This window comes from Arvicola amphibius, chromosome 12 (assembly GCF_903992535.2).
Source record: "Arvicola amphibius chromosome 12, mArvAmp1.2, whole genome shotgun sequence".
NCBI classification, from domain to species: Eukaryota; Metazoa; Chordata; class Mammalia; order Rodentia; family Cricetidae; genus Arvicola; species Arvicola amphibius.
In genome coordinates, this window is record NC_052058.2 from 32,996,143 (window position 1) to 33,284,500 (window position 288,358).

The 288,358-nt window shown below is 45.4% G+C and overlaps 2 protein-coding genes and 1 pseudogene across 5 annotated transcripts; 1 reads left to right on the top strand and 2 right to left on the bottom strand.

Annotated features, from left to right (window-relative positions):
- Nucleotides 1-3,829: 3,829 nt before the first annotated feature.
- Nucleotides 3,830-124,926, top strand: Arhgap22 (Rho GTPase activating protein 22). The gene is given in 22 exon segments (XM_038349245.1): nt 3,830-4,107; nt 28,428-28,627; nt 51,514-51,601; nt 99,087-99,263; nt 114,038-114,069; nt 114,071-114,116; nt 114,119-114,245; nt 116,805-116,841; nt 116,843-116,914; nt 116,916-116,939; nt 117,685-117,714; nt 117,716-117,759; nt 118,783-118,822; nt 118,824-118,856; nt 118,858-118,906; nt 120,997-121,333; nt 121,335-121,376; nt 121,378-121,574; nt 121,577-121,837; nt 121,840-121,876; nt 124,333-124,453; nt 124,455-124,926. Coding segments are annotated over 22 exon segments (2,271 nt in total). The 5' UTR covers nt 3,830-4,073; the 3' UTR covers nt 124,698-124,926.
- Nucleotides 74,173-78,480, bottom strand: LOC119827650 (annotated as a pseudogene).
- A 12,816-nt stretch (nt 124,927-137,742) lies between the features above and the next one.
- On the bottom strand, nt 137,743-211,797 carry Mapk8 (mitogen-activated protein kinase 8). 4 transcript variants are annotated; one of them, XM_038349113.1, is made up of 13 exons: nt 173,331-173,455; nt 172,368-172,488; nt 160,836-161,004; nt 159,349-159,478; nt 154,694-154,752; nt 154,449-154,587; nt 148,526-148,691; nt 145,765-145,836; nt 144,337-144,519; nt 143,038-143,162; nt 142,449-142,512; nt 139,527-139,604; nt 137,743-137,897 (listed from the first exon to the last, which is right to left on the bottom strand). In XM_038349113.1, the coding sequence occupies exons 3-13, from the start codon at nt 160,955-160,957 to the stop codon at nt 137,752-137,754; spliced, it is 1,284 nt and encodes a 427-aa protein (XP_038205041.1). In that variant the 5' UTR covers nt 160,958-161,004; nt 172,368-172,488; nt 173,331-173,455; the 3' UTR covers nt 137,743-137,751. The 4 variants fall into 4 exon arrangements, with proteins under 4 accessions (XP_038205041.1, XP_038205039.1, XP_038205042.1 ...); XM_038349111.1 differs by lacking the exons at nt 172,368-172,488; nt 173,331-173,455 and adding an exon at nt 211,666-211,797; XM_038349114.1 differs by lacking the exons at nt 172,368-172,488; nt 173,331-173,455 and adding an exon at nt 211,666-211,797 and having other exon boundaries at nt 137,743-137,902.
- Between the last annotated feature and the right edge of the window lie 76,561 nt (nt 211,798-288,358).

Genomic DNA, 288,358 nt, shown 5'->3' on the forward strand with positions numbered 1-288,358 from the left:
CCAGCTGGCTGGCTGGGAACCCCACTGGATAGGCAGCAGGAAAGGCAGAAATGATAGCCTTGAGTGACAGGCTAAGGAGCGGGCAGCGGCCTCTTCGCAGCAGGGAACAGTGGTGCTGGTGCCTGGGAGCAGGCTCTGGAGAGCCAGGTCAGCACTGTGTGCACACTGACCTCTGCAAGGACATGCTTTTATCTAAAATCCAGAAGTATGTGGAACAGGGAAGCAGGGATCCACTGTCTATGCAGCATCTTTGTGAAAATTAAAGAAAAGTTTCCCATCCCAGATGCCACTTTCAGTGCTTACTGGTCCAGCCCAAACCCAACCCTCCCACTCCCCTTTGTTTATTTTTGTGCACAGATTATGCAATAGAACCAGTGGCTCTACATGCAATGGGTTTGTTTCTCATTAGAGCTCTTTCTAGCTGGATGAAGGTTTGACACAGACACCTATCCATAAGAAGGCATCTCTCTTGGGATGGCAGCAGGCAAAGGTCACCTCGGGAGCCCTAGCCCCAGACATGTGGAGTTGTCTTCTAAGGCAGTGGGTCCTTGCCCTGGCTGCATGTAGGTGGCAATTCCACAAGCCCCAGGATGACTGTATGTGCACTGGTTAAGAAGAGCTGCACTATGGTGTGCAGGTACTCTTCTGCAAAGTCTCCAGGGTTCAGCCAAGGGAGAGAGCCACAATAGGGAGAGCACCCTGGCTCTGGGCTGACTGTTGATGTGCAGGTATTCCATCAACAGATGTGCATTTTAACAGGTGGTTCTGGAGACTTCTGTCCTTCTCAGTCCTCTCAGGCCTTTCAGTGCCTGCTCCTGAGCAGACCTTAGAAAATGCTGAAGGAACGCCGGGCGGTGGTGGCGCACGCCTTTAATCCCAGCACTCGGGAGGCAGAGGCAGGCGGATCTCTGTGAGTTCGAGGCCAGCCTGGTCTACAAGAGCTAGTTCCAGGACAGGCTCTAAAAGGCTGCAGAGAAACCCTGTCTCGAAAAACCAAAAAAAAAAAAAAAAAAAGAAAGAAAGAAAATGCTGAAGGATGTGAGGCAGGAGAGTAGCAGAGGTAAAGCAGAGCCACTGGAATTACAGTGCTGGGGTAGGGGTGGGGGTAAGGGCTGCACTGTGAAACAGGCAGAAGGAGTGGGCACTCCCAGTGTCTGCTGCCATACTGACCCTATTTCCTTTTCTTGGTATTCAACTTACACCTGGAGCAATAACACTGTTTCTTCAAATACAAGCTATTCGAAGTCTTCACATTCAACAAACCCCATAGCCTTGCTCTTGTCCCCACTGTCACCCAAAAGCTCTGGAAGGATTTGGAGGCTTCCAACATCCACTGCTGCATGGGGGGTGTACTACAGCCCCTTTGAGGTGCTGCCACGAATCCTGCATCAGAAGGACTAGGAACGGAATCCGGGGTCAGGACAAGAAAACTGAAGAGTCAGCTTGCCCTCCACCCACTGACCCCGTGGTCCCAACCAGATTAGTTCCAGCCCTCTCCAGGCTTGCTTCTGAGTCTGAACCCAGAGCCTGTGGTTTTGTTTCTCCTTCTCTAATGGTCAGCAACGCAGGCAGATGAGAGCAATGACTTCAAGTCCTCGGGAAGCAGCTGCACAGGAAGAGCTCCTGGAGGTGGTTTCTTAAGCCAAACAATCGTGAGTAGCACTAGACCCAGGCTCTGGCATTCACTGGCCCTTGGCTCAGGGGAACACTGGCCAGGCTGCATTACTCACAGATGGTTTCCGGATTGCTCAAGATGCTGTCACCGGCCACGGGACTTGCCCCGTGACCCTGGTGTCAACATGTGAGTTGTCCAGCTCCATATTCTGTCATCCTTCCTGGGTGGGCTCTGTCCTAGCCTGGTCTGGATTGTGCTTGGCCTTAAAGGAAAGGAACCATGCAATGGTGTTTCTGATCTGTCCATACGGAGTGTTGGTGTGTGTTTAGTACATGTATGTGTATTCCCATATATGTGGGTACACATGTATGTACCGGGGTATGGCGGGCAGAGGTTAACGTGGGGCATCGATCATCTCCACCTAGTATATTGAGGCAGGGTCTCTCACTTGATCCCAGAGCTTGCCAACTGGGCTAGTCTAGCTAAGCAGCTTGCTCCCAGGATCCCCTGTTTCCACCCCCTAAGTGTTAGAACTATAGACAAGCTGCCATGTCCACCCAGGATTTATATGGGCTCTAAGGATTTGGATTCTTATTCTTGTGATTCCATGGTGGCATTCTACCCACCGGGCCATCTCCCCATCCTCTGTGCACACCGTCCCCCACAGAGCATTTCATGAAGCCCTTTGGGGCTTGCAGCTAGGAGGACAAGATTAGGAAAGTGTGTGAGGGTTTGGGGAAAAGTGCTTAATGTCTCCCCCAACCGGTAGAACTAGGGCAGTTTCACAATGGTGGCGGGGGGGGGGTGGCGGGGGGAGTTAAAAGCATGGCAAGACAAGACCTCTGAAGCTAAAGCAATGTAGGGAAGGTTTCCAGAGGTGGGGTACTGTCTGTACAGAGGCACAGGTCATGGGAGAGGGGCCACATATGAAAGGGGACATACAGGGGCCTTGTATAACCTGCATGGAGGACCACAGGAGCGACAGGCATGGGACAGAGGGGAAGGAAGGAAGGCCTGGGGAAGGCTTTGGATGTCATGTCAGGATCCCTACTCCTCCATCTGAGGAGTAACCTAAGATCAGAAGAACTGGCTTGAAGCTGTATGAGCCTGCCGTGTCTATTCTTCCTCCTGTTGACTGGATGTGGGGTTTACCACATCCTGCAGACTTCCCTCTCACTCTTAGTGGTCCCCCCCAACTGAGGTTGGACTCTCCCACCTTTTCTGGATTGCTGCAGAGGTCTCCCTGCTTCTCTTGCAGCTGCTGAAGTTGATTAAGTGTCAGTGGGACATTTGAGACTCAGCGAACATGAGGTTCATAGAAATATTAAAGCGGGGGTGGGGTGGGGTGAATCACAACCTTACAAGTTCATGGGACACTCTGGAGGTGGGAGCTCTTAACCATGCAGTGGTCAGAACTGGAGTATTTTGAGAAACAGTCTTTATAGAATAGCCAGGGTATAAAAAGACCTGTGTGTAATTCAGCACTCAAGAGGATGAGGCAGAAGGATCAAAAGTTCAAAAGTTCAAAACCAGCCTAGGCTACATAGCAAGACTCTGCCCCTCCCCACCACACCTCTCCCCCTCCCCCTCAAAATGGGCAACAACAACAACTACAAAAAAAAGGCAACAGGGAGAGAGTGGAACACATGGTTGTGACTGCATTTGTACAGAATTTTTAGAGGGTTGAGGTGGGGCCCAATAAAGGGCCCAGTATGTACCCGTTAGAATTATGCTGGTCTTAGCAGAGATCTGTTACTCAACTCGGGAAGTTTTGTGAAACCTGCTCAGGCACTGGTTTCTCTCTACCACGGAGGTGGTCGATAGCCTCAGCAGGACTCTCTCTGATAGTGGAGTTGCTGAGGATGTGAGCAATGGCAGAATGCCTGCTCCTTCCAAGAAAGGCCGTGAGCTGGGATGCCTGGCCCCTTGGGCGGGCCTGGAGGGGTCTCACCACTCCCTAGTCTGAAGTAGGGCGTGCTAGCCCAGCCAACCATGGTGCTATGTGTGTCCTCCGCCCTCTTAGCCGCAGGCCGGCTGGCGCACAGATCTCTAGTGCCTGGGGACCTGTAGCCAGCTGCAGTCTCCACTGGGCTTCAGATGGCCCCACCCACCTGCCCGCCCCTGAGGCCCAAGACTCCGCCTCCTCCTTCAGGAATGGGTAGCCCGGAGAACACGATAGCCGGACGGGCCCCGCCCTGGCCAGTGATTGATTACCAAACATCACTGTGACTTTAATGGTCCGCTTGGATGGAAATTAATTCTGGAATGGATAAATAATGCATCAGGATTTATGTAGTCCAAGGAAAACCGGAGCCAGGAGCGGGAGCCGAAGGGGTGTCGCCAGTGGCCCCCGGGTCTCGAAGAAGCTAGGCATGAAGGGCCATTGGCCAAAAAGAAGAGAAAAGGGAAACGGATGGCAGCATGATCGGCCCAGCGAGTCTGGCCAGGCGGCTGCAGCATGCTGAGCCCAAAGATCAGACAGGCCAGAAGGGGTGAGTACAAATTTCTGTGGATTTCGGATTTCTGGGCACACAGCGTGTTTCCCCTGGCAAACGCGAGGACATTCAAGAAGGTGCCCTGCCCGGGTACAGGTGGGGGAAGGCATCCTAGGTCTGTGGCACCTGGGCAGTGAGTGTCTGCGTGAGCCTATGTGCCTGTAGTTCTGGTGAGATTCGGGGGGGGGGGGGGGGGGGGGGGGGGGGTGTCAGATCAGATCTGTACGATCTGACAGGGCAGTAGCTGTCTAAAGTGTGTAGGCGGTGAGCACCTCCACCCTACATTTTATGATTTACAGCCACCCTGTCGTTATGGGTAAACAGGTGGCAACTGGAGGAAAACTTTACTTTTCACTCACAGTAAAAGTTGAAATGACCCTACCAGGGTTAGCCATACCCAGGCTTCTCCAATTCAAGTCTGAGGCCAGCTTGCTGGGAGCAGCCCCACCCACACCCCCACCTCCACCCCCAGCCAACCCGGAGGCAAAGGTAGAGTGAGTCTCACGCCTGCATACCTTAAACCAGAGTAAGACCAGCAGAACTGCAATGTTGGGAAGGCGGTGGGGGCGGGGTGGGGGTAGGGAAGGTACGAAAAGTCAAATAAAGCAAGAGATTACAATCTGTAGTTCAGGACTCAGCTAGTATCCCATCAGCTAGTATCCCAGCGATGTAGCCTCCTGATCCAGCCACTAGACAGGAAAAGAGGCAGCAACTTATTGGCTAGGAGTAAGGCTACTTCTGATGAAAATACCTGTCTTTAAAGAGCAAGCAGGGTGGTGGTGGCGCACGCCTTTAACCCCAGCACTGGAAAGCAGAGACAGGCGGATCTCTGTGAGTTCAAGGCCAGCCTGGTCTACAGAGTTCTAGGATTGGCTCTAAAGCTACAGAGAAACCTCGTCCCCCCCCCCAAAAAAATAAACAAACAAACAAAAAGATGGAACAGCTTTTCAGATGACCAGCGCTTGCTAGTGCTTGGGACAACCTGCCTTCTTAGCACAGAGGATAAAGATGGGACTTGGGAGATGGGTGGGGCATGGGAGTGCTCCTTGGAGGCTGCTGTGGGGGAGGGTCGGGGCACTGGGGATCCTTGTACCTCCTCAGGGGTGCCCCATTTCTTTAGCAGATTGGAGGCACTTGGTGACTTTCCCAGTGTGTGTTCAGTGCCATCCAGACTCCCCTGTAGGTTGCTGGGATGTAGGGTAAGTGGGAGCCTAATGAGGGAGGACAGACTTGCCTGGCTCTGCTGAGAGGTGAAGGCATGGGCTAAAGATGAGCTGGGCTGGACCCCTCTCCACAAGCCATTTCCTTCTTCTGTCCGAAGACACAGCCAGTAGTCACGTGAGGCTAATGAGGACTCGGCATGTGCTGGTCCTAAGAGAAAAATACACACAGGCTTTTGATGACTCCATTAATAATTATCTGATCGCCTGCTAAAATGACAATGCTTTTGGTGGGTAAAAGAAGCATATTGTTAGAATTAATGTCTGGCTTTGAGAACAGCTTCTGGATTGGTTCCGTGACCTACATGCTCATGAGAGACCTTTTATATTTCTGTAGAATCTTGTTGGTCTGGAACGAGACCAGTGCCTCAGCAAAGGAGCCTGTCTGTGGAACCCCAAACTTCACTACTGTGTGTGTGCATGTGTATCTGTGTGTGTGTACGCGCGTGTGTGTGTCTGTGTGTGTGCGTATCTATGTGTGTATCTGTGTGTGTGTGTTTGTGTGTGCACGTGTGCGTGCGTACATGCCTGTGGAGGCAAAAGACCGACTTGGGTCTCTTCTGTTGCTCTTCATTTTATTCTTTGAGACAGAGTCTCCTACTGAACCCAGAACTCTACTGGTTAACCAGAGGTCTGCCTCTTTCCCCCACCCTCAGCACACAGACCCACACCACTGTGGCCAGCTTTGTATACGGTGTTAGGGATCTGAACTCAGATCTTGATATCTGCATGACCAGCTCTTTAGTGCCACCAAGCCACCTCCCAACCCCACCAAACCTCTTTTATATATTTGATTTCAGTGGCTTTCCATGAACAGCAGCCCTTCCTCCCTTCAGGAACAGGAATGTCTGGGGGCATCTGTTGACCGTTCTAACCAAGGGAGCTGCTGACATCCTGTAGGTAGTGGCCAATGATACTGCGGAACACCCACAGGGCCCAGGATAAGGCCTACCACCCAGAATTAGCTGATCTCAAATGCCAGCAGTGCCAAGGTTGAGGATCATGTGACAAGTTTAAGTTTCTAGTGTAGTTTTTCAGGCATTAATATAGGAATCACTCGCCTACAACACTGTCTGACCATAAGTCCTGAGAGAGACATTCGGAGACCATGAGTTACACAGAGGTTGCTATGCACAGGGTGCCAAGAGGTGCTCAAAGTGAGCTATGATTCTTGATCTGTAAGCTGAGGAATGATAGGGGACTGAGCAGGGACGGGATGACAGAGGGAGACTATGCAGCTGCCTGGAAGCAGCATCACATGTAGTTCTCCCAGTGTCATATGTATGATACGGTGTGTGTATATTTGTGTGTGTGTGGTATTTATGCGTGTATGTAGTATGTATGTATGTGTTTGTGTATGCGTGTATATATATATATATAAACCAGGTTAGACTTGCAGCATGTTAGGAAATAAACATCTGTGTCCCTCAAAGAAATTGGGCACTGGCAGATGGAAGAATTTTCATCAAAATTCTCTCCTATTTAAAACTTTCAGCTCCAGGACAAGGTCTCCATGACCACTTGAGAGCCTTCGCATTCACAAACCCCAAGCCCTGCTGTCCAGCCCCCATCTGAACTAGACGCAGGCCACGCCTATGTGAAAATATGCCCAAGTGTGTGTCACTTGGAAAAGATCAGGCTTCCTCTGTAGAAGAGTTCATAGACTCAGACCCGGACAACAGGCTCCCAGGGCTTTGTGGCCTGACTGAAAAGCACCTCCCCTGGGATATTGATACCTCCTGGGCTCCTTGGGGTCCCTTCTCAGAAGCCACATTGGCTGCTAACGTTTTGGCAAATTTCAACCAGGCCAACCCTGAAGGAGCAGGTGAAGGTACCCATGACCATGGAGGGTGCCCTTGTCATCTCTTTGTAGGGACAGGAGGAGGTGTGAGGATTAAGAATTTCCCAGAAGCCACACTGTCAGTTACCCACTGTGGAACTGTCTTAGTCTGTTGCTATAACAGAATACCTAAGGCTGTAGTGTAGAATGAAGCAAGGCAGGGATAACAAGTACAGGCACTTGCTGCCAAGCCTGGCAACCTGAGTTTAACCCCCGAAACACACATGGTGGAAAGGAAGAAGCAGTTTCCTCAAAGCCAATCACTAACCTCTACATGCACCCTTATAAAAAATAAAAATCAGTATATTTTAAAGGAGACAATGTTTAAAAGGCCATTGGACTTATAGCTTAGAAGGCTAAGAACATGGTACTAGCGTGTGCTAGGCTCCCAGTGAGAACTTCATGGCAAAAAGCAGAAGGCTGGAGTGAACGTGTGTGGAAGCAGGATGTAAGTGTCTGAGTGGAGGTGCTAGGCGCACCGTAACCTGCTTTTACCGTAGCTAACCCACTCTTTGGGAAGCACATCAATCTCTTCATTACGAGGTAGCCTCGGCAACTGTTAGCGCTCAAAACCATCACCGTTTAGAATTGTCACATGGAGAAACTGGGCTTCGCCATGTGTTTTGATAGAAACCATATCCAAATCACAGCATAAAGTAGGTCAACTGTCCTTCCTTGAGTGGATTCAATTTCCAAAAAGTTACAGGCAGATGGGACAGACAGACAGACAGACAGACAGACACACACACACACACACACACACACACACACACACACACACACACACACTGATGAAGCTCTGACCAGTAAAAGCAAGTGGTACCGTCCCTGGATCTAAGTTCCCTGGGAAGAGGGGGCACCTTTCCTGATACCCTGTCCCCAGTGGGCTCATCTCCCCTTGACCCGTGTTCCTGCTACTGCCCTGTTCCCAGGTTGGGAAAGGACGACGCAGCTCACCCTGTCTCTCTGCCAGTTTTCACCGGAGAAAAAACAGTTGCATTTACTAACCCTCCACAGCAGGACACAGGACCATGCGCTGTTTGACGCGGATAGAATAGCTATTTCTTTTCAAGATAGAAAAATAAACGCAAGGTAGGGCCCCCCTCTCCTCGGAGTTATGGGGTGGTTTCGAACAGTCGGGAGGAAGCTCGGAGACCAGGCTGCATGTTACACTTGCCACGCTTGTGTCATTCAGCTTGCACCATGGCAAGTACTAGATGCCTGCAGCGCTGGGACCAGGCCCTTCTCTGCGCAAGACGCGGGCTTGCTTCATCCCCATCCTCTAGGTCTTGTGGTTCTTGAGCTGATCCCCCTAGGATTACTGCATCTCTACAACCCTGCGGTCATGGGGCTTGTCATGATGGTTTTGACAGTCTTGATGCAGCTTCCTCGAGGCCCATGAACACCATCCCACATTAATGGTTACTGCTGTGGCCTGCCCCACCGCACAGGTCTGAAGCTTGCCTTCCAAAGCGCTCTCCTCTCTGCACATCCCACTTGTCTCAGGCTGAGTCCTCTGTAGCCATCCTTACCTCTAATCTGGTCAAAACCATCACCCCAGATGTAAATCATACCCTGTACCCTTCTCCATCCGCCCCCCCCCCTTCAACTAGGAATCCTTCAGCAGTCTCCACTGCTCTTATTAATTAAACCCACACTTCTGACAATGGCTCTGAGTGTCCCTGCACAGCCCAGCTCCCTTCCAGCCACTTCTCACACACTACGTCCCAGATACGCTGACCTTCTCCCCGTTGCTCTTTGTTCCACAAGTTCCCTCTGGACTTCCTTTTACACTCGCATGCACACATAAACACACTTCTTTGACTGCTGTTCACCCTCCAGCCCTTAGCTCCTCCCACCAGGAAAATCCTGCCCCACCCTACTCCAGTTTGGGGCCTTGCCCCATACTCTGCTCACCTTTGTTCCTCAGTCTTTCCTTCTGGTGGCAGTTACATATTTCTGAGGGTGGCTTTTAAATATGTCACCTGCACTGGACTCTAAGCTCATGAGGGTGGCGACCGTTTTTCTTTTTGAACAACATTATGTATGCCCTTGGTGCCTAGTAAGCACTCAGAATATATTTTTAAATGAATGAATAAGTAAATCAATCAATCAGTCATAGGAAGGCATTAGCTTAGGAGGCTTGGCTCTTGCCTCTGCTTTAACTCATTGAGGTTCTTAGGAAAACCTATCCTTACCTTGACCGTATGTTACAAATATTTACCCGTTCTACAATTGTTCTATTGTTGGTTGGATATTAAAGTTTTTTTTTAAATTTGAGGCGTCTGTAAGTTTTTATTTCATGTCAACAATCCTGCAATCATTTTCCTTTGGAACTTCTGCCTTTGTTTGGAATAGTTCAGAGTAAATTTGTGTCTATTGTAGCAGCTCCTTTGGAAGAAATGTACGGAGTGAGGCTGAAGTAGCTGTGGCTCACTTCCCAAGGTCTCCATGAGTGCAGAGCCCCGCTACTGCAGGGCAGCAAGAGAGCGCCTGTGGGTGGGATGGAATCTTTTCTGTGGCTTTGTTCTTGGGACTTTTCCCCCACAAGAGAGTAAACTTCTTTGTTAAATTCCCTCAATGAGGAAGGCATTTTTGCTGTAATTCTTCAATTCTTGTGGCTACACTAAAATGAAGCACCTTTGATGTCATTTTGAAAGGTATGAGAAGAAAATCATTGAGTGTCCTGAGCAAGCATGGTAGAAGTGACATTCATGTTTGTCTAATGTTTAATCCTTTGCTTGTCCTTACTCCAACCTACTTACAGACCTCTGTCAATCACCCTGCAGGCCTCCAGTGATAGGGTTACAAAATGCAATGTCTGGACAAACATTGGATGTAGGCAATTAATGCAGTGTTTAAGATTGGAAAAACATCACCTAACAGAGAATGAAGCAAATGGAAAAACATGACCAACTCCAGGAAAACAAAGAGTACTATCCAAATGGAGAAAAACAGTAATGGTATATATAGCACAGTGCTCATAGGGGCCTAGCAATCGCATGGCACTAATGCTGGGAGTTCTATATATTGATCTAATGCAACTTTCATATAATTGTATGGGAACCATGAGGAGGATTCTTGGGGGGGGGGGGGGAATCATCTTCCATAGCTAAAAAGTCAAAAAATAGCACTTAAAAAGGAAAAATTGAGACATGTCAATAAATGAATACTGTTTTAACACGAGATAACCACCGGGGGAAACTGTAGTCCTGTGTCTGCATGGCAGGGATACATCCTGAGAAATTCACCAGTAGGCGATGCCGTCATTCTGCCAACACCACATACTCACGTGCCGCTCAGTGGGCACCTAAGCTGCATGGCTCACCCTGCTTCTCCTGGGCTACAACATTATGTCACATTTTACGTACGATTGAATACAATTGTGATACGGTACTCATTTAAACTATAATAAAATATAACGTAAAAGGCAAATACCTTTGCTGTTCGGGGCTCTTACTGTGTCTGTCGTGCGGGTTGTCACGACTGGAATTGCCCTGGGTGAGTCAGTGAGTGACTGGGGAGAGCAGGCAGATGCCCAGATCACCATTGCACATCACTGGACACTAGATTTCAATGAAAAGCATTTTTCCTTCTTCGATAGTAAGTTAACGTTACCTTGCCATGACATTTTTACTTTGTAAACCTTTTAAATTTAGCCTTTTGACCCTTGTTTGACAACTTTAAACACAACCACATTCTGAAATCATACAAAAGATCCCTTGCACCCTTGTCACATGAGCTTTTTTCTGGTTTTAGTTTCTGTATACTCTAGACTTTCTCTGAAAAACTAACATACCGGGCTAGAGAGACGGTTGGCCATTAAGGACTAGATTCGCGATCAAATACTAATGCAGTTACACACACATCAGCCTATACTTCATGGGCTCACTAACATCACTGACTACCCTATTTACAAAATATTTTATACAATACATTGTACATACATGGATCTATGTACAATACATGTGCACATTGCCCTCAGAGGCCAGAAAAGGGTGCTGGATCTCTTGGAATTGTTATTACAGGTGGTTGTGAGCTGCCATGTGAGTGCTGGGAGCTGAACCCTGGTGGTCTTCTGCAAGAGCAGCAAATGCTATCTAGTTAACTGCTTTGAAAAGTAAGTTGTAGCATACTCTAAAATAATGCTTAGAAATATGGATACTAACTACACAGAGTTTTAATGATTATCAAATATTATGTTCTGTACATAGTTGTGTGTTCTATACCGTTATACAACTGATCACAAAATTGGTGTGTTAATACTGGCATCACTACAAATACATGACCAATGTGTTTTGTACAACCTTGTGACCATTACTGTGCCACTAGCTTTGACAACTTTTCATCTTTACAATAATATTATGGGACCGCGACTGCATGTATCCCCTTGTGACCAAGCTATTGTTGTGTATCACAGGACTGTTCAAAGATAAAATATGGCTTCCTCTAGAGGTGAGGACAGAAGGTGAGGAATACAGGCTCTGGAGTCATGTCCGAGGCTTGTGAGATTACTTAAGATGTTGCCAGCGAATGATAACCCAGAAGCCAGTTGACTCATCCCAGCTGACGAGGGAACTGTTCAGAATCCTAGAGGTTTCTGTTCTTAGGGCATCATGGGGTCCACAGCACCCTCTGACTGCTTATTTTGGAGTAGTGTGTCTTCACAGAATATGCCCATGGTGACCCAATGTTGCCTATGCCCACAAAGACCAAATACATTTAGGGTTTCCTAGGGGCGATCACATCCAGGCCTGAGCGCTGAGCCATAAAGAAATGTAATCAGACAGGCGATGTGGCTTCTGGCTTTGCCTGTATCTCACACAGAGAGGGGCTCGAAGACAGCAGAGGGTTTCCTAAGCCGTGCCAAAGAGGAGTGCATGGTAGCTAAGGCAGGAGTTCAAAGCAGGACCCGGAGGGCGCAACTGCTTGTTATTCCATACAGCCTTAGCTCTGACCTGGGAGCTCACTGAGCTGCTTGGGGGCTCACTCTGACTTGTTCATGCTTAGATAGCTTTCTTATATAGCCCAGGATCACCACCTACCTTGGGATGCCACTACCCACAGTGAGCTAGGTCCTCCTTAACAGTAAGTACCCACGACTATCCCCACAGACTGGCCCACAGGCCCATCTGATCTAGGCAATTCTTCAGTCCGCTTTCCTTTCGGGTGAATCTAGGCTGTGTCAGGTTAAAGCTAAGTAGGACACAGAATACAGGCCAGAGTTCAGTCAAGTGCAGAAACCTCAAAGCTGGAATCCTAAAGGAAAGAAGGGAACTCACAGGTCTCTTTCACCTGGCTGTGTCCTTACACCCAGGCCATGCCCTGGCACTGCTGCTGATAGCTAATTCTACCGTGATGACAAAGGTGTCCAAGCCTACATGTCTTCCGTTGATGTCCAGACCCTTTACCTCACACAGAGAATACACTGATTCCCAAATGTGCCTTCCAGAATTAATATGAAATTACAAAAGTGCTCAGATCATCAAAGGACTCTGGACAAACCCAGGTAATCTAATTAGAGGAGGATAAAAGCTCCCAATTTGAGGATCTTTGAATGACAGCAGCCTCAAAGTACACTGTGAATGGATTTTTAATCTGTTGTATAGGGTTGTGTTGTTTATTTCTATTTTTTATTTGTTTCTTCTGAGATTTTCTGTGAGATTTCAGTTACCTATGATCTACCATGTTTCAAATTAAATTTTAAAAAATCCAGAAGTCACCAGGTGTGGCAGTGCATGTCTTTACTCCCAGCATTGGTAGGTAGAGGTATGTGGATCTCTGTGAAATCGAGGCCCAGCCTGATCTACAAAAAGAGCCAGGGCAGTTACACAGAGCAACCTTGTCTCGAAAAACAAGACCAAACAAACAAACAAAATCCAGAAGTAAAGAATTGATGCATTTTAAATTGTGGCTGCTATCTGATTCCAGCTGCGGCTTCTGATTTCTGCTGTAGCATGGCGCAGTCTCGCAACTTCTCACTGTGCCCACCTGGGACACGAATCATCCCTCTGTCCGGTGTGTCCACTCTGGATGTACCATTTCGCCTCTAGTCACTCAGAAGACATCTTGGGTATCAGATTGGTGGCCATGGGAACACACACTTGTATTTAAGCATCCTTATTTTGTTTAATAATGACTCCAAGGCACAAGAATACTGATACTGAACAAGTTAGTATGACAGAGAAAGGCTATGTGAGAAGGTAGACGTTACTAACTTTATTATAGATATCTGTACATAAAGGAGAAAACAGAGCTTCTATAGGATTCATAGTATTGATGTTTTGAAGTATCCTCTGGGGGAATCCTAGAGCCATTCCCTGAGGATAGAGAGGCATTGATACACAATAAAACGTTTATCTTAAATGTCTCCCCATTATCTGCCATCCAGATCAACACACACTGTATTTTCCTTAACTCCAGGAAGTCCCCTCCTGTGTCCTCCCAAGGTGACTCTATTTTTATCCCCACGGAGTGTTCCTCTCTAGTCACTTTAAGTTTTGTATGCCTGGCATCATGGGCTTGACTGGCATCATGGGTGTGACCTGGCATCATGGGTACACCTGGCATTGTGGGTGTAACTGGCACCATAGGTATGGTTGGCGTCATGGGTATGACTGGCATCGTGGGTATGACTGGCATCGTGGGTATGTCTGGCATCGTGGGTATGACTGGCATCGTGGGTATGTCTGGCATCGTGGGTATGACTGGCATCGTGGGTATGCCTGGCATCGTGGGTATGCCTGGCATCGTGGGTATGTCTGGCATCGTGGGTATGCCTGGCATTGTGGGTATGCCTGGCATCGTGGGTGCAACTCCCACTGTGCACACTCCTGCACTCCATCATCTTTCTTCTTTCTTTTATGGAAAGTGGGGAACACTTGGAGGTTTGGAAGCTACTGGGTGTATCTGAGCTTTCTGCTCATGTGAAAATCTCTGACTTCACTCCTGTCACCAGCTGTAATTAAGAGAGAGAACAAGGAGCTAAGTGCTCAACGTCCTAGCACCCAGACCGTCTTGAGCTTCAATCCAGGACAGTGAAGTCCAAGCAGGTTCCTCCCAAAGCCAGCTGTGTCTGTTCTGTGACTGGTGGGGGTCATCGCCTCTCAGCAGCGGATGGTTAGGATTGGTTACTGCTTCCCAGGTCACAATGAGGGCAGATTCTAGCAGTGTTGGTCATGGGTACAAAAGTGTGTACCCTGTGCAAGCAGGCCTGCTGTCATCTACCTGGTGATGTGGAGAAATTCCAAATTTGGCTTCTGTTATATATTGGCTTCCATATTTTGGGACTGTGGGTATAGCCTTCTTAGATGGTACAGACTCAAGGAACTTCCCCAGCTGCCTGCATTTAGGGTTGGCTATGTCTTTGACAGTTCCAGCACTTTCGTTGCTTATGAAGTGATAGTAATATCTGCTGTTGGTGCTTGGTGAACTTACATGACTAGAGAGTTGGCATATCTCAGGAAGTGACTTCAGTCATGCCCTGTATGTCCTGGGAATAGGCCTTCCCTGCCCATGCCTGCTAGGTCCCATGCCAACTAGGAGCACTCTGGGATAACCAGTTCCCAAAGGTCAGAGCACTGTTCCCACTATTACTTTAAAGGAGCGGTGGTGCTTCCCATACACAGTGAAGGGTCAAAGGGCCACTATCAGAGAAGGCTTGCCCAGAGTCCTCAGCCTTGGCCTCAGCCAGGCAGCTTTGTCTTTATCTGGACGCTGTCCTGGGTACCACCTGCAGAGCTGAAAGCCACTAACCAGCTCTCCATAACCCATGCACAGTCTCTAAGGACGAGAGTATTTAAGAACGTAGGCTAAGGACATACACTCTGCTCTGTTCCCTACCTCAGCCTGTGGCCTTTGGACTGCTGCTGCCCAAGGCCCATGTACCAAGAGGGAAGGCTGCTGTTGTATCCAGGAGACAGGCACTGGAGACTCAAGCCCCTCCCCACTCTTGCATTCTTTCCAAGATATATCAGTCAGTCTGACAGGCAAAGAGATTTCTCTCCTACACAGAAGATACCAATGTCTGTAACATCATTAGCCTCTCAGGGCATAAGTACTGCCAGACGAGGGCCAGAAGGTAAACCGGGCTGGGCTTGAGGTCCCAGACAACCCGATCGCTGGCCATGACCTTGTTTGAAGAGGACAGTAATTGATTTGCAAACTAGGCCTGAACTGGCTCAGGCCTGGTCCAGGATGCTGCCTTGTCTCCCTGACCCAGGCAGCCTGGGACCATGCTCTACATCTACTGAAATCATCAGCAACCTGGGCGGTTGCTTAACCAAGGGTAGAGACTGTATTGATCGAAGCTAATGGCTTGTAGGCCAGCAGAAAATGAAATTTATAATTGCTATTGAGTCCCATCGACTCACCGACTGTAGGCTTTTGGTGAATGGGAATATGGGAGCAATCAGCACGGATGGCCCCTGGGCCAGCAGTTCCCGGACATGGTTCAGGAGAGGGGAAGGAAACTTCAAGAGGCTCGACCTGCAGAATCGGCGCTAAGCACACTGCTGCTCTCTGTGCCCTGTGCACATGCTGTCAGTTTGCTCCTTCTACGCTTGCCAGTCTAGGAGGTGACCAGTTAGCGTTTGCTCCTTTTTATGAGTGGAAGCCTGGAGCTTCTTCATTGAGCTACCGAGCTAGGAAATCCTAGAAAACTGTAGTGTTGTGTCTCCAGGCTCCTGTTGCGTCTCCAACAACACACACATCATCACCAACCTCACTGTGCCCTTGACTTCTACGTTGTATAGATAGGGGCTGTTGGTAGAAGACCAACTGAGAATCCTGATGGCAGCTCAGGAATGGTTTCTCCAAGATCAAGGTTAAGAGCCTAACCCCTGCCCCATGTCAACTCATTCTCCTGCTGGGTTATTCCCTTTGCTTTCTGGCCCTCCCTATATACTGCTTCTTCATTTCGTCCACTTATTCTGCCTCAGCCTGGGCTATGGCCTTCCTGCCTCCTCCAACTGCCTTGTTCCCCTAGCCTGACCTCGGCGTTGCCTGCTTCATGCGCCCCTTTCCTCTGTGTGTGCCGAGATACCAGCAGTGTTTGCTTCTTGCTAGCTCTGCCTGGCAGTCATCCTCCCCCAGAGTCTCCCAATGCTGAACATAGAGAAGGTCCCTAAATTCGAGGACTGGATAAATGAAAATGACGGCTGTATGCAGTTGAATCTTGGGGTGCACTTGCATGCAAGTAAAGAGAAGTCCAAGTATGCCCCAGCCTTTGTACCACACAGCCTAGCAAAAGACAGGCCAACTGAGCCAAGGAGGCTAACTTTTAAGAATGTAATCTTTTATATTGACTCTTTAAATCTTTAAAACAATCTTTATGAAAAGCCGCCAGAGTTTTCAGACTACCTCATTACTATTTTAAAAGTTAAGATTTCCATTGATGGGGTTAGAGAATAGGTTGATACATTGTTGCCTTATAGTTCTCCAGGCAGGGAAGAAGGAAAGACAGTCTTATTCTGAGGGCCCAGCTGGATCTCAAGACCTTGGGTAGATGAAGAACTCAGGGAAGAACAGATGTCCAAACAGAGCTCAGACAGAACACTAACAGTTCAAAAGGAAAAAAAAAAAACAACAGTAGAGGCTCTCAGGGCCACTGTACGATAAATCATCTGCTGCGGCAGCTCACTCCTGGGACAGCACAGGACCTCAGCAGAGCCCCTCAACCTTGCCTACAAATCGCATTAAGTTTCTAAAACATCCCATTGACCCCTCCCCAGTGCCCTTCCATTACCTCACCCCTCTCCTCCCAATCAATCTCTTGACCTCAGTGCTTACCCTTTAAATCAGCTCAGCTCTGAGATTCATCTTGCCATTTCCCCCAGCCGCTTTAAAAACTCACCGACTTTTCATAAATCACTTTCTGCTCCCCTTTTCCTCCTGCACGGTACTTCATACTCCGCCGCTGCCGCTCTGACACAGCTGCAGACACAGACACCCGCAGGCTTGCTGCAGGGCGCCCAACCCCAGCCTGTGGTCCAGAGGGCAAATGGGTCAGTGGCTGCTGCAGCTGGGCTGTCTCGAGCCTTTCCAAAGCTCCTGAAAGTTATTGAACATGTCCAGTGAGGGTCTCTAAAGTAGACCTTAAAAATAGGACTCCCGCGCAGTTCTTATTAAAGAGGTTCCCTAGCTGGTGGAGAAGTGAGGGGGGTGGGTCGGAGAACAGGACCAATTCTAGAGGAGGAATGGGACGCAAGCCATAAAAGGAGGTCTCTGCTGAAGCCTCAGGGAGCTCTGCTCTGACCAAGGGTTACCTGCTGAGGATGACATAAATTCCCAGGCACTCCTGGTTCTCCCAGTTCAGGCTAAACCAGACTCTTGCAGTCAAAGGGTGCTCTGAAACAATCTGGCCATCCTGAGAATCCTCCTGGGAATGAATTGTGTCTAATTTGAAGCCTCGTGAAAGAGATAGAGCATGAAGATCCGAAAAGGGACCCAAGAAAATCTGGGCAGGGCTGCTGCGCAACACGAGTTGAAAAGCATCTTTAACCATTCTCAGAAGAATTCCTTAGCATCAACAGTCGCCCCAGGTAAGTGACTGCTGGCCCACACGGCACACCTCCACAGGCTGAAGGACACCAGCACACCAAGGATTCACCTACAGGGAGATCCGTACAACAGGCAGTCCCTAACTGTGGTCCTTGGAAGGTCTGTAGAGAGGCCAGGCCCAGGCTTCCTTCAGCCCAGTGCCGTATGTGATGTTAGCCTGTCCCCTCCTGGTGCGGCCCACAGACAAGGACTGGGGTTTATACTCTTAGTTATGGTGCTTGTCATGGGAAAAGCTCAAACATCTCGCAAATCAGCATTATATTTGTTATTGTCTTAGACATCCTAAGGGGTTCAGCTCCCTTCCAGGCAGCTTTTACTTAAAAAGCTTCCGTATAACTTACATAAATGGTTTGAATCCATCAGTATCAGAGCTCCCTTCTTCCCCTCACACACGTGAACTGTTAGGTGGGATATGTCCCTCACAGATCCTGTTCTATACAAAAGCCTATAGCCACCAAAACCCGATTGTGATGTCTTCTGTTTGAGGCTGGTGGTTTTTCCACCCTTTTGAGGAGTTTATGTTTCCTGTAATGTGCTACAGCTTGCTTTCCTTGAGGTCCATCACAGTATTTAAACATACATCCCTCCATGTTTATCAGCCCTGTAGCCACAGATACAACCGACGCCAGGCTGAGGAAAACAGCTCTATGTGTGTTGAACGGGCATAAACTTTGTCTTATCATTGTTTCCTAAAGGATGTGCTGTGATGGCTGCTGACGTCACATTGTACCAGGTTCTATGGGTCATCTAGGAAAGAGGAAAGTATCTGGGAGGGTTGTGTAAGTCATGGATAAATACTGTCGTTTTATATGAGGGGTTTGAAATACCCATAGGGGGTGGTCCCAGAATCAGTCCCAGGTGTGACAATGTCGCAGGGAAATTGAAAGGTGGAAATGCGAGGTAAGGAGTTTGCGTATTATTGTTGACCTCGGAAAAAGGGCATTTATGGGAGAAATGGAGTTGAGCTGAGACATTGAGGAAGTCCTAATGGTGTCAAGGGAGGACACAGGACTGCAGAGGACACTGTGGTGGGGGCTGGGCTCTGAGAAGGACTGTAAAGTCATAAGGCTGGGTCCCCAGGACCCTCCTAAGCCAGCCATCGTGAAATCCTTCAGGGTTTCCAACGAGCATCTTGTTCTAACCCCCTCTCTGAAAACTCCCTGCCTGCCCACGCAAGAGATGACTACAGAATGGGAAGGCATGAGGGACAGGAAAGGACGGACAGCAGTGACTGAGGAGGGGTGGTGGGCCCAAGAATGAGGTTTCTACTGACTGAGATGGGGAGCCTATGAAACAGGTGCCGGGACAGGAAAAGACAGAATTTAACTCCCGTTTGCGATACTGGAACTGTCGGGACAATATGACATTTGATCTCAGGTTCAGAGTTGAACTGCACATGGATGGCATTTAAATCCATGAGACAGTGTAGACAGAAGTGGCATCATGTGGCTTCCAGTGAGGAAAAGGCAAGAAGGTGCTGTTGGGACGCCAGTGTAGGAAGTGCTGTCTGAGAGGGTGGGTCAGCATGACTCCAGTCGCCACCTGGCTTCAGCCCTGGCAGTCACAGACACCTATGTGTGCCCATCCTTCCCCCTCCACTCCAGCACTACTCACACAGTGGTGTTCTTCTCTCCTCCGTCTCAGACAGGCAGGAAGCCATGTCTTCCCTGTCTCCTTCTCGGGAAAGCTGGACCAGAACTAGTACGACTAGAGCGCCCCATGCTTTCTCACCAGACTGTGGAGTGTGCAGCATAGTCTGTGCCCGGCTACCCTGGCTCCAGGAAGCTCCAGGAAGTCGTGGGATAGGGTACAGTCAGGCCTGAGCACAGAGGACTGTAGGGACACAGGTGGTTGCTGGGACCTCCAAGTGGAGGGCCTGGTCACTGCTGTAAGACTGCCCTGACCCATTGACACCTCTTCCTTCTGTCACAATCTGGGATGACTTCCCACTAGCCCAGGCAAACCACCCCCAAGCCCTACCTGAGTTCAGACTCCCACGCTGGCACCTTTGGAAACTCCCTCTCTGAATCCTTCCACCCGCCCTTAGCCATGTCCTTAGCCGAAGGCATTAGATCCTTCCCCTTCTTCCTGTCCTTACAAGGAGAATTTCAGAAAGGTTTCCCTATGTTCTTTTAAGACTCACGTGTATTTGTGTGTGTTCATGCATGTGTATGTGTGTACATGTGAGTGTGGGGTGTGTGTGTGTGTGTGTGTGTGTGTGCGTATGTGTGTGTGTGTGTTTTCTGTGTGTGCTGTTGTCACATACAGGTCCTAAACCCCTCAGCCGCCCCCCCCCCATCTTCATGTTGCTCCCTCCTCTCCCACTCCCTCTCCCAGTGAGGTCCTTATTTCTCTCTATAGGGTCATTCTCGCTGCATCATCCAACAGGAAGCTAGAGGCTTTCATTGAGCTTGTCCTTCCTGCATTCTTTCAGCCTTTCCCTCGGGGCTTGAGGGGTATGCCAGCTCCCCTGCATACTGCACCGCCCCTTCCTTCCACTGTAAGAGTTCCTGGGACTCTGCTCACAGTCCCTTCTTTCTCCCTGCACAGGCTTCCTGGAGAGGTCATCAGGGCCCACAGCAGTTCCTTGAGGAGTTGGGACACTGGCCCTGAAGCCAGCAAATGCAGACTCCAGAGCAAAGTGCATGACCTGCCTGTGCTGGGACTTCAGGCGACCGTCTCAGCCTCTGCAGGCCTCAACTTGCACAAATGCAAAATGGAAGTAGTGATGAGACTTGTGTAAAAAAATAATAATAATCCAGATAGAAAAATGAAGGCCCGTGCATAGCATGTAATGTCTAAATTCATGTGAACTGCAGCTGTTGCTACTATTATAACAATTATTATTGAACACATCTTTCATAATCTATAATCTAGTATGTTGCAACCTTTCTCCAATCTTTGTCTGTCTCTATATCTCTGTCTCTGTCTCTCTGTCTCTATGCCTCTCTGTGTGTAATCTGTCTCTGTCTGTCTCTGTCTCCCTCTCTCTGTCTGTCTCTGTCTCCCTCCCTCCCTCCCTCTCTTTCTCTCTCTCTCTCATGCACGCACGCACGCACGCACGCACGCACGACACATAAAGCTCCCCATGAGAGTGCGGGATATCACCTAGCTCTGTTTCTGGTCCCCCTCACCCCCGCTTCCAGCCTACTTCCCTCTGCTCCAGGCCCCATCGTTCCTTGGACTGAAATATATCCTCTGGCCAGCTCCAGGTGCAGAGGTGACTCCAACATTCTTGTGCCCCCAGGGAGCAGCAGCTAGCTGAGCAGACAGCAATATCACACGGAAGACAGTTATTCATAGGGTGTCAAAGGTGGAGTCGAAAAGGGTGACATTGTGGAGGGCCACATGGAGGAGGCTTACCTGGGAGGGAAGATCAGACCCCTACAGTGTAATGAGCCCAGGGCAGTAAGCATACTGCAGTCACATCAGCGGCCTGGAAATCCAGATTCTAAACCATTTGCCCAGAAGTTTGGGTTGAGCAGATGTGGAGATGGGTGCCTGCCTAGGCACCCCGGGGTACATGCACATGTCATGAGATCGTTCAGCAGTCGTTAGCTGAGCAGCTGGGTCTGGTGGTAGATATGTGATCATGTTGGCTATACTGTGACTCACGGTTCAGGGCAGGAATGGGGCTGACACTGGGGACCACAGGATCATAACTGCATTTGGAAAGAGGACAAGACTGTTTCATGACAGGGTTGGTGCTTAGGCATGAGGCCAGCCAAACTAAGAATCTCAGACTGTGGCGCTTGCCAGCCTCCAACCACTGTTGCGGTCTCTGAAGACCTCAGTTTGCACATCTGCAAACAGTAAAACGTAACTTGTTAGTGGAAGAATTCAAGATTCAAGCAGAGCATTTCCTTGGCCGCTGCATAGGCCTTTGGGAAAGGCCTGTAGGTGGTGCCCAGGCAAGGATGGTTATATCTGAGTTGAGTCAGTAAGACGACTAAAAGGAAAGTGGGGGGGCACAGGGAAAAATGAGTTCAGAAAGTAACCACTCATGAAGTTGGGGGGCAGTACCTCAGCGTGTGACGTTGCGAGCTGTGGAGTCCTGGAAGAGGCACGAGGCTCAGCAGGTTTGGGAGAGTTTCACACTGAGTTTTTCATTCATGCCAAAAAGACCCAAGGCCTTCTGGGGAGCATTTGTAGATGGCTTGACACATGAGCCTCCCATTCATAAATGAGGACTCCTGATAGGAGAAGGGGAAGCTGTGACAACCTGGCAACAGTGAGAAAATCTTCCGAGAACTTCTGGGGAGTGACAGAGGGAGTTAAAGCAGGTGGTGAGTCTTGAGTACAGACTTAGCAGGAAGGCTCTTTAGAGTGGAGGGAAAAGAGCCTTCCTGGAGGGGGTGTTGAGGGGTGATGGTGTCTGAGTCACCAAGATGACAAAAGAAGAAACCATGTTTGGGGGTGTCTGACTAGAGCAAGGTTTGGAGGGGCCAATGTCTTCCAATGCGAGTGCAGAGGAGATGGGAAGCAGTTGCGTGGGTTGTCCTGGGAGAGGCCACGAGAGCAGACACCTGCTGCACACGCTGAGGTGAGGGTAGATAACAGAACACTCTGAGGTGAGGGTAGGTAGCAGAACGGACACCATGCTTGTGCTGACCTCCTTAATATCACGAGCACTGCCTGTCCTGACCTGAGGTGATTCACATTCTGGTCGCCCTTCAAAGCCTGGCCCTCTGGCTCTGTGGAGATTGTCCCTCCTCTCAGGGGCTCTGCAGAGATCTGCGGCCCCACAGTCTACACCTTCGTTTAATTTAACTTCCTTCTAACCGTCAGGAACTCCACTCAGAATCCTGCCCTGTACTTACCAGGACTCTTTGATTATGAGGGAGGGAGCACAAACCGGGAAGAGAGTCTTGGTATCCTGTTGTGAGTAGAGAGCCCCTAACTTCAGGTTACCGTCCTCCCCGGGCCACCTTGCTTTAGGGTTGTTTGCCAAGTCCAGTCAGTTCTGAAGCCTTAGCTTGTCAATACCCTCTGATTCAGGGCCTGGTTTAAATATTTACAGAACTGAATACATTGATTAAAGGAAGTGCTGAGGACAGGAACAGTGGTTATTAATAAATCATGCCAGTGGCTGTTTTTCTTGTGAGAAGCTCCATGGGTCTGATAAGCAATATATGCATGATTGATCACCTTGGGAGAAGGACCTGGGCTGGTGTGGCAGTCAACATGGGCCATGCAAGAAGAAGCCCCTGAGGAATTGCAGGGCTGGAGTTGCTCCCCGCCCCCGGGAATGTGGCTTCAGTGTGGTCTGCTTTCCATTACCTGGACCTCCCGAGAGGGCTGGTGTCTACAGCCTGACAATCAGGGAAAGCCTCTCCCTTTGTGTTGTTGACATGTCAAGGGACATACATGCCAATAACACGGGCAGCCATCACTTAATGCCTGTTTTGCTAAGCTTTGCATCCATTGGCCTGGGCCCAGGAAGCTCAGCCTTCCTGGAGAAGCCATCTGGCATCGGTAGACCCCACCCAGTGTACTCCGGAGGGCCCATCTATGCTGATTAGTCCCTGAGACTGTCAAGTCCCTGCTGCCAGCTGCCCTGCCCAGTATGCTAGAGGGAGGGAGAGAAGATGTCTGTCTGGTAGAATGAACAACTATCAGAATCTGTTGTAACAGAGTATAAAGACAGAGCTATAAATAGAGCCTGAAAACAGTCCAGAGCCTCATGTCCCACTGAAGACACCTGAGGGGCCTATTCCATCTTCTGTGGAGTATGGAAGGTTCTAAGCGCCTCCCTCCTGCAGGTGATCTGAAAAGAAGAATTCAAGAGTGGACAGTGGAGATTAAGCCAACCCACTCACAACAGAGAATCCTCACTCACTCACAGAGCCACCACCGCCTTCCGAGTCTTAGTTAAGCACATCAGGCAATCAAAACACAAAAATCCATGCATTAGATGTCTTAATCTTATTGAACTTGATTTTCAAAAAAGCTTTGGAGATGTACACATTGACATGTAGAAAAGAAATCTCAGCAATCAAAGGGGCACACATACCCTCATGTGGGCAAGGAAAGAGACCTAAGAAACTAAGACCTTCAGGCCTGTGCGTTTCCCCATCAGGAGTGATGAATAAGGTGTCTCCTGTGGGTAGTTGATCAAGCAGGGAGTCCCACTTGATCAACCATCTAGAAGAGGAGAACTAATACTGTCCTTTGAACCTCCTGAGTTCTGGAGTGTGACCCCTCAAAGTGTGATCTGCAGCACCCTTGTGTTGAAGCCCATGTGGCTCCAACATATGATAACTATTTTCCCTAATTAGACTGGAACGGAGTTGCGAGAAATAATCAGACATAACTTACAGGGTCATACTTGAAGGGCCAGCTCTCTCGTTTATTCTCCAAACAGTTTATATATCATCCCATCAATTGAGCGGGAAAATACATTAGGCTGTCTCCTAGGTAACCAGGTGAATGGCCTTTTGTCAGGTCCGCATCTACCTGTTTGCGAGTAGGTTAGCTGTCCTGTAGGCCATGAATTAGCATCTCTATAAGACATCCTCCAAATTACAAAAGGAAGGAGCACCAAACATCCTGATCAGCTTCAGCCAACACCTCTCCTCAGGTGATCTACATTAATAACAAAAGAAAATAGGAGCAGCGCATCCAGGCTGTTGTTAGGCTGAGACAGCTTGTCTGCAAAACTACGTGACCACCTCAGACCAGGCCTATGGCTCTTGTGCCATACTGAAATATGGGCCTACACTCTTAGTCATGAGGAAAGTGGTGTGCCAATCACACAGCCACACACAACTTTGAGGAAGCCGTATATAAAGGCACTTAAAGTGCCAATAGCCATAGAAAGACCTCTTCTGTTATGTGGGCCCATTGCTGGCTATTCAGACTCAGGAAACAAATTATCCGTGTAAGCATTCACCCTCCTATTCCCTTTATCACGGTTGTCATCACCATGGCTACCAGTTGATGTGCCAAGCACTCGGCAGGGCTTGGTGATCGCTCCTCTTCTGTGACAGTTTCTCCTCCTCCTCCTCCCACTTGCTCTGCAGCAGGCATTGTAAACTTATACAGTCTGGAGTTGTTGACCTGTAGACTGAAGAGATGTTCATATCAATTGTCAACTTGACAAGTTCTAGACTCACCTTGGAGACAAATCTCATGTCTGTAATGGAGTTTCTAGACTGGGTTCTTTGATGTGGGAAGACCCATTCTAAACGTTGCCAGTACCATTCCAGTGACTAGTGCCCCAGAGCTTGAACATAGAGGAAAAAGTAAGCTCAACCCCATCATCTGCCTCCTTCTGTACCTGGAGTGCAGGCGCAATGTGACAGCTGCCTCATGCTACTGTTGCCTTGGCTTCCCTTGACTGGACCCTCAAACTGTATACTAAAGTAAAACTCTTCCTTCCTTAAGTTGCTTTTGCCAAGAACTGTGCTACAGCAACAAAGAACGTAACTAATATAGAAACTTGACACCAGGAGTGAGGCTGTAATATAGAAACTTGGACTCAGAAGATACTCTGTGCGTACACTTTGATGTATTAGAACTGTTGAAGATTTGTGGGGATGTTTAAAGTTGGACTGGATGCATTTTTCGCTATGAGATAGCCATGAACCTGTGATGATGAGGGGTGAAGATTATAGCTTTAGCACGGTATCTTTGGTATCAGATCGACAAGGGGTGAGCTTTTGATGATTAATATTGATTGTCAATTGACAAGATCTAGGGGCACATAGATGTCTGTGAAGGAGTTCCTAGGTTGGGTTAAAAGGAGTGGAAAAATCCACCTTTAATCTTGGTGGCACCATTCAATGGGCTGTGGTTCTCACCTGGGTCCTACATGAAAACTGGGCTGAACACGAGCATTCATTACCTCTGCTTAGTGAGTGAGAACACAGTGTGGCTGACTGCCTCATGCCCCTGCTGCCACGCCTTCCCCACTGAATTAGTGAGGATTCTCTAGAAGAACAGAACTTACAGAATGAGTCTACATATATATAGGAAGGGGTTTATAAGAATGGCTAACAGGCTGCCGTCCAGCTACTCCAGCAATGGCTTCCTACCAGCAAAAGGTCCTAGAATCCAGGAGGTTGTACAGTCCGTGAAGTTACATGTCTCAGGTGGTCTTCAGTATACTGCAGAATCCCAAAGAAGTAAATGCTCTAATGCCAGTGAAGGCATGGACTGCGAGCAGGAGGGAGAAAAAGCAGGCAGAGAGAGCAAGCGTCCTTCCTCCAGGCCCTTTATATAGACTGACAGCAGACGGTGTGGCCCTGGTTGAAGATGGATCTTCCCACCTCAAAGATCCGACTGAGAAACGGGTTTTCTCACTGCAAATGATTTAATTAAGAAAAAAATCCCTCACAGGTGTGCCCAGCCATTTGCATTTTAGCTAATTCCAGATGAAGCTGTTAACAAATAAGAATAGTCGTTATAAGTCCACCCCGGGTCAACTTGACAATCATATCTCCTTATAACATGATTAATTTCCTAATGAAAACAGTAACCAGCTCACAGAAATGTACTATCACACATACAATTGCAAACAAATTATGTATTTAAGCAGGTCGTAATTATGCTTGACGTGATATAACTGTCCCTCACACAACCACAAATGCACTATAAATTTAGAATAGGAGTACTGTCCCTGGAGGGACATTTTGGGGTGGAGGGTTTCGAGACAAGGTTTCTCTGTATAACAGTCCTGGCTGTCCTAGAACTCACTCTGTAGACCAGGTTGGCTTCAGACTCACAGGGATTCACCTGCCTCTGCCTCCCAAGTGCTAGAATTAAAACCACCGCCTGGCCAAGAGATTTTCTTTTAGTAATCCTTTTTGTAAAACTTAAGTATGATTACCACTAATAGTCTCTCTATTGATGTTACATTACATGATCGAGAAGTCAAGGAAAGAAAACAAATATCTGTGCAAACACATTCTTAACAAAATATGTTAGAACCATGTCAGTTATAATCCTGGCTGGTTTCTGTAACTGGTGTCATGGCCCTAGCTGGTATTTATAACCACCTTTCCCTACTACCTATTCTGTATTTCCTCCATCTTCCGCAAGAACCTCCGCAGGTTTTGGCTCTTTTCCCAAAGGAGTGACCCATACCATCATTCCTTAAATATCTGTGCCCTTTGTCATCTGCCCTGGATTAAGCTGTTGTAGTTTTCCATTGACTAGTTAAGCACAGGACATGGGAGCGCCAAGAGGTGGCCTAAAAGAGCTCCTTTACTCCAGACATGATCTTTCTTACCTCCACTGGAGAGAACCAATCCAACTTGGTAGTTGCTTGGTAGTCTAGATTAACCGCCCCTCCTAACACTTATTCCTTTCTTAATCTGTTGGCCTAAGGGCATCAGAATCTCAAAGTGGCCAGGGTAAAGTCTGAGTTTCCAATTCAATGGAATGTTATGTCTCCTGGCAGGAGTGCTCCCTGTTCTGGAACCAAAACTTCTAGGCCAGCAGAATTTAAGGTCACAGGAACAGGAAGCAAAACTTTTCCTAGTGGGTCACTAGAGGTGATCGCGAGTAGAACTATTCCCTTTTCCACGCCTTGATTCCTGGTGGTGGGAGAAACAATATGTTATAATGGACGCTGATTCGAAGCATTTACTGCCGAGCCCTGCCCTAGCCCTCCAGGCTACTGTCACATAACTGGCACTGTGACTGGCTGTAACTGTGTCTTCAAAAGGCTGTTTCATTTTTCTATCAGAGCAGCTGCTTCAGGACGGTAGGAACATGGTCAGACCTGTGGATCCTATTATCAAGGGCGCACTGCCACACTTCTCTGGCTGTGACTTGAGTTTCCTGGTCTGAAGCAATACCGTGTGGACTATCATGACTGTGAATAAGGATTTCTATAAGTCCACAGGTGGTATGTGGCAGAAACATTACGTGGAGGAAAGGCATATCCATAACGAGACAGATTAATGTCTTTAAACAGTGATCAGGGTTAAGTGTGTGTTGATTCTGTATCAGGCAGCATAGGGGCCAGGCCCAGCATCCAGATGGGAGCAGGATGCAGATCCATCTGAAATACAAACACAACATGTTCATCCCTGTGCCCGGTGCTGCTGGAAGACAGCAGTGGCTGTGTTGTGGGAAGGAGCAAGGCTGTGCTGCTCTCAAGCACCCCTCCGATTTCTCTTTAGTTTTCCTTGAAAAGCACACTGTGTGGGGTCACCGTTCTCCCTTAATGTAGGAGGTCAGCGTAGGGGTGGCCGCATTCCTTGCTCAGTCAAAGCACTGCTGAGACAAGGCTGGCAAGGTCAGCACCAATGGCCAGGAGGTGGCTCTTTTGGATTCAGTCTTAGAGGTTGCATCAGACATCACCAGCAGCCAGAGCCAAGATTTTAATGGGAGAGAAATGCAAAACAAAATGTCTGCGCTAGTAGAGAATAAGGACCTTTGGTCCCTGGGGGAGATTTATCCATAAGGAATAAACCCAGAGAAGTGGAGACTTCTGGATCCCAGTGGCAGAGCAGAAACTCATGAAGGAAGGCTGTATACTTCCCTGCAAGTGCATAAATCCATGCTGCTTCTGAAGTGTTCTGGCATATGCCCCGGAAATCCAAGCGGAAAGTGGATCCAACTTGTCTTGCTATCCTGGGCCCCAAGCCTTGGTCCCGGGGTAGCCTGGGATCCAGTGGGGAGCAGATGGGGGGGCTGCAAGTCTGACCTAGATCTCGCCACGCTCACTGTGTGCTCTTGGCTTCCAGCTCGCTCCAAGAGCCTGGTGATGGGGGAACAGAACCGGAGCCCAGGGAGGCCCCTGGCCCCCCACAAGCTGGGCCCTGTACTCAAGGCCGGCTGGCTGAAGAAGCAGAGGAGCATCATGAAGAACTGGCAGCAGCGGTGGTTTGTGCTGCGTGGTGATCAACTCTTATACTACAAAGACAAAGATGAGAGCAAGCCTCAGGTAAGGCATGAAGGTCTTGCGTCCCATGGGCATTGTGCCGGGACAGCGAGGCAGGGGGAGGAATGGGGGGCTAAGCTTTGAGTATGAATGCAAGCAAGAACAGTACTCAAGTTTGTCTTACCCCTGTGCATGCTCCCATATCACAGCTTGTTTTTCCTAAAGCACACTCCCAACTTCTGAGATGAAAACGGTTCCTTTTTAACATTGGCAGAGTACATCCCCGCCTAGCTTAAGAAGCGGCCCTTCCCATCTTCCGCTCAGCGGCTTAGCGCTTCCGACAAAGACATGTGTGCACATATTTCATTCTCATTATCCAGGAAAATGGGCTCCAGACAAATCTAACCTGACACTGAAATCCGAATCCCTGTGTGACTCTACGTCTGCAGTCTCTGCCTCAAATAGGGGTATCCCTGTACTACTGGGGACCTCCCCATTTGGGTGATCCACTCAGACCAGCCTCGGTTTACTAATGGGGAAGGAGGCCTGTGGACAACCAGGTTCAGGTTTAAGCCTCCAGCATTCAGTGTGCTAAGACTGGCCCTTGGTTATAGAATTGCTGTGCAATTAGATTCCAGTATCATCCCTGTCTTGTAGGTAATATTGTTCTATTTTGCAAATAAAACCTAAGTTGAAAAAAAGAGTGACTGCCCCGAACCCTACAGGGAACATGCTAGATGGACTTCCAATACATTTCAGATCCGCTGAATTCACGACTTCGCTTTCCTCCCATGTAAAACTGGACTGATGAGATCAGGAATTCCCAGTTTGGACTAGAGCCACCTTCATCCTGTTCACTGTAGTTTGGTCCACCCTCATGAGTTTTGTCCATTTGTGCTATTACCTACGTGGCCATCTTCCTAAAGCAGTTCTACTCATTTATATATTTATTTTTACTGTAGAATTTGCATGACATAAATGGCACCATTGTATCCATTGTTAAAACATATAATTCAGTGGATTAAGCTCATTCACATTACTGTGCAATACGTTTTCATTTTGAGTGCAGATATATTTCAGAAAGGCAAGGTAACATAACTAACACAGAATAGAAACCATGAATGGAGGTAACCATTGGAATACATGAGGTGAAGCCACCAAGTGATTGACTTGTAGCCAGCTCCTTCCATCACTGCAGGCTGTGGGACGGGGCTTACCCCCAGCCCTGTTTCTACTCAAGCTAGTGTTGGGGACACGGAAAAGATACAAGCAAGCCAAACTGACACTTCTGACATTCTCAGACTATTGAACACAAGTGTGACAGAACTTGACAGCCTCCTGCACCCAAATTCACATCTTGCTTGCATGGACCATTTGGTCTTTCCCATGCTGTGGGAACCACTGAGACATGCACGGTCTCCTATATACCAAGGCCCTGTGACTTCTGGCTTTGAATGAGGGGATCTAAGTGTCCTTTCTGACTTGGAGCATTGATGGGGGTATGGCATGGCACGTGTTCTTTATCATCCCTTCTGTATTCTTTCCCCAGGGAATATAGTGGCTGTCCCACACTATCTGCAGGGATAGTTCCAGAACCCTCCATCAGTGTTCAAATCCCTGTGTACAATGATGTATTCTTCACATGTAGCCTTTGTATCCCCTCCCATAAACTTGAAACCATTCCCGGGTTGCCTATAATGCCAGGGGCAATCTAAATATAGATAGTTGTTGTACAGTATTGTCTGCAGTTCATGACAAGAAGAGACAATTTGCCCATGTTCAGTCTAGATATAACTAGAAATATTAATGATCCAGAGTAGTTCAATGCATGGGTGCAGAGGCCATGGCTGCAGACTCCTGGCTTTACCTCTTGCAAGGATTAGATGGCTCCAGTCCTGCAAGCCCAGATGTCTTGGAAGGGCCTCTGCAGAGCACTCTGGTTTGGTGTCTATGTGATCCGGCTGTGATGAGGCCATGCCCAACAGATGAAGCCACTAGCTGTTCTTTACCAGAATTTCACCATTGTACATTGGACTCCTGTTGTCACCCCCGATCGACTCAGCCTGCCATGCTTCCTTTGGAAGTTGTTCATTGTGATGTCGATTGATGCTAGGTGTTGGCAGCCCTGAGGTCCTCTCACTTGGGTGAAGATCCCTCTACTCCAGGCTCCCCCGTGCATTCCCTGCTGTATACCCTGTAGTAGACCAGGCATCCCTATCTCCAATCAGACAGCTCTAGAGCATGTCTCTCCCAGAATTTCCCATTGATGCCATCTTTTCCAGTCCTTGACAGCTTCTAGTGAGAGCAGCTAATTAAATGACAGTAACCACATCCCCATTCACTGGCCTGGATGCATAAGGGTATAGTAACCTTATCCCCACCCCAGGTCAGTGCAGGTCCTTTGTCTCCAGGGAGAATGACACATCTGTGAAAGGAGCCAACATACCCCAACAGATACCAGTCTCTGCTCGAGACTCCTCTTGTGACTTTCTGTGTCTGTGGACCCTTCCAGGGCACTGGGACATAACCGACGTTCCATAACCAACTCTGACTCCCGAAGCAGCCTTGCTGTATAAGTTCCTAATCTCAAGGCCACTATTAGTCCAATATGACATTTAGCTTCTACAGTGTGATCTCAAACTGCTGTCACAATCAAACCACAGATCCCTATCTAATTTCATGAAGTACGCGTAATAGACTAATTCTCAGTATCTGGTTCCTATAAAATACGCCTTGCTCACTGTTCACAGTGACAGCCCGGCCCAGCAGTCAGTCCCTCTCGGCAGAGAGCCTGAGCCAGCTGTTGTAATTGTCAGGAAAGGATACATCCAACCGCCTGTGATACTGCCCAGAGCTCAGATAAGCATCAGTCATAGCCCATGTCCTTGTTCCCTCTCAAAGCCTTTATCTCTTCTCCTTTGTCCCGCCTAGGCCAGGAGGGCCAGCAACTGATAGCACAGAGATGAGGCAGGTGGCTCGCATGAGCTCAGACATAAAAGGCCGAGCAGGGGTGCTTTCCAGAGCCCGACGTCTGCCCTCATCCCTTCAGCCTTCCCCAGAACATGCTCTGGGCTTTCTAGTCGGCAGACTGCAGTTTCTCCAGGGAAGGAGTCCAAGACTTTTTCATTTGTCTTTTTTGAGTTGTAATTTCAACTTCTGCTCGAAATGTTTTCTCATGGCATGAAGCTTCCTCGGGTGCTTTGGGTGGCCAGCTCTGTGGGTTTCCATTACTTGGAGATTCACTTTAGTGATCTCAGGCCTTAACCTGGGTGTCTCGTGGCACTGAGTAGCGATGGACCAGAATGGAAATGGCAAGTACAAGACAGAAAAACGGTAGCGCCAGAGAAAGAGTCCAAAGCAAGAGTAGGCGCTGACATTTTAGCTGACATAATAAACAAGAATAAACTAGAATTATCTGCTTCTTAAAAGACAGGAAGTTCGGGGAGATTGGGCCTAAAAATGAGAAGCAAAAATAAGCAAAAGAATGGGGAAAAGGAGAGGCAGTGGTGGTGCGCGCCTTAAATCCCAGGACTTGGGAGGCAGAGGCAGGTGGATATCTGTGAGTTCGAGGCTTGCATGGTCTACAAGGTGAGCTTCAGGACAGCTAGGACCCTAACACAGAGAAACCCTGTCTTGAAGAGAAAAAAAAGTATAAGGGAAGTCTACACCAGGACCTTTGAACAAAAAAAGAAGCAGACTGAGCAGGGTCCCTGAAATCAGGATCTGAGGTAGGGACACACACTTCAAAATTCCTTCCTAGTTATTGAAAAAATGAAGTAAAATCCAACCTTCTAGGTAAGGGCAGCAGATTTAGAAAATCAAATTTGACTGTTTCACCTCCTTAACACCCCTAACAAGTTACAACTATGGTCAAAGCTAAGAAGAGAGAGACAGCCTCCAATGCTGGGCAGATTAGCCAGAGGCAGCTGGTGTGTTTGACTGACCTGGATCCCAGGCAGAGCTGAGGGCTGCACAGGAGCCTGAGACTTGCAGAACAGGCCTGTCCCAACCGGCTGGAACTGGCAGCGCTGGATGTAGACTAAGAGGAGCAAAGACCAAGAGCCAAGGTTGAGAGTCAACTTCAAAAGCTGTTAGAGGATTAGGGTGGCAGCTAAGTCAGGTGCTGTGATGACCTGAGTTTAATCCCCAGCACCCACATAGAAAGCAGATGGATCCCAGGATTTGCTAGGCAGCCAGTGTAGCTGAATCAGGCAGCCAGCTCCAGGTCCAGCGAGAGACTGTCTCAAAAACATTAGATTAGAAGTGATAGAGGAGGACGCTTGGACCTCAGCTTCTAACCTGAGTATACACTCCCACACCTGTACACATGCACACACACATGTACACATGCATGTGCACATGTGCATATATACACAAGTAGATACATATGCAGAAAACACACACACACTTATTAGAGCTAAGATACTGTGATAAACCTAATGCCAACAGAATGCCAACAGATGGCTCCCTCCAGAATGGCACAGTCAGGTATAAGATTAAAAGTCTGGTCCCTGGAAAAAGTAGTGGGCAGAGCATCACTTCAGACCAAAGACCCAGCTCTCAGTGGGAGCACTATGTTCCCACATCCCAGGGTTCACTCACCCTTAGCTTTCAGGCCCTTCGGTTAGGAGCAGCTTCCTCCCTGGTCCAGAGAGGACAGTGAAGAACTTCCGGGGCTTGTGAGGGCAGTGGCCCAGGTGGAACCCATCACACTTCCAGGACTTAAGCCTCTTAGCAGTAAAGGCCAAGATGGCAGAAGAAATGCAGACGAAAACGGGAAGAGGGAGGAGGAGGAAAAGGAGGAAGGCTGGGAGAAGGAGAAGGTGTCAGCCATAGAAACAGAAATGCCAGAGGGGAGAAGCTCCATATTTAAAATTCTTTACCAGGCCTGGTAGTATAGGCCTGAATTCCTAGCTACTCTGGAGGCTACGGCCAGTGTATCACAAGTTCAAGGCCAGCATGGGCAACTTAGTGAACCCCGTTTCAAGGGGATGCAGCTCAGTGGAAGAATACTAACCAGCCTGTGCCAGGCTCTGAACTCAATCCCTAGCACATCCGAACAACAGAGAACTGTCCCTCACTTCCTCTGAGAAAGACTGCAAACCCGGAGGAGACAGAGAACAAAACCTTCCCTAAGAGGTCAGAAGTGAGCCGGGCGGTGGTGGCGCACGCCTTTAATCCCAGCACTCGGGAGGCAGAGGCAGGTGGATCTCTGTGAGTTCAAGGCCAGCCTGGTCTACAAGAGCTAGTTCCAGGACAGGCTCTAAAAAAGCTGCAGAGAAACCCTGTCTCGAAAAACCAAAAAAAAAAAAAAAAAAGAGGTCAGAAGTGAGACTTCCAACTTGGGACACCTAGAAGAGGAAAGAAATGACAAAGGCATGACAGACAAACCATCTGATCAGGTGCTCTGGAGAGAGAAAAGGGAGAGGATGTGTCCTCAGAGAAATAGTGCCATGAGCCCCACACAGGGTGGGGCTGGTGAAGCAGACAGCGCTAGGGAGGTGCAGGAAGAGGAGAGAGCGGGAGGAGGCACAGTCTTAGGTCTCAGCTGTGCTTGGAATCCTCCAGATAATGGCTAAAACGCGGTGCCAACATGCAGTAGCATAAACATGGTATTTGGGAAAAGAAAGAAAATCCCATTTAAGAGACTGAAAGTGCTGATCCTGACAGTGGCGGGGGAGGAATGAATTGCTGTCTAGTGGCATGGTGGAGGACTATTTTAATCCCTAGTAACTTTGCTCTTAGAAGTCAGTGAAATAAAACTGAAATAATTAATATGGAGTTTGAAAATACAAATAAGCTAGATTGGTAAGGCTGGGGGTGGACCTGGGAGGGAGCTGGGAGGACGGCGGACATGGGAGGGAGCTGGGAAGACAGCGGACCTGGACAGGGAAGACAGTGGACCTGGGCTGGGAGGAGAGTGGACCTGGGAGGGAGCTGGGAAGACAGCGGACATGGGATGGGAGGACAGAGGAACTGGGCTGGGAGGACAGCGGACCTGGACGGGGAGGACAGAAGACCTGGACAGGGAGGACAGCGGACCTGGACAGGGAGGACAGCAGACCTGGGAATGGGAGGACAGCGGACCTGGATGGGGAGGACAGAAGCCCTGGATGGGGAGGACAGCGGACCTGGACAGGGAGGACAGCAGACCTGGGAATGGGAGGACAGCGGACCTGGATGGGGAGGACAGCGGACCTGGGCTGGGAGGACAGCAGACCTGGACGGGGAGGACAGCGGACCTGGGCTGGGAGGACAGCGGACCTGGACGGGGAGGACAGCGGACCTGGGCTGGGAGGACAGCGGACCTGGACGGGGAGGACAGCGGACCTGGACAGGGAGGACAGCAGACCTGGGAATGGGAGGACAGCGGACCTGGATGGGGAGGACAGCGGACCTGGATGGGGAGGACAGCAGACCTGGACGGGGAGGACAGCAGACCTGGGCTGGGAGGACAGAGGACCTGGGCTGGGAGGACAGCGGACCTGGACGGGGAGGACAGTGGACCTGGGAGGGAGCTGGGAGGACAGCGGACATGGGAGGGAGCTGGGAGGATAGAGGACCTGAGAATGGGAGGACAGTGGCCACTGAGATTTCTGTGTCGTGTTATAATTTCTCACAGTGGTCTGTCCACTCACATCCACCTTTTTAATGACTTTTAACTTAACCAATAGAGAAAACAATAAAAACCAAAGAAAAGAATGGAGCAGAGCCACAGGCCTAAGTGACCTTCAGGTAATTAGAAAAGGGGTGGTTAGAGACTAGACATGTCACCGGGGCCACCAAGGGCTACGGAGTCACACAATGGCCTCTGAAGAGCAGGCCTTGACCTAATGTTGGTGCTCAGTAGTCATGGACAGTGTGTGTGTGGCAGTCCACCTCAGGGAGGGCCAAGAGGCCAGAGCGTGAGGTTAGTCACACAGAGAGCAGAAGCAGCAGCTATTAGCCAGAAATCAGGTATGGCTCCACCTGGGGGCAGGGCCTTCGTTCCGTCCCCGTGTTGGGGCATCCACTGTGGTTGAGGAGCTCACACTCCATCACCCGGGAAGTCATTCTCAGCAGCATAGGCAGGAACTGGAGGGTACAGACAGGAGGCAGGAGGGGGGGTCAGGAAGCCCTGCTTGCCCCGGAGAGAGGGCCTGTGGGTACTGGAAATAGCAGGGCAGAGTGTGAGAGGCTGTGGCATTTGAGGGACACCAGCATGGCTCAGGCAGCTGCAGGTTCTGGCCGGGACATCTGAGAAGCCATTTTCAAGCAGGCTGGGTTTCCGGTTTTTTTTTTTTTTTTTTTTTTGTCTCTTTGTTTTGTTTTCTTTCCTCTTTTCCAGGATAATCAGCGGCAGGAGGCTGAGCAGTAAGGAGCAGTAGAAAATTGATTTAAAGTTTGATTTAATTTAGCATAAAAGCCTGGCATTGAGAGAAGAAGACAAGATGGATGGGAAACGGGGCTCTGGTGGGCGTGGGCTTTAACACAGTCAGAAATCTTTAAGGAAACTAATAAACGAAACATGCCAAACTCCCACAGTGAGCAAACAAGGGGTTCATCCCACAGTGAGCAAACAAGGGGTTCATCCCAGTGAGCAAACAAGGGGTTCATTTTGTGTTGGCCAGCGCCATGGAGCCAGCCCTGGAGCGTGGCTGTATTCCCAATGGTACTCCAGTGGAGAAAATTCATTTTTCCTTTCCTAGAAGCATCAGTTGCAAATAGCTTCTTTTTAAAAATATTTATTTATTTATTATGTATATAACATTCTGTCTGTATGTATGCCCGCAGGCCAGAAGAGGGCACCAGACCCCATTACAGATGGTTGTATAATGTTGCTGGGAATTGAACTCAGGACCTTTGGAAGAGCAGGCAGTGCTCTTAACCTCTGAGCCATCTCTCCAGCCCCAGAAAATAGCTTCTTGTCCCGTGTCCACTTTCCCCTCTCAGAGCTGGAACCTCCTCTGGCTTGAGCCTGCTCAGGTCCTGTGTGTGCTGCCACAGGCTGTGTTACAAACTCATTTTAAAAGACACAGAAAAAAAAATCTTAATATTGCAATATTAATTATGTGTTAGATATAGTAAACTAAGTATACTATTCAATCGGTGTAAGAAATATTTACAAAACAGGGAACCTTATGTGGGGGTTGGGAAGGTCATCCAATTCCATAGCTTGAAAGTCATAAGGAATTTCCAAAATATAAGCAGTGTCCGGCTTCCCTGGGGCCAACATTGACCAAGCTTTTCAACAAAAAGCCATTGGGAACCCCTCCTTCCCACCTCACCTCAAAAACGGGAACATTTCAAATTCAGGTGAGGGGTGTGGGGGCATGGCATCTCACCTAGGCTGACGGGTGCCCCAAAAGCATCTAAAAGCCGGAACAACTTCAGTGAGACTGGGCTCAGCAGAGACCTTTCATCTCAGCCAAAGGCATCCACAGCAGGAGCCAGGGAGGGAGCAGTTTGCTACCTGACTCGAAGCCACTTTATACACAGCTAGCTTTCTTATGAGCCTGGGACCACCTGCTGGGACCGCCGTGGGTTGGGTCCTCCTCCATCAGTTAACAGTCAGACAGTCCCCCCCAGACACGCTTACAGACCAGTCTGACCTAGACAGTTGCTCAGCTAAGAGTCTCGTGGCTCTAGGTTGTGCCACCTCGACAGCTGAAGTTGATCAGGACACTTGCCATGGATGCCTGGTATCTGGGCTTCAGCAAAGCACCTTACCAGTGTCCCACATCTGCGGGGCGGGGGAAGGGGAGGAAACGGTAGCTTTTTGAACTTGGGCTTCCAAGTTCATTGATGAGCTTAGCCATGGTCAAACAAAATCCATCTGGAGAAAGGTAGTCCCTCAAGCCCTGCATTTTCAGCATGGCAGGAATAGGGATGCAGGAAGATGAGGAGCTTGAACTTCCACGGATCAGAGAAACAGCTCAGTACATTGCCTGGGGCAAGGAAGTCTTGGAAAGAGTGCTCTGTAAGACATTCATCCTCACAGGAAAACAGGAGCAGACTTGCTCAGCATGACCACTCTGTTCCTATGTGTGGCTTACTGGAGCAGGTGAGCACCAGTCTCTGGGGCTGACAAAGTGGCTTGGAGGGGAGGTTTAAACAGAGATGGTCTCTAAGGGCCTTTCCGACTCTCAAAGCCAAAAGGGATGCAAGAAATGAAGACCTGGATTCAGCTAAACTAGCACAATTTTCCAAAGCCACATCCTATTTAAGTCAAAACTGGGACCAGAGGAAAAGATGCTGAGCTCTGGATCTGCCAGGGCAGGCACTTTTTCCCAGAGTTCCAGTTGTTGGTGACATCATGGTCTTCAGCTGCCATCTTGTGTAGAGCATCTGAACCCTGGGCTCCATGGTAGGCCTGATGAGAATCTCAGAGGAGACAGGGTTGATAGTGGACACCGTGGGAGGCTTGGAGCTGGCAGCTTGCACAGTAGTATTTGGCAGTGAACATGACCTTGAGCTAGTTGGCTGTCAATAGGTATCTGTTAGCATGGCAGAGAAAAATTAAACTGTGGATTTTTCCTCGTTTAAAATGCCCTTGGAGACAACTTCAAATGTCTCTTTTGTAAAGAATTGCTAGACACTTATAAAAAGAGAAGTATCAGTTATTTAGGTCTAAATCTGAGAATTTATGTTTTTTTAATGAGATTCTTCTAAGTTTCCAGCCATTTATGAACCATAACTCCTGCTGTCTATACATATCAAAAGCTGAGTTCTAGTCAAGCAGGTTAAATCAAAAAAGCTGCATTTACTAAATTCAAATTGGCAACCACAGCAGCTCACTTTTAAACAAATTTTCATTAGAATAAATTTACCCTGCCTGTACCATGTCAAGGAAAAAACATAAATGAAATTGCTTTAAGACTTGTCTTAGCCAGGCAGTGACGGTGCATGACTTAATCCCAGAACACAGGAAGCAGAGGCAGGTGAATCTCTCTGAGTTTGAGGCCAACCTGGTCTACCGAGTGAGATCCAGGACAGCCAGGGCTACACAACACAGTGAAACCCTGTCTTGAAAACAAACAAACAAACAAATAAACAAATAAACTTTTCTTGCACCTTCCTGAATCTCTGGAGGCAATAGTGGCATTAACTGGTAACATAATTGTAATAATAATAATTACTATCATCAATAATTATATGCAAGTATGCTGCCACTCCTATAGGAAAGGAACTGCCACTTCTCAGCCACTTTTTCTAAAACTGACCTCTGTGAACGCTGAGTGGTGTCACATGGCTGAGGCAAGTGGAAGCAGGGGACTAGGAGTTCAAGGCTGCATAACGAGACCGCCCCAACAAAACCAATCCCCAACTTTTGTGTTTCCTCCAGTGTCCCTGATCATTCATAAAAACGAAGTGCCCTCCTTTTGGTCTGCTAATTTAATTCAGCACGGAGCTTCCAGTGCCTCTCACGGCAGATCAATCCTTTGGCTTTAAGTTGAACCCGGTTGATTTACGGTAATAGCTGGAAGGTTGTCTGGCAAATCATGGGCTTTGTCAATTACTGGGCAGAAAAGTGAATTGGATGGCATTGGGGCCGCAGGGAAGGATACCTTACTCATTGTATAGCTGAGCTTGACTTACGTTGCATTAGTGTTTAGCCATTCTTTAATGCACTGGTAGACTACTGATCAGCATAATTTAGGTGATTGGAGATGGCTTCTGTCAAGCTGATGCCTTCTCTAGGCTGCCAAGAAAAATAGGTATATTTCCTAAAGAGTATGCAGTGTTTGCACAAGTTAGAGAAGACTTCTGTCTGCCCCCACAAAAAGGCAGCAGGTGCTCTTGGCTCTAGCCAACTCATCAAGTCAGGGTGGCACAGCTGAGCCTGTGTGTCTCCAGTTAGTCTGTCTGCTAATAGTGTAGCGGCCTCCCTCTCAGCTGCCCAGTATACCCCAGGGCATCAGCATTGCTGCTGGGCTTTCCAGAAACCCTGTGGGATGGAACCATTTCCAACCAAGGAAGGGTGTGTCCCCATGGGTGCCCCATGGTGAGAGACAAAAGCAAGACAGCAGGACCAAGAGCTTCCAGCTCTGGTACCAAACCCACAGGCTGGCCTTGCAGAAATGACTGCAGAGTACAGGGGCAGAAATTAACATGGATGTCCACCTGAGTCCTACATCAGAGAAAATTCTGGAAAGCTATAGATGGCTGGCAAAGAGCCTCTCAGTTCCAAAGAAGCCCAGAGCTGATGCCTGAATGTGCTTGTTGTCTCTGAAGTCAGCTGCCTCAGTGTGATGTTGCCGCTACACACCATGGAGGGCAGGGGGGACTAGGCTAAGCCCAGTTTCCCCCAGCTCCTCTACTTGAAACACTAGGCATGTCAGGAGACAAGCACCTTCCACCTTATCCAGAGAATCAAGAAAGAAACGGAGTTGCTTCTATAATCCTAGCACCCTACATTACCCTGGCTAAGCCGTCACAGGCTGGACATTTGGTGAGGGACAGGAGATGTGTTTGTCCCATGTGTCTCTGGCCAATCTGTTCTCGGATGGAGCAATAGCATCCCCACCAACAGCATCATATTCCCCCGGGCATCAGCATCACAATAGGCCAGGGGGACATGAAGCTCCTTGGATCTATGTCAACCCTTAGCAGATTTTTTTTTTCCAATTTTCCAGTTCAAATTTTCAGGCAGTTGGGGACGTTCCTGATCATTGAAGGTGGAGCCCAGAGCCGTGCCCTGCAGACCATCAGAGTCAGACATTGTCCATTGACTCTCATCCCCAATAGCATACTGCAAATAGGTGGACCAGCCTTCTATTCTATTTTACTCCCCAATATCCAGTCCTAGGAGCAAAGTAATAATCAGTATAGCTGATGCCCTTCACTACAGAAGATGCAGTCTAAGACCCCCAGAAGTGCCTGAAACTATAATCTAAAACCCACATGCACCAAGCATTTTCCTACATGTATAAATATGTGATAAAGTTTGATTTATAAATCAAACATTGTCATAGGTTAATAGCAATAGACAATAAAGTAGAATAATTAAAGTATCATTCTATAATTCAATTTTATGCTTGGGATCATTATTAAGGAAGGGTTACTAGAGCCCAGCTATGGCGCATGCCAGTCCACCTAAGAACTAAGACAGCCACTAAGTTGCTCACAAGGAGTGTTCTGCTCAGTTTCTATCACCTTGACATAAACCTAGATATCTGGGAAGTGGGAACGTTAATTGAGAAAATGCCTCTATAAGACTGGCCTGTAAGCAAGTCTTTCGGGTGTAGCTGTGATTAGTGCTTGGTGTGCGAGGGCCCAGCTCACTGTGGGTATAGTACAGGTGGTATAGTATAGGGCAGGTTGTCCTGAGGTGTGTAAGGAAACAGGCTGAGGAAGCCATAGCAAACCAGTAGGCAATGTTCCTCCATAAGCTCTCAGCTTCACTTTCTAATTCCAGGTTCCTGACTGGAGTCCCAGCCCTGACTTCCTTCAGTGATTGGCTAAAGTGGAAGTGTAAGAGAAAGAAAGCCTCTCCTCCCCACGTTGCTTTTGGTCACGGTGTTACATCACAGCAATAGGAACCCTAACTAAGATGGGAGGGGAGAGTATACCCCACGGCTATGCTAGAAGAAGACACTAGTCACATGCTGCCTGGAGTTTGAGAGTTCATCCAGCTATTTAATTTAATCCCAACACTTGCTTGGAAGGCAGAAGCAGGCAGATCTCTTCAGTTTGAGGCCAGCCTTGTCTATAGTAAGTTCCAGGACAGCCAGGTCTACACAGAGAAACCCTGACTTGAAAAACAAAAGAAAAAACAAAAATTATACATACATATATACATACATGCATACATACATATGCATGTATATGCATGTATAATTTTGTGTATATATGTATGTATAATTTTGTGTATATACATATGTATATATATATATGTGTGTGTTTGTGTGTGTGTGTGTGTGTGTGTGTTTATTTCTGGAATGTTCTACTTCATACTTCCAGACTATGGTTGACCAAATGTAACTGAAACTGCAGAAAATGAAATGGAATAAGAAGGAATTGTTGTTTTATTAAGAAGCTTTACCAATATGGAAATAAATATTTAATAGTGCTACTATTCAAAATTGTGTGTGTGTGTGTGTGTGTGTGTGGGCGTGTGCGCACGCGCGCGTTTGTGTGTGCATGTGTGGGGCGTAAGTAGTTCAAGACAACATCAATATTTATTTTCTCAAAATAGTATCTCATTAGTTAAAATAACCAACGCTGATGTCCTCTGAGATCGTCTTGATAAACATACCAAAAGTTTACCTTTTAATGGAGCAACATCAGCTGTGGATGAGGCTTAGGCTTCCGCTGTCTCTATGGCCTCCCAGGTTGACCCAGCAGGGAAGGAAGAGAGAGAAAAGAGGTCACGGTCATGTTTGAAAGGGTGCTTGACGTTGAAGTGGACACCGCTGCTTTCCAGGTCCACTAACCTCATCTCACCAGGTGTTCCCACCCTCAGATCTCTCAAAAACAATAATAGATAGAGATTCCATGGCTCTAGACCCTTCTCCAAGCCTATTACAAAATAGCATGCCCTTTTGCCTCTCCCCCTGTTGCTGGGCAGGCTAAACACTAGATGGTTTAGGCAATCCCTGGTTTAGCATTCCATAATACTAGAGGCATAGCACCCTGGGACACAACTCAGCTCTCTAATTCAGGCTGCCCCTAAGGGCTCTGGGTCCATACAGACTCTTCCCAACATGCAACAGCATCTTAGCTCATAAACATGGCAATAGGCATTAGAATGCCCTCACAGTGACAGGCCAAGGAAGGAGGGGGAACTCCCTGGGTGCTGTTGGGGTCATTGGTACAGCTCATCCACAGCCAGCAGAATACCCCTATCTGCAGGGAATTCTTCAGAGTGACTTGGGGTGAATCAGGACACACAATTTGGGAAGTTTAGCTTAGAGTTCAGCCTCTTAGCTGTCACATAACAAATTGCACAAGTCAGGACCTTCCCACCTTGGGAAGGGCACCTCCTGGGGCCTTGGGAGAGACTGTTATTTGCAATCTGAGGGCCTTCTCTACCCATGCCTCATGCCCAGACTCTTCATTCTCAGCTGCATTTTCCAGTGGTTCAGAACTGGGCTGGAAATGATCAGCTTGGGGATTATAGGGTATGGGGAACCCCAAACCTTACTTCCACAGAAGAGTCTGTTCTTGGGACCCTGATCCTAAGGCACACTCCAACCTGGGTCTAAGATTTTTCTGCATAAAACTGAAGAAGCTCCAAGATGTCGTGCAGAATACAGTGTTCCCAGGACCAGTTCTGGTATGCGGGTGGGAGAACACCCGGAGTCCGGGGAAAATCTGAACTGTCAAGACAGTGTCTTAGCAAAGACAGACAACTGAACTTCCCCCACTCCTCAGGGATGTGAGGGTCTCACCCAAACACTCATTTGTCTCTGTCCTTTGCCCGGGTCTCTGTCTTGTGGAGGGTGATGGCTCCTGGCCATGTACCTGGATGATAAGGAGGGAGGGAGGCTGCTTCCCTACTTGGCAATGAGATTCCTTCATGTTTGGATTATTTATGTCAAGTTCAGAGAGATCTGGTTCCTGGCTAGGTGTCAGATGGCTGAAACTTTTGAAGATGGATCTGAGGCCCCATGAGAATTACACCAGATAAGGAACCTGAGCGATTGCTCTCGAAAACCAGCCTGCAGTTCTGCAAGACTCCGCCTGTAAGGAGCTTATCTTTCAACTTCATTACAGGGACTTCACACAGTCGTGGTGAAAAATGAAGACTTCCCAGGAAGCCTCCCTTTGCTAAGTTTGAGCTGAGTTAGGATCGCAAAGGCTTCAACACTAGGGCAAACCCAAGATCCAGGGAAGTGGAGGAGCTACAGAGACCCTACAGTACATCATAAACTCTAGAGAAGGACCCTATCCTGTCACCTCAGACTCCCCAGATCTGTGTCCTACCTTATTTCATGACGCATGAAGTATGGTAATGGGGACTCACAGAAATATTTTCATGTCTAAAGGTCAGAAAATCAGGCCTGGGCCCACGAAGTCATCTTCCCAAGACCAATACTACTACATTACAAACCCCAGAACTTTCTCTACAAATTATTTTTGTTATGTGTGTGGGTGTTTTGCCTGCATAGGTGTCTGTGTGGTGCATGTGCGCATTGATGGAGGAGACTGGAAGAGCTGGTTGGAAACTCCCTGGAACTGGAGTCACAGATGGTTGAGAGACACCCGTATGGGTGCTAGGAATCAAACCTTCATCCTTTGGAAGAGCAGCCAGGGCTCTTAGCTGCTGATCCATCTCCACATCTCTCCTGGTGATGGTTCTTAAGCATTCATGTGTGTGTGTGTGTGTGTGTGTGTGTGTGTGTATGCTGCATCCTACAACATTCGATCATAAGCAGACTTGACCGTGTAGCTCTCACGACAGTCCTCTCTCCAGGTGCTGGGTCTGGAGACGCCCAAGAGTTAGCTCAGGAAATTCTCATATAGCCCCACATTACTGGGAAGGAAACTGAGACTCTGGTGACACAGGCATCTCCTGAAGGCCCAGTGTGACCTCAGTCATAAGATTGTTCAGTACTGTCTTTTTTTTTAGAGGTCCTGGGTACCTACGTAGCCTGGCTCCAACCCAGGTCCTCTGAGTACCCCATCCCATCAGATGCATCTAGAGGAAAATGCCTCTCTAACATTCCACAGAGAGGGAAACGCTAGGAAAAGCAAACTTAGCCCCAGTACCTAATATGAATAAACAGTGGGCCAGGACTGAGACCTGACCTCTCTAAGGATAAAACCTTGGAGGTTTCCATGTGAGTCCCATCGCGGATGTGATGCTCGTCTGTCTTCGCGAGTTAGGTCCTGGGTGTGACATCTGACTAGAGACAGGCAAGCAGAGTTCTGCCGCTGTGCAGACTCTGGCCGAAGGATGTGAAGGGAACCACCACTTGATTTTAGTCAAAGGGGAGTTGGGAGGCCTGCCTCACTAAATGCTCGCAGACGACGAGGCTATCAGTCTCTGTTTGGGAGTGACAGACGGACATTCTGGACTGCGGGAGGGTTGAGCAGGCTGGCCTTCTCCTGACATGAAGGGGGACGTGCAGGGAATGGGTGATGGGTGACGGGAGGAGACACATGCCAACAGCCCATCCCTCAGGCCTGAGCAGCCCTTCAATTATCTAGCTGCCTTTTTTTTGAACTTTAATATTATTTTAATGTTCTTATCTAGGCGCAAACATTACAGGGTAGAACACGAAAAGGGCCTCACCGTTCCCTCCCAACATGGAGGAATTGTGTGCCCTCCCTGAACACAGCTGGCCCTCCATATTTGAAGACTGTGCGTGTTTACCTGACTGCAGACGAACGACATTGGAGCAGACAGCTCTTTATGCCTGTATGAACATGTGGAGCTTTTTTCCTTTGTTTTCTTTTCTCCAAACAGTATTATGTCAACTGTTTACATAGCATCTTTGCTGTGCTGGGTTTTATAAGGAGTCTTGAGACAGTTTAGTATGTACTGGAGGATGTATCTATGTTTTGCAAATCCTACAGTGTGAGCATCCGTTTACATTGTATCTGTGGGGGCCCCTCACGCGCCTTTCCTAAATAAACTGATCCCACTCTAGAGGGCTCCACACTGTTAGTTAATCACTTCCCAGAGGCCCGCACTTCTTAGTTTTGATATTTGGGACATTCCAACATAGGAATTTGGGGGAGACTCAACACTCAAACCGTGGTTACTATGCATGGATTTCTTTTTAAGATTTATTTATTTATTATGTATACGGTATTCTGTCTGCATGTGTGCCTGTCTGAAGGCCAGAAGGGCGGTACCAGATCTCATTACAGATGGTTGTGAGCCATCTTTAGCCTATATTTCTGCTTTTAGTAATAAAGTTTATTTATGCCAACATATCAAAATGCTTTTCTTTCAGTGTGATAGCATATAGCATATAAAATTATTGGGGTATTTTACATTCTTCATGCTGCCTTTGAAATTTCATTACTGTGTTTTTCAATTTATACACCAGACTCTAACCAAAACTACTTGGTTTGCGGGGGTATAGGTGTGGCTCAGTATTAGGATACTCACACAGCATTCTGGTGCCAGAGGCCCTGGGTTTAAGGCCCAGTGTCACAAGAAAAAAAAAAGGAAAGCACTTGAGCTACCGTTAGATTTCATAAAATACATATGTGAAGTAGAATCACAGACCAGTGGTCCAAACAGATAGCTCCCCTCCAAACGTATCTGTGATAATCACCTAAACAAATGAACATGTTCTGTCCCATGAAGAGGGGTCGGAAGAGCTGCGGATATATTAATGCTGCAGTGTGTGTGTGTGTGTGTGTGTGTGTGTGTGTGTGTGTGTGTGTGTACACATACTCCACATGGAGGCTAAAAGAAGTGTCTTCCTCTGTCACTCTCCACCTACATGTGTGTGCAGAGGTTGGCAGTGAGGTCTCCCTCAATTTCTCTCGCCTTGCTTTTTGACACGGGGTCTCTCCCTAAACCTGAGCTTAGCGATTCAGATAAACTGACTGGCCATCAAGCCCCAGGGCTCTTCCTGTCTCTACCACCCCGGCGCTGGGATTGCAGGCATGCATTACCATGCTTGGTTTTTTCCAGATGCGTTCAAACATGCAGAGCAAGCGCTTTGCCAAACAAACCACCTCTCTAGCCACTTCGCCATTATCTAGTGGGAGATCTCTCATCTCTTGGCTAGGTTTACTCCTAGGTATTTGTCCTTTTTATTTGAGGAGCTCATATATGAACACAGTGTATTTGTATTTATTTTATGGTTGTTTGGTTTTTGGAGACGGTTTCTCTGTATAACCTTGGCTGTACTAGAACTTACTCTCTAGATCAGGCCGACCTTTTCCTCCAAGTGCTGGGATTAAAGGGATGTGCTATCACTGCCTGACTCATGTGTTTACATTTTTAAGCTATGGCTGAATGGTATGGTTTTATTTTAATTTCTCAGCAAGTTTATTACTTGTATGTAGGAAAGCAGCTGATTCTGTATGCTGTGTTTCCTGCACCTTTCCTGTAAGTCTTTATTAGATCAGTAAATTTTCTGGAAGCAGAGAGACAAATCAACAAGTATCCTCTGACCTCTCCACACAATAAATACATGTATAAAAATAAAATAATTACAGATAGGCAGTGGTGGCACATGCCTTTAATCCCAGCACTTGGGAGGCAGAGTCAGGTGGGTCTCTGTAAATTCAAGGCCAGGGTGGTCTACAGAGCAAATTTCTGGAAAGCCAGGGCTACACAGAGAAACCTTGTCTCGAACAACCAAAAAAAAAAGTCTAGAGACTGGGTACCTTTCTCATTTTTATCAAATACTATTTTTTTGACAACTGATTGTCTCTGTTTCTTTCAGTCTTTATATACCTTTTAAATTTTATTTTTATTTTATATGTATTGGTGTTTTGCCTGCATGCATGTCTTGTGATGTGTCAGATCCCTGGAACTAGAGTTACAGAGAGTTGTGAGCTGCTATACGGGTGCTGGGAATTGAACCCGGGTCCTGTGGAAGAGCCGCCAGTGCTCTCAACCACTGAGCCAATTCTCCAGCCCTGTGACTTTGTATATTTTTAAGGGTTTTATTAAACCTACACTTTTGAAGGTCATTTCCACTAAATTCAGAATGTGAGGTTGGTTGTGTTGTTGTTGCTTTACTGTACTTGCGCATGTACAGAAATACACATTGCTAGGCTGGCTCATTGCTTACACTGTTCTGGTGAGAAGTCTGCAGCCATCCTCCTCCTTGTTCCTCTGAACATACAATGTCATTTTCTACTGCCTCCTGTTAGTGGTTCCTTTTCATAATTGTCTTTGAGCCTTTTGATTCTGATGTGGCTTCACGTACATTTCAGTTCAGTTTGTTTCTTATTGGAGTCCATGAATTTAAGGGTTTGTTTCTGACCATTTCTCTAAACATTTTTCAGTGTTTTCCCCTTCTATAAAGGTGATTACATAATCTGATCTTGTGAAATCGACCTACATCTCGCTAACACGCTGCCTTATGTGCTTTGTGGTTGAAAGACAGATCTCATGTAACCCAGGCTGGCCTGGGTCACGGGTGACCTTGACTTTCTAACCCTCTTGCCTTCGCCTCCCAAGGGCTGTAATTACAGCAAGCACCATCACAGTTAGTGTTAAGAAGTGATGCTAACTTAGCCTTGAGGGTCAAACTGAGGGCCTTGAGTGGTAGGCAAGCGTTCTGTCAACTCAGTTTAATTCCCAGCCCTTCTGCCCATTTTTAAAAATTATCTTTTCTCTCTGGGGGCTGGAGAGATGGCTCAGAGGTTAAGAGCACTGGCTACTCTCCCAGAGGTCCTGAGTTCAATTCCCAGCAGCCAATTGGTGGCTCACAGCCATGTAGAATGAGATCTGGTGCCTTCTTCTGGCCTTCAGGCATACACGGAGGCAGAACACTGTATACATAATAAATAAACAAATCTTTCTTTTAAAAAAAATTATCTTTTCTCCGGGTTCCTGTTTCCAAGCTCTCTAAATATGTTTTCCTCTGGAGAGCTGAATGATAGATAATCCTCCCAGCTGGGTCTGTCACTCACACACTACTTTGTGCCTTGGGAGGCTGAGTGTTTTACAGCTTCCCTTGAGTGTGCCAACTTGAAAACCTACCTCTGGTCTTCTTCAAGCTTGCAGATTTCTGGACTTAACTGTCTCCTTATAAAGCCGCAGACTATCCAGCGACTACTTCCAAATTCCTGCCCTACAGAAGCTGTCTGACAAAACAGTACCATAGTTTCAGGCTACTAAGTTTTAGGTGTATTGGATAGCAGTAGATAACCAGCATGCACAGAACCTGGTATAGGGAACTTTCTGCATTCAGACAACCCCTGCTCCCCAAGTTACTCACTGTGAGGTTTAGGCGCATAGGATGGGCTGAAGCTTGTCGCTGAAAGGCTGGTCTTCAGCCTAAGGAGCTTCTGAGATTTGCATTTAATATGTCACATAGATGATGGATTTTTATTGTTTGTTTGCTGTAAGGCAGGGCCTTTCTGTGTATTCCTGACTGCCCTGGAACTCACTATGTAGACCAGGCTGACCTTGAACTAATAGATCTCTGCCGGCCTCTGCCCCCCAAATTCTGGGATAAAAAGCGTGCACCACCACTGTCCGGGTAGATGATGGATTTTTAAGAAAGCATTTTGATTTGCTGCTGTCTTTGAAATATACTCCCTCCCAAAGCCCCGCAGCTGGGCTTGTCCTACTCGTTTCCTAGAGCTCTGTTCTCTGTATGCAGTTTCTAGAATTTGGTAACTGGGGGAGCTGGGGTAGGCGCTATGGTGGAGACAGCAACAGTCCTGGCTGTGGGTCCTTGCTGAAGACAAACAGAATGCTGTGTTCTTAGCTCATGAGTCATCTATACCAATAAACTCTGGAGGCCTAGAGCTAGAGATGAGTGAAATCAGCTGTAACTTCTAGGTATGAGCTCAGACACGCAGGCTGAGCAAATGTACCAAAAGCCAGTGCCCATGAGTTCAGTCCCGAGGAAAGGAGGAAGGCTTTCATCAAACTGTGCCACTGTGGCGCAGATCCCCGCTTACCCCCGCTAGCCGCAGAGACAGGAGCCTGTACTTTGTTTTCCCACCTCTATCCTCTGGTGCAAGGAGACGGCAATAGCGGAACCTGCCCCGCAGGACCTCTAGATCAAATTCAATCATGTAGGTTTAAGAGCCAGGAACAGAGCACCAGTTCCCACAACAGAAGCTATTTCTGCTTTTTCCCTTTCGCCTCGTAGAAAGTCATGTCAGTGAAGATAGATATTGTTACTCCCATTGTGTGGACGGCAGTCGTTGAGGCAGAGGGAAAACACACAGCAAAGCTTCCCGTCAGTCAGTTACCGAAGCAGCAAGTGCCGGGACTCAGTGATGAATCTCGTGCACGCCCTCTAATGAGCACGTTCCCACATCCTGGGGCTGCTGTCCTAATTTATTCCCTGTAGTTCCAGGTTCCCTAGCAAGAACACAACCAGTAATTCAGTTACAGCAATTACCAGCTGGAACCCTGGCTTATTGCTATAATTTCCCTAGAGCAAGCATCTGTGGGTACAGATACCATCCTGCCTTAAGGTTGCTTATATGACAAGAGGCATTTCCATACGTTCCCGAAGCACGGATGCCAGCAGACATCAGGCCCCATTACCCTGCTGTGGTCAGGGTCTGCCAGAAAAGGCCTGAGTCAGCTGCAGGCTAATGCTTCACCTTTCTGTCTCCCCACCCCACCCCCAGCTTCCTTATCTGCACAACAGGACTATAGTGGGGACGTTGTGAGGACTACAAAGTTACTGGTCCAGGAGGACAATGTCTGCTGGCAGGCATAGGAGTGTAGTGAGGCAGACCCTGACCTTTTCAACTGGTCAAATGCAGACTCATGGATGATGTGAAAGCCATAATACAGAGATTTATTTAGTTACACACAGTTCTTAGCCCAGCGGTGTGGTGCACACCTTGAACTGTGGCACTCAAGAGACAGAGGCAGATGGGCCTCTGTAAATTCAAGGTTAACCTAGTCTAAATAGTGAGTTCCACGTCAGCTAGGGTTACATGGTGAGACCATGTCTCAAAACAAATCACACACACACACACACACACACACACACACAAACACACACACAGCTGTTCTCACTGTGTGCCAGGATCTACGCTAAGGACATCTCCAGTATTAATTCATGTATGCTCAGAACAGCCCTACAAGGAGCTAGTGTGAGTCCCGACATCCAGATAAAGAAACTGAGGTACAGAAAAATGACACAGCTTGTCGGCAGCGGAGCTAGGATTTGAACCTGGAGACCTGACAGCAGGAATGGAGTTGAGAATGGTTTTCCATAGAGAGGATAGAAGTGTGTGTAGTCTAAGCTAAGCTAAGCTGCACGCATGACTTGAAGGAACTCTTCCAGAGAGTAAAGAGGGCTCTGGCTAGCCTGTGCACCGGGAGGCAACACCTCATCTCTTTGGGGAGAACTTACCAAGCAGGAATCTAACTTGTGGAACTCTCCTGAGGAGTGAGGGTCAATGTCCCTTTATACAGACATATAGACTGAGCTTCAGAAAGAACATCCAAGAGGTCCTGGAGCCAATACACTGTGGATTCCAAGGGACCACTGTGCTCGCCTATGACAGAGGGATGGCACTGTCTAGGCTGGTGGCTTTGCATATGTTGTTGACTCCTATTCTGTAGAAGTAAAACCTCAGGCCGAAAACGCAGCTTGATGAGAGAGCATGTGCCTAGAATATGAGAGGTCCTGGGTTCGATCCCCAGCACTGCAATAGAAATCTCTTAATAATTAATTGAACTGGATGTGGTGACACATGGCTTTAATCCCAGCACTCTAGAGTCAAAGGCATGTTGGTCTCTTGAGTTTGAGGCCAGCCTGGTTTACTGAGTGGCTTCCAGGACAGTCAGGGATACACAGAAAAACCCTGTCTCAAAAAAAAAAAAAACTAAAATAATAATAACAAGGACAACAATAATAAATTGAATGCATAAATAAAATCAAGAGAAATGAATGAAATCACATCCTGCCAGGCCATGGCAGATTGTATTCACACAGCTGTGTGATGCTGTCTATTGCCAATGTCACCTCCAGAGCTCTGGAACTCGAGCCTTCCTCTGTCTCTACACACACCTGTGCTCCTATTGGTTCAGCAGACCACCGTGAGCCTTTGGAAGGGGGAGGTGAGGGATGGAGGAGACCCGGTTGTCCTCTTGGCCTCAGCGTTGCTTTGCCTTGTCTTGCACTGGGAAGCGTCTTTCGCCCTCCATCTGTGTGTGCAGACTGTGGGTGGGGGGTGTCCTGGTGCCTGGTCCCCTGCCACAGAGATGGAGCTCGCATTCCTTCCTGGTACCCAACCTGCCTCGCCAGGTGGAGGACCAAACCCTGTCCTAGCCCCGCTCTCCACTCCGAAGAGCCCTTTCCCAGACTTCTCAGCTTTCCTGTTTGTGTTTGTCTCCATTTCAGGGATTTATTTCTCTACAAGGGACACAAGTGACTGAACTTCTCCCAGACCCCGAGGATCCGGGGAGACACCTGTTTGAGATCACTCCAGGTAGGCCCAGGGGGCTGTTGTGTGCTGAAGGGGTCCTGGTGGCCCCATGGGGGCATGACTGTGCTCCTGCCCCCACAATCCTAATCCTTACAGGAAGACTACAAGAAAAAGTACCCAAGCTAAGGCAGAAACTTGGGCCAAGGCTAGTAAAACTAGTGGAAGAAATAATAAAAGTCAATCTGTTGTTTGTATAATTAGTTCTTGGATAAGAGAAAATGAGCCTCTGACACAGTTCCTCGTGCCGTGGTGACGCCCAACCATAGAATTATTTTTGTTACTTCTTCATAACTGTAATCTTGCTACTTTTATGAATTGTAATGTAAATATCTGATATGTAGAATAGCAGGCATGAGACTCCCGAAGGGGTCACAACGCACAGGTTGAGAACTGTCTTAGAGTGAAGCTATAAGCATTCACATGGAAATAGGATCACAGTCCATAACTGATTCAGAAGACCACCACCATAAGGCTTATTATACATCTCAAAGCCGAATTATAGGATGGCAGGAGGGACACAGTTCCCCACAGACCCATTGTCCTGTTAGCAGTGACAGAGCAGGTTTTCGCAGTTCCAGGTTGTTCGGTGTGGTCCTCACTGAGCTATGTACGGTCTGTCAGGTGACCCGCTGTCACAGCAGGGCCCATTGTGCCAGTGTTTTTATTTCCCTTGATCTCCACCAGAATCAGAACCTGAGACAGGATCTGGGCAGTGTTTTCTAGAGGTTGTCCCCCAGAGCATGAGAAGGACACAGGGAGGGACCAGCCTGGGGGTGCTAGCCAATGCACTGCTGCACCTGACACCAGCTCTGTCTCACTGGGGCAGGATGAGCCTCGAAGGGACGTTGCCAGGTAATGGGTGGCTGGAGGCATTCCCACCAACTTCCACTAGCCAGCCATTGAAAGAGATGCCCTTTGGGCTTAATCCTGGCACTTCTGTCTCGTCTCATGTACGGACTGAAATGTTTGTGGACAGAGGACTTTGAGAACAGTCGCAGATACTTGAAGAAAGAGACCAACAGCTTGATCGCGAGAGTGTTTGCAAGGGTGAGGGTGTGAACAAGACTCCTGGGAAGCCCTGAGTGTTCGGGGAAACTCCATGGGGGGATTGTGAAGTGGTAAATTTACAGTCAGAGAGGTATAGTGGACACTCTCAAACACCATGAGGAAATGACCTGGCTCTTGCTTTCTACCAGGGGTAAGATCTGCAGAACACTATCCTGGGGATTCTGGGAAAATAGGCGAAGTGAAAATAGAAATATATACTTCTCAGCTGGGAGTTGTGGCACATGATTTTTTTTTTTATTTTTGGTTTTTTGAGACAGGGTTTCTCTGTGTAACAGCTATGGCTCTCCTGGAACCCACTCTTGTAGACCAGGCTGGCCCTGAACTCAGGATCCCCCTGTTTCTCTGTTTATGCTTCCTGCGTGCTGGGATTAAAGGGATGTACCACCACCGCCCAACTTGGGAGTGGACACTTATGTGAGCCATTGTTCTGCCTATCACTCTAGTAAAAATGCCCCTCTGTGACAGTGGGCTTGTTTGGGGGAGATGGGAGAGAACAGTATCATGCGCCATGGCACACAGTCAGCTAGTAGTAGGATTGAAGGGGTACCTGACTCTGTTCTCTGTTGCTGCAACCAAATCCCACAGATTGGGAGATTTATAAGGACGAAAAATGAGCTGTCAGGATTGCCTCAGTGGATAGAAGGGCTTGTGGGCAGGCCTGGTGACCCGAGGGCCATCTTGAGATCTCACAAGGTGACGGGAGAAATTGACTCTGAAGAGGTGTGTGTGCTCTGACCTCCACACATATGTATGCATGTCATGGCGTGTTCATGCCTGAGTTCACACACACACACACACACACACACATTTTAGCTGATAAAAATATGTTTAGATCATGGTTCTGGGAACAGGAGCTTGACGTTCAAGAGATCTTCTCACACACACAGGTTAGGGGGCTTGGTCTCAGGAGGGAAAGCTCAAGGACCCCCTTTTCCCAGCACAGAAGCTGACTGGCTGAGCACAGACACGTGACTCCCAGAACTGCCCATAGCTGCTCTACTGCCTCTGTCACAGAGCCCCTCCTGAGACCCCAGGTAGAAGCAGGGAGGTGCTGAGGTCACTCGGGAGAGGCAGAAGAGGTAGGTTAGGGACCACTCGGGCTCCCAGAACTGCGCAACTGTGTGCAGAGAGAATTCAGCACTAGTGCTGGGAGGGGCCCTGGGGTAGCTCACCTCCTCCAACCTCTTTCCAGGGGTTCTGCAATCTTGGGACTTCCTACCAGCCTGATCCCAAGGGTCTCAGGACATTCTGACAACAGCTGGAAATACTCTACTCCCTTTATCACCCATGAAAATGTGGCAGCCCAGAGATGCTAGGTGAACCTCCCTGAGGTCACACAGCTGGCCAAAGGGGAACCTAGACCTCCTAGGTCAGCCTGCCCTGGGCTAAGCCCTATGTGAACAAGTTCCCAAAAGAGCACTGGGCCTTACTGTGGATAGAAAAGGAATAATTATAATAGTAATAAGGGTGGGGCCCAGAATGACAATAAGTACTGTAATCTCAGCTACCACAAAGCTGAAGCAGGAGAATTACAATTTTGAGGCCAGCATAGACAAGAAAGGAAGGTGTAAAAGGAGGGTGGTGAGTGACCCCACCTTAAACCACAGCAGCAACCAGAAGCTCAATGAGTCTTCTCACTCAGGACTCAGTAGCCCCTGGTATGTCCCTGATCTTGATCTGGCCTCCAGGTCCCCTCGAGAGGGCAGGGCACAACCTCTGCCCTGACAGAATCAGAGGGAATTGCCATCCTGAGCTCAAGACAAGGTAAATAGCGTACTTACTAGGTTGAGGCCAGTTACCTGAGCAGGAAGTTACAGAGACGGGAAGTGTGGCTGCTAGGGTCCACACTGGTGTCTCCCAGCACTGAAGTAGATGAACACAAGACTGGATAGGACAGGGGTTGTCCATTATGTAATGTTTTACTCTCTTTGCTTTTGGGGGGCACCAGCCAGCTCCCAAATAACTCACACATGGAGGCTTATTCGTAGTTATGAATGCCCGGCTTTAGCTTGGCTTGTTTCTAGCTAGCTTTTCTTATTCTAAATTATCCCATCTACTTTTTGCTTCCGGGCTTTTATCTTTCTCTATTTCTGTATACTTGACTTTACGCCTTTCTCCATGGCTTGCTGTGTAGCTGAGTGGCTGGCCCCTGCTGTCCTCCTCTTTTTCCTCCCAGATGTCTCCTATTTATACTCCCTGCTTGCCAGCCCCGCCTGCCTATCCTTTCCCCTGCCTCGCTATTGGCCATCCAGCTTTTTATTAGACCATCAGGTGTTTTAGACAGGCAAAGAATCACAGCTTCACAGAGTTAAGCAAATGCAGCGTAAACAAAAGTCACACACCTTAAAATAATTTCCCACAACAGTGGTCTGTACAGGTAGGGCTTGCCGACCATTCTGAGGGTGCCTGCGTCATGGGTCTCGGGCACAGAAAACTGTAAAGAACAAAAAGACACCTAATAGTGAAGCCTGGTTCAGTGCCTCTGGAACCAATGGCAGGACAGGAGGAGAAAGGAAGGACTGGTGGACAGTGTTCTGTCACAGAACAGGACCCTGAAACCGTTCCTCATTCTCCACGGGGGGACCCTCACCCTCTAAGAAGGAAAATTTAACAGTCCTGGGAAATGTGATCATTCTTAGCAAGATTATACATTGCATCATCTACTTAAATTTAATTCATAGATCCTGTTGTGACCTTCGACCCTGTAGAAAGTGACAAGTGTGTAACAAAATTAAATGAGGAAAAAAAAAAAAACAATGCTGTCAGCGCCATCTAGTGGAGGAACCTGCCAATGCTAAAATCACTGTGCTGCTGCCTTCTCCAAGCAGCCCTTTCCTCTGGGCTTCACCTCTGGTGACAAAGAGCCCGAGAACCACGGATGCAGCCACTGAGCCAAGCATAGGAGGACAGTGTCACTGGGGGCATGAGTGTCAGCAGGACTTTTCTTGTCCGACTGTGGTTCATGGCTCCATGTCTGCCTACTCAGTATACAGGACATGCAGGTGACCGGTTACTGAATTCGAGAGAGCTGAAAAGCAAGGTTGCCAGCACTTTGTGTCTTCTTTGGATTGCCTATGACGTAACTTTTGTGTGTTGTGGGGGGGGATGTGATGTGGGGTGTTCAACAATGAATGCTTCTGACTGGCAGGCAGTTGGTCCCCACGCATCGTCCTGCCTTATGGTTTTGTCCCAGCATCAAAGTTGTCTCCAAACCAGGCACCACTCCTCGGAGAGGCACTGGTTCTAGCCTAGAAATGGCTGTATTATTTTTCCCAGCTGGCTGGCCAGAAGGAAGTCACATGACCTTACATGAGCGCAAGGGATTCTGTGAAGTGTAGTTCACCTGTGCTGGGTACCATGACAAGGCTGGTTTTACGAGAGCTGGTAGATCTGCCATGTGGCTTAAAGAGCTACCTACCTAAGAGTCACGGGGTCACATTCTTACTCCCACAGCAACACAAAGAGTGTGATAACAGGACCAGTGTTTGATCCAAGATAAACTTCTGCATGATGGGGAAAAAGGACCAACTTCTGAAAGTTGTCCTTTGACTTCTGCTTGAACGCTGTGGAATGTGCTCATGTGCCCGTACATGAATGATGGTGTTTTAAAATACATAATATGATAAGGACGTTCCCTCCCATACACCTATCTATCTCTTTATTCCAAAGTGCTCAGTGAGTGGATAATGGAATTTGAAACAAGTATTGAAGCCTGCAGGGGTCAAGCTCATTGCCAGATTAGAAACCAGTCTCTGTGGTGACTCTCAGACCTCAGCAGGGGAACTTCTGGCTGCTGAGCTGGCTGTGAACAGAGGTGGGTAGGGGGCCCTAGTGTGATGACCTAGAGACCTAGAATCTTCAAGAGAGGACCAAGGAAGGACTAACTGGTAATGGGGTAAATACAGCTGTGGTCCATGTTGTAATTATTAACAGAGGAAGAGGTAGGTGGCTGTCTAGTGATGCTGGCTTGTTCCGTGGTCACCCTGACCTTTTCCTTTACCACACTAGAAGCAAAACGCCTCCTCGGGCCCTTGCCTCAGAAGGCACTGATACCCCAGTTGTACCCTTCTCCCAGTGGAATTTGTAGTGGAGAAGCAAAGACAGTAGTTACCCATATCTTGGCAGCGCCCCAGGAAGATGACGTATCCCAAGATGACAGATTAAGGAATTCCACAAAGGAGGTTAGCTGACAGGAAGTTAGCAGGACAGGCCCCAAGCTCCTGACCCAGACAGATGCACTGCAGTCAAACAGGTAAGGGGAGTGACAGCAGGTGAGACTAGCAGATGGCCACCAGGGTCCAAAAACCCTGGTCCTTTTCTGGGCCTCACCTGGCAGCTGTACCACAGAAAAAAGGGGCTTTCACCTCTCCCAGTACTGACCTGGGAGGGTAGAGCTCAGAAGCAGAATTAGCAGGACTTCTTCCTGATACAAAGTTGTTGGGTTTCTGGGGTTGTAGAACAGGATCTGGGTGCCAGAGAGGTAAAGATTTATTGTGTCCATTCTTTATATGGAGGCCCAGCGCTGCCATCTGATCTCATCAGTGCTAAACACTCCACAGGTGTGTTCAGGAACCTCCACGCCAACAAGTCTAATTTGCTAGAACCCCAGACCCAGAGAGCAGAAGAGAACTACACCTGAGCTAGCTCTGGGCCAGAGCCCGGCCTCTGATCAGCTCTCTGAGACCTGAAAGAGTCAGGTCCCCTTTACAGAGGCTGCACTTGAAGGCTCTGTATCTTCTGCCTAGATTTTTCTCTTACATCAACAATATCCTGGTAAACCCTGTACTGCCCATTCCTGCATACTTGATCCTATGAGGACTTCTTGGCATCCCCCGTGTCTGGCCTAAAGCCCAGTTTAGGCCTCCCTATAAACCTACAAGAAAGGGCTGAGTGAGAGGCCTGGCTTGACAGCCACTGGGCAGGCCAATCTCCATGTGATGCTCATGAATTAAATAGTCAGTAAAGCCCTGTTGCTGCTCACTAACCCCTATTCGCCTGACTCTTCCGCAGGGAGGCCTGTGGGTTGATAGGATGTAGACCAGAACCCTGGGGTTTCAGCCAAGTGACTAGGCTAAGTCTCCATTGCTCAGCATGCTTCCTAGGGGTCCTGGGGCAGGTCCCGGAAGCTAGCTCTAGGTAACGCCTGCAAAGGGAGAATTGACAAGAAAGCAACCGGACCACACAGAATCAACCAGGCACCGTGGGCTGTAAGGAAGGACCAGGCAGCAGGACTGTTCGGGGGGTCAGGAGCTGTGTTGGGGGTCATGGAGGTGGCTGCCCTATTTGGGGGAGGTTGAATGCTACGGAATTGCCTTCCAGCCTGGAGTTTACAGCTGCCTGTCCTGATGCAGTCTGCAGTTTGGAACAGACAGGAGGGCTGGAATCCGCTATCTGTAAGACCTGACCTTGAAAGGGAGCCAGTGTGGGGATTACTCTGTAGGAGAGAGATACAGTGTGTCTGACATGCCAGGAACAGCCTGGATCACTGCAGCAGGTTGGGGGGTGGGGGTGGGAGTGCTGATATGCTCCTATCTCCGCACCTGGTACCAGCCAGCCTGCATTGCAGCCTGACCCTGTGCAGTCCCACGGAGTTTGGCTGCAGAGCACCAGAAGCTGGGTCATTTCTAAAAATGAAATTAGAAACTCCCACCAGCAAGTGTGAAGAATCAGCAAATTCTAGAGTGGCTGCTTACAGTTTGCTGCCTCTCTGTCTGGCCTCCTACTTGCTATCTGAGACGCAAGCATCTCAGCTACACACGGGACCTCGGGACCTGATGGAAGAGACTCCCACTGGTGTCCACTGGGGAAACGTGCCGGAAGTGGCACAGCCTGCAGCTGACTCCTTTGGCTCAATTCGTGTTCTAGGGCGGTGGTTTCCAACGTTCCTAATGCTGCGACCCTTTAATACAATTCCTCGTGTTTTAGTGACCTCCCAACTGTAAAATTATTTTCGTTGCTACTTCATAACTGTAATTTTGCTACTTTATAAATTGTAATGTAGACCAGGTGGTGGTGGCTCACACCTTTAATCCCAGCACTCAGGAGACAGAGGCAGGCAGATCTAAGTGAGTTCAAGGCCAGCCTGGTCTACAGAGCAAGTTCCAGGACAGCCAGGACTGTTACAAAGAGAAACTCTGTCTTGGAAAAAAAAAAGTAATAATAAAATAAATTAAATATAAATCGTAATGTAAGTATCTGTGTCTTCCGATGGTCTTAGGTGATCCCTGTGGATGGGTTGTTCAACCCATAGGTTGAAAAACATTTATCTAGACCAACACCCAACAGCTAGTTGTGGCTGTCACTAACTTGCTTGCTAGTAGCCACCATCATCAAAAGAAGAAACTGAATGATATCAGGTGAAAGAACTGGAATGACATTTTTATCCAGCCCATGAGGTCCTAAGCATTACTACTTCAACTTTGATAAAATGCTGGGGAGGGTCTCAGAGCCTGAGGTTGAGCCCAGACCCAAGGGCCTGCCAGCTCGCCGTCTACCATTCCTCTAGACCCCACTGAAATATTTTAGTTTTCTTTCTAAATTTAGTGTTTTTCACTTTGGGCACTTGTCAATTTAGACACTAACATCTCTGTTTTTCATTCCTTTTTACATACTTTTGTTCTTCAAAAGTTTCCTATGCTGTAATGGTTAATTTTAAGAGTTTTCATTATTCCCCGTTCCCCTCTCTCAACAAGCCCCTCTTCTCCCTCTGAAACCCTTCTTCTTGCTAATGAGTCCCCACCGCTTTCTTATCGGTTTTCTGTGTGTAACCCCCTGAGTTTAACTGTGGGGTGGGAGCGGGGAGCTGTTCATTGAGACCTGGGTGCTTATCAGTGGCTACACCAGTGAAGAAAATGACACCCCTCCCCCAGCAAGCATTAACTACAAATGCCTTGGGGAGGGCTTGGGAACCCAGTGATGATGGCATGCTGTCAGATTTTTTTTTAAATAATTTTTTAGAACCCAGTAAGTTTTTAATATTTATTTATTTATTATGTATACAATAGTCTGTCTGTGTGCCTGAAGGCCAGAAGAGGGCACCAGACCTCATTGCAGATGGTTGTGAGCCACCATGTGGTTGCCGGGAATTGAACTCAGGACCTTTGGAAGAGCAGGCAATGCTCTTAACCACTGAGCCATCTCTCCAGCCTCCCATGCTGTCAGATTTTTAATGACTGAATGGAATGTCAGTTGTTTTTAACAGAAATGTAAACAAATTAACTTAAATAATATTTTGATTGCTTCCTTGGACCAGCCACACTAAGGTGCTGGCAACTATAAATCTAAAGAAGCCTTGCTGGGGAGCTCGGACTTGAGGAGGAGGAGCCCAGGGTGCCTTCTGGTAGAAGCTTGACTCTCAAAAAGACCCTCACAAAGAGAAGGCCAGAAGCAGGACAGTATGTGCTGCGGATCGGGCTTTGGAGTCAGACAGGCCTGATTCCCGTCAGAGTTCTCTCTCTGGTCATTAGCCGTTCACTACTTGGGAGAACTTGGACCAGTAACCTCAGCTCTGGTTCTCCCACCGAGAGCATTGCTCAGTGTGGGCTGCAGGGATGATTCCCAAGGGTCTCAGCTCCTACCAAATCCCACTAAAGTGCATGGAAGACCTTCTGCTAGAGCCTCCTTCTACAGGAGAGGGAGCCCTTGAAAGTGGTCTTCCCCCTCATCTGTTAAACTTGAGAATCATGAGAAAAAGACCAGTTCCACAATTTTTGAGCCAAATTTAAAGCAAGCTTTAATTAAATACTGGCGTTGTGAGGGTGGGATCCCAGGATGGCATCAGAGACTTCAGGGAAGAAGGCCAGATCCAGCCGATGAGCCATTGGACAACACATTCAGTTGACAGTTCCCGCGTTACCCCTGTAGAGGAAGGATGGAGCACTCTGTCGTGCTGGGGGGGGGGGGGGGCTCTCACAAAGTTCTGTGGTCATACTAGAGCTTGGGGGGGGTGGTCAGGGGAGGCAGACCTGCAGTCAGCCAGTGGATTATCCCCCCCACACCATGTCACCGCCAGCCCCTCAGTTCCCATCCCCCACCCCCATCTCAGTACCTGTGAACTGTCAGGAGCACCAAGAGGGTCTCTGGTCTGAGAGTTCCCGCGTCTGGAGCAAAGTCATTCTCCACAGTAACTGTAGCAGGAAGAGTCGTGAGAGAAGCAGAGGGCAGCCCCCCAGATGTGTCCAAGAAACAGCCTTCTGTGAGGGTCTGCGCTGCAGGAATGTGGAGAGCGGAGAGTACCTTTCTTCCCTGAAGCCCAGAGAAGCTGATCTTTGTCCTGTGAAGGGCCTCTTAAGTGGTCCTCTTGGATATGCAAATGCAAGACCAGTCAACAGCCAGTGTCCTCAGATTCCTGTATAGAGGGCCTTTTGTGGCCATAGGTGGCGGGCTTGCTTTTTTATTTTTAAGTGGTTGACAACTATTGGGAGAATTTCCCTTGCAGGCAGAATAAGGACTGATCTGCTGGGAGAGCTGGGGAGGAGGAACCATCTGAGGGCTGCTTTACACAGTTTTCTTCTGGAAGTAATGAGACACACCAGCACAATATTTTTATGGTTTTTTGGTAAGAAATAAACATTATCTGTATCCCAAAACAAGACATACACTGTCAAGGGTCTGGCAAAAACAGTTCTATGCTTAGGTTCTGTGCCTTTCAATCTCTCTCTCTCTCTCTCTCTCTCTCTCTCTCTCTCTCTCTCTCTCTCTTTTTCTCATGCGCACGCACGTGTGTGTGTGTGTGTGTGTGTGTGTGTGTGTGTGTGTGTTTATACTTATGTGCTAGGGAATTAAACTGAAGGCCCAGCATATGCTAGGCCAGAACTCTACCACCAAGCAAACCTCACTTCCGATTTCATTTTTGTTTAAAGTTCTGGAGAATTGATTTCACGCCTCCCAGGAGGCCCACAGTCTGGGGTCTAAAGAATGCTTCTTGGGTTTGGTACTCAAGAGGGTTATGGGACGGATAGGCTCTGGAAAGTGAGCCCTTGCTGAGTGAACCCTCCTGATGCTGATGAACCGGAGATAGGGGACAGTGAAAATAGGGTGGGATTCAGACATCGAGCACTGAGAGGCCTCACCCTCTCAGGGAGGTCAGGCCGGAGAGTTCTGGAAACCCTGTCCCTCAGGGAAAGCTGGTGTTCTCTTCCCACCAAGGCTGACTTGGGAAGGACCTTACTTTGTGCTCATCAGGCCCACCACCAATGTCTTCCAAAGTGAGGAAATTGTTAAGGTATTCTCAGAGAGCAGGGTGCACACTTGAGCCTCACTACTCCCAAAGAAAACCCCAGGGAGCAGAGCCTGTTCCCAGTGGTGCACCTGTGCGCTGATTACACAGTAGGGGGCAGTTCTGCCAGGCAGCGTGCTCGGCTTCAAATTGCCTGAGACACCCACTCTGGAACGTTGCCGCTGGGTTTTTCCTCTTCCACCACAAGGTGGCAGCAGGGAGCACAGTGCACCAAGGCCTCTTTCCCAACCCTGCCCTCCAGCCTCACCCTTAACTATGGCCGCTGTTCTACTAAGAAAGCAAAGGGTATTCGTGGCTGTACAAGTGTCTTCAGCCTCTTTAGTCCGTCCTCAGGACCTTCTGTCCCATTCATTGTCCAGATAAAGGAACAATCGAGTATCAGTTTTGGCATCAGCTTTGGTCAGGGCAAAGTGATTTCAAAACATGCACTTGGGCATCAGGTGGCCCCCTTCCCTCTACACCAGTGCTCACTTGAACTGCCATCATCACTGGCAGCACTGGTCCCAAAAATCTCCTGGGGGCCTCCCTGGACAAAGGTCAAGACATCCAGAACGGGACAGTGTGGTTCTGGGAAGGAGCCTGAATTCTGAGTACCTGGAGCAATGCTGTCCTCCTCGTAGTGACTCATTAAGAGATGGTGGCCTGAGCAGGAAATAGTCTTTATGGGATGAAGCCAATGAGGTTGGGGCCAGGGTGCTCATCACGGCAGTGGCAGTGCGTATCAGTCACCTTGAAAATGTGCTCAGAGCCCTGCCCTGTCGATGGCATGCTGTAAACTGGTCTCAGTGTTTCCCCATCCCTGCAGTAGGTAAGGTACCAACCACAGGGCTGGCACATGACAGAGACTCATGTGGTTACCAAGACCCCTCCTGTAGCATCAGAAGCAAGGCATACTAGTGACACCCCACTTCGCAGTCCTGGGACCCTGATCCGTAGACCTGACACTAGGTAGGACTAGTGCCTTGAAAGGCACGCAAGTCCTGTGTGTGAAGTGGAGACACCTGCTGTTAGGGTGACCTCAGTCCACAGAAGGCCTGCTGAGTTGAGGACCACAGGTCCTAGCAGTGAATGGGGAGTCAGGTACATGGGCGCTTTGTGCCTGACTCCCCCTTTGTAAATCAGGGCCAGAATAGGGTTCTTGTGGATATTAATAAGGTCACACGTGCAGAAATCTCAGAGTAGTGGCTGGCTCACAGGAGGTGCTTCTTATGTGTCCCCTTGATTACTGAGGCACACGGGCCACTGCATGACTCCTGCCCAGACCACCTCCCATCCCCTAGTACATAGGAAGGCAGGAGACATGCTGAATATCTGGACCTGCTAAAGCCGTCCATGGGAAGCAAACACCCTCTGCATTTGTTCTGGGAGCAGGGAAGGAAAGAAAGTGAGAAACCCAGAAACAGCAGGTGAGGGCAGAAGCTGGTGAGGCTGAGACTTAGGAAAAGGACACCGAGCTTTAGAAAAAAAACTCCCTTGGCAGTCTGGCCAACTGTTGTGGCTTCAGGCCACAGGAACAGGAAAAAAATGTAGCCTAGGAATTTCTCTGCCACCATTGCCCTGGTCTTTGTCCATGGGGACTTGGAGCTGCAGGCATTCCTTCCATAACCAGCGCCCGCCCATTGCAGCTGAAGCGCTCTTAGTTGGGACTAGTGAACCTTGCTGGCCCAGATATGCCAGCACCCTGCCCCCTATGTCCCTCCTCTGTCGGTGGGCACTACAGATGTGCTGGCATAGCTCATGGCTCCCTCTCAGGGTCAGCCCCACTACGACACACCTTGTGAAGTGAGCTGGAGTGTAGCTCAGTGGTAGAGCACGCGCCTAGCAAGTGAACCCTTCTGGGTTCAGAAGGAAGTGGGGAGAGAGATAAAGAAAGGAGGAGGAAAAGAGGGAAAATTTCCGGGGTATTGTTGATCAGTAGTGTGCCCACACATAATCATAATTTGCTCATTTTAGAAGCTAGGATTTTAAAAGTCTTTACCATAAAGAATTGATATGGGGCTATGAACTGATATGTCTAACTTGAGTTGGGTGTGCATGACTGGAATCCTAGTGCTTGGGGGTGCTGAGGTAGGAGAATTTCTAACTAGAAGCCATACTAGGTTACATAGAAAATTCAAGACAGGTTTGAGCTACATTATGAGACCCTGTCTCAAAAGTACGTTTAATTTGGGGAAAAAATGAGTTTGATTTAAACCTTACATAGTATATATATTGAGGTACATGGAATTCCATTTGTATATGTCTTATGGTTTTGTATATTAATTATAAAATTTTTCTGTTGTTTTCTGGGACAGGATGTCTTGTATCCCAGCCTGGCCTTGGACTTGTTTTGCTGAGGGTGGCCTTGAACTTATGATTCTCCTGCCTCCACCCCCCAGTGCTGAGATTTCAGGTGTGGGAAACCATACACATTTTTTAAAAATGAATGTTTTCATTGTTGCATAAAACAACCCATTTACTGCAGTCTAGGGATGGTTTGAACAGCAGTGTCTCTACAGGTCTTCCTGCTCCTTCGGTCTTTCGGTGGCTTGACTCTGACAGCAGAAGTGGTGTTGTCATCCAGGCCCGGTCAACCACTCTTTTCACAGTGCCACAGGGAGCAGGAACCACAGTGGCAGAGGCCCACAGTCCGCCTCTTTATCTTGGTCCTGCCACACTTGGTGTGCTGGCTGAGTTCCAGTCCATCACTGTTTTCCAGAGGGTGGGGGAAACACCATACAAGGTGTTGTTCTTCTTTTTTTTTGGCGTGGGGTGTATCGCGGAGCCGGAGGAAGGGAGACCCAGGACGCGACCACGTGTGTGGGAGGATTATTTATTAGGGAAGGGGGTGCTTCACAGTGCGGGTCAAGGGAGGGAGGAAAAGAAAGAGGAGGATAGAGAGAAAGAGAGAGAGAGAGCAAGAGAGAGAGAGGGAGGGAGGGGGAGAGAGAGAGAGAGAGAGGGAGGGCGTGTGTGCACACGCAAAAGGGGGCAGTGAGAAGAGAGCGAGGGAAGAGATTCAGGATGACTCCAAGAGACCAGAGGTCGCTGGGAGTGGGCGTGGAAAGGGGCGGGGACCAAAAGAATAACACAAGGTCCTATGTTTCCCACAATTCCATCCTTCTTGGTGCACCCAACTGTGCCACTGTGACCTAGACCCTCACCTGAAGAGAAAAGTAACTGGTAAAGGAAAGACTCACCGTGCATTACGTATTCACGGTGTTCTGTATCCTCAAGGGGTTTGCGGCCACTCCAAATGGAAACATTCTTAATAAAATAGTGAAAACACAATAATAACAGAAAAATTTAGAACCTGGGAAAGGGACGATAAAAGTTAAAAAACAGAACCAGGAACCATAGCATAAAGACAAAGATTCACTTAGGATCGTCATGCTTGCCACAGGCAAACTTTTAGAATCCCTCTAGCTTTCAAGAGCTGGAAGAGGAAAAATCAGAATGAAATCTTATTAAGAGAAAGTCTTAATAAGCATAGTCCTGATAGACCCCGTGACGTTTTGTCTTGTTTGTTTTTACCGTGACTCTGAATGAGGCTTGCTTCAGACAAGCGTGGCCCCTCTGTTCCCTAGAGTCATGCTTAGGTGAAAACAAGATTGAACCTGAACAGGGGATGAAGTGAATGGTAATTGCGTGCAATTGATAGGGGCACCCTGGGGACAGGGGTTCAGGTCAATACCTCCAACCAAGCATTTAGCTAGCCTTGCTAGCCTCAGGATGTAATTCTCTGGTACATACATATACACAGATGTACACAGTGTGTAAACGTGCAGTATGTACCAGTGCAGGGAAGTTACACTCCTACCACGATGGAAAACCATGGGGGGGGGGGGTGAGGGATAGAAGGTAGGGCCCGGATGGCCTTTGCCATAAGGCAAGAGGAAGTGGCATGGTAGCTTGTGGCCTCGGATCACACCCACCTTACCTGGCCCTGTAGAACCCGTGTGATGACCAGTCTCCATGCCTGAGCAGCAGGGAAAGCCAATCAGAATACTCCTGCTATCAGGCGTCAGTGTCCCCAGAGGTGTGACTTATAATAAGCTGTCAGAGGTGTCTCCCTCAGGCCCATCTTCTAGAAATTACCAAAGCTGGCAGGACACAGGCGTGACACAAAAGCGACAAGCCTATGTGGCCTACCTATCAGACCGACTCCAGCTCTCCTGGGAGAGCACTGTGTCTAAAGGCTCCACCACGGACTGCACGCCACAGCGCCAGAACACCAAATTCAACACCCTGCACTGTCCCCTCTCCCTGCAAAGTGTGGCTCAGAAAGTCCTGGAGAGCGCCAAATGGGCTGGATTCCAGTGTGAACCCAGCCTCTGAATAGCTGTGATCCTGTACAAATGATTTCTCCTTTCCGGTCCCCTTTCCCTACTGTTTAAGGCAGACATAATAATGAAGCCAGGCCTAATGTTGCTCTGAATTCTATGAAGATAAACACCTATGACCTATGACTTCATGTTGGCGCATGGTCTGGGCAAGGCAGTGTTTAGTCTTGAATATGGTTTTAATTAGGTGCTACTGTGTGACAAACTGTCCCAAAGGTTGGTGGTGTCTCTGGTGTCTCGCAGTTTCAGCATGCTTGACAGGGCATCATTTCCAGCTCTCTCTGGTATCTCTAGGGGATACACATCCAGGTGGCCTCACTCTCAGGCATGTGAGTTTTTCTGACTCAGTTATAGGCAGGGCTTCTTGCATCGATAGAGTTCTATTCCTCACAAGAGGTGGTTTCCCAGAACCGGCCACCAGACCACTCGGCTTTAAGCAGGGCTTGGCATGATTCTGTCTTGCATCGGGGGTTTGATATTGCAGTCATCTGAGGAACAACTGTGCACGCTCACTACTGCTCTGTGGGTTCTTGAGGAAAATGGAACACGGCAGTAGGAGGCGCTCTGGGCAGAAGGGCAACTCCTACTCTCAGAATGCCTTCCTCTGCTCAGGACTGCTGCTCACTCCCAGGATGGCTGCTCACTCCCAGGACGCGACGTTGCCTTCCTCTGCTGTCATCTGGCCTTCTTCCTAGAGTCCCCAGTCTGAGCTGAGCTGCCTGTGCCCTGTGGTGTGTTCAGGCTCCTGCCACCTTCACCCCTACCCAGAGTGGAGCAGCTTGGGTTGAGCTGGAGCATTACAGACTTAAATGGTCCTGATACTTGCTCATTTCTAGAGAGTTTAGGATCACAATCAATTTGGGGTGCAGAGCTATGTTCAGGAAACTATATGTCTTAACCAAACTCCCTGCTTACTATGAGACTTTTTTTTTTTTAGTTGTAACCCAAGACCCTTCGCCAAACTTGGAAAATACCATCTATCCGTCCGTCCGTCCGTCTGTCCGTCCACCCATACATCTCTTGTAAATAAACATTGACCAACTCACATCTATCTGTTCACTTCATTCACATCCACATAGCCATCCATCCACCTATTAATCCATCCATCCATCCATCCATCAGCTTACCTATCCACATATCCATCTAGCCAGTTAGTTAGTCTCTATCCATCCAACCTTCTATTCAACTATTTGTCCATTCAATCATCCACTCACTCGTCTATGAATCTATTAATAAAGCCATCTAGTCTTCTATCCATTAATTCACCTGTCTACATTTCCATCTGCCTGTCTACCCACCTACCCACCCACCTGTCCACATCCATCTGCCTATCCATCCATTCATCTCCCTCCACCAAGCTTTCCACGCATATGTCCATCCACCTGCTTGTCTGGTCACTTCTTTCTCAACTCGCTGGCTATAGGCAAGTTTCTTCACCTCCCCAAATTATTAATTTTTTTTTCTGTAAATTGAATATTATAACATGTGCCTAGTGGGGTGAATTGCGTGGCACACGGTAGGAAGCACATAGTGAATGCTATTTTCCTTTCCCCTTGAGAATGACATGCAACAGGAAAACTATAAAAACCACAATATATACCCAGGAATTATGGGGTGTGAAACCAAAGGCAGAAATGAGAGAAGCTCCTGCCTTCCTATTTGTCTGCTCAACTGCCTAGGAGCTAGTATTTAAGATCACTTTGAAAAATCGAGTATCCCAAAATATATTTGAATGAATGGGGACGTGACGTTGACCCTCAGTAATAGGCTCATTTGAATGATGCGGCTTTGCTGCTTCCTCTTAGGATAAACAAGCAATCTACAATGGCCACTATGATGTTTTCTTTTAAATCTTGCTTTCCAAACGTAGGAATTGGCCGTTGGACAGCTCCCCCTGGGGGTTGCTCTCCCCCACACTCCCCCCCCTCCACCGCTGCGAGGATGCTCTCCCTGAATACTGGGAGCTCCAGCCTGGAATTCCTAGGGCCTCATTAAGCCGTCTGTGACGAAGTGATCTTGCCTGGTGCTAACACTGTCTAAAGTGACTTGGCAGCAACCAGAAGTCAGGGCTGGCTGCCTTTTCTCTGTTACTCTCTTTGTGAGCTTGCCTCCACATCCTGAGTGAACACATTCTTTCTCAATCTGCTGCCGGACACCCTGTCTCTCCCAAAGCCCCACCCGGGCTTTCTAGGGAGTCAAAGGAGAAGGGGGCCGAGTTCTGCCTGCTACTTTTAATCTCCCTTTTGAATGAAGACTTGGGAAAACTTTCCCCTGGCTTGCCTCAGTCAGTAATCCTCCCCTGTCCCCTTACCTCTTCTGCTCTCAGACCACCTCGGTACTTGGAGATGAAAGGAGAGGCCCCATTCTAGCCTAAGGCTACTGCCCTGTACCAGAGCTAGGCAGGGGCTGAAGCCAGGGACTGCAAGAGGAAACAACTGAGAATTCTCGGCGGGATGGGGGATGGGGAGGGGAGGGGTGGGGGATGGGGATGGGTGGGGGATGGGCTTTTGGTCCTGGGTTCCATCCCCATCACCACAGAAAAGTAAGCAAAGAATATGGATCTGTGCCAAACAAAAGCATGAGTGAATATGACTTCTCTTACTTGAGTGTTACACAGCTCACAAATATACCTTCCTTTAGGAAACAAAGCCACCGTAAGAACACTCTTGGCATCCACATTGCCCCTTCTTGGGCCTTCTCCTCAAAGGACTCATTCCTGGTCTGCCTCCTCCCAAGTGCCTAGCATGGAGCCTGGTGGTGTTTTACATCTCAGCTGTTCAATCCCACCACCACACTGCACTTTATCACCACGTAGGAGAAAATTCTTTGACTGAGAAACATTCTGCTGGCTCTAGTGTTAAGCATTGCCAGCAGGGTTGCAACGAATAGTTTTCCTAGCCATGTGGACAAGAATTCTTGTGGGGCACATACTGGGGAATGGAGTTGCTGGGTCCCGTGGTTTTTCAAGACAGGGTTTCTCTGTGTAGTCCTGGAACTGGCTCTGTAGACCAGGCTAGCCTCGAACTCACAGAAATTCACCTGCCTCTATGCCTCCTGAGTGATGGGATTAAAGGGGTATAATATCCAGCAGGTATTAGAGTTCTTAGATTTATTCTAGTCTTCAACCCCAAACCACCCCCACCCCCACATGTGGATGTCAGCTTTCAGGAATTGGTTCTCTGCAACGTGGTTCCCTGAGTTTGAACCGCGGGTCTTTGGGCTTGGTGGAAAGCATCAATACCATTTGTTTTTTAAGATTTAAATATTTATTATGTATACAGTGTTCTGTCTGCATGTATGCCTGCACGCCAGAAGAGGGCACCAAATCGCATTCTAGATGGTTGTGAGTGACCATGTGGTTGTTGGCAATTGAACTCAGGACCTCTGAAGAGCAGCCAGAGTGCTCTTAACTTCTGAGCCATCTCTCAAGCCCCAGCTCTTAATTTTGTTGAGTGAGACCCATGCTACCTTCCAGTGGTTACCTCCCCCCATCCCGTGGTAAAAAACACCCTTTTCCCCAAGTCCTTGTTGCCACTTGATGCTGATGGGTCACAGCAGCTAACCACTTAGCTGTGTGATAGGTCACTTCTATTGACATTTAATCCTTATGACGACCCAATGAAGCGGTTTCCATTATTCCCTTCCTATACAGGTGTGTGTGTGTGTGTGTGTGTGTGTGAGGTGGGATGGGGGCTGGCATTTACAATAAGCCAAGTGATCTTGCAGACGGTGAAACAGTCACAGGGAGATTAGTGATCTACTCAGTCACAGGGTTTATAGGTAGCTCAGCCAGATTTGTGGGGTGTCTGTGCAAACTTTTCCGACTGCTGCCCCAAAGTTCAGGTGAACTGAGAAAACAGAGCCAAGTGGCTTTGGACCACGCCCCCTTCCAGTCTTGCAGAAGGTTGAGGTGACTATTCAAAGGATGCTGGAGGAGGGGGAGGAGCCGCCTTGTCCCTGAGGACTCTTCTTCCTCCTGCGCGCAACGGTCTGACTTCGGAGGTCGCGCCGCCCTCGGTGGGCTCTGAGGCAGACAAGAGAGAGTGCGGTGTTCTGCTCAGCGCCCCCTGGCGGCCGCTGGTTGCGCGCGGCTCCGCGCCCAGGGAGAGTAACGGGCCGTGGGGAGGGCGCCGCCCGGGCAGCGCATAAAAGCGGCGCGCGGCGTGATCTGCGCGTTCGCGAGGACCAGGGAGGGAGCTGAGGTCCCGTCGCTCCCCACGCTCAGCCGTCTAGTGCACGCCAGCTCCAGGAGTGCGGGCCGTGGCGGGGAGCGGAGGCAAGCGGCGGGGAAGCGGTGGTGCCATGGGGTTGTGCTGTTGCAAGGACTGGAGAGGACACCTGCGAGCGCCCAAAGGTAACTCCGGGCGCGCACGTGCGCCGCGCTGCAACCGGGAGCACAATCCCTGCGGGGGTCCTCAGTTTCTGAGGCCGCCCTCACCTGCCCAGCTTTGCCGCGGTTCCCGGCCTCTAACTCTCGCCGGGGCCTCCCCTAACTCCGGGACGCGGGGAGGGAGCCAGGGATACGCGCGGAGCAGCGCAGCGTGGGGATCCGGGCGGTCGGTGGGGACGGGGGCAGGTCCGTCAAGTCCACTGCTGCATTGGGCCGGGTAGGGGGTGGGGGACCGAGGAGCACAGCAGTAGCCGGCGGGTCCCCGACACCGCCAGCTAGACCAGCGCCCGGGACGCCTCTGCGGCTTAACCGCCGAGAGGGGGCTGGGCCATTCATTCTCACCCGCCTCTGTCACAGACTTGGACTAAGGGGGCCTGACTCAGAGTTTTCCAAAGTCGCTGCGGAACCTGCGATCAGAGTTGCTTTTGGAATGCAGCCGGCTTGGAGAGGGCCCAACGCTGAACGCTCGGGACAGCGGCGGCTGCCCGAGGTCCGGCCTCCCTAGGCAGTGGCCGTGGCCGTCTGACTTAACCCTTCCCTCGCCAAAAGGAGCCTTTCTGGACACAGGGTACAATCCTTACTTCACTTCCCAAATTTGCCTGACCCTAACTCTCATTCACCCTGCCTATTGAAATCGCCCCAGGGCCAGTGTTTGAGGAGTGTCCCTAAGTGACTTAAGTGTCCCTAAGTGATTTAAGTGTCCCACCGAGCTCAGCAAATAAGACTTGATTGTCGCTCTCAGAATAAGCACTACGTCCTATTTGTCTACAAAGCATATTCTATACCCAGATAAAGGAGAAGCATGGACCTGTCAAACAGCGTGAAGGACTCTTGCTCAAGTGATCCTTATTCCACAGAAGTCCTTCCAGAAAGCGTATAAGGTGCCCCACAATATTACTAAACAGACCCAATCGCAGTTTAGACAGGACCAAACATCCAGACATGCAACCAGAACCAAAAGAAACCACTCATGGACTTTGATGTGTTATGTGTTATGTGTTATGGTTGTCCCACCACAACCGTCTTCTTAGCATTTTATTTTTAAAAGAAAAATGAAAGAATGTTGCTTATGGGCTTCATGCTTGGGGGCCCAGGCAGAGAGCCAACTTAGCCAGGGCAACAATGGGATTCCAGGGGAGGGGCTTACAGCGTGCTTTCTGCGGGCAGGTCAGAGTCCAAAGGCAAAGACTTTTGTGAGGGCGGGGCCAAGTAGGTTGCTTTGGTCTTTTCTGAGCCCTCCTCGGTAAACAAGGTTCCTGTGAGTCTGTCTGGGGGGCATGGGTAGATCTGCAAAGACTTGCTTAGGGCGAGCATGTGTTCAGCAAGTAACCTAGAAAGAACCCCAGATCCTTGGCTATGCCCATCCAAGTGAGGGGCAGCATGGCCTGGCAGTGTTATCCTGCTTGCCTCCACTGCAAGAGACAAGCAACAGCTGGAAGCAGGGATCCAATGTGGAATGCATTCACGGAGATTATGCAGCCCACGGAAATAAGCAGGGATGATTAAGTTTAGGGCTAGAGGGAAGCAGCCAGTGCCCAGCAGGAGGAAACCTATGCATCTAGAGGGCCATGGCTCAAGAAAGGCATTTATTTATTTGGCTTCTTCTTCTTCTTCTTCTTCTTCTTCTTCTTCTTCTTCTTCTTCTTCTTCTTCTTCTTCTTCTTCTTCTTCTTCCTCTTCCTCTTCCTCTTCCTCTTCCTCTTCCTTCTCCTCTTCCTCTTCTCCTCCTCCTCTTCCTCTTCTTCTCCTCCTCCTCCTCCTCCTTCTCCTCCTCCTTCTTCTTCTTCCCCTTTTCATATTTGGCTTCTTAATGTAAACATCTTCAAATGTTTTTACATGCTCGTGACTCATTTACCACATTTGAATGTATGTGGTCGGGCTAGGTGGCAGGCAGTTTGGCTCATTATTTGCAATGAATTCTGCAGTCAATGAAAGAAGTGGAATGTTTATGCGGTCAAATAATCCAAGACATCACCATTTATCAAAGTTTGGAAGGTTTCTTCTGACGGGCCTTCTCAGGGTTTGGGGCACATTTGTGCAGCAGTGTGTTGGGTGGACTATGGGTCTGGCTTCTAGGCTTGTGTCCAAGGAAACTGCTTTGCACAGAGCCTCATGGTGCACATACCATTGGATACACTTTAAGAATCTCTGCTTTAGATATTAAGCTCAGTTGCCATAGCAGTAACTCAGCAAGTTGGTTTCCATGGCTGTGTGTGCTTGCTAGTCACCTGAGAAGATTCAGACTCTCAGCTCAAAATGCATGTGTATTTGCTGTTTAGAAAAGATTAAAAAAGAAGAAGCCAGGCACGAGGCTTAAATCTGTGATCTCAGAATTTGGGAAGCCGAGGCAGGAGGACTACTATAAATTCAAGGGCAGGGCAGTCTGATTCAAGGGCAGTCTGGACTACACAGTGAAACCCTATCTACACACACACACACACACACACACACACACAATTCATTTCACTCAGAAAAGTCCTTTAGTTACTTATATTCACCGGACCAACAGCTAAAGCAGCCGCTGTTCTTGCTGATTTCAAACCTGGATGTTCCTGAACATAAATTTTTACAACAGAACATTTTAGCTGATTGTTTGTGTGAGAGAGTGTGTCTGAAGCAGTAGAAAAATTCCAATAATCTGAATGGAATCTGGTGAAGAGAGCCTCAAAACCTCCCCTAGTGCCCGAGACTGGTTTAGCAGCAACATCCTTGTGGCTTTAAAACCCAGTGCTGGGGTTCGTCCAGGGACCATCGGCTGGCTGAACTTGGCTGCAAGCCAAACTCAGGGCCATGGTGGTGTCCTCTGTATGAGTGGTTGCTGCAGAGGCGGAACTGGGCCCCAGGTGCTCCCAGAGAAATGAGTGGTCCTGCCCCAGTGTCTGTTCTACAGAACCTGTGTATGCCTGAGCAGAGGGCCGGGGTACTCACTCTGAACCCTAAGGTACCTGTCTGATGTCATTCTTTCTAAGCTACATCTATGTGTAAGGCTATGGGACATATTTATCTAGCTCCTCAGTCTTGCATGGTTGCCCCGGACCGGGGCTGGGAAAAGGAAATACCCCTGAGCCCGGCACTGAGTCGAAGTTGGATCCAGGCTGGGAAGCAGCCAGAGCAGAGGGCAGGCCCTGAGACCCTGCTGCTGCTTCATCTCCTGCTCTCTCTGGGGCTTTTGATCCTCACTCTTCCTGCTGGTCAGAAGGCCTCCCTGCTCCCAGAAACCCCCACTCCCTTCTCCTTTTGCCTCCATATGTCTTTAGAAGCCCAAGTCCCTTATCAAACACCACCACTGCCAGTCTTGTGTCCACTTGGTGCCCCGTGGGACCTAGCCATCATGCTGTCTTCATCCTAGCACCCACGGCCTGTCTGCTCTGCCTGCCTCCTTTTATGCCCACTTAACCCCCACACTCTTGGTAGCCTCTGCCCTTGCCGGACCAGTGAGCCATTCTGGTGCTCTGAGTGCCTGATGACCCCGGGCGCCTTCTGTCCGCCCTCATTGCTGGTGGCTGCACCTTTCACCTTTCATCTATGTGTATTTGGTTGGCCCCTTTGCCCGGTTTCACTCCGTCTGCTGTGGCTCCCCCTCCTTTCTGAGCTCTGTCTCTCCAGGACGCCGAGGACTGATGGAGACCCACGCCCTCCATCTCTCCTCTGTAGCATCCATCTCAACCAGCAGGTGCAGCCACTGCTTAGCTCGGCTCTCAGCTGGAGCCCTTCGTACCTTCCTGCCCCTCTGCAGAGATGCTGGCTCTCCACTGTCTTCTTCCCTTCTGAAACTGTGATCCAGTTTCCTGGATCACCTTCCTACTTGTCACCTGCACTGGCTTCCACGCTGGCCATCCCATGCCTGTTCTAGTCCCAGTCACATGCGTCCCTCCTCAGGCCTACCTCACAGTCTCTGTATACAGAAAAAGCTCAGCTTCTTTGTCCGGTGACATTTCTCTCCAGTGCCTGGCCAGCCTGTCCCCCGACACTGCCTAAGCCTCCTGGTCCTATACATTGTTCTGTATATCTATAGCCAGGCCCAGAGTGATTGAGCATGGCGGGGAGGGGGCTGCACCCACTGCTGTCTCTGAGCTTGCTGCTGTCTCTGAGCCCCTGGCCTATGGGCCCCATTTACTTCATTCTTCAGGGGAGGGGTTGCTCTGATTGGCTGCCGCCAGTGGCCATCTCTTGTCACCTCTGTAAAAGCACTGTACCTGTGTGTTTTGTGAACACTGGAAAGCAGGGTGTAGGAAGGCAGGGTGACACTTTGTCTCCCCACTGGTAGGGCCCAACGTGTGACTCTGGTCACCCAGCAAATCCCAGAGGCAGACAGTTTGAAAGAATCCAGCCCACACTGCCAATAGTGAATTCTAGGGATAGACATTGTGAGGCCAGTGGCTGGGGCAGCTTGCATTCAACTTAGCTTCAGAGGCCGTGGAACAGGATGTGGGTGGAGCACAGACTGTGACCGATGGCCAGGAGGTCAGCGCCCCCATGGTTCTGGTGGCGGCTTAGAGGACAAGGCCCCATAGCATCTCGCCTGTGGCTCAGGGTCTGTGCAGGTTCCACTGTATTTCTGAGAAATATCCTCCCTCAGTCACCTCTTCCCCATTCAAGTGTACCAGGCAGCAGCCTTGTGGGCTTCTTAAAACAGGAACTGGCCTCAGGTAGAGATTTAGTTCTATTTCCTAGCCAGGCCTGCCCTCCCCTCCCCGACCCAAGCTTCTCCATTGCCACCTACATTTCGGACATGCACGCCAATCTCAAGAGGCTTCAGAAATGTTTCAGGAAGCGCAGTGATTTTCTTAGTTCTTCTCTCTCCTGGCTACAGCTCAGGACTTCAGCGGGTGCATCTAAAAAGAGGAATAAGCAGGCTCTGGTGATCTCCCAGGCCCTGCAGCTTGAGCTCAGAACTGCTTTGATCTTAGCAATGGCGAGCAATAGGCCCGGTGCTTCCTTCCTTACGTAGAGCTGGCAGCAGTCTGGCTAGGATGCCAGTGCTAACATTCTGGTTGGGTCAGTAGCCCTCCTTTGGCCATGCTTAAAAGCAGGTCTCCTTACCCAGCACTCGGTCGAGGTCAACACTGCAGGCCTTCAGGTTGGTGAGGGGTGGGGGTTCTTGTCCCAGAAAGGAGCCATCCTTCTTAAGGATGCCTGATGTTCCTTTAAAAGCCTCCTAGAAACCTTCAGACTTTTGAGCTGCCTGTAAATCTACTCTCACATCCTGCTCGATCGTGGGTCCTTGTGTGGATAGAAGAGCCACCTCTGGGGACCTTGGGACCAAAGTAGGGAGCCTTCAGAGGAATCAACCCTATAAAATAACTCTCCATGGCACCCCTAACTCCATCCACTGGAGTTTATGTATTTTGTCAGGCAGGCTCTTTCACCATACACTCCGTCACTAAACCCTTCATCATCTCTATAGACCCCATCCATTAAAGTACACCACAGCTCAACAGTTAGAATGTGGTCATGGAATTGGGTGGCCATAACCCTAATTTAAACATTTTCAACACTCCCAGAACAAACTTCGTGCCCAGCTAGCCACTTCTAGTTCTGAGACAACTGTCCCTCACCCTGTCACACAGGATGGCTAAACTTCTTTACTGACACTGGGTTTTGGGAACTGACTTCTTTCTGATTGCTTTTTAAGGCTTTTTAGTTTTAAGTAGTTTCTTCGTTTCTTTTTATGGCAAATAACATTGCTTAGTATACATTCCTTAGTATACATTAGTATCAACTGTGGCAAGGTAGATATGTATAAGTTGTTTTGCTATTTATTTTCCATTCCTCTTACTTGTTTTCATTGTTGTTTGTTTGTTGTGTCTTATTTATGCATTACATTTATGCATTTATACATTATTCTTTGTTATACAGATACTTTCTAGTGTACTGTTTCCTTCTAGCATTTTATTTTAGTTATCTTAAAAGCTGTTACTGATACTAAAATTAGTCCCGTCTTCAAATTCTGATTCCTAGTCTTCACTTCAGTAGCATAAACTCTTTTGTACCATGTATCTCTTCTCCCTTCTCGGCCTTTGTGTCATTATTGTGGAATTAATTACATCTTTGTAATTACCACAGCTTTGTAGGCAATGCTTTGTGAAGTTACGTTTTTAGACAAAAATATACATTTAAAGTGTCTTTTTTATGTCTATTTATATGGGTGTTATTTCTTCAAGTGGGTGGGTGAACGTCTAATGCCTTCTTATTTCACAGAGATCTCAAATTATTATTTCTTATAGGACAGCTCTGCTGGGTAGGGAACTTGGAGTCCTTGTCCATCTGGGTCAGTCTTCATTTTCCCCTCATAATTCAAGAATGGTTTTCCTGGATATACAATTCTCAGTTGATGGCTTCCCAGTTTCTGTATTTTGGAATAGAATCCTACTTCTTCCAGGCTTTGCTGGTTTCCTGAGAAGACAGCGGCTAGCTTCACTAAGAATCGTGTGTGGCATCGCTTGCTTTTGTGTCTTTCAAGGTTCTCTGGATTCAGACTGCTTGCCTGTACATTTGTAGGATGTGAAGCCCAGTTTAGCATCCTTACAGTATCGGGATTCTTAGATCCATGCCTTTCAGCCAGTCTGGAAGATTTTGAATCATTCATTGTTTGTATCCTTTTTGCATCCCCCTTTGCGGTAACTCACGCAAAGTTACCCTTAATCATGTGCCATCAGGTTCTAAAGTTTTTTTGTTTGTTTTTCTCAATGTTTTAAAAATATTTCCCTCAGACTAGATATTTTCAGTTTCCCTCAGATCTGTTGTTGAGGTCTTATACTAAGTTATCATATTTTTTAATTAATTAATATATTTGTTATGTATACAATATTCTATCTGTGTGTATGTCTGCAGGCCAGAAGAGGGCACCAGACCTTATTACAGATGGTTGTGAGCCACCATGTGGTTGCTGGGAATTGAACTCAGGACCTTTGGAAGAGCAGGCAATGCTCTTAACCACTGAGCCATCTCTCCAGCCCAAGTTATCATATTTTTAAACCACAGAATTTCTATTTCTTTTTATAATTTACGTCTCTTTATCAATGTTATATAATTAGTGAGATACCAGTATACCCAATTCCCTCCCCCCCATTTTTTTTTTTCTTTTCTGTAGGCAGGGTCTCATTATGTAGCTCCAGTTGCTGGCCTTGAACTCACAGAGCTCTGCCTGTCTGCTGGGATTGAAGTTGTTTGGGGAGCCCAGTGGCATGGCCCTTACTTTGTTTTTTTGTATGTTCTTACTGTAATTTTTAACGAAAATTAGATACAGTGGCAGATCCACATCCTCGGCCTCGGAGTTTGCGATGCTTATCGGAGCCTCCACTCTTTGCTTGGGAAGAGACCCAGAGTCAGGAAGAGACAGGACCCTGGCCCTTCCCAGGCTCTCCTGTGCAAGGGCACACACGTGATCTTCAAGAGCTCCAGGAATAAGCAGCTCTCCATCGATATTTCTTTCCCCTGGATGGTCTTTTTTTTTCCACCACAGACCAAGCCTTTACCTTAATTTTAAAAAGCTACATATTTGTTTCGCTTTCTGCCTCTGTGCTTGTGCCTTCCACACAAGCACGAAAATTGACAAGTTTTTGGCTCCCCAATAAGGAAAGCCCGCTTGTTCCTGTCACAGACACACTTGGCGCACATGAAGCTACCCGAGGCCCTGCTGACATCCTTCTTTGTCTTAGACAATCTCATGAGGACTTTTGCTCTCACAGCGCGAACCCCTCGAAGTCTGTCTGGGCACACATCACATGACGATATTAGGTGTTTTCCCTGCCCTCTTGGTATAAAGGTAAACAATCGTGTTGCCAGGGGTTCAAGACAGCCTAGTTTTGTTAGAGGATGTATTGTAGGAAAGCCTACGATGGTATGTCAAATGCTGGACCATTCTGAGTGCCTCTAAGCACCATCCCCAGAATCTCCCTGGATGATCTTAGAACTTAAGAAATATACAACTTACTTTCTAGCTTTGGCTGAGATTGTTTGCCCATTTTGTACCACATCTCTAACGGGAAAGAATTGCTTCTGATTTGTTTTTCCAATTTATTTTTCAAGACAGGGTTTCTCTGTGTAGCCCTGGCTGTCCCGGAACTCACTCTGTAGACCAAGCTAGCCTCGAACTGAGAGATCCACCTTCCCCTGCCTCCTGAGGGCTGGGATTAGAGGTGTGCACCATCACTGCCCAGCACTTCTGAGTCTTCAGGACAAATGCCCTGAAAGCAGGGTAAAGCAGGAGTCAGGTTAAATGATGGTACTGCTGCCCTGTCAAGGGGAGTTCTTAGGGAACTCTGTCCAGGTCAGATGATGACAGTGCTTTGGGGACGGGGACTTTTCGAGAAGCTAATTCCTACCAAGGTTTGTGAGCAAGTCCTCTCTCCTCTGCGCAGGGTCTTGCCCCTCTTACTTAAGCTTTACTTGGAGGTGTCAAGGGTGTAGCAAGTCAAGGGCTTGGGCTCAAGGAGGTCGGGAACCACTGGAAGATCATGCAGCCAGCGATGGGACGGGCAGGGCTCTGGATCCAGCCTGCCAGCAGACATCATAATTCTCTGCGCCAAAGAGGAATAGCTTTGCCTGTAAGCAGAGGAGGTCCCAGAAGTCTCACGAAGTTCATTAAGATCCGAATTAGCATCTGTATAACTGTGGTGTTGGCCCCTGGAAGATGCCCAGTAATGGAAATGATTTTTACCCGACGTACCTTCACTTCCAGGATAGCCTTCATATCCCAGAGAGCACTGTGTGCCAGGCTCTGACCTAGCCACCTCATCCATAGGAAGTGACTCACTCCCTGTGAAACCCTGAAGTCCCTTCTTCGTTTCCCGCTAGAGATGAGGAAGCAGGTGCGGCCTCCCACGAGTGGCCAGCCAGGCATGGGTTCCCATCCAGCTGCTTGTTGTCCCCGACCCCCACCCCCCGTGTACCTGTCACTGTAGCTTGGACCAGCAGCGGTGTGGTCTAGAACATGGCGAACAGCATCCTGTGTCCTTTACTAGTGAAACCTGGAAACAGGGCTGGGTTGTCCCTGGTCATACTGGTTTGGAAGGCATTGCCAGTCAGGCAGAGACCATCCAGGTCTCCTTTGTGGCTCCAGCAGCCAGGTTCTTCTCTGCAAGTCTGTCGCCTGCGGGGCCTGTTTCGGATGGTTGCGGTGTTGAGCGGATGGTTGCGGTGTTGAGCGAAGCCAGTCCCCAGTCTGCACAAGCTGATGACTGGTTGGGACTCTATGGGCTGCTATGCTTCTGGCCCTTACCAGTCCAGGAGGACACTAGCAGCCGCAGCACCAACAGTGTGTAAGGTGTACAACTCAGAGTTGTTTCAGGGCTACGCAGACACAGTACCTTTACTCGGGGGCTCCATCAGGTTGTTAATAACTTTGACAGACTTGATTATTATCAGTGATGGCACAGTGGCCTCTACGATGTGGAACTTTTATAGGTTCAGAGTAGGTGGTACCTGTCCCCTGGCTGGTCAGCCTCTCATATTTTGGAGTTGGGGGTGGGTGACTGTAAAATAATTAAACTTAAAAAATTATCTAGTTTATTATTTTATGTGTATGCATATTTTGCCTGTATGTATGTATGTGCACCATGTGTGTGCCTGATGCCCATGGGGGGGCAGAGAGAATTGAGCCCATGCCTCTGCAAGAGTAACAAGTGCTTTCACCTCCGAGTCACCTCCATCCCCTTGAGAGAGGTCTGAACTTAGGCCAAAGCCTCCACTTTTCCTCTGGCGAAGTCTACCCTTGTCATCCCTTACAGGCTCCCCACGTCCTGCCAGCGGGACCGCCACAGCCTGAGGTGTGTAGACTCAGTGGTGTCACATGGAATTCCCGTGATGCCTGCCGGTCCTCAGCAGTTCAGGCATGTTTGGGGCATGCTTCAGGCATGGGAGATGAATGGTCTCACCTGGGAAGGAGCGAGGCTACATCTGCTGAGTGCTGGCTGTGCCTGAGTGCACATTGAGGCTCCTTCCTCAGCCTCCCTGGGCTGGGAAGGGCTCTGTGAAGGAGTGAGACTCCAAGGTTCCCAGGGGTGACTAACTGAACCCCAGCCTTGCAGATAGTCTTAGGAATGCAACCTGTGACTCTCCTGCCTGTTTCTAAGCATCTAGATCATTACTGTCTATCCAAGGCTCCAGAATAAGTTTCTGGAAAGATTGCGGTTTAAATAGCCTTTGTCTGCCTGGACAGTGGGTCTTTGAGTTTTTTTCTGGCTACCTAATAAAGCGTTGTCTGAGGAAATCTCCAGGCACTCTTCCTTCCAGTACCCCGCCCCCATTGTCGCGACCCACACAGACAGCTTCAGAGCCTGCAACCCTGGAGATCCAGAGAGGTGGCGCTGAAGGGATATTACCCAGACAGGGAGCCACACCTCCAATAAACTCCTGGGCAGCCACTGGGAGGACCGGGAAGTGTGGCTGGGTCACCCAGCATCCTCCTACTCCCTGTGAGGCCCTATTGTCCAGCTAGAGCTCCCTGCGGCTGCCCTGGTGGGGGACATTCATGAGCTGGGTTCTGAAGCCCATTCTGAGGGAGCGCTATTTGTAGAATCTTCTTAAAATACCACAACAGTGCCATTCACAGAGCGTCTGCCCAAGCATGAACTGTGAAGGCCAGAACAAAGCACCCCTGTGCCGGCATCCTCCAGGACCTCCGCCAGGGCACACACCCCCTATCCTGGGTGCTTTGAGGCCAAGGGAGCCACCGGAGTGGCGTGTCGTTCTGTTTAGGAAGAACTCTGGGTTCCCTTAGTGTTCTCAGAAGACACCTTATCCATCCCCTCATGCTCAGCCCTGAGTGACATCAGGCCTAAAATGTAGCTGGCACAAGTTACAGTGACAGGTGGCCAGGGACTCAGGAGGACAAAGCCCTTAGCCTCCAGCATCCAAGGCTCTGCCCTGGCTCCTGGCGCCTCGTGAGTGCCAGTGTCCAGTTTCATTATTAGACAGACAGTTAGTGGCCCCACCAGAGGCCTCTTCTCTGTCTCAGCGGCTCCACCAGAGTGCTTGTGCTTCTGGCCCTGACATCAGGCACTCACAAGGAGGTGCTCACCATCACCAGGCACGATATTAGCGAGTCTTGGGCTGATACAAGCTCAGCAGCGCTAATGGGTAGAGCCTTTCTATGCAAATAGACCGTGTGCTGGTCACTCCCAGATGGCTCAGGCTCCAGGTCTGCCCTCTTCCCGCTGCCTGCTAGAGCCTTCTCCACTCCTATAAGACCCTGATGTACATTAAGGCTGGAGCCCCAGGCCGTGTGACCATCTGTGCAGGTTACCTGATGTTTTTGTCCCTTCCAGGGGGTTCCTAAGTTGCACAGAAAACCACTTCTTTGGGAAGCTGGTTTAGGTCTCTGGAGGATAAGAACCTGAAGTGTGTGCAGGAGAGCAAGCGAGCCTCTCTCCGGCAAGCAGCCAAGACCACTGTAGCATCCTTGAGTAGTGTGTTTGTCTTTGGCAGGCCCCCGACTCAGCCCCAGTAATAGGTAGTCAGGAAGTACATGGGCTCTCCCTAGCTAGTGATGGGTTGTTGACACATACATGGCGACCCGAGGAGACACCCTGCCTGGCAGTGCTTGTCTGCTGGGGCAAGGAGCAGCAAGAGTTAGACAACAAGGATGTTGTGGTCAACAAGGATGGTTTGGGGATTCTCAACAGCAACAGCAACAAAAGCCTGCATCCCCATGAAAAGGAGCCCTAGCCTTTGCATCTCACACCCACCTAGAGAGCAGGCACACTTTCGACAGGCAAGTCCACACCGCTTGCTTGCTACATGTTTCTAGCGAGTCCTATCTCTGCCGCTGTTTCCCCATCAGTACGGTGGGATCCCTGATGCCTTGTCTCAGGGTTGCCATGGGAATCTGATGAGCCTTGTGATGAGTGTGTGTGGCTGAGCAGGACCTGTCCCTGGCCCGTCTTAGCCTTAAGTGCCTCATGAATTAATTAATGGGAGTTTCTGTGACTTCCCTCCATCTTGTCTCACGCCTCTTGAGGTCCCGCTCTCAGCTGGACCACGTATCATTCTGGTATCTTCAGAACAGCTACGTCCACAAGGTGGCTGTCCTATATGAGGATATGCAGAAGGCCACTCCTCGTGGCCATTTTGTGGTCAAAGAGCTGGCACGCCAAGGCACACTTTGAATAGTAGGTATCTGTTGGAAGTGGCGTACAGAAAGGTGTACCTTTCTGAGTTCTGGGCCCTTCTTTCTTCCCTTGGTGTCAGCTGTTACGTCTGTGATGGTCAGCATGCAGCCTGCATGTGTGATTGTGTGTGCATCTGTGTGCTAACCCTGGCTAATATAGCTAGCCAGCTTGCCCTGGGGATCCCTGACCTCTGCCTCCCAAGTTCTGGGGCTGCAGGGAGCCGCCATGCCCATCCAGCTTTTATGTGGGTTCTGGGGATCCGAACTCCAGTCCTCATGTTGCTTCCCAGGCACACTCGGTCCATTTTGATGATCTGGTCTAATCCAGCGTTTTCCAGGGAGCCGGTAAAGCCTGCACATCAAGAGAGTGTGTAACATGAGAGGAAGTGCACCCAGAAGCTCCCTGGACTCGACATATTGCCTGGTGTTTTTTTTCCTTCCCTCCCACTCATTGCTCCTCTATCCCCAACAACAGATAATTATAATTGGGGGAGCCACTTCTAGATAATATGGGGTTGCTGTGATATCTGTCCATGGAGGGCCAAGTGATTGACTCTGCTAGTCATGGCCTCACACTGAGGATGGCTAAGGTGGTTGGGATCGCCCCCAAGGCCAGTACCCAGCCCCGCCTATGACTGGGCCTGAGGAGGACAGGACTGAAGGGGTGGAGTTTTGCTCTCAACCCCCTGAGCCTTGCTGACGACCATTGGACAGACTGTCCTACTTTTGGAACAGCGTTAGCAGTTTCCTTTTGTAGAAAGCAGAAAGATAAGACCGCGTAAGACCATCGAGGATACCATTCATAGAGCCTGCAGTATAAATGGTTGCCTCTAGAGGGCGCTGTATTCATTTAGACTACAAGGTGAATGACAGCTTTTTGGAGTAGTGCTAGGGACTGGTACTCACTCGATAGTAGAATGTATTAAACCTACAAACTGCACTAGCATGGAGACTTCCTACTTGTCTTGTGTAGCTGGCCTACAGGCAGGAGAGAAGCTAGAGAAGCTATACAGAAACAGAACTATTTGGCTTGAAAATGAAGTGTGGGAAATGTGCCAGGTAAAGCCCCGGGGCCCCTCACAGCTGTGGGGATGGAATGCATCCTTCCTGAAACAGGGCTTTGGTGAGAGATGCGTGGTGGTGCTATCCAACCAGGGAGCAGTGTCTGTGTGCCCAGCCAGAGAGGGGCAGGACTGGAGTGACCTGTCTGCAGAGCCCCTCAGGCCCTGGCTGTGTAGCATGTTATCGTCCCTTGGGATTGTATCCACTGGACCCTCCTCTCCAGCTGGCTGAACTTCTTACAGGCCTTTGACTGCATCTCATCTCTTCCCCCTTGCAGCCTGCTTGGCCCACTCCTTTTGCACCTTGGGCTGGAAGCCGCTAAAGTCAGGTGCATGGAGTTTAGGCTTCAATTCCCTTCCCCCACCCCAGGTTTTCTGGAAGAAACTGGCTAGGCCAGCCAGTTCTTTTCCTCCAGGGGTCCAAGGTTTAGTGTTGTGGGACTGGGCTGGGGTCTGTGCTGGGGTCAGCTGTGTCATCATAATAAACGACGGGCCGGACATAATTTAAGTCCTTTGGTCCTGCACCTTCCCACTGGGTACTAAAGAACTGATGTCTGCTGCCTCCCTTTAATTTGGCTTCTTTTGTTTTTAAATTATTTTTATTGAGCTACATATTTTTCTCCACTCCCCTCCCTCCCCTTTTCCCCTTCTTCTTTTCCCCTCTGCCATGATCCCCACACTCCCAATTTACTCAGGAGATCTTGTCTTTTTCTACTTCCCATTTAGATTAGATCCATTTGTGTCTGTCTTAGGGTCCTCTTTGTTGTCTAGGTTCTCTGGGGTTGTGAATTGTGAGCTGGTTTTTCTTTGCTTTATGTCTAAAAGCCACTTATTATTGAGTACATGTTATATTTGTCTTTCTGGATCTGGGTTACCTCACTCAATATGATGTTTTCTGGATCCATCCATTTCCCAGGAAATTTCAAGATGTCATTAATTTTTTTCCACTGTGTAGTACTCCATTGTGTAAATGTACATCTTCTTTATCCACTCTTCGGTGGGAGGGGCATTTTTGGGTATATACCCAAAGCATGCTCAATCATACCACAAGGACATGTGCTCAACTATGTTCATAGCAGCCTTGTTTGTCATAGCCAGAACCTAGAAACAACCTAATTTGGCTTCTTAAGCAAGTTCTCTGTCTGCAGCCTGTGTGTTTATCATGGATGGTCTGCCGAGGACACCAGGTGGGGTCTTGCCATCTTTTGTATCCCCAGGTCTAGTGTAGCACCCATCTGTCTGGGCAACAGTCTCAAACAGTGTCATGACGGCGTACATCAGCCACAGGGACAAAACTGAGCAGATGCAAGTGGTGCCCGGTACACCAGGCTCTGGCTTCGGGTCCTTAGGGTAACAATGATCAGCATCAGAGCTGAGGCCCGACCGTTGTGGGAAGGGGCACAGGGAATCTGTGGGTAGGGTTAGGTTTGGGGCAATGGTTAGTAAGCTGCTAGTTCTGTGCCCAGTTTTGGGGTCAATGAAGGGCACAGGGTGAGGAGCATTTCCAGAATTTGTAAGTGTTCGATGTCTCAATTAGAATGGTTTTTGTTTACTCTCACACATAGTTTCTAGAAACAAAATTCACGGAGCACAGCGAGGCCCTAAGCCCTCTTCTCACTCACAGGACCCTTCTGCCTAGCTAGGCTTCACTCCCACTCAGGCCTGGAGTTCCTCTCTGCCCAGGCTGAATCTGGGCTCCTAGGCTGCTTCCCCATTACCATCCAGACCTTTCCCACCCCTAGTTCATGGCCAGAGAACTAACACCCTGTCCTTCTTTCCTGGGTACCTGCAGAATGTCCTGTCCACCTCTCAACCCCCAAGGGCCTTCTCGCCCATTCTTCTCAGTTCAGAAGATCGGAAGTGTTTCTGTCAGATCTCCCTGCCTTACCAGACCTTTCCCAGAAAGTCGACCCCGTGTCACCTCTGAAAGGATAAAAGGGCAGTGACGTGGGTTCCTGTGGCGGGCCCTGCCGAGGTACGGCGCAGAGCAAGCACTCCACGTGCAATGGAGTTAACACAAGAGGTTCATTGGGGGAGGGGGGGAGAGCAAAAGAGTGAAAAGGCTGTTTTGGGGAGTGGGGACATGAGAGAGGCAGGAATATAGACAGACAGACAGACAGATCAGACAAGAGAGCAAGAAGACAGCAAAAGAAGCAAGAGGAGCAAGCGAGAGAACTGTGACTGGCTAATGGAAGCTTTCCCATAGCTGACCGTGATGATGTAACCACCTTGGCCGCTGTGGCGGGAACTAACAGCCTCCTTTTCAGCTTAGGGCCCCTTCCCTGGCGGTGGTGTTCCTGGGCCTCCTCCACTTGAGAAGCAGTATTCCCGGTTCCCCACCTAAACCCTGTGTGCCCCTTTCCTCGGTTCTGTAGCCGGGGCCTCATGCACTGTGTGCATCAGGCGTCCCCTGCAGACCTCTCTGAGCACCACCCCGGCAATTCTGACTGGGCTAACTCTCCAGAGAGGGGCACTCAGAACTTCAGGAGCACCCTTGGTGGTAGAGGATATGCTGGCGGGACAGTGCTTAGTCACCAGTCCCTCTGAGGGACAGCTTCCACATGGGTGTACTTGCTCAGGCTTTGAGATAGGAACCTCAGATCAAGGTGAATAATTCGGGGGGGGGGGGTTGTCTTTCTCAGTTGCAATAGGAATAGTTGTGAGTTCTTCTTGGGAAACTCACGCCTGGGCACTGAGGCTAATGGCAGCGAGCTTACAGAATGACTGAACAGGGAATGCTGTATGAGCAGATTGGTGGCTTGGTGGTATGGTTGTTGTGGCAACCACAGCCCTTAGGGGCCTAGTTAATCTCTCTGAGGCTGACATCAGTTTATGTCCCTAGCACATGACACAATGTCTGTCATACACTAGAGCTTCAGTAACCACACATAGAAGAAAAAAGGGAGGGACAGGAGGGTTGACTCTGCTATTCCAGAGGGTCTGGGTTTGAGTCCCAGCACCTTCATGGTGTCTCATGACTGAAACTCCAGTGCCAGGGGTATCTGGTGCCCTCTCCTGGCCGCCACAGGTACTGCATGCACCATGCAGAGAGTGGTGCACAGACATACAGGCGAGCAAAAACAGCCATACACAGGAAATAAATGCAAAGCAAATTTTAAAAAACGCCAACTTTTTTTTGATGGGGTGGGTGCGGAGGAAATTTAAAGGAAGCTGAAGGAGAAGCGGGACCACTTGATCTGGATCTGAACTGAGCAGGAGTTGACCTGGTGAGCAGATGGGAAGTTGGTCTATTTGACAGAGAAAGATGAACTGAGCAGGGGCTGGAAGTGCATGGAACACCTCAGGCACAAGCACACACAGGGTGAGGTGGGGGAGTTGAGGTTGAGGCTGCAAAGGTGGTTGCAGTTCAAACAGGATCCGTGATGAAATCAGGGTTAGGACGGAGGGTACCTCTGGACTTCCCACTGGGTGGGGAAGATCTGACTTACATTACATAGCCGGGCCCCTGTACCACTTCTGTAAATGCCCCTGGGAAGGCCACTTGCAGATTTCTTGCGGAGTCAAATGTCCCCTCAGCCCTGAGGAAATCCCCAGGGAGATGCCTGAAGGAGTGAGATTGCTTTGTTGATGCTCAGGGAGGCTCCTGGGAGCGAGTTGGCCTTTGCAAGAGCCGGACTGGCCCAGCTTCCCCAGGGCCAAGCATACTGACTAGGGCCTTTTTACCAGGAAGAGAAAGTACTAACACAGGGGACCCTTTACAGTCTCTGGAGAGGTCAGTCTCTCTTTCCTTGCGCCTGGGCCTCCCCCTCCTGTCCTGAAGCAGACCTAGGCCCCTGTGTCCTGCTGTCCTGGTAGAAGTAAGCAGGCTTACTCTCCACTGCTATCAAGTCACGCTCCCAGGCAGTCTGCGGCCTGCTTCTCACCCTGGACCATCTCACGCCCCTGGAGCAACTTCACTGTGACCTTGTGTTGTTTGGATGTGTGTGTGTGTGTGTGTGTGTGTGTGTGTGTGTGTGTGTGTGTGTGCATGATGTAGTTAAGCAACGCGTTTGAGTCTGCAGGTTCCCTGCCTCTGGATTCAAACAGCTATAGACTGAAAATATTCCCATGATAGATTCATTCCTATTAGGACATGGACAACCATCCCTAAATAATGGCTACGTTCAGCGTGTTGCCATGGATTCGGTTCTACAGTAGTCTAGAGAGAATGTGTGCAAGTTGTATGCAAATGCCAGGTCATTTTATAAGGGGGGCTTGAGGCGGCACAGTCTCATGGACCCAGATCCCCTCAGGTAGGGAGGGCCCACTGTTTTACCCACTCCACCAGAGAGTACAGCTAAGTCTGTTTTCAGAAGATGGACCGCCCCTTGGCAGACTTGCAATAACCACTTGTACAAAGCTAGAAGTCGCTTTCCCATGGAATAAACTATGAAGAGGAGAGCAGTGTAGTTTGCAGGAGGCCACTCCTGTGGGGAGGCCCTGAGGGGAAAGGGAGAAAGGCAGATCGTTGGGGTGACAGGCAGGTGGAGGAGAGCTGGTTCTGAAGGGGTGGGTGATGCCATAAGGAAGTGGGCAAATAAATGGCTTCTTGTTGTGTCCCTCTTCACCAAAACCTGGTGCACGTTTTCCTGCCACAGCCATTCGGGAAGTTTCTCTGGAGCTGCCCAATGCCACAGGCTGTGCTGGATAGTTTTGCCCTGGTAGGAGGAAACTTCAATTAAGAAGGTTCTTCGGTAAGATGGGGCTGCAGGCGAGCCTATAGAGCACTGGTGATTGATGGAGGAGGGCCCAGCCCATTGTGGGCAGGACCATCCCTGGGCTGGTGGGCCTGGGTCCTCTAAGCAAGCACTCTGAGCGTGCCAGTAGGCAGCTCCCCTCCATGGCCTCTGTATCAGCTCCTGCCTCCAGGTTCCTGTCCCATTTGAGTTCCTGTCTTGTCTTCTTCAGTGATGAACAGACAAGTGGAAGTCAGATAAACCCTTTCCTCCCTAACTTGCTTTTGGTCATGGTGCTTCACTATAGCACAGATAACCCTAAGACACAGGTTCTGACCCCATGTCCTGGGAGAGAGAATGATGCTGGGGGGAGGCAGGCATGGCTGGACCAGCCAGCCAGCTTTGTTTCAGGGATGCGGGGAAACATCACCAGTGTGGTGACTTCTTTCTCGGGAAGAATCCAGTTAAGTTCAGGTCCTGACTCTGCGCTTCCCAGAGATGGAGCTTTCCTGGCACTTTGGCTTTCTTGCTTGTGACAAAGTGGGAAGACATCCACCTCAGAGGAAGGAGGACATCTTCTAAGCATTCTTTATAGTCTCCACCTGAACCCCAAGAGGTAGGCTCAGTCATTGGCCACATTTTGCTCACAAAGAGAAGGAGACAGCCTGAGGTGGGAGGCCAAGGTGGGAGGATGGCCATGGCGTTTGAAGTCAGCCTGGACAACTTAGTGAGTTCGAGGTCAGTCTAGATAAACGACATAATGTGACCCTTTCTCCAAAAACTTAGAGAAACCAAACCAAAAAAGCACAGCAACAACAAGCATACAAACAAACAAACAAACCTAAAAGGAAACAAATACGAAGTAAGTAGCTCACACCTGGCTGCAGTAAGCTCTGTGCGGTGCAGCTTTTATCCAATGCTCATTCATTGGCAAACACCGCCAGAGACAGCAGCCCTCAGCTTGGAGCCCTGTTCCTAGCACACCTTTCCTGGTTGACTCAAAGGTCATGCTTGGCCCTGCAGCTGACCACAGTCAGGAACTTAGTGAGCTCTGGGCTAGAATGCGGGACAGGAGCCCAGATGCAGACCAGGCTGCGGTGTGATTTCCACGGTGCCTCCTTCCATTTCACCCCAGTAGCTGTGTACTCTGGGAAGTGCATACGGGGATCCCCGCCTTGGACAGTCCCAGCTTTCAGGTCCTGTAAAATGCAGAAGTCCCTCGCAAGCGAGAGACGAAAGACCCTACCCTAGTCCCCACAGCTTATCCACTCTGCAGCTAGACAGAGCAGCCGCCGGCTTCGCTGCCTGCTGGATGGGCGCCTGGCACCAGGTTCATCCGTGCCGTGCCCAGCCATCCTTTCCTCATTGGCCCCCCCACTCACCTCACCATGCCTTTCTGCCTCTCCAAGTATCTGAAGAGGAGCAGGCGCCTGCCCAGGGGTAAGTGGACAATCAGAATCTTGGGTAGACTGTGAAACTAGCAGCCCGGGAACTGGAAAGCCACCCTTGCAGGGCAAGTAATATTTGCTGCCTTCGAGCCTTTTAAAGAGAGCTGAACAAGGAGGGCAAGTTCAGCCCGGTGCAGCCTGGCAGGATGGGCAGCTGCGGCTGCGCCCAGCGGATTCTGTGTGGGTGCCTCTGCTGCGTCACTGTCCACAGCTGGCCACACGCACATCGGCAGGTTGCCCGTCTGTCTGCAGTGGGGACTGTGAGCATTTCTGTCACTTGATCTTGTTCACCATTGTTGTTCATCTCCTGTCTGTGTTCTGTGTGTACGCCCTCTATGCCAGGCTCTTCTCATAAGTGGTGCTAGATACGGACAAAGTGAAGGTGGGCTGGGAAGCAGCCTAAGTTTCTCACGTCAACATACTCTGTGTGCTCGAATATATTGGATGCTATGGGACAGTGATGGCTGATAAGGAGCATGGTTGGAGATGAGATGTCAGGAAAGAATCTCCAAGGTGGCATTCAAAGAGAGAGATGAATGAAGTGAGGGGCAAGCCATGCCAGTGTCTGGAAGAGCAGCTTTCTGGGCTCTGGACAGGAAACGAGCAGATACAAACCATGAAACAAGAGACCATGCTTGATAATGCCACTTTCAGAGAGGAGGCGACCAGGGACTAAAGGGCAGGAGTGGGGCTTGGACCCTGATGATGTTAGCGGGGCTGTGACTCGTATGGGGGCTCCTGGGAGGACCGAGCAAGGTGTCGGGTGCTTTCAGTCTTCACTGGGTCACTGTGGCTTCTGTATTGGGGACAGATTTATGGAGTCAGAAGAGAAATGCCTGGACATGCCAGGCCTCCAGCTGAGAAATGACTGTGAATGTCAACCAGGTAGACCGTGAAAAGTAACCCAGTTCTGGAGATATTCTGAAAGATGAGCAAATAGGTTTTGCTGACACACTATGAGATGTGAGATTAGAATGGAGGTTGTGCCTGTTTCCAGCCTGAGTCCCTGAAAGCTGGAGTTGCCCTCAGCCGAGAGGATGGCCAAGCCATGCCCAGAGATGTGATTGGTTCAGGTCTGGAGGGTGGGACAGTGGTCAGTTTGGAAGTCAAGACCATACAGCCAGCACTGAAGCCTTGTGTGAGACCAATGAGTACCCCCTTCCCCGCCATCCCCAAGAAGTCTATGTAAGGGCAAGGAGAGGAGGACCCAGGTTCTCTCTAGCTCTCTGCCTTGGCTACCTGACATTGAACGGAACCAGGTTTGATAGGACGGTAGGGGTCTCTCGTGGACCTGCCACATTATGCCTGTGCCGTGTCACATGGCTGTGGAATTAAACAGTCAGTCAGACTCACAGACATTGTAGGTTAGATAGGCCTCTATCAATGGCAGCTTTGCCCCCCAAGGAGCATCTGGCAGTGTGTGGAGGTGTTTGTTGTGGTCACAGCCTCCGAGGTGGGAGAGGTTGCTGCTACTCTGTCTAGTGGGTAGTGCCCAGGGGCTCACTTTAAACATCCTGCTTATTGTGCGCAAAACGGACCCCACCCACCCTAAAGAACCGTCTGGCCCCAAGTGCCGTTAGTGTTGGGACTGAGCCTGCTCTCTTTGTATTTAACTGAATGTGGTAATAAACGTGGATGCAAGGCCTTGCTGGCTGGCCTAGGTGCAAAGCCAAGCTGATGTTCCGTTACACCCTAACAAAATGGCACCTTTACTTTCTCCACCCCCAAGGCGTGGGGACTTAGATACTTTGTGGATTAAGTCCATGTACTCCTCAGGCATTGTTATGCCCAAGTTACTGATCCCCAAATGGATTCACGGAACCCCATTTCTGATGCAAATACACAAGGCTCTTTAATATACAAACTTGAGTTTGGACCACCCTTTCCAGTGCCCCAGCGTGGGGGATGAGGAAAGTGTGTGGCGGAGAACCCACGGAGGGGAGAACTTTGAAAAGGGAAACACCGTGATCAGGGGAGTTCATGTCCTGTCCTCTTGGGATTGGGTAAGGAGGGCATAGGATAAGGTAGTTTCTGAAACCCCAACAAAGAACCATAAATTACTGACAGGGTATCTTCAAAGACAGGATATCTCTCAGGAACATTTGGATCTCATTAAATTTTATGGTCCTGCTTCTTAATTGGTGATTTCTTAGGTGTCCATTCAAATTCCGCACATTTCTGGAGCTGACATTGGTCCCTGCTCACTATATAGCTTAAAATGAAGCTCCTTCTTTAAAATGGAGTTTGCAAAGTCAGGTCCTCACAACGTGGGGTTGATCTGAGCTAAGCTGAGGGTTGATCCCCAAGGAGGAGGGCTGCCAATGCTCAGGATGCATGGTAGACAGCATAGTGACCACACGGACTTGTTTAAAATGAAGAGGAGGGCAGAGGAATGCCTCAGCTCAGGGGGACAAACATTTGCTGCACGAGTCTGACAATGTGAGTTCAATCCCCAGAACTCTCGTGGTGGGAGAGCTGAATCTCACAAGTTGTCCTTTGACTCCACATGAACATCCTTGTGCATGCGTGAATATATGTGCACACACACACACACACACAAAAAAAAAAAAAAACTCAGGACCTCCTGCCTAGGAGTTGGCACACCCCTCATGAGCCCTCCCACCTCAATAGTTACTCAAAACGATGCCCTACAGACATCCTGGGTGGAGGCGTTTTCTCAACTGAAGTTCTTCTTTCCAGATGACGATAGCTTATGTCCAGTCGACTAAGAACTACCCAGGACAGTGAGCATCATAATTCCAAATCCAGGGGATCAGGCCGCCTCTTCTAGCCTCTGGACACATACGTACATACAAGCGAAACACTCATAGAATAAGAGCTAAAAAAAGATTTTTAAAATGTGATAAAAATGTTTAAAAATAAGAGGGAAGGAACAGGAACAAGAGCTATAGGCTGTCGCCTTCCATGATGAATTTATTCCTGAAATATTCTCTGTCACAATTTAAGGTAGGCATAAACAGTTGGGTGATATAAAGGACCCTACAGTTTGTTTCAACAACCATTTGATCCTCCTTGCGCTCCACTCAGTTACTACAAAGGTTTCGTACTGAGGAAAAAAAAAGCACACAGGTGAATGAACCTGTGGTTGCCCTGGGCTCTCTACTTGTTCGATCATGTGTCCAGTATTTAACGTTCCTGGTTTCTGCACATATAAAATGCTCTTAGTAATCTTCCTTCCTGTGGTGTCAGTGAGGACCATGTATGGCTGTGGATGTTGATACCTCCTACATATGTCACATGTAATGAGTCCCTTAGATACAGGGATGTGACTGTCACTTCTGAACAGCCTGAAGCAAGAGGGGCCAATTCCCTAGCTATGGACACAACTTTGCCCCAAGACATGTATGTTTGAAGCCGTGTCGTCAAGACATCGGACATCAGATAAGGAAGGACCTTTGCCCTAGAGTTGAGAAACAGTGAGCCCTACCTATGTCTTCGTTGGCTACTTTAAGGAAGTTTCCAAACTGTGATATGGGAAAGGGACCCAAGTGGAGACCACTGGCCTCCACGGGTAGAGACAGCACAGCTGGACTCTGGGCTATCAAAACATGAAAGCTTGCAGGGTGGTGTGTGGACAGATGGAAGGGCTGTAAAGAGACAGAGCATCCATGACAAAGCTGTGGACCTGTGACCACATGCATTTGAGGAACTCCTGAGACAGTTTGAGGTCATAATGTCCACCCTGACACAGGACGGAGCGGTGCCAGTTCCCACCTGCCAGACTGGAGAGCCAGGCAGCCATGCACAGACACTGGGCATGACACACAGAAGGCTTCTCCCTCCACAGGCTAACCGTGAGCTCTGCCCCGAGCCCTCTAGGTTCCAGCTAGGAAACTCCTGCCACAACCCTAACTTCATGTCAGAGAAAGGTTCAAGAGTACTTACAGGAAGATAAAGTCCCAAGCACTCAACCACTGACAAACCACAATGCCTGGCACCTACTCAAAAACATCAGGAATGCGAAGAGGCAGGAAAATAAGGCCCAGAATGAGAGGAGAAGTCAGACAGCTGGAAACAGCGGAAATGACACACATTTTAAATGAACAGGACCGAAACATTAAAGCAGTTTTGTTTTAGCTGAATTCACTGTGTCCTAAGAGCTCAGTTGAGACATGAAAGATACATAAAAATCATAATGACAATGAAAGCCCAAATCATAGTTCTGGAGTGCAAACCGTCAGTGTATGAACTGAAAAAAAAAAAATAGCTCACATTAACAGAGAAGACAAAAGGTTGTGAGCTCGAAGCAGTAGAAACTACACGTTTGCTATTATTTGGAGGTTTTGTTTGCTTAGGAGAACAGGCTCTCCCTAGCCTGAAAATTTGTAGCCTGGGCCAGCTTCATACCTATGAGCCTCCTATCTCCACCTCCAGAGTGCTGGGTTTACAGATGTGTGCCACCATGCCCGCCTCTGGAGACATTTTCTGTGACAGGTCACCAGGAAGTCGGTGGCTAAGATAACAGCTCAACCTGTGTGTTGTCTGTGGTTCCCGCGGTTACAGTCTGGTTTAAGTAAAGGGGTCACAGTGCTGAGCATGTAGGGGAGAAGCCAGCTTCTCACCCGCTCCTAGATGCTACCCAGGTTCCTTAACTCCTGACCTCCCTATACCTTCAAGGCCACCATGATTGATCAAGTCTTTTTAGTGTGTCATTTTTGGTTTGTATGCATCCATTTTGTATCTGATTCCTTTGCTTTGAAAGGCTACTAAGTCTACATTGGGCCAATTAGCCATTTTGATTCCACTGGCAAAATTGCCACTCTTCTTTAATATAGCCTAACCTATGCATGGGTTCCAGATATTAGTATGGAAGTAAGTACCTTAGAGAGGGGGTCATTATTCTGCTGTAACACTACCCAAAAATAAATGTATAGAGGAAAAGTTCTTAGCACAAACATTTCTCATCAGTGAGCCGTGGGAGGAGCTCCATCATGTCTAGTGCACAAGTAATTGGAGTCACCGAGGGGCAGAGGAAAGGATGGACAAGTGTCATTTTGCGGCACTAAAGATCAAAGGGCCTGAGCTTTGTGAACTCTAAAGACACATAAATCTAAGCAATCTAGTAAACCTCATTCACGAGGAACAGGAGGAACCCACGTGGAGGCACGCCAGAGTTAAACGGCTCGAAGTCAGCGAAGCAGAAAGAGAAAACAAGGGTGCCAGCCAGCTGAAGCATAGGCAGGTGAGTGGGCTGAGCAGAGACGTTGAGAAAACAGGCAGAGGGTACCAATCAACCTGATGTCTTACCCTGTGAGATTGCCTTTCAGAGATGAGACCGTGACTCCTTCCCACTCTCCAAAGATTCAGAGTTAGTCGCCAGTAGTTGCATAGGACTAGGAAATCCAGCAGAGGGGTTACAGGCAGAGGCCACATAATGCCATACAGGTCCTGGATTCTGTGGAGAGATGCAAGTACAGACAGATGTGCTTCCCTTATCACTAAAATCTTTCCAAATCATGCTGGCTTGTTAAGTGGAAACCGTGCCACAAACTGTGGTGCGGCAGTGTCTTTGAGCAGCAAATTCTAAGACCGGTATAGCAAGAAAGTCAGAAATGGTGATGGTGGAAATACTCCCAAAGGCCCCACATGTCCAACCTTGTGCCCTGTGATAGGAAGTTGCTGTTTGCATCCGTAGCTTCCCTTGGATATACACATGGGTTACACGCCTGCAAAGGGTGTAATACCCTTCATGTAGACGGTGGTAACGAAAGATGTAGACTGTAGCCTCCGAGGCTGCACTGCTGCCTGGTGGGAGAAGGGGAGGGGCTTTGTTAACAGCAACGTGAGAGCTAGAATGGAATCATAAAAACAGGAAAATCGAGGCTGGAGGGCTGACTCAGCGACCAAGAGTGCTTGCGGTTATCCCACAGGACCCAAGTGTGGTTCCCAGCGCTAGCCTGGACCACTCACAAACTGCTGTAATCCCAACTCCGTGGAATCTAACACCTTTTGGACCCTAAGGGCACCTGTATTCATGTTCACATGCACACAGAGAGACGACAGACAGACAATCACACACACACCATAAACAAAACAGTTTTTAAAATGATAAAGCCACTGGATGAAGTGGCACACATCTGTAATTCCCGCACTTAGGAGGTAGAGTCAGGAGAACCAAGAACGTCTGGGCTACATAATGAGACACTGTCACGAGGACCTCAAAAGAAAGAAAGTATGAAAAGGAAGGGTAAAGGACACCGAGCCCATTAAACAGAAGAGGGACTTAAACACAAGCATACGAACAATCATAAATCTTCCTGGGTGAGACTAGGAAAAGCATGTTCCCATCATTTGCCTAACAAGAAATGCATGTAGAGATACCAGATAAGTTGTTTAAAAATGGAAAATGTCTTACTCGATTGACAGCAATCGCAAGGAAGGTAGGAGATTATAATACATCAGATAGAAGTCTAGAAAGAAATAGACAAAACCAAGAATGCAGCAGAGATTTTAATGGCTCAGCCCAATAATTGATAGAACAAGTGAACAGAGAGCCCACGCAGGGGTCAGAGACCTGAACAGACTCCCCAAGCAGATCTGACTGATGTCAGCAGACACCTCACCCCATGTTACAGCAAGCAGGATTATTTTGATTGGTTCGCAGAATAGCTACCAAGACAAACCGTGGTCTGAGCCAAAATCAAATTTTAAGAAGTACAAAATGACTCAGGTCTTACACATATGTTCTCTTACTGCAGTAGAATTAAGTCAGAAATCAATAACAGAAATGGTCCAGAGAAATCTGAACCCGCGAATTTGGAAACTTACGCGTTTCTAAAAACTGGTAGTTCAAAGGGAAGTGGGAAGTGTTCTGAACTGAATTAAAGTGAAAATATACCCCAAATTGGGTTTATGTCCCAGTGCCCATATAAAAGTACATCACCTTCTGTAATGCCAGTTCCAGGGTATCTAAACACCTTCTTCTGAAAAATCATAGGTACCAGGTATGCAAGTGGCACAGACATATACACATTTGGGCACATGCATAAAATAAAGATAATATAAACATAAAAAATAAATAATCTTTAAAAACGGGTGAAAAGCCTGAACAGATGCTTTTTTATTTTATTTTTTACCAGAGAAGGTCCATCGGTGCCAATTAAGTAAATAAAATGATATCTAAAATACCCAACACAGTCAGTCATTCAGGAGCTGCTTAGTCAAATAGCTGTCCACCTGCACAGTTACTAGAACAGCTAAACACAAGAAAGCTTTGGTGAGGACACAGGAACTGGAATGGTGTGGGCTGGATTGGAAATAAATGGTGGAACCACTTTGGAAAACAGTTATGGGCAGTTTCTTGAAAAAGAATGCACGCTGAAGGATACATGTAAATGAACATACATGAAGAAATACATAAACTGTTATAACATGCAGACTCATGACATCCTGGGACGAGTGCCTGGCCAGGCATACAGTGCTGCACAAAAATGTCTGCCCACTTCTGAGATGGGCGGGTGCTCATTTTGTAGAATCGGAAACATAGTGCATGGGTGACCTTCTTTAGGAAAAATGGATTTTAAAAAGAAATTCTCAATTAGGAATAAAAATGACGTGCTGGTCAATTCCTGGGTTCGTGGATCTCTGGGTTCCTTTCTTTGGGCCTGTGCTACGATGCTGAGGTCATAGAGAAAGCTTCTTGTGGCCTCACATTCTCCCCACAGAGGACCCTCACAGTCTGCGTGGCCCAAATGATGGGTATCTTCTACCAAGCTGCTCTGAGCTGGCAGCTCACTGTCAGTGCCGTGTCCATGTGTAAGGACACCGCCACAGGAACAGAGATGGGCCTTCAGTTCCTTGCTCCCCACCGCGACCACTCTTATGTCTGGTCACTTTGGAAGCCCCAGTGAGCAGGGCTCGTCTGTCTGTACCTGGAATTGTCTTGCTCGAGACCCTCCTGAGCTTTGGGGTCCTTCTGTCCACTGCAGTGTCTGTTGTCCCATGCTCCATGCCCTCAGCAAGGTCCATGTCCGCCATGGGTAAAGCCCTCACCGGAGTCTGCTCACCTCCCTCAGGCTGCTTGCTGTGGTCCTAACACGCTGACAGTCTCTTAGGAGGTGGTGAGAAGCAGGAGTTGGTGGCCGAGCACCAGGACCTGGACTCTATGTCTCCAGCTCTTAGGAACTATGAGCGCAGGCGAGATACAGAATTGGGCCGTGCTTCAGTTTCTCTGTCTATAAAATAAGAAGGGTGGGCTAAGGGTATAGCTAGCTCGGGGGTAAAGTTGTAAGAGACCCTGTCCCCTCAACATATACTTGGTAACTGCTCTCAGTTCTTGTGAAGATGGGTCAAGGGTGGTTGTGTGCTCAGTAGAAATGTTCTGGAACTTCCCAGTGCTCAGAAGCATCTGTTCCCATCTGGGCTCTTTCCCTGGGCCATAGTCCAGCAAGGGACAGTCCAGGCTAGTGATGATCCCTGTCAACCTTCTCTCCCTTGGGCACAAGGTTGTTTCTGGGACTCATCCCCAGAACATTGTCCTGGGTGGGATCCTACCCTACACAAGGAACAATGTTTGGGGATGTGGAGGGTGAGGAAAACAACCTTAGAAATCCCTTAAATGGCCCACAGAGCTCAGCATAAGTGGCTTTTAGAATATCTGAGCGATGAACTCACTTGCAAGGGCAACCTGGGAGCCAGTAGAGTTGCTGAGTGGATAGTTAGCTCCAAGGAGCTGAGCTCTCCTCTGCCCTTCCTGCGTTTTAGCTCCAGTAGATGACTCCTGCTCAGGCTCTTACCACCCGGCCTCTGTAACCTGCATTACAGGGAATCTGGTGTGTGGGGTGGTCAGCTACACTAAGGGTAAATAAAGCACACGGTGAGGGTCAAACAGTGCCTGATTTCACACAAAGCACAGTGAAGCTGTCTGAGGGACTAAAGCTCTCTGAGCTGCCCTGAGATAGGCGTTTTCCCCCAGTAGTGTCTGGTTAGACTGTTAATGATTTCGGTTTTGATATGGAAGCAAAGGAACAAATACAAACAAACCAAAGTGAGAGCAAGGGAGAAAAAAAGAAAAACCAGAAAGGACCCCCATGTGAGGTGTGGAAAGGGACTGGACGCAAACGGGAAGCCAGAGCTGAGTTCTCAGGTGTCTGGAGGGGACCTCCTGTCCTGCACAGGGACCCTGCAGTAAACCTTGTCTGTCTGTCTTGCAGGTGGTGCCGGGGAGCGGGAGAAGGTGCCAGCCAACCCTGAGGCGCTCCTGCTCATGGCCAGCTCCCAGCGTGATATGGAAGACTGGGTGCAGGCCATTCGTCGCGTCATCTGGGCCCCGCTGGGCGGAGGTACTTCCCGTAGCTCGCATGCCCACCCTGTAGAACCCTTGTCTACAGGTAATCTTGTTCTCTTGCCCTGAACTCACAAGTTCTTTCTCACTTGGGACTTGCTGACTGCATCCTGCATGTCTGATGGCAGCCTGCTCCTTCTGCTACTATCCTTGAAGTCATACCTCCCACCTAGTACGTGGCCCCTTGGCAGGGGACACAAGCCTCCAAATAGAGGCCTGTGGCCTGTACACGCTCGTCTCCTTGCATCTAGACACCCTGCTGAGTGCTGAGTGCTCTTCCCCCAGACTGCAGGTGGGCTCCACACCACCCTGTGTTCATATTCAATTCCTTGGTCTTCACCATTCCCTTTTCCTAGGCCTCCCTGCAACACTGGAAACCAACCCTGACCCCCATGTCCACTTCCCGTCCTTAATCTGCTGTTTGCTTGCTTGTTCATTCAAAGCGTTCAGTCAGTGGTGAAAGATACCTGGTCTATTCCAGGCACTTGGGAATTCAGCACTGAGCAAGTCAAGCGTTGCTCCTGACCCCCACACCTTGTTGTCTGCCACAGTCTCTAGAGAAGACAGACAAGTACACATATCTGAAGTCATTCATGAGTGAGAGGCACAAGGGGGCAGAGGGACAGAGGGAGTGAAGATGAGGACAGTGGAGGGCCTCGGTGAGAGAGGTGTCTAGGCAGTGGGGCCATGGAAGACAGTGGTTGGACGTCGTTGTGAGTGCAATGGGGCACTGGATAGTGTAAGCGGGAGACTGATGGGACTGAACTTAGACTGAAGGCCTTTCAGTCATCCTGTAAGCGGAGGACCATGGAGACAAGAGTGGCCATAGCAGGCGGGGGGCAGAGTGAAACAAGCAGAGATCGGGAGACAACTGGGGTGACTAGCTGCAGACGAATCCTAACGGGAAGCTTCTGGGCTTTGCCCAGGTGTAGCCCCGGAAGAAAAGAAGGAAGTGCTGACTCCAGACACTCTTAGTAGGTTGTGGTCCGCAGAAGTAATTGTCAAAGAGTTCATGACAGTGTCACCATGCTGGGCTGACGGGGAGGACACAAATCCCTGCAGAACATGGAGACCCAGAACCTTCCAACAGGTTGCTTCTAGCCATGGTGTGACCATCCTCTCTCCCTGTGATGTTTGTCAGGCAGGGACAGTCCTCACCTTAGGGAGTCCCAAGCCCATACCCAGATCTTACAAGCCCCGTGCTCGCCACCTTCTACCTCACCAGCTTTCCTCTGTTATTGCTGGCTATGTCTGCCTGGTCCCCGTCACTAAGCCTTGTGTTCAAGAGCAAATGCAAAGTCAGAAGTTAATATTGTTCTCCTGGGTTTCACTGGGGCAACCTCATGATCACGGCTGAGTTGACCACATTTAATGGCCTGGGAAAACCAGCGCCACCCAGAGATGACCTCTGTAGCCCCAAAGGACCTCTCATGGTGCCAGGACATTGAAAGAGAAGCCAAGGAAGAGGGCAGAGTCCGGGCAGGCATCCAGTACGTGGACTGTGGCTCCCAAGAGGTGGTGAGCATCAGAGGGAGTTTACAGAGAGGAAAAGGACCGATAACATTACCGAGTCAACCAAAGGGCGGGCGTTCTAGAAAAGTCAGTTAAGAGCTGGAAAGGGAAGCAGTGAAGTAAGGAGATGCTTGTAACGTGAACCCACTGTGGTTCTCAACCCAGTAAGGTCAAGGTGAGCCAATAGAAACATGGGCATGGCTCGAATGGGCACTTTGCAAAGAAGCCGTCCTCTTTCCCGTGGACATGGTGAGTGTGCTCAAGCTCATTGGTCACCAAAGAAATGTGAATTAGGTTCCATGATACAACTACTTCTCACCCAAGTCTTGCATATATCTATAACTTTTTCTTTTTTTTTCCACTCTTTGGCTCTTTTCGGGGCCCACCACCCAGCCCCCACATAAATCACATGGAGGCATGGAGGCTTATTCTTTCTTAAGAATGCCCAGCCTTAGGTTGGCTTGTTTCTTGACAGTTTTGCTTAAACTAGTCCATCTATCTTTTGCTTCTGGGCTTTTACCTTTCTATAGACCTTTCTTTCCTTCTTACTCAAGGCTTGTTGTGTAGCCGGGTGGCTGGCCTTTCACTCCTCCTCCTTCTCTTTTTCTCCTTCTGTTTATTCTCTCTACCTGCCAGTTCCGCCTATTCTCTCTGTTATTAGACCAATCAGGTGTTTTAAACACAGCTTCAGAGAATTAAACAAATGCAACATAAAAGAAAGCAACACATCTTTGTATTATTAAATATTCCACAGCACAAACAAGTAAAACACCTCTTTAAGTAACGTTCTACATTTATCAGCAGGGAGGCTGCTGGGAGGTATCTGATAGTCACGGTTGTGGCACACATAATTCAGCCATGCCCATGGGAAACAGGTCCTGTATAGAGATGTGTGCGCCATTCTAGGAGACTTGGACACAGCAGGGTTTCACAGCCCCGTATTTATGACAGTCCCAAACTAGCTCTAGTACGTAGCTACTAGTAGGTAAACAACCACTGAACCGTGTTCCCTCCATCCCCAACATAGTGTGGCAAATAGAAAGTCTTCAGAAATCTACCAAAAAGCTATTAAAACCATAAAACAAAAACAAATAATAACAACAATAGAAAACCCAGCCAGTTAGTTTAATCCCAGCACTCATGAGGCAGAGGTACGTGGATCTCTGTGAATTCAAGGTCAGCCTGGTCTACAGAGTGAGTTCCAGGACAGTCAGGGCTACATGGAGAAACCCTATCTTGAAAAAAAAATCTTAGTAGGTTTGCAGATCAATGTATAATAATCAATTATATTTGTATGAAGTAGCAGTGATGTAATAGAAAATGAAGTTAGGGATATTTCATTTGCAGTAGCAACCAAAAAAATAAAATACTTGGAAATACATTTAACATTTGCCCTAAAAACAACAAAACATTGTTGAAATTGAAGACTTATGTCAATGGGCAGATAGCGCATGTTTGTGCATCTAGTGCTTTTCATTAAGAAGAAGGAGCATCTGGGGCTGGGAAGGTAGTCAAGAGTGCTTGCTGCTCTAGAGAGACCTGAGTTCAGTTCTCAGCACCCACACCACATCAGGTAGCTCACAACTGCCTGCACCCCAGTTCTTTGGATCCAATGCCCTCTTTGGACCTCCACAAGCCCCTGGACTCAGGTATACATACATACATACATAATACATACATACACATAGATACACTCATGCACATATAAAAATAAAATCCCCAGCCCAGCCATTGAACTTTTTCACCAAGTTAAAGGAGCATACACTGGCTAATAATCAGTGGGGAAGGATGTGCCAGTGCTCTGTAAGGAGAGATAACAGTCAGATGTCCCTTAGGCTATCTCAGGATCTGATGGGTGGCCAGCCCCTTGAAGCCTGGAATTTATGTGCACATGGAAGGTGCTTTGGAAAGCTGACTGTGACAGGCAGGGTGGGATGAAGACCTGGCATCAGCTTTTGCTGCGGGGTGATCCAGCTCTGCTGCTCGGAACCCTTGACAGCTCTCTGGAACTCTGTGATGGCTGCAACCTTCAGGGTCCCCCACCCCACCCCACCCCTGGGCTCCATACAGCTTATTTTTAATTGGCTCTGTGTTCTCTGGTCGTCTTTGCTTATCCTTCCCTTCTTGTTGTGCCCTGGTCACACTAAACTCTTCAGCTGTCCCTTCTGTTGTCAGTGGCACCCGCCAGAAAGACTGGGGTACCTTTGCAAGGACAGCATTCAGCACTGGAACATGGTGGAAGAATCGGGGGTAGGATTGCTCAGGTACAGGTGTCTCCTCACACCAGGGTGTGATTGACATAGGCCCAGCATGCTGGATTGGTATAGTGTGTAGGGCATGTGATCATAGGACCAACCTGCCAGTGAGATGCAGCTGCTGAGATCTTACAGCAGAGCAGAGACAGCAAAGGGACAGGTCTTCCAACCAAGTCTGAGCTCTATCAGCCTGCTGATACAGACCAAGAAGGGGCATGCTAACCATTGCTTTGGCCCATCAACTCTGAGCTCTAGCAGCCTGCTGATACAGACCAAGAAGGGGCATGTGGACCATTGCTTTGGCCTATCAACTCCGAGCTCTATCAGCCTGCTGATACAGACCAAGAAGGGGCATGTGGACCATTGCTTTGGCCTATCAACTCTGAGCTCTAGCAGACTGCTGATACAGACCAAGAAGGGGCATGTGGACCATTGCTTTGGCCCATCACATCCTGCTTCTAGCGCTACCCACAGGCATTGAACCTTATCTTTGGACCAATCATAGCTTGGCTGCCAGTCACAATTTTCCCTTCACCAAGGGAAGTGCCAAGGCAGAAATGGTTCCTGAAACTTCCTGGTTGCAAAAGCCCAGTCACACTGTCTCACCCAGCCCTGTATGGGTCTAGACCTCAGGGGCCGAGAGAATGAGCACCAGCTGTGGCATTGCTGGCTCAGTGCACTCATGGACAGCCAACAGCTGGTGCTGGCTTGAGTGGTTGCTCCGGCAGTGTGACCTGTTGTCCTCTTGATCAAGGCAGCCAGGACAACACAAGAGCCTAGCAGTTGCTAGTTAGTCAGATTCCTTATTCCTGGTGCCTTTGCTTATTTACAGGAAAATGAACATCAGAAGGAATGCTTGCAATCAAGTCCCAGAACTTATCATTAGTGCCAACCTTGATTGTAACGGTGTTCGCACCTGCTGGGTGCCCAGGGAGAGTCAGTCTCCCTTGCCTCTTAGAAGCTTTTGTTTTGGGTTTGCTAATAGCCACCTTGGTGGGTGTGAAGTGGTGTTTCATTGTTGAAACAAAGTGTTGCAAGAAGGCTAGAGGCAGCCAGGAGGATGTCTGGTGGGAAGCTGCCAGAACCCGCCAGCCCTGGCTGGCACAGAGGAGCATTGATGTGGGCCAGAGGAAGCTCTGGCTGAGAGTCAGGTGGTGGGTGAGCGCCTCCTGGTCCCCCTCCGGATATGGGCTTTAACTCCTCAGGGAGATGGGGAGAGAGCATTGGAGAGTTCTGAGGCAGAGAATGTGGTGATCTGACTTGCGGTTTGGAGGGGACCTCTGTCTGCTCCCTGGATAGGCAGGCAGGAGGGGAGGGGAGATCCAGAATCTGGACTATCCGTGCAGGAGCGCAGCTCTTCTCGTGGGCCTGGCTGGTGAACTGAGCAGATTGCAACTCTGTTCAGGAACTAGGGGTGATGAGATCTCCAGGATTGAGTGTGAGAAAAGGAGGTGTGAACACTGACTCCAGGAGTCATGCCGAGCACCTTGCAAGGGTGGAGGCCAGTGACGGTGAAAGAGGAGCCAGCGTGGAGCAGACTGGGGGCGCCGGGAGGGGGTGGGGATCCTGAGAGCAGCGCTGTGTCTGGGCACATTTGGGTGTGGGGCTGTCTGTGAATCCGTGTAGACAGCTAAGGCAGGAGTCAGAGGGCTGGGGATCACTTCTCCCCGGCACCATTTGCTCTATGTCTCAACCTCACCGGGAGACTCATGAAGACAGCCTTACTTCCGGTTCCAGTGACTATCAACCTGCCAAGCCAGTGAGCCCGAGACTGGGCTTTGGTCACTTGAACCTGCTTCTGATGCTGTGTGACCGACCGTTCTAGTGAGACATGAAGGTTCAGACACCAGGTGGAGCCTTCCCCCACGGGCTTAGGGACAGGTGGGACAGGTTCACAGCGTCCTCAGATCTCCTTCCATGAAGCACTTAAGGCCCCTCCCCTAAAAGAGCTACAGTAGCCCATGATCTGGGATCCTCAAGTCGGGAAAACAGGTGGCAGTCGTTGCTCCAGACTCCAGCCCCCGGGCTTTGAACTGTCTGCCAGGAAAGCCAAGGCCAGAGCAACGGGGAGCTCCCCGCAGCAACCCCTGCTCAGAGCCATCTTTAACTCCCTCTCTGCTTTCTGTCACCCTGTCTGTCTTCCGTTCCTCCTCTGGCAGCCATTAACCAGTTTCCCCTCACTATATGCTACACAGAGCTCTGCGCTCTTGCACATGCCTCTCAGAGACGCCCATCCAAGCTTGAAGAGCCCACCTGGCACCGGGCTGCTCACAGAAGAGAACCATCATCATGTCTGGGCTCTCCAGCTCTGCCCCCTACCCCCGCCCCAGATGCTCCCAACCCAATAGACTAGAACTCAGTGAAGTGGGGCTAGTGAGGACCCATAAGCAGTAGGCAACTGCAAACCTCCATTCATCTGGGCATTTCCTAGGCTGGTAGGTCTAATTTAGGGACCTCCAGGTTGGGAAACTGGGGTTCAGATAGAAGAAAACAAGCCAGCACCATTGTCTACCCACCCTAGGGGAGTAGAAAGGTGCCCCCACCCTTCCCATCTTCAGAATGACCTGAGAGGAGAGACTGGACACTTTGGATTATACGCACTTTTGGATGAAGGACTTTAGCTCCACGCTCAGGTTCAGGGCCTGCCCTAACGCTAGCTAGTCTGAGTGTCCCACAGCTCAAAACTTTGGGAGCGTGTGCTTTCCCCAGGGACGCAGGGGTAAGGTATATACCCCTTGCCTTTTCCACTTCCTGGACTGGTAAGTCCACTTATCTCCTCTTCCTCTTGTAGTTCAAGCACCCTGCAGTTACCCTGATAGTCCGCGACAGCCTTTCCACCCTCAGCCAGCTCATACCTAACCAAGCTCCTCTGGCTGTTGTAAAGGCAAGGAAGTCACCAGGCCATGGATATCAAAATGCCCCATTTGGAATAAAGATGGGATGTGATTGAGACTTGCTCGGCCTGCCTTTATTTACCACTCCGATACTTGGATCGTTATGGCTCTTTTTGGGTTAGTTTTATCTTTTGTTTTATTTTGTTTTTGTTTTGAGACAGGGTCTATCTACATAGTCCTGGCTGTCCTGGATCTCAGTCTGTAGACCAGGCTGGCCTCAAACTCAGGGAGATCCACCCACCTCTGCCTCCTGAGTGCTGGGATTAAAAGCATGTGACACCACCGCCTGCCTCAAGGTGTGTTCTTAAAATTATTGCAGTGGGTTATCTTGGTTCTTCGAGCAGCTCTAAAGTTTCCCTCGGAGGTCCATACTCCCAGCTAAGTCCTACTCAACCTGAGCAGGTAAAGTGATGGTCCCTTGTACGCCTGCCTAGCTTGAGGAGGGGCCCATTCCCCAGACTCAGGGCTTTCTTCCTCCCTCTCTCCATCTCTTCATTCTCTGCTTCTGTCCACCTGCCTCCTGGTGTAGGCTGACCTGCACACCACTCCGAACACACGAACACACAATTGCCACCCGGAACACACGATTGTGAGCTCTTCTAAACCAACCCAGAGAGGTTAGGCTTTGCAGAAAGACGATTTTGGAATGATCTGTCCTTTCTCAGCTAGGAGACCCCAGGCAAATCGCATCCTATCTGAGGCTTCACAGCTTCTTGTAAAAATGGAATAATCTGTCCTTTCTCAGCTAGGAGACCCCAGGCAAATCGCATCCTATCTGAGGCTTCACAGCTTCTTGTAAAAATGGGTTGTTAATTATCTTTTAGATCTGTTGGGAGGAGACAAGGTCAAATCCAAACCTGGTTTCATGGAGGTAGGAGACCTGGAAAGTCTGGAGTGTGGGATCCCCTTTAGGTCGGGCATTAAGTCTCTGCTGGCAGGGTGATTCAGAACCAGTTGCCCAATCCTCTCCGGCCTCCCTTGCACCGCCTGAAACTCGTGCCTCTGGGCCCTTGGTCTGCTTGGGTGCTCCTGAAGCGGGGCCCCGCTAGGAAGTGATAGCATAAAGAGCTGCGCCAACTCAGGGCTCCTGATACCACGGTGCAGAAAGGGGGGTGCGCACCGGGAGCTCCCAGCGCGGGGAGGCATCTCAGGCACTCGATCCTCCCTCCCTCGCCCCGGGTCCGGCCCCAGGCGGCTCTGGCCAGGCAGGCGGCGGGCAAGACGCTACCTGTGCGCGTGCCGGGCATTCCTGCTGCTGCCAGCCGCGCCGCCGCGCCCGGGCGCGCCATGGGCCTGATGCCGGCCTGCTCGGGGCCTTCTCCAGCTTGCCGCGCCTGCCCACGGCCACCCTGCCGCCTGCCCTCCTGCTGCGCGCCCGCCGCCCCAGGTAGGGGCTCGACGGGACGCGGGGCTTGGGGGTGGGGGCTGAGGGAGGGTGGCCCGCATCACAGAGCCCTGGGATCCTAGATTGGTCCCAGGGGCCTGCGGGGATGTATGTGCATGTGCGTGTCGGGGAAGAGGAACTGGGGATCCCCTATCCCTTCCATCGGGGGTGAAAGCTGTTTGGAGAGATGGGAAACTACGTCTAGGAATTTAATATCTTCCCCATCCCGGACTGCTTAGACACCTAGCAGGAGATGGGTCAAAGTCTCGGACTCCACTGCCTGTAGCTGGCCTCTGGAACGCCACCAACCAGAGGAAGGAATAGGTTTGCCTTGGGGTCTGGCTGGCCTTGGACAACCCCACCCTCTAGTGCCTTAACCTCTGGTGGTTTTCCAGCCATGCTGAGGGCAAGTTAGAAGGGTTTTCAGCCTCTTCCCAATCTGAGACTGTCTCAGAAAGCAGGACCCGAAACAGGAAAAGTCAGTGGTCCAATCAAAGTGGGGGTGGATGTTCCAGGAGTTGGTGCAGGGCAGGTTGCAGGTGGAAGTGGACCAAAGAGCAAGAAAAATTTGTAGCCAAGAGGGAGACTGTGGGTTTCCCCAAAGTTTGTAAACCTCTGGAGAATTGTTTTCTCGTTGTCTCCCCCACCCCACCCCCCACCCCCGACTGTGGCCTCCTCTCCACTTGGGGAGAGCCAAAGGCAGATACACAGCAGCGGCCAAGCCGACCTGCTGCCTCAGCTCTGGGACCAGATCCAAAGGGAATCCCAGTGGCCTCCCTTTCTTGCTGTGGCAGGACGCTGGCCCCCTGGCACCACCACCAACCGCTTCCCTTGAGGGTAAGGAGAAGGGCACTAGGTTGGTATCGTGTGTTCACCCGTGGGAATAGCTCCAGGACTCGGCAGGGAGGTTGAGGACCACTTCCAGGGTGTTTTAGAATGAGCTCTGAGCAGCAGCTGTGACTGGCTTCCACTCCTGCTTGAGATTCTGAGAGGTACTTACTGGAGGCACGTAGGCCAGGCTGGAAGGAACAGCTGGCCAGGCAGAAGCTGTTACCGCAGGTCTACCCGGAGGAAAGCCATCCCCGACAGCTTCCTCTCAGCTGGCAGAGTGGGCACTTTGTGACCACTGTGGGCCGGGACCTCTAGGAACCACATACTGGCTGGGTTTCCAGCAACATGACAAGCCTACTGGAACTGATTCTTGGCATATTTCCCCTCTGAGACTTGCCAGGAGAGGTTTGGGAGTTCACCAGGTGGGGCCAGGCCAGAGACGGACTGTGGTAAAGAAAGCCGTGGGCAGGGCCACTGGGAAGGGAGGCTGCCTGAGGCCTGATCGTGGCTTGCCTACAGCGGGGGCACCTGGCAAGGAACAATCAGGAGGCTGAGCAAGGAATGAGGTCTGGCTTTTTCCTTTCCAGAGTCCAGTGGAAGAGGGGATGGCCTGGGAATGCGGGCCATCCTGGGCCTTGGGGCGCTCTGTGAACATAGATGCTGCTTCACTCTGTAGATGGGGACAGAGGCCTGTGGTCCACTGGTTTAGCCAGATGTGCGTCCAGAACCTGGGTCTCTTTGGTCTTATTAATTGTCCCCCCTGTGCCCCGACCTCCTGGCATCTGGGGCCGGTGCTCACATAACCCTGTCTCCCTCTCCAGTCATCCTCATCCCCTGCTCTCCAGCACCAGGTGTTCTCCATCCAGCTACTCCATTGACCCCCTAGTCCCCTTCCTCGTACTTGCTTGTTTCCTCTGTCACCTCCTTCCCCCAAACCTCTTCTGTTTTGAAGTGCTGAGACCTTGTGACTTTCCCGTTGCCCCTATCTGGGGCCAGTGAGAATGTTAAGGAAGGCTTCGGTGGGAGGCAGGGTTGGGAGGGGCTGTCACAGACAAGACCTGTCAAGACTGGGTGCCGTGCGGACAGATGGGCTCGTCTACATTTTGTGCCTAGGGGCTGGTGGAGGCCAGCGGGGCAGAGCTTGCCTGGCAGCCTGGTCAGTAAAGTGAAGATCACAGCGGGTGGAGTGGGGAGCATGCTCACGACCTGGGGTGACTCTGGGACTCGTGGTGTCGCTCATACATCCACGGCTTTTACTTTCCAGGGTTCTAGCTTCCAGGGGCCACCTGCAACCTGAAAGTACTAAGTGGAAAATTCCAGAAGCAAACAGCTCATACATTTTAAATTGGTGGGTTGTGATGAAATCTTGAACCCTCCCACTCTGGGATATGAGTCATCGTTTTGGGGTGCTTGTTCTGTTTTATGTCACCCGCCTATCAGATCCGTTGTCGTGGTACTGTAGTGCTGGTATTCACACCGCCTTTATCTTGTTCCACAATGACCCAAACACAAGAGTAGCACTGGCCATTTGAGGAGCTGCTCCTTTAAGTGAAAATGCTGAAGTACAAAACGATGAGTTCGGAGGTGGGGTCCGGGGAGCAGGGCATCCACGGACCTTCCGTTCTAGTATATTGTTAAAATTGTTCTGTTTTGCCAACTCCTTAGTTCAGGTCCTAAAGAGACGGATGGTTATCAGTGGTGCCTGTTAGCACACCAAAGCAGTGCATGCGGCCTCCAGGCTCCCTCAGTACCACAAGAAGGTGGCATCCTAGCTCTCCTCACCCTGCGCTCCACCCTAAACTTCTCCAACTCATGGGCTTCCTTCCCCAAGCGCCTCACTCACTCCTTGTAACTCTGCTGTTTCCAGGTATGCCTCTTTCTTTTGTTCCCCTCTCATCCCCTCCTTCTTGTCCCTTCCCGCCCCTTCCTCTTGGTCCCCTTTGTCTTCACTCTCTCTCTCTCCTTCCCTCTCTTTCCCCTCTCTCTCTCCTCTTGCGGCCAAGTGCAGTCTGTTGGCCACATCTACTTTGTCTCCCTGCTCTGGACTCTTCCGGATGCCTCTGGCTGTTCTCTCCCTTATAAAATAAAAATCTTCCCGTCAAGCGTACTATGGAGCAGTTGTGATCTCCTTTTCTATGTCTGGTGCCCAAATCCTCAGTTTACCCTTAGATCATGCATGCTCTACTTAGGGAATGGTGTTGTCTAGAGTTTCCCTGGGGATCTGGGTTTGCCTCTCCTGAGAATAGGGGACCTTCTGCTCTTAGAACAGGGCCAGGCACAGACACACAGTGAGAGGCAGATGCCTAGGACTCGGGGAACAAGGAGGCTGGTTGGACTCACCTGAGCTTTGTGAGTCTGTGGAGAGAATTTGGCAAGTCTTCTGTCTTCCTGACTGGTCTCCAGTCGCTGGGAGCTGAAGCCAGGAGCTGAGTCCAGTGACTTGGGACAGGTAAAAGGCACTGCGTTGTGCTTGTCCTTCCCATAATCTCAGTCCTCCACCTCTTCCCGTGGCCCTGCAGAAATGAGTGTCTTTACACTGCTATGGCCCTGGGGGTGGGAGAAGCAATGGAAACAGAAGGCCTTGTGTGTGCACGGGTGCTGTGGAGTTTTAGTTGAAGATGTGTCACAGTCGTTTGTGCCGTCGAGCATTTGTTTACTGATGCAAAGGTGTGTTGCATCCTTTGATGTTGCATTTGTGTAATTTTGTAAAGCTGAGTACTTTGCCTGCTGCAAACAACCTGATTGGTCTACTAAAGAGCTGAATGGCCAGTAGCTAGACAGGAGAGGGATAGGCGGGGCTGCCAGGCAAAGAGAATAAAATTGGAGGAGAAATCTAGAAAGGGAGAATGGAGAACAGGAGGAGGGGAAGATGCCAGGGGCCAGTCACCCAGCCACACAGCCAGCCGTGGAGTAAGAAGGAAAGAAAGATATAAAGACTAAAGGAAGGCTAAGAGCCCAGGGATAAAATGTACTTAAAGAGAATGGGATAATTTAAGTTAGAAAAACTAGCTAGAAACAAGCCAAGCTAAGGCCGGACATTCAAAAGTAAAAATAAGTCCGCTTGTATTTATTTGGGAGCTGTGGTAGGCCCCCAAAGAGTAAAAAACAAAGCAAAGCAAAGCAAAACAAAACAAAAAAAACCCAACTAGACATGGGCATGGCTGTGTGGGAGCTGACGCTGGCGAGGTTGACGCGTGGGCAAAGCTGAAGGAAAGGTCCATATGGGTGGTGGGGAGGAGGCGGGTGCCATGCCAAACTAGCCGCTGCCCCACCTGGGGACACTTTATTCATGGGCTCTTCCTCTCTGTGCTCCATGCCTGCTCATTTGACGTAATGGTACTTTCTGGTTACAACAGACATGACTCCCCGTGGCTTCCTTCTGTACGCTGGGACCCCTTCCCCCACTGATCCAGACTATAGTGTCATTTGGGGAGGTCTGTAGTCACAAATGCCTCAAAGCATGAAGAGCCGGGGTTGGTGGGAGGCAACAGGGAATCGACAGTGGGTTTCTGTCAGTTTTTATCAAACTTGTCTTGTGGAAACTTAGGCCTGTTGCTACCCTAAGCACAGATATTTCAAGAGAAACTCAAGAGCTGGGGTACAGCTCAATGACAAAAAGTTTGCCTAGTTGTGTGTACTTCGAAACAAAGAAGGAGAAAGGGAGAAAAAAAAGCTAATTTAAAAAATGTTCCACACCCTCCCCCCCCAAAAAACCAGGTGGTGGTGGCACATGCCTTTAATCCCAGCACTCAGGAGGCAGAGGCAGGTGGATCTCTGTGAGTTCGAGGGCCAGCCTGGTCTATAGAGTGAACCCCAGGACAGCTGGGACTGTTTCACAGAGAAACCCTGCCTTGACCCCCCCCCCCCCCAAAAAAAAACCTCAAAACTTTTCAACGTGACAGGAGGAGGTAAACTTGTACAGCCTAGGCCCTGAGCGTGGGTCACTGAGTTCTGAGAGAGAAAGAGCAGGGTCTCTGTGTCCTTGGACCAACCAGCTCTGACCACAAAGGCTAGGACACTGGTAGGCCTGAGTCTGGCCTGCTTTGAGCTGCCCACGTAGCCAGCTTGTCCCTGAGCTCTAGGCTCTCAGCCTTCCCCAAAGTCACAGTCAGGGAACTAGCCCACCAAGTCCTGGAAGAGGGAGGTTTCCATCTTTTCCAGCGTCACTTCCTCTGCTGTGACCCTGATGGTCTCTGTCTATGGGACCTGCTACTAGCCGCCTCCCACCTCCATGGTGGTGGCAGAAGAGCTGGAATGTTTACTGCATCCAGAGCCACACTGAATGGGCTCCACTTGGACCCTGCTACAGGTATACACAAGTTGACATGTTCACATGCACAAAAGAAAATCCCAAACTGTGTGTGCATATAGTGCACACCAGGGGCATCTTCCTCACTGGCTCTGAGTGCTTCATTTCCAGATCGTGCAGTTTAAGGCTCAGCATTTGCCGTGCCATTCTGTGACAGGGTTTCTCTTTGTAGCCCTGGCTGGCCTGAACTCACAAAGATTCGCCTGTCTCTGCCTCCCGAGTGTCGGGGTTAAAGGCGAGCGCCACCACTCCTCGACTGCTTCATCCTTCTTAAAGCTCAGATGGCAGTGGAACCATCCTCCCCCATCTTTGAAGCTGTACCCCTGAACAGTTACGGTCCACCTCCCTCCCAGTCCCCACAGCCATTATTCTACCTCCGTTCTCCGAGAGTGACAATGTAGGAATCTCTTAGCAGTTTGGTCACACAGCTTTTGTCCCTTTGGGAGAGCCTTCTTTGCAGTGTCTTCTGGATTCAGCCATGTCGTAGCCTCTCAGAATTTCTTGATTTTGCAGGGCGGAACCACGTCTCATTGTGCAGGCACAGCACGTTGCCTGTGCTGACGGCCGGCCGAGCGCCCCCCCCCCCCCCCCTGTGTTGCTGTTTGCAAAGCTGCCATGCACACACACACACACACACACACACCACACACACACACACACACCTTGACACCCCACTTTCAGTTTTCTTCCCCTCGTCTAACCAGCACTGGGATTGCTTGCACAGTAATTCAGTTTTCAATTCACTGAACTGAGATACCACACTGCACGGATCTTCTGTCCCTGCTAGTGGTGCACAGTGTATCATTCCCCTACCCCGAGCAGTGCATAGACTTTCGGTTCCTCTTCCACCCTGCCTGCTCTCCCTAGTTTCTCCTCTGATGACAGTAGCCTCTAAGGGATGTGAGGCAGTGTCTTGTAGTGTTGTTGTTGTTCTTCTCCTCCTCCTCTCTGGTGTGTGTGTGTGTGTGTGTGTGTGTGTGTGTGTGTGTACAGAAGGCAACCGTGGTTGTCTCTCCTTGTTGGGAACAGGGTTTTTCTTCACTACGGTGTACGACACCATAGCTGGCCAAAGTCTTTAGGGCTCCTCTTATCTCACTCTAGGAACACTGGGATTACACATGGGTGTTACTGAGTCCAGATTTACACGGATCTGAACTAAGGTCCTCACACAATGATGCCTTGGCACTCACTGCAGCATTTTGATGAATGATGTTGAATAAGATAATGTTTTTCACATCAGTGTGTCAACAGTCTTGTCCCGTGAGCTGTCCTGTGCCTCCTTTTTACAGCAGTGCCCAAGAGACTGACCCAAGAGGGATCCGCTCATTCTCATGTGCCTGGGCATAGCATGGTTTCCCATCTGGAGTGAGTTCCAAATCCATGAACACAGTTCAAATACATGCTCCCTGAGGCCATTTTCTCCTGGCCCGAGAAAGCGCCACAAGCCAGGCTAGCTGCACTAAGAGCCCTGCCTAGCCACCTAGGGGTGCCCTCCCCAGCGTCTAATCTGTACCCTTGGAAAGAGCCTCCTTTGGTACCCACAGCCTTCTCTTCCTTCAGCTGTCCCAGACACCCTTCACCACCGCCATTGAGCAGAGCGGCAGAGGAATCTAAACAGTCTCTCTCTGTGTCCAGGGATCTTTGGGCAGCGTCTGGAGGACACAGTGGCACCACGAACGGAAGTATGGCCCTCGTCTGGCACCTCTGCTGGTGGAGCATGTGTGGATTTCATCCGGGAGCGAGGACTCGGTGAAGAGGGGCTCTTCCGTATGCCGGGTCAGGCCAACCTGGTGAGGGACCTGCAGGATTCCTTCGACTGTGGGGAGAAGCCTCTGTTTGACAGGTGAGCTCTGGGAGACAGGGCAGGAGAGGTGGGGCCAGTTGGTAAGCCTGCTATAGTTTCCCCCTTGACACCAGCTTCTCTGAGCAGGGCCTGCCTGGTGTGTCGGCTGCCCCTATGACTCATGCGCTTTAAGCCAGTCTGCTCAGAGGACGGAGTGCCAGTGCAGTGTCACGCTGGTCCCCTGGTCTTCCTGAGGTTGTCTGCCACAAACAAGGTCAGCCATGTGGTAGTGTTCGCAGCTCTTCCCTGACCCCGGTAGAGGGAAGAAGGCCTCAGCTGGCTGCCAGGCCGAAATGGCTTAGACACAGCTGCATCTCGGAGTCCAGACTTACTGCAGTGTGCCTCTTAGCTCTGCCTCTTCTCAGTGACCCAGCCCAAGCTTCCTCAGTGGTATGGTGGCCTAGCAGCTGAGTTCCATCGCAGTCGGGTTTTGGGACAGGAAGACAGTTGCTTCTGCCCGCCTTGGAAAGAAGTCAAACCTTGTGGCGGGAGAGATGGCTCAGAGGTTAAGAGCACTGCCTGCTCTTCCAAAGATACTGAGTTTAATTCCCAGAACCACATGGTGGCTCACAACCATCTGTAATAAGGTCTGGTGCCCTCTTCTAGCCTTCAGGACACACACACAGACGGAATATTGTATACATAATAAATAAATAAATATTAAAAAAAAAGAAGTCAGACCTCGCACCGCCATATTCAAACTCCCTGGGGTTTCCTGGCAAGGTACCAAGCCTTCGGGCCTAACCCCACCCTCTGGTGTCAATCATCTTGTCATGCCTTCCTGTTTTAATGCATGGTGCCAGCCGGGCTCAGTTTGGCGCCCATCCCTGAATTCAGTTCCATAGACCTGCATCTCACTCAGCTTCGTCAGCATGACGAGGCCCTTCCTCCAGGCCGTGGCTCCTGCCTGCCCCTTCCATTATGGTACCTTCCTCTCCTGCGGCTTTCACGGTTCCTCCTCCAGGCAGGCATCTCTGCAGTGTCCCTCCAGCAGGGCAGTGCTTCAGAAACTCCGCCTCCATGTTTCCCCAAACCTTTCTCCTCCAGTTTTCTGCTATTCACATAGCAGCTGTGTCCACCAACTTACAGGGCCCCGGGGATCTGCGGCCCTGTCTGGCCTGGTTCAAAGTGGTGCCCTGGGGCTCTGTTCCCCCACCCAGCTCACTCACAGGGACATCTCAGGGATTTATTGCCCTCAATCATAGAGGCCCAAGGGCTTCTGCTTCCCTGCCCACCTGCCTACTGTGAGGACTGGAGCTGTGTTCCCGGACAACTCCATCACAGGAAGTCCTCCTCAAACTCCCCTCACAGGAAGTCCTCCTAAAACTCCCTCACAGGGAAGTCCTCCTTTCATCAGTCAACTGGGCTTGCACGATGGGGCTTCCCTTCCCAGACTTACTCTGTCTTGTGCTGTAGCCCCCCCCTCCCCCAACCCCCTTGTACTAGCCTGCCTATAGGTGTTGCTTCTGGCCTTGGTCTTTCTCCACAGGAACAGTCAGCCTCAGGTGTGTGTGTGGTGTGTGTGTGTGTGTGTGTGTGTGAGAGAGAGAGAGAGAGAGAGAGAGAGATGAGAGCGAGAGAGAGAGATAGCGAGAGAGAGAGAAGTAGATTAGGATGGTGTGGTGGTCCAGATAAGAGCTTGTGAGCCAGTGGGGAGAGAAGGGGTGGGAAGAGTGTGTGTGTGTGTTCTCCAAGATTGGAGACAAGTAAGACCTTCATTCTGGATGGATGCTGTTGTTGCATGGGCAAGAGGGTGACTCTGAGGACGAAGAGAGGATGGGAAGCCGCAGGTGGAGGCATGGTCAGTGGAGATGACCGGAGTTGACCGGAGCAGTCTCTGATTCCCTGGGTCTTGCTGTGGCCTAGCCTCAGCCCCACCAGCCATGTGTAGCATGTCCTGTGAGACTCCCAGGCTGAATGGTCCCAGGCGTTGGCCTGGAAAGTTCTCTTGGTGCTGGTGAGAATGTGATGGGTGTATAGCGGATTCACAGTGGTGTTGGGAATGGAATTCAAGGACACTGGAGCCAAGCGTTAAAGAAAGACCGGCAGTGAGTGGGGGAGGGAAAGCTTACTCCCCAATTCAGCCAGGGTTCATCCCAGGAAACTAAGCAAGCTCAAGCAAGCCTTGGCTGTACCCCATGAGAGCTTCCTGTGAGCTGATCCGGGTCACAGGTGATTCCTTCACCTTGAGCAGCTGTTGTGAGAGGACCAGCCATGCGCTGTGGCTTCTGCAGCAGAACGTCTGCCAAGTCCCACACTGTGAGACACAAAACCGAATTCTCTTCACCCCTTAGACACTACACTGTATTTGAGCTAGTGATGTGAGGCTGGTGAGCAGATCCAAGTTGAAACTTCCGGTCTCTCTGTCACCCCCCCTCCCCATGCAGGGGTCCTGCCTTCTGTGCTTGCGGGCAGCCTGGGTCTGCAGCTGGCTATATGCACACACCTCAACCTGAGACCGGGTACTGTCCTGGTCTCATGGGAGGTCATAGTGTACGTGTGAGTCCCTGCAGCTTCCTGGGGTCGTGTTCTCACTCATGTATCCCCTTTTCACCCCAGCACCACAGACGTGCACACAGTGGCCTCCCTGCTGAAGGCTCTACCTTCGGGAGCTCCCAGAGCCCGTCATCCCTTTCGCCAGGTATGAGGACTTCCTCAGCTGCGCCCAGCGTGCTCACCAAGGACGAGGGGGAGGTCAGTGCCTCCCGGGACACATCCCTGGGGGTGGGGCTTGGGGGGGCAGCAGGCTTGTGGAGTCAAGATTTATCAGTGGTACACGGGTCCTGACTGCAAGGCGTGCTTGTGTCGGGAAGGAGGGCCCTCAAGTGCGGTGGAGTCTGTGTAGGACTCCAATTCTCCTCTGATAGTTATCGCAGAAGTAGAGGGTTGGGGGTGGAAGGCAGACCCCTCTTTACACAGCGTACCCAGTTCTAGCCACACACAGTGCACACTTCTGTTTCCCCATGGTCCTCCCACACCTGGCCTCAGACTCCCAGGCTTTCATTCACGGTGTTAAGACCGAGGAGCCTGTTACCTACCTGTTTTCTGAGATAGCTGCCAGGACAGGCCTCAGTCCCCTCCCCTCCACGCTCTGCCCTCCTGGCCTTGCTGGAGCCATCTGCAGCTCTGGGCTGCTGCAGTGGACAGACTGTTTGCCTTCTCCGTGACTGTGCCTGGGTGAGAGTTGTTATCTGGCAAATATTTGTGCCCTGATAAGTGAGCCGAGACATTCCTCTGTGACCTTGCAGAGGCCAACCCCTCACTCCAGCTCCCAGAAATGAAGTCAGTCTCCTCAAGAGGTCACAGCCACACTTTGGAGGGAACGGAAGAGGTCAGCTGGGACTGGCCATGCATCCCTCCCTCCTCCCGTCCTGCCTTTCTCCAGTTAAGGGAGGCCATACTGCTGGTGTCTGAAATTCTCTGTTTCTTTCTTCACAAGGGGACTCTGGAGTTAGCTAAACAAGTGAGCAAACCTTCCTCAGGCCAACTACAACCTGCTCAGATACATCTGCAGGTAAGTGGGCCTGTTTGGGACGGGCCCTTCTCTGGCTCTGTGCTCATTCCCTCCACCCCTGGAGAGACAAACTGTACAGAGGGTCCATTCACCCCCTCAGTGCTGCCTCAGCAAGGGTCGGGATGGCAAGGAGTGTGGAAGAACACAGAGCTGCAGGAGGTGGTCGGTTGTGAATCATTTCAGAAGGACCCTGCCAGGCCCTGCCTTTCTGGGTACCCTCTCACTTCCCTTCCCCACATGCTGGGTTGCTGGCAGGGGTCTGCTGGGATGATACTTACCCAGTGCCAGGCGGGGTCTGAACTTATGTCACATTTGCCTTCTACACTAAGGATGGCCATATCTTGTTCCTTGGCCTTTCTCAGGATAGTCTTAGATCTCAGGACGCGGTCTTCCTTGATCACATACAGGTGTAGCTGACTGTACCCAGCAGCCACAGAAAGCCTGAGAGGCTTGGCTGAGTGTGGGGATGGGAGGGGGCCTGAGGGCACAAAGAGGGGGCCATGTGGTGGGGTTGGAGTAGGGGGGCGTGGCTAGAGGGCATGACTATATGAAGTTGAGGTTGGGTGGCTATGGGATATGCCTGCGTATTGAAAGTAGCATGATAGCCTAGTGAGTGGTCGGGTATAGGGAAGCTGAGTGGGTATGGATGGGGTGGGTTTTGTGTGGATATGGCTAGGGTTTGGCTGTTCATAGCTGTGACAGGTGTGGGTGCATGAAGCATAGGTATGTAAGTGTGTGGTATGTGGATTGATGGAGCATGTGGAGAGCATGTAGTAATGCGGGTGGCTGACTGGTATGGGGTGGGCATCAGCAGTATGGTATGGTGGGGTATATCTGTGAGGTGGCAGCTTGGAGTGTTAGTGTGGTGGGTGGGTGGTGGTGCAGGGTGGAAGAGGTGAAGTCGGTGTGGGCTGGGCTTGGTGGGGTACATTATGGTGGGCACGGCCATGCGGGGCTCCAAAGCTCACAGTAGACTGGAGTTCGGAATTTGCTGCTTCACTAATGGCGTTTTCTCTTTTGCAGGTTTCTGGATGAAGTGCAGGCCCACTCAGATGTCAACAAGATTGAGTGTCCAGAACTTGGCAACAGTCTTTGGCCCCTAACATCCTTCGGCCACAGATAGAGGATCCAGTAACCATCATGGAAGGTAAAAGGGAGGTGGCTTAGCGGTGCCCAAAGCTGGGAGATTTGGTCTTGTGTTAGTCATCAGCACATCGTTAGTAGCTGTTAGCACAGCTTATTGCTAGGGGGACAGTAGCTTAAATGTCCTGTCTCCATCTTTAGGGACATACCCTCCTTCCCTCTGTGGCTGGTAGGCAACCGGTTATTGGAAACAATGACAATGATCAGTGATTAGAGAGGGCAGAGCAGCTGGGAAGCAGGAGTCCTTGTCCTTGAACCCACACAAATATGTTCTGCTTTAACGCCACAGTGAAGTGATCGTCTTAGGCACCTGAGGATAGACCTGTGCAAGCACCAGGGAATTTTCTCTTGTGATAAGTAATAATAAAATGATGTTTTAAAAGAGCAACATAGTGAGGCTAAGGCGGGGAGAATCACGTAAGTCCAGGAATTTGAGGTCAGCCTGGACAACATGAGACGTGGTCTCAGCAAAATGAAGCGAGGAAGAGGTGAATAAGGAGCCAGACAGTCCTCCGCTTTGCAGCTCATCGGTGCCATTCAGGTACAGTCCTCACACCGGCCTGTGTGCGATTATAGTCCTCAAGTCCCAGATGATGAAACAGAGGCCACGTGAGGTGCGATGACTCACCCTGGGCCTGTCAGCCAAGCTTACACAGGGCCCACATAGAGAGAGGCCAGTGTGGAATTGAGAGCCTGTATGCACAAACCTTTGGGAAGCCTGTCCCCAACAGAGCCAGTGTAAGGACCTTGCTGCCCCGGATGTTCCCATCTAGTTGGTGAGGACACTCCTGAAGTCCTGGTTTAGACCTGAGTGAATGGGCCCAAACTTGGATGCCAGCAGCAGCCCCACAGCCCAGTCTGGGTGGGCCGAGTTTTCTGGCTGAGAAGCACCTTCTGTGATTTCTCCTGGACCACTAGATTTCCATGGGAAGTCTACGCAGGCCATGGTCTGTCTCTCTTCCCAGCTCTGCTGGAGGGAGCACGGCTGTAGAGCAGACACTGATGACCTTTGGATGACCCTAGCCTTACTGCTGAGCCACATACCACCAGATTGGGAGCCCGGCATCTCAGGGATGATGGAGGGGGGTGGCCAACACTGTGCATATGTGCATTTATTGTGTATGAATATCTCCATACACATTAAGAAGACTTTATCAGGGCCTAGCCATGGCTCTGTGGTTGAGTACGTTTGCTGCTCTGGCAGATTTCCCAGGTTTGGTTGCTAGTACCCAAGTGGCAACTCACAACACTGTAACTCTGGTTCCAGGGGCTCTGACTTTCTCTTCTGATCTCCACAGGCACCAGGCACATGTGTGCTGTACATAAATACATGCAGGCAAAATACTCACATACATAAATAAGTACTTTTAAAAGATTTATTTATTGCATTTTTTATGTGTATCAGTGCTTGGTCTGCGTGGTATGTCTGTGCGTTGTGTGCATGTCTGGTGCCATGCTGAGGTCAGAAAGAGGCATTGGATCTGTAGGAACTCGAGTTATAAATGGTTGTGAGCCACTCTCTGGATGCTGGGAATTAAACCCAGGTCCTCTGCAAGAACAAAAAGTGCTCTTAACTGCTGAACCATCTTCCCAGACCCCAAGGTATACACGTGCATGTGTGTGTGTATGTGCATGTGTATGTGTGCACGTGTGTTTGTGTGTGTGTCTCTCTCTGTGTGTGTGTGTGTGTGTGTGTGTGTGAGAGAGAGAGAGAGAGAGAGAGAGAGAGAGAGAGAGAGAGTGAAAACCCTGGTCCAGAGCTCTGTATCCTCAGAGGGTCTTCATTAAGGCACAGCCAGCAGCAGCAATAGCACAGGAGAAACTGAGTTGTTGATGTGCTCTGAGAACCTACTAGGTTCTGATTTCCAGTTCCATCATCCTGTGACCTCGATGAGCATTGTGTCTGCATGGCACCTTCCTCCTCCTAGGTGAGCAGTGCTATGCTTCCTCCATGCTCAGGGGATTTGTGGGCACAACCCTGTCTGTGCCTGGTTCTGGCTGGTGTGACAGTCCTCTCTCAGTCCATTCCCTGCAGGAATGGGCATCCTGTGTCTATAGCTGACCCTGCCATCCTTTCCTGGCTCTTTATCGTAGGCACTTCCTTGGTTCAGCATCTGATGACTGTCCTCATCCGCAAACACGGACAGCTCTTTGCCGCAACCTCCCTGGAAGAACCTGCCTTGCCACGTGGTACTGTCCAGGGCACAGTAGAGTGGGGCTCTGAGGAGGTTCCCCAGGACCACCAGGGTGAGCCTGGCAGCCCTGGCTTGCCCACACACAGGACCTCATCTCTAGATGGGCCAGCCGCAGCAGTACTCTCTAGAACTTCTCCCCAACGCCTTGGCAGCCAGACTGGTCCTGCAGCCACCAGCCCTGGGAAGAGGATGCACACTTTGCCTGGCTGGAAGTCCTCCTTTAGGCAGGGGTCAACGGTCGGAGAGCCCAAAGGGGGGCAGTTCATCCTTAGAGGTGCCCAATCATCTCTGGTGGGAACTGGCTCATAAACGGGCTATCCTCTCTACGTGGCCACCGTCGTGCTTCATCAGGGGACCGACTCAAGGATACAGGCTCATCACAGAGACTCTCCACCTATGACAATGTGCCCCCATCCAGCCACTTTCCTAGCACTGCCAGCATGGCCAGCATGGCATGGTCTGCAGCCTCATCCTCCGAGAGGCGTCTGTCAGCAGCTGCACAGCCTGTCGGGCCAGCGACTCTTCTGCCGGCAGCTCCTTACACCCTGAGTGGGCTCTTGAGCCCTCTCCCCTCCCCAGCAGCAGTGAGGACCACAGGTCCCCAGACCTGGGCCACAGCCTGGAGGAGACATGTGTGGGCAGTGGCAGCAGTGAGCCCAATGACCCAGGCAGCCCCACACAGGCTCATGCCCGCCGTTGTCGGGCTCTCCAGGGCCAGGTAGCCGAGCTCAGGGCAGAGCTGAGTCACAGAAGACTGAGTACGAGAGGAGCCTGAAAAGGTAAGGGCCAGGCTTATGATAGCAAAGCTGCAAGGGGCGGGGCTCAGAGCAGCCAGCCTCCAGGTTGCCTGCCTTGGGAAAACACCCTAGGATGTTCAGGGTTGGGAGTAGGTCAGGCTCCACAGATGCCTGCCGAGGGCATCAGGACAAGGGGAATGTCAGCTGGTCCGTAGAACAGGAGCCAGGAACCAGGTGGCTGCTCTCCAGGATGCGGTGGGTGAGAACAGGGCCTTGAATGACTATCACTGGGGATGGCCACACTGCCCAGTGGGCAAACCAGCCTACTCCCTGTGCTTGTCACAAGCCTCGATATCTGTTCCTTACCTATACAGGCCCCTCTTTGGGAAGAATTGGGGGGGCACAGTGGAGGCCCTGACAGAGTGGCTTGGGCCGCTTGGAAGAAGTTTAGAATGAGGGTGGTCTTTAGCACAGGGAGGGAGAGGGCATTGTACCATGTCCCATCCATTAGGCTGGTATACATGTGGTATACACGGAGCCCCATTCTGCTTCCTGAAATCCAGTCTCTCCTGTTCCAGTATGTCCCTAAGAGAATCTTTGGTTGTGAAAGTATGAATACTGCTCTGGATGCTGGGGGCACATCTATGTCCCAAACTCCCCAGAATTCTCTACCTCACTCAAGTTTGGGGTGTCAGGATGAAGCCATGCGCAAGGTTCATTAGAAATTCATGGCATCCTTGGAAGTGGGATAAAGGACAGTCACACTGGGAATGGAAGGGGACCCTCCTCAGGAGAGGATAGGAGGCTTGGTGTGGGTTAGGGGAGCACACCTTGGAGCTGTGCCAGCCTTGAGCAGGGTTGTAAGGCAGGGCCTTTAACCAGGGTGATGCTTGGTCTTATTCAGAGGGCAGTATGTGAAAGTTGATGGATCGTCTGTCTCAAGGACTTTGGCTCTCAGATAAGAAAGCTTACTGGAGGTTCAGTAGGATCAATTAAGAGAGCATTAGGAGTTCAGGCCTATGGGAGTGACATGGGCCACAGGGTCAGTAGGAGAGATGGGAGAAACAGGAGTCTTTGGCACATGTTCTGACGATGGATTGAATGGGCCTTGTTCATGGATGGGTGGGAACAGCTCAACTGGCATAAAGGTTTTAGAGTTGAAGGGAGGAGCTATAAGTGGGTGCTTCTTGGGCAGAACTAGAAAGCTGTCAGGAGCTCCGTGTTGGACTGTTGCAGTTGGAGATGCTTGTGAACAGGAGCTTAGTAGGAGGGCTTGACAAGGTCACTGTAGCGTAACATAGGGGAGGCTCAAGCAAGGAGAGGGTAGCAAAGAATGGCTGGGGGAACTCGGGAGGCAGAGGGCAGGTGGATCTCTGTGAGTTCGAGGCCAGCCTGGTCTACAAGAGAGAGTTCCAGGACAGGCTCTAAAGCTACAGAAAATCCTGTCTCGAAAAACAAAACAAAACAAATCCAAACAAAACAAAAAAAGCAAAAAACAGAAAACAAACATGAAGGGCGTGATCAACCGGCAGTTAGAATTAACCAGACTAGATCTAATATAAAGTATTTTTAATGAAGGAAAGAAGGAGAACTTACAAAACCTGGGTTCCAGTGAGGAGCGCAGGAAAACAAAGAGCAAAAACAAGCGCACATAGACTATTTGGGGCTCTTGGGGGGGTGGGAAACACATCCCACAAACAAGGTGATTGGCCGAGCTTCCCCATAACAAACAAACAAACAAAACAAACAAAAAAACAAGGACTGGGGACAGGGGACAGAAGACAAGCGAGAACTCAGTGCCATCCTCCATGAGGCCCCTCCTTTCTGATGGTATTGCCTGTTGCTATGGTGAAGGAGGTCACTTTTCTCTAGCATTGTGCTCAGTGTCTGGGGGCAGTAGAGGGGCTGATACCCAGTTCACAGACTCACTGTAGTCAGTGCTGCATGTATGTTGTCCCTGTTTGGTGACAGTGGCTCTGGGGAGTGTGTGTGGGGGAGGTCACCTCTGCATTTCAGAGGATGCTAGGCCCATTGTCATCTGTCTTCAGTGCTGTGGAGCTCAGGCTGTTGTGTAGGCTCGGGTATGACAAGACTTACAGGGTGGTCCTGGGAGGTGACCCCAAGGAGGACATGAAGGGTAGATGGGAATTTCCTCCTCCAGATTTATGTTCCACTGGAGCACTGCATAGACAGCAGCAGGAGCTGTGGGTATGAGCACATGGAAAAAGGTCAGGGGACCTCTGCTCCCCTTGCCAGTGGCTGACAGGGATGGAGGGACAGAAGGCTTTATCTAGTGCTCAGTGCTAAGACAGGAATCCTTAGGGTGGCTTTTCTGGGTCCCAAATCCCAAGGAAGCCTCCCTGTAGGGAGCCCCCACGAGCTGTGAGATCCCTCCCCGCAGGCCTCTGTCCTCCCTGCTTTGGTGAGACCCAGGGCCATTCCTGCCATGACAGAGCTCCGGTAGCTGGAGTCTGAACTCCCTCTTCTTGATTTTTAAGCATCGAGGAAGGCAGTGCTGACTTGCGGAAGCAGATGTCTCGGCTGGAAGAGGAGCTGGACCAGGAGAAGAAGAAGTACGCCATGCTGGAGATAAAGCTCCGGAACTCAGAGCGGGCCCGTTGAGGATGCAGAGCGCAGGAACCAGCTGCTGCAGAAGGAGATGGAGGAGTTCTTTGCCACCCTAGGAAGCTTGACTGTCGGGACCAAAGGGGCCCAGAGCCCCAGAATGAAAGGAGCAGACTATATGTCTGTATATGTCTGGTCACTCTTCCTTAAGGGCTGGCCACAGGCTGCAGAGAAGCCAGAAGCTTCAAGTTTGGGCCAGGCCACTAGCAGGACCAATCTGACCCCAAGCGCCAGATAGAAAGAGCGTGACACCCCACAGGGGCTGTCAGGACCACAAACAGTCCAGGCAGGATCTGGATGCTTCTTCAAACCTATGGGTCCCAGCAGGTGTCAGAGGGGACAGTGCCAAGATCAGCATTAGCCTCTTGTCCAGGAAAAGTTCCCAATAGCCACCCAAAAGGATGGCACCTAAGAGCAGGGCCACCACCAAGAACCTCAGTCTTTATTAAATGTGCTCTGAAAACATAGCACCTGTTACCAGCCTCATTCTTCATGTCGATGCCAGTGGAGTTTAGAAGTCATTCTAGAAAGGTTGAGCGTCTCCAGGGGGAAGCTTTCTGAGGGTCCTAGCACTGTGGTTGGGGAAGCCTGGGCCTGCAGGAGAGCAGAGCTCATGGGTGCTCAGGGTGTCTCCTACTCTGTACTGGGCCTGCAGGAGAGCAGAGCTCATGGGTGCTCAGGGTGTCTCCTACTCTCTACTGGGTCTGCAGGAGAGCAGAGCTCATGGGTCCTCAGGGTGTCTGCTCAGGGTGTCTCCTACTTTATACGGGTCTGCAGGAGAGCAGAGCTCATGGGTCCTCAGGGTGTCTCCTACTCTCTACTGGGCCTGCAGGAGAGCAGAGCTCATGGGTGCTCAGGGTGTCTCCTACTCTCTACTGGGTCTGCAGGAGAGCAGAGCTCATGGATCCTCAGGGGTGTCTCCTACTCTCTACTGGGCCTGCAGGAGAGCAGAGCTCATGGTGGGTGCTCAGGGTGTCTCCTACTCTGTACTGAGCTTGGCCCACCTTCCAGATCTGGGAGTGAGAAGAGTCACATAATTTCCATGTCTACTCACTCCTTCAGACATCCTCAGACTTCATGTGTCCCCCTACCCACCCCAGCTTACAGGCAGCTCAGACGCATTTTGGTTGCCACATTAAAATACCTAACCATCTAGGAAGGCCCTCAGCTGGTGTGGCACAAGAGCTGGTCTACCTGGAGCAACCGGAGCCCGAGACAGCTGGCCACAATATATCCACTGGTCCATGCGTCTCTCTCCCATTTCTAAACCCAGTCAAGCAGACAATACAAACTTACCTGCAGGTCTGGCTGAGGACTGGCTTTACAGGCAGCAGTGTTACCCCTGCTCCCACTCAGTGTCACCGTGTGCGGCTTTTTTTCCCTCTTAAGCAGTAACCTAGGATGATTGGGGAGGGGGGGCTAAAGAGGTCATTAAAGTAGCCAGGTTTCTGATTACTACGTGGAAAAGTCCTTAAGCTCCTGATGTCTCGGGTCTGACATTAAGGTCCTAATGTCTGACAACACTTGGGCAGTAGAATGGCCAGGGTCACAGTGCTACCCGGGTAACACTGGCTACCAACACAAGGCCATGTGCTTCCCACCCCAGTGGTAAGGACAGACTGACGTCTGACCTGAAGGTGACTGGAGATTTCTACAACTAGGATGTCCTGCCAAGAGGTCAGGGGGTCAGAGAGTCCCTGGGAGAGTCAAGGGCCATTGGAGATGTTAATTTATGCTATGGCACGCAGCTACAAGCAGCCTGCCTTTCTTGCCAAGCGTTAACCACCACCCTCCCTATGCTCAGAGAGTAAAGGCTAAAGCGACTGATTCCTCAGAACCTCCCACATGAAGACTAGAGAATTGATCCTCTCTGTGAGAGGGGAAACAGCCTGAGGGAAGTGAGGTGGAACCACCAGGGCATTTCCATGATCCTGCTGTGTTCCCTCACCACAGCTGTAGAATTCTGCTGAGTTTGCCTCAAGCGAAAAATGCCACCAGCTCAACCAAAAGAACTTCTGGGATCAAAGTCTCAAGAGGAAAGGCCTTCTGACCACAGTTAAGGCCAGCTGCCCTGCCAGCCCCAGACAGGGTTGACTGTTAGCAAGCCAAGGCTGCCACCTGCTGGCAAGACGAATCTAGGCACCTACAATCTTTATGGGAAACTTAATGGAACTGCAGCTCTCAGTCTTCTGCCTGTGTAATGCACACTTCCCCACCTGTCTATACATCTGACTTCTGAGTGTGAAGCACTGAGCACCTGAGACTCATCCATGATGGGTCTTTGTCCCGGAACCTCTCATCCTTCCCTTCCCTACCCTTTAGTTTATATTATACAAACTGTTCCAAGCCTCAAGATTCCTGCCGTACTCATACTAGAATAGCTTCACTTAATAGTAAGTCAAACAATGAATTATAAAACATGAGCAGATGAGGAATGAGTTGTTTCTTTAAATCTGGTGAAGTTCTCTATAATGACATGTTGTAGGAGGCCACTTATTTATTCCCAGCTGCTCAGCCCTGAAATAACCATGCAGAAACTGTATTAATTAAATCACTGCTTGGTCTATTAGCTTTAGCTTCTTATTGGCTAGCACTTAATTTAGCCCATTTCTATTAATCTGTGTCACGAGGCTGTGGCTTACCGGCAAGGTTCCATCTGGCGTCTGTCTCTGGTGGGGCTACATGGCTTCTCTTTGACTCCACCTACTCTTCTCTCTCCTCTCTCTCATCCTCTCATCTCCTATTATATATATTATATATATATATATATATATATATATATATATATATATATATATATATATATATCTTCCAGCCTGGCTATGTTCTGTTAAGCCATTGGCCGAGAGCAGCATCTTTATTCATTAACCAATAAAAGCAACACATATACAGAAGGACCTCCCACACCAATGAAAGACCAGAGGCCTTTACTAAAACATCACCAAGTTAGCAGGGATGAATCATGGTGAAGTGAAAGCTAAAAAGTTAAAAAGATCACAGGTTACTTCAGACATGTTTTAAAATTTGGTTTTGGGTGCTGAAGAGATGACTCATTGGTTAGGAGCACTTGCTGCTCTTCCAGAAGACGAGGGGTCATTCCCAGCACCTACAGGTGGCTCACAATGGTCTATAACTTCAGTTCAGTGGGATCAATCCTCTGCTTCTGGCCTCCTCTGGTAGTACACTTACATACACATATATATATATATATATATATATATATTATATATTGTCAGCCTACCACACATAAAATTAAAAAATAAAGTCTTGTTTGGGGTTGTGTGATGACTCATTGGGTAGAGGTGCTCACTGTCAAGTCTATCAGGTATCAGTTCAATATCCTGGATAACACATGGCAGAAGGAACAAGCCAACTTCTAGCATGCATACACACACACATGTAACAGATGCATAGACAAGTGCTCACATGCATGCATGTGTGCACACACACACACAAATCAAGGTAAAACTTGGGTTTGACTGCAGGTGCAAGGCCCTAGGGTTCCTGGAAGGAGAAACAGAAAACTAGAAAACTTACGTGGAAAAAGTAAAGGTTGACTTATAGTACTAAGTTTGACAAATGGGGTTGACGCCAGAACCCCACCCAGGAAAGAGAAATCTGTATTTTTTTAAGACTGCAATTTCAATGGAATGAGCTAGAAAAATGAGCCCTTCTTTAACTGCTTAAATGATAAACCAGTACAGTAAGATTTGGGAATGGAATCCCTTGTTCATGTCAGTCCTGCTTGTTGAGCCTTTAACAGCCATGTTTTACTTGCCCTCTGCTACCACTGCCACCTATCCCTGTGCCCACCCTGCCCCAGGAGTCCCAGCCTTTCCAGTCAGGCCTGTAACAGTTGAACCCATGCCATCTCAGGACATGTTGTGGTCTGTAATAAAGTTGGAAGACAAGGCCACAGAAATCTTTGACAGCCACAAGCCTGGGCTTGTCCTCCCCCTGCTGTGAGACGTGAGGAAACTGTGCCCTGAATCTTCCTTCTTCACACTTAAAGACGATGGTATTACAGAGGGCAGCCATTCCAGGTCCCAGGACCTTGCACATATACCTCATTGATCTTTAGGGGTGCAGACAATGTAAAACCGAGGAAGAGGAAACATTGAGAAGTTAAGGACATGGTATAACCACACACAGGCAGTGAAGTTAAAAGTCAGAAGCTGATCTCAGCCTGCATCCCTCCTACTGGTCCATGTAGAGATGCTAGCTTGAAAGAAGTATGGCAAGCCCTAATAGGTTATGTATGAGACCATAAGGAGGAAACATGGAGAACACAAAACACATCTGATAGCACATGCTCGGAGTAGGAGTGACCTGGTGGCAGGCTGACCAGGAAGGCCTTTCCAAGATAAGACACAATGAATGGAGATTGCAAAGATGAGCACAGCCAACAGGTAGGCATGCAAGACAGTGCCCAGTTCCGAGGGAGAAACATCTGGGAAGGAGTGCTTGTGTCCCCCAAGCAAGAAGAGCTTGGGATGCTTTGATAGTTTGGATACTGACTTATCCCTGACGGCCCAGGTACCCTTGAAGGATATTTGGGAACTCTTGGTCCCTTCTCCTTTGCTTCACAAGAGTTTTTTTTTGTTCACCATGTCCTCTACTATGATGTTACCTTGCCATAGGCCCAAAGCATCCTAGTTAACAAACTATGTTAACCTCCTTCCCCCCCACTGTGAGCCTAAATAAATATGCTAATTATCCAGGGTATTTCATTAATGTGATGCAGAGCTGACCAAGGCAGGTAGAAGAATGCAGTTGGTGGTGGGTAGACCTGCTGGGGGGCAGATGGAGCAAGCAAGCAGGCATTCACTCCACTGACATGAGCTGGCTTGCATTTAAACAAAGCCTGCATTTTTGCCACTGCATAGAGTGGGTAAGAGGATGCAGGTACACTAGTCAAAGACATCTGACGCTGGGATGCTGGCAGAAGGCTGAAGGGAAGACAGGTGGAGGCTGGGGTGAAATGCCAGCACATCCTTCTACATTCTGATGTAGATAATACAGAGAAGCAGGGGTCTGGTGGCATACTGACTGAAGACCTTATGGGGAGTCAGTAAATAGTAGAACTGAGAAGCTGGCCTGAGCAGACACAGGAGCCAGAAGAAAGCAGGAGAGATATTACTATAGCTGTCTCTGGGGTCCTGGCAAGGAGGGAGCCACTTAGCATCCTAAGAGGAAATATGTGACCACAGTATCTTCTCAGATAGAAGGTCTGCCCCTCAGAGCAGGGCCTGACAATCAGTGGTATAACCAACTGGCAGCGTGAGAGCTGCTGCTTCTGGCACAGATCAATGTATGTCTGTGATGCATCTGATACTTGCCTCTAGAAAACTAGGAACTGCATTTGGAGTCAGATTTGAAATATCACAGCCTAGCCCTATCAATCCTGAAGCTGTAAATCACGACCCTGGCCCTACCCCACGTCAGTAAGCAGCAGCTATAAGCTGCCCCAGAGTTGAGAAATCCCCATCAGCATCCTCTTCCTTCAGTTATTTTCTGGTGTCTGTTGGTCCAGTGTTAGAGAGAAAACAAGGGGCAGGACCCAAGTGATGTGGAGGTTGAGGATGCCTAGTCTACTGGCCTCTGCTGCACCATTAGGCTGAGTTCTGGATGTTAGAATCACTTCCCAGCACAGAAACACCAAAGGGAAGTAGTGTTTTGCTGTATATCAGATTCTTTTGGTATGTATTTACCTTAAGACCTGACTACTGTTCAAACGAGAGTGAAAATGGTAAGTAGAACTGTAAAGACCTCTAGAGACTGAAACTCTAGCTTAAAGTTACAAAGACAACTATTTGCCAAGGGGTGTTCTATATACTGCTCAACCTTGTGTGGATGCTGAGCCTTCACAGTGACTTGTGACTCCCTGTGTTTTATGAGAAAACAATGAATACCATCGAGCAGGGTAAGGTCATACACTCTGACTAGAGGCCAGGATTCAATTCTGGAATGTTACACTTGTATTGCTGCAATAATTTGACATTGTATGCAGTCTTGTGCCACATGTTGAAGACTATGCTGCATTGTCAGAAGTCTGTCATGGGCTTACACAGCACTTGCATGCTAATTATCTCCATCCAACACCATTATCTGTGGCCAGCCTCTGTTCACCCAAGGCACTGTGGGGTAAGGAATCAGGAGCAGAGCATGGGATATCATCAAAGATCAGGTGAGCATGCTGCCTTACTCAGTCATCTTTACAGGAGTGAGAATAAAGTGAGCAAGCATGAGGGCAAAACATGCAGACAGGGTAGTTACCAACTGTAACCCAAGCATGCCTACAATAAGATGGGAGGCGGTGGGTGACTGGGGAATCACCCAGAAGGTCTCAAGCCAGGTAGGCTGGGGCAGGCAGCACAGCTCAGGAATGAGAGGTTCTGCTCTGCAAGGGGAAAGGTAAGAACTGACTCCTGAAAGTTGTCCTCTGATCAAACACACACAAAATTCTTTGGTTTGTTTTTAAAGTGAGCAAGAATTATACAATTATGTTGCATGACTTCCTAGGAAAGACATGAACAGACAATCCACTTATTACATATAATGCACCTCCAGATCAAAGAATTAACTCCAACCAAGTCTACGCTCACTGACTCAGTGATCTTAACTGAGGCAACTTAGAGGCGGTACTCCACTGCAGAAGTGCACTCCACTTGCCCAGCAACCATCCTCCACCTTTGAGGATCTTAGTTACTGTTGCTGGGATATAGAGCTGGCAGGAGCCACACATTCCTGGAGGGCAGATTTCCACACCGGGATAACCAGAGGCTTAAGAGGCAGAAAGACTGCCCCTGGGCAAGTGTGGGTGTACAGGAACAAGACACCACTCTGAGTACAATAGCGTATATACACCAGGGTGGTTTAGCTGACAGGATCTGGCGGAATGATACAAAAAGCACCAGATACAGCATGCTTCATTCTCCACGAAAACTCAAAGTTGACTTGTGGTACGTCTTTCAAGGAAATCTTACCAGCTACATGTTTGGGGCTGTGGGGCAAGGAGGAAGGCGCTCAGAGTTTGGGATACAGTCGTTCTGAAGTGGGACTGCATAAAATGCTTTCCTTTCAGGGCAGCATTCTGCTACACCACTTCCGATTCTTTCCAGGTTATACTGGCTTACACCGCCTTTCATAAAGTACACACATCAGCAGACACCCTGAGAGCACACACTTTCAGGTTACAGATGCAGAAGCACAGCACAACAGTGCCACCAAGACTTGCCTGAGGGCACTCAACTGTCCCTCTTCAAGCAAACCCGGTCTCCCAGCCCACCTTGCTTGGACTTCACCTTGCCGGCGGCACATGCGAATTGGCTTCTCCCCTTTTTTTTTTTTTTTTTTGGTTTTTCGAGACAGTTTTTTCTCTGTGGCTTTGGAGCCCTGTCCTGGAACTAGCTCTTGTAGACCAGGCTGGCCTCGAACTTACAGAGATCCGTCTGCCTCTGCCTCCCGAGTGCTGGGATAAAGGCCTGCGCCACCACTGCCCGGCTGGCTTCCTCTTTTTAAGTCCATTCTGATCTGTATGACTCTCATTTCCTAGCCCGTTTCTGAAGTGCTTTTTATGGTCAGTCCAGCGTCTGCAGCAAATCAGATAACCTCTCCTCCAGATAAGCTGGGTGCCCTCAGGCATGTTATCAACTAGGCAGTGTCTCCCTTTCCACTGTCCATCAAGTGATACAAAAATGGTGTGAAGCAGGGATAAGTAGATGTCACAGGCCTCATGCAGGAAATCATAAAATTAGAGAAACCCAGAGATTAGTTAGGGTGCAAATCACCTGTCCCCTCCTAAGACAAATAGAAAGCTGACACCATACCTGCCATGCACTCTATCAGTATGACCCTGTAAACAGGGGTGAGGTACAAGTCCCAAGATGCACTGGGTAGAGCCCCACTGTAATGAATGGTCCCCAAGCAATACAGGGCTCAAAACATCTCTCAGCTCTCCCCATGCCAAGCTTGGAAACATGCTTACATGAGCCCCCTTTTCATCTCACTGCTCTCTCAACAAGTATCTGCTTCCAGGCCCATATTTATACCTCCAGCTTAACTGGATCTGTCCTAAGTGACCCTAAAATAAAGGTCTCATCTCGCATGCAATGGGTTCTGACTATAGAGAATGAAAGCAAGTCCCGGTGTTCTGTTCTTGCTCAGTGTTCAATTCTGAACCTCAGCGTTCCAGTCTTACTATCTTTGTACACCTAAGCCTTGCCCATCAGCCCTCATTTCCACCTAGGCACTTACTGTTTAAACCTGTGCCTTTCCTTTGAGTTTGGAATACCTTCCTCTTCAAGTCATTTCACAGGAAGGCTCACTCTTTCTCTCGCCAGAACTGCCCATTCCTTGACATAGACTTTGACTCTCCATACAGTTTTTTTGGACTCCTCTCCAATTTCCAGCAGTTTCACAGTATGTTTTCATTAACTGATGAAATAAACTTGTGTTGGAAACTTAACATTTTCAAAAGCATATTTGAAGAATCTTATTTTCAAATGAGGTTCAAATACTGGTATATAACCTTAAATATGTAAAATATTTTAACCACAAAATCAGTACAAGTAAACCATCCTCACTTAGATATATGACAGATTTTTAAAAACAATACTTTAAACTATATAATACAATATTAGGCAAACAAAGAACTACATTTTATGACTGGGTGGAAATCTTGATCATTCATCTAAAAACAAGCCTGCAGCTAACAGTCTGATATCAAATTCTATAGGCTGTTTAGCACTCAGGAAGAGATCTGTCCACCTACCATGCAGCTCACTGCATCAGCAATGCTGAGACCCTGCGCACACAACACACACCAGGCTCCAAGCTCAAATATCCTGCTTGCTTTGACAGGCACAGATGATACTGACTTTTGCCAAGCGGCTACAATGGCAGCTGTTTATGCAGTTTACTAGATCAAGGGCACTGAAGCAAGTTCCTTTCTTAAAGTTTCTCTAGTGATTTCAAAACACAAGAACAGCAAACTTAAAAATCAAATTATACACCAGCAGTGATAACCACAATAGCATGTGTGTACAATCCAAACTTAAGACACTTGCCCTACTGATAATCTTACCTCAATCCACAGGAAACCCTAAAACCACCTGGAAAAACCACAAGTTTGTTTTCTTTCAATGAAAAACTCTTACTTTCATACCACTTTTTTTATTTAAAATATTATAACCAATTGACATACTAGATAACACTGTTTACATCCAGTGGTGCATGTTTAATGACTAGGGCATGAACACGAAAACCACAATAATGATCTCAGCATTCCCTACAAAGTGCCCCATTTTGTTTTGTCTAGAGAGGAGAGGGAGAGGAAAACCAACACAGAAAAGGAGAAGGACGAAGAAGTAATGACGTGGACAGGGAGAGAGAGAAAGAAATCCTAATTATCACCCTTAGGATTGCAGGTTCAAAACCTTATTAGCAGGATAAACTGTAATGAGAAAATAGATGTCACAGTCCGGGCAGACAGCTACTTCAGTTTAACTTCATCGTTCAGCTATAAGATTAACAGCTTCTCAAAAATATACCAAATATTGGGCCTACAAAAGTAATTTATTTCTTCGTAAAATTTACTAAGATTTACTCCTTTTGTAAAATGTAAAGCATGGACTGGTATCTTGAGCAGGTTTCTTACAAAACAGTGATGATGTCAATAAGCCCACAGCTAGCACAATTCCCCAGACACAGTGGAAGACTACCAGGACTGTCTCTTACTGATGCAAGGCATGCACTTCACATACTTACTGGTATTTTGTCAACAGTGATCATAAAGTATGCGATACACATTTATAATTCACACTCAGTAAAGGATCTAACATTAAGGGCAACAGCTTACTTGGGAAAGCATAGAAAATCAGTGTGAGGTAGTTCAATAAAACCTAGTTTAAGTCATTATGAGAATAGGACATTGTGCAAAACTAATCCACAGGTACTATTTCTCAGAAAGAATCTAACCCAGAAATGCCCAGAAGGTTACTCTTACTAGACTCCCCTTAAGAGCACTTTGACTAAGAGCAGTTACTTTGAAATTAATTAGGACACAAGTTTTCCTATTTACCCCAACTACACATTTCTGCTTCAATGCCCTTTATCTCGTCCATCTGTTGTGCTATTAAGACAAATTTGCTTCCTGTGGTCCAGGAAAAGCCTAAGAGATCAGTAGAAACACGATGCGCACTAAAATCTAACAGGCTATGGAGCAATGCTGAAGAGGGCTACGGATGAGACGGTGCTGGGGGTCTGCTACTCACTGGGAACAATTAGTGGGGTCCTGGGGCATCATGCATCCACCCTACAGCTAATGTGAGACTAATGGGCAACACTCACAAACTACAATAGTTCTGAAAATATACTATGCTTTTATCTCTAAATGTTGTGCAGGCTAGTGCCTAGGCAACACTGATGGTTGTCTTCATGTGTGTGGCAGAAACTGGTCAGTAGTGTAAACCAAGTTCTATTTGTAACTCAGGGAACAGCTTCACTTGCCTGCTGCTCATTTTGTCAGTAGGCCTCTCTGTCTCCATGTCTTGGGGTCAACAGAGTGAGATGAGCCCAGAAGGGTTGCAGGCTTATAGGAAAGCTGCTGCTTTGTACACAATCAAGCTTCTTTGTACTGGTAGGGACACTACGGCTTCCTTTACAAGTGGGGGTGTGAATGCACTGGGCTTTGTTCCTGGTGTGCACTCAGCAGCATGGCATGACACAGTAAAAACCACTTAGCAAATAGCATGAAAGAGTTGAGATGCTCTATTTATAACAAGCAATCCCAACAACATGGTCATCTTAGAGAAGGTTAGTATAGTAGGGGTAAGAGAACTGTAACCAGGAAGACATGTAGGAAGAATCCGTGTCTCTTTCCTAAACTAATTCTCAGTTAAACAACTTTTGGACAGTAAAACAACAGGTAGCTTAGGCATACATAATTGAAAAGTCAAATTATAGGATGGCTGAACAAGTACTGCTAGACAGAAATGTTATTTGTAAGTTCTTAAAAAAATACTTAAAATGCTTTAAGATCCTAAAAAGTACCAATATTTATGTGAACAGGTTTAAGCAAAGAGGGGGAGTTGTGTAAACAATGAATCTTAAAAAGCGAGGGCACACACATTTAACAGACAGAGCTTCCTTTCAGGGTATAATCTGTTAGGTGTGTTAGTGTGCACTGAGCACTGAGACTGAAGCATGACGGCCGGCAACAACAAGTGCACAGTCAGAGCAGCTGCCATTTCTCACTTAACCAAAATCTGCATCGAGAAAGATGGCTTCTCAGCAATCAAACATAAAATATAGAAAACTAAGGAAGCATGTCAGCTGCTAAAGTGCAATAGTGACAGATTTTATCCTGGAAAACAAAGCCAGTTAGCTGTAGATCTAATATAAAATAAGAACACACTCATGCTCCAATTTCTGCTAAATCCTGACTCCAATCTTGTATTTCTACAGACTAAGAGGCAGAATAGTCTCAAATTCACACTTGCCTAATAAAAATTAATGCACCATGTTAAATGTAGAGAAAAGAAATCACTAAAAGGTGGGAAGCTAGAAATCATGATAAACTAACTTTGCTATATTTCAAAGTATAAAAAAGCTAATGTATTTTAATCTTAAGTATTGCACATTAACAATGACCAAAAATACTTACTTAAAATTCTACACTAAATATACAAAAAAAAAGCAAAAAGCTAAGCAAACTTTCAGAAATTTGCTGAGCTGTGCCTGTTCTTAGTCCTGTTGGTTGTGAGCTCCAAATGGCTTCTCCCTACAACCTTGCAGCTCATGAAGTATGTATTTCCCAGTTCAATCCATGAAATCCCTCTTGTTCCAGACAATACCAAAGGTGCCTGGGCATTACAGACATCATTTCAGAAATAATGAGACCTTGATGACATTTTACTTAGGAAAATTCAGTTACAGAGAAAGGATTCTGTAGATAGAAAATGTAAACAGTTAACACACACTTGTCAGGAGCAGCACCATTCTTACACTACTCAACGTCCACACTGCGTATTCTATTGGAAATCAGATATAAAAAAAAATCAAAGACTGAAGAACCACCACTATGCCTGCTCTGCTCACTGTGAAGAAACAGTCCTTAGAAAATGACATCCTACATATGGCTGTGTGCTACTATTTTCAGATGAACGGTATATTGCTCATTTAAACATCACCTACATAAATTTAAGTAGGCTTTGGAACCTCCTGACAGCTAGTAAAAATAGACTTATGCTATAGGTAGAATCAAATGGCCGGAAACACCACAAACTGGTGCTCAACAGGCTGACCCTCCAAAGAACAGGAACTGGGAAAGGTCCAGAGGCCAGAAGCTAACAAAAGAGAAGTCCAGACTCTTGACCAATGCCAGGACCTATAGCCTGAGATTAACTCAGTGTATACAGAAGCAGGCTCATAGATAGTACAAGGGAAACAGCTGTTGATTTGCATTGAAATGTATATTCATGAAGTATCCTCTTGACTGTATACAATTGATCAAAAGCTTTGAGCATGCTACAAAACTCAGAACAGACCACAATTCTTGATTTTAGCTTTTGTTGGGTTAGGGTGGGGAGCTCCAAATGGTAGTAGGATGTATTCAGCTTCTTTAAAGACATGCTCTGTGTTATCCTGCCATTTAGAGAGCAGGGTGTTTGCCAAAATTTAGGTAAGGTTGCCTACTAATTGTTGTAACTAAATTGGGATTGGCAAGTAACAAATATTGGAGGTTTCTTGACACGTTCATCATTTACAGTAGTTATTCCTGAATATAACTGGCTACAGGTTATTTTCCCTTACTCCTCTGGGGTTATTTCATTGATAAGCACATAACCCTTAAGGATAGCATCATGAACAAACATCTGAAATAAATTCTAATAAAAAACTTATAAACATCTTAAATAATTCATGATATATGCAAGTCACCACATAATAGTTGCTTTGATAAACAAAAATCTTACAAATTCAGTAAAAAAAAAAATCAGCAGCATAAGATAAAGCAAATATGCAAAAATTTAAACCATGATAAAATAATTAGGTTTACATTATACAGTTAATTACAGCAAAAATACAATACAGTTTTGTTGCTGTTTAAAAACACAACTTAGGTTTTAAATTACAACACTTGAAATAAAAAAAAATAAACTACTTTACTACAAAATGAATTCTACATTTTCTGAAAAATCACTCAAAAATATGACCACTGAATTGTTTTAAAAGCAGTTCTATCCATGACTAACCGATTGCCCATCCCTCCCACCCCCCCAAGGCCCAAGTAGTCATCTACAGCAGCCTAGAGGTCCAGCAGATGCTTCTAGACTGCTGTCTGTATCCGAGGCCAAAGTCGGATCTGTGGACATTGAAGACACATCATTGACAGACGGTGAAGACGATGGGTGCTGAGAGCCGTTGATCACTGCTGCACCTGTGCTATGAGAAACAAAACATCACATCAGTTACTGTGCTGCCCACCTCCAGTGTCAGCATACTACTTCTCCTGGGCTTACGGGGTGCGAGCCACAGTGACCCTAATGCTAGTGTTCTCTCATTCACACACGCTATGAGGGAAGAATTCTTTTTTTTTAAATTTTTTTCTAATATTTATTTATTATGTATACAATATTCTGTCTGTGTGTATGTCTGCAGGCCAGAAGAGGGCACCAGACCTCATTACAGATGGTTGTGAGCCACCATGTGGTTGCCGGGAATTGAACTCAAGACCTTTGGAAGAGCTGGCAATGCTCTTAACCACTGAGCCATCTCTCCAGCCCTGAGGGAAGAATTCTTAAAACGCCTAGAAACCTATACTCCTGTCCTTTCTACTGCATTGTGAGTTTAAGACAAGAAGTCAGAAGTCCAAGTAACGTGGAGAATGGCCCTATAGCAAGATTCACGAATGGGACTCAGGGTATATTCCAGAAGAGTTGTGAGCACATATAAAACTGCCTACCTTGCCCTTTGCTGGAGAGAATTCTCAAAGAGCCAAATGACTAAAAACAAACTTTGAGAACTAGAATACTACAGAAAATATTACTTTTGATACTGTCTCACAAAAACAAACAAATAAACAAAAAAACCCCACAATGTCAAAATGATACTTCTGGAATATCTTGCAAAGCAGAAGTCAACACAAAAGAGCAACACTTTGATTAGGAGGGACCTTAATCAACTGTCCCACTATGAGACTGTGTGCCTTCCCAGCCTAGTTAGGTTAAATTCAGGTTTTACTTTGATTCTAGTCAATGCCAGGCAAAGACAAATACAGACTTACTAAACAGAGACAGAAGCAAATGCGTCCTCTGCTAAGAGTAGTATCTAACAAGCATTTCTTGCATTAAAAAACCAACCTTCCCCACAAATAGACAAGAATACCTTACACACAGACAGAAAGCCTTTCAAGGGGTAGGCCTCATTCTAGGGTAGGAGTATGTTAAAGCAACTCAACAACAGGTAGCAACTTTCAAGCCACAAGCTTACTAAATAAGGGTAATTTAGAAGTACATTAAAGTTCTCAAGAACACATTTCCAGAATAAAAACAGTGGATAGAGTTCAGGGCCCCGAGATGCTGAAAGCAAATAGGTAGAAAGTCTACTGAACCACATCTCAGGGGCTGAGATCGTGCCCATTCTGCAGAATGATGAAAAAAACACTCAGATACAAGAGCTTCACCCAAAGCTTGTTTCCAACTGTGACAAAAGTACTGAAAACAACACCAGTATTTGATAGTGTGTGCAGCAAATTCTGTAGTGAAGCTTTTATTTATTCCAATTGAAAGCTGTTCCAATCAAAACAGCGAATGCAAAGAGAATTCTTTAAAGCAAGGCCAATAAAGGCAGGGTTATATCAGTACGACAGAGACAACAGCAAAAAAAAAAAAAAAAAAAAAAAAGACAGTGGTAAAGACAGTGGTATATCAGTGCTTTCAAATTTAACTATAAAACTGTAACCAGCAAATTGAGTGAGCATGGTGAATAACTGCAGGTCCCAGGGCACTGAAGATTATAACACAAGTAAATTGCAATCCAACCACAACGGGTCTATATTGTAACCAACCTAAAGGAGATGGCTGCCCTCTTATGACTCCATTCTTGGTTCGTTCCTCCAAGTCCATCACCTCCTTGTATATTAATTCTGGGAAGAAAAAAAAAAAAAACAGAAAAATTAAGTGTTTTGAAATCAGAGGGACCCTCAGAAGGTATGTATATTTTAAGTCAAAACGTATGTATCTGTTAAGTATGCCAAGTTGGACCTTTGCAATGACAGCAGATCAAGTGAGTGTCAGGTTCTGATTCACAGATGTTAACAACTCCCTGACTTCCAACCACTGACTACACTGAAAGACAGCACAACTCTCTGCTGTAACTGTTTATGTTGGCTAATGGGCAGCTGCTGCCAGAACCCAGCAAGGTATCAACGAAACAGCATTCTGCCTTACAGATGCTTGTCTAATTTTGTCTAAGTGAGGGTTAGAGTCTGTGCTTATCTTACTTCTACTTCTCGAGTCCTGGCATTATGCAACAAGGCTGTAGTTATTCTAATTGTTTACAATTAGAATGGGACAGGAGACATTTTTATTTAAGCAAAAGCAGCAGTAGCTTCAGCTCCTTCCAAGTAGCCTACAAAAGGCATTGCACCAACACCCCTTCCCAAGACGCTTGTATCCCTGAGTGAGGGCAGCAGCAGAGCACTACAAGGACAGGGTGCAGCATGTACCCCACACCCTACTCTTCTACACGATTCTGACTTCTCCATTACCATTATTTAAATCACCTTTGGGTCTCGCACTCTTTGAAAAATTACATGAAAGCAATTCCTCAAAAAATACCCAAACCAAAAATGTAAAGAATTCCAAAGAATTTGTATTCCCAAAGTTCAAGTTTTTTTTTTTTTTTTTTTTTTTTTTTTAAATAAAGAATCCTGCTGGAGGCCAGGCATGGGAAGCTGAGGCAGGGAGATCAGAAGTTTGATGTCAGTCTGTACCATACACATGTTTTTATTTCAACGTTCTCCCAACCATCAAAAGTATCATCAAGAAGTTGAATACTCAATCAATAGGCTAACCAATAAACGGAAAAAATCTTTTTCAACACAACAGAAATTTCTCAAAAAAATAGAAATGGACACTATATGAAAAAAAAAATCAATATTCCAAGCCATCAGAACATACAAACACAATACCAAGATTCTATCTAATATCAGTAAGACTGGCTGCTATCCATCAAAAAAGCCACTGGCAACAAATGCTAGCAAAGATGTGATTAAAAGGAACCTTCATAAATATCAGTGGAAATAGAAATTAGAATAGTCACTACAAAAATTATTGCAGGTTCCTCAAAACATTAAAAAAAATTCCAGGGGCTGGAGAGATGAGATGGCTCAGCGGTTGAGAGCACTGATTGTTCTTCCAGAGGTCCTGAGTTCAATTCCCAGCAACCACATGGTGGCTCACAACCACCTGTCATAAAATCTGGTGTCAACTTCTGGCCTGCAGGGACACATGCAGGCAGAACATTGTATACATAATAAATCTTTATTTAAAAAAAATAAAATTCCATTAAAGGAATCTAAGGCAGAATATAAGATGCCTGCACACCCACTGTTACTGAGACACTATTCACAGCAGTAACATGTGCTATTAGCCAGATGCCCATGAACAGCCCAGATGCCCACCAACAGCCCAGATACCCATCAACAGCCCAGATGCCCACCAACAGCCTAGATGCCCATCAACAGCCCAGATGCCCATCCATAGCCCAGATGCCCATCAAAAGAAGACTGGGTAAAGAAAATGTGATGAGACAAGATGTGGTAGAACACACAGATATAATCCCAACACCCCAGAAGCAGGCAGTTCTTGGTGAGTTTGAGGTCAGTTCGGACTACAGAGTGAATTCCAGACCAGCAAGAACTATATAGTGAGATCTTGTCTCAACAGAAAAGTGAACAAACAAACAAAACAACAATAAAAAAAAACCCAAAATGTGGTGTATATGTATGCAAGGTAATTTTAGTCAGCCATGAAGTAGAATGAAATTACATCATTTGCAGGAAAACAGATAGAACCAGAGTCGCATGTTAAGTAAAGTAACCTGACTCAGAAAGATAAATATCACACATTTTCTTCTATATGGAACCTGGATTTGACAATGTAAACATATATGACACAAAGGAGCCAATTAGGGTAGAAAAGGACAAGTGAGAAGGTTAAGAGAGGGCATGAGGGATCAAAGGAGGCTAACGTACACAGAATGATACACATATCTGGAAATTTTGTGACAAAACCTGTTACTCTGTACACTAAAATAAAAGAAAAAGTGTATTTATGTATAACTACATTCATAAATTAGGAAAAAACTAGATCTGATGTTCAAAGATGATAAACAAAGCCATTAGAGTTAGAGTGGAGGTGGACTGATACCTCTGTGTCACGCTGATAGAAGCAGAAACTAGTGTCTTTGATTAAAAACAAATAGGAAGTAATTAAAACAATATTTGGTCAAGCACATCTCCTTTTTGGACTGCTCTCTCTGTTATTTTCAAATATGTGCACAAAAACACATGGTGACAGCAACAGGCTGTGTTAAGGTCCAACTTTAGTGAATATCACAAACTGAGAGACACACTTCCTTATAGCTCACCACTTACTAGCTATTAAACCATGCAGGCAGCTGTGTTTACCAAGAGCGTGTCATTTTCAAGACGTAAGGGGACATCCATAAACAAGTGAGCACAGAACATTAGATACCCCAAACATGGGTGCAGAAACAAAGAAGAAAACAGTAATGTGCCTACGACTGAGGTGGAAAATTTCAGAAATTAAGGAAGGAAACTGTCTACTTTGTAAAACAAACAAACAAAAACTTATTACCAAATATAAGTTATGAAAATAGAAAGCAACATTAATTTCCTTAATGGGAAAAAGCCACTGAAAGAAGCGGAAGTTGCTTCATCGTCTTAGAGTCTGGTGACTGTTACCTTTCCACTCTTCTATTGTGTGCTCCCTTTCATCTAACTGCTTGTCAGGGATCTTTGGTGGTGGCTGAAAGAGACAAGGCAGTAACAGCTGAGTCAGTTTACTGAAAGTATATATACTCTTAATTATTTAAAATATCAGTGAGACAAAAGACTTGTAAAAATGAATCATGAGAGAAAGACTAATCATCAGTGACTTTAACTTTCTACAAAGTAATTCTATAAGATTCCTTTGTAAGAAATATGATGTCTGACTTTTTTCTTTCTTCCCAACTTTTCAAATTGTCACATTTTACCTTTATTACAGAATTCTACTCTTCTTTGGATACAAAACATCAGTTCTAAACAAGGCTGCTCCCACAGACATGCTAGCTCCTCTCTAATCAACTATCAATTCAACAGAGTAAGAGAAACAGTGGGAGGCTGCCCGACTGTGTGACAGCTTAGCTATGCTCATTAACCTAAGGTTTTCTTCATGCAGAACTAGTAAAGATCCTCTACCTCTATTTTTTTAAATGACAAATGTATTTCAAACTTAGTTTTAATAATAGCTCTAAGAATGCAGTATGCTCTTCAAACACTAAGAACTTACGGCTTCTGCTTCCGAAGGGTCATACCAGACGTTGATGTATGGGTGCTGGAGAGCTTCATCTACTGAGATCCTTTTGGATGCATCTATTACTAGCATTTTGGATAACAAATCCCTTGCCTGGCTGGCTGCAAAAATAATGATATTAATACACACATGTTCAAGAGATTCTCCAATTATTAACTTTAGAAAGTTGAGGTTATCTTTTATTTTAAAAAAATTATCTTTGTCAGGCATGATGCATATGCTTGTAATTGCTGAACTAAGGATACAGAGGCAGAAGGATCACAAGGTTTAGGCCAGCTTGGTTCTAGTCCTAGGTTAGCAGGATTACATAGTAAATAGCTATCTCACACTGAATCAATCAAACTAAGACAAAACAAATCCTATGTTTTAAAATAGAATGCTTTTTATTATTTGGTTTTTTTTATTAAAAGAGATTTGTTGCATTTTCAGTTATGTGTACACAGAGGGAAGGGAGGGGAGTGTGCATACACACATGAATGCAGGTGCCCAGGGAGGCCAGAAGAGAGTATTAGGTTCCCTGGAGCTGGACTTACAGTTGGTTGTAAGCTGCCTCATATGAGTGCTAGGAACTGAACTCAGGTTCTCTGCAAGAGCAGCAAGCAACCTCTCTAGTCCCTCCTCCTCCCCCCCATTTGTTTAAATAAATAAAAGACCAGGTCAAGCTATGTACCTAAGATAGCCTGGAACTCATAAGGTAGCCCAAGATGGTCTCACACTCCTCACTCTATTTCAGTCACAGCTTCCCAAGTTCTGGAATTATACTTGTGAACCACCACATTTACACTACATTATCAAAACTAGGATACATACATGGTTTATAAAACACACACACACACACACAAATATTTACTTACTTATTTATTGCTTTTGTTTTGAGACAGGGTTTCTCTGTATAGCCCTTAGCTGTCCTGGAACTTACTTTGTAGACCAGGCTGGCCTCAAACTCACAGAGATCCAACTGTCTCTGTCTCCCCAGTGCTGGGATTAAAGGTATAGGCCACCACTGCCCGGCTTTTTCTTTCATTTTTGAAGTAGGCTTTCCATTTTCTTGCCTCAGCTGGCCTTGAACTCAGAAACCCTCCTGCCTCTGCATCCCAATTCCAAGGATTAAAGGCAAATGCCACTATAGCTCGCTAAAATGCAAAAGCAACAAAAATTTCCTATGTTCCACTAGCAGACATAATTTTGAGTTAGTCCCTTAAAAATATGACTAAGCACTCTTCCCACACATGCATACCCAAAAGAGAATTTGGTGCACACACTTATACAACTTACCTTTAAGCTTGTTATGCTCTGAGTCAGCTGGGAAAAGCACATCAGGGAACAGTTTCTCAAAGCTATACCCAGCATATTTAGGTCGGTTTTCAACATAAGTCCTTACTGTTGGTTGTAGTTTCTTCATGAATTCAGGACAGGGTGTTCCAAGCTGTTCAATAACTTTATTCCACTGATCAATATCTATTATCAAGTAGCTAAGAAAAACACTCCATGTATCAAATGTTCAACCCTTTAATCTTACCCACATTAAATACAAAAAAATGGAAAAATTTTAACACTTAAAGAATGTGGCCATTATATATTTTATACCTCAAAGTCACCTTGCAAAAGGCAATGATTGCAAGTGGATAAAAATGATAAATAAATAAGTTTGGTTAATCTTATTTATTGTGTATATGTATGTGTGCACATGTGTGTAGGAATATAGAAACATTAATTCTACCATAAAAGAGGCATACACAAGTAAATTAAAAATAAAAATTATAACTCAAAAACTATCATTACTATGCATAGACTCAAAATGCAAACTACATAAAACTTTAATATTTAAAAAGTTGCCTTTCCCTGAGTTCTTCAAAAATGTAAATGCATTTCCTAGAGAGTAAGATGTATTTCTAGTCTGTCCTGTTTCTGAGTTCTCTACACTAACAAAAAACAACCAATACTGATAAAAATGATAACTGATACAAGTAGCATTTTCTTTTGCCATTCTCAGGTTTGTCTATATTAATTATGTTTATGAAATGCTGAAATACATGAAAATGATACTAGTATCTCAGTATGCTGTATACTAGGAATTCCTGGTCTTGTTCCTTCTAGTCTTTACATTCCAAACCTCCAAAGACTAATGTCCCAAACACTCTTACTGTAACATGGCAAATATTCTCACTGCACCTAAAACAATGTTACTCACTCAAAGACACTTCACTGTTAACATAAATATTAAGGCTGATGAACTAAAAGCATGACTCCCAACCTAATTACCAACATAGGAAACTTCTAGTGACATTCTCACCATGTTAATGTAATGAGACAATAAGACACAACATACAGAACAGTAACAGAAAGATGTGGGGGAACTAAACAAAAAGACAGACAGGAGCAACAGATAATTCCAAAACTCATGCTATTTTCCATATAGTTATAGACTTACTCAAGTGTTAGAAATTTTTAGTGGAAGTCATTAAATCAATTCAAAGCCATCGAGAACTGTGAATAATCACTTGAGCACTTATTAAAATTACCATATGAAACAATAAAAGAGGAAAGGGAAGTCTATGTCAAGTAAGAGGTGGTATTCTGGAAGAGTAATTTAACAATACTTTGTATTAGGGAGAGACAAAATACATTCTACCTGACCAGGCTGACGCGGTAGCATACATTTTGACCTTTAGAAACTACATTTTAGGCCAAAGATAAGGATACGATCTGTACCTGGGAACAAAACACCACCTTTGATCATTTCTCCCATGATGCACCCAACTGACCAAATGTCAACTGAAAACAAAATGCAATGACATTAACATAAAGATTTTGGTTAAAATAAAAAGAAAAATATATAAACATTAAAATAAAACACGTACACCATATACACTTAAAATTATAAAAAGGAATACAAAATAAAAATGAGTGACAGTGAATGTGCTCTGACTACCAGCAGAGACTGTATGTCCTACTGCCAGGTGCAGCCTACAAATACTTCAGTTTCTTAGCTCAATTTTTGAACTATAATAGCCACAAACTTTACTTCTATTAAAAAAGAAACCTGTATGTACAAATGTAGAATATATTCCTTTTCATTAGCAAACAGAAGGAAGTTCATCACCTAGCTAATTAATCTGCTGCAGCAGCACAAGGATACAGTCCCTTCCTGGAAAGAGGATTTTGTGGCAAACCATTTCTCCCATAATGCACCCCACAGACCATAAATCCACTATATGTTTGCAGCACAAAAGAAGGAAAAGCAAAGCAAAAGGTCATTAAAATCAAAGAAGCATAATATGACTGCATTATCTAAAAACTGCAGAACATCGCAAAAAGAAAAGGTGATTTGATTTCAAATAATGGAATAATTTAAAACAAAATACTTTTTAAAAAGCTCTGAATCACAAAGGAAAATATGAAGTGTTGCATTTTAGTTACATATCTAATTTTAAAGTGAGAGCTATGCACAGAAATTGCATAAATAAAAAATTCTTACATTTTATAATAATTTATTAGTAAAATATAAAGTAGAATCAAACTTTATAAAGTTACAAATGTATGAGATCATAAAATTATAAAAATAAGATGCACTATTTTGAGGTTTGACTGTGCATTTTACTCTCTCTTTAAGTTAAATTTAAAAAGCATAAGCAGAAATAATCTAGCATACAAAAACAGAGTGTCTCTGAATTTAATGAAATGTTAATCTAAGTTTTTCTCAGAAAATTTCAAACTGGATTTCACAGGTTTATTGAACTGAAAAAGCTCTGTATATTCTGAATTAAAGTCAGCAATTTTCTTCGTAACTTCATTTTACATTTATACCGACCTCTACCCAAAAAGCAACAAATACAGAGAAAGAACAGCTTATCTGCTGAGAAACTTGGTAAACACAAGTGTTTTTCAAGTTTTCTATTTTGAAATATCAAAGTACCTACAGATCTGTGATCTACAAAGACTCTCCTAGCAGATCACTGTATTATAAAACTTGCAACAAGGAGTCGAATTTGCTTTCATGCAGTTTAAAATAGATCAGTTTACCCTAAACTTTCCAAAATAATCTGAGATTCTCTGAAATAAAACCAAACATGAAAAAAAAATCTGTGTGTGTATGTGTGTGTGGGAGAGGGGTAGGGAGAGGGAGGGAGGGAGGGAGGGACTGAAAAGAGGATGGATATCTGTATGTCATTCCCCATTCCCTGCTGGCTAATGTAGTTATATGGAAGGATTAGATTTGACTGGGTTCATGGGGAAACAGGCAGAAAAATGTAATGAGACATCTATGTGACTCTTATCTAAGAGAGGACAGTAAGTCAATTCTTTGTTTTTAAAGATTATATTTATTTGTTTATATGTGCTCATTTGCCTGTGTGAAGGTATCTAATCCCCTGGAACTGGAGTTACAGACAGTTGTAAGCTGCCATGTGAGTGTTGGGAATTGAACTCAGGTTCTCTGGAAGAGCAGCCAGAGCTCTCAACCACTGACCTATCTCTCCAGGCCCAATATGTTAATCCTTGACAATAGTTTCTCTAATTTCTGGTAAGAAGCTATGTCAAGACCATATTTACAAGGACACTAACACATGGTACAACTTGTGATGACCAAAAGTTTCACAGAAAAGCAAAAAGCAATTAGCAATCTGCACTCTGGTTATCTGAAATATCAATCCTCAAAACAAAACTTTTAAATCTATGTCAAGACTAAGAAAAAAAAGTATCATGCTTACTTAAATTAATTGATATCAAGTATTTGTTTTTAAATAGTTCAAAAAAGAGAAAATTAAACAAGGACCCAAGTTTGAATGGTATCATTTATATATATATATATATATATATATATATATATATATATATATATATATATATGCGCAAATGTATGTATGTACATATATGTATAAAGAATCTTCTATTACTGACGTAATAGTTTTCTGATTCAAAGTGAGCCACTATTCTAATTTCTTCCCTAGAAATACACCACATTAAAAAGTTTAACATATCCACACATAATAATAAATTAAATTTCCTTAAGGTTGGGCACAAGCTTTGAGGAAACACTGGTGCTTCCCACAAGAGGTTGCATTATCCATTAGCTTTCAGAATTGGATCTTAATGTAGCTCTCAGTTTATAGTGAGTGCTACTATTAACACTCACTAAAGGTGTTGGGAGATGCCAGCAAATATGACTAATATACACTAGAATAACTACTAAGGTTAAATTATTAATAAGTATATGCTCACACTGAAGTTACAGACAAGCAAAGGGCATAAGTTCCAGTTTTAGAATTCTTTATCTAGGAGTAAAGGTATTCACATTTAAGATAAGGCCCCCATGCTTTCCCAAAAATTTATGGCAAAATGCTCAGATTCTTAATACACATTTGAACCTTGGATGCATGCTTAATTCCATGCACTTCAATTGAAGTATAAAAAACACTGATAAACTAAATCAAAAGAGTATTTTAAAGTGAAAGTATATGCTGACCGTTCTCCTTGTAGCCCATGCCGAGGATGACCTCTGGTGCTCTGTAGTAGCGAGTCACGACATAAGGCGTCATCATAAAACTTGTTCCTGCAGTCCTCGCCAGTCCAAAATCAAGAATCTTCAAAGTGCAGTCTGATTTGACTACTATATTACTAGGCTTTAAGTCCTTCAAGAAATAAACATAAAAATGATTGCTAAGACAGATACAAAGGTTTACTGCTCAACTGATTTGCACAAGCTGTCAAACAATGTTAACTGTTCACTGTTTTCTCTGTAATATCACTACAGAGATTCAACAAATAGGCAAACCCAAGAAGTCAGATTTAAAATGTTTTCATTGATAAGAACATTAACCCAGTATGGATGTCAATAATGTTTTATTTCCTAGAAATTAGTATTGGCTAGAAATTCTTGGTCAAATAGGGCAGGAGATTTGGAAAGGCATCTTAAAGCTCATTTAAGAACTTTTGTGTGGGGCTGGAGAGATGACTCAGAGGTTAAGAGCATTGGTTGCTCTTCCAGAGAACCCTGGTTCAATTCCTAGCATCCACATGGCAGATCACAAGTGTCTGTAACTCCAGTTCCAGAGGATTCTACACCTTCACACAGATAAAACACCATAAAAGAAATAAAAAATTAAACAAACAAAAAAACCCTTTTGTACTAGGTACAGCAGCCAATCCTTTGCAATCGCAATACTTGATACCGGAGCAGAAAGACTGGAAGTTCAAGATACATAGTAGTGCTTAGATTGTTGTTAACTTGACACAACAAGTTAGAGTCACCTGGAACAATCAAGAAGCTGCCTCCACCAGAATGGCCTGCAGACAACTCTGTGGGAGGTATATTCCTAATCAGTGATTGATGTGGGAGAGCCCAATCCTCTGTGGATGGTGCCCTCCCTGGGCAGGTGGTCCTGCTTATATTAAGAAAACAGGTTGAGAAAACCATGGAGTTGCAAGACGGTAAACAGCACTCCTTCATGGCTAATCCAGGCTCCTGCCCCAACTTTCCTCAGAGATGGACTGTTATACTGTGATATTGTTTTATCACAGCAATAGAAAGCAAATAAAAAGACACAGCAAGACCCTGTCTTAAAACACCAAACACAGACAATAAAAGAACTACTATGGTAAGACTCATAAATTATCATTTACATTCATTTGCACACTAAATTATAGCTTTAAAAATCCCTAAAGTTACAATAAGCTTTATATTACTTTAAAACCAATATGAAACAGTCTGCTAATATTCACGTGATCAAATTTGACATAATCTTGGCATATGTTATTTGAACACTCATAAGTGTTTGCTTTTAAAGGGAGGGAGGCTTGGGATCAACCTCAGTACAATAGATACTCAGCTCTATAGGACCAAAATAATGATTATCAGCCTGCCCATTCCTGACTTTCCACATAAAATCACAAACATCTGCTCATAAACTTTTGTTCACATGTGGACTAGTGTGCTGGTGCCAATGGTCCATAAAATTCCTTCCTGCTGATAGTGCTACATAATGTCTTTATGAAAAACTGCCACTTGGTTCCAGCCAGAAGGAAATCTGTGTGATACCTATTAAAATGAAGGCAGTGGCATAAATACTCAGGCCTTCATACTCACCACGCTCTTGCCTGTGAGCTTTGATGAACACTCTTATCACAGTCACACTATCTCACATGCACACATGAGTAGCAGACACAAACACCAAGAGCAAAAGCCTTCAAGACAAAGATCCCTTTTTAAATGTCTACATGCAGGAATTGCTTGTATGCTGTTTCTACCTTATTCTGACAAGCCATCATGCATAGGCTTAGGAAACAGATTCTTACAACAGAAGACAAAAAAGGTTATCATTACTGTTCTGCAAATATAATGTCGCTAATACTTCTGAAATATAGCATATGAAACAAAGGAATGTCCATGCTTAAGAATAAAACATTACAAACTTTAATCACTTCCATATCTGTTACTACAGATGGAGATTACTGGCTTTTTATACTAGCTGGTTCTAGTCTAGAAAAAAAAAAAAACTTTTTGGTATGGATTAAGAACAAATACATTTTTTAAAAAACAGCTTAAGACAATAAATGCCAAGAGTATTTGGCTCTAAGAATATTAACTAAAATTCATCTTTCTTTACCAATGTTTATCTTTTTACAGATGTCATAATATTGTTAACTACATATGGAAGAGTGCCTTGGAGTTTACATTTGTGCAGAGAGAGTAGAAATAACTCAACATTTTATCTTTCCTCCCCGATTTTCTCACAACAGAACTGAAGGCTCCTTATCAAATCCTAGAATTGATTAAATCACCTCAGTCTGTCCAAAGAAGCCTGAAGGCTTGAAGGCAGACTCAAGAGAACTTCAAATAAGTTCAAGAATACAGAAGCCATCAGCTAACAAATATGCTTTAGAAAGACATACAATCAAAAAGCTATTACTTCTTTCAGTTACTGATAAAAATTGCAGTATGAAAAACAAAACTTTAAGTCTGTCAAGAAAGCTGCTAAGCATCTTACATGGGCAGGACAGCAAGAAACTTTCTACTCCAAATATCAATAATAGAAGACTCTTTCGCTCCTGTCTTTCATAGGTAGGAATAAGGTCAAGAAAGCTGAGCAGCCAGCCCTTGAGCACACAGCCTTCAATACTCACTTGAGATATACTTGAGGAGATAGTCTAGAACGTAGTTCTGGGGACCTTGAACCTGGGGCTATGACCTCTAATTAGACAGTGTGACTAACTCTAATTCTGAAATTTTACAATAAGGAAGAATATGTTCTGAAGCCTTACAACTGGTGCCATATTAATGGTGACTATGGTGTGAGAATGTTTGCATGTGTCTCCCAAGGGAAATGTTGGAACCTGTAGAGAGTGGGTACTATTAGAAAGTAATTATGTCATGGGCATTGTCGTCAGAAGAGATTAAAGTTGGTTTTGTGGAATGGGTTAGCTCTCAGAAGGGAGTTAGGGTTAAGCAAAGCTCCTACACACTTGGCACCTTTTACACACAATCAGATTTGTTTTCTATTTCTCTGCCATGCTTGTAACTAACTGGCCTAAGTGATCGTCACCAGAAGTTGATGAGGCTACCTGATTTCAGAATATCAGCTTCCAAAACAGAGCTAATTCTTTTCCTTATCAATAACACCTTGCTTTAGGTATTTGTTGTAATAATGAAAAACAAACTAATCAATAATGATGACAGGCAAGACAAAGACAAAGTTGGCTATTTTTGCTATTGTTCTTCAACATTTTACTGTAAGTTCTAGCTAGAACAATGGGGAGGGGAAGGTGCCCAAACTGAATAGAGTAAAGCTACAGTGCAGTTGACATGATCTTAAAAAAAAATTCAGTGTGCATGAACACAAAAGAGGAGGTTAGAAAGAAGTACAATGACATACTTTATGACAGAGGAAAGACCATGTGAAGATACAAGAGAGTGCTTATGGACCTCACCAAAACCACCATATTTTAGGCACTGTGAACTGTGAGAAAATAACTCCTGCTGTTCCAGCTACCCAACATACAGTACTAAAGGCTAATGCAACTTAGGAAACTGAAAGATCTTATGGGTCACAAATTGGAATACTAAATATTGCCAAGATGAAGCCACCAAACCAACGTTCAGATTCAATGAAATCTTTGTTCAAAGTCTAGCGGTTTTTTTCTGAAGAAATGAAAAAGTTGATCTTCAAATTCATATGCACTCAAAGTTTCAAAACTACTGAGAAAGGAGTCAGGATTCAGTTTCCCATTTCAAAGCAGTACAGAGTTACAACTTTTTCTGGTGGGTGCAGAGATGGCTCTGTGGTTAAGAGCACTGACTGCTCTTGCAGAGGACCTGGGTTTGGCCTCCAGTATCCAAACAAAAGGTCACAAAATCCTGTAAATCTAGTTTCAGGGAAGCCTATCACCTCTGAACTCCATGGACTCCATATCCTGTGGCAACATACACATACAAATTTGTAAAAATGTGATTCCAATATAGGGACAGACATAAAGACTAATTATATAAAACTGGCACTCCAGGAAGAGACCCATCTATTTGCGACCAGCTGGATTCTGGAAGGGTACCAATACAATTCTCTGAGAGCTTGGACAACTGAATTTCTACACATGGGTGAATGAAGACAGGCTCTTGCATTACACTATGTAAAAAATGAATTCAAAATAGACGCAATACCCATAAAACTCTTCTAAGAATAGATAGTTAAATCTTTATGACATTCACTTTAGCAGTAGATTCTTATACAAGACATAAGGGCACATGCCGTAACAAAATTCATGAAAACTAAAACATTTTAACATTTTACGTATTAATAAGACATCATCAGCAAAGTAAAAGCCAATCTATGTATAAATTATGTCTGGTAAAGGTTTAGTATACATAGAACTGAAATACACATTCTCTCTCTCTCTCTTTCTCTCTCTCTCTCCTCCCTCTCCCCCCTCTCTCCTCCCTCCCTCCCTCTCCCTCCCTCTCTCTCTCTCTCTCTCTCCCCTCCCTTTCCCTCTCTTCCCCCCTCCCACCCACACTCCCTAACAAAGAGGCAAACAACTGACTAAGAAACCAGAGTTTAAAAATACATGTTTTTAATGCCATCCTAGAAATGGCTAACCAACAAATGAAAAAGTGTTTGACCACTGTGGTAGCTTGAATCAGAACGGCCCCAACAGGCTCATATGTTTGAACACTTGGCCCCAAGTTGGTGAAACTGGGAAGGGTTAGGAGGTATGGCCTTGTTGGAAGAGGTATGTAACTGGGGGCTGCTTTCAGGTTTCGAAAGCCCATACTATTCCAGCTAGCGCTCTCTCTCTCTGTTGCTGCCTGCAGACCATGATATAAGTTCTCAGCTACTGTTCGAGTGCCATGCCTGCCTGCTTGTTGCCATGCTCCCCACAACATTAGTCACGGACTCATCCTCTGAAACTGTAAACCACCAGTAAACTCTTCTTCTGTCGGTTGCCTTGGCCATGGTGTTTTGTCATAGCAATAGAAAGTAAGACAACTCTCATTAGCCATTAAAAAAATGTTTATGAAGAACACAATAAAATGCCACTTCATACCCATTATGATGACTAATACAAAAAGGTCTGGTACTAAATACTGACAAAATTGCAGAAAAATTGGAGAACCCTTATATAAGGATTCTGAGAATAGGAAATGATACCCAATTTGAAAAACAGTTTGATTGTTCCTTAAAAATATAACACCACATGATCCAGTAATTCCACCCAGGAAAACTAAAGAACAAAGATTGAAGAAATACTTGTACATAAATTTTCATAGTGAAGCACTGTGAAATATGACATACTTGGAACATTGTTCATTCACAAAAAGACATACCAATATATGCTACAGCATAGACTCTGCAAATACATTACACTAAGTCAAAGAAACTATACAAAAGGCCATATGATTACATTTATATGAAATATCTAGGACAGGTAAATCCATAAATATTGAATTGCTAGGGTGTGGAGAGATTGACAGAAATGAAAAGTAACAGTTTGAGGGATGTAGTTTTGAATTTTTTAGGCAAGATGATGAAAACTTAGAATTTGACAGAGGTTGTGGTTGTACAGTACTGTGAATGGACTACTAAATGCCACTGAGTCATATACTTCAAAACAGTCTGTTATGTGGATTTTACTTTAGTGATTTAAAAGAATAAGATCATGGTGGGCTGGAGAGATGATGGCTCAACAGTTCAGAGCACTTGCTGCTTTTTGGTTTCCAGCACCCACATGGCAGCTCACAACTGTCTGTAACTCCAGTTTAAACAGATCCGACACCCTCTTCTGGCCTATGAAGGCACTGCATGCATGTAGTACACTTAAATACATGCAAGCAAAATATTTACAGAAAATTAAAAAAAAATCCTTAGAAAAGAACATGGTGATATTTTTCTACTAACCCGGTGAATAATTCCAGCAGAGTGAAGGTGCTTGATTCCACACAGCATTTGATAGAGAAGGTAGGACATTCTTTCATGATCTAACTCCATCTGAATCACTTGGCAAAGATTTGCATCCATGAGCTCCATGACTATGTAACTTCATGGGTAGAAAAAGATGACAGCTAAAGTGTACAGCAACAATCTATGGACAGGTACTAGTAAAACTTTGTATCAACAGCATTCATTCTAAATACCACACTTACACATCTTGAAATTCTTCTAGGGATTTCTGTGGTGTGAAAACATTCAAAAGGCCAATTATCTGTGGCAAAAGCAAAGAAATAAAAACATTAGAAACTATTTCCTAATACTTGATTTGAGAACTGCAAATACATGTATTATAATAATTCACTATCAGTTTAAAATCATCCAATTTTTATATACTAAGCACAAATAAACATATGTTTACTAAAATTTCATTGCTAGGAATTGGAGAAAAGAAAAAAAATGACCAGGAGGAACAAAAGATCTTTGGGGCAAATAAAAATGAGGTAACTATAAAGGTGGAAATATATACATAAATACCACACATTAATTCAAACTCATAGATTCTCTTATTCCAAGTGAACCCCAAGGGCTGAGGGTATAGTTCAGCCATCATGTTTACTTAGCATGCAGAGAGACTGGGTAAATTTCCTAGCACCAAAAAGAAAAAAAAGAGTGCTGGAGAGATGGCTCAGCAGTTAAGAGCATTGGCTGCTTTTCCAAGGGTCCTGAGTTCAATTCCCAGCAACCACAAGGTGGCTCACAACCATCCATAATGAAATCTGGTGCCCTCCTCTGGCCTGCAGGCATACATGCAGGCAGAACACTGTATACATATTAAGTAAATAAATCTTTAAAAAAAAGAAAGAAAAAATAGAGTGTAATCTAATGTAAATTGTGGAATTTGGGTGATACATTAATGTAGGTGTATCAGTTATGACAAATGTACTACTCAGATGGGGCGCTATATACATACAAGGACAAATACATACAAGCTTGTATCTTTCTCTCCCATTTGCTATGAAACTGTCCTAAAAGTCTTAATATTCGATGACAAATTATATAAGCATTTATACAAAATAAGTGCCTGATAGAGCATAAATAGAAAGTGCTATGTGAAGCCCTTCCATTGACTTTGAAGGACAACTATCCTACTTGGTCCTCAGTTACTGTCTGGATATTCCTACATTCAGTACACCATAACAGAATCTTATTCTCATAACAAGTTCATCCTAGACCACCTAAGATCCTTGTTAGAAAGAAAGAATGAGCTGACATGCTTTCACAGGCCAGTATACAACAATGCACTTGACTTATATTTTTAAACGTCTGATGGCGATTTAGGTTAAAAAGAGGCTGCTCGTTGGTTTCCTGACCTAAATAACCACACAAAAAAACTGTTTAAGTGTATTCCTATCTAGCTCTTACATCTTAAATTAACCCATTTGTATTATTTTATATTTTACCATGAGGCTTATGGTTTAATGGTAAGGTTCTGGCATCTTTATTCTTCAGCAGCTATATGACATCTCCCTGACTCCGCCTTCTTTCTCCCTACATTCAGTTTTTTCCCACCTAGCTCTATTCTGCCCTGCCATAGGCCAAAGCAACTTCTTTAATAACCAATGGTAATAAAACATATTCACAGCATACAGAGGGGACTCCCACATCAATTTAGGAAAAGGAATGCTTTTCTAGACATAATCTTCATGGGGACAGCATGGATGCCATTCATGGATGCATTAAGCTCAGCTTGCAGAAGGCATCTGCCAGTAAATATTCAAAAAAACATGAAACCAGAAATGAGAAACTAATTATTTAAGACAGAGGGAATAACTGGGTGGGTGGAGAGGTGGTTTAGTGATCAAGAGCACTGGATGTTCTTCCGGAGGACCTGGGCTCAAATCCCAGCACCCACAGGTCTGTAACTTCAGTTCCAGGGATCTGACACTCTCATGCAGACACAGATGCAGGCAAAACACAAATGAACATAAAATAAATAAACCCTTGAAAAAAAACTGCCAGTGGTAGTGGTGAACAGCTTTAATCCCAGCACTCAGGAGGCAGAAGTAGGTAGATCTCTGTGAGTTCAAGGTCAGTATGTTTTACAGAGTAAGTTATAGGTCAGTCAAGGCTAAAGGCATATATAGAAACAAAAATGGGATTAATAAATGCTTAGAGCTTCTGGGTGTAAGAGATAGGGAAGAACAACAAAAGGACATAGGGTTTCTTACTGGATATATATATCTATATCTATATCTATCTATCTATATATATATATATATATATATGGAAACATATTAAACTATTCAACTGTATACTTTAGGCAAATGAAGCCACAGCTGTCTTACTTAAAACTAAATTAATTATCGTAATCAGATTAGTCAAGCAAAAGTCAAGGACTGACTAGTGGATGAGCAAAGAACTAATAATTACCATGACCAAGTAAAAACTTACTGAAAAACATTATTTTTCTCTATGGACAAAACGACAACAAAGAAGAACAGTAACTAGATAATGCAACTAGATATAGCACATAAAGATTTCTAAAAGGTATTTGTGAAAATGTCTCTAATAATATGCATGTGAACACAAAAAATTAGGGTAACTGAACAATTCTGACAGCTATGCATGGCAATTTCTACAACACGCTCAACAGCTGCAGCTATTATGAAGACAATCTGAGCAATTCCTGGAAGTAAAGCCAGTAACTGTAAAGTTAGAATGAAGAGGTGGGGGACAGGGTAACCCCAAACACTCTGGGGAGGACAGCCACACTTCATCATTGATATCTAAATGAGAACAACAGAAAGTACTATACTTAATTCTCCCAAACTAGCAGAATACAATGTGACTTGCTATTAGGTCCTTGGCCATTACTTGTTAATCAAGTGGTTTAATATCTGCAATAGAGAGACAAGCCTCAACAGCTATTAGAGGAATCCATCAGATATTGTGTGTTAAGTCTCATCGGAGCCGGGCGGTGGTGGCGCACGCCTTTAATCCCAGCTCTTGGGAGGCAGAGGCAGGAGGATCTCTGGGTTCGAGGCTAGCCTGGTCTACAAGAGCTAGATCCAGGACAGGCTCTAGAAACTACAGGGAAACCCTGTCTCAAAAAAAAAAAAAAAAAAAAAATCTCATCGGAGTGGCCAGGTTAAAAGAGAAACTAAAAATTACAAAAACCTTGAAAATTGTAGGGAAACATCATTTCAAGATGATCTGTGCAGAAGAGAAAGTGCTGAAAAGATAAAACATGTAAAATCCAGCATACACCAGGGGTGGCAGGGTGGAGCTGCCTGCCATTCATGGCTTCCATCCTATTAGTTTTATGTTCATTCAATGAACAAACCATGTAAGCACCCAATCTGAGACACTTTTGATGGCTAAGCATACAAGACATGCTTCTCAAACTCTCCATACTGTAGATGAAACATCTTTGTTGCCACCCAGGGCGGAGAAGGAAGTATTTGAATTAAAGAAAAACCGAGGCAACACCTCCACTGCCTTAAAGAAAGTAGGTCCAGAGACTAAAAGGGGCATGAACAGCTCTAGCAGAAGAAAGGCCACAAGCAGAACTCTGACAAGCACCACATCTGGCTTCTACCTGCAACAAGAAACTACAATTTCTTCCTTGAACCCCTCTTCCTCTGTCATCCCCTTTCCCAAAAATCTAACTTTCACTCCATCTTTAAGAGACAGTCTAGTCTCGAGCCCTTTAAGCCTTCCTAGTTCATTGGAGCTCAAAGAAGTCTCCCTCTTGAGATGTCAGCATGCACTGTCCACCCTCTACTGTCTGACAGTTAAATTATCACTGTTTTGTGGTATCTAACTCTCATCTGCCTCCAAAACAACAGCATAAACTTCCCAAATAATAAACCCAATCATTAACATCTATACAGTTTCCATTGGTGATGAATATATAAAGGTTCTTTGCGTGGCTAGCTCTCAAAATGTGATGAACTGTATTTTCTACACCAGAAAGTATGAAAATCATTGTATCTTATAAATTTCTTTGGATAATGTCTCTAGCTAGCACTTTCAGTTTAGTGCTTCATAAAACTATCCTTTCTGCAATTCTCTCCTAGTTTGGAAGGACTGTCCTGTTAAGATAATCACAAACATATCAGTATGCTTAATGTAAACTTAAAAACATTTAACTGGAGCTGGAAAAATGGCTCAGCAGTTAAGAGCTGTGGCTGCTCTTCCAGAGGTCCTGAGTTCAATTCCCACAAAACACATTATGGCTCATAACCATCTAGAATGGGATCTGATATCCTCTTCTGGCATGAAAAAAAAATTAACTGTTCATTTTCAAAATGAATGAAAGTTTTATCTTCAAGTTAGAAATGTTTTTCCTCGTTCTCTGTAAATATTTCCAAGGTTTTTGTTCAGCTGTTATTATCAGCGGTTATCTGAGTAAAAGTAAGTACTGATACCACTTAGAAGAAGTCAGAATTGGGTGCAAAGAAGTTGTTTGAATTTTGATTCCTATTAAGTTCCAATGTCCAAGTGCAATGGGAATGATTTCGTCTCTGTACGGTTTTCTGAAATGCCAGTTTTACAGGGAGCAAAAAAAACTAAGATAAGAAAAATTCTGAATAAAATGATTTTCAAACACGTATCTCCCTAAAACTCCATAAATTAAATGTCAGAAAACTAACCATTTAAATTTCAGATATCATTTTTCCACTTTTGGTATTACTCACTAATGGGGGTAGGGAGAAGGGATGGAGGTAAAGTTTATAGATTTTAAATAATGTTTCAATGTAGAGAATTTAAAGTCCCTAATTTTTTTAAAAGCCTTTGGCAGGCATATATTCATGAATAAATCTTGATTTCATTTATACTTAAGAAACATGAAATATTCACTTACATTTTTGTGATTAACACATTTCATAAGAACTAGTTCTCGGTAGGCTCGCTTAGCATGAGTCTGATTCTGAAATGGCCGGCTGAGCTTCTTGATTGCAACATTTCTTTCGAGAATGGCATCATAAGCTGCACTGTAATAAGATATTAAAAATAAACATTAAGCACAAAATTCTAAAACCAAATTTACAAAGCAGTTACATAGACTCCTTACTTTCTCCACTGAGACTGTGTCACCCAAGATCCCTCAGCACGGGTGGACACGAATGTCTAAGTTCTTTCTGTCTTTTTGTAAATGCATTTAAAAAATGTATTCATTTTGTATGTTTTTTTGGGGGGTGTTTCCCTTATACAATTCTGTTAGATTTTAATATTTTACCACAATTGTTCTGAGTTTTTAAAAAAAAGAAACATATTACAGGTAAAGACTTCTTCCTCTTCTGTTCTCAGAGGTAAGCTTTTATCTTTTCTGCATATGTAGTCAATCCAAAGTATATAGAACTGCTTTAAATATCTGAAATATTGCAGAGAAATTAATACAATATAGAGGGGTTTTTGGTAGATCGTTTTAACACTCAGGTCTATACTTCTGACAGTGTCCACTGGACACAGACAGCTCCACTTCATTTTAAATGTTGTACAGTACTTTTGTTTGACTGTATCATAACGTTTTATTCTCCTGTTGCCAGACTTGATACTGTTTCAACTTCTGCTATAGAAATAACACTGTAAAGAACAGCCTTATATACATGTATTTGTGGATACACGCAAGAGCTTTTCTAGAACCTTATAAACATGCTGGGTCAGAAACACTCCCAATTTTTTTTTTTAGCAGAATTTAAATAAATTTTACTTGTTTAAGAAGCAATAAAGATGTAATTATGTTTGGGTATGGCTGACTTATCATTTCCCCAAGGTTATAATGCTAACTTAGTGATTCTGAGTCAGCAGGAAAACTATTCCAAGAACTGTATGTACTTCAATTTATAAAGAATTATGTTCATCTATAAAACCTGGGCATTTTTATAGAAGTTACCTTGTAAATCAACTTTAAAGATATACAAGTTCTGAAGCATACTAAGATGTATTAGCTGATGTATTCCCCAATTTATGAGATTTCTGATCCACTACAGAGTGAAAGTGAAGATCAGTGATCAGCTATGGGAATAGGTGCATTCATAGAATGAACAGGTCTGCCACTTCCTTTTTCGTGATATAAGTGCATGTCTCTATATGACTCTAAGTACATATTTAATCATATTTTATGTTTCAAAATACTATTGTTGGTTAATAGTTACAGCTTAAAATAATAAGCTCAGAGACCAGCAATCTCTGAGGAAAAATTACCACATTAAAGCTTTCATTTATATAGTTTTGATTTTTCTCTCTCTTTTTCTGCGTAAAGTTGATTACTTACCAAAGGATCTACATTACAAAGAGGAGAAAGGGCAACAGTTAAAACTGCTGCCTTATTTTGAAATAAAAACTTACCACACTATTCCTTGAGCTCCTGAGCCTATAGGTTTTAAATTCTGATATCGTTTTAGGACTGTGAATGTAGAATCTCCAATCTCTACACTATAAAAATTGTTGTCTCGCTTGCTTCTGCTCATGATGGCAAGCAATTAGTTTAATGGCTTCATCCAAATATTCACCGAGGCTGCAAAATTTAAAAAAAAGTGACATAAGAAAATGATTTTGTGTAGTATTAGCATCTAAGTCCTCACTTTATCCACCATAATAACACAGACTGCTAGGTCATCCTCATTAAGAAGAGTGCATCACCAAAACCAAAACCACCACAGAACTTTGCTCAGTACATGTTACATGTAAGTAATTACTGATTGGTTCTTCAAAAACATTTTTATTATGATGAACTGTTTCTCTAATCTTTAAGTCACTGGCATTACTGCACACTTACCTAACAAAAACAAAACAAAGCAAACAAAAAGCAAAAGAGGGGCTGGGGAGGTAAGCTAGTCAGTAAAGAGTTTGTCACATAGAGTACAAGTGCCAGCACCCACATCAAAAACCGGGTTAAGTAAAGCACTGTGTGCGGTCCCAGTGAGAAGGTGGGCATGGGAAGATGCCTGGGCTCACTGGACATCAAGTTTAACCATGTCAGCAAGCCCCACATCCCAGGAAGATGATGTCTCAAAATATAGTAGCTAGCTCCTGAGGAACAGCTGGGGTTGACCTCTGACCTCCACAAACACATGTACCCCTCCATACACACAAAAGAAAAGTAAGCAAATAATTATATTAACATGTTCTAGAAAGCATTTCTACAATGGAAAGCAAGGTAGTAAATTTTAGCACATATTGCATCTGTTTAACAAACAAAGGTCTTTTTTGTGATATATTCTCTAACACTCAACAGCAACATCTGGTACAACTGCAACAGCTGCAAGGATAAGAAGCAGGATAGAAAACATTAAGATCAAGAAGGGAGGGTTCATGCATTAGTATACAAATAATTCACTTCCAATGTCTTTAGAGCACCTAACAATTTGTCTCAGTTTTGACAATTCCTGACTGCCTGCCAGATTAAAAGTCAAGGCTATCCTTTTTTCTCCTCATTTGAATGTTGAAATACTGACAAATCTCTCCTTCCTTACTATGCAAGTATTCTATTCTAGAATGCCTTCACTGGATGTGTAGGTTGGACCTATAATTCTGGCACGCTGGAAGCTGATGCACAGAGGACTATGTAAGCCCAGGAATCTGAAAGTAGCCCAGGTAACATAGACTCCATTTAAAACAAGATAAACAAAATGCAAGCAAGACAGCTCTAAGTTACCATTCACCAACCCAGTAAGTCACCAATTCAGTGGAATCTAAAGAACAGCTGTGTGTGTGTTTTGCTGAGGAGAGGTGGAGAGGAGGTGGGTGTTAAGGCAATGACAATAACAATAAAAATTCTGACAAATTTTTTTAAATTGATTTTTATTGAGCTCTACATTTTTCTCTGCTCCCCTCCCTGACTCTCCCCTCCCCCTAGGTCCCCATGCTTCCAATTTACTCAGGAGATCTTGTCTTTTTCTACTTCCTATGTAGATTAGATCTATATAAGATTCTTAGTGTCCTCGTTGTCTAAATTCTCTGGGATTGTGGTTTGTAGACTGGTTTTCTTTGCTTTATGTTTAAAAACCACCTATGAGTGAGTACATGTGATAACTGTCTTTCTGTGTCTTGGTTACCTCACTCAAAATAGTGTTTTCTAGCTCCATCCATTTTCCTGCAAAATTCAAGATGTTGCTATTTTTTTCTGCTATGTACCACATATTCCTTATCCATTTTTCGGTTGAGGGGCATTTAGATTGTTTCCAGGTTCTGGCTATGACAAACAATGCTGCTATGAACATAGTTGAGCACATGTCCTTGTGGCACGATTAAGCATCCTTTGGATATATATCCAAAAGTGGCATTACTGGGTCTTGAGGAAGGTTGTTTCTTAATTTTCTGAGAAATCACCACACTGACATCCAAAGGGGCTGTACCAGCTTGCATTTCCACCAGCAATGCAGAAGTGTTCCCTTTTCCCCACAACCTCTACAGCATAAGTTGTCATCAGTGTTTTTGATCTTGGCCATTCTTACAGGTGTAAGATGGAATCTCAGAGTTGTTTAGATTTGCATTTCTCTGATGACTAAAAATGTTGAACAATTCATTAAGTGTCTTTCAGCCATTTCAGATTCCTCTGTTGAGAATTCTGTTTAGGTCTGTACTCCATTTTTTTTTTTTTTTATTGGATTAAGCGTTCTTTTGGTGGCCAATTTCTTGAGTTCTTTGTATATTTTGGAGATCAGATCTTTTCCCATTCTGTAGGTTGTCATTTTGTCTTGTTGACTGTGTCCTTTGCTTTAAAGAAGCTTTTCAGTTTCAGGAGGTCCCAATTATTGTTTCTCTCAGTGTCTGTGCTACTGGGGTTTTATTTAGGAAGTGTGATGGAGGATTCTCATTGGCCAATAAACAAACTGCCTTGGCTTTTTGATAGGGCAGGATTTAGATAGGTGGAGTAGACAGAACAGGAAGAAGGAAGTGAGGTAGATGGCTCAGACAATTGCCTCGCCTTTCCTCTCTAGGGCAGACTGCTGTGTCTCTCCTCAGGGAGCGAGATGCCATGAAGCCAGCCACCAGGCCAGACACGATGCAGCTCCAGCCCTAGATGGACGTACGTTAGAATCTTTCCGGTAAGGCACCACTTCGTGGTGCTACACAGATTATTAGATATGGGCTAATCAAGATGTGAGTAAGAGGCTGAAACTAATGTGCCAGGCAGTGTTTAAAAGAATACAGTTTCCGTGTAATTATTTCGCGTGTAAAGCTAGCCGGTGGCCGGGAGCTGGGGCGGCGGGAACGCGGCCCGCAGCGCCTCACTACAGAAGTGGTCTCCTGTGCCAACACGTTCAAGTGTATTTCCCACTTTCTCTTCTACAAGGTTCAGTGTGGCTGGCTTTATGTTGAGGTCTTTGATCCATTTGGACTTGAGTTTTGTGCATGGTGACAGATACATATTGATGTCCAGTTATGCCAGCACCACTTGTTAAATATGCTTTCTTTTTTCCATTTGATATTTTTTGCTTCTTTGTCAAAGATCAGGTGTTCAAAGGAGTGTGGATTAATATCCAGGTCTTCTATTCGGTTCCATTGGTCCTCCTGTCCGTTCTTATGCCAATACCAGGCTGTTTTCAGTACTGTAGCTCTGTAGTAGAGTTGTTTGAAGTCAGGGATTGTGATGCCGCCAGAAGTTCTTTTATTGTACAGGATTGTTTTGGCTAGCCTGGGTTTTTTCCATATAAAGTTGAGTACTGTTCTTTTGAGGTCTGTGGAGAATTTTGCTGGGATTTTGTTTTCAAGACAGTTTCTTTGTGTAGCCCTGTCTCTTCTGGCTGTACTCACTCTGTAGACCAGTTAGCCTCAAATTCACCTGCCTCTGCTTCCTGAGCGCTGTGATTGAGGTGTACACCACTCACACCCAACTGACAACTTTTAATAAAAATAATTAACTCAATAAATACATGAGCAGCCTGAGGCCAGGTCAGAGGTCAGTGAGGAGGTCAGATGGAAGGTCTGGAAGGTGGGGAGCAAAATACTAATATTAGCCTGCAGGAGAATGATGAAGTAAGAAACTAGAAAAGCTACTTATAGTTCACAAAAGTGCTAGCTTTTTGGCCCCTCTAGCTTTCCTCAGAAACTGAGTGGTTGAGGAGCAGCCCTTCTACTGCTGGCACACCTGAGCACTTGAGTGTTAAGAGCTTATGGCTACACTGACAGACTCAGGAGTCCATAGCTCCATGCTCTGACACCTGAAGTCTTATGGCTCAAGACTCTAAGAGGCCAGAGATTTACGGTTCTAGATACCTAAACTGGGTGCTTATTACTCTGGCCTTTACTGGAGGCTTGGCATTTGGCAGCTAGTGTAAGCCCTGATCATATCTGAAGAGTACAAGGGACCACTTTTACTATCACTATGCCTTGTATGGACCCAATTTCTAGAATCAGTATGTAAATATTTAACAGAGGCTCTTATACCCAGCAGTTTCTTTTCTTCCTTTCCCTAGTTCTCTTTCCCAGATGTTTTCCTATTCTAACAGACAGGAGGACGATCAAGCTAAGAGAGTTAAGATAGTTAAGAGACTGGTGAAGAAAGGTGAGTTACTAAAGGAGGATGCTGAAACCACTTACCCTTCAGAAGGAGCACTTTACAGGGATAGGTATATAGTTGGGCCTCAAGGTGGAAGAGCATTAGGAGGCAACATGATGGGGCCCCAAAGGGGAGGGGAGCCTTCCCTTCAAAATCTGAAAAGGAGCTTTGTTACAAGAAAGCAGCAGTCCTCAGTGGAGAGGCAACTTTTTAAACAGTACCAGAAGGGAAAAACAAAGTGTACTTGAAACAACATAACACAATATAGATATATTATCATCACATTTCAATTAACTGGTATCCAGGATCCTAAAATTACTTTGTATTCAAAACACAAATATCTTAATTATAGGAAGGTGGTTCTAGGCTTAGTTGAAATTAAATTAAAAGAATGCCAATTCTTCTCAATGACATTCAACTGAGTAAAAACAGGTGACATGATCTGTAAGAAGGTGCGATTTTCCAAGGTACTCAAAAGGTATTTTGTTTTTATATCTAAGAATACTTTTCCCCCAACATAATTATTTTATGTAATTGTCTGAGAATTTCACACAATGCACCCAATCACACATGCTTCCCAGTCTTCCCAGGTTTACTTTCACCTTTATGTCCTCCCCCAAAAGGAAGAAAAAAATACACCAAGTCCAATTTGTGTTGCCCATAAGAATACTTTATAACCATGAATTTCTATATTGATACAGGAAAGAATTCCCTGGATTTATCTATTTTTATTTTTCTCTTACAGTGCTAGAGATCACCCCAAGGCCTAGTGATGCTACTCAAATGCTCGCTCTACCAGTGATCTATACCTCAAGCCCAGTCTAACTCTGCTCCCCTTTTATACTGCCTATACAACCCCATAAATTTCTACCTTGCTCTTATCTTCTGTATCTGGTAAAGAATGTTCCTTGTGGGCCAGAAGTTACTCTTCAGGTGGGCTAGCCACACTGGCTGGACCTAAGATGGCCAGACAACCTCTAGCTTCACTACAATCTGCATTTCAAATGACACACCTACCATGTCAAGACAGCAGACAACTGCTGTGACAACTGCCAGAAACACGACAGGAGTGTACTGGGTACACACTGCTGGGATAAAATACATGGGAAAATTCTTTTCTTTGAAGAAAGAAGTGGCTGTCTTGGCTTACAGTATGAGTCCATCAGGAGGGAGTGATGAATGAATCTCAGCTTCCTTTCTCCTTTGCATGCAGTCTAGGACTCCAGTCCAAGTCATGGTGTCATCTACATTTAGGGTGGGTCTTCTTTTGTACTGATCCCTGAGCCTTTAGATGCAGAAATTGTGCTGTATACTAGGGACAGCCGAGATCTACAATTCTGCATTTTATCTTGGCCATAAACAATAGCTCTCTAATTAGACTTTAAGGTTCACTCAACAAGAGGAAAATCATATATGGTACTGGAAAACTCCTATTTTTTTAACTGTATATATAACCTCCTGACCCCAAAGGCTCAGAAGTTGATTTTCAAGTCTCTCCCTCTCACTCCTATTTTTAGCCAATATTAGAAATGTCCTTTTTGTCTCAATTAGACAGAAAGCTTTGCTTGTTACTACTGGCTCTACAATTCCAAGAGGAAAAAAAGGACTCTGTTTGGGTTCAAAAACTTAAGGTACCAACCTTAAGAATTCCTAGTTTTAAAAGCACCGTTGTACTACTATCTGGGTTGAATCTTCACCTACCCAAACAATTAGTCCTATGAAATAAAATGATTTCTGGGAATAGACTCAAATGCCTGACATTTTCTAATAATAACTTTTACCAAATATTTTACTAATAAGATTCTCAGGACTTATAATAAAATGTTGATCACATTAAACTGCCACCAGAGACACTTCTTGAAACCACAAATTAAGAATAGCAAATGATACATGTCTCAGATGCATTTTACTCGTATTAGTTAATTCTACATATAATTACTACCAGTTTACCTCACCAGCAATGTAACTATATTCAGAATTTTTAAAAAGTACTATGTGTGAGAATTATTCCATGACAAATACATTTTTGTAATTAAATGTGCCTGTTCCCAGTAAGGATTTAAAAAACCAAAAAAATTGAGGAGAGAAAGGTCAGAATGAATCTCACCGAGAGTGAGAGACACACAAAGGCACTTCCATAACTCACAGCAGTGGAAGGTGAGGACCCAGAGAAGAGGCCCTAGCTAAGCACTGGCACAGAGAGTTAAATAACTCATATGATATTGACCACCCAGGGAGTTGCCTCTACCTTGGTCAGAGAAGCTTCTTTTTGTGGTGGGCAGCAGTAACATCCTAAGTCTCATCCTTAAATGGGACAGCTTTATCAAGCAATCCCTCAACCACCCTAGGTTCAAGAAACATCCAAGAAGAGGCAGAAAGAATGTAAAAGCCAGAGGAGGGATGGGGGAAAGTGCTGTGAAATGCTATCTTCTGGACATGGCACAGCTACTGCACTCCTGAAATTACAGCAGTTGTGACTAGCTGCAAAGCCCTGTACAAGACCAAGTCAGTCAAAACTACAGCATGGATGAGGGAAATCATGCGGCTCCCATCCCTGAGAGGCTATTGGCAGTCGCAAACTATAGAAGAGAAAGAACTATTCTGCTTGGGAGTGTGGCTACTAGTAGATTGCTTACGATCCAGTGGATGGTCTGACACCCACAAACATATGGACAACACAAATCGGAATTAATTAATATATTATGAAAGACAGAGGGAGAAGGAATGACAGACTCACCTATGGGGCTGATCGGATAGCAGTATTTGCTCAACTGAGGTTCCCTCTTCTCAAAATGATCCTAGCTTGTGTCAAGAGGAAGAACAGAAGGACGGAAGGAAAAAGTGGGACAAAGAGCTACAACTTTTGCTTTGTAAATGACATCTACAATGGGAACAATCTTGCAGAACTGGACCCTCAATCTTAAGTAGTGTCATAAACGAATGACTGAATTAGAAGGCAGGCAGCTTGTGCCCCATAGAGAATCTATTACAAACCTAGCTTCCAGTGGCAAGAAATTATTACAAATTTTGGTGACCACCATCCACAGATTTTTATTTTCCTGTTACAGTACAGCAGGTTAAAGACACCCCCCTAACATATACCAAACAGAACTTTTATCAATCTTTTATGTTCTATATAATGAAGTACTTTAGAGAGAGGGAGAAAAAAAAACTATGAATAAAAATATCAAGTTAAGACAATGACAAACAAGGCAACCTCAAACAGCACACTGGATTCACAAGAACAAGAACAAATGGCCCTCAGAGTATTAATGTCCTTGGTAATAATAACTGTGAGGAAATTAAATCGTTAGTATACTCCAATTTAAAAAGCCAGATCATGGCTGGGTGGTGGTAGTGATGGTGCATGCCTTTAATCCCAGCACTCAGGAGGCAGAGGCAGGCAGATCTCTGTTCAAGGCCAGCCTGGTCTACAGAGCAAGTTCCAGGACAGCCAAGGCAGTTTCACAGAGAAACCCTGCCTCAAAAAACCAAAGAGTCAGAACATGGCTAATACTTTTTCTTAACATAGTAAGCTACTAAGAGTTTAAGAAATGTTACAATAGCATATTTGAAGAGATAAAACAGTAAGCATATATTATTGCTGGTAATAATCAACCTCCAAGCAAGATGTCAAGATTACTCATCAAGCCTTAGGCAATTTCTTTTACACTCTCCTATGTCCGGAACCCTCTGAAGATTCATCAAGAACCTTAATATCAGTAGCCTATTTTTTAATCAATCCTCAGTTTTTTCATAATATTGCACAAATCCCATAAGCAAGCAGCCTACCCTCCTTTTAAATACACTTAAGAAGATCTGATAGCTTTAGACTGCCTTTAATAAATTATATTTCCCAATTTTGTTTCCAGACTACAAAAGAAGGCCAGACAGTCTGCTGCCTGGCATATGTTTGCTTGGGTTCCTAAGAATACTGTATACTACTGCCTTGTCTCATTTCTTTCTGTCCCTGTCCAGTCTCCTTTGTAGCCTTCAAATAGTATTCCCTTGAGGGCTGTCTTGGTCCACATCTCTTGTTATACATTCCCAGGACAATTTTATCTACCCATAGAGCTTCCGCTACTACTGAAAACTCAAAGAGTTTCAAATATTTATTTACCATGAGCCTTTCTTCTACTCCAGACACATATGCAAGGTCTACAGAAAACTCAGGTGTCTCAAAGCTCCCTCAAATTACATGTACAAAAATAACCATTTCCCTCAACTCCCACCAAATCTGCTTCTTCTATGTTCTCTCAGCTCAGAAACTGCTTTCATCATCTCTGTAGTCAACATAGCATATTATCCCTGACTCTTCATATTCCCACATCCAATCTATGTAGTTCTGGAAATTCAAACATTACCTAACACAAATCCATTTTTGTGGATTTTTACTCAACATTCTAACTCAGGCCAACATTACCTAGTGCCTAGATTACTGTACTCTCCTAAAGGGGCCCCCTCACTCTTCTCTTTGCTCCCCATTCTTCAATTTGCAGCCTTAATGACTGTCTAAAGTTCTACCGGGAGTCTGCCCATCCTATGACTTACCACATGCCTTAACTACAAGAGGGTATGGCTTTGTAGCGACAACTGTTAATGCTATACAGCACCCTCCCCTCATGGCCATTGCTCAGTAGACCAATTGAGTAGTGGATAACTGATTGAAGAGGCCACTCAGGATCTCTTCAGGGGATCCAGAGATGTGAGGAAAACTGGTGAGGGTTTGGTCAGTTTTGAAGTAAGAGAAACCCATCTACACAAAAAAAAAAAAAAAAAAAAAAAAACAAGGAAGCACACAAAAGAGAAAAGGAAAGACGGCATGCCATGTAGCAACTGTTTAACTAATGACCATGCTTGATTCCAAACCTCCAACAGGTCCAACGGCTCTCTCCCTGCTTCTCTGAGCCGCTTTCTCTGCCCTGTGCTGAAGTTTTTACTTATAACTCAAACCTTTTTATATTTTTGGTTGTGAGCCTAGCCTTTAATGGCTGAGACATCTTTCCGGCCCAACTAAAGCCTTCTTAACTAAACTAATTCATCTACCATGTGATTTGATCTGGAATCTCTTTTGCTTTAAATCAAACCTTAGCTTTTTCTGTCTAAGCCTTCATTAGGAATTCCGGGGCTCTGAATGGTTCAGCTCCTCGCTTATAAGCCTCTCCTTCCTCTTCAATTCCAGGATCCAGCCACAACAAATCTCTCTCATCTCCAAACCAATGCAGGTCAGTTTAGCTTTGTTTTAAACACACTTATCCCCCACTCAATCAAGCAGTCAGTGCACATACTTCAGGGTACACATAGCTTAAGTCTGTGCCTGAGTGTCCTAAGCACTGAAACCTCTGTGAAGACAGAGAATATTTTTGTTCATAGTTGTGTTCCTGGGATTACAGAGCAGAAACAAGATATTTTTCTATAAATTAATCTAAAATGGTTGTCAAATATCGTTGATTCTAATTGTCTCAGTAAGTAGCCTTTTCCATTTCTGTAGATACTACCTGACTTCAAGACTATTTCTCCTCTAAGCCACTTCAATAATTTTTTTTATATTCTGTGCCTATTTTTGTTCCATTCATATCCATCAGTAGGTATTGATTGTAAGAGATGATAGTTCTTCCCCTGATCAAAATAATGCCTCTAAAACAATTAACTACTTTTTTATTTCTTGAACACACCAAACCTTTCTGCTTTCATGTCTCTACTCTTCTTATGTGAAATGTGCTATCTTTAACTGTTCAAAGGTAAGCCATTGTGTAAGGTCAGAAAACAATGCTTTATTTTTTATTTTATTTATCTTTTGCTGAATTAGGTATACTTCTCAGAACATCAATAGCTTTTATATTGCATTAAAGTTATCTACATGTAATCTGACTAGACCTTTCTTTCTTTCCTTTCTTTCTTCCTTTCTTTATGTTTTGTTTTTCGAGACTGGTTTTTCTGTGTAGCCCTGGCTGTCCTGCAACCAAACCTGCAAACCTGCTCTGTAAACCAGACTAGCCTCCATCCACCTGCCTCTGCCTCCCCAGTGCTGGTATTAAGGGTGTGCACCACCACTGCCCAGTTCTGACTAAACTTTTCTAATATTTGTTTCTCTCTCTCTCTCTGTCTCTGTCTCTCTCTCTCTGTCTCTCTCGTGAAAGAGAGAATAAAAATGCACACGCGAGCATAGGTGCCCCTGCAGAACAGAATCGGGGTGGGGAATAATGCACACATGAGCACAGGTGCCCCTGCAGAGTCCAGAGGAAGGTATCAGATCCTCTGGAGCTGTGAATAGTTGTGTGAACCAGCTGACACAGGTTCTGGAAACCAAGTTCTGGTCCAATGGAAGAACAGCACATACTCTTAACTCCCCATCTCATCTCTTCAGCCTCTAACTGAACCTTGTTTTGTCAACCAAGAAAAGTCAAGTTTCTTGGTTCTACAAAAAAAAAAAAAAAAAAATGTGGGACCAGAGACATAGCTTAGTAGTTAAGAGTATATACTGTTCTTCCAAAGAGCCAGGTTTGGTTCCCAACATCCACATCTGGTGACTCACACCTGTCTGTAACTCTTTCTCCAAAGGATCTAATGTTCTCTCCAAGACTCCAAGAGTACCTTTAGTCACACATGCAAAGGTACCCCCTCCATATACATACTTTAAAAATAGAATGTATAAAACATGTATGGAATTAGATAGAAATGAAGCAACCAAGTTATTAGTGCTTGCAAATATTTTTCATAATAACTATGATTAATTATATAGACTTTTCATATTATAAATGCTCTCATTACCAAGAATTGATGCTATATTCTGGTTAATGACATCCTTTGGCTAGTTAACTTGAAAAACTGGTATATATATAATTTTTACCATTATTTGTTTATTCAATGTGTATGTGTATGTGTGTCCACAGTACACAATGTGAACCAGAACAGCATGCTCTCTCCTTCTATCATGTGGGTTCTGAGGATTAAACTCAGGCCATCAGCTTTAGGACAAACACTTCTCCATAGAGCCATCTCATAGGTTCATTTATTACTTATTTATATAACTAAAGCAGGCAAAAATAGGGAACAGCTTAGTAACCTGGGATGATCTGGCCTGGACTACTCTAAGTGAGCACGCAGTAAGGCAAAATTGTGTCCTCAAATGAACTTTGAGGGAGAATCCCCTGGTTGCTATCATGTGCCTTCTACATACTGGGTTTGCATATGACTAAAATCAGTTGCACTATGGGAAGAGACATGAGTAGAGGAAAAAATGATTATGCAACCTAATCTATAAATCAAAACAGAAAACAAACCTCACTACACCCCAGATCACCAAATCACTTCTTCTGAGCCCTAAAAGAAGAAGCCCTGAAAAATAATCTGGGCCTCTGAGTATTTTTACTTACATAGCCTGCTGTTGCCTTCAGTGTGTTCTGGTATTTTCTATTGCTTGTATTAAATAAAGTTTTCATAGTACTTTTGCAGATGTGTGTGGGCTTTGTTTCAATTCCTTAACAGAGGATTAACCTGAAAACAAGAGACCCTCACTATTGGTAACATTATCATTTACTAATAGTCTTAATTAATTTTAATAGTATATGGATAACTATGTAATCCCAACCAATACTAAATTTTCCTTTGTCAGTCATACCTCCGATAGTTCTTGAGCCAACAACACCTTTCAGTCAGTTAAAAATTTTAAGTGCAGAAAACAATTTACTGACTATGTAAGCACTGCTGATGGAAGAAACCAAGTTTTGTTGTTTGCTTGTTTACAAGGCTGCCACTAGCCTACAATAAGCCCATTTAAATATCCAGTTTTAGATACTACACCTAGGGTAAAACTTTACTGTCAATCTGCATGACAGTGTTTTCTAAACTGAGTCTCATGATGGATCACATATTGCAACCCTGCAGTATGAAACTCAGAAGTGACTAAATAATAGACTCTATAATTAACATTTAGATTAAGTTCACTCAGTAATTTAACTACCATGCCACAACTGCGAATCATTAAACATACTCATAGCTTGACAGCTGGAAGGTCTTTACTTATATCTAAACATTTCTGGGTTATTACATAAGCTTCCAATACTAAGATGTTAGGAAACCAGCAGACAAAAACAATTTGCCAAAGATTCTTTACTGATAAATACGTTTTCTCCAAAAGATAGAATATGAATCTTTTTATCATTGCCTTGGTTATCAAGAATTATCAAAGTCTGGAAATTTTCATACAAGACAACATGGTATAAATATTGCAATATACTGTCAATACTTGGTAATTCATAAAGTAATAAAAAATCTCAGTATATAGTCAATATGTCAGATCATTTATATGATGTCACGAGGGATGTAAGTTTACTCACAGTCATGGGAGGATGACTTCCCCCCCCAAGACAGGGTTTCTCTGTGTAGCCCTGGCTGTCCTAGAACTCGCTTTGTAGACCAGGCTGGCCCCGAATGCACTGACATCCGCCTGCTTCTGCCTCCAAAGGGCTGGGATTAAAGGCATGCACCACCACTGCCTGGCGAGGATGACATATTAAGCGCAAAGTTACAACAGTGGTTCAGTCAGTCAGAAGTTATAATTATTTTTGTATGAATACATAGACCAACTCCCAAAATTGTCTGAACTGCATAGCAACTTAATAGCAAAAGGACCAAAGACTGCCAAGCTAGAAATGCAGACATTAACTACTTTTTAACATTTAAAACTGTTACTGTTATTTCACTTATTTCCTTTAAAAAAACTTGGTAATAATCATATTTTCTATTCCTCTAATTCAACAGAACATATTTTGTTTTTTACTCCCTCCTATTAGCCTTGTTATCAACCAAAGACAAGGAAAACTCATAAAAGGGGGGGCACACAAACAAAGCATGGATGGTTCTACTTAAATAACCGTCTCATCCTTCCTCAAGACCAGGCATTGTTTATCATTTCAGACATCCACCAGACGTACACATAGGCCCAAAGTTTTGTTCCACTTCTTAGAGTCCCTCTTTGACCCACCTATCTCTGAGCTAGTATTTCACAGGTTCACTCCTCCTGTCAGAAGTGTGCCCAGGCCAATCAACAGGGGGCTCTCCACATACATCACCCTCTGTACCAGCTTCATGGACATCAACTGGGTGAAGATTAGCAGGTTGATTTCACTCATATGCCTACTCATAAAAACACTCTGTTATCTCCTAACACTTGTGGACACTTTTACAGGATAGATAGAAGCGTTTCCAGAAAATGTCTTCCTTTAGCCCATTTCTCTGAGAATTTTTTACCTGATGAATTTCTTTTGTTGTTATTGTTAAAGGGTTTTACTCTGAATAACTAAAGATGGAAAGGAAGTAAAATGTTTCAAGAACAGTTCTGTCCCAAGACATCTTTGGTTCATTCATACCATGAAAATCCTACTTACAATAAAAATGAATGTGGTAAATGAAACATTTTAGATATTAACAACTTTTTTCAAAAATCTGGCCTCGAACAGAAAAAAAAATGTATAACTAGAGAAAAGATAGCAGACTAGTTCTTGCTAGGAGTTAGGAGCGAACTGTGAGAATAAAAAGGGAGAAAGGTATTTTATTGTTTTTAAGGATTTATATATAGATTTGTAATCCAATTTGGAAAAAAATTGTATAAAGTAGGTTTAATAAAGATTCATTTTGTAGCCTATCAATATCCAAACTATTATGCCAGGACTACCTGCTGAGGAGATCATCTTAGCTCAAACAGGTTGTATGCACCTTTGTCAAAAAGCAACTGGAGGCCTAGCTAACTGGTATGCACCTGTAATCCTAGCTACTTAGCTAGAAGCCAACCCAAAGAACATAACAAGACCCCATCTCAAAGAAAGCAAAAATTACACAATTGTGTGGAATTTCTAATGTGCTCTATTGACTTATATGGGTCAATCGTCTATCTGTTCACCAAAGCCACACTGTCCTGGCTTGGTTAGGTGTATGAGAAAAAGTAAGAATCGCTGGGAAAAACAGCAGATGGCAACAATTTTAAGCAAGGTAGCTCTTTAGGAATAACAACAGGAAGTTATAAATAGTATTAGAATCTGTATACTCAAAATTAGCTCACAAAATTTGTACACCTTTAAAATGTTATGGGAAAAGCAAATCTGTTAACCCTAAATTTCTTAAACTAACTTCTTAACCATACTTGCATATACCTTTAATCCCAGAAACTGGGAGGCTAAGGCAGGATGATTCTGAATTCAAGGCCAGCTTGGGTTACATAGTAAATTCATCCGCTGAACTCTATCTTAAAACACAACCCAAAATATTATCCACCAGAATTGCCTCTGTGGTCATGGAGGTGACCCGTAATTAGAGTCAAATTACCATGTGACTTTTGTTTATTCTGATACATTTTGTTTTACGAATTATTTAATTCTCATTCCCTAAGTACAGCTTGGCTAATTGGAGACATTGCAAGTACCTTAGAAATATTCACGGGATCATCAGTTAAAGATTCCAGACTACTGCAAGCTCAAATCAAATATCCCAGGCTTATAACTGGCAAAGCTATTGTACATCCTCCCACACACACTTATGCATGGCACCACCATCTTTTCTCCACTTACTTTACTCCCACCCTCTACATCTTTTTCTTACAAACAGAAAGGAAGATCTATAAAAGATGCACTGCTTTACTTATAGGGCAAGTCAAAACTGCAACCAATAGAACCTTTAACTTCTGTCAAATTAGTCAAGTATTCTAGGCACCAAGCTTCAAAGCCACAATGTCAAAGAAAATAGTTAATGTTTAATCAACTGCCAGTTGTCATAACCATGAAGTTCCACAACTCTGAATTTGATCCAGGCTACCATTCCTTTCCAATCTTCTAAATCTTTCTGGGGGACATTAGTGCTAAGCCCCCAAACTTCCTTATATCCTCAAACCCTCTACAAAGCATCTGGCTTTACCTCTTTGAATGAAATCCTGCATCATCTAAAAGACTACTTACCTCGTTGTCCTCTCAAATGACACTAGGAGGTATCCTCTTACTCCCTGCTGCTATCATCATTGCTCACCTCAACACATACAAAAGCTCACTTTTTTTCCTCATTTTTTTATTAAAGATTTCCATCTCCTCCCCTCCTCCTCCCCCTTCCCTCCCCTCCCTTCTACCCCGAAGAGCTTGGGGGAATAGGATGGTTGGGATATAGGAAGGGTGGATATGGGAACAAAAGTTCACCTTTAAAGCTCATGTTTACTCAGCTATACACCCCGTACCCCTGTTGTTATGATCTAACTACCAACTGCTTAGTCACATCATTACCAATAAGTTTCACACTTAACTAAAACTTCCCCTTTAACTTGTAAACCCCGCTATTGCTGTGAGTGATAACCACAAGACTAAACCCTCAGAAACTGAAGCCACTCAGTTCTTCTGACCATGGCCATCTACAATATCTACCCATCTGTCTATTCCTCACCATCTGTGCTATGATAACCTGAACTGCTTCACCTCTAGAAATAGTACAGCATCCCTTAACAACTACAATCTCTTCTCCTCACATCTTAATTTATTATCATCAATATGAATGTTATCTGATCTGATCTTTAAGGGCCTTCAGTATCTTAAAACTCTATTTTACTGTATCCTTTGTCAACTTAAATTTCATGTTCCATTCTTATCAATATACTGAACTCCTTAAATTCCAGATTTGCAAACATACAAACTCTAAATGAATCTAGTTACTTACTTTCTTGTGGCTATATCAGGTTCAAATAGAAATTAACATAGGAGGACAGAGGAATACAACTGCCTTTCATGGTCAACTTTTATGAGTGAATAATAATATTCATTCTTTGTTAAAATTACTTTCCATTCTCTGTAACACCCATTTCAAATTCTCTCCATTCTTCAAACCACCCATGCCTATCATTTCCTTCTCTTCACTAAAGTAATAAAACAGGAGCCCTATAAGGCTGCAACCAAATTCATTTACTCTTTTAAATTTTTCACACATTCTAACTTATTTGTGTGTATAAGCACCACACACAGGCAGTTGCCCTTGAAAGTCAGAAGGTATCAGAACCCCTGGGACTGAAACTAGGGGTGGTTGTTGAGGCACCAAATAAATGAGTGTTAGGATCTGAGCCCAGGTTCTTTGGAAGAGCAGCAAGTGGCCTTAAAAGCTGAGTCATCTCTCCAGTCCTTTAATTTATCTTTCATCTAAACAGCCCCAACTCTAAATATCAAACATTTCGCACAGAAGCTACCAATGAGTAGTCATTTTCCTCAATAAACATTTCACCTGTCCTTTCAGAAGCACTAACATTGTCATAACTGTCACTAAACTGTTCTTGTATGGCCTTTCAAAAATGTTCCCCTAAACTCAGTCAGTAAAATCAGTTTTACCTTCTTATAATAATAACTAAACGAAAACTGTCATTAGATGCTGGTAAACACAAAAGATTGGGGTTCTAACCCATATACCTTAAGGTTTCTACTGCTGTGATAAAACACCATGACCAAAAAGCAATGGTGAGAGATAAAAGTTTATTTCATTCCTGATCAGTCATTAAAGAAGTCAAGGCAGGAACTGAAGCAGAGAGCATGGAAAATCATTGCTTTCTGGCTTGCTCCCCATAGCTTACTCACCTAGCTTTCTTTCTGTGTGCGTGACAGGGTAGACCATGCTGGCTTCAAACTCACAAAGATCTACCTGCCTCTGCTAGAACTAAAGGCATGCACCATCACACCTGGCCCCTGCCTTTTTATAGCACCCAGGACCACCAGCCCAGGATGGCACCACCCACAGTGGACTGGACCCACTCACATCAATCATCAATCAAGAAAATGCACCACAAGCCAATCTGGTGGGGACATTTTCCTCAAAGAGGTTTCCTCTTCCAAAATGATTAAGTTGTGTTAAGATGACTCAAAATGAGCTAGCGCACCCTGAAAAAAAGAAAAACTGTTGTGAGAATTCCTTCAGCCAATAGCCTTTAAGAAACTGGCCCACTCTGGGCATGGTCTCATGTACTATAAGTGTAGATGAAAAACTTGCGAGGGCCTTTTTTTTCTGCTGGATTCAGTTCCAGTTCCAAGGACACGCAGAGGACTGCTGATTGTTACCATACTATGAGTTTATCTCCAAATAAATTTGTCATATTCCATTCTAGACTATTGAGGAACTCTTCGATACTACTACAATTTGGCATCCACATGGCCTGAGCCCACACCATTGCCCAGCCCTGCCTAGTCCCACCACGACCTCCTCCCACCCCATGCACCTGAACTACCCCTCTGTCGCAATTGCAGCTGCACACTGTTTGGCTTGGCTGGTCTGCTGCATGACCTGGCAAGTTCCCGCTGACCAGCATGGCTTGGTTTAACTACCCATCTACTACTACCACCACCAGAGGCTTCCTGCCGCAAATCCTCTGTAGCATCTCTGGTCCCTGGCCCACGTGGCCCACTTCCGTACCCAAGCTAGGCTCTGAGGTTCAGCTGCTGCCAGACCTGCTCTGATCAGTCCAAGTTCTGACCTAGGGAGCTCTAACTCTGCACCTGGAACACAGGCTAGGGTTCCAGCTTGGATTCAGTGGACTGGCCCAAGCTCTGGCCAGTAACCTTGTGGCTTGCAGTGCCTGCAAGCTCTGGGTTCCTTGAACTTCTGCACAATTCAACCTTCTCCATATGTGGGGTGTGCTGCTTTTAAGAATTTAGTTAAATTTGAGCCAGGCGGTGGCACAAGCCTTTAATCCCAGCACCCGGGAAGTAGAGGCAGGCGGTTCTCTGTGAGTTTGAGGCCAGCTAGTTCAGGGACAAGCTCTAAAGCTACAGAGAAACCCTGTCTCAGAAAACCAAAAAAGAATTTAGCCAAATTTGTTGGGAATTCTGCTAAGTCTCAGATACTTCAGGTTCTGATCTAGGATCTGTCTTACTGCGGCAACTGTGACACCTGCTGACCAATCAAGATTATTACACCTACAATAATTTTCTGAAAAATTTAACAGAGGTAAGTTAGATAACTAAATATTAGATTGATTGGTTAACAAATAAACAAATTTGAAAATTGTAAACCAACTGCCAGATAATTGTAGACAATATAATCATCCAGGAATTTAACAACCTTTTTATTTCTACTATGAATGGATTTCTGCAAGAGCTATATGACCTACCTGGTACATATATTTTTGTGGCCATAATGGCTATTAGTTTTGTTCTTCATAGTATAACCTCAAAGAAATAGTTTGATAACAGAGTCAAGAATGAGAAACTTTTAGAAATAATACAGTCTTTACAGGCTGGTTATGAGAGATTATCTGAAAGGATCCATATTGCTGAAATTGACAATCAAAATCTGTTAAAAAATTATGATAAACTAGCAGATAGAATATCCCTCCAGGGAGGCATTCTATACACCACCCAAATAATCTCTAAGGGTGAGAAGATGGCATTAATAGAAAAATTTAAAACCTTGAAGTCATGTGTGCAGAATGAGAACCAGAAATTAATTGATTTGATGAAATAATTAGAAATATTTACAGGTCAAGAGATTCAGATTTACAAAAGACAATGATAAAAAGATCTGAATCGAGTAAGGAACTTGTCAGAACTAATAAGCAAGGAGAAGAAGTACAGGCAAAAGACAATACTAAAGAGTCTCCTCTTGATTAAGGTATTGTGATTGTGTATTTCATTTAAAAATGTAGGGTTGGAGAGATGGCTCAGAGGTTAAGAGCATTGCCTGCTCTTCCAAAGGTCCTGAGTTCAATTCCCAGCAACCACATGGTGGCTCACAACCATCTGTAATAGGGTCTGGTGCCCTCCTCTGGCCTGCAGGCTTACACACAGACAAAATATTGTATACATAATAAATAAATATTTAAAAAAATAAAAATGTAAAATAATCATCTATAATAGTCAAGTTTGTAATTATGTTAGTTATTTTCTAAATATACAGAGAAGTATTTCAGATGGATAGGGATTCTTCAGATCTTTCAGAGACCTTCAGAATATGGCATTTAAAATGTTTAAGAACGTAAGACTTTTCATGACAATGAGACACATCTGCTCCTGGCAGCACCAATCTTCTTCAAGAGGAAGATGGGCATCGAAGAGGCTCCTTATGGAGTTTGTTACCCATTGAACAAGAAACTGGTCTCTCCTGGACTGCTTCACTGGACATGCAGGACTCACAGAGAAATGACTGCTGAACTTGCCTAAAGGTGAGATGATCCTTTGGGGTTTCTGCTTCATGAAAGAGTCTGCGAGACATTCTGCAGGACACAGAAGTGACTGAACTGCCTTTGAAATTTCCTGCTTCATGGAAAAGTCTGCTGGATATTATGGGCCTGTAGGCTGAAGATGGATGCCCCAATGGTACCGAAGAACTCTGGGTGACTGTCCAGGCAATGAGATGTCTCTGTCAATTCTAGAGTTTTGGAAGTTGTTTATAATGCACTTCCTGTTTACTTAGGTAATATTATATCCTTCTGGAGTCTTTGATGGAGTTGAAGAATTTATAGTTATAGTTTTCCTTAGTTATGATAAAAGATAAAATAGATATAAATATTGTAATTGTAATTCTTGCTAGATACCTGTTTTATGTAATTTTACTATGTTAAAGCCTTCCTTTTCGTTTAAACAGAAAAAGGGGAAATGGCGTAGAAGGTCCTCCTGTCTTTGTGTTGCTTTCATTGGTTAATAAAGAAACTGCTTTGGGCCCTTGATAGGGCAGAACTTAGGCAGGTGGGGGAAAATTAAACAAAATGCTGGGAGGAAAAAGGCAGAGTCAGAGAAATGCCATGGATCCACCACTGGAGATAGATAGATGCGCTGAACTTTTACCCGGTAAACCAATGCCATGTGGCGATATACAGATTAATAAAGATGGGTTAAATTAAGATGTAAGAATTAACCAATAAGAAACTAGAGCTCAAAAAAAAAAAAAAAAAACCCCAAACGCTGGGTGGTGTGGTGCACGCCTTTAATCCCAGCACTCGGGAGGCAGAGGCAGGCGGATCTCTGAGTTCGAGGCCAGCCTGATCTACAAGAGCTAGCTCCAGGACAGGCTCCAGAAACTACAGGGAAACCCTGTCTCGAAAAACAAAAACAAAAACAAAAACAAAAAAAAAAAAAAGAAAGAAACTAGAGCTAATGGGCCAAGCAATGATTTAGTTAATAAAAAAATTAGCATCACCAGTACCTCTCAGAGTCAGAGCTGACTTACCAAGAGTTTTAGCTACTTGTCCTGTTATTACCTCTGAAAAGTCAGGAAATACTTAATACCCATAAGGATATGCAAAATGTAAACAGGAACCTTTATGTATGAAAGATCTAAAAGACATTAAGCAAGCAGTAGTATCTTATGGCATACATTCACCATATGTTAGGGAGCTGATAGAGATGTGGACTTCAAGAAATAAGGTCACTCCATAGGATTGGCTTCAATTAATTGCAGCTGTTCTAGACAATGGGCTGCAGGTACAGTGGAAGTGCTACTAGAGAAAGAAAGCTAAAGCCCTGGAACATCGAGGTAGAGCCAGAGGATTTGAGGCCTCCCAAGATCAAATTCATAGTGAATGCCATTATGCTGATCCAAATAGTCAAGATACATACAATGAATACATCTTGTTCCTATGCTGTACAGCAACCTTGAACGCTTGGGACAAGATTCAAGAACGAGGAATAAGAATGAGTCAAATACTAAGGTCATAAAAGGTCCAAGAGAACCTTTTAGTGACTTTTAACAAAGATTAACAAAAGTTGTACAACGGGGTAACAGAACCAGACGCTAGACATGTACTCACTGAATCTCTGCCTTTTGAAAATGCCAATTTAGAATGCAAAAAGATATGTGGGTCTTTAAAGGTCATATTGGCACCAATGGATGAATGTATCCTGCACACAATGTTGTGTCATTTGACTATAATACTGAGGCTTGGAAGTAGCAATTTCCAAAGGTATGAAGAAATGTCAAAGTATCAAACGCTTTAATTGTGATAGAATGGGTCATCTGGGAAGGGATATTCCTAGAAAAAAATGTTTCTTACGAAAATGACAAAAATAGAAGGTTTTTTACCTTCTGGATTATGTAGAAGATGCAGCATTGGACCAATGAATGTAGATCAACAAGAGACAAACAAGGTAACCCATTATCATCAGAAAATTCCTGGGGGGCGGTCCTCTTGCAGGCCCCCAGGTCAAACATGGTCCAGGCATCCAAGTCACTGTGGAGGACATGCCTCCCCAGGAAAATTAGAAAACCCAGTGCCTGTTGTAAAAAAACATAATGCTCTGGATGACAGAATGATCATGGAGGATGAATAAAAAATTCCAGTAAAAAATAGAAAATGTTTATTTTGGCAGACATGTATAAATGATCAAAGATCAAAATTGAGAGTACAAATAAATAACATCATAATTAAAGGATTATTGGACATAGGTGTGGATGTGACTATTATTAATCCAGAATATGGACATCCAAATTGGTCCCTGCAGGAGGCAGATGTTCAATTCCTAGGAATTAGAACCCTAGCTCAAGTAAAACAAAGCACGAGATGGACTGAATGCATAGAGCCAGAAGGACAGAGAGGAAGGCTGAGGCCATATGTGGCTAACATAGCAGTGAATCTATGGAGTCATGATTTGTTGCAGCAAATGGCATACCCAGATTCACATTCCTGCAGTCTCAGAAACGGATCATAAACCAACTCATGTTTCTGGGAAGGATATTATAAGGTATTACAAAAAACCATGCAGGCTGTACTAAAACACTGAACAACTACTAGCAAACTCTCAGAGGTACCAATGGCCCTACCTTTAAAATGGTTAACTAAGAAACCTAATGGGATTAAACAATTGCCTTTAACAGTAGAGAAACTGAAGACTTTAGAATAGCTGGAACAGGGGGGCTGGAGAGTTGGCTCAGTGGTTAAGAGCATTGCCTGCTCTTCCAAAGGTCCTGAGTTCAATTCCCAGCAACCACATGGTGGCTCACAACCATCTGTAATGAGGTCTGGCTCCCTCTCTGGCCTTCAGGCATACACACAGACAAAATATTGTATACATAATAAATAAATAAATAAATATTAAAAAAAATAGCTGGAACAGGAGCAACTAGATGCTCAGCATATTGAAGAATCAACCAGCCCTTGGAATTTTCCTGTATTTATTGTTTAAAAGAAATCCTGGAAAATGGAGAATGGTGACAGATCTAAGAGCTGTTAAATAAGGTTAATGGGCTCTGTGCAATTTGGAATTTTTTTGCTTTCCTTATTGCCTAAAGGATGGCCTCTTATAGTTTTTGATTTAAAAGATTGTTTCTTCACTAAACCTTTGCAATAAAAAGACAGAAAAAAAATCTGTCTTCACAGTGTTTACTTATAATAATTCTCAGCCTACTGAAAGAAGTCAACAGAAGATTCTCCCACAGAGAATGTTAAATAGTCCCACCATGTGCCAATATTCTATAAGTCATTGGAAATAATACGTAAGCAATTTTCTGAATCTATAGTTTACCATTACATTGATGACATTTTGCTATCTGATTCAAATGTAGATACTTCTGAAAATTAGAACACGAAAGGGACAAAATAGGAGAGATCGATTGCGGACTCTTAATGACTTCCAAAGATTGTTAGGAAACATTTCCAATCTATGCCCCACTTCTGGGATTAAAAACCTGATCAAATAATCCATTTAAACAAAACCTTAGATGGTGACTTGAATAGTCCCAGGGAATTAACAGCTGAAGCTGAGAAAGAATTGACTTTGATTGAAGAGAAATTAGAGAAGATAAATGTGGATCTGAATTTTAACTGCATTCTGGTCATATTACCTTCCAAATATTCCCCAACAGGAATTTTAATGCCAAGGGAAGATATTATCTTAGAATGGATCTTTTTACCAAATAAACCGAGTAAAAAAATTAAAATCTTATGTGGAAAAGGTTTCTAAATTAATTATAAAAGGAAAATTGAGACTTTGTCAATTAGCAAATAGACCCAGCAGAAATTATAGTACCTCTTACTAATGATAAAATTAACAAATTATAGGAACAGTGAACCCTGGCAAAGAGCTTATACTAATTTTTTTTGGAGAGATTACTACTATCCCAAAAGCATTAGAATTAGACTTATAAAGACAGCTAATTGGATCCTTCTTCGCCTTGTACAGGACACACCTACTGGAGCCCCTACATTCTATACTGATGCAAATAAATTAGGAAAGGCAGGTAACAAATCAGAAATTTTGAGTAAGGTGGAACAAAGTCCTTATGACTCTGTCCAAAAGTCAAAATTGTATGCTATTCTCATGGTACTAAGGGATTTTAAAGAACTTCTCAACATAGTATTTGCAATATGCAGAAAGAGTTGTTTTACATATTGAAACTGATGAATTTATACCAGATGATACAGAATTGACTTCGTTATTTATTCAGGTTCAAGTTATTATAAGGAATAGGCTTTTTCCCATATACATAACACACATCCGATCCCATACAGGTCTGCCAGATCCTCTAGCACAAGATAATGCAGGAATTAATCGATTATTGATTGCAAATATGCTGAAGGCCTCAGAATTTCATTTTAGAAGATCATGTTAATAGCAAAGGCTTTAAAACAGGACTTTTCTATTACATGGCAACAAGCCAAGGAAATTATAAGAAAATGTCCTACTTGTTCTTTATACAACCAAACAACCAAACACCACTACCTGCAGGAAGTAACAAAGGGTACTCAAAAGAATGAAATCTGGCAGGTGGATTGTACTCCATTTTGTAGAATTTGCAAAATTAAAATATGTATACCAAACCATTGATAACTATTTAGGTTTTCAGTGGGCAGCTGCTTTGAGTTCAGAAAAAGTTAACTCAATAATCACACATTTACTAGAAGTTATGGCCTTCATGGGTATACCTGCACAAATAAAGACAGACAATGCTCCGCATATGTTTCTAAGAAAATGAAATAATTTTTGCTTATTATAATATAAAGCGTATTATAGGTATACCATATAATTCTACAGGTCAGGCAGTTATAGAAAGATCAAATCAAACTATAAAGGACATGTTAAACAAACAGAAAGGGATTTAAAAATAAGACCCCCAGAAATAGACTGCATTACTTTCTTAACCTCAATTTTCTTAATGCTAATGAGAAAGGAACAATGGTTGCAGAGAGACACTGGATAACAGAAAAAAACTTCTGAATTAAATCAGCTGGTGTATTATAAGGATGTGTTGATCTCAGAACGGAAACCAGAAGATTTGCTATGTTGGGGAAGGGGTTTCGTTCTTATTTCCATGGAAGAAAAGCTATGGATACCATCAAAATTAATAAGGATTCGGTTTGAATGGGAGAATCCTCTTTATAAAGAGAAATGACAGCTCATCCACAGAGATGATAATCCATAGGTTGTCAGGAAACCTTTTAAGGACTGGGGCAGGGTTCTGTTCTTGTCTTTGCAGGAAAATACCCATCTTCAAAAAGTCAAGAGACTTTAGACATCTAGATGTTTAAAGAAGAACAGATAGCTATCCAGAAAAAAAATCATCAAACAAATAGAAATATGATGTATAATGCCAATATCCTCTGCAGGGTAAGATCTCACTACCTAAACATACATATAATAGTAGGTGTGATTCATTAAAAATAAAAGTTGGCTTTGGAGTTGGACGGTGGCTTTCCTTCCCTAAATCCAAGCTTGTTAAAAGAAAATTTCAGTTTCCGTCTCATACCAGGAGCCACCTGGTGTGGGACAGAAGGAAGATAAAATCTTGGGACTACTGCTGTCAAAACTCCACCTTCAAAAACTTGCTTCTCCCCATACCTATTTTTGTCTCTATGGTACCTTTTGTTGAATATATGTCTACAGAAATAACTTTCTGTTTTGGTATGAGTAATGTTTAAGTTTTCTACAATGAACAATAAATTTTCCTACAGTAATATTTAAAGTCTCCAGGAAGAATATGGGGCCCCATAACGATTCCACCTGGCTGATATGATGTCATTATGCTGATAGCACCACTTTAAGATAAGTTTGGGGTTACAAACTGTTTAAGGTGATTCTAACTTGGTTAGCTGAGATGGTGCACCTTCTTATAACGTTCTGGCCAGAATTTCAAATAAGAATTTTCAAAAAACCTTATCCATTACTCAGAGACTATCTGCAATTGTACCAAACAGTAATCTTGAAACTTAGCCATTATTTTAGCTTTTACAGGATCACAGAAATAACATCACCTCATGACAACGTCCCCATCTCAAAACAAAGTCTGTCAACACGGTTAGAGACATATATTAGGAGTTAGTTATAAGTGATATAGGGTTGGGGTGGAAATGAAATAGGTTCCGGGAACTCTTTTGAATAAAAGCATGGTGGAGGAGGGGGGCGGATGGATGGGATGGGATAATAGGTAGATTAGTGTATCAACTTGTGAGCTATTAGTTTTAGACAATTTACATTTTTATAGATTCTTACATATTGATAAATTCAAATTATATTTGTTATATTGAATATGCTCCTATTTGTTTACAATATTTGTGCACCTATGCAAAATTATTTATCATATTGTATACATGCATGTTTCTATCTCTGCTTAAGATATTTTGTATACTGATACAATTTTAGGATATATTTATCATATCGTACTATACATTTCTACCTCTGATCAAGACATTTTGAGGTCACTGTCCTCATTTGCTGCACATTTAAAGATTGTTTAATTTTTGACATGAAGTCTTAGTCTTTAAGCTATATAGGTGTTAAAAATTACAGGTCAATAGTCACCCATGTCTGTCATACTTAAAACTAGTCAGGTTCTTTAGATGCATAGAGATTATCCACTTCAAAGAACTGTAGAATATGTTATTTAAATAGCTTAGGACTCTGTTGACATGAGACACAACTGTTCCTGGCAGCACTGATCTATTCCTGAGAGAATGTTGGGCACCAAAGACACTCCACTTGGAGCTTGTTGTCTTCTTTGCAAAACTGGCATTTGAGCAAAGAACTGCCCCTACCTTGACTACTGACAAAATGCACGCTGTCCAAACTGGACAAGCAAGCTACAAGCAAAAACAACTCCCAAACCTTTCCAATACGGTTTTGCAAATTTTCCTGCCTCTGAAAATGGTCTGTCAATTTGGCCTTAGCCAAAATTGGTTGCCCCAGCGTTGCAAATAAGACTTTGGGTGATTGCCGAGGTAGCTGATTGTCTCTGTCATTTCTTGCATCTTTTAGAAAAGCTTGATTGTACTTCCTGTTTACTCAGACAATATTAATTCCCTTCTCAGGTCTTTAATGGGGTTAAAGACTAGACAGTTATAATTATTTTCCTCTCATGACTTAACCAAGACATTTTTTTTTTTTTTTTGGTTTTTCGAGACAGGGTTTCTCTGCAGCTTTTGGCCTCGAACTCACAGAGATCCACCTGCCTCTGCCTCCCAAATGCTGGGATTAAAGGCGTGCGCCACCACCGCCCGGCTAACCAAGACATTTTTAATATAAGACTTAGACTCCTTAGGATAGGATAACTATTAAACATTTAGCATGTTTCTTGTTTGATGTTGTTCATGCTGGTTTTAATTCAAATTTTTATGTATATTTTTGCCTTTTCTCTGGACAACACTTGATTTTTTTTCTGATTGTATAGTTTTGTATTTAGCTTAGAACTCTCTCTTATTCAGACAAAAGTGGGAGGTTTTGTGGGAACTTCTTCAGCCAATTGCCTTTAAGATATCAGCCCATTTTGGGCATGGTTTCATGTACCATAAGTGTGGGTGAAAAGTATGTGCAGCCCCTTTTTCTGCTGGATTTGGTTCCAGTTCCCAACCTATACAGAGGACTGTTGAGTTTATCCCTAAATAAATAAACCTTTGTTATAGTGCATTCTGGGCTATTGTGGAACTCTTTGATACAGCTACAAAACAAATTAAAGCTCTTTATAAGTGGCCTGCCTGCCACAAAGGCAGCTCCTTCCAGAACACTGCAAGAGAGGGCCACACTGAACACAACACTGAGCTAAGAGACAGAAAAGACAAAGGTAACTGGAATCTTTAGGTTGATGTACAGGGTAGAGGAAAGACACCAAAGTTCTGCAGCAGTAATGCTCCTAAGGCTTTGGCTGAAAACTAATTTATTCTACACATGCACAGGACAAAACTTCCAAGTATGAAGCAAAAGGCAAATGCCTGGGAGCTACATAGTCCTGGCTAGCCTGGGACTCACATTGTAGACCAGGCTGGCCTTAAACTAACGAGATCCACCTGCCTCTGCCTCTGAATGTTAGAATTAAAGGTGTGCATTCCCATACCTGGCAACAGCAAGGGTTTTGAAAGCTGCTGTGTTATCTGATAGCAGCAAAATCCTTGGACCAATCTCTTATGGAATGGATAGAAATTTCCCGAAATTTTAATTTTCACTTGATGATGTAGGTGGGTCTTCGATCTATCTGTTGCTTTCATTGGTTAATAAAGAAACTGCCTTGGCCCTTTGATAGGACAGAAAATTAGGTAGGCAGAGTAAACAGAACAGGATGCTGGGTAGAAGGCAGTGCGGCAGTCGCCATGACTCTCCTCTCCAAGACAGACGCAGGTTAGGATCTTTCCCAGTAAGCCACCACCTCGTGGTGCTACACAAATTACTAAATATGGGTTAAAGCAAGATGTAAGAATTAGCCAATAAGGGATGAAACTAATGGGCCAGGCAGTGTTTAAATGAATACAATTTGTATGTTGTTATTTCGGGTGTAAAGCTAGCCATGAGAGAGCTGGGCGGGAACGCAGCCCACCGCTCCTTCTACGACTTGAGAGTCTGAATTTTGTCATTGTCTGTGAATACTGTATTTGCTTTCCTTTGAAGTCATAGACTCACTTTATCCATTATCAAGAAAATATCTTCTCTGTGCCTTTCAAGTCACGACAGTTTGTCTGTAACTCTAGCACTTGGACAGAAGTAGGAGGATCCTGAGTTCTGTACAATCTGAGGTACTTAAGTGCACACACACGCACCTTATTTAGGTACACATAGTTTGTGTGTCAGTGATTCTTATAAAAATAAGAATTCCATGAGAAAGTGGCTCACAAACGCTTTTCTGGAGTGGCTATGTACTTTTGCAGATACTGGGGGGCAAAGTGCTTATATACACTTCCATACCACAACACAGATAATTTGTAATTCTTATATTACACAAGAATTTAACAAGTTAATTGCAATGTGGAATCTGAGATCATATAATAGATCTTCATAGTCTATATTAAAATCCAGTGATCTCTGCTGTATTTTAGGTGAGTCTTGCCTGTGTTTGAGTTTGAAACTGCATGGACAGATCACTTGGAAAACCCTGTTTCAAAAAGGGCTCCATAAATGTTGCCATAGTTTGCTATATAGTGAGACAAGGTTTGAAAATAAAAACAAAAAAAAATAAAAGGCAAAATCTTTTCAAAAGCAATGTGTCATGAGGGGAGTTAACCAGCAGGGTCTAGTAACTTCAGGCAGACAGATATGGCAAAAACAAGCCAGGAAAGGGATGTAGGAATGCCATGTTAACTTATCAAAGAATAAGAATTTTAAATTCTGATCCAAAATTTAGGACTGTGAGTAAAACACACTTTTTCTATTAAAATAACAACCCTCCAATTCTAGTAGGAAATATATTAAAAAATACCATTATATATAGACATTTTCTTAAGTGTTTTAGTTTCATTTAATATTATATCAGTGTTTTAAAATTCATACTCTAGATTTAATATAATTTTTAAACCCTCAATCTTTTGAAAGAAATGTCATTATTCATGAAAATGACAGCAAAGGACATTAATTCAAAGAAATACACAAGAAGCTCTAAATACTTCCAATTAAACATCTCAAAACTTTTGCTTAAATACATGGGTCTTGCAATATCATACCTAAGGCACTCTGGTAACAGGAGCAACACCTATAACACAGTAATCTACAGAAGGGAAGGAAGAGCATGATACAGAGCCACAGGTCTCACTGTGCATCAAATATAATGTTGTTACTTGATTTTATTTTACCTTAATTTCCCCTTCTATAAAATTAAGAAAAAGCAGGAACAAGAGTACTTACAAAAAGACTGCTAGGAAGAGCATATGAACAACTATTTGTGAAGTATATTTATGTACTTGCTTTTTTAAAAGTTAAGCTAAAATTCAAATGCTTTCAAAAGTGGCAAATTATAGTAGATACAGAAACATAAGACTAGCTAACCCAGAATATTACAAAGTGAATTATTAAACTTTTTAAAAAGGTGTACTGTCTGGTATTCAACTGCCTCTTCATCTAGTATAAGATCTAGCTGCTAAACTACAAATCACTAACTAACCTGAACTGAGCAGGAAAATACTGTTTTTGAAATGAAGATCTCAGTCACTCTTGCACAAACTGTTCAAATCCCATGTAGCAAACCAGTTCAAAGTTTAAAGAAAGAAACTGACAATTATGTAAAATTAAATCTGAAGATAACTTCCTAAAGAGAGAGTTTTAGGTCAAGGCAGGATAAATACAAGTGAAACACTTACTCTGCCAGCAAACAAGGAACATTCTTACCTAGTTAAAGTGATAGAGAAGCCACCTTGAGAAATTCCCATTGAACAAACATGGAACCCTTGGTACATAAAAATTAATAATATCCACCTAAAGCAAGTACCACAAGAAAAACAGGGTAGAAATAGACAGAATTGCAACCAGGGAAATACATGAAATCAACAACAACAACAACAAAAAAGCTGGCTACCTGAAAATGTAAGTAAAACAGATATATCTCTAGGCAGGACTAAAAAGAAAAGAGAAGTTCAGGAGAAAAAAACGAAGAGGGGAAGTAGGAGGGTAAAGAAGGAAGCAGCAATAGTTGGGCCTTGCAGCATAGGCCTGTAACTGCAGCTACTAAGGAGACTGAAGCAGGAAGATCATTTCAAGGACTGCAAGAGCTACAGAGTAGGTTTAAAGTCAGCTGATCCACTTAGGGAGATTTGGTCTCAACATTTAAAACGAAAGCGTGGGATACTGACTGCTTGCCTGGCATGTGCGAGGTCCTGGGTTGGATTTCCAGCACCAGTGAGGAAAGGTGAAAAAGCCGAGATGAGGGAAGCGAGGGGAACAGTAAACAGAATACTAATACAAAAATGAGAGAGGGATCATTACTGTCTCAAACGACAATAAAAGTATGATGAAGGGGCAGGCGTGATGGCACACATATGTAACCCAACATTCAGGATGCTAAGGTAGAAGAAGAATGAATTTGAGGCCAGAGTGGGCTATGAAGTTGAGTTATAAGACAGCCAACAGCCTGGATTACTAGCAAGACCCTGTCTCTCTCTCTCTCTCTTTTTTAAGAATGACAAAAGAATACTATGAACTACTGCAAACCCACACGATGTTGGCTTGAAATGAAATGAACCATTTCTGTGAAAGAAACAACCCACCAAAGTTCTTACAAACATAACCTAAACAGAGCATATACACAAAATAAAAAGAACCAGTCACCTGAAGAGAGCTTTATCTATTAAGGAAAGTGAACCAGTACTTATTCACCTTCTTAAGCGGAAAGCACAAGGCCCCAGTGATTTCACTAGTGTACTCTGGTAAGCACTTAAGAAGAAGTATTTTCTCTCTCGTTTTATTTATTTTATGCATATGAGTGTTTGCAAGTATGTAGGTACACCACATGTATGCCTAGTACCATGGAGGTCAGCGGATGGTGTTAGATCTCCCAGAACCTAAGATAATAGAAGACTGAGCTACCATCTGGGTGCTGGGAACAAAACCTCTGTAAGTGGTTTATGTTCTAATTAATTACTGACTCATCCCTCCAGTCCTCTAATTCTTTATAATCTAAAAAAGGTAGAAGGCCTACTTCCTAACTCTCTCTAAAGGAAAGCATTATCCTAACACCAAAGCCAGACAAAGATATAAGGAAATCTACAGACTAATACCTCGAATAAACACAAATGGAAAAATCCTCAACAAAAGAGATGAATTTCAATAAAGTACAAAAAGAATTACTCATTCAAACCAGGTGGGATTTATCCCAAATGTACAAAGCTGGTTCTAAAATCTACTGAGGACTACATATCAACAGGTAGAAAAATCATGTGATTCCAGCAATGGCTGCATAAAAGGCACTAGAAAAAAAAATCTAACAACTTCATGATAAAACTATCAGAACCTAGGAGGCAGAATATCTTTAAAATATAACTCCCTGATTCTAAGTGCAGGCTTATGTAAGTCACCTCTTTCAAACTCCACAGGACAGAAGGGTGAGGGGTAACTTTACAGTAGGAAAACTTACAAGCAAGCACACCTCAGCCAAGAAGAGCCAGGTCAACAGCAAGAGCTGCAAACTATGTCGTGTGTAGCCTTGACATAATGTGATGAAAATGATACTGTACCTCTGAATTTCCTTCCCAGAACTTTAGAACCATGGTCAAAAAAAAAAAAAAAAAAAAAAAAAAAAAAAGCCGGTTCTTGTTGCATAAACATGAGAATCTGAGTTCAACCCCAGCACCCACAGAAAAGCCAGGTGTGTGTGGCAGCCCATGCCTGTAATCCAGTGTTAGGGAAGAAAGAAGATTCCTGGGGTTTCCTGGCCGAGTCTAGCTAGCCAGGTTCAACGAAAGAGTGCCTCAAAAAGTAAGATGAAAGAGTTCCTGCAGGAAGACACCAGACATTGCTCTCTGGCCTCTACCATGGACATGCACAAACCCAAAGCACAAACACAGACACACACACACACACACACACACGCACACACCACAAGAAAACTTCAAAATCCAATAACATGACTTTTACAAAACACTTCAACACTACTCCACAAAACTATCAAACTCACCAAAAAGAAGCATCTGAGAAACTCAGAGCTAAGAAACAAGGAGAATGGTAAATATGTGGTACATCTAAAAACCAAGGAAAGCTGAGTATATTACTTTAAAGTTTATAATAATGCATTACTAGCACTCATAATGTTCCAGAAAATGCACTACACTAATAAAATATGCCAAAAGGAGAACTTGCATATGAGGTATATGAGCTCCAATTTCCTGTTAAAATAAACTTTAAAACAATCTATATTAATAATTATAAAGTTATAAAAAATGAAAATCTTAGGCTGGGAGACAGCTTAGTTGGTAAACTGCTTGCTCACAAGCATGAGAGCCTGAGCTAGATGCCCAGAACCCACATTAAAAAGTCAGGTGTGGTGGTGTGCATATATGTAATTGCAGCACTAGGCTGATGGGGGGTGGCCGGTATCAGTTCAGTGAGGAATACCTAAGGCTGATCTCTGCCCTTCATGGGCAGGCATGTAAACACACACACACACACACACACACAGCCCCTCAGTGCTAGGAGGAGGAAGAGGAAGAAGTTGATGGGTACTTCTGACAATATAAGCCAATTTTCAGAATAAAGAGTTGGTACATTAAAGAGACATTAGAATTTGGCTTCTTTGTCAAGAAGAACTTTAGAGTTCAATTTTAGCTTATAAGGATTTTAAAGAATATTTTTTGGGTAACAAGGTCTTACTATGTATCTCAAAGCCCAAATGCTTTGTGTGCATTGTTGCATGAGACTCAGGAAAGTCTTTGAACGGAATTGAAAGCTGGCTAACAGTTTTCTAACAGTCAAAAAGACTTAGAAAAAGAGCACTTCATGGCAAGATCAAATGAAATAACTGATTCAACCAAAGCTAATCAATGAATGCTAAAAATAGCAGGAAAATGCTAATGGGAAACACGATACAGGAAACCACAATGTCATGAGGACAGTTCTGATCTTTATAATACCTCTGCTGAAAACCTCCTTACTTTAGAGTGATGACCTGAAGCCTTGTCTTACATATGAATATAATGGACAGAGTAGCATCAAAGCTGAAAACCCTAAATACAATGTAATCTGTAAATCCAAACTTCTGTTTTTAGAAGCAGTCTGTAAAGATAAAAATTAACCACAAAGAAACAACCAACTAAATCCAAAGTTTGGGAATCATCTACCAGACAACTGGCCTGGTGTGTTCAAAGATCCAGCATCACAGAAGGCAAAACAGAGGTAAGGACAACTGTAGTGGGTTGACAGTATCAGCTCTGGCTGGAGACACCAAGCTACGGTGGAACAGGATTCTGATCATGGCCCACCTCTCCAGAATCAACACTAACTACCACAGGAAACTACCTTTTCAAGAAGGAGCTCCATAGCACCTGGATGTAGCAAACTGACCTTCGGAGGAACAAACCAACAAGATCAGGTGGCACATTCCTATAATCTCAGCATTTGGGAAGCAGAGGCAAGAGAGTCAAGCACCAGGGTAGTCAAAGCTTCACAGTGAGACTAAGATTTAAAAAAAAAAGTCACTGGGGGGTGGGGGACAAAATGTTAACTACTGTCCAAGTGGCAGTATAGGTGAGGTGTTTCTGTAAGCTTCTGTCAGCTTGCTTGTAAATGTAAGTATTCTAAAATAATTGGGAGTCAGTTTAAGGGGATCAGTTAAGAAGGCACCCAAAATAAAAGCACCAACCTACCAAATAGTGGTAGCAGAGCTATGGTCAAATGCAACAAAGAAACACTTCTCTAAGCAACTTAGAAAAGCTCTTAGGAACTTTGAGAGATGAGGCCATAAGGAAAGTTTAAGAAACAACTTTCATCTTCCAAAGGCTTCTTCATCAAAGACTATTGAGAAAACCATCGAAAATAGAACATTTCAGTAACTCATTTCTCAAAAAAAAAAAAAAAAAAAAAAAAAAAAAAAAAAAAAAAAAAAAAAAAAAAAAAAAACAGATGGGAGGAACATGTGAAAAGCTACTTTTCCTCTTCAAATACTGCTCAAAGGTGATGGTAAATTCATGACTCTGAAATTCACAAGTATGGGAACAGGCTAAAAACGAACACAAATGAGCTCACAAAGACCTAAAACCATACGTATATTAAGATAGTAGTAATACACAGCTGGAGAGATGGCTCAGAGGTTAAGAAACTGTGCTAGCTGCTCTTCCAGAGGTCCTGAGTTCAATTTCCAGAAACCACATGGTGACTCATAACCATATATCTGGAGCCCTCTTCAGGCAGAATACTGTATACATAATAAATAAATCTAGTAATACACAATAAATCAAATTGTCAAAACTCTTGTATCTAACAGGGTACTACAGAATTACATTCTCTCTGCAATCCTTTGCCCTACTAAAAGATATGCTGTGGACATGGAAGTGACAAGGCACAGTTATAAACTCAGCTACTGTGGAGTATTTAAGATGTGTTACGTTTGTTTATGCTGTGGAACATTTGTTTAATGATGCAAAGATGTGTTACATTCTTTTATGTTGCATTGTTTAAAACTCTGTGAAGCTGTGTCTCTTTGCCTTTCTAAAACACCTGATTGGTCTAATAAAGAGCTGAATGGCCAATAGCTAGGCAGGAGAGAGAGATAGGTAGGGCTGCCATGCAGAGAGAATAAATAGTAGGAAAAATCTAGGCTCCAGGAAAAGAGGGAGGAGCAAAAAAAAGGAGGAGTGGAGGATGCCAGGGGCTAGCCAGCCAGCCTTGGAGTAAGAAGGAAAGCATGATATATAGAATATAGAGAGGTAAAAAGTCAGAATTAAATAGAAACGAGATAATTTAAGCCAGAAAATCTGGCTAGAAATAGTCAAGCTAAGGCTGGGAATTCATAAGTAAGAATAAGTCTCAAGGTATTTATTTGGGAGCTGGGTGGTAGTCCCTTAAAGAGTTAAAAACAAAACCCAACAACACTCAGCCCCACTGCTGACTCTCCCATTTACCAAGTTGGAGATCATTCAAGGGTTTCTCTGTAGAAATCTTTAAAGAATCACTCAGTGTGGTTTTTCAGTGCCTCCTTCACAAGCCTACCAATTGTGCCAAGTGCTCTTGAATGTGACCGCCTTGTCTCACTGACATGAAAACATTATCCTACATTATCTCTCACGAACACTGCAAAATGCCACCTTTCTCTTTTAAAATTTCTTCTTATCTTCTTTTCTATTAAGTGATAATACACAGGAACCAGTACTCCAACTCTGCCCTTGAGGAAGAACTAAATCTGCATACACTATGATGTCCAATAAATTTTACGTCATCAGACTAACAAATCACTTTCCTCACAACCATGAACTAGGTAAGTCATATTAACTGTCTCACTAGGAGAAATTAGAAAAACTGGACACACTAAAAAAAAAAAAAAACTCCCTGGAAAACCTGGGGAGGGGGGGAAATACACACACTGAAAACAAAAACTGAAGCCATTTGAGCGCCTTCACTGTGAAAAACCAAGATCTAGTAACGTAAGGAAATTTGGCATCTGGACTACTGTCTTCCAGGTTATCTGCCAGTTCCTATAATGTGGTTAAGATGAACTCTCAATGAATCAACAAGGTCAGAGAGGATTAAATAATGCAGTCAAGAGGCCCACATAGCACAGGCACAGAGAAAAGAGCTATCCTTGGCCTTTCTTACACTAGGTCAGACTCCAAGAGCAAAGAAAATATAAAACAGAGCAGTCTTTCTAGAAGCAAGGGCCTAGTTCTCAAACACCTCAATCTCTAACAAGATTAGGACAATCCATGGCTATACAGTAAGACCCTATCTCCCCTTCATAAAAACAAAGCAAACCAACCATTGCCAGAGAGTCCTCTAGCACTACAAGCAATAAGACTGTCTTCTATCCACACAGCTCACACTTCTGTTACCCCATAGTCTATATACATCTATAGCATTTCCCTGCTGTCATCTGTCCTCCACTCATTGTAACCTTAAGCAAATGGCTCATGAAACGTGATGTTTCTTTACTCCCATCACCACTTGCAGACTTCAGACGTGCAGGCAGACCTTTAAATGTATACATACACATACATGGGGCTGAAGATGAAATTCTGGATTTTGCACTTTGCTAGGCAAGCTTCTAACACTAGGATTACACCCAGCTCCACTCTCTTTAATTCAACTTCTTCCTGAATTCCACAAATTTATCTCTTATTCCCACCTCAGGAGACCACATCCAGGATCATCCTGGGCACTATCAATGCCAGTAACTGATACCCTAGTGAAATTTTCCTCTGCTCCCTTCCAAATACTAACAAAAATTCTCAGCATCTCTATGCTATGACTTCTGTTATACACATGTTCACTTAACTTCCTCTCGTCCATGTCAGATTCCATGATTCTGGTCCTCCTCTCAGCACACCTTTTAAAAAGTCTTCTTTCCTTATTCCTTCTTTTGTTCTAAACTGGTGTGATAATCAGTTTTGTGTCAACTTTACTAGGCTGTTGTACCAAGTTATTTAACTGAACACAAATCTAACAGCTATTAAGATATTTTATAGATGTTAATATTTGTAGTCAAAGACATGAAGCACAGGAAATTATTCTTGGTAATGTAGACAGGCTTCCAACTGGTTCAAGAAAGATGAAATTCTGCCTCAAGAGTACACATAAGCCACCACTGTAGCCATGTTGATGTCTGAAGGCCGTGCTGATGCCGGGGTCATGCTGATTTGAGTGTTCCACACAGGAGCCATGATGGTATCTAGGTCTGTGCTGCTGTCAAGGACCATGTCTGCGTCTGTGGCCCTACCACAGACAGGGTCTGTGTTGATGTCCATGACCCATGTTACAACTACGAACCATGTGTGTTAAAATCGGAGGGCCACGCTGCGCAGTCCCTGCCCTTCACTGGCTCTACTTCTTACCATGGGTACAGCAGAGCTGATCCTGATGGTGAGGATCCAGGAGAGCAGGCTCTGATCCTTGCCTGAGGTGGGGCATTTCCAGCAGGGGCCCTGGATGACCAATTTAGCTACATCCAGGCCCACATCCAGTCCTTTGAGTTGGCCCACCCCAATATCTACACCATCTATGACTTGTTGGAGTGTGTAAAGGGATTAATCCTGTGGAACCAGAGCTGCAAGATCTCCATGACTTGGGGCAACAGCAGGATCTCCGAGAGGAGATTCGGTGAGGGTCCAGTATTGATGATGTACTAGAAGCCAGAGGCCTTGAACCTGACCAAGGGTGATGTGGGAGGGCCTTCTGTTTTAATAAAGAAACTGCCTTGGCCAGCCCTTAGGTGGGTGGAGTAGACAGAACAGGAAGAAGGAAGTAAGGTAGATGGCTCAGTCAGATGCCACGCCTCTCCTAAGTGAGATAAATCGCCATGCCTCGCCTCTCTGGGGCAGACCGCCGTGCCTCTCCTCAGGGAGACAGATGCAATGAAGCCAGCCGCCAGGTCAGACATGCTGAATCTTCCCCGGTAAGATACCACTCGTGGTGTTACATAGATTATTAGATATGGGTTAAAGCAAGAGATGTGAGAATTAGCTAATAAGAGGCTGGAACTAATGGGCCAGGCAGTGGTTAAAAGAATACAATTTGTGTGTTGTTCTTTCCGGTTTTAAGCTAGCCGGTGGCCAGGAGCCGGGCAGGATGAAAGGCAGGCCTGCCCGCGCAGCTCCTCACTACAGAACAAGGGCACATTACATAATGAACATTTATTTGTAAGTAAAACTGTTTGGACAAAAGGGTATACTGCAAGATACATAGCAGCCCTCAATGCCACTAAGATGAATGAAGAGGTGATGGAAAGGTAGAAAAGAAAGAGGAGCCAAGTGTTTTTAAAATAATATTCTTATTAATTTTTTTTGTTTTCTTTGGGAGGGCACTGCAAAAGTAAAGGGTGAATAGGGAGGGGCTGGGAAATGAGTGGGACTCGAGTATATGATGTGAAATTCCCAGAGAGTCAGTAAAAAATTATTTTAAAAAAGTATACATCAGTCTAAAGCAGAAGATCTTAACCTGTGGGTATCAACCTCTTTAGGGTTCAAATGACCCTTTCACAGGGTTCACCTAAGACTATCAGAAAACACAGATATTTATAATTCATAACAATAGCAAAATTACAATTATGAAGTAGCAATGAAAATAATTTTATGGTTGGAGGTCACCACAACACAAGAAACTGTATTAAAGGACCGTGGCAGTAGGAAGGATGAAAACTACTAAACTAAAAAGTTCTTCTCCTACCTATTTATGCCACAAACTGCAGACCTGCCAAAGCTCACACTAGGAAATTTTTGGAAATCTTATCTACCCATCTGTCTATACTGCCTACTATTTTATTTTAAAGATTTATTTAGCTGAAGAGGAAGGAACAGACAGGATGGAAAACCTCTGAGTTCAAGGCAAGCATGGTCTACAAACTGAGTCCCAACCAGGGCCACATAGTAAAAGATCCAGTCTCAAAAAAAATTAACTAATATTAATTAGAGATTTATTTATTTCTATGTATATTGGTGTTTACTTGCATGTAGGTACACCACATGCACACTTCATGCCCCAACCTCCTGGAACTGGAGTTTACAGACAGGTGTGAGACATTTGGGGTCTGGGAATATAACCCGAGTCCTCTGTTGGAGCAGCAAATGCTCTTAACCACTGAGCCATCTCTCCTGCTACTGGTTTTGATTCTCATAAAAATTGTGTTAAACCTGGCAAAGCCTCACCTTGAATAAATCTGAACACCTGACCTGTACTTTTTTCTAATCAATTAAATAATGTGGTATTTGGAAGTTGGGGTGGCAGTGACAAACCAAGTTAATAGTTTTAAATTCAAGATTTCAAACCTTAAATGAATAATCAATACAACCTGGCAAAGTGTTCCAAACTCCCTACACTCCCACGTTCTTCTGCATGCCTGAATGACCTTCTTTACTGAAAGAAAAAAAAAAAAAACACAGAGATCAGGGTCAGAGGCATGTTTTCACCTTCAAACAACAAGCTTCCTTTGAAGAGCACAAACTGATGGGATTCCCTCATCTGATGGAATGGAAAGCATCAATCCTCCGACAAGGGCCAAACATGCCCATACTCACTTTTTGCATCCCACAGTTTCATCCTTTAAATGTCTGCATCTACTGTGTCTGAATTTAAAATCAAAACCCAAAAAAACCAACAAAAACAACTTCACCACGTAATCAACTTTAGTTTCTTTCTTGTTTAAATAAATTATTCATCAAGATGATCAACAATTTCTCAGTAATCTCTGTAACTGTTTCCTCATCTGTAAGTGGGTTAGCATGCTTCAGTCATCGTGGGATGCTTGCTACGAAAAGCACTGGAACAGTACTTGGAACATGGTGAGCCTGTGTCAGTATCAACTATTTATATCACTAGTATACACCGGGAATCCTATTTTCCCTGAGTCCTCTCCTCCCTCCTCTTCCCTCTCCCTAGCTTACTCAACAATGTGTGGGTCTTCAGCAGTAAACTACTTCAGTTTCTAAGGGCCAGGGCCACGGGTAGGCTGGTCAAAAAACAATGTAATTCTTCTGGAGTATCTTCAATCAAGGATGAGACCAGAAACCTCAGAGTCAAATCAAACTTATTCTGTTTACCTCATCCATGTTTTTCTGACCTGTTTATTTTGTCAAGTTCACTTTTCCAAGTATAACAACTTCCCATAAACACTTCACTCCTTTTCCTTCTCACATTATGTAGATCTTAACTGCATACTTCTGATGGCAGACTAAGCTACATTAAATAAATTATCTCTAGGTGCTACACAATCTATATTGTGACCACACAGGAAACAATGAAGCTCATGACTAAGCCTGTGCTCACCATCAAAGGCTGCTACTACCCCCATTTAACATATGGCAAAAAAAAACAGAAGAAATTTTTAAACAAAAAATTAGAAAAAGAAACTAGGGCTGGAAAGATGGCAAAGAGGTTACAATCACTTGTTGCTCTTCCAGAGAACTTATTTGGTTCTCAGCATCTATTTGGTGGCTCACAACTGTGAATAACTCCAGTTCCAGGGGACACAATGCCCTCTTTTGTCAATGTGGGTATGTGGTGCACAGGCTTATATGCAGGAAAAAACACTCACACACATAAGTAAATAAATAAATCGGAAAAAAATTAAAATAATATTAAAACATCCAAAAAGACTTAAGTAGCAAACGTTTTCTATGGCATTATTCTTTTGGCAATTCTCTCATAAATACAAAAAACAAATCTTCATGACAAACTGAATGTATGTAATTGAAGTCAATCATATCTGGGGGTGGGTGGTGAAAATGTTAACCAGTGTGAAAACTCTCTCAGTATTGGACCTGATCTCTATCATGACCTGTAGGTTTTGGAAACGTATACATACACAGGCAAACACACAATGTGTATGTAAATGTTTTCCCAATAAAATAAAAAATAAGATGACCCCCAACAGAAATGGCAACAGGATTGACAGAGAAGGGGTAGAGATGACACCTGGCATGTTAATTATAAAGCTCACACAAGCTAGAGAAATGGCTCAGTGGTTAAAAGTATGTTCTATTCTTGCAGGGATCCCACATTCGGTAGCTCACCCATCTGTAATGCCAGCTCTACGGAGTCTCCGACACGCTTTTGACCTTATGTGCATGTGCATACACACACACACACACACACACACACACACACACACACACACACACACTCCACCATGCACAAACCCAATCCCCCTACACATATATACACATAATTTAAAATAAAGATAAAACCTTTTTAAAAGTTCACATACACAAACAGGCCAGAAGCCTGGAAAAGTAAAATATCTAAGAAAATTAACAAAAGGGCATTAGCCCCAACAGAAAGCACACTATAAAGTACAGCAATTAAAACAGAATGACTTGGTTTCCAAATGCACAGAGAAGTCAAGGGAATAGTAATATCCCAAGCACATGCAGAAATTCAATAAATAATAAAAGTGGCAGTTTAAATCAGTAGGACAAAAATTATTTATTAGATAATGCTGAAGCACCGTTATGATTATCTGGTTAAAAAAATATGGTTAGACACATGTGTAAAATCATACCCAGGAAAGGCAGACAGCAAATTTGGAAAATCTATTTCCAATAACCAGTCTGGAGCTATTTCCCTAGAGGAAAAAAAAAATCTGCAAATCTAAGAAAATGAACAACAAATCGAGGATAAGGTTAGTTCACAAAATAGTAAATACAAACAGTACTTCCATGTTGCTTAATCTCACGCCTAAGGGCAATGAAGAAGCAGCTACCTTTACCCAGTGCTGGTCTAGTAGAAACCGGACAACTTTAGTGACAAACATCAAAACTGCAAATGAACAACACTCTGAGCCACCACTTTCACCTCCACAAGTATATCCTATACATTCCTACATAATGTGATGTGTACACAACATAATCAATCTATTTGGTCAAAAACAGCCTAACTGCACATCAAAAAAAGAGCGAGTTAATTAAATAGTACTCCTTCAGATTTTAAAGATAGGGTCTCAATATGTCCTAGAACTCACTATGTAGACCAGGCTGACCTTGAACTCACAGAGATACAAGATGCTCCTGGAGCATTTGGATCAAATTAAATGCCAACACACCTGGGCAAATTGCACACCTTCATGATGAAATTAAGCACTTGATGTTTGTGTTCACCCCCAAATACATGTATTAAAGTTATAGCCTCCAAAGTGACAGTGTTTGGAGATGATCATTGGGAAGTAATGATGTTAGATGATCTCATAAGGGTAAATTAATGTCCTTAGAAGAGGAAGAGAAACAAAGTGCTCTGTAACCATGTGAAAATGCAGGGAGAAGGAAGAGGAAACTCACCAAGGGAATCAACTCATCAGTGTGAGAAATGTATTCTGTTGCTTAACCTATCCTGTGTATGGTATAACAGGAGGCCAAATAGCCTAGACCAATGGAGTACCACAAAGCTACTTTAAAAAATGTTATTTACATAGTGATATACTCTATAAGCTCTTATTAAAGGGAAAAAAAGAGCAGCAAATCTGCACTACTTAGATACAAAGGGAACAGGGACAGTGGATACTCAGTATGATCCCTTCCTGGAAAGAGCAAAATCCAGGAAAATAAAAGCAAAAGGTTTCTTAAAATACTGTGGCAAAATGACAAGAACTGGCAAGAGACTTTGTAATCTTTACTTGTGCCAATTATTATACTATCTATGCTTATCAGTGTTTTTGATTGCATGCAGGTTATGTTCAACCTGTGACCCAGGAACTTGCCTGCATGTAGCTGAGGCTAGTTATGAATGTGGCTCAACACCAAATACTAAGCTTTCTTAAAACACTGAGTTGCTGTTGCTGTTTCATTTTGGAGGATAACTCCAATGACCAGTTCTCAAATGTGAGCCCTATAGGTGACAAGGTGCTGGGTATTGTCACTGTCAAAAGGTCACCAATTATTACCAACACCTATCAGGATCTGTACAAAGTGGTAGACAAACTATCATTTTTCTGTAATTCACCTTACAGAAGATGTCTTAATTCTGAAACAGAGATCCAGGGTTTTGGACAAGAGAGATCTACATTTACTTATATATAAATCACCTTTGAAAGGATCCACAGGAATAGTTTCCAAGTGGAGAGAAACAAGGTAGCTGGCAAAGTGAGACGCTTAACTGTGTATCACATTTTAAGTCTTAGAAATGCTGATTAAAGTTGGTGTGCTACTCTGTAAAAATATATATGAAATGTAAACAAATTCTCAGTGTAACAAAGCCAGACTGCTTCGGGTTTTCTTGTGGTTGGAGAGAGCCTTTCTCTAGTCTTTGCAGTAGTAGCTTTTCCCTCCTCTATGTCACCTTCAGTTGACTCAAACAACTTCTGTGTATAAGGGACCCACCCTCTCAAGAGTCAGGAAATAGGAAGTTCCTACCTCACTAACAGCCTTCAGGAAATGCTAAATCCTTAATGGTTTTCCAAGCAAGGCAGGTGTGTAGGGCTGGCCTTAGCAATATGGTGGCTGGCAAGCTGGGTCTTCTGAGCAAGAGAAAGCTTCTCAATCCTGGAGTGTTGTGGGATTTTGATCCCTTTAGCCAATGGCTTTGGGTATTATGAATCCTAGGACATGGTCTTGTCTGCAGATGTGATTATTTTTTTAAAAAGACTTATTTATTATGTATACAACATTCTGCCTCCATTTATGCCTGCAAGCCAGAAGATGGCACCAGATCTCATTATAGATGGCTATGAGCCTCCATGTGGTAGCTGGAAACTGAACTCAGGACCTCTGGAAGAGGAGCCAGTGCTCTTAACCTCTGAACCATCTCTCCAGGCCCAAGAACACGATAATTTATAGGCTTAGGGAGAGGGTCTCGCCCTTCTCTTGCTCCCATACTCTCTTGGGTGGTTGAAGCCGAGCAGGTGGCTTACTCTTCACCCCTGGGCAGAAGACTGGACGAAGGCAGCTTATCAGCGGCAGCATTTTGTATCAATGAGTATCTCTACCCCTATTTATACCTAAATAAATTCTTGAGAACCCTTAACAGATTTTCGTGGCTTCTTGTAACAAGTGGCACCCATGTGATCTGAACCTGATGGCCCAAGACGCTGCCTCAGACTGTGTGTCACCCAGTCAACGCATAGCCAGTCCACCAGCTACTTGAAGGTGACTGAGATGGTCTGCCTTCTTGCAACATTCTAGCCAAAACATCAGATATAAAAACTTCTGATAAGTTTTACCCATTATCAGAGACTGGCTACAAATGTTACAGCTATCTTTGTGAGACTTAACCATTGCTTTAGATTTTTACAGGATCCCATAAAGATACAGCCACACCCTACACAACAGGAAACAGTTCTAAGAATACAATGCCCCCCTCCCCTCTCCCAATAGGTGGAATGGATGGGTTTTTGTTTTTTTCTCAGGGTTATGGATAACTGTTATCTGTAAGGGTTGGTTAAGTTGTTATAGGGCTTGGGACAGAACAATAAAGATTAGACCCAAGAACCTCGTTTAAAAGAGAAAAAGGAGGGATAGATAGGATAGGACAATAAGGGAGATTACTGTATCTACTTGTAAACTATATTAACAACTACTAGTACTATTAGTGGTAGGGTTCTTGTATATTGATACAAAAGTAAAATTATGTTTGTAGCTGGGTGGTGGTGACACATGCCTTTAATCCCAGGCAGAGGCAGGCAGATCTCTGTGAGTGAAAGGCCAATCGTCTATAAGAGCTAGTTCCAAGACAGGCTCCAAAGCTACAGAGAAACCCTGACTCGAAAAAAAAAATTCCCGTCTAATTTGTATGTTGATACAAATTCAATATTATATTTGTCATATTGTATATGTTCCTATTTCTGCTTGCAATATTTTTGTATAGTTACAAATGTGAATTTATTTTTGTCATACTGTATGTATGATTCTACTTCTGCTTAAGATATTTTGTATACTGAAACAAATTAAGGATATTTTTGTCATATTGCACTATATATTTCTACTTCTGATTAAGCTATTTTTGTATATTGTCACAATTTCAAGTCACTGTCCTCATGCTGTACATCTGTTTAAAGACTATTTTTATAATGTGAAGTTTTAGTCTTTAAGCTATATAGGTTATTAAGAACTATAGGTTTATAGTCATTCATGTTTGCCATACTTATAATTAAGTTAGTTAGGCTTTCTAGATGCACAAAGAATAATTCCATATAGTTACATGATCTTCAAACACCTACAGAATATGACATCTACATATTTTAATAACTGAGAATTCTGTTGACATGAGACACAACTACTCCTGGCAGCACTGATCTACTCCCGAGAGAATTATAGGCACCAAAGACAACCCTAAGGAGCTTGTTTTCTTCTTGGCAAAATTGCCTATTGGGCAAAGAACTGCCCTTGCCTCGACGACTGACAGTAAGCATGTTGTCCAATCTGAAACAAACAGGATACAGGGAAAAGTGACTGCTGAACCTTGTCAAGACAGAGCAGGACAGCCTTTCAAATTTCCCTGCTTCTGGAAATGGTCTGTCAGATACTCTAGGCCTACAGCCAAAGTTGGTTGCCCCAACATTGCAGAGAGACTTTGGGTGACTGTTCAGGCAGCCAGATGCTTGTCATTTCTTGCATCTTTGGGAAGCTGTTTACTTGTACGTCCTACTTACTCAGGTAATATTTTCCTTTTCAGGTCTCTGATAGGGTTAAAAACTAGATAGTCTCAGTTACAATCCTCTCATATTTTATAGGGCATATTAAGCACAAGACTTAGACTCTTCAGGACAGTTATTGGAATAATCTGTTATTTACCAATTACCTATGGCCTAGATATTTAAAATGTTGTTTCTTACTTCATGTTGTTCTTGTTGGCTGTAATTTCATCTTTACTTATATTATACCTTTTCTTTGTTCTAAACAACACTTGATAGTTGTTGTTATTGCATATAGTCTTATGTTAGGATTAGAACCTTCTTATTTAAAAAATGGGGGGAGTTGTGGGATTTTTATCTCTTTAGCCAATGGTTTTGGGAATTATGAATCCTAGTGCAGGGTCTTGTGTGTGGATGTGACAACTTACAAGCTTAGGGAGAGGGTAGCGCCCTTCTCTTGCTCCCACACTCTCTTGGGTGGTTGAAATAGAGCAGGTGACCTGCTCTTCAACCCTGAACAGAACAAATGGATCAAGGTAGTTCTAAACCGTTCTGTATCAGTGAGTACCCCCCTATTTTATACCTACATAAATTCTTGAGAACCCTTAACAGACTCTTGTGGCTTCTCTTAACACTGAAGAAAGGCTTGTTTTTTACAAGTGGTCCAAGCACAGATCAAGCCATGCTCTCAGACCCACAATACAAGCGGGAGGACTCCAGGAAGAGCAGCTGTTCTCGCCCATAAACTTATTTCAATACTCTTTTTGAAACAAATTCAGCGAGGTTTGCCTTTTTTTGATTCTTCTATACACTTTCAACTATAACCAAACATTAGGAAAGATACTTTGCTTTCTGTACTTTACTACGTGAGCATATTTTTTTAAGGGTGGGCTAAGTAATGCTAAGGTTGGGATATTTCCAAATGTCTCAATTCCTAATGAAATGGCTAACAATATTGCTTCAGTGTGTTAGGACATGCATGCTTGTCCTTATCCCCTATGAAATGATATTCAAACCATTCAGAAGCGAGACTGACTTTAATATAGTACATGTCAGGCTCTCAAATCATTTACTACCTAAAGTAGAAAAGAATGGGTTCAATAAATCTGGCTTGTGTTAACATCAGTGTCTTTATAGTTGCTACCCTTAAAAAGGAACAAGAAATCTGATAAATCATTTACTGTGTTCCCAGAGACTATACAGAAAACTAGAAAGTTCAATGAACTACTGTGGGTACCAGGCCTCTGATAAATTCAAATTTCTCAAGACAAAGGTCTCCATAAGATTAGACATAAAGATGAGACAGTATTTCAATTCTTCAAATGTGTTACATGATTAGAATTATTCTCAGTTCCTAGATTCCTACTTCACAGATATTTGCCAAAATAAATCTGAGAAAGCATAGGGAATACTCTGTTGCGGAAAATGGCTTTAAAAAAAAAAGAGGCAACATGGCATTGTACTAGAGATTATTATTTGTTTTTGGAATGCTTACAAATTTTAAGACAGAGAGGATTACTGGTCCAAATGTTAACACACACAAAAAATCCCAGTAAATTCAGATTAGTTGAGATTTTCAAACTTTAGCAAATCCACTAGAGATGTAGACAGAAACAACCGGTATATTTGGAAAACCTGAATATACATTCTGCAACAAAATTATTTTATATTTACTTCATACTTTGCACTCATTCAAAGTTTAAAAAAAAAAGTCAAAACTCCAAAATTTTCTGAGTGTTTTACCTACTACCAAGAACCAAAGTAGTCTCATGTACCATCTAATTTAAACCTCAGGACCCTGTAAGATGTGTGATATTCCTTTCATCTAGTGGCTAATAAAGCAGGCTCAGATATGACCTGAACTAGCTATGCCACAGATTTAGTTACATTTGGAAAATGGACTGGAACTCAGAGATGGCCCTAGAGTTATGCTGGCCATTGCCTAAGTTTTGATTCCTAAACTTTTTAAAGAATTGGCAAATTTTAATCAAATTTGAAAGTCTCTAAATCATAACAGGAGATACAGGTATCTGCTCTATTTGTTATATAACTCACAACATACAGAAAAGAAAGGCACAAATTTTCTCAAAGCTCTCACACACACAAATTCTAAAACTAAATTTCAGTGAAATTTGGCTGTTCAGACTTGCAGCAGGCTTTGGTAGTGGGGAGGCTTTTCACACATCCTTTAAAGGAGCATAAATTCACTGTATAACCATGTCATAAGTCCTGTCTTTGAACCATAAGCTTCTTGGGGTTAAGGAACTCTCCATTTTCACATCTTCCACAGTCTTTGAAAGTATTTTATCAAAAAGCATGGTGCTGTGAAACAAAAAGAATTTTCATTCAAAAAACCTAGTTTATGGCAAAAACTGTTCTATAAGTCCGATACTGGAGACAAATTATCAAGTTTCTGCTTCTTTCTTTTCACCAGGAGTCTTCCTCACTCAGAAGGACTCAGATGAAGAACCTGCAGCAGGTGCTATACTGCTGATGACAAAGTCCCACGGAAACATGGGTTTGATCTACTGCTCTAAAGACAGGATGACTCATTTCAGTACTCCTGTCACCTTTTAGCAAATTCCGAATCCTGACTTTTCCTAAAAGGAGAGCTGCATTGGGGTAAGAATGCACCGCTCCTGGTGTTAGGTAGTGACTGTGCCTGCGCTAAGTATCACAGTTCAAACAGGCAAGTGATTCATGTGTAAAGCTCCAGGGTTGTGACTTCCTTGCCCTACATGAATCAGGAAGGCTACTACCCATACGACTGACTTCATCAGTCTTCTAGAGAACTGGCATCTTAATGTCAGACATTATACTTCTACACCTGCAGCAAAGCATCTCAAGTATGGAGATGACTCAAACTCGTCAACTGACAGGCAAAACAAAGCAGCAAGAAGCTGGTGCCTATTCGGCAACCCCTCAATTACCACTAGGATGGTTTATGGCTAATTATTAACAACAAATTACTGTTTCACTGGCCATCTAGTATCTTCCATAATATCATTCATGAAACAAATAATTAATTGTACAAAAATAATGGTATTCATTTGGTATGATTTATTCTTTAACTTGGGTAACCCAGGCTGGCCTCAAACTCCTCTTGCCTTGGCTTCCCAAATCCTGGGATCACAGGCATGTACTACCACACATGCTCAATTTACTCTTACACTAATTTCCTTCCCAAGTAATTTCTCTCAGTATTCAAAGGAGCATGAAGTATACAATGTCCTAATATGCCATGACAGTTAAAGGGTACCATTTTCAAACTCATAAAGGGAACATATTTATTAACAGAACCCATACTCTCTTCCTTTCAAACACCAGACTGCTTTTTTTTGGGGGGGGGGGGGACACAATGAAATGATGCTCCAGGGTGGAAAGGAATAGTGATCGGTGCATAATTAAACAAGTAGACTAAAAAAAAAAACAACACTAAGAAATACTCTATAAGGGCCACTCTTTTATGTGAATTAAATCTCAAGAAAGCTGTTTAAGTAACAGAATTTAGAAAACAACCTAACTGAATCTATGCAGAGTCTGTGTGTGAGCCACTCAAATGATTTCTTTATTCAGGTGCCCCCCAGGAACCTCATATACTTAATTAAGTAAAGAAATATAAGTTTGGTGCCTCAAGACCTATATCTCATAGTAATAAAATCATTTTCTTATTTTATTATTCCTATTTTACAGTAAATAGGTTCACCGGAACTACTTTCATATCGGAAAGAAGTATTTTTTAAATAGTGGAAATGTGCCAAAACTTGGATAAATTCATAGTATTTTGAGTTTTAAACCCATATGCTCTGTAAGTCCAAGTTAAAACCTTTCTTAGTAAGCAACTCTAAAACATTAACCAATTCTAAATAGAAATAAACTACTTGTAAAATACATATGGGTGTTGTACTTTTCTACCTTAAAAGAAATCATAAAAAACTTGCAAATTATTTCAAATTCACAAGTTATTTGTATTAGTTACAAGAGGGTAAATATAGCTCAGTGGGTAAAAATACATTCCCTGAAAGCCCGGGAACTGGGGTTCAATGTCTAGAACCCACATAAAGGTGTAAGAAGAAAATCAACCTCACAAAATTGTTCTCTGGCTTCCACATGCACACAGGATCATGTGTACCCCTGCCAATCATGCCCCTTAACAGTAACTTTTTTTAAGGGAGATAAATGAAATCGTGTTAGATTCCTAATGAAACACCTCTGTTACGTCTGGGTGTATTCATACATATGGCTGGAGAAAGCCCTTATCTAAAATACTGGAAGTGGACAACATGCCAACTTTGACGACAAAGTACCAAGTAAATGCCCCTTACCTAGAAGGGACTGAAAGTGTTTCAGAGTCTGGAGCAGTTCTGACTTTGGATGCTAGGGGTGCTCAACTTTTACACATGCACAGACAGACACATGCCCCACAGTCTTCTACTTTATTAACTATATACCAAAAAAAAAAAAAAAAATCGGGGTGGTTTTAAAACAGCAAATGGCCTAGAAGTGAAGCATAAACAGTAACTCCAAACCCTCTCTTGTCTTGACAGCTAGTGCCCTCTATTAATTTATGATCCAGCCAACTGAGAGTGACACTTGGAAAACTTCAGGGAGAATTTAAAGCTTAACTTTCAATTTTCTCTATAAAAGTCTTTTAATCAACCTAATGTGCATGACTTCCACGCTAGGTGCTGAAGAAATGATGCAAGACAGGCCTCTAAGTACCATTCTGATTGCTTGCTCTCAGCAGGCACAGCAGTAAACAGGCTCAAGAGAGTATCTGACCTCCCAGGTCCAACAGCCTCAACAGAATTGAGGTCACCATTACCAACAAGAAAATTGGGGTAGTGGTGGTAAAATTTAAGACTACAGATGGTATATTTAAGCAAACCTAGCTCTTCTTCCTAACATAACATCACCTTCTGAAGTTCCAGTAAAATGAGCCAAATACCTTACTTAACATATATCCCTTACATAACCGTCTCATTGAAAGGCACATCTAGTCTATTCCAATGTACCCTCTTCTTAAGGGTCTTTCTCTTGGCCTTCACATCCTCTCCATCTGGATACAGTACTACGAGTTGACATTTGAATGAATGAAATAAACAGATGTTCTAACTGACCAAAAGGTACTTGGCGGATGCTGATCTCAAAACACAATAGGCTGACAGACCAGAATTCTACTGAAAAGGCCACTTAATTTCAGAAGTAAAAATGGCAACTACTGGACACCGTGCAGTCAACATGTTATTAAATTCCCGGCGGTATGGGGAAGTTTCGGGAATGAAAACGCAAGGGGTTCCTTTTGGTACTTTAAAATGGACTTGGCTCTACCGTGTCTGGACTGGGAGCCCAGGCGCAAGACAAAGAGACAGCGGTGGGGGAAAGTCAAAAGGTCAGCGCCAGGCGCCCCTCTGAAGGCGCGGCCCGGAGGCCGGCGCGCTCGAGGCCACCGGGCCCTCCGCGGCGTCGCGGCACTCACGTCCGCACAAAGAAACCGCCCACAGTCAAAACACGCTCCCCGTGGGTGCGGGAGACGTCTGTGCGGGCGCGTCGGCCCGATCTTCGCGGGAGCACCTCCGAACTTGCCGCCCGCCGGCTCCATTCTCCCCCGCGCGACGGGGAAGCGGGCCGGAGTGGAGGAGCCAGGTCGCGCGGCGCGGACCACGCCCCCCGCTGCCCCCGCCGCCCGCGCTATTGTTCCCGCGCCGCCCCCGCCCCGCGCGCGTTCCCGGGAGGGGGTCATGGCCGGGGGAAGGCGGCGGCCGCCCGCGCCCCGGCACATACCCGCGCACTCACCCGGCAGTGCAGCCAACGGCGACCGGGAAGCCCGTAGCGGTGAGCGGCGCCGTCCCGCGGTGGCCGCGGCCGCTACTTAGCCCTGCTCGCGGCTCCCCGTTCCGGCCGCGACGTCCGGCCTCGGCCGCTCCGCTGACTAACAGAGACGCGGGTCGTCAACGCGCACGCCCGCCCACGTCATCGCGCAGGGCCCCGCCCCCGCGCCTGCGAGCGGCCTGGGGGGCGGGGCGGCCCCGGGGGCCCGGATTACAAAGGCGTGGCCCAGCCGCCGGGGGCGTGGCTACAGTGGGGGGGGAGCGGGCGGCACTCGCGGAGGTCGCCTGAGGGCGGGGCCGCGGTGGGGGGGTGGCCGCGTGTGAGGGGCGTGGCAGGGAACAGCAGGGGGCGGGTCTGCGACGGCACGTGGCGGCGCGTGGCGGCGAAACACCGGTCATAGCCCAAGCTTGCTGGGCTGCCTGCCGGTGGAGAGCTGTTAGTGTTTGAAGGTCAGGCACGCGTGCCAGCACTCACCTGAGCCACGTAGAATCCTACTTTGACAGACACTCTTCTAAGGTCTACCACCAACCAAGTAAATGTTCTCCAGCTCCCTGGAAAAAGTTCCTTTCTCTTCTCCCTAAAACCCTCCTGCTCCAGGTTCTTTTGTATTAACTAATGTATCTCCAAGACTTCCCGGCCTCCGCGAATATTAGTGATGGACTGATTTACTGAGCAGCCTAACCGTATGACAATAGATGGGAGGCATTTAAATTACTATCATTCGTGCAGTAGAATATATTACTATCATTCATGCAGTAGAATATATTTAGCCCTTTAAAGACCATGTGCTCAAAGGCATTCTTACCAAGTCGGGAAAATAATATCATTAAGCGAGAAACACGTACATGACCAGGCGGTGGTGGCTCATGCCTTTAATCCCAGCACTCGGGAGGCAGAAACAGGTGGATCTCTGTGAGTTCGAGGCCAGCCTGGTCTACAGAGCTAGTTCCAGGAGGAGAGGCTCCAAAGCTACAAAGAAACCCTGTCTCAAAAAACAAACAAACAAAAAAAAAACACAAAAGAAAGAAAGAAACACATACACATAGAATGATTCTATGTATATATAAAATACATTACATACACAGTATATACAAAGAAAAACATGGAAAGGAATATGCCAACTGTTTTGACAGTGGGGACAGTCTCTCTTATACCTGTGTGATATCCCATGATTTCCAAAATATATAAATATTTATTGAATAAAGTCAGAGAGATTATGTTCCCATTACACATTGAGATGCTGTTTCCAGTGATGCAGGCATGAAGCAAATGTGAGCATTCATTCATTCGTTCGTTCGTTCTCTCTATATTTCATCTCTCTCAGCAACTCTTTTTTATTATTTATTTTTATTTTATGTGCACTGGTGTTTTGCCTACATGTACGTCTGTGTGAGGGTGTCAGAACTAGTAACAGACAGTGGGTGCTGGGAATTGACCCGGGGTCCTCTGCAAAAGCAGTCGGTGCTCTTAACTGCTGAGCCCTCTCTCCAATCCCCTTAGCAATTCTTTTATTTCCATTCTTCCTTTATTTCTCCAGTGGGTATTTTATAACTTGCCCATTCTCTTAAAGGCAGTGTTCTAGCACTATCAATAAATAGATCTTACAGAGAAATCCTGTGGTATGAAAATAATAACTATAACTATATACAAATAAAAGAATCAACATTATGATACAAATTATAAGGATATATCAGACTATGATAGGAATCAATATATTAATAAGACCAGTTCTCTTAGGAGCTGTCTGCTGAGTTGAGAACAGGTTTGACCAGATGGAAATTCTGTCAGAGTTAACTTGCTGTGTGAAGGCCCTTTGATGAGAGAGCAGAATAAATAGGGGAAATTGAAGACCGGCCAGCTATTTTGAAACACCAAAGAAAAAGAAATTACAAAATGAAAATGAGAAGACAGATAGAAATATAAAAACCTACGTTGGAAACGTCTTATTCCAAATGTAATGGAAAGGCCCTGGTGTGTCTTCGGCAATGGAGGGCATGATCACGCTGACATCGTGAAAAGATGTCCTATTGCAAAGAGGCCTTTCTAGATCTCTCAAGATGGACCTCTTCTCCATCTACAATTCTTACTAAAAATTTTTTTTCTTCCAGAGTATGAATGCTATTTATAGTTCAAACGATGCTGTAAGACACTGTGTGTCCCCCGTGGCAGAGAAGACAGCATCCTTTCCTTGGCTTTTTTCCTTTGGGTAACCTTAGGGAAGACCCGCTGTTATCCCTTCCCCCATCCGTTTCACTGGTACTCCTCTCCTTATCCTTGAGAGGTCAAACTGGTGCTCAGACCAGATGGGCAAGCGTTTATTCTACCAATAACCCTTAGCAGAGGGACCCCTATGATTTCCCAACCTTTGTCAAAAGTACCTCACTCAATTAGAGGCTGAATTTGAAACTGCTCTTTATGGTGCCATTAAGTAACAGGAGATTCTGACATTCCCCTGTTAAAGAGTCTTTGTCTGTGGGTGGCAGGATTTGGAGGCAAGTGGCAAGCGTGATCCATGTGCCTGCTGTTTCATTGCCAGGGGCCTATATTAAGACAGGATTTGTCTCACCTCCCTGACTCAGAGATGAGCCCTGAGGCCCTCTGGTGCTAATGAAAAGACACAGATCCTTCAGAAAAGCAGAGGTGAGAAGGCAAATTGGTCTCTAGTACAGTAGAATAATCAGAACAGCCATTGAACAATGTATTTCAAAAGAGCTGGCAGAAGCATTTTGAATGTTTCTTCAGAAGGAAATGATAAAAGTTTGAGGATATATTGCTGCACCAAGTGCCCTGATCTGATCATTCCAGGTTGTATAGATATGCGAAATACCGGCCTGAACTCGACAAGCAGGTACAAATAATAACTAAAATAATGGAAAGTATCTTTAAAGACAGTTTGGTAAAGAAATCTTTACCATTCTTAATTCTGCTCCAAAGCAGATTGCCAGACCGTACATTGTCATTTTTGTGAGTAGATTTCTTTGCCTCTCTTACTAAGCGGCATACAGGATTTATTCTCCCATAAAGGTTGGCCTCACTGGCCAGCCTTCCCTGCTGCACAGCTGGTAGGATTAGGAAGTGGCTGGAAGAGGTTAAGGTGTGAGGGCACGGGGAAAAGGCAGAGAGAAGAGTTAGGAACTTTCCAAGTGTGACGCTGTAAAAAGGGACAGCGACTCAGGAGCCCAGCAGAGCGTTCCTCACCCCAGTCAAGGCACTCTGTGCTCCAGTGGATGCCTAAAGGACAAGCCATCCATGATGGTGACCAGGAAGAAACGAGTTTCTGGTGATGCTGTAAGCATCCTGGCAGGAGCAGAGAGAACCTCAAAGGAAACCCTGTGCCGCTCCCTGGGGCACTGGCGCTATTGAGGCAGTTATTCTCCAGGCCTAGAATTTCCCTAAGAATTGCATCCTGGGAAAAAAGGAATAGACTGAAGCCTGGGGTTAGCCAGAGGAAGAATTTGTTCCCCAGGAAGAGATTTCACAGTGCTGAGTACTTCTCAGCTACTCTACAGGGAAACTGGAGCCCTGTCAAGGACAGGTCAGTGATGAGCAAGGCCACACCCTGATGGACCAGGACTGCTTAGTTACATTTGCCTCTTGCCTTCTAAAAAATCCTAAACTTCCTGTCATTCGGAGGGTGTCCTGGATCTCTTTGTTCCTCTTCCTAATGTGGCCGCATCGAATCATTCTCCCTTTTCTGCTTCGCACTATGACTTGTCTGTGTAATTGGTGTATCGAGCACGAGTGGCTAAGCTTGTCCCGGCTTGTTAGGACCCAGGCTCTGGTACTAACTGCTCCAGCAGCAATTATTTTATCAAGCCATATCCAGAAAAATCAAAAAACATTTTGAGGGGGGTAGCTCCTCATAACAAATTGACCCTGGATGGAAGACAAAGAGAGAATGGGCTCACAGGAGTGCTGAGGTCACTTCACTCCACGGACATCCTCTTCTTCCCATACAGCTGGCATCGCTACCTTTATACCTCTATTTGGGAAAGCGAAGAAGTGAGTGTCTAGACCTCGGACTCTCGAGGAGATCTGATCTGTAGTGTTGGTTTCTCCACTATTGGTTCAACCAGGTTTTGCCTTTCTTTTAGTTTGGGGTCCTGATGACCACTTTTGTTCAGGCTGTGTCAGTCCTGTTGGGCTATCTGGCTTCTTTTGCAGTGTAGATGACAGGGAGCTGATTTAGAAGCTCTTTTGAGTCTATCTGGAGTTCCCTCTAAGTATCTGGGAGTTGTGATGTTTAATCCTGTCAAGTTGATGGGATTTAGAATCTCCACAGCAACAAATCTCTTGAGTAGATCTGAAAGGGATTGCCTACATTAGGTTAACTGAGTTGAACAAACATTCCCCAAATATAACTGGTATCATTCTATGGACTGTGGTCCCAGCCTGGGTAAAAAGGGAGGAAGCAAACTGAGCACAAACACGTACTGCTGTCTGCTTCCTGGTTGTGGATGTGATGTGACTCCCCTCCGACTGCTGTTGTACCTTCCCTGCCAGGATGGGCTGTATCCCTGGAACTGGGAGCCAGAATAAACCTTCCCTTCATTAAGTTGCTTTTATCAGGTATTTTGCCATAGCGACAAGACAAAAAAACAAGCATTTATCGTATGACACAGATGGCTAAAATGGTCTTTGGAGGCTTTGTTGAGTCATTGGGACAAGGTTGTTGAGGGGGTTCCTACTGTGATCTGTGTAGCCAAGGAAACTACTGAGTCAGTCTATCTTGGCACCCACCAGGGAGAAGTCTAGATGAGTAGACTTTTGTAAATGAATGATTTCTTTAAAGATTTGTTTCGTGTTTTTAATTATGTCCCTGCATGTGTCTATGTGTGGATAAGTGTACCTGAGTGCAGGTACCTCAGAAGGCTGAGGTGTTGGATTATCCTGCAGCTGGAGTTACGGGCAGCTACAATGGGACATAGTTACTGGGACCCGAACTCACAGCCAGACATTGGCACATATAAAGTGAGGGATCTGTATGTTTTAACACAAATGTGAGTATTTCAGACCATTAGAAAACTATGTCAATATTCATATATAGCAGCTGTTGCCTGTTTGTTTGTCTGTTTTCCTTTTCTTTTGACAAACAGATGAACTAAAATGCAGGAATTTGGCCTGGAGAGCCGGCTCAGGGCATAAAGTACTTGCTATGCAAGTGTGAGGAACAAAGTTCAGATCCCACATAAGAGGTGGACAGAGGTGCCAGCCCCTGTCTACCCAGCACTGACACAGAACCTGGTTGCATTCTGTAGGTGTCCAGAGAATTTGAGCCAGGTAGATTGCAAAGGTAAAAGACTGTTTGTCAGAGGAAATTTCAAGACAGGATAGTATTAGGCTGTGCCATTGTTAGGCCTGATTTTCTCTGGATCTACAGCCTGCCAGACCACCTCACAGGAGAAACTGGAGCCCGGACAATGATTTGGCTATGGTGAGCAGGCCCATACCTGACCAGGACTGTTCAATTATGCATGTCTCTTTGAAGATGGATGCTAAAATGAAATCTTACACTAGCTCAGAATTGAGTATAATAAAGGGTTATTTATTTAAGGGTAGACTCAGATCACAGTCCTCTGCAGGAACGGGGAACAGCAACCGAATCCAGCAGCAGGAAGAGAGAAGGAACGCATGCTTTACATCAGCATTTATAGTATAAGAGGCCATGCTGGGTGGCTTACAGGCTACTGGCTGTGGGATTTCCTACAGCACCTCTTGTTCTCTTCATAATCCTGAACCTGCTCCTGTCAAGACCACAAGGATGGACTTGTGGAAACTGTGACAGAATCACTGGGCCTCTTTTTGTCTATTCCTAATGTTGCTGCATCAGGTACATCTTCCTTTTATGCTTTTCACAATTACTTGATACTTTAATTGGACTACTGAGGCTGAGTGACTGACCTGACCTGGTTAGCATTGCCAGGGCCCAGGCTTTGACCCTAACTATCCCAGTAACAGATAGTAAGAAAGAAATTAAAGACTTTCTAAAATTGAAATGAAAATTCTAGAATAGGATGAAAATGAAAATGGAATACACAGCAAAACCAAACTTAGTACACACACACACACACACACACACACACACACACACACACTACACAAAACGGTTCTAAGAGGCACATCACCAAGTTTCTAAAACAAGATCTACACAAAAACAAAAATAAAAGACAAACAAACAAAAAATCTAAAGAGATCTCATAATAACAACTTAACAGAACACGGAAAAGCTCTAGAACAAAAAGAAGCAATCACACCCAAGAGGAGTAGCTGTCAAGAAACGACCAAACACAGGGCTGAAATCAATAAAACAAAAACAAAGGAAAAAACTCAAAGAATCAATGAAATGAAGAGTTTATTCTTTGAGGAAATAAGATAGACAAACTCTTATCCAAATTAAAAGGCAGAGAGAGAATATCCAAATGAACAAAATCAGAAATAAAAAGGGAGTGGGGAACATAACAATAGACACCAAGGAAATCCAGAGAATCATAAAAACATTCTTTAAGAATCTGTACTCCATAAAATTGGAAAATCTAAAAGAAATGAATAATTTTCCACATATGTATCAGTTATTAAAGTTAAATTAAGATCAGTAGAGCAATATAAATAAACCTATAATCCCTAGTGAAATAGAAACAGTCGTTAAAGCTCCCCCAACCTAAAACAGCCCATGGCCAGATGGTTTTAGCACAGAATTCTACCAGATTTTCAAAGAAGAGTTAATGCCAATACTACTCAAATTATTGCACAAAATGGAAACAGAAGGAACACTGTCAAACTCATTTTATGAGGCCACAGTTATCCAATATCCAAACCACATAAACCACATAAAGACCCAACAAAGAAAGAGACTTACAGACCAATTTCCCTTCTGAAGATAGATGGAAAAATAATTTTAAAAAATACTTGCAAACTAAAAAGATAATCTACCATAATCAGGTAGGTTTCATCCCAGAGATACAAGGATGATTCAATATACAAAAATTAATGAATATAACCCATTATATGATCAAACTGGAAGAAAAAACACATGATCATCTAATTGGATGCAGAAAAGGAGTTTGACAAAATCCAATACCCCGTCATGATAATCTCCTGGAGAGATTAGGAGAATACAAAGCTGAACACAATAAAGGCAGTTTGCAGCAAGCCTATAGTTAACATAAAATTAAATGGAGAGAAACTCAAGGCAATTCCACTAAAATCAGGAATAAGACAAGGTTGTTCACTCTCTCTATCTAGTCAATATAATACTTGAAGTCCTAGCTAGAACAATATTCAAACTGAAGAGATCAAGGGGTTACATATTGGAAAAGAAGAAGACAAGTATTTTTATTTGCAGATGATATGATAGTATACATAAGTGATTCTAAAAATTCTACCAGGGAACTCTTACAGCTGATAAATGCCTTCAGTAAAGTAGCTGGATACAAAATTAATTCACAAAAATCAGTAGCCCTCCTATATACAAATGACAAAAGGGCTGAGAAAGAAATCAAGGAAACAGCACCTTCCACCACAATAGTTCAAATAATATAAAATATCTTAGGGTAACTCTAAATAAGCAAGTAAAAGAGTTGTATGTTAAAAATTTCAAATCTCTGAATAAAGAAATTGAAGAAGGCCGGACAGTGGTGGCACACAACTTTAATCCCAGCATTTGAGAGGCAGAGGCCAGCGGATCTTTATGAGTTTAAGGTCAGCCTGGTCTACAAGAGCTAGTTCCAGGACAGCTAAGGCTGTGACAGAGAGACCCTGTCTTGAAAAACAAAACAAAAAACAGCAGCAGCAACAAAAATAAATTGAAGAAGATTTGAGAAAATGGAAAGATTCCCCCAAGCTCATGGATCAATAGGAGTAACATTGTAAAAATGGCCAACCTACCAAAAGCAATCTACAGATTCAATGCAGTCCACATCAAAATTCCAGCACAATTCTTCACAGACCTTGAAAGGATAATTCTCAACATCATATGGAAAAACAAAAAACCCAGGAGAGTTAAAACAATCCTGAACAACAAAAGTACTGCTGGAGGTCTTACCATTCTCAGTGTCAAGAGCTACAGTAATAAACTACAGAGCTATAGTAACACAAACCACATGGTATTGGCATAAAAACGGATACAATGATTAATGGAATTGCACTGAAGACACAGATATATGTAGTGCACACCCAGACGACCACCTTATTTTTGATAAAGAACCCAGAAATACACACTGGAAAAAGAAGCATCTTCAACAAATGGTGCTTGTCAAGAAGGATGTTGGCATGAAGAAGAATGCAAATAGATCCATATCTATCATCTTGCATAAAACACAAGTCCAGACGGATCAAAGATCTCAACATAAAACCAGACACACCGAACTTGATGGAAGAGAAAATAGGAAATAGCCTTGAACTCATTTTCTCAGGAGAAGACTTCTCGAAGAGAACACTGGTAGCACAGGCACAACAATTCACGCATGGGACCTCATGAATCTGAATAGCTTCAACGAGTCAAAGGACATCATTCAGACAAAGTGGCAGCCTACAGAAGGGGAAAGGATTTTTATCAATTCCACATCTGACAGAGGACTGATACCCAAAAATATAAAGAACTTAAGAAATTAGATATCAAAGAACCAAATAACCCAATTTTAAAATGGGATGCAGATTGCAACAGAGCATTTTCAACAGAGGAACCTCAAATGGCTGAGAAGCACTTAAAGAAATGTTCAACATGGGACTGGTGAGATGGCTCAGTGGTTAAGAGCACTGACTGCTCCTCCAGAGGACCCGGGTTCAATTCCCAGCACCCAAATGGTAGCTTACAGCTGTCTGTAGCTCCAATTCAAGAGAATCTGACATCATTATACCAATGCGCACAAAATAAAGTTAAATAAAGTTGAAAAAAAAGAAATGTTCAACAACCTTTGTCATCAAGGAAATGCAAATCAAACTACCGTGAGACTTCATCTTATACCTGTCAGAATTGCTAAGGTCAATAACACAAGTGACAGTGCATTTTGACAAAGATGTGGAACAAAGGGAACACTCCTTTATTGCTGGTGGGAGTGCAAACTTGTAAGACCACTACGGAAATCAATACGGCAGTTCCTCATAAAGATTGAAATCGATTGACCTCAAGACCTAGCTATACCACTTTTGGACATATATCCAAAGAACACTTCATCTTACCATAAGGACACTTGCTCAACCAAGTTCATTGTGGCTCTATTCATAATGGCCAGAAAATGGAAACAACCTAGATGTCCCTCAACAGAAAAATGGGTAAAGAAAATTTGGCACACTATGGCCTACTACTCAGTTGTTAAAAAATAACATCATGAAATTTGCAGGCAAACTGATAAAACTAGAAAAAAATCATCCTGAGTGAGGTAACCCAGACCCCCAAAGATAAATATGGTATGTATTCACTTATATGTGGATATAAACTGTTAAATAAATGATGATCAACCTCTAATCAATAGAACCAGAGGGCCTATGTATTGAGGAAGGGACTAGTGGGGGACACATGGGTCTCCCTGTGAGGGGGAAATAGAAAAGATTTTATGTGTGGACTTGGGGTGGGTAGAGATGGGAGTTAGAGAATCATCAGGTGGGGAGGGGGAAGAGATAAGATTGAGGGAGGGAGTGGAGAGAGACAGCTGGAATTAAGAGGCATTTGAGGGATGATATGGAGACCTAATGGAATGGAAACTCTGGTGTGTGTGTGTGTGTGTGTGTGTGTTAAGATGTCGCTAAGACAAGGGTTTGTTCTCTACAAACTATCAGTGAGGGCCTCATTGCTGAAGGCGTAAATCACAAACAATCCCACACCAGTTGGAATTATGATTAATAGAATGGTTATTTATTTAAAGGGGAAAAACTTACAAATCACCGTCCCAAACAACAGCCCTCTGCACAATCAGGACGGAAGCCTAGTCCCGGAAAGCGGAGCCGGAAGCCAGAGAGTGAATGGCGGGCAGTTGCTGCTTTTTTAAAGAAGGAGAGACCACGCCTCAATGGGCTGGTATCTCAGTAGCTATTGGCTGAAGGAGCGGAAGGACCTCCCGCAACACATTGCTAAGGACATCACCCATACAACTCATTGAACAGACAGAAGTCGAACTGGTGCCTACTGGAGCTGTCAACCCCTATGCTCTAGTGTCTTTGGTGCGGGAACATACGCTACAGGTCATCAAAAGAGAAACATTAACACCAACCCAGCCACAAAACCTTTGAATTACAGTCTCTTCTGCCTCCAAGATAAGCTTTAGCAGTGGTGCCACAGAACTTGTGGGAGTAACCAACCAATGGTTTACTTAAGGCTCATTCTATGAGACAAAACCCATTCCCAACACTGCTTATGTGACCAAGAACCTGAGACAAGATATCCCAGAGAAAAAGCGAACACTACAGGTCTAAAAAGAATTATCAATAAAATTTCTCCTCGTAATATTCTGCTTTACTCATAGATCAGTGCCTTATTCAGCCATCATCAGAGAAGCTTTCTCCTATAGTAGATGGGAACAAATACAGAGATCCACAGTCAGATTTCATGTGGAGAGTGAGTTCTTGGAAGACACAGCTCTAAATGGGATGTCAACATCAAATTCATCCCCTCAGAACTCAGGGAATCCTGCAGAAGAGGAGGTGGAAAAAGTGTAAGAGCCAGTAGGGGTGGAGGATACCAGGAGAACAAGGGCCTCTGAATCAACTAAGCAAGGCTCAAGTGAACTCACAGAGACAGAAGCAGCAAGGACAGGGGTCTGCACCAGGTCCTTTGTGTATATATTATAATTTTCATTTTCATATTATTATAGGACTCCTGTGTGTGAATGAGTGGGTCTCTAATTCTTGTGCCTGCTCTTGGGGCTCATTTCCTTCTTTCTTGTCCAGCTTTTTGTCTTATCTAATTTATTTTATCATGTTTGGTTGTTATCCCTCAGAAACCTGTTCTTTACTAATGAGAGACAGAAAGGGAGTGGATTCAGAGAGGAGAGAAGGTGGACAGGAACTGAGCGGAGCAGTCGGGAAAGGCTGTAATCAGGATGTATTGTATGTCTTAAGGTTTCTGTTGCTGTGAAGAGACACCATGACCACAGAAACTCTTGTAAAGGAAAGGGTTTAATTGGAGCTGGCTTACAGCATCAAAGGTTTAGACCATTATTATCATGGCAGATCACGGCAGTGTGCAAGTGCATATGGTGCTAGAGAAGGAGCTGAGAGTTCTAGATCTTGATCTATAGGAGCAGAAGGAGAAACTGTGTCACACTGGCCAGACGAGCTGAGCTTATAAAACCCCAAAGCCTGCCTTCACAGTGACACACTTCCTCCAACAAGGCCATACCTCCTAATAGAGCCACTCCTTTTAACAGTGCTATTCCTTATGGGCCAATCATTCGCACATATGAACCTATGGGGGCCATTACTCTTCAAACCAGAACAGTATGAGAATTTAATTAAAAGACTGCAAATAGGGGCTGGAGAGATGGCTTGCACTAGTTGTTCTTACAAAAGATACAAGTTTGATCCTTAGCACTCACATGCTAGCTCTCAACAGTCCATATCTCCAGTTCTAACAAATCCTCTGCCCTCTTCCAGCCTCCACGGGCATCAGACATGCAAGAGTGTACAGATATATGCAGGCAAAACTATACCACATATAAAATAAAATAAATCCTTTTTTAGGGCCAAGAATGGTTGCAAATACAGAGAAGAGCATGCAAGAGAGAAATGGACTGAGAAGGAATGGATGAGCTATCACAGTTGGAGTTTCTGATGTGCAACACCCTGAGGTATTTCCTGGAATGTGTGTGTGTGTGTGTGTGTGTGTGTGTGTGTGTGTGTGTGTGTGTTTGTGGATAGTAGAAGTATGACATTGGGAGAGAAAGAATCACGTGAGACTTTGAGTGCAGGCATCTGGATCAGTCTTGGGTTACTCCAGTCTCATTTGTTATTAGTATGACTCACACTTTCTAAAATGTCCATGTTTGAATGACTAATCTCATGAGCCTTTTCCTCATGTGGTGTCCCCTCAGAGCAGGTCTGGTTTCATGAGCCTTTGACTTTTGCATTAGTACAGTGTTGGGCTCTAATAAGGGGTCTATGTGTCCCACAGGGTCATGTCTGAAATGCTTGGCTCCAGCTGGTAGTGCTACTTTGGAAGTCTCTGGAAACTTTAAGAAGTGGCCTCTAGCTGGAGCAAATAGGTCACTGGGAATGAGTCCTTGAGGGGGTATCTTGACTGTGGTCACATATTCCTGGCCGTATATTTCCTGTTTACCTTGAAGAGAGTAGCTGCTGCCACATATTCCTGTTGTCATAATGTGATGCCTCATCACGGGCTCCGAATCAGTAGAGTCATGGATTAGAGACTAAAATCTCCACACCGAAGCAAATCCTTCTTCCTCTAGGGCACGACTGTTGATAAGTACCTAACAAACTGCACTTGCTTAGTTCACTGCTCTGATGCCAGCAGTTTGAAGTTCTTACAGATTCGTCTTTGGACTAGAGCTTTGTGAATGAAGTCTGTTTACTTTGTAAGGGAAGTAGACTAGCCAGGCAGCAGCGTGTATACCCCTGGAGTTAGACTTACAAGCATTCTCAGCTTCCTTGGGACACATGTTCTCCCCTCCTCCTCGGGGGAATCTGGGACACGGTGAGACACACTGAAAAGTCAATCAAATCCAGAGTGTGAACCTACATGGATGCTGGCTGTGGCAGCTGCAGTAATAGTGGGAGCAGTGATGGACACAGTCACTTTGATCAAGAAAAAGGAGGTGGTGTGGTGAAACCTGGTGGGAGGTATCTTCCGGTGGATATCCGGAATCCATTCCAGTGGACAAATAGTAACTCCTTGGTCTGATATCCAGAATAGAAACTATTCATACTCAGGCAATGTGGTGGTCCACATTAGTAAATACCCATGATGATTAATTTATAAAGAGAAAAACGTTTGTTTTGGCTCACAGTTTTGGAAGTTCTAGTCCATGTCAGATCTTCAGCCAGTAGTGCATCCAAATACCATGGTGGGAACACATAGAGAGAAAATCCACTCAACCACAGAGCATTTGGGAGCTATATGGTAGAGTGTAGCTTCAGTGGACCAAGAACGTGGCACTACTGAAAAAATGCAGACCCTTGGCCTGAGGGCCAGCTGGCAGCATGGAGCAGCAAGCACGGACTGGGGAGCTGCCCACAGGCTGCAAGAGGACTGGTCATGCCCAGTGATTGGGCCGGCACCAAGAGTGGGGGTGTGTGCGGTAGTCTGGAGCTCATGGGAGTCCTGTTCCTGGATCCCCTGCCCTGGTGGCAGGGTCACCCTGACTCAGGGCAACAACAGGCTATCCAAGATGAGTCTCTGCGATGGTCCAGTGTTTATGGTGCTTCAGAAGCCAGAAACCTTTAACCAGACCAATTACTTTTTGCAATGAACATTTGCATGTAGGCCACAACCTCATGGTGATACACAGATTAATAGAAATGGGTTAATTTAAGATATAAGAGCTAGCTAGAAATACGCTCAAACCATTGACCAGTGTTGTAATTAATATAGTTTCTGTGTGGTTATTTGGGTCTGAGCGACCAGGAAACTAAAGGCGCAGTCTCTGTTTGCAAGAGCCTGCAGGTGTAGCCTTGTATTAGTACTGTAGATGAGAGGGTAGGGTGTATATCTGCAGCAGCCAGTAAAAAAAATGCAGCTCCAGGTATCTGCACCATCAGATATACCTAGGTAATTACCAACTTTAATGGTCATACTAGCTAATGTATGAGATACAGCATATGTCCTGTTCAAGCATGGAGGTACTTCAAAGGCATTCTATCATGCATATAACACTTACATATGCACATATGTATACATACTGTGTATCATATATATAATGTTCAATATGAATGTGTATATATAACAGGTTCATATATGTACAATGTGCATATGTGTATGTATATTTATGTGTGTTTATGTATAATAATATAAATCAAAGTCAAATTAATTTTGGGAAGTAGGGAAAGCTAACAACTGGATTAGTCAGAGCTTCTGACTCATTACAAACCCTGAAGAAAGCGACAGAGGGAGAATGGTACTGCTTTTGAGGTTTTAGGTAGTGGCCTGGGTCCTACCATTTTAGGTCGAAGGTGAGGCTGAACATGAGGGAGGGGAGTGTATGTGGTGGCCACCTCATGGTGATCAAGAAACAGGAAGAGAAGATGATACTGTACTAGTGGCCTTTCTCCTTTTTTTTTCTCATTCCACTCAGAGCCTCGGTCTGAAGGATGGTGTCATCCATTCAGGATGGGGCGCCCTCCCTTAACAACCCCTTTCTGGAACCGTCCATGCACACACTCAGAGGTGAGTATTAGTAATCTAGGTGATTCTAAAGCCCACCAAGTTGGTGATCATGATTGGTCATCACAACGTTGGAAAAATCACCACTGACTGTCCTCACATCCCTGTTCTTTTAAAGCTCCTGACTATAAAACTAGGTAGGAAAAGAATACTGTCTAGATTGCCTGGATTCTTCCCTAATGCCAGGTGGGAAATACTAGAGGCCTGAGTTCCTATAGGAAAGAGAAATTGTTGGTTCTGCATATACTTGTATGTGTCCGCATGTGCCTGGGCATGATACATATATGTATATGTGATTTTGTGTGCATATATTTGCATGAAGAAGGGTGTGTATGTGTGAATGTGCCTGCGTGTCTGTGTATAGCCTATGGTTTTATATGTGATTTTGCATGCACATATCTGTATGAAGGTATATATGTGTGTGTATATAGCATACTCAAGTATATGTGATTTGGGGGTGCACAGATTTGCATGAATATATATATATATATATGTGCGTGTGTAGTACATACATGCATGTGTGATTTGGGGTGCACATGTTTGCATGAAGGTATGTTGTGTCTTGCATGAATGTTATGCATGTGGAGGCCAGAGGTCAATGCTGGATGTCTTCTTCAGTTAATCCCTACCTTAATCTTTGAGACCCAGTCTTTCAATGACTCTGAAGCTCACAGATTCAGCTAGGCTAGATGACTAGAGAGCTCCAGGGATCCTCCGTCTCCACCTCTCCAGGGCAGAGACTGCAGGCATGTGATGACGTGTCCAGCTTTTTTTCCCCACAAATGTATCGAGATTCCAAATTTCCATCCTCATGCTTGTGTGGCAAGCAACTTACTGACTGAGCCATCTCTTCGCCCAGATATTGAAGACCTCCAAATGAAGAGTCTCCTGTGTGAAGAACCCTGTAACCCCGAATGTTCCCAAAAGCCTTCAGCAGGCTAGCTCCTGTCTATGCTAGAACAGCTCTGGAATCCCCAAATGCTTTTACCATTACAGCCCCAGGCGGAGGACGTACATGCTGTTACAGCTTGTGTGTGAAATGTTACCAGTAGGCTTACGTGTTTGCACATCTGGTGGTATTGTTTTGGGATGCTAAGGAACCTAAAGGAGATGGAATCTGATTAGTGAAGGTGGGTCATTGGGGACAGCCCGTTCAGGCTGGCCCTGCTTCCTCTACCATTGTCTACCTCCTGATCTGGTTGTCACATAAGCAGCTACACCACATGTTTATGCCACCAGAGAATCACTTGGAAATGCTTCTGGAACTATGAATCAAAAGAAAACCAAGTTCCTGAAAGGAGCTGCTCTCATATAGTTTGTCAAAGCATTGTGTGTGATATTTTGTTTGTGTTTTAACAAATAAAGCCTCCTTGACGATCAGAGTGCAGAGCTAGCCACTAGAGGTCAGACAGTGGTGGCACACACCTTTAATCTCAAGACTCGGGGGGCAGACTGGTCTTTGTTAGTTCAAGGCCACCCTGGCCTACGCGAAATTGATCCAGTTTAAATGAGAAACAGAGCTCACACAGAGGTGACCCCAGCACTTGGGATCACACGCCTTTAATCCCAGCACTAGGGAGGTGGAGACAGGAGTGATAAGGCTGGGCAGAGAGAGGAATACAAGGTGGGAGGAGACAGGAGCTCAATGCAGTCAGTCTGAAGCAGTTTGAAGAAGCAGTCAGTCTGAGGATAGAGTGTGAGGATGCAGTCTGAGGACAGGGTCGCACCTTTGGTCTAAGCAGTAGGAGAGGTAAGAACTCTCTAGTGATTGGCCACTCTGCTTCTCTGATCCTTCAGGTTTCACCCCTGATAGCTGACTCCGAGTTTTTATTATTAAGACCAATTAGAATTTGTGCTACAGCATTGAGAAAAGCAGCTAATACACATGCTAAATTTTCAGCCTTGCGGTAGGTAGTCTTGTTTTCTCCCAGTTTCTTACTGAGTTGAGAGAGGCAGAGGGTGAGAAAGTCATGCCCCTAAAGTAGAGTCAGACACTTTTTATTAGTGGGCCAATCAGTGACTTCCGCTGTCTTGCTAGTGGGCTGAAATAGTCTTGTTAAAGTTAAATAGTTAAGTCTTCCATACCCACCCAGCTTTCCGGTCATTCTGGTTGGGACTGTCAGGATCCTGTAAGCACAGACTAGAAAGAGAAATTAGAATGGAGCCTGTACACCTATAGCAGTGCACATTGTCTGCACACCAGGAACAAGGATTTTGCGCATCGATTAGGGATGGTGGTACCAATGTTGGGTGTCCCGGTCATCACGGGATTGCATACATTGTGCCCTTGGATCCTGACATTGTGACTGGAGAAGACAATAGGGCAAAAGGTCAGTTTCCCTGGGCCCTGGTTTGAAGTTGTAAGTTGTGTGCCAGTGTGGCATTTGTGTCTAGCTTACAATGTCTTCCTCATGCTTTAAGTCATCTACCATGTCTTGTGATTAGGATCTTTGGGAAACGGTAACAACCTAATTCAGCCCAAACTGATAGTGGCCCGGACCTTTTAGTGATAGAAGCTTGGGTCATTCTGATAGATAAAGAGAAACTGCTTTCTCTCTAAGGACAACTACGGAGCTTGAGGCATTAGTCTTTTGCTCCCAGGCTTGGGTTGAACCCATTGGCTTTCCTGAGGCTCTGGCTTTTGAACTCAGACAGGAACTGTATCTTCTGCTAGAGTGGGGTCTCCACTTGCAGATGGCAGATTATGGTATTTAGCCTTTATAACTGCATGGAGTAACTCTGTATCTACTGAATACAATTATAGTCTATGTGTATATGTATATGCATATGCTCAGAGAATCTTGCTAACTGGCGGTTGGTTACAGTGTTGGGTCTCTCTTTATAGGAAGCCATATTTTCAAGGACAGTGCATAGTTATGAATAAGCAGGTCTTGAGAGCGAAGCAGTTGAAAAACTTAAAAATGTATGAATTCGAATATTTCAATACTGAAGCAAGATCTTTTTCCCGTGTTTTAGTTTGACCTATATATAGAACTATCAGTAGGAGCTCTCTTGTGAATGTAAGCATTTCTAAGAGAGAAGACGGAGGTGGCAGTGACTTTAGGCAGACCAGCACCACCTGCATGACCCCAACTTAGGTATTGCTCTGTGTCCTACCACAAACAACCACGTGACTGGAAAAATTCACTTCCTCCTTCCCGTACTGTTTCCAAATGCATATAGCTGGAACGAATGGATTGCTGCTAAGTGCGGGTTACACAGGGACTTGCTGAAGGCCCACCTATTCTTAGCTGTGCCTCAGAGACAAAGGCTCAAAAGGCACCAGGCAGTGCCTGCAAATCTGCATTTTATCAAGCCCCTGGTTGAATCTGATGCATGGAGAAATTTTGGAGAAACCAAACAGATGGTCACACATATCATAAAATGCATTTTCTAACTAATTGGGAATGTCAGTAAAAGTAACTTTAAGTGGAAAAAGATAAATTTTTATAGAATGGTGTGCATTTTTTGTTTTTAAACAATTTAATACAAAAATACAAGGGAGAAAAGAATAGGTAATATTTTTTTCTTCCCAAAGCAAACACTTTTACATATTTGTGACTTGTCTAAATAAAGAATATGTATTCCTATGCTTATTTTTATTTTTTCATTTATAAAAGTTTATGTGTGTGGGTGTTTTGCTTGCATGCATATCTGTGCATCATGTGGTATATGCAGTGGCCTCAGAGGCCAGAGGAAGGCCTTGTGTCCCCCTGGATCTGGAGTTACATATGGGTGTGAGCTGCCACATGGATGCTGGAAGTGGAACCTGGGTTAGGGTTAGTCACTGAGCCAGCTCTAGCCCTTCGATGCTTGATTTTTATATTTATGTATTTGCAAGGAAATTAATAGTATTGGACTGTGTGACACTTTTTATTTTTTTTTTAAATATTTGCTCAGCAGCTGTTGCGTTGCCTGAGACCCAGATCCGATTCTCTCCTCTGCACAGCCATTTCCTTTTCTTCTGTGCGTAAACCACACTCTGTTTGCAGACGCACTGCTGACAGGCGCTTGATGGTTTTTAGGGTTTTGGCATTACAAAGACATACTACAGTAACTTTACATGTTATTGAAAATGAAATAAAACAGCTAGACTACAGGGCACATCCATTTTCAGATGCTTGCATGGGCTTTCCGCAGTGTACTTCTGAGTGGTTGGGTTTGCAAAGGTGATGTGCACTAGTTTGCATTCCTTAAAGAGATGAGAATACATTCATTCACTGGTCCCACCAGCTGGATCAAACACGCATTAGATTCTTTCCATCAAGAAAAGCCTTGTATTCTTCCTTTCAAAAATATTTCTCAGTTTGGCACTGCTAATTCCAAAAGGGCTTAAAAGATTTGTTCTCTCACTGCCACCTATAAAGAGCTATGATCGGTCTCCTGCTCTTCTTGTCCTAACTTTGTCCTTCCTGATTTCAGGGAACAGAGACTGGAGGGTTCCTTTGGTCTTTCCACCAGCAGCTCCAAGACCTTGGGCCTAGGTAGGATTGTCTATGCATATGGGTTACCTGGGGTGCAGGTCAGAAGTCTGACCGTTCATGGGCAGGGAGAACTGGGGAACTGATGAAACCGAGTTGTGACTCTTGAGATGTGTACCGTCCTGTCCAGTCCTGTCCCGTGTCCAGCCCCCCCCCCCCGCCCCCATCCCCCATCCTCCTGTCGTCCCCCCCCCCCCCCCCCCCCCCGACGTCATTGTAAAAGCTTCCCTAAGCCGGCCTCTACCCTACAGCCTTCAGTCCTTCAGTGGCATCTAATCCGGTTGAGCTCTTACTGCCCTTGGGCCCACTGGCCTTGAGAACGCCGCTGGGTGACTCTGCCTGTTACTGGGCAGAAAGAAGAGAGGCGGGAAAGTGGCGGGACTTGTTGACTTGCTCACTGGGCAGCCAGTGCTTAGAGACGAACAGTAAACAAAGGCAGCCTCAGCAGGCTGTGCTGCTCCTTCAGGAGAGAGATTTGCAGGCCGTTGATCCTGTTTATGGCTGGGAAGTTTTTCTAAGCTGAAGGCCTAGACCAGTTTGCAGAGATAACTGGATGCAGCATTGACAAAGGACACAGGTACCGCTGGGCATGACTCTCTTTTCTCTTGTAAATCTGAATCAGGGAAAGCATGAATCTGTGGCAGAGGAGACTGGGAGAATTAGGATGATACATCTGGGTCAGATCCTGCGTTAGTGATCCTGGGAGAATATTTACCACAGGCCTCTACAGGGCCTAATAATATGGCATTTGATGTCTAAGCAGAAAGTGGGGACTCAAAAAGAGAAGACATGAACTGTAGTCAGACCCTTTCCTCTTTCAGCTACTGCCTTGCAGCTTGGCTTCTGTGTGAATCGAAACAATTAAAGTTCCCAAGACTCAGTTTCCACATCTGGAAAGTGAGGACGACAACAACCACATGGCAGCGTTTAGTGTGTACTCTTCCAGTAAGCAATAACGTTTCTGTTTCCCAGAAATGACTGTTTTGGATATTGCTTAAAAACATACCTCTTCCACCTTCATGTTTGTTGAAATGAATTTGAGTTGGCAGGAACCGAAACAGTAGACCTGAATAACAGCTTAAAGTGCTAATATAACAGTTAATCAGCCAGGCGGTGGTGGCACACGCTTTTAATCCTAGCACTCGGGAGGCAGAGGCAGGAGGATCTCTGTGGAGTTCGAGGCCAGTCTAGTCTACAAGAGCTAGTTCCAGGACAGGCTCCAAAGCAACACAGAGAAACCCTGTCTCGAAAAACCAAAACCAAAACAAAACAAAAAACCCAAAACCCAAAAAAAAACCCAACCAACCAAACAAAAAGCCCCCAAACAGTTAATCAGAGCTTTCTAGATTTTTTTCTTTTTTTGGTGATGGATGTTCTTAACTCTCTCACTCTACAGATCCACCCTAAGCTCTGCTGTTTAAGGTCACATGAGCCCACTAGATATTAGAAAGTTTGATTTGACTTTTGTTCTAAGCTCCTTGTCTGATGAATCCTGTAAATTTCCCCTTTCTGACTTAAGAAAGCAGTTTCTCGGGTTCTGTAGACCACTGACTAGTCCTGGCTGCGAGTCTTCTTGAATACAGTAGAGCAATCCTTCCTCCAAATTTCCAACTGGCTGCGACTGGTTGTTCTTCCTGGCTGGAACTGGTTTTCTCAAGCACACTGTGGGGACTCAGAGAAGTACAACCCTGAACTTTTAATATGCAGCCGAATCACCAGATGGTTGTGATACAGGTTCTCACGAGGTCTGGGACACCCAGTGCCTGCGTTTCTAACCAACATCAGATGATGCCACCGTGACTGCTCTGAGCTGAAGGGATAAGGACAGGAACCCTGCAGCCTTCTCTTGTGAATCCATTTCTGTTCTCAAGCCATAGTTCTGCATACACCTGCATTGTTTCCTGTGCTCTCCCTCGCCAAGTGTTAATAACGTGAGTAGATGGCATTAGCAGAGAAATTAGCATACGCCTGATTTGGTGACTTATTGTGCAAAGAGAATACATAGCTCTCCTGAAGTAAAGCAAGGACTGGCTCTATGCTGACCTCAGAGTTTGTCTAGCCCCTCTATTTAGTGATTCCCCATTCCTTGTGAGTGTCCTTGGCCTTATGACTGCCCCAGCATAAAGGCTTACTCTGCAGATGTCTTCTTTGGGGACTTTATGGAAACCTGGCCGTCATGTTGCTCTTCATGAATTGTCTGCCCAGCTTTCCTTGCCTCGGCATCGATCTCTTTATTCTTGTATCTCCAGGAGGCAAAGTGGCTGTGTTTGCCCCGGGTTGTTGGAAATAGTGCAGTTGGTGACACAAAGTGAGCAGGAGGTGACAGAAGAGGGGAGGAAGTTCTTAGGGAGTGGTGGAAAGGTCTAGACCCGTAGTCTGGCACCAACTAACTGGCAAGATTTCAAAGTTGGGTATTTCCTAAAGTACCATTGAAGCATTTCCTTTTTTTCTACATGCTCTTCTTCTCCCTCCTTCCATCTCTTTTCTATTTTTCCTCTGGTGTTTTGATGAAGTCTTATTAAGCAGTCAAGTCTTGCTTCCGTCTCAGCCTCCAGTCAGACACTTGGATGACAGGGATAAACCACAACCTCAGGCTTCATTTATCTCTTCATTTCTGGATAAAATATATCCACAAAGTAGAAACAGCTTTCAACATCCTCAGTCGTTCATCCAGTGTTCCAGCTAAGATAGCAAGGACAGGAAAAAAAAAGCGTGTGGTACACCTGAAGATAGAAAAGGCTGTGGTGACAGGGGGTGGGGCAGCTGCAAGGGTGGGGCCTGAGGTTCCTGAGCCTTTTTCTGGAATGTTTATCTGAACAGATCCTGTAGGGAATGGAAAGCTGCTGAAGGTTGGATTTGGGTTTTGGGAATCAAGAATTCTGCAGGGTAGAAAAAAGACTGGAAAGTCAACAAGACGGGGATGAAAGAAACATTTTGGGAGGACTACAGGGAGCACTCAGGGAGTGGGGCTGATGGCTTAGACTACAGTGGAGCAGGGGGACTGCAGGGAGCATTCAAGGAGTGGGGCTGATGGCTTAGACTACAGTGGCGGCCAGTTTTCAGTGCTGGAGATAAAAATAGATTTTTTTAGAAAGAGTTGAAGGTGGATGGGGAGTTGAGGATGGGAAGGGACCAACAATGATACCTGAAGGTTTGGCCTGAGTACCTAGAAAGGCAGTCGGCTTTTTCCTTGTGTACTGCTGTGGAAGAATGCTGGTGATTTCGAAAGAGCAGAACTGTGTTTTTAAGAGCTCTGCTAAGATGAAGTTCAAGATGAAGATACCAGTGGATTGTCTGTCTGGTGATGGTCCAGTCTCTTATTCCAAAATGGCGCCTTTAACACAGTGTCCTTTGAGGAGAAGAATGCCATGCCCTCAATTAACAGAAGGTAGAAGGACATCAAACTCAAAAGGCACCTAATCCCATCCACAAGGGTAAAGTCCCCAAGGTGACACCTCCAAGTATTGTCTTGCTGGGGATCCATTTTGAACACACCATAGCAGTGGGCATGTCATGTATTTAGATGAGGAAGGGTGGAGGAGGAGGAGGAGGAAGAGGAAGAGGAAGAGGAAGAGAGAAAGAGAGTTCACTCTTGAAGAGCCAAGCAAAGTAAAGCAGCAGCTATAGACACAGGCGAAGTCTGAGCTTGGGGACAGAGCTGTGAACGTGACGGGGTGACTGTTGACACCTTCAGAACATGTGGAGTGATTCAAAAAGAGTTGCTAGGCAGAAAGTACCCTGCGGGCCACCAACATCTGGCTGTCCTTGGGACAGTGTCAAGGAAAGTATCTTTTCACACACTTCTTTTTCAATTCCATCCTTAGTATACATTCCCAGGAAGGAAGAATATGATGGCAGGTATGGGCAGTCCGTGGCTCATACTGCACAATGCCAAATGGCTGTATAGACTCAAACAGGCCAGCATCTTAGGTCTCTGAGGGCAGCAGCCTCCAGAAAACTTTAGAGCATTGAATGCCCATCAACAAAGAAGCTCACTTGGTAAGTAGAGGAGCAACCTCATGGCTCTTTCTGTTTGTGTATCTTTTGTTTCATATAGGGTAGTCAATTCTTCATGCTTTATAAATAATACATTATAATTTCTTTATGCCTTCTCTTTTAAGAAAAATATGTGTGGGGGCTGGAGAGTTGGCTTAGTGGATAAATAACTGGCTGCTCTTCCAGAGAACCTAAGTTCAATTCCCAGCACCCACATGGCAGCTTGCAACTATCTATATTCTAACTCCAAATCATTTGACACCCTCACACAGACATAAATGCAGGCAAAACACCAATGCACATAAAAAAGATGTATGTGTACAAGTGCACATGTGTGTGTGCATCTGCATGTGTGTACATGTATGTGTGTGTGTGTTTGAAGAGGGTAATGAATCTCTTGGAGTTGGAGGCAAAGGCAGTTTTTAGTTGCTTCTTGTGGGTTCCGGGAACCGAAATTGCATAAGCAGTATAAGTTCTTAATTTCTGAGCCGTCTCTCTAGCTGCAGAATGACTTTTCTTTAATCTCAGGATCTTGCTTATTTACTCTCAGGACCCCCATGACTCTTTCCTCTCTAACTGCTCAAATCGAAGCCACTTTCAGCTTGTCCTTTTTCTCTTACCTGATCTGGCTGTGTTTGCTGCACTGCAGTTTGTAGATACCACAGGGAGAAACAGCTTACTAATTCCAGGATGAGGAGGCCTGTCTAGTGGTGCGGTGAAGTGCAGGAATCAGTCTAGCACCTTCTCTTCTGAAACCTTACAGCACGGAATGCTGGGAAATGCCTCTGTGGCTCCCACTCTTAGCTCTCACGTTGCCTGTCTGGGCAGAAGTGAGCTGGGCATCAGTGGGGTACACAGAATTAAGCTGTTCTTCCCCAGCCACGACTGTTTAATAATCTACTCTGGGTGGCTGAGTTTGTCTGAATGGGATAATTGTAGTTCTGGAAGACTAGTTTAAAACAAGATTTGATTCTGTGGGGTTTATGACAAGGCGAGAACCCTCTTGAGCCACTGTCCTGTCTGTGTCCCCTCAGCCAGAGATTTGTTCCTCAGCTGCTGCCGCACAGGGACCGGGCGATCATGTTCTCTGTTTTGGGGGTGCTTTCAGAGCTACCTGGCCCCAGCTCCTGCGGGAATCTCCCCTTCAGTATGTTTATCTTGTTTCTGGGCATTCTTACTCCAGGCGCATCTGTGTTAACTGTGGATGACCCCCTCCTGTTCACGTCGTTCAGGAACATTCTGTAGGTGATGATGAGTTGATGATAGATTTGAAGGATTATATTTTCAATTTTAATACGTTACTCTAAAAATGCAAATAAATTTAATTCACAGATTAAAAAGGAGTTATGAGCGGGCCCAGTCTGCAGCCCTCATCTTGCTAACACATTTTTAAACTTATTACACAATACATGATCATTGGAAACTGGCATTTTCCATTTGGCTCAATGCCCTTGCGATCCATCCACATTACTGCACATATCACTCACTGATTTTTATTTCCTTGTAGGTTATTTTATGGTTTGACTATACCACGATATGTAGATCCACTCACTAGACAAAGGATATTTCTGTTGTTAACAATTTTTTGATATTATAAGTAAAGCTTATGTTATGAATAAAATCAACAATCATATATAGATTTTCAAAGTTCAGACATGCTGTAGCATGTATCATTACTTTATCCTTTTGATGACCGAATGCTATTTCATTGTATGAACATTCTGTATTTGCTTATCTAATCATTGACTGATAAACCTACGAGTTGTTGGCTGTGTCCCTTTGTTGTTGTTATTGCTGTTATTGTAATCATGATGAGAATATTTCTTTTTATTTCTGATTAGCTGAAATCATGAATGGGGCTGTTTTCCTCAGTCACTCTTTACCTTATATATTGAAGCAGGGTCCTCACCTGAACTCAGAGCTCAACAATTTGGTTAGTCTAACTGGAATCACAGGCAGGCTGCCATGCCAGTTTAGGATTTACATGGTGCCGGGACTCTGAATCCCAGTACTCCCTTTTGCTGTGGGACAGTAGTTTTTTATGCTGTCACTTGTATTATTTTTAATAAAATGCTGATTGATCAGTAGCCAGGCAGAAAGCACAGTCGGGGTGACCAGGGAGGAAGTAGAGGCGGGCAATGAGAATTCTGGGAAGAGGGAAGTTTCAGTCTGCAGTCATAATCCAGACACAGAGCAAGCAAGATGTGACTGCCTCACAGAAAAAGGTACCAAGCCACATGGCTAACTCAGGCAAGAATTATGGGCTAATGTAAGTTATAAGAATTAATTAATAAGAATCTTGAGCTAATGGGCCAATCAGTTTATAATTAATGTAGACCTCTGTGTGATTTCTTTGGGACTTAACGACTGCGGGAACCAGGCAGGACAGAAAACTCACTCAACACTCCTTCTTGTGTGCAGAAAGTGATTTTACCTGCAGAGCCATCTCTCCAGCTCCTCTGTTACTGATTTTCAGTTTAATTCTGCTGCAAATAATTTGTATGACCTCTGGAAATTTGTTAAGGTGTGTTTTATGGTGTACAATTGTAAAAGTTCCATTTGAGCCTGAAAAGAATATACAGTCTGCTGGATTAAGTAGTCTATAGATGTCAATTGGGTCCAGTCGGTGGATGAGACACTCCGTTTAGCTACATCTTCATTGATTTCCTGCCTGCTGAGTCTGTTAATTACTGAGAGAGGAGTGTTGACATCTGCAGCTGCAGTCGTGCACTGTTTATTTCCCACTGCAGTTCTACCAGTTTTTGCCTCATGCATGCGCGAGAGTGCATGCAAGTGTGTGCGTGCGTGCCTGGGTGTGCGTGTGTTTAGCATACAAAACAATGGGCTTCATTATGGCATTTTCATGTTTGCACATCACTGTTCTTTGCTCATATTCTCCCCTCTACTGTCCACTCTTGTCCTTTCTTTTCCCTTCCGCTGGTCTCCTTCTGCCTCCTAGGTAGTCTCCCTTCTGTCATAAATAAAACTAGATTTTAAATATCAGGGAAAACGTGCATATCTATCTTCCTTTTCCTCACTGTTCTATCCTCTTGCCCTCTCACCCAGAATGTTTTGCTTAACTTTACATACATAGCTTCATCCACTTTCTTTCAAGTGATAGAATTTTATTTTTATTTATGATCAAATAAAACTCCCTTGTATGTCTATACCACATTTTATCATTTATCTGTTGATAGGCATCTGTACTGGCTGGTTTTGTGTGTCAACCTGACACAAGTTAGAGTCATCAGAGAGGAAGGAGTCTCATTTGAGGAAATGCCTCCATGAGATCCAGTTGCATGGTATTTTCTCAATTATTGACCACTAGAGGAGGGTCCAGCCCATGGTGGGTGGTGCCATCCCTGGGCTGGTGGTCCTGGGTTCTATAAGAAAACAGGCTGAACAAGCCCCCAGGAATAAGCCAGTAAGACGCACCCCTCCATGGCCTCTGCATCAGCTCCTGCCTCCAGGATCCTGCCCTGCTTGAGTTCCTGTCCCGACTTCCTTTGGTGATGAACAGTGATATAGAATAAACCATTTCTTCCCAAACTTGTTTTTGGTCATGGGTTGGAGACCTTAACTAAGATAGTATCTAAGTTATTCCAAATTTTAGCTAATGGCTATTACAACACTTCACAATAAATGTAGGTGTGCCTATATCACTGGTATGCTGGCTGAGATGCCTTTGTGTATACAGCCAGGAGTGGTATAGCTGTATCATATACCAATTTTAGTGTTAGTTTTTTTTTTAAAGGATAGTCCATACCGATTTCCATAATGGCTGCAGAAATTTATATTCTTTGCAGCAATATATAAGGATTCTTTTTGCTGTTTGTTTTTAATGATGGCCATTCTGACTAGGGTGTCTCAAATGTTTTGATGTTCTGCTGTCAAATGCATACATGAAGGATTTTTATTCCGTCTTGGAGTACTGACCCCTGACATTGTGCAGCATTCTTGACAGGTTTTTTTTTTTTTTGCTCTGGAATGACAATAATTGCTATAGCTTTCTTTTATTTATGTTTAGTGTGATGTATTTTTGTCCCTTTGCTTATTTTTAATTTGGCTTTTTTGCCTTTTTTCTTTATTTGTTTCTGCTCTCTGTTCCTTTATGTTTGAAGTGTGTTTCCTATAGCTAGTGTAGTAGTTTTTTTTAAGTCATTTGTCAGTCATGGTCAGACCACTTATATTTGAGGTGATAATGGATACACTTGAACTAGCAGTGACTGTGTTTATTATTGTTGTTTTCCATGCTTATCTTCTTAAATCTCCCACCTTTGTGCCTGACCTTAGCTTGGCTTGTTTCTAGCCAGCTTTCCCAACTTAAATTATCCTGTTTCTCTTTAACTAAATTTTGCCCCTGGACTTTTTAACCTTTTTTCCCCTATATATCTTTCTTTCCTTCTTACTCTGTGGCTGGCTGGGTGGCTGGCTTCTGGCATCTTTCTCTCTTTCTCCCTTTCTAGATTTCTCCTTTTCATTCTCTCTGCCTTCCAGCACTGCCTATCCCTCTCTTGCTTAGCTATTGACCATCCAGCTCTTTAGTAGATCAATCAGGTGTTTTAGACAGGCAAAGTAACATAGTTTCACAGAGTTAAACAAATGCAACATAAAAAAGTGACACATCTTTGCATCATTAAACAAATATTCCACAGCATAAACAAATGTAACACATCTTAAACTAATATTCCACAACATAGGTACAACAGTTAATTTAACGTGTCAACTAGGCTGGGCCATTGATGATTAAACATCCCTTGGGCTGTGTGTAAGAGTGTCTCCCTTTGAGTCTGAGGACTCAGGGAAGCAGATAGCCCTTCCCAGTATGGATGGGCCTCATCCTGTCAGTTGAGGACCTGGATAGAAAGAAAAGCAGAAGGAGGAATTTAGCTTCTTTTTGCTTAACTGGAAGATCCCACCTTCTGCTTCATGCTGGAAATTATATAACCATTCTCTTGGTTGCCAGGCCTTTGTACTTGGACTGGATTACCACACCCAGGTTTGCTGTTTGTAGATGGCGCATCCTGTGGCTTCTCAACCTTACAACTGCATGAACCAATTTCTCATAGCAAATCGGTTTCACATGCAGAAACACAAAGACCCATGCACACGCATGTGTGTACACACACATTGCCTGTTGACTCTGTTTCTCTGAGGCCCAGCTAATGTCTGAGGCTTCAGTTCCCTTCATTGTTCTTGTTTTTGTCCTTCACGCTGTATTTAAGTTTCTCTAGAAATTCTTAAGTGGAATCAGCCTTGCACTTTAGAGAACAACGTTCCAACAGACAAGAATCAGTTTAGCTTTAATCAAATACCAGATGCAGTGATTCTTTTCACATGTAAATCGCTAGATTGGTGGAACATAGTATCTTGAAGCTTAACTTAAAAGCTCAATGCACAAGCACTTTTGTTTTTGGTTTTTGAGACAGGGTTTCTCTGTAGCTTTGGAGCCTGTCCTGGAACTAGCTCTTGTAGACCAGACTGGCCTCAAATTCACAGAGATCTGCCTGCCCCTGCCTCCCAAGTGCTGGGATTAAAGGCATGTGCCACCACTGCCTGGCTTACATAAGCACATTTTAAACTCACAACCTAAATAAGATGATGGTAACATAAACAGGGGTAGCTCTAAGGAGTCTCCTTAGCTCACAGGTCCCGCCCCCCTTATAGTCATGTGGCCTTTGTAATTCTACAGCGGTTAAATTCCACTTTCTTTGTCTAGAGAAGGGACCATTTCTTGCCTTGTTTGGGGTTTAAAGTATTTCAGGGAAACTTCAAAAGTTTAAGGAAACTCTGAAAGCTGTCAAGTTTTATATTCCCCACAATTCATTATCATCAAATGTGACAGCTGAGGCTTCAGCCAGCTTATGCTGAGGACATAGCTCGAGTCCCACAAAACTTCGGAATGGCTGAAGTGGCGCTTCTAGAAGGGCAGGCAGGACCATTTGTGCACAGATGGAACAGAAAGCTGTATTAATAATCTTGAGATACGTTTTTGACATTTGACTTTAAAGCTTTCAGATAATGTCAGAAAGACAGTATGTTTAGAACCATGTGCTTTCCCCATTTCTCAAACTAATTGTTCCTTTCGGAAGAAAAGACCAGGCCCCAGGCTCAGAGTCTCTGGAGCATATTGCCTGTCATGAATTCATTACATTAAAAAGAATGGTTATAATTTCCTTCTCGTTATGTCTAATGATACAAGTTTCCCATTTCTATAATAACAAACGGTTTCTTTTGGAAACAAGTGCATCTACATGGCAGATACTTTTTCTTAAGTGAATGAGACTGTAAAAATATGAGAGATAGCATGTCAACGACTTGGGGTGGGGTAGGAGAAACGCCACCTCAAATGGCTCCAACTTGTTCCTCTAGGTGGATGCCATTGGCTAATGCATCCCTGTACAGATGAGAGGGCAGCACGAGCTGCCATCTCCCCTGAGCTCAGTCCACTCGACAGGTTTAACCTGTAAGGTAGGAACTGTCGTCTTGGCCTAGTAGATGGGGACAGATGGATTCAAGAGTGTCCTTGCTCCAAGTCGTGTCACAGCTGTGCTGTCTCCACCACGTGGATGGGTCATGGGGCTTGTGGCTTGGAGAACAGAAAAGAAAAGATACATGTGGAGAAGTCATAGTGGCACAATTTCAGGCACTTTATACCTATTACAGTATGGATCTGGAATGTTCCAGATCTTTGAGGTCACTGGCTGGTGGCACTGTCTCAGAAGGCTATGGAACTTTTAGAATGTGGGGCCTTGCTAAGTTACCAGCCTTTGAAGGTCATGCCTGCCCCTGGTTCCAGCTCTCACTCTGCTTCCTGTTTGGCCACTGTCTTAGTCAATGTTCTATTGCTATGAAGAGACGCCATAACCTCGGCAACTCTTATAGAAGAAAGCATTTGCTTGGGGCTTGATTACTGTTCCAGTGTAATCAAGTTTAGTCTTTGTCCTGGTGGGAAGCATGGTGGCAAGTAGGCAGCCATGGTGCTGGAGAAGTTGAGAGTTCTATATTCAGATCTGTAGGCAACAGGTAAAGCGAGAAAGCCGCTGGGCCTGTGTGGTGGTTTGACTAGAAATGGTCCCCATAAGCTAATATATTTGGATGTTTGGTCACCACAGAGTAGCACTATTAGGAGGTGTGACCTTGTTGGAGGAAGCGTGTCACTGGGAGTGGGCTTTGGGGTTTCAGAAGCCCAAGCCAGGCCCAGGGATACTCTCTTTTTCTACTGCCGGCCAGTTCAGATGTAGAACTCTCAGCTCCTCCAGCACCATGTCTACCTGCACGCTGCCATGCTTTCCAGCGTGCTGATAATGGACTAAACCTCTGAACTGTAAGCTAGCCTCAATGAAGAGTTTTCTTTTATAAGAGTTGCTTTGGTCATGGTGTTTCTTCATACCCTAATTAATACAGCCTGACTTGGACTTCTGAAACCCCAAATCTCACCCCCAATAACACACTTCCTTCAACAAGGCCACACCTACCAATCCCTCTCAAGTAGCACCACTCCTTAATGACGAAGCATTCAAATATATGAGCCTATGGGAGCCTATGGGGACCATTCTTATTCAAGCCACCACAGCCATCATGGGAAGAGCTGCATCCTTGTCATGAGGGAGAGTGCCTTTGAAACCAAGACAAAGAAAATCGCACCTCTGTAAGTCACTCCTGTCCTGTGTTTGGTCACAGTAATGCAGAAGTCACGGCAGAGAGTTCCGGAAGAACAGAGTCCTGGTGTCTTTAGTCTTTTGAGGTTAGGCACGAATGGAACAGAAGACTCTTTTCCTTTGGGGAGAGAGGGATGGAACTTGTCTTGTGGTAAACAGATCAAACTGGGTCTTGATTTGTCTGTGGGTGGATGCTTTTCAATGACTTTCCAAAGGCACAAGTAGGTGGCAGTGGGGGCGGGGAGCGTTACTGTACAGAGTAGTAGATCGTTCTGCAAGCTGCAATTCCTTGGGATCCTCCCTGGTACCTTCTGGGGTGTCTATTTTGGGGGCCTTGAGATTGTTGAGGCATTTCACTAAGGTTGAAGTGGGATGTTTATATAGCACGTCAATCCTGGCAGGCGGATGGAAACAATTAACACTGTATCTTCAAAGTCTTGTAGTTGAAGCTGCTCACAGTTCTGACGCTTAAAATCTCTGTCTGGATGGCCATTGCAGAGATGGAAAAAGGCAGTAGTCAAGACGAGCTCGGCTCCTTTTCTGTTCGGAGGGCTTTAATATAACTGCCACAGTCCTACGATGCAGCAGCTGCTGACCCGAGTCTTCAGATAACAACACCGAGGCTCAGAGAGGTTAAGCATATGCCAGTGCACAAGGTCACATAGCCGCAGAGTCAGAAAGTGGGGATTCAATGTCTAAAGGACAAGTCGCATCTTTTTCAGAGAAAGAGTCTAGGATGAAAGCAGGGCCGAGAAGGCCTGAGCAACACCCCTCCACAAACTAAGAATAGGGAGATCCATACCTGTATTTCGGAAATCTGTGACTGTTACCTTATATGACAGAAAAGACTATATATGCAATTGAATGAAAGGATCTGAGATGGGAGAATATTCTAGATTATCTAGGTGGATCTTAGTCATCACTGCGCTCATAAGATGGGGCAGGTAGAAGAGAAGACAGTGTGACTCTAGAGCCGACACTGGAATGATGTGGCCATAAACCCAGGAATGCTGACAGCCATCAGAAACTGGAAGAACATGGGAAAAGGCCCCCTTAGAGCTTCAGGAGGGTGCGTGGCCCTGTCTTGACTCTGATTTCAGCCCTGAAAAACTGATTTCAGACTTCCAGCCCCTGAAACTATGTGAAAATGAATTCCTGTTGTTTTAAGTCACCAAGCTTGTGGTAATTTATTATGACAGTCATAAATATGTGAAAATATAATAAAGAAAATCATAGAAGGCCCGAGAGCACATCCTGAAAGGGCCTGAGAACACATTCTGAAGGCCGACACATCAGAGGGTGTGAGAGGCAGCATGGATACTGAGAAAGTCAGGAAAAGAGGGACTAAGAAGTAGCAGAAAACAACTGGAGGAAATAGGTAGGGCCTGGCCACCCGTCCCCACCAGACAGGTGGTGTGCGCCGTCCTCCCTGCCACCTTTGACGGCATGTTTATGCCCTTCCTTTGTTGGCATCAGTATCCTGAATGCCAGAGAAAAGACCTGGTCTAACTTCCCTCCTAGGGCATCTAGAGGGGTGTATGTCTCTCTAGAAGCCATGGGCCAAGGTCAGAATTCCCCCATGATTTCTTGATGGAAGCTGGAGAGAAGACTGGGAGGGTCTCTGGGTTTCACTGTTCAAGGCCGTGATTCAGTCAAAAGACAGGTAGGGCCAGCAAAGACCGTTACCTCTTCAGAAGACAGCACCTGGCAGCCCCTGCGAGGTAGCTTGACAACAAACACACGTGGCATTTGCTGGGGTAGGTGGCCTCAGTCACAAGCAGCTACCCAGTGATCATCCCTCGGCCGCTGTCCGGGACACATGATCAGGGTTCTTCCTTGGGGCAGAAGCAGATGCGGGCCTTGTCAGTGATGAAAACAAGGCACTCACGTGACTGGTGAGGCCCAGGTGAGGCGAGGTGTCAGACTGACACATGCTCAGATGCTGAACTTCCCTCAGTGGCTCAGCTGCAGGCCTGGCACAGACGCTCCAGGCAGTCTTTGCTCCGAGCGTGCTACCCTTGTTCTATCTGCTAGCAGCTCGTAGCTGGCCAAGCTTCCTATTGCTGACAGGCGGGAATGCACACTGTGCCTGCTCATCTCTGTGACTCTGCCTCCAAACTAACTCTGTCTTCTCAGTCAGGCAGGGCTTTTGTGTTCTTGAACACTGTTAGCCTGAGGATATTTGTTCTTTGCTTGACTCGCCGCCCCCTCCCCCATCCTCAGTACCTTCACAACCTCTGAGTCTCAGCTCTGAATGCCACCTCCCAAGATTCCTCTTCCTCATAGTCTACTAAAGTACCCCCTATCCTGTATACTGTTGTCCATCAGCTTGCCTCATTTTCTCTCATTTTATGAGATGGTGCTGTTATTTGCTTACCTGTTCATTGCCTTGTTTTCCCATGTCTGTCCCCAATCCTCACAAAGGCAGGGTGTTATATCGGCCACTTACCTACCCAGAGAGCTTGAGACACATTATGCCTTTAATAAATACCTATTAAATAAAGGACAGCTCAGATAGCAGTGTCAGGATAGCCTCACAGATGGAATTCTAGCTTCTGTCTCCATGGCCCATGTGAGAAACACTGATGGCTACGGGTAGCAGAATATGTTAGCTTGAGCCAAATGACAACCCTGGAGGCACAGGGTAGGGAGTACATGAATGCTTAGCCTTGGATGGAAAGAGGGATCTGAGGTTGTGAGATGACTCCGGAAGTCCTCAGGTAATGAGGTCCATGGAGACGAGATACAGAGAGTTCCTGAGAGATGAGGATTGGCGTTGTGTAAGTAGGCCAAAGCAGCCCCCATTGGCTTCATGCTTTTCCAGAAAATTCCCTCTGGCTGGCTGACCAGACTGATCTGTGTAATGTGATCCTGTGTTCTTTTAATAGTAAATAGTACCCTGTGTAGTTCATTGCGCAGCAGTACCTGCCGAGCAGACCACTTAGAGGAACTTGGAGAGAAGCCCAGAGGCTTCATGGTGTGATGAAAGGCTCAGGACTGTTCCCCAGCTCCCGGCTGCTGCTCTGTAAGGTGCTTTGTGCCGTTCCCACAGCCGGTGGAATGTGGAGTAGAAGCGCATAGCCCTGGAGATCAGGAACACGAGCTTAAACACAAGCCAGGTGATACTATGGGGCCAAGTCGTTCTGCCTCAGCCCCTCACTTTCCACATCTGTAAAGTGGGCCTGACAACAGCGCCGTTTACATTCTGTAGTGAGGCAAAGATGGTCGATTCAGTTGTCACACTGAGCCCTGCCTGACATCTGGGAAGCACTAGGGAAGTGCGATCTTGTTCAGGGGAAGTGTCAAGGAGCTCTGAAACAACATTGTGACTCCAGCTTGGTTCCTGAGGCCTGGCCTGGAGTGGAGTCTGTGAAGTAGACCCACAAGGGCTACTGCTGTCCATTGGGATGTCTCCCAGAGGCAGCTGGTGTGGAGTGCTGTGGCTAATGGCTGCCAGGGACTACAGGACTCCAGATGGTTCTAGGCACCTGTGCTCAGTTCTGGCTCCCATGTACCCTCAGGGCAGGTCATGATGCATTGCTGCAGCCCTGGAGCCAGTCAGGCAGGCAGTTGCACAGAGAAGTGGCATGCACACATTCCTTCCTGCAGAGCCATCACGGTTTTGAAACAGGTATGGGGGTGAGCACAGAGCCGTATTCAGTGTGGCTGCTGTGATATCGACATGACACTTTCTATAGTAAGAACCACAGGTCTTGAGGGTCTCTTAGACTTGACAACAAGAGAGGCGCTTGTTTGACAAATAAGCACGTGTGTGGTCTTTTTATTGGATGTTGCCCTCCTTTTAAATAGAGCATTGCGACTGGCCTTTTATGTTACCTTTGTTCTTACTTCTCAAGTGGTTTGGCATCTCTGTCTAGTGTCTGGTCACCCCGGTCTGAAGGCTCGTTTAGTACTTCTTGGAGGGCAAACCTACTGACAATCAACTAGTGTTTTTGTTTATATGGGGATGCCTTATTTTCCCTTTCAGTTTCCTTTTCAGACTTATTCATTTGTGTGATTTGTGTGTATGTGTGCCTGCCTGCCTGAGGATGTGTACCGCGTGTGTGCAGAAGCCCACGGAGGCAGCAGAGGATGCTAGATCCCCTGGAATTGGCAGTTACAGGTGGTTGTGAGCTGTCATGTGGGTGATGGGAATCAAACACGGGTCTTCTACAAGAGCAGCAAATGTTATTAACTGTTAAGCCGTTTCTCCAGCCCCTCTCCTTTAATGTCAAAGGACTGCTTCATTCAGTACAGAATTCTTGACAGCTCTTCTTTCTCTTTGAATATGTTCCTGTTTCCTCCCTGCACCAGAATGGGTTTAAATGGCAAATCAGCTCTGTGTACCTTATTGAAGATTTGCTATCTGTACCTTCTTTTCTTCTCCCTGCTTTCAGTGGCCTTTAGTTTGTTGTTTGGTGCTTAATTAAGGTGGTAAGCTGTGGATCTGGCTGATCTTACCTTCCTCTGTCTTCCCTGAGCTTCTTAGATGTGTGGCTGGATGTTTTTGTTTATATTCGGGGCGATCCTGCTCATTGCTCACTCTGCTCTTGTTTCTCCTTTCCCAGGGATTCTGGCTTCCAGGAAGTTAGTGAAGCTGACGGTGTCCTACAGATAACTGAACAGTTGTTCATCTTTGTTCATTATTTTTTCTTCCATCTCCCTAGGCCCACAATGTCCAGCCCCCTGTTTGTGAGTTCACTACTGTTGATAACATCAGCTGTCTGCTGAGACATTTATTTTTCTCTTTGATTCCTCTTCTTAGAGTTTCTGTCTCGTCACTGCGGTTCTCTGCTTAGTGAGAGATCTTTCTGCTGCTTCCCCTTGGTTTTTGTTGTTCTCCCTCCTCCTCTTTGTCTCCTCTTCCTTTTCTCCTTCCTTCTCCTCCTTCTCCCTCCTCTCCTCCTGTACACATGGTATTTCTACATAGCCCTGGCTATACTAGAACTCACTCTGTAGACCAGGCTGGCTATGAACTCATATAGGCCCACCCGCCTCTGCCCCACAAGTGCAGAGAAAAGATGCACACCATCGTGCCTGGCTTCCCTTCCATCCTTTCGACACAGTTCATGTTGGTTATGTGAACACTTTTTAGGCCACTAGTAAAACTTATTTGTCTAGTAGACCCAGTGCCAGTGTCTCCTTAGGAATAAAGACTTGTCTGCTTTTGGTTCTGTGTATGGTCTGCTTAATAAAAGATTTATTTATCTGTATTTTATGTGCATGAGTAAAATGTGCATTGTAAACCAGATGAGTGTGGTGCCAGTGGAGTCTAAAATACTCCTGGAACTGGTGTTACAGATAGTTGTGAGCTACCAGGTGGATGCTGGGAGCTGAACTCTGGCCCTGCACAAGAGCAGCAAGTGCTCTCGCCCTCTGAGCTGTCTCTGCAGTCCCTATGGGAAACTTTTCTTGTTTTTTTTTTTTCATGTATTGCATTTTTTCTAGGGTGAATTGAAAATAACATTTTAAATAGTAAAGTGAGCACTTCAGGAAAAATGTCTCTGCTTTGCTCCAGGACTGCCACAGTTATTCCTCGTCTTCATTACTACTGCTCAGATCTTTAATTCCCAGAACTTCCTCTCCAGCTCTGCATTCTCTGTTGTGTGTGGCCACCGAGGTCTCCTCCACTCAGTTCACTTAAGGTTGCTGAGGGATCTCTTCCATGCCTTCCAGTGTGCATCCTGATAACACACTCATGCACATAAAATACAAATAAATGAATGTTATTAAGCAGTCCACACTCAGAACCAAAAGCAGATAAGTCATTGTTCCTAAGGAGACACTGACATTGGGCCTACTAGACAAAGATTTTTCACTAGCTGCTTAAAAAGTCTTCACATAACCAATATAAACTGTGTATAAAGAACTTCAAATGTCCTAGCCTTTGGTGAGGGTCTCTGCAGAGATCTCTGTAAACACTAAGGCCATCAGAGTGTTGATCCAAGTGATCCATTTTGTTCAGTATGACTCACTAGCTGGTGTTAGTTCACACTTCTAAAGCCAAACATCGCGTAGTTTATTGTAGGCATATTTAAGTACAGCATGGTTTGAAAAAAAAAGAAGCTTCCGGTGTAACACAATCCCCTGGGCACAAGTACTCATAATTACACCAGAACTCTTCTCAAAGTGCATGCTATTTCTTCCACGAAGATGTATTCTAGAGATAAGGTGCACGTATTGTCTTAAGGTCCTATGGGAGGATCTGGGGCCATCTCAGTCATGCTGACAGTGTCCAGGTCTTCATCTCTGGTTGTGGGAGCTTGGGGGAGCCCCCTGGCTAGAAAGATAACACAAAGGTCACTTAGATGATTAAGTATCTCTAGTCCTGGTTGTGGGAGCTTGGGGGAGCCCCTGGCCATACAGATAATACAAACGTCACCTAGACTATTAACCATCTCCAGTCCCGTTAGAGGGAGGTTGCCTTTATGCATCTGCCGAGAAGCCCACAAATCTGGCTTTCCCCTGCTTCATTCAGTGTCTGATGGAGGACCAGAGGGAACTATTTAGAGTCTTTCTGAGTATTTTAGAGCACATGTGCCATCCAGAACTTGGACATAGGTCTACATATAAAAGTGATTTTTCAGATTGGTATAGTCTTCTTCCTTACTGCTTCTCTGTGGCTTTTTAGTTCTCTTGTTAATACAAATGCTTTTGTAATCACAGACAGATGCAACGTTAAATAATTGATACTGATTATTTAAAAAAGCGCCTCCATAGGAATATTTGTTGTCACCAGGGGGAGTCTGAATTGGGTCAAAACAGACAATTATTTGTTTGAGGCTAGTTTTAAGATTTCACTTTTTAAAAATTGTGTATCTTCTTCAAGAACAGTACAAGCTCTTAACTGCTGGGCCATCTCTCTAGCCCCAATACAAATAATTCTTGAGAGAGATTTCTGGGGATGGCAATGCCAAAGAATGGTATTAGAAAGAGTCACAGCTGTGGCCAAAGTCTGCGCTGTCTCGGGGAGCTGCTCATTCTATCATTGCTTTTATGGATGGGAAGATTTGGGAAGGTTCTTACTTTGATGTTCTGTGACCTCCTTTCCTTTGCTTTCTTTAAATAATGCCTTTGTTGAGGACCCCAGGTGTTTGACCTACACATTCCCTGTTTTGGATTCTATAATTGCATTCTGATGAAGTTCAACGTGCCTCTTAGGTGGTATCATGTACTTTGTGCAGGGGTGCAATATTTGAATTTTTAGGCTGTCTCAGACCATATATATGCATATGCATGTACATACATGTCATGTGTCTGGGGCCACCAACTGCAGGGAGAGCCCGTACATAAAGCATCCACACTTAGGGTGGTACCTGATGCTGTGTGAGGATGTGTGTTTACATGAATGTTCAGATTTACCTCTTCCTGCTGTATTTTCAAGGTGATTTGTTAAGCCAACTCATAGATGGGTTTTGTGAGGGCATAACTTTCCCTTTCTCTTCAATTAAATGTACAGGAGTGATATTGCTGGGTCGTATAGCAATTGCACGTTTAATTTTGTAAGATACCAGCAAGCTGTTTCCCAGTGTACCTGTTCCTTCTCAGTCTCCCTGGCAGTGTGAGAGGGCTGGTTTCTGGGCACACTCACCAGCATTTGGGGTTGTGACAAATGTTTGTCTTAGTAATTCCAATGGGTATGCAGTATCATGTCATTATGGCTTTAATTTGCATTTCTCTAATATCTAATGATGTTTAATATATTTTCATTGGTTTAATTTGGTATCTATGTAAATATCTTTGGGGAAATGTCTGTGTCATTTTCTAATTATACTGTTTATTTTCTTGTGTGTATTTGTAAATCTGAGTAAGTGTTCATGTGGGTGAGTGTGGGCATGCACCTACCACGGCCTGTGCAAAGAGGTCAGAAGATGACCTTGGTGCTGGTCCTCACCTTCCCACCTTGTTTGAGGCAGGGTCCACCCCATCCCAGACGGTGCTGCCTCTGTTCACCAGGTTAGCTGGCATTTTAACTTCTGGGTCTTTACTTACTTGTCTGCACCTCCCATCATGCTCCAGGTGACTGTAGACTCTTGTGTTACAGCCAACTTTTACATGTGCTCTGAGGATTCGAACTCATGTCGTCACGCTTGGGCAGCAAGAGCTTTTGACCACTGAGCTCTCTCTGAATCTGTTTTCTTACTGATGAGTTCTGAGGGCTTAAAAATAGACACCCTAAATATGTGTGTCTCTTCTGATATATGATTTTAAAATATTTTATCTTAGTATAATTTGCTTTTTCATACTCTTCATGGGATTTTTCTCAGAGAGAAAAAAAACAGAAGAAAGACAAAAAACCAATCTCAATGACATATCACTTAAACACCCTTTTGTAGGTTATGCTCTTGGTGTCAAGTTCACAAAGTCTTTTCCCCAGTCCTAGTCCCTGCATTTTCTCCCTTGCTTCCCTAAAAGTGAATAGTTTGATGGACTGTATTAAATCTAAGACCCGCTGTGAAATGATTTCTGTAAAGATGTGCGATTTGGCCATTGCTCTGGGTTCTGATAAAGGACCCACGGCTGTTGGTTGAAAAGTCCATCCTTTCTCCTCGGAACTGCTGTATGAAGCCATGGTCTCACCAAGCTGCCACCTGCACAGCAGGCTGACAATGCAGTTTGTTCTAGTCTTGGCTAGTCTAGTCTGGGATTCTGAGTTGTTTTTTTTTTTTTTTTGTCTGATAATCAAAGTATTTCTCCCTTTTCTTTAATAAAAGTCCTTCACTGTGATTACAGAGTTAGAAACATATGGCTAGATGTAAATGTCTAAGTCCATCGTTCTGTAACAACTTTTAAGAGGAGAAAAACGAAAAGTAAAAATAGTGGAGCAGAGAGGAAAAGAAGAAAGGAAGGAGAGGGCCTGGGCTGGGTCCTAATTTATCTCCAGAAATTTCTACTGACATGTATACTTATACAAATATGGGTATGGTGTGATTCTCATGACCCTAAATAGCATGTAATGATCACCTGGGTGTAACCAGAACACCTACACCTCAGATATTCACTTGGTCTGTGACTGGGGACTCCAGTTGCCCTCACAGACTACCTATGATAAATCACAGCTCATAGGTCATGTGTCTTCAGGAGCTCCCATAGCTCCCTCTAGGTGTCCCGGTGGAAAAGCTGGGAGTCGACCTCCATTCCCCAGGGTGCTGAGTGGACAGCTTTGCTTAGCACCAGGGAGCCAGGGGGGCAGGGGGCCTGCCTTCCAGGCTCTGACTGGAGAGCAAGCTCTGCAGCCATAAACAGCTTAGGAAAAGCTGCAGCCTGGCCCTTCCAGCTGCCTCCTGCAGGGCTGGGGGGATTAGTGAGGGTGTCTTTGTGTGTATGTGTGTGTGTGTGTGTGTGTGTGTGTGTGTGTGTGTGTGTGTGTGTTGCGGGGGTTGGGGGGAAGTGGGGCGGGCAGATGGAAATGTCAGCTTTGGTTTAGAGGATACTTCTAGAAGGAAAGAGAGCTGCTCTCCTGCCAGTGGCACCTCCTCCAGCTTCCCTGTGTGTCCTTCCTGCTCTGAAATTTAGGCTCTTGTTCTCTTGGTGGGGGCTGGGGGGGGGCGATTCTCACTAGTCCTGTAAGCAAGAGCTGACAGCAGGGCCTGCCTGCCCTGGCACTGCCGCCAGCTCCATGGTGGCAGCTAATGACCAAAGGCATACGAGATGGTTGTCAGTCTGGTTTCCAGGACAGTGATGAAGAACAGGCACTGGACACTCCCTGGGACAGCCAGCTCCCTGGAGGAGGGGTACTTGCTGTAAGTCACCTGTCCTTCACCCATTTCCTCAACTTTTCATCTGAGAGCCGATTGATCCATTTATTTGCTCATTTACTAAGAAGCCGCCGGCTTGTCTGGTCAGGTATAGTGACCACTTCTAATTCTCCCCTATGCTTGTCCTGTGCCTCGGAGGTGTGGGCAATGGAAGCGAGGCGAACATACGCTACCAAGTAGCTGGAGTGATGGAGCATTCTCTGTCTCCACAGGCATGAGCGCAGCTTCGGTGACACTTGCCAGTGCCCTGCAGGTCAGGGGTGAAGCCCTGTCCGAGGAGGAAATCTGGTCCCTCTTGTCGATGGCTGCTGAGCGGCTCCTGGAAGATCTCCGAAATGGTAAGGGACTATTTGGGCCAACTGAGTCCTAGGAAATTGAAGGCAAAGCTTCTTAAGCAAACTTCCTTCTGGCAGCTTCTTGATCTGTGATCAACCCTAATGTTTTCGAACAAGAGGGCAAATGGTCCCCACCAGGCGGCTGCTGAGCGGTGGCCTACTCCCAAGGCCTTGTGACCAAGCTGAAAGGTGGTGCTTCTGCCTTGGGCCTGTGTGGTGCTTACAGAGAGACTAGTGGCAGCAACTAGGCCTCTCCCAACAGCTGGGATGTCCCCACAAGCCAGGCATCAGATGCTGTTTATTCTGTCCCATCAGAAAACACAACCTACAACGTACTCTAAACAAGAGAGGTTCAAATGAAAATCACTAAACTGTGATATGGATGAAGATGTAAGAAAATCCTACGTGGACCCCTAGAGTCACAGACAGGTCCTCCTCCCCGGGTTGTGTTTTAGCCTATGGCGGAACTGTCTTGCAGCTCATGATGCTGAAGGTCTCTAGATGATCTGGCCAGAGGTAGTCTATAGTCATGGTCCAGGTGGAGCAGAGGCAACAGCCAGGTGATGACTCAGAAGGCCTAGAAGTTAGGGGTGACCCTTTGGAATGTGGCACGCTCAGATGAACAGGCTGATAGTGTGCGGGCAGGAAGACTGGAGCCTGGAGCATCTGCGTGGACAGGTCCATGAGGAAGTGGTCACAGAGTAAGGCCAGGCCTTGAGGTACGCAAGGGCTTTCATGTCTTGTGGCTGAGTTCAGGACAGGCGTGCTCCTGCCTGGTCATCTTATATTCATACCACTGGCTTCCCAACATGGCAGGAGAGGCCCTACTTCCTCTGAGGTCTCTGCAGTGTCTCTTCTGAGAAGAATGTTCATAGTGCTGTCAGCAGAGATGCTTAAAGAAGCCCGTATGGAAAGGTGATTTGAAGCTGTGGGGTGTTCAGTCAGCAGGTGAAGTAAACACAGAGAGCCTGCATATAGGTATTGACTCAGTAGACTGCCCCCCCCCCCCCCCCCACTGAGACACTGCAGAACATGGCTCAGGTCACGCCACAGTACGTAGGCTTCGCTGGGTGCCGGGTCCCAGTGTCAGCCAGTGGAGGGAGGCTGCACGCTTAGCTTAGCTTCTCTTCCTCCTGAGCCCTCAGGCCTGTCTCCTGCCCTGGGGGATCTGATGAACTACCGTAGAGCTATGCCATGACCAGGAGCCTCAGTCCCCGACTCAGCTGTAACAAACTCAAGTCTGCACCAATTCCCAGCTGGTCTTGGTCATTTTTGACCTTTTACTTTAAAATGCTCAGGTCCTCAGAGATCCAGATGCAGGCACTAAATTCTTATCCACAATTGCAACCACCTTCTGTAATCCACACTTCCATGTGCTGGGTGGAATTTATCCTGTCCTGTGCCCAAACAGGCCCTGGTCAGAATCAATCCTAGGAGCAAGTGCTGTCTGACACAGTGACCCTGTTCTTATGCCTCACCACTGCCTCGTTTCCAGATTCCTCAGACTATGTGATCTGCCCCTGGTCACTCCTGCTTTCTGCAGCTGGAAGTCTTTCTTTTCAAGACCACGTTTCTCACATAGAGGCTGCGCCGTTCAAGGCTCCGGAACTGCTCCAGGGACCAAATGAGGATGAGCAGCCTGAAGCATCACAGGTTGGATGTGTGTTGCCCCGCTTCAGTACCCTGGGAAAAGCCTTTCCTGGGGAAGATACCCCAAACTCCCTGCCCAGCCCCAATTCTGAGGTTTAATGCATATTCTTTGCAGACTGTCTTGCCAGCAATTTACCAGCTCTTGGATAAGGCCGTTCAACTTCATTGAGCCCAAGTTTCCCAGTCAGTTAAGCGAGACAAATATAACTTTGTGAATCAAGCTTTACTAGCGTTAAAAAGTTTTGGGGCTGGGAAGGTGGCTCAGGGGTTAAAGAGCTTGCATGTAAGCATGCAGAAAGCCAGCTGGCAAGCTCCAAGTCCAGTAAGAGAACTCAAAATATAAAGTGGGGGTGAACAAGGAAGTCACCCAGCTGTCAGTCTTTGGCCTTCACACATGTGTGTGCATGGGCATGAGTACTACCCATATATGTATATTTCCATACCGCACACAGAAAGAAGTATAAAGAGAAGTCTTGGGGAACACTGTGGGCAAACGGTTTTCATAAAGTGGCCACTGGCTACATGAAGTAAGGGCCTCCAAATGACCCAGCCAGCCCCCATAAGTGTTTATCCTCAGGCAGCTTCAGGCAATTTTAGCTGCAAAGGTGCTCGATAGGGTACTGTCTATGTCATCCATGAACTAAAACAAAGTGGATGTCAGTCAAGAGTGGACATGAGAAAAGATGGCACTCATGTGAGATGCTGAAATTTGCTTAATGATGGGGGAAGGAGAGAGAGAGATGATAAAACACACATAATATACAGTGTCTTATGCTGGATGACAGCATCAGTGGGACTTCTGAATTTCCTCAATGAAAAATGTTTTTCTTCTGAACTGCAACACATTTCAGTATTTTCAGTTAAAAAAAAGAACTCAAATGTCAGAATGCATCAAAGCAGCCAGACAATGCCGGCACTGGGTGGCAAAGCCCTTCTTCCTTGGCCTTTCATGGGGAACCTGCAGACCTAGACTGCTACTCCTCCCGGACCACCCTGGAATTCTGCCGCTTTTCTTTGGGCTCTGAGAAGAGTTTGCAGCCTCTATGGCTTCCAGGTTTGGGTCTATGCAGCTTCAGATTACACCATAACAATGGAAACACAAAGCAGCCATTGTAGTGGTTTCTGTCCTCCAGGCCTGCACATCCTTCCCAGCTGCGAGATCCCTGGGTGAGCCTCTGTCCTTTGGGTGAGATAGAGAAGGCTGCTTCTCAGACTCCTTCTGTCTGGATCCCTAGCTTCATGACTCACCTGTCATGTTCTGGACTCAGTGAACACGCCACACTGACTCCGAGCTCTGCTTTCTACAAGGACACACCAATATGATATACAAATGCAGGGGAATGGAAAGGGGCTAGTTGCCTACAGGAACAAGCCCTAGCCGGTGGTGGGCAAGAAGGAGGAGCTGAGAAGGTAAAGCCTGTCTCCTCTTTCCTCTCATGGTTGGAATCAAAATGTACAGTCTCTGCGTATTGACTGGAGATCCCTTGTGAGATCTAGGTAGCCACGTCTTCCATCCATCTATCCTGTTGGGCTCTGAAGCAGCAACGTGACTTTATGTACCACATCTGTCCTTGCTTTCTTTCCCCCCTTCTCCTCATTCTCATTGCCCTGGGTTTCTACATCAAGTGCTGGTACCCAGTCCTTGCCTCCAGCTTTGCTTTATAGAGGACTTGAGTTGAGATAGATACTGAGTGCTGCTGGGGACTTTCCTGGTGTCTTCTGGCACTTGCTGGGCACACTTCACCTGCCTCAGGGTAGTTTAGCTTCCACCAAATACCTTGAGGGAGGTCTGACCAGTCCTTTGCCTTAATATCCAGAGTGAGAGAAAAATTCAGATCCCCCTGCTTACTCCTTCATGCAGAAGTTTCAGGTCCTAGGGGATTCTAAGGCTGAGCCCAGAACTGGGCTGGTGTGTGGCTAAGAGGCTCGTGAGGAAAGAATAAGCAGTAAGACTGGGTCACAGCAAGTGTGGGCAGCACTTGGTCTGAACCGAGTCTGAGACTGTTTGGTTGGCTGCTCAACACCCCTTGTTTTGGCTGGCCTCTGGAGTGCCTCCAGGAGGGGCTGAAGGATGTGTCCTCAGCCCCCTTAGGAAGAAGCAGGCAGAGTCACTTGGTCTCTTGATTTATGACATCTGAACAGCTCTGGTGACTCCAGCCCTCTTCCTTTTGCCACACCAGTTCTCTCTTCGTCCAACTTGGCAGAGGCTTGTGACGGATATCTGGGAAGACAAGAGCTTAAAGGTCCCAGCAGGGGCTCTACTCAGGGCCCTTCCCAAGCCCTGGCTGCATTCTAAGACTAACATCTTACTCTAACCAGTGCACTCAGCACCATACCCGAATCTAGAGTAGGCGCAGGAGGCAGATATGGGCAAATCTCTAGCTGGGAGTCCCTTGAGCAGCCTTACCTCACCTCATCCTCGGAGCAGGCTGTTGGTATCCTTGCTCAGAGACCCAGGAGTTGCCTCCAGAAACCTCTTTTGGCCGTGTCTCCCAGTAGGCTGAATTTAGGATTTGGTGTGGAGCCTACTGGGTTCAGCTTGGCCCCCAGAACATTTTTAGACAGAGCTTTGGAACCCATGGAGAGTTCTGGGTGTGAATGGTGCCTCTGGCTGTGCCTAGGATGCTATATCACTTCTGCTCAGGGTCATTGCAGCTGTGCCCAGGGTGCCATCCAGTTCTGCTCAGGGTCACTGCAGCTGTGCCCAAGATGCCATCCCAGTTCTACTCAGGGTCACTGCAGCTGTGCCCAGGGTGGCATCCAGTTCTGCTCAGGGTCACTGCAGCTGTGAACTGCAGTGGGTCTGTGGATGGGGCTAGGCTATAGGGGAGCAATTTCAGATAAATAAAGACAATAATTTACAGGCACAGGGGACACTTGTGGGACCTCAGATCACTTGTGTTCGACAGTCTAATGGAGAGCTGGATTTTCTCCAGCTCTGGATGTTAGGACAAAGAACTTGCCAGACCTCCTCCAAGGTGTGGGAGTCAAAACACCCTGGAGAGGGTGAAGCCTTCCCAGCAAGTGCTGGAGGACAGTGGGAAAGTCCCCAGCAGCCCTTAGGAACCACGGGTTTAACACACAGTTTGTTAGTTCAGGGGCTTCTCTTGCACAGCTCCGAAAGTATTTTCCTGAAAAGGATCTTCATGAATATTGTCTTTTTCTCCTACAGTGAAAGCCACCAGCATCAACAAAGGACATTGATTAATCTGGAGGTCACAGCTATGGGATTCCAGGGCTTGGGTTCCATCCCATGTTTGGGTCTTATTAGGCAATTCCTCTAGCTTCCCTTTGCTCTTGTTTCCTCTTATCTAAAATGAGGACAGTTGAAAACCTGCCTCAGAGGATTATTGTGAAGACCAAATACATTTAAATAAGCAAAAGGCTTAGAATAGGGCTCGGCCTCATAATAATGACCGCCCCAAGTGCTTTCATATTCCATGCTTATGAGGGTTTGGGCAGACAACTCATTTTTAAAAATACAGAACTTCAGAGAAGTTGGGCCGTGCTTTTTCTGACAAGACACAGGGCTTTGTAGTAAGACTGCCCCCTAGCATGTTGTGGATGGTTAGCTATGATTACAAGAAACAGAAAGTCTGAGATACAACAGCCAGAGTCACAGTTAGTCCTTAGTTGCTTAAGGAGCAGTTTTGGTATGGATAGCAGCAACTCAATGATAATAACAAGGATCAAGAATATATATTTCTATTCTAGTCCCTGGGCTTATATCCACACGGTTGCAAGACGGCTGCTGTGGCTCCACATATCATACGGTATTGCAGTTAAATAACAGGGCAAGTGTGGAGCCCATCACATACTTTTTTTCCAATAAAGCAAAAGTTTCATTTTGTTTTGTTTTTTTTTCTGCCGTAAGCACCCTAACAGATGTTCTCTTATTTTTCACCAAACTTGGGAGTCATAGTTACTGCTAGAAAACAAATTTCTAGCCTGCAGCGTGGGAGGGAGCAAAGGTTAAGGAGGTACAGATGGTGCCGTGCTGGCCTAGCCAGATTTCCAACCCTTGTTCGTGGAAACTGCTGTGCTTTGCTTGTGGGACTGTGGACTCATGCTTGACTTCTAACCACGTGCTTTTCTCTTGGGCAGATGCATGTCTACTCCTTAGGGATGACACTCTACTGGTCAGCTGGGTATCGTGTTCCTCCAAACCAGGTCTGCAAACAAGAATGCCTCACACATTACCAGGTCATTTATCTGGATTAGCTTAGTAGCTCTCCCCTAGGCTGGACCACATGCATTAAGTGTGGCTGTCATCACCCTTCTGGGCTAAAGCCTTACACAGGTATTACCAGCTGATTGCATAGTCATTCCCCCGGGTCCATAAACAACCTCAGCGTTTACTTAAACACTCCAAAGAAGATCCACGTTGGGACTGGCAGTCAAGATAAGATTCACTCGTCCTCTTGGACCAAAGGAAGTAGAAAGCTAGAGGGTTTCACGTATACCAAAGATAGTTATCTATGTATTCTCTCAAATGCTTTTAGAATCATCCCTTCCTGAAGTGAACCACTGAGAAAAGGGTTCTGTGCTCAGTAATTGAGAGAAAATGTATCCTGCAATGTCTCCTCTGGAAGAGGTGTTACAGACTGTTTAAGACTCAAAACACAGAAACTTGATGGGACAAAGCATGTTGCACAATTTGATGAGTTCACGCACTATGTGAATATGTCCATTCATGTATGTGCCTATATGGGTGTGTGCCTGTGTGTGTGTGTGTGTGTGTGTGTGTGTGTGTGTGTGAGAGAGAGAGAGAGAGAGAGAGAGAGAGAGAGAGAGAGAGAGGGAGGGAGAGAGAAAAGGAGAGAGAGGGAGGGAGAGAGAGGGAGGGAGGAAGAGAGAGAGAGAAAGCACATTTTCATCTGACATTGCTGAACCTGGCCATGGAGCCCTCACTCCCCTCTCACCAGTCCCCCCTCTTTCTCCCTACCTTCCCTTTGCTCTTTCTCCTCATCTCTTAGGCAGTAAACTATTTACAACTCATTCTGCCTGAAGTGAGACCCTCACTGGCTACCCCCTGCCCTCATGGTTTTAGTCCAGCATCTCACCAGGGCACATGGATTCCAGAACTTGGCTCCTGCTCCTGTTTGCTGGTTCTCTGACAGCTTCGTGGCTTTTCTTATGGATGTGTGACTTGCAATCCTGTGCTTGGCTTAATGCTCTGCCAGCGCCATCTTGTACCCCGGACTTTGGGGCCCCACACTACCATTCTGTCATAGCTCCTGCGGTAGCCCTTTCCTTTCAGGCACACACACCAGCTCATCCACACCAGCTCACTGCACCTCTTGCCTCTGTGGATGCGCACCAGAAAGTTCATTCTGCTTTTCCAAACCCCCGCTGCTGTTTAAGGTCTGCTTGGGTCCGGCTTCCATCTGTATACTTGTGGGGTCCTGTGCTTTCTGGGGGTCAAGTCCTTGTCATCTTCAGCTGTTCTTGCTCTTTGAGTAGTAACGTTTGTGTGGGACTGTTAGCTTTAAGGCAATGGGGTTGAAGAGCAACTGTGTTAGACACAGTGGCCTTTAGTGAGCTGTGTAAATACTTGACACAGTAGCCTGTTGCTGTGAAGACAGGCACCATAGTCAAGACTCCCTGAGAGCATTAAGAGAGTGCATGTAGGAGGCTGGAGAGATGGCTCAGAGGTTAAGAGCATTGCCTGCTCTTCCAAAGGTCCTGAATTCAATTCCCAGCAACCACATGGTGGCTCACAACCATCTGTAACGGGGTCTGGTGCCCTCTTCTGGCCTTTAGTCATGCACACAGAGAGAATATTGTATACATAATGAATAAATAAAAATAAATAAATTAAAAAAAGAGAGAGCACGTGTACAAGACCCTTTCCCTTTGGCCTGATGTGAATGTGGCATAGAGTTCTACAACGATGACTGTAACTGAGCCCTTGCCTGCTGCTCATAAGTCCGCATGAAAGGCCACTTTAGCTCACATGACTCCCTTGCACCTTGCACTCAAGTTCCAGGGGGAAGTCCCCATGAGATGACTGCCCCCGCCACCAAAAAACTGTTGGAAGCACCAGGCTACCAGATCAATGTAGTGGTGTGTGTGTGTGTGTGTGTGTGTGTGTGTGTGACCACTAGTGTGGCCAAGCATTTGGCTCAAGTCGAGGTCTACGATGTCTGGCACAGGCTTTTCATCAACTTACAAAGCTTGCGTCGGAGCTGAAGAGCTCAGGTCAGAGAGTAGCAAGGATAGCAGATGTCGAAACCGTGGCTTGGCCTCAATAACAAATCAGATGTCTGTTCCAGAAGAATCTGTTTCCGTAGTGATGAGTGTGTTTCCTGGAGTCTCTGGGACATGTGGGCCTTGGTGCCCAGCAGCAGCCATTCCATTCGGCCACACTTGTCACCTGTGTGTCCTCTGCAGCCCCTGCAGCTTCAAGAGCCCGTGCACTCCCTCCTGCTGGCCATGTGCGAAGACCAGCCTCGAAGACGGCGGCCGCTGCAGGCAGTTCTGGAAGCCTGCCGGGTTCATCAGGAAGAAGTGGCTGTATACCCAGCCCCTGCCAGTCTCCACATCAGTCGGCTGGTGGGCTTGGTGCTGGGCACAATCTCTGAGGTCAGTTTTGGAACCTATCTTTCCCATTGGAGAGCTACTAGCTATGTATGGCTATTGGAATATAAGTCAGCCAAAGTTTAGTTAAAAGGAAATTCAATTAAAAAAAAAAACAACTCCAGGGGCTCCATTAGGGTACTTGTCTAAGAAGTTAGTTAGCCTGACAGGCAGCTTGCACGTGTCAGTATCAATGCACCCGTCTGACCTGGTTGCTGACTTGTGAGTCCATCAACCCTCGCTCAGGTGGAGAGACGAGTCGTGGAGGAAGGTACTTGTGAGCGGCAGAACAGAAGCTACTTTCTCAGGAGTAAGCTGCATCGGGCTGCCAGTGAGAGCCCCGGAGCTCGGGCCTCTGATGGTCTGCAGCCGCGAAGAGGTGAGTGAAGGCTCTGAGCAGTCCTATTTAGACAGATGGTATTCAAAGTGACCTTGTTTCCTGCCCTGAGTGTGGATATCCCTGCTATACATACAGAACATGCCCATGCAAGTGCTTCTCTCCCACGAAGTGTTAAGGGCCTGGGCCTACTGTCAGTGTGCCTACTAAACTTATAACAGTTAAATAGAGTTAATTATATTAAATATTAGCTGTTTAAATTGGAGTCTAATTGTCCAAATTGATGATTAAGTTAGAAAAAGCAAGAAAGAGTTTTTTTTTTGGTTTTTTTTTTTTTTTTGACAGGGTTTTTCTATGTAACAGCTCCAGCTGTCCTGGAACTCACTTTGTAGATCAGCTGGCCTTGAACTCATGGAGATCTGCCTGTCTCTGCCTCCCAAGTGCTGGGATTAAAGGCACATGCCACTACTGCCTGGCAGAAAGGTTTTATGTTGTGTATGAGAGTTTTTTGTCTGTGCACCATGTGTATGACCTGATGCCTGTGGAGGCCAGACGAGGGCATCAGATCCCCTGTGCTGGAGTTTCAGATGGTTATGAACCTCCACGTAGGTGCTGGGAATTGAACTCAGGCCCTCCAGGAGAGCAGTCAGTGTTCTTAACTACTGAGCCATCTTTCCAGCCCCCAAACAGAAAAAAGGTTTTAAAATAACCTGCTAAGTGGAATGACAAGCAGTAACTCATAAAAGACTTTGTTTGATTTTACTCTAGGTGTGCTCAAATAGTGGTTTTTACATTAACCTTCAAATATGCTTTTACCTGCTTCTCAGCTCCCTGAACTTGAGTTATATTTTAGTTTCTTTTCTCGTTGTGGGAGGTAACTGTTAAGTCTGGAGCATAGCCTCAACCCCTTGGCATCCATCCCAGCCAACCTGGCCTGAGAGTTGCATTGCTCTGGACTCTAGGACCACTCCCACAGGGTATTTAAGTGAGCTCCCAGAGGAGAAACACATAGTTTTCGGGTCTGCATGGGCTCCCCTGCTTTTCTGTCTCCCCACCATGTGCTGGGCCACCCGAGAGCATCATTCTTAATAAAAAGATGGGCATTTTGACTTGGTTCGATTTGACCTAATTGGATTTCTTGTGCCGGCAAAGCTACCCTTATTATTTTTTAGTTAACAGTAACAACAGCCACAAGCACCCAAAGGAGGCAAAGTTTGGTCTCACTCACAGTTTGCGGCATGGTGGGAGGAGTGACATGGCACCTACAGTCACAAGGTTACGTGGCTTACATGGTCAGGAAGCAGAGAGAGGTGGATGCTGGTACCCAGCTCACTCTCTTTTCATTCAGCCCGAGAACCCAGCCCGTGGAATGGCGTGACTCTAGCTAAGGGCTGATCTTCCCATCTCAATTAAACCGATCCGAGCAGTCTCTCAAGGCATGCCCAGAGCTTTATTTCCAGATCTTGTCAAGTCGGTCAGTATTAGCCGTTGCGCCTTATTTATTTACTTACTCATTTTGTTGAAAAGGAATTTCGTGATATAGCTGAGAATTCTCTGTCCTCCAGCCTCAGCCTCCAAGTACAAGGTCACAGGTGTGTACCACCGAGCCTTATTTTGTTCATTTTTATTTAAAGTTGTTGTTTGTTGTTCCTAAATCAAGGACCTGCTTTGCCTTTTGTTAGGTTTATCCTCCTCGCTAACACAATCTCACCTTCCTACACTCTCTTGTGACTGTTATTTCCATTTGCAGTGTGGGAGCACAGAGTCAGAGACCTTTAGTGATCCCCCCAGGGCACACAGCTGATGAGTTGGGGCGGTGTCCACAGTCTCAGCTGCTGTTTGTTTGCACCACCCCTCCCTACTGCGCTGTTTGGTTTAGTTTCAGAGAGAAGTACAGAGACACAGAGCTCCTTGGAGCGACATTGGAGCACCAGGACACACAGTCCTTGCGGCTTCGTTCATGGGTGAGTCTCCTGCTGGCAAAGCTCACACTGTGACCTTGGTGTGGGAGTCTACACGACCTGATTCTCTGCTGATTAGTGACGAGAAGCCCGCTCTTCAGGAAGGACATTAGTGAAAAAGTCAGGGAACATGCTGCCTGCTGGCAACGGTCTTGTCAGGAGCCCGTATCTTCTGGGAAGCTCATTCAGGCCCAGAAATGGAACATCACGAGCGCTGGTGTTTTAGTGGTGATCCCCAGGCACACCCTGCCTGACACACAGCACAGTGCCTGCTGGATACAGTTACTTGGAGCTCATGACTCGGGCGTGCAAGATTTCTGGGGTTTAGCCAGAATTCCTGGCCTCTCTGCCGCCTTCTGCATCTGCGACCAGCTGAGTCACTGACTGGGGAGGCTTCACTCCTGGGGAGCGGGTTTGTTACCCCAGCATCCCCATGACATAGTGTGCACACTGTTGGCTTCAGCCTGTCTAGGTGATTGGGGTTTGCTAGCTTCATTGAATCACAGGACCACTGTTGCACACACAGTTGGTCTGCTTTTGACCAAAACATCGACAGGTGGTTCATGACTGTTTGTTGTCAAAAGAGTTGGAATGTCCAAAATTTCAAAAACAAAGTCAGAGCCATGATCTATTTAGGGAACACTGGGACCTTGAGATCATGGTGAGCAGGCACAGAGGCAGAATTCTGGGGTGGTGGGAGTGAGGATGGGTGGGGGGTATATGTGGTCTCATACCTTAAGTAGTTCCCTAGCCTGTGGTTGTGTAGCCTTAACCTCTGTGGGTCTCAGCTTCACCAGTGGAAGATGCGGCATTACCTCTCATGATGTGGGGAACAACATAAGGTATCAGCTGAGTCTGTGGTAGGACAGATGTATCATCATGTGCCTTACCCTTCCTTACTCCTGGTCAGCACTTTGGCAGGTGTGGATCCCTGTGGCTGTGAGGAGGGCCTGCCGTGTGGCTCTGGGCCTATGCTCTTGGCAGAAGCAGAGAGCTCACAGCTAGCAACATCTTCTCCAAGGAATTTCCTACTAAGGAACGGAAAGGCGAGTAAAGAGGTCTGTTGCTGAAGGGCACTGTCGAGAGCCGTCCCAGCTGGGACCTGTAACACAGAGGGAGGATACAGGGAGGGGCTTCAGTACTCAGGGGCCCTGGGTTGGCGTTAATACATCTGCACTGACGGAAACCTGAACCTGGCCACTTGAAGCTAGGTATCCTCCAGCCTCCCCTCCAGCCTCTGTAACCCCTGGCTGTGCATTAGATGCTGTTTAGGATGTGAGGTTTGTTTCAGGCCCACCTTTCCTGAAGTTTGAGGCCATGTGTGTCGAACAACAGCCCAGGGTGGCATGTAAGAGAGAGGACAAAGCAGAATGCACTCGTAAGAGGCTGTTAGGCAGACAAAATGCAGGGACATTTCTGGGCTTGCAAGGTGGTTTACCTAGGAAGAAGTGTCTTGTTGGCCTGTGTGTGTGTGTGTGCGTGTGTGTGTGTGCGCGCGCGCGCGCGCGCGCGCATGTTAGGATTGGAAAAATATGGAGGAGTTGAGGCCAGAGAACAGCCACACCAACCTGCCCAGCCTTGAAGGCCAGGCTAATAGGACATACAGATAGGGCCCCCGTGGTCTATTTACACCTTCTGCTGAAGTTAGTTATTTGCTGAGATCAGTTCTAGAGGCCTACTCAATTGCTTGCCTCCTTGTGTTCTTGAGGCAGGGTCTCTTACTTGACCTGGAACTCAGCAAACTCCAGGGAACCTCCTGAGCACCTCACCCCCCAGTGCTGGGTTTAGAGGTGCATGCCACCATGCCTGGCTTTTGCAGAAGTTCTAGGGTACTGGACTCAGGTCCTTACGCTTGCACTTGGTACTTTACTCACTGAAGATCTTCACGGTCCTTGATTTTAAGTTGTTTTTTTTTATTATTATTTTAGATTGTTTTTGCTTTTTAGCTAGAGTCTTACTGGGTAGCTCATCACACTTCTGATACTCTTCCCTCAGACTCCTAAGAACTGAGATTACAGGCGTGTGCCTCTATCCCAGCTCATTTTAGGCTTTTGACACACGTGAAGATTATGTACTGCTGTGTCAATGCTAACCTCTAATGATGCGCCCAGTGAAAGCCAGCATGCTGCCAGCTTCCTAGACCGCACTGCTAGGCCCCTGTTACAATGGACAGCCCATTCATCTGTCTTGCTGAAACCTGTTTCTTTGAGGGGCACTGGGGAGGGGAGGGTGGGGCAGGGTGGGCAAAGGGCTGCAGAAGGCAGAGGGAAATGAGCTTCAAAGCTTGGAACCCATTTTTTCTTCCATGTTTGATTATTTTGGATTTTTTTCTCAGTTCTCCAGACCAGAGTTTATCCTGTTGGCTGGAGAGGCCCCGGTGACCCTACATTTGCCTGGATCCATCGTGGTAAGTACTGCTTAGCCTGGGTGGGACAGGAAGGAAGCAAGTCAAACAAAGTCAAGACTGACCGCACTTTGGTTGGGATCTTTTCTGGAGGTATCTTGGTAGTCTCCCTGCTCTAGAGCCTTCTCCCATGAACGCCCCTGTCTCTCTACCTCTCTTCCTCCTATTTCTGCTCACGCTGCCTTCTCAAAGCTGCTTAAAGGGGATTGTTTCCATCCATGTCATCTTCTCCCATCTCTGCTGTCCCTCCAGATCCCGGCCAGGGCGTGGCCATGCTACCCCTGCCTCTCATTCTCCCCTAGGAGAGGAGCTCCTTGTGTCTTCTTCCCTGTCCTCGCTCCTAATCTCAGTTTAGCCTTCATCTCCTCACTCAGCACAGGTTCTGGGACTGTCTCAGACTGGGGACTCTGCCAGGTCCCACTCTGTGCTGTGGTGAGCCAAGTCCTTTCCATGTGAAGCCTATAGTCTGGCGGGAGGAGGAAAAGGGAGACAAATGCGTAACAGAAAAGCATGCCAGGCAGTACTTCGTGCTTTAAAATAATTGAGAAGACGCATAAGGATGGGGGTGGGAGAGGGCAGAAGACGATAGGTGAGGACGGGGGGGGGGGGAATTGCTCCTTTAGCCAGGGAAGCGGCTCTAAGCAGACAAGAAGGGAGGGGGAGAGACATGGAGGATGGAGGATTTTAGGGAAAGGCTCTAGCAGAGGGAGGGCCCTATATGGGTGTGCTACCCAGCTCAGTCAAGTACATGCCCTCCTAGCTCTTGCCCAGCCCGGAGCCATGAGCTTCTCAGCTAATGATGAGCATCTGGGAAGATGACCCTTCCTATTTTCCATACTCCTAGAGCCAAGATGCCAGTCTGGCCAACCCTGTCTGGCAATGCGGTCTTTTGGCTCTTCGGTCTTTTGGAGGCAGGGCTGTGGGAAGCCTGGGATGGTGTCTTTCTTTTCCCAGGTTCTTTTGTCATCCCCATGCTTGTCTTCTCTGTAGCTCAGAGAATAAACACTAGGGCACCCCTCTGGCTCAGTCAGGGGTCCATGACTCATGGAGGGCCCTGAAGGAAAGCTGGGGAAACATGTCTCCTACCTCCCCACGTTGCTGACCTCAGAGATTATTCAGAGAGCTCAGACTTGGGTCCGGGTTCTGTCATTTACCAACTGTGCAATCCTAGAAAAATTCCTCATTGTCTCTAAACCTCAGTTTCTCATCTGCTAATAGGGAGCAAGACTATACTCATAGGTAATTAGTCAATTAAATGAACGAATCCATGGGGTACACTTAGCCTGGTGAACTTGCCCAAGTTGGACTCCCAGTCTCCTCTTAATTGTGAGCATTGGTATTATTATTGTTTTCAGACCAAAAAAGGGAAATCCTTCTTGGCTCTCAGAGACCTCTGTGTGGTCTTGCTGAGTGGACAGTGTCTGGAGGTGAAGTGTGACAGGGAGTCCACAGCAGGAGCTGTCTTCAACGCTGTCATGTCCTTCACTAACCTCAGGGAGACCACCTACTTTGGTTTGGCTTATGCGAAAGGTATGTGTTTCTTGGAGAAACTGTTGATCTGAGCTTCTGGAAACCCAGGTACATGGATACCTGAACTCTGTTCCTCCTGGAAAGCTGCTCGATCCTAGGACACCTATCTTTGTTTACCTCAGTACAAATTAGCCCAGAGAGTGCTTTGCATCCCTTGTGAAAGGCGTCAAGTGAGCACAGCTTGTCATGAGAGAATGGGGGTAGGATGTGGGTTGATGGCTTGCCAGGTATGATCAGTAATAGCACTCTGAAGTTAGACAAACAAATATTAAAAGCATTTGTAATTTATCTGGGGTGCTGCTGGCATTTTGCACATTGGCCCCAAAGAACTCAAGTGATTCTTTCCTATTCAAAACACTTTATTTAAAAGTTTTTAAATTAGAATTAAAGTTATATCACTTCCCCTTCCTATTCTTTCCTCCAAACCCCGCCCATGCCCCATCTCTCAAATTCATGACCTCTTATTCACTAATTATTACTGTTACATGCATGTATGTCAAGGATGACACTTGGTATTGCGTAACTAATTAAAGAGCGCATCTCTAGGGAAAACCAATTCCCCCTTCTCTCCCAGCAGTCATTGTTGCTTTTCATCTAGGTTTAGAGCCCCATGAGATTTTCTCTATTCACGCTGGCGTGCCGATTGGCATTGCACTATTTGAATCTTGTTTAGTTAGCCATATTGTTGGGATTACATGGGTGAGGCTTTCTTGCCATACCCAGAAGTCACAGTCTTACAGCAGACTCCCTGGTCTTCAGGCTCTCACAACCCTTTCACTCCCTCTCCCGCTGTGTGGTGCTTTAGGTAGAGGGGTTGTGTTAGAGACATACCAGTTGGGGTTGGGTGCCCCATGGTTGGTTGTTCTCTGCCTTTTGACCAGTGGTAGCTTTCTGTGAAGGTCTCTGTCTTCTGTAAAAGAAACACCTTTGATGAGAGGTGAGAGCTACATTTTCTGACTGGGCTGCCCACAGAAAACACTGTTTTATTTATTTGAAACGAAAAATCCAAGGAAAAGTTGGTTTGAGAGACAGTTCAACTGGTAAAGGGCTTGTAGCAGGAGGACTCGAGTTTGATTCCCAGGACTCATGTACGAAGGAAATCTAAGTGTGATGGTGTGTCATTGTAATCCCAGTGCTAGGGATACAGAGACAGACAGATGCCTGGGGCCTGCTGGCATGCCAATAGAACCTACCCAGGTAGTGACAGGATACCTAGAGTCCCTGTCTCAATAAATTTGGTGGCTGACATTTGAGTAATGGCATTCAAGATTGTCCTCTGGGATCCACAGGCTCATACATACAAAAGCTCCCACAGGTACACAAGCATGCACATAGGTGAGTACAACCTTTACCCTCCAAACAAGGGCTCTCATGGGGATGATTCCTGGATTTCCAGAGCTGCTTAGGAAGGGTCCTCATCGATCTGGATAGAGACCATCTTGGGAGGGTTTGCTAGACAGACTGTGTTGGGACCCCATCTACCCCTTGGAGAGAATCCATCTTAAGGGAAAGTGAGTACTGTGTGGAGAACCAAATTCAGCAGCAGCAATGGAGGGCTGGGGGTAATGGTCATTATTCTAACGTACCTGGATATCTACCTTCCTCTCCATACATACTTCCCAGGCACCAGAGGCTGGCTGCTAATTTCAAAGTCTCACCTTCTTACTGTAGTGGGAGCCCATGCTAGATAAGCCATGGTCATACACTCTGAGGTTGGAGGGTGGCACACAGGAGCAGACAATGTGGGATATAGTCAGAGAAGGGAAGACCTGCAGAAATCTTGGGAGTGGTCTATGATACTCAGTCTGGCTGAGAACAGGATTAAGGGAGGGGAGGGTCGGGGACAGTATGTATATCCAGTGGTTCTGACTGAGGAATGGGGACAGTATATCCAGGGGTTTCGACTGATCTAACCTTCATCTAGATGGGCTGCAGGATCAACTCTGCTGGAGCTAAAGACCCGAGCTTGCAAATAAGATTTTTCTTATTGCAGTTTGGGCTGTTGGACCAAAGTACTATACTATATCGTAGCCGGGGCAGTGGCAGAAAGGCCTGTACATATTTAGTACATATAAAATAAATATTCCAGTGTGGTTAGTTGAATATGCAGACACAGACTGTGCATATGGAGGGAAGTTGTGATTGTTTCTTCTTGATCGTTTTCCTTCGACTCCTCTCAGCTCCTATGACCCATGCAAGAGTCCCCTGTTACCAGATACTGAAGGGACCTTCTGCTCTCTCCTGCACCAATGCAGCTTAGGCCCTACCCCTCTGGGAAGAGCTCAAGGGATGAGTCTGCGGGCTGGTGGGGCACGCTCTCTTGATTCTTCCTCCAAACTCTATTTCCATCTCAGGAGAAGAGTTCTTTTTCCTGGAAAAGGACACCAGATTGTGCAAAGTCGCCCCAGAAGGCTGGAGAGAACATTACCCGAAAGGTTCCATGGACACTTTAACGCTCTTCCTGCGGATAAAGTTCTTCGTCAGTCACTATGGGCTGCTCCAGTGAGTGCTCCAGTCTGTTCCTAGGGTCATTAAAGGGTCTATAACTGTCTAGGCATTATGGGTAGTGGATAGATAGAGGTGTGGGGAGTGGTAGATTGCATGTAAAGGCCAATTTCTGCCCATGGGGTTCGGATGTAATAGAATCAAGAGGAAAACTAGTCTTTTAGAGGCAGGCCCTGATCAAAATGAGAAATTGTTCCCCGTGTTTCAAACACAGTCCATTCAGTATCAAGTTCTCTTTTCCCTAAGTGCCTTCTGTGTTCAGCTCCACAGCTCAGGGGTAAGAGTGCCAGGAGAGAGCGTTGGCTTTGAAGTCAGCTCACCCTCTCTGTTTTCTGCTGCTTTCTAGAGACACTGCCTAACTGAATATAAGTTTTATGCCTTGTAGTGTATCCTTATGGGTGTTGGAATATCTGGTGTAGAGAAGGAGGAGCCCACACTAATCTCTCTGGTTCTGTTCTCTGGGTTCTTCTGGGTTGTACCTGTTTTCCCAGACGGAGCCGTCCTCCAGTGTGGCACTCTCCTGACTCTCAAGCTGTCTTTTGCCCTGTGTTTCTTTGCTAGGCACAGCTGGACAAGGCATCAGTTTTACTTGCAGCTTCGGAAAGACGTTTTAGAAGAGAGGCTGTATTGCAATGATGAGACACTCCTACAACTGGGGGTCCTTGCCCTGCAGGCTGAGTTTGGCAGTTATCCTAAGGAGGTAAGGGGTGATATCGGGGGTCACTGGAAAGAGGACTGTGGGAAGAGGAGACCATTAGGAAGAGAGAGGCTTTGCTTTTGAGAACAAAGAAACCCTGTCTCAAAAAACGAGGGAGAGAGGGAGAGGGAGAGAGAGAGAGAGAGAGAGAGAGAGAGAGAGAGAGAGAGAACCTAAACATCTAACTCACATAAACATTGCAAAATTAACATCACATATTCTAGATAGACAATCTGTAAAGGTGTGGATAGTAGGGGAGATCTGGAGGGAGCTGGAGGAGGGAAAACTGTAATCAGAATATATTGTATAAAAATATCTATTTTCAATAAAAAGATGTCAATAAACTTCATTTTTCAGGACAGTTTTAGCCTTATAGTTAGATTAAGTGGGAGGAGACACAGAAATTTCTTGCTCCCTATTTATAGTTCCCCCCCCCCCAAAAAACCGTTGTAACCGTCTTGCTATATTTGTTACAATCAGTCAATCTGTGCTGACACATTGAGAATCCACAGTACTTCAGACAGCATTAGGGGAGGGCACTAGATTTCCACTGCTGTAACAGAGTACCCATGGTCATCAACGTATGAGGAGGAAAGATCTGCTTGGCTCACCATTTCAGAGGTTTGAATCCATGGTCTTTGGCTCTGTCACCCTGAGATGTGGGGACCCAGAAAATCATGATAGAAAGGAAGGTGAGGGCTGTTCACCTCAAGGCAAGCAGGAGGGACAGGAGAGGATATTGGGGTCCCAACATCTCAGGGGGTGCCTTGGTGACTCAATTTCTCTCACATAACTACCTCTTAGAAATCCTGTTTCCTTCTATTAGTACCCAGTGCTCTGGAATCACATGGCCTTCAGGGGACATTGAACGTTCTACTGCAACAACAGCCCCTCTTTGTCATCAGTGGGCAGGAGGAAGAGGCTTCAGGCTTCCCATGAGGTGACGAGACTGGCTAGGTGGAACCTGCCACACTTGAGAGGACTTAGTATGTCTTGCTAGGGGGCTTATGCTATGTTTGAAAAGAGCTTCTGGTGATGGGGAAAGAACTGGAAACCTCTGCTGTGAAAGATGGAAGCCCCTACAGAATTCTAAGCGAGAAAGTAACATGATTACATTTACATTTTAAAGAGGGAGACAAAGGCAATTTAGTGTAAAAATAAATCTCCTTAATCACACCATCACAGCAAACTGGCATTCCATGGGCACACACTCTTCCAGCAGATCACGTCAGGATTTTATACAGTTGTAGACATTACTGCACTCCTTTCGCGCTCTCTCTCATCATGTTACAGTTCCATGGGCTGGGACTTCCCTCACGCATCCCATGCGCTCTGTTGGCATTCCCCTGAGAGTGCCACGTAAGTGATAACTGTGATGATTGTCACACTAGCTGCATCTGAGCATCCCTTTTATGAATGCCAAGTATATAAAGCACTCGTGCCTAGGACTTTCTAGGTCCCTGCTGACTTCTTCTCTTAGGTATGTTCTTAGCATGAAATGCTGGGATAAAGACCCTATGTGCCGTTTTCTCTCCCTAAATGTTTCAATAAACTTTATTTTTTGTGACACCCTTTAGTCACCTTTCTGTCACTGTGACAGAACACCCAAGATAATCCACGTAAAGGGGGAAAGCTTTGTTTTGGCTTCCCGGGTTTCGGCCCAAGTTTGCAGGCTCCCCCACTCTAGGTAGGGTGAGTTGAGGTAGCAAACAAACACCGGGGGTAGAACAGAGCAAAACTCGTGGTAGCTCATGGTATTTGGGAAGCAAAACCACAGAAAGAGGGGAAGGGACTTGGGTCCCAGCAGCAAACTTAAGATAAAACTTTAAGGATCTCCCTCCTTTCCACTGGGTCCCATTGCCGAAGGGTTCTCCAAATGGTGCCACTTGCTCGTGACAGCCTTTAGCATATGGACCCTTGAGGGACTTAAGATCCAAACCATAACAGAATGGCCAGGTTTACAGGGAAGCTGAACGGCAGGTAGGAAGGCAGCAAGATTCGCTGTGTCAAATCTTACCTCTCAGTCTTCCCAGTGAACAATCTAATCTTGTACCAGAAGGCACATTTGTTACAGTTGATGAACCGATGCTGGCAGGTTGTCATCACCAGAGTGCTTGGTCTACATGGGGCTCTCTCCTGGTGTTATTTAGTTTATGCATTTTGACAAACATACAATGGCACAAATCACTATCATATCGTCATACAGAGCAGTCTCATTGCTCTAGAAATCACCAATGTTCCCCTTATTAGTGCTCTACCTGTCTGTCCCCTGGCAACCACTCATCACTACCGTATCTGTAGCAGGGATCTCATATTTGGAGACATTATGCAACATTTCATATAGGTTTAAGTCACTCAGTAACTTAAAAAAAGACCTTCACGTCTTTTTTTTTTTTTTTTTGGCAGCTCATTTAGGTTTTGGTGCTGACTAGCAAGCCCTTGCCCAGATGGGCACTGTGTCCTCACTCACTCCCTGGGTAGCTTTTGCTCCCAAGGTTCAGCCATTATGAATGAAGCTGCTGTTAAGAACCACGTGCAGTTATTTAGTTGTTTTCAGTGCCACTAACCCAGGGCCTTCTACATGCCAGGCAGGCACTCTTCCCCTTAGCTTCGTTCTCGGCTCCACGGTAGGCTTTCCTGTGGATACAGGTCTCCATGTCTTTGTGGGTTGACTGTCAGGTCCTGAGAGTCTGTTTAATTTTGTAAGAAGTTGGCTAACTGTTTTAGGAAGTGGCTGTATTGTTTTCTACTCCCACCTACAATGAACGTGAGTTCCTGTTGCTTCTGTTTCCAACAGTGCTTGGCGTTGTTGTCAGTATTCTGAATTTTGGCTAATCTTACACTTTTTTAATGCACTAGATTGCTGAGATGTTTCTTTTACTTTGTGCCTCTGATCTGAACCCTGACTCAGCCTGGGTCACCTGGAGAATTTTGGGATTCTCAGTCTATGGTGACACTTAGATAGGCCTGTGCCGCAACATGAATGTGGGGTGTAGTAGTGTGTGCCCTTCTGAACCCCAGCAGACTGACTCACCTACCCTCTGAATAGAGGTCAGATTCACCCAGCCCTCAGCTGGCTTCTTCAGGATAACTGCCATCAAAGCTGGGGACAATGATTTGTCCAAGGGTCAGTGTAGCAGTACTTTCTCATTGGAACCACCAGCCACAAATAATGGCACAGAGACTTATTATTAATTATGACCTTAGCTTAGGCTTGTTTTCAACTAGCTCTTATAACTTAATTAATCCATGTTTTTAAATCTAAGTTCTGCCACGTGGTTCTTTATCTTTCCTCAGTACTGCAAATCTGACTTGCCCTTAGTCTTCTGGCAAAATCTACCTGCATAGATTTCTCCTCCCAGTTTCTCTCTCTGCCAGGAAATCCTGCCTATCCTCTCCTGCCTGACTATTGGCTATTCAGCTTTTTATTAAACCAATCAGAAGGTGCCTCAGGCAGATACACATCTTTACAGTCTAAGAAAGATTGTTCCACAACAAGGTAGACTGGCAGGGGCGCCTCAAGATCAGGACAGACTGAATCAAATACAGATGTAGGCTAAGCTCCCCGCTCATCATCCTGCCTCCTCCCCTCTCCACCATCCTACCTCCCCCACCCCCGACACCATTCTGCCCTCTCCTCCCACAACATCCTGCCTCCTTCCCCCACACCATCCTGCCCCCCTGTCCCCCACCATCCTGCCTCCCACCCCATCATGCTGCCTTCCTCATTTGTTGCAGGGGACCTGGAGTTTGTACCTTCATGAGCTTCACCATACTGTGTTTGTCCCCAAGCCTGTGTGGAGGGAACCCAATACTAGGGGGCAATGGTCCTCCAGCCTCTCCCTAGGGGCTGTGGCCTCAGCTTCCTAAGTAGCAGACTGACTGAAGGTTGAGGTCTTGGTGGGGAGAAGGGATCTGGTCTCCTCAGACATGATCCTGTAGAGGAATGACGTCATATCTGAGACTTCCTTGTTGTTTGGCTCCACTTCTAATACAGAACATAACACTATGTCCCAGAGGCACCTCAAGGGAATATCCTTGTCCTGGGCCCCATTGGGAGTATGGTTCCACACACATTTCTATTCAGAACTGGCTGGAAGGCTTCCTGGATAAATTCTTTTCTCGGCATGTTGTTCCTCGCAGGTAGAGAATAAAGCATATTTCCGAATTCAAGATTACATCCCAGCAAGGCTTATTGAGCGAATGACAGCAATCCGGGCCCAAGTAGAAATCTCTGAGATGCACCGGCTCAGTTCTGCACCTTGGGGAGAAGATGCTGAGCTGAAGTTCTTAGAGGTGAGGCCTTTGGAATCCCGAAAGAGGTGTCAGGGCCCAGGAAATGTAGTCAGTGGTTCTCTCTGTAGCCACATCTAGCGACCAGAAGGGATTAAAGTTACAAGGAGGTATCGGCAAGGGTTCAACCCACAAAAGGAAGAATTTTTCATCACCCTGGGCAACGAGGAGAGGCTTCTGGTAATAGGTGACATTAGAAATGACCCCTCAAAGGGATAGGATCTATTGGGCTAAGCTGGGTGTCACAGGGCCTTGCTTTGGCCTTAGAGAGACATCTGTGATACTTTCCTGTGTGCAGGGAGACCTCATAGATGACACAGAGACCAACTGAGGCAGAGAACTGGGCTACAAGCTGGGCAGAGCTGTCGGGAGACTCCTTGTGTGTAGCCTTCTAAGCAGCTGTCAGCACAACCGTGTAGGGTGCAGAACTATGAAAAGCGTTTCTCCACCATGCTGCCTCAGAGAGTGAGCATACTTACATTTTGATATATTCATCCTTCTATCTGTATTTATATATGTATATGCATATACATTTACAAGTGGACATATATTATATAAGTACTTCTATGTATTCATATAATCCTGCATTGCAAAAAATTTGAAAACTTACTTTGAATCAATACACACTCCTTTTCAACACTGTATTCTTTGCCATACAAATAGTTCCAATATACAATACAGCATTTAGTATTTTTCTGTGTCCATCATTGGCTGTGTTTATCTTTCATTTATTAGAGGTGAGAATCTCATGAGTGGAGTCACATAGATGGGTAGCAGTGTTCAGTTCAACCACTGATGCTACATATTGTTGAGGCATCTTGTATTCCACTTATCTTTGGACATTCATTGTTCCTCTAAGCCAGTGCCATGGCTTCACAGAGCCCACTGCAAAGCCATTATTCCCAAAATAATCACTATGTAGTTAATTATAGCTCCTCTAGGCTCTTCTTTTTCATAAAAAGAGGAAACCATTCCCAGGTGGCTGCCTGCTGGCTTGGTTTACGGATGCTGTACTCTGCCAATTCCTTTCCTTTGCTGGCAACAGACTTGGCGACAGTCCAGTATGGGCACCACTGAGCACCGCCCTTGTTCTGAAAGAGTCACAGCTGTCTGAGTGTGTGAACCCCTGAACAACCTCTTCCAAGTTAGCTCACTGTTTTCCAGACATCCTCAACGCTAGACCTGTTCCCACTCGATTAGGGATTGGGATGTGATAGGAAAGCAGTTCCAGTTGCCTGTTGGAATCCTATTGGTTAAATTCTGTATTTTTCTCTCCTTAGCATTCTAATGAATGCATTCCCTGGGTGTTGTGAGCATTTTGTCCTGCACTTCCTTACCCTGTCCCTGCAAGTCTGCACCAAATTAAGAGGAGAATTAGGAGGAACATTTGCCTTGGTTATGCCACATGTTTTCCTGGAGTACAGTCTCAGAAATGGGGCTGTAGGGGCCAAAGCACATGGATTGCTGTGGATTGGGATGAACAATCCGCTTGTGGCCCACAGTTTTCCCTTCAGCAAGGGACAGGCTCCAGTTTCACTTTGCTATCTGCTGCTGGGAGAACAGGAATCCATGGCGGGATGGGTGAGGAAAAGGCACCGTGGAGGACAGGAGACAGATAACATTATTTCACTTTTAGCAGATTCAGATGCCCCAGAGGATATTACGCCTATTTGTCTACATCCCCAGTCTTCAGGGACACTCTGAATTTTAGCTGTTGAGAGCGAATTCTCAGAATCAAACCGGCTCCTCTACTGAGATTCCCATTGCTGCCTCCAAGGAATGCAGGCAGATTACTTGGATCAGTTGGACGATCTGTCTCTCACATATAGGAGAATTTATTTCCGAAATATTTTCTAAGCTTGCCGAGTCAAAAGTTTGAATATCTTATTCAATAATAGAAAACTGTTCTGATATATGCAGTAAAAAGAAACTGAAATTATTGTTTCCAAATTGAACCAACTAAGTATAGCCACGCAGACTCCGAAGTACTACCACAAATGGCTCTCATAGCCCTGTACCTTGTTTTATATTTGTTCCAACAGGGCTTGATATTTTAGGCATTTACATCAAGAGGAACAGAAAACAGAAGCTGGCAGTGCATGGGTAACCCGAGCATATTGGAAACAAAAGGGAGGCTGAATGCCCTCAGCAGCCACAGAAGCTGTGTAACTGTGAACGATGAACTTTAAAACAGACAACGAAGCCTGGGCAGAGCAACCACTGATAAAGTCCAAATAACCCATAGCTGCCTAGTGGAGAACAGTTCTGCTCTCTCACCCGAGCACAGTCCTGATGTTGCTTGGCTGTGTGGCCAAACAGGACTTATCAACTGTCAAGGAATGAGAGGGAGCATGGAGATTCTTCAGGGACTGTGGTTATTGGGTCTGTGCTTTGTTTTTGTTTTAATATTTATTTATTTATTATGTATACAATATTCTGTCTGCGTGTATTCCTGCAGGCCAGAAGAGGGCACCAGACCTCATTACAGATGGTTGTGAGCCACCATGTGGTTTCTGGGACTTGAACTCAGAACCTTTGGAAGAGCAGGCCATGCTCTTAACCGCTGAGCCATCTCTCCAGCCCTGGGTCTGTGCCTTGTGAAAGCAATAACAGATTTAAAACACAGGAAAGGATGGGATTTCTGATGTCAACAGTGGTTTTCTTTGTGTTTTGTTATGATATTTTTGAGTCTCTCTTGGGCCTGGGCAAGCGGGCCAGTGATCTTCCTCCTCTGCATCCCCAGTGCTTGTATTATAAGCACCCACCATGCCCGCCTTCTTACATAGGTGCTGGAGATGAAACTCAGGTCTAAGCCATCTTCCCGGTCCCAACAGATACTTTATTTGTAACTTCCTTAGACGGAAAGAGCAGAAGAAGCGCATGCTCATTAAGATGTTGGATTTTGTAAAAAACAGAAACAAGGTTTCTTTTCAGTTGAAGACTTTGAAGAACTTGACCTGCATAGACAAAAACAACAACAAAAAGTTTAATCCACCCGAGTTCAACTGACCTTTCAGCGCCTCTGCTTTCTCCTTTGGAAAAAGACAGCTACACCTTTGTGTTATGATTGTTATGAAAGCCAAACTACATGCTTATGGAACAATACCTGCCTGTGCTTGGCAGCATGTGTTAGTCAGTACTCAAGTATTATAACCCTTTCAGAATAATTAAAAAACAAAATGAAACATTAATGCTAAACAGTTTTTAAAAAAGGTTTAAAAGGCATTTTATTTTCCTGGTGATTTTCTTAAATTGAGACAGGGTTTCTCTGTAGTAATTTTCTTTCTTTCTTTCTTTTTTTCTTTTTAGAGCCTGTCCTGGAACTCGCTCTTGTAGACCAGGCTGCCCTCAAACTCACAGAGATCCGTCTGCCTCTGGCTCCTTAGTGCTGGGATTAAAGGCGTGCGCCACCACCGCCCGGCTTCCTGGTGACTTTCTATTTCAGTGCTTTAAAGCAATGCTCATCCAATTCCTTAACAGTGCACCACACTGCCTTGGGCAGCCTCATCCTGTCATACTTTAATCAATCCTGCTCAGCCATGGGTGTTTCAATACAAATGCTCCGGCGTTTTATTGGGTGACAGGGCTGACTGTGATGATAATGATGCTAACAATGATGGCAGTGTCTCTTCTAAGCTAAAAGCAGGAGGCTCAGCATCCAGATATCTGATCACAATCTCAGAGAGACAGGGCATTTGCAGGCTCAGCGATGACTCATCAACGGGAGAGAGGTCAGCAATGAACTCAACGAATGATTAGTAAAATTTCCAACTGGTCTCTCTCTATGACTATGCCTGGGGATGGGGAAGATCGCATAGACAGGACATGGAAGTGTGCTGAGGATCTCACACCACACCAGATCTCACCAGAGAAGCCCTTCTGAGAGGCTCTTTGATGTTTGCATCTGCATCAATCTTCTGATGAGGACTTCTTGACCATGTGACGACTGTGTAGATGATCAAACATTTGTGTTGAGTTCATGCCTAAAATTCTCTTGAGAATTCAATTGGCCTGAATAGATACCAACTTTAACTGACCTTGGGCCTCTTACAGAAATCAATCCCCAAGCTTGGTAAACTGAGGCAAGAGATGGGGCTGTGGGGATCCTACAGAGGCATTGCTGAGTAGAAAGACAGGCTGGAGTGACAGGCATTTCCCATGAAAACTGTTCTTGACTCAGCCTCAGCTTTTGAAATTAGAACATGAAAAGATGGGACCAGATGAGTGACACAATTGGGGGTGTCCCAAGAGAGCCTGAGTCATAAGAAACACTTGTTCCCCATCTTTTTTATCCTAGTGTGTCCTTTATTTATAAGAATGTACCCCATAGCCGGGCGGTGGTGGCGCACGCCTTTAATCCCAGCTCTTCGGAGGCAGAGGCAGGCGGATCTCTGAGTTCGAGGCCAGCCTGGTCTACAAGAGCTAGTTCCAGGACAGGCTCTAGAAACTACAGGGAAACCCTGTCTCGAAAAACCCAAAAAAAAAAGAATGTACCCCATATGTTCTTTTAGGACCCCTACAAATAGAAGTTTATTTAGGTTAAAAAAAAGAAAGAATTTCATCATATCAAAGGTCTGTAGATGTTCCAGAGCAAGTAAAACTGTCTATCTGGATGTTTCTTCATCTTGTTTGCCAACAATGAACCTTTTCCACAGGAGGGGTTGAGGGTCATGATTTTGAACCATTCAACTCGTGGGTCCTAAGATGGCCTTTTCCTCCCTTTAGGTTGTTCAGCAACTCCCAGAATATGGAGTCCTGGTTCACCGTGTTTTCCCAGAGAAGAAGAGACCAGATGGGAAAATGGCCTTGGGTGTCTGTGCCAAAGGTATCACAGTCTACGATGTGAAAAACAGGCGTAGAATCGCCACATCACGGTTTCTATGGAGAGAAACTGGGATGATTTCAACTCATGTGAGTGAACTCAGTTGATAGCCACCCTTTCCTTTGATCTGTGGCCCTCTTCAGTGGCAGTGGCTACGTGGATCCCTCTTGGCATATTCATATACAGCCTACCATCCCTTAACCTGTATTCTGGTACAATACACATTGTACATTGACATATTTGGGAGGACCAAATAGACCAAATACTTCAGGGGGTGGGATTGGGGTAATCCCCAGGAAACCCCCCTTTTTTCATGTTCTATTGCCAGCTTTCTAACATGACTCTGTAAACAGCCTGTAGCCTAAAATGCTACATTTTCCTCCATGCCTTCTCCTTAACCTTCTGTCTAAGCCCATCTGTGGCCAAAGCAAGGACAAGTGGGATCCAGAGGAATAGAATGGAGTGAAGGATGAGTAATGTCTGCAAGGATTTGAAACATCTGCCTACGGATTGTGTCTCCTCTGCACATACAGGCGCCTGGTGTGTCTTGGGTGGACTTCAGGTCCCTTGGCAGACAGTGTCGAATGACCATTGAAAAATTAAAACGTGTAAACCCCCCTGAACAGCCAACTCACTGTATTTCAAATCACATTAAAAGCCCTTTTCCTGTCCAATTATCCAACTTAGTTTCTATCAGCTTGGCACTGGGACCTGGTAGCTGACTATCCCTGCCTGTCCCATGGTTGTCCAGGCCAGAATTTATGTTTTACTGAAGAGTTCTCTTAATACAAAATTCTTTGCCTTTTGGCTCATACACTTTTCAGTTTTTTTTCTATTTACTTTTCTCCTATTTAAATTTTTTTTACTAGTTAGATCATTATTTTTATTATCTGACATTAGCATTTCCTAGGTAAAATAGTTGCTTTTATTCAATTTTTGAATGTTTCTTTTATGCACTTTTATCTTGATTTTTGAAATTAACATTGTCAATGTATGATATACAATACAATCATCTATACTAAATGCAGTAGTAATTTTGAAACATGAAAAATTTTGAGTCTATAAAGTTCAACAGTCCCTATAAATTTATTTTTATACACACACACACACACACACACAAAACTATATATTTAATTTTACAGGTATTTGTTTTTTCATTTCCAGGCCAAAAAATAAAAATAAAAAAAAATAAGTAAAATCTGGGAAGCCATCAAGTTCACAAGCTGAAAACAATTGTCTATGTAAGATCCCCAAACCCCCATGCTCCACTTTGTCCTTGGCACGAATGGGCTGTCTTGCTGGGAAATCACCCCGTGCAGTAATTCACCAGCTGCTTCTGACCAGTTGAGCATCTTCCCCAGAAAATAACTCTTAGACTCTTTGTGCTTCTGCGAGTAGTGAACGAGCTCCGAGCTCCGAGGAACCTGAGATCAGGTTAGGAAGCTAGCTTCGGGTTTAGTTTGCTAATAGCTGGAGCCAAGATACTTCAATCACACCCCATTCTCCTTTTCACCTTGCAGGGAAGTAGCCCTGGAATAAGGATGCTGTTTTCAAGGAATGCAATCCCTGGCTGCCTTGGCTTCTGTGTATACTTGATTAGTCAATCAAAAGCCATTCTATCTAGAACAAGGAGCCTAATGGTGCTGTTAACGTTGGGGTTTTCAAGCATTAGTTCTAATATGTGGAGATAAATGCTTACAACAGAACAGACTATACAGGACAGTACATGGCCCCCTTTAAGCAAAAGATACAAAATGGCAAATAGAAGTTACCTCATAGAAGGGAATGTTGTTTAGAATAAGAAAATGAACCTCGAAAGTTGAATATTTTAAAAAATGAGTGAGAGTACATTCTTTTCAAATAGTGCAGATGCCAGAGAACCACTCCATTCATGAACTTCCTGGTAAAGCTTGTAACTCTCTCTTTTCAGATTTAGGGTGGCGTATTCTTTTCTTATTTTTTTCACATGACAGCATTTTATAACGTTGCTTTAGAGAGAATAGAAATACAGTTTAACATATCTTTAAGTATGGCTGCGGTAGGCTAGGTGAAGCAGGCAGTTTGCACAGATAAACACTGGCTCCTTGTGAGTTGTTACGTGTTTCTGTGCTGCAAATGCAGGGATTATTTGTGTGTTGGGGAAGGGTGGTGTTCTGGAGATGATGCTAAAGCCGAATACTTGGTAGGCTGGTGTTCTCCCCCTGAACTGGATCCCAGTCCCAAATGCTAGCAATCTAACAATAGCATCTTACTTGATTCCTAGTACAAATTCCTGTGGACTGATTGGGTGTTTTTGAGAGCTAATTTTTAGATTTCAATTTCTGTTGACTGTGAAAGTCTGCCTCAGTGCAGCCACTGGCTCTGTACATTTCTCCCTCCTAGGAGCTCAATATCATAGCACACGGTTAGTTTCAAGTGTTCCCTGGTCCTTGCTCCGAGACCTGAGTGTTTTGGCCTGATGGGAGTGCACTCTGAGATGCCTTACGACAAAGTAGCCTTTGTAAAAATAACTGCAAGTGGCATAAAGACAGATGACATTGGCTCTAAAGCCGCTTCCATTCATTTCATTCTGATTTTCCTTAGAGGGGTCTGTTCCCAACGTGCCCAGCACTGCCCAGTGGGAGGGTCAAATTAGGAAGGAGAGTGTGCTTTTCTCCTCTCCCTACTTATAAAACATAATACTTGTAAAATACCTTTAAAACTATAATAAATGCAGAAGTTTTATTCTGGCTCAGAGTCACATATGGCTGCTTAGTTGTGCTGCTTAGAGCTAGTGGTGAGGTAGCACAGTCTGGCAGGAGAGCTGGGTGGGATGAAACCACTTACATCATGGCCGGAGAGCAAATAAATGAAGAGAGACTGGGAGAGGGATCCCAGTATCATCTTCAAGTGCATGCCCTAATGACCTAACTTCCTTCCATGTGGCTCCACCTCCTAAAGACCCACCTCCCAATTGTGCCCCTATGGGGACCAAGCCTTTACTTAGCAATGCACCTTTGATGGCTGTTTAAGATCCTGATCAGAGCAGAGGGGAGGTCAAAGGAGAAAGGAGGGTCAATGGTCTTAACCAACTACGGTGGAAACATGTTATTTTCCGACATTACCAGAGCATGTATGCACGTAGCCAGGGCTGCTCCCAGGAAGCGTGTGACCAGGCGAGGGTGCTGGAGCTTCAGGTTCATGAGCATCTGCCTGTGTCTAGAAAGATGTAATCGCAAAGATGCAGGGAAACAAACAGGTGAGCGAGCAAATGGATTGTGAATAAAGTAACAATAGCAATAAACCTTACGGGTTTAAATTGCTCCAGCATGGGAAAGGTTTGCTAGAAAATAAATATGGTGTTGGGAAAACACCTAGTGTGTGCACTACAACCACAGCGGGCTTAAGAGATTTCCAGGTTTGTGCTAAAAGTCCCGAGGTTGGGGTTACATATCCTTATTGTGTCCTTCTTCAAGGAGCAGCTTGCCCTGGGGCAAGTTAGCTGTGGTTATGAATTCCAGGGTGACGGTAAGCAGACATAAACCCCATCCTCCACTGTCAAGGGCATCATCAGACCTATGCCCAGAAACAGAGTGGGCACTTCACTTTTTCTCAGACACCTTCAGATTAGTTCCAGTTTTGCTGTTGTGATAAAATACCACAACCAAGAGTAATTTATAAAAGAAAAAGGTCATTTGGGCTTAGAGGTTCCAGAGGGAAAATCTCTGAGGTCAAGGAAAACATGCCTCGTGGTAGGAGCAGGAAGCCGCGTGGACATGTCTTTCATCCACATGCTGGAAGCAGCTGAGAGGGAACAGGAAATGGGAGTAAAGCTATGAAACTCCAAAGTCCATCCCCAGTGATGCACTTTCTCCAGCAAGGCTTCACCTTCTAAAGGTCCCATAAATCCCCCAAACAGCACTACCAATGGGGAGACCAAGTGCACAAATGCACAAGACTCTGGGATGCGTGTTTGTGTGTGCAGTGCGCGAGTGTGTGTCTCCCTTTTCAGATTCGTTTGAGGATAGTTATTAGATTTTATTTTTATTTAATTTGATTGATTGATTGAGACAGGGTTTCTTTATGTAGCCCTGGCTAGACTCGAGATCTACCTGCCTCTGCCTCTTGAGTTTTGGCAGTAGAGGAGTGTGGTACCACACCCAGCCTGTGGTGCATTCTGAGAAGTCTAGATCTGTTTCTAGATTCCAGGATTTCTAGATTGTGTTTAGGGTAAGGGATAATGATTTCTCATTCTGCAGACATGAAGACAAGAAGTATAAATGCTCATGAAATTCTTAGCATCTCTGTGGGGCCTTTTGTCTTGGCTAGGATAGAAATTTTAAAAACGAAAGTTTCTTACAGAAAATAAGAACAGGCCTCCCCTAGGCAGAGGAGTCAGAGATAAAGGCCCACGTTGCCATTCATGGAGAAGGGTTTCTGTTTTCATGCCTTTTCCAGACAAGGGAGGAGGCTTCCAATGTGCATGCGCCACTATGCACGCTGCTCAAAACACTTCTGTATATTTGTTCTGTCTCTCCCTTGGGGAGCTTTCGCTATGCTAATGTAGTATAATGAGGCATAATGAAGATCCGGGTCAGTTCTCCATCAGTTTCTTTGCTGTCTTGCTGGTGGAGGGACGGACTACAGCTCACTTTCTCTGCTCGCTTATTACAGTGCAGCTGCCTGCATGGTTTCTGCTGGCTCCTTGTCTCCTCAGAGCAGGAGGCTTGGAGCTTGTGCACTAAAGACGATGGGGTGCTTGCTGGCCACTTCACAGGGCTTGTGAAGACTGCCTGTCGGCTGACTCAACTCATCTTCTTTCCGCCCAGCACACTCCTTGACGATAGCAATTAAGCGATAAATTTCCAGCTCACAAATGAAGGAGAAAAATAAATAGAAGGATTTTGTTTCCATTGTCTAAGAAATTGGACCTTTGTCGATCATTCCCTGCCCTGGACTTCCAGAACTGTGTTGACAATGACCTGAGGAGCTGATCCTTTATTGCTGTTTACATACATGTACTTCAAGGGATGGGTGAGGGCGGTCAAGGTTCTAACTCTCATCTCGCTTCCTCCAGAGAAAAAAGCTCACCATCACCAGCAGTGGCACTGGGAAAAAATATACCTTTGTCACCGATTCAGCCAAGACCTGTAAATATTTGCTGGGCCTCTGCTCCGCCCAGCACTGGTTTCATGCCCAGATGGACTCCGAGCAGCTGCCTCGTCTTTCAAGCGGTGAGTGTATACGGTATTAGCAACACACAAGCAGACAGCATGCTTGTTCATAAAATAATTTGTATGAAAAGATATAGTGGACCCCCAAAGGGCTGAAAAGTCTAAAATCATCACCAGCAATGGCAGGAACACAATAAAAACGAAGTTTAGATTTATAGATTTTATTCTCAGAATTTACAAAAGTGAAAACAACCCTAGGAGGACAAATTAATACAATCTTCCTGGAACTCAACTGGAGGCTCTCCCCTCCCTCTCCCCTCCTCTTCTTCCCTTTCACTCTCCTTCCCTTCCCTTCTCCCTCTATCTATCTACCTAACTTTGTAAAAACTGAAAGGAGCTCTACGTCCCTTTGAATCCATAGTTTTACTGTAGACGGTTAGCCTGAGGTAAGGAATACAGAAGTTGATGGCAGTGGAACTGTCGGTTAGCCTGAGGTAAGGAATACAGAAGTTGATGGCAGTGGAACTGTCCGTGGTACAGGACTGAGGGAGGAAGGGCGAGAGAGGAGACCTGAGCACAGTATTATGATGGACAGCTCCACCCTTCAGTCGGGGGGGTGGGACCCCAGCCAGGGGTACTACAGAGCAGTTAAATGGTAGCAGGAGCAACCTAGAAATTAAACCTGTCATCTTGCTTAAGTTGGTGATTTATGTTTAAATTTGAATGGCTCGTTTATGTATATTCATGTGGTTAATGTTTACATGTTACAAAACAAGAAATAATACAGAAATAAGCAAAGCCGAAATCTCTTTTAATTAATCTTTTTTTCATTTATTCTATAAATAGACCAAAGTTTCTCCTCCTTCCTCTCCTCCTGCTCCCTCCTGCTCCCTCCCATTTACTCCTACCTATCCACTACTTCTCCATCTTCATTCAGGGACACGCATCCAACAGGAGTCAACAAGGCACGGCACATCAAGTTGAGGCAGGACCAGGCTCCTCCCCCTGTACCAAGGCTGGGCAAGGCAACGCAGATTGGGACTAGGTTCCCCAAATTCAGCTCAAAACCAGGGACAGGTTCTGATCTAGTTTTAGGGGATCCCAAGCTCTCTCTGGTCTCTGAGGGCACCAGACATGTATGTGGTAGACAGACACACATGCAAGCAACACCCCCCCCACACACACACATAAAAATTTCATTTATGACCACAACATACACATTGTTTTCTCAAGCTGCACTGGTTAAGTCAGTTTGTGAAGCTAGAAGCTGCATTGCTGTGAGGGACAAACCAGGGTGTGAAGTGAAGCCATGTGCCAGTGGCTTGGTGGTGGAGTCAAAAATTAAACCCCAAGCTTCCAGCGCCCAGTCCCTATTTGTTTTACCCCCTGCTTCTGCCTTTTACCATTTGCCAAACATAGCCTTTAGTGGGTGAGACTTTGCTTTGAGTGCTGACCTTACCATGGTTTCCTTTGGCATCTAAGTGGATTTCTTCTCCGATTTGTGAAAGGGAACAGTTAGCTATAACGATGTACCGAGCTCCTCTGAGATGCTAGGGATGTGGAACCTCAGAAGCTGCGCTACCTCTATTGAACCAGAGTCCACGTGTACAAAAAAAAACCCTACATGATTTTAACACAAGTGCCAGGCAGTGAAGCCTTGGCTACGGAAGTGGCCTGAAGAGCCCCTGAGAATCAGCCGAGTGCCACCTACCAGCTGCGTGGCTCTGGGTAGCTCACATCCCCTCTCTCATGAGAACACACTGAGCATCTCAGGTCTGTGCTGGGCTCCAGCAGGGCAGCATCATGTTTCTAGCTTCCTGCCCAGTGCTCACAGTTCAGTGTGCTGTGACCATGGTGACAGCAGCTTTTATCTATGGGTTTTGTTTCTGTTCCAGACAATACACTCAGAGGTCTCGACACTGGGCTTTAGGGTCCAGTGCGTGGCCTGCGTGAACTGGAAAACAGTATCTGAGTTTTCAGAAATAGAAGCAAACACAGAGACTAAGAGTAACTCACGGTCTGTAGCAGAGCAAACCAATGAATGTGTCTCTGAAACCATGGACTGCTAGTTTCAGAAGATTTCCAGGGATCTAGAGATGATAAATGCAAACTCATTGTACCTGATTTTCCCGCTAGTGCTGAGAAATGTATGTGACTCACTACCCATACTGTTCTTATGGCCTGATTTCAGTGACCGTAAAATATTTATATAGACGCTTTGAACTCACTTGTGAAATTGGTCCTTCCAGGCCTATTTCGCTCCTAATATGCTGTTTTCTCAAACGCCAAATTCTGTTGTCTTAGTAGTTTCCAGAACTCTAACATTTTATTTTGTACTAAAAAGACTTGCATAACCAATCCCCTCTTGCCTTTTAAGAATCTCTGTGAGAAACTCTCTACAGATACCATTCTCCACCCACCCCACCCCCATGTGTGTGTATATGTGTGTGTGTGTTGTGCCTGCACATGTGTGTACATACTTGTGGAAGCCAGAGGACAAGCTCCCAGGAGTCTTTCCTCAGGAATTATCTACCTTGTTTGCTGAGACAGGCTCTCCCACTGACTACCTGGGGCTGCTGATTGGGTAAGGTTGCCTGGCCAGGGAGCTCCAGGAGTCTGCTTGTCTCTCCCTGTCCCCAGCCCTTGCACGAGGATCGTAAACATGTACCTCTGTGCCTCTCTTTTCTCTGTTAGTTCTGAGGCTCAGACTTAGGTCCTGGAGCTTGCAGGACTGGGCAGTCTCTCCAGACCCCGGTCATCACTTTCAATGCTGCACGGAGGGGAGAGCTCCCTGCCTCTCCCAGTCCCCAGACTCGTTTCCACACTATGTCTCCCCATCCCTTTCCTTGACACGATCTTTAACCTGTGCAAATGGAATCATCTATCACTCATCCAGGAAACCGGAACCTAGACCAACACCTTCCTTTCCTACCCCACCGGGGTACTACCACGTGCTCTCAGAAAGGCATCTGCCTGAGGTTCGCATCCTGTTGACTGCCTTTCAGCCTTTGGAGTGGCTTTTCAAATGGACCAGTCCAGTTATGTTCTCCCTGCTAATGCTTGTTCACAGTTCCACACTGACAGCAGAGACAAACCCCCAGTTCTGAGGAAACTCTTCCCAGTCTGGCCCCAGCCTTGACTTCTTTCTTGTCCTGATACTTCTCTTTGCTTTCCAACTGTCCTGCATGCCAGGATAATGGCTGCGGAAAAGCACATCCCAGTCTTCTGTGTCTTGGTGCTCTGTGGCTGTGATGGTTAATATTAACCATCATCTTGACAGGATCTAGAAATGCCTAGGTGACAAGCCTCCAGGCATAGCCATGACAGAATACTGAGATCAGGTTCAGCGAGTGCAAAGATTCTTGTTAACTACACATGGCACCATTTCCATGGGCCGGAGTCCTGGATACAACAGGAGAAAGAAAGCTGAGCACCCACAATCCTTGCTCTCTGCTTTTTGCTTGTGGAAGCAATGTGATGGGAAGCCTCCTGCTTCTGCCACCACGCCTTCCCCACCATGACAGACTTCCCCTTGGACTATGAGATGAAATAAGGCTTTCCCCATTAAGGTGCTTTGGTCAGGTATTTGGTCACAGAACAGAGGAATGTAACGACAATACAGTGGCTTCCACTGTGGTGTTTTCCCAACCCTCCTGGGGTCAGGCTACCACGATAAGTTCACTTCTCCTAGAGTAAGTTAGAGGTAACCTCCATCTTGACGCCTCTCTGGATTGGCTCGTGGATCACTGCCTCCGTTTGCAGACCTCTGTCCTTTCACCTCTGACATCTGCTCTATTCACTTGTGCTTACATCCGGGATAGATGAGGAATTTCTCGAAGGTAGTGACAGTGTCACCCAGCCTTCCCAGCTCCGGTATGGAACAGAGTGTGACAAATAAGAAGTGATACGCACATGCTTTTTACTGTATGTATTTATTAATTAACTGATTAGTCTAGAGACAGTCTTGCCGTGTAGTCCAGAGTAGCCTTAAATTCATGATCTTCCAGCCTTAGCCTTTCAGGTGCTGGATTATAGGCTACAGAGTCTGTCTCTAATACCTGTTTCTTGGATGGATGGGTGGATGGATGGATGGACGGACGGATGGATGGGTGGACAGAGATGGATGGAGGGATGATTTGTATGGAAATAAAATGAATCATTTCCTT

What these genes read in the sequence shown, in the direction of transcription:
- Mapk8 (XM_038349111.1), bottom strand. Translation starts at nt 160,957, where the DNA reads ATGAGCAGAAGCAAGCGAGACAACAATTTTTATAGTGTAGAGATTGGA. An exon ending in AATGTGTTAATCACAAAAAT is followed by an intron (nt 154,753 to 159,348) that starts GTAAGTGAATAT and finishes CTTTTGCCACAG; the next exon opens with ATAATTGGCCTTTTGAATGT. An exon ending in TTTGTTCCCAGGTACAGATC is followed by an intron (nt 144,520 to 145,764) that starts GTATCCTTATCT and finishes ACTTGATAATAG; the next exon opens with ATATTGATCAGTGGAATAAA.